At 49.7% G+C, this 282,216-nt stretch overlaps 8 protein-coding genes and 3 non-coding genes across 24 annotated transcripts; 6 read left to right on the top strand and 5 right to left on the bottom strand.

Moving 5' to 3' along the window:
- Window positions 1-2,784: 2,784 nt before the first annotated feature.
- ZNF541 (zinc finger protein 541) lies at window positions 2,785-56,395 on the bottom strand. Of its 4 annotated transcripts, XM_043435356.1 has the most exons (18): window positions 56,000-56,395; window positions 53,439-53,529; window positions 27,654-27,806; window positions 17,788-18,195; window positions 17,461-17,704; window positions 13,837-15,661; window positions 11,588-11,646; window positions 11,181-11,340; window positions 10,863-11,030; window positions 9,828-10,146; window positions 7,707-7,770; window positions 6,953-7,095; window positions 6,465-6,568; window positions 6,221-6,296; window positions 5,643-5,731; window positions 4,015-4,155; window positions 3,634-3,815; window positions 2,785-3,508 (listed from the first exon to the last, which is right to left on the bottom strand). In XM_043435356.1, exons 4-18 carry the CDS (start codon window positions 18,092-18,094, stop codon window positions 3,340-3,342), a joined length of 4,050 nt encoding a protein of 1,349 aa, XP_043291291.1. In that variant the 5' UTR covers window positions 18,095-18,195; window positions 27,654-27,806; window positions 53,439-53,529; window positions 56,000-56,395; the 3' UTR covers window positions 2,785-3,339. The 4 variants fall into 4 exon arrangements, with proteins under 4 accessions (XP_043291291.1, XP_043291293.1, XP_043291292.1 ...); XM_043435358.1 differs by lacking the exons at window positions 53,439-53,529; window positions 56,000-56,395 and adding an exon at window positions 28,956-28,999; XM_043435357.1 differs by lacking the exons at window positions 53,439-53,529; window positions 56,000-56,395 and adding an exon at window positions 28,825-28,930.
- Window positions 55,719-130,215, top strand: BICRA (BRD4 interacting chromatin remodeling complex associated protein). 7 transcript variants are annotated; one of them, XM_043435351.1, is made up of 17 exons: window positions 56,500-56,708; window positions 89,535-89,704; window positions 89,901-90,049; window positions 106,560-106,660; window positions 108,504-108,549; window positions 108,648-108,690; window positions 110,808-110,873; window positions 112,842-114,812; window positions 115,362-115,538; window positions 123,473-124,120; window positions 124,290-124,470; window positions 124,770-124,879; window positions 125,959-126,020; window positions 127,062-127,210; window positions 127,323-127,417; window positions 127,636-127,738; window positions 128,231-130,215. In XM_043435351.1, the coding sequence occupies exons 5-17, from the start codon at window positions 108,509-108,511 to the stop codon at window positions 129,349-129,351; spliced, it is 4,767 nt and encodes a 1,588-aa protein (XP_043291286.1). In that variant the 5' UTR covers window positions 56,500-56,708; window positions 89,535-89,704; window positions 89,901-90,049; window positions 106,560-106,660; window positions 108,504-108,508; the 3' UTR covers window positions 129,352-130,215. The 7 variants fall into 7 exon arrangements, with proteins under 7 accessions (XP_043291289.1, XP_043291287.1, XP_043291286.1 ...); XM_043435352.1 differs by lacking the exons at window positions 56,500-56,708; window positions 89,901-90,049 and adding an exon at window positions 55,758-55,849; XM_043435350.1 differs by lacking the exon at window positions 89,901-90,049.
- On the bottom strand, window positions 72,572-72,700 carry LOC122421852. Its single transcript, XR_006263660.1, has one exon. It is a non-coding gene; the product is annotated as a small nucleolar RNA SNORA11 (small nucleolar RNA).
- Window positions 130,216-135,026: 4,811 nt separating the features above from the next.
- EHD2 (EH domain containing 2) lies at window positions 135,027-153,653 on the top strand. The gene is made up of 6 exons (XM_043435568.1): window positions 135,027-135,179; window positions 137,375-137,835; window positions 138,373-138,470; window positions 143,014-143,426; window positions 148,888-149,052; window positions 151,836-153,653. The coding sequence occupies exons 2-6, from the start codon at window positions 137,432-137,434 to the stop codon at window positions 152,385-152,387; spliced, it is 1,632 nt and encodes a 543-aa protein (XP_043291503.1). The 5' UTR covers window positions 135,027-135,179; window positions 137,375-137,431; the 3' UTR covers window positions 152,388-153,653.
- A 1,820-nt stretch (window positions 153,654-155,473) lies between these two features.
- NOP53 (NOP53 ribosome biogenesis factor) lies at window positions 155,474-163,932 on the top strand. Of its 3 annotated transcripts, none has more exons than XM_043436733.1 (13): window positions 155,474-155,721; window positions 156,153-156,217; window positions 157,856-157,964; window positions 158,555-158,754; window positions 159,123-159,193; window positions 160,255-160,350; window positions 161,573-161,677; window positions 161,757-161,957; window positions 162,293-162,468; window positions 162,681-162,747; window positions 163,379-163,455; window positions 163,551-163,611; window positions 163,872-163,932. In XM_043436733.1, the coding sequence occupies exons 1-12, from the start codon at window positions 155,498-155,500 to the stop codon at window positions 163,609-163,611; spliced, it is 1,452 nt and encodes a 483-aa protein (XP_043292668.1). In that variant the 5' UTR covers window positions 155,474-155,497; the 3' UTR covers window positions 163,872-163,932. The 3 variants fall into 3 exon arrangements, with proteins under 3 accessions (XP_043292668.1, XP_043292666.1, XP_043292667.1); XM_043436731.1 differs by having other exon boundaries at window positions 163,551-163,607; XM_043436732.1 differs by having other exon boundaries at window positions 163,551-163,932.
- LOC122421844 lies at window positions 162,786-162,895 on the top strand. The gene has a single exon (XR_006263652.1). It is a non-coding gene; the product is annotated as a small nucleolar RNA SNORD23 (small nucleolar RNA).
- Window positions 163,933-168,935: 5,003 nt separating the features above from the next.
- On the bottom strand, window positions 168,936-169,007 carry TRNAM-CAU. The gene has a single exon. It is a non-coding gene; the product is annotated as a tRNA-Met (tRNA).
- An 8,477-nt stretch (window positions 169,008-177,484) lies between these two features.
- On the top strand, window positions 177,485-181,717 carry SELENOW (selenoprotein W). Its single transcript, XM_043436928.1, has 6 exons — window positions 177,485-177,792; window positions 179,508-179,532; window positions 179,658-179,711; window positions 179,906-179,980; window positions 180,083-180,181; window positions 181,323-181,717. Exons 1-5 carry the CDS (start codon window positions 177,764-177,766, stop codon window positions 180,161-180,163), a joined length of 264 nt encoding a protein of 87 aa, XP_043292863.1. The 5' UTR covers window positions 177,485-177,763; the 3' UTR covers window positions 180,164-180,181; window positions 181,323-181,717.
- Window positions 181,718-206,778: 25,061 nt separating this feature from the next.
- Window positions 206,779-218,408, top strand: CRX (cone-rod homeobox). Its single transcript, XM_043437738.1, has 4 exons — window positions 206,779-206,819; window positions 215,181-215,315; window positions 216,041-216,192; window positions 217,756-218,408. Exons 2-4 carry the CDS (start codon window positions 215,216-215,218, stop codon window positions 218,401-218,403), a joined length of 900 nt encoding a protein of 299 aa, XP_043293673.1. The 5' UTR covers window positions 206,779-206,819; window positions 215,181-215,215; the 3' UTR covers window positions 218,404-218,408.
- A 15,671-nt stretch (window positions 218,409-234,079) lies between these two features.
- LOC122421647 (sulfotransferase 2A1-like) lies at window positions 234,080-253,451 on the bottom strand. Of its 2 annotated transcripts, XM_043437824.1 has the most exons (7): window positions 253,213-253,350; window positions 249,405-249,662; window positions 244,159-244,367; window positions 242,975-243,101; window positions 238,431-238,525; window positions 236,078-236,255; window positions 234,080-234,502 (listed from the first exon to the last, which is right to left on the bottom strand). In XM_043437824.1, exons 2-7 carry the CDS (start codon window positions 249,538-249,540, stop codon window positions 234,390-234,392), a joined length of 858 nt encoding a protein of 285 aa, XP_043293759.1. In that variant the 5' UTR covers window positions 249,541-249,662; window positions 253,213-253,350; the 3' UTR covers window positions 234,080-234,389. The 2 variants fall into 2 exon arrangements, with proteins under 2 accessions (XP_043293759.1, XP_043293760.1); XM_043437825.1 differs by lacking the exon at window positions 249,405-249,662 and having other exon boundaries at window positions 253,213-253,451.
- Window positions 253,452-256,700: 3,249 nt separating this feature from the next.
- On the bottom strand, window positions 256,701-274,482 carry LOC122421698 (sulfotransferase 2A1-like). Of its 2 annotated transcripts, XM_043437924.1 has the most exons (7): window positions 274,301-274,482; window positions 271,082-271,290; window positions 270,451-270,577; window positions 268,363-268,431; window positions 267,777-267,871; window positions 258,314-258,491; window positions 256,701-257,113 (listed from the first exon to the last, which is right to left on the bottom strand). In XM_043437924.1, the coding sequence occupies exons 1-7, from the start codon at window positions 274,434-274,436 to the stop codon at window positions 257,001-257,003; spliced, it is 927 nt and encodes a 308-aa protein (XP_043293859.1). In that variant the 5' UTR covers window positions 274,437-274,482; the 3' UTR covers window positions 256,701-257,000. The 2 variants fall into 2 exon arrangements, with proteins under 2 accessions (XP_043293859.1, XP_043293860.1); XM_043437925.1 differs by lacking the exon at window positions 268,363-268,431.
- Window positions 274,483-282,216: the final 7,734 nt, after the last annotated feature.

The raw sequence follows: 282,216 nt of genomic DNA on the forward strand, positions 1-282,216 counted from the left end.
CTTATTTGCCAGCAAAACTGGATTCTTTCCTATCATTAATAAGGATTTATTGAATTGCTTTAATAGATTAGATTTAGAGAAAAATGTTTCAGTCGCTATGTGACTCCTGTGCCAGCCCCGTGGACTGTAGCCCACCAGGCTTCTCTCTCCATGGGATTTCCCAACAAGAATACTGGACTGGGTTGCCATTTCCTTCTCTAGGGAATCTTTCCGACACAGGGATCAAACCCATGTCTTTTGCATTGGCAGGCGGGTTCTTTACCACTGAGCCATCAGGGAAGCCCTAAAGAACGTACCTCTCAGTACAGAGTTTCTTATAAAGCTAGTTTACTGCTGTTTGTTTACATACTAAGACGAAAACCTGACCGAGGATTGGAGTGAACTAGATTCTGTATTTTGATTTAATCATGTATGTGGGTTTGTTTAATGAAAAAGAGATATTCTGCAAAGATTGTTACCAAACAAGATTTAGGCCTTCTGGGAGGTTAGGTAAATTGAGATAGCAACAGCATTTGTGTGTGGCATGTGTGTATGTGTGCTCATTCTTTTCCATCCTCTGTTTTTGTTCCTATTAATTGAATGCAAGCAGAAGGCAAAGGGACCCAGTGTTCCTCAAGGTGGGGAGATTTGAAGGGGACAAACAGTAAAGCACAAGTTGTGAATAAACATAAGATGACTCCAGACCTCATGGTACTAACAGGCTGAAAGGGAAACATATACACAATTGCAAATTGTGAATACTCTGATAATACTTTGTATTGTCTTGTCTGTTTTAAAAGTTGTGGAAGCTCATTTCAAATGCCAATAACAAAAAAATGTTTTAACTGTGCCTTTTTATTTGTTAACTTTTTTGGCTGAGCCACATGACACGCAGGGTCTTAGGTTCCCGACCAGGGAGTCAAAACGGTGCCCTCTGCAGTGGAAGTGTGGGGTCCTAACCACTGGACCGCCTGAGAAGTCCCTTAACTGTGTCTTATTTTGTGAATTTTAATGTTTCAAAGTTTGTAGTGTGAAACTAGTCTGGTAACAGAGTTTAAATGTAAGGCTAAACCTAGTGGGTACTGCATTGAATATGTCAACTTTAATAATAGTTATTTTATCAGCACAAGTGACTTTGAGAATAGCCAGAATTGCAATTTGGCAGTGCAAACTATGGCAGACCACAGGCAAATCCAGAGAACCAGGAAGCGGGCCTTGGTTATATTTTTATAGGGCATGGGAGAAGGAGGCAGGGAGGCCTTGGGAGGGGCAATAATAAGCAGAATCTTTTGCAGGAAGAGGCCTCTCATTGGTTGGGTAACTACAGTTTCTGATTGGCTGGGCTCCCCAGGGGACAACAGATGGTTTCATCTCCAGATGTTTGAAGTAATTGGGTTCAAGTGAAGCTGGCCAGTTGGACCTCAGAACGTTCCTCATTGTCCTACTTCCTTTGGTTTTTAAGGGCAGGCTTCACCAGGCATGTGGTATTACGAAAAGGATTGCCTTCTGTTTTTGTTTTGGGGTGGGTTTTTTTCCTTTTGGCTGCACTACTTGATTTGTGAGTTCTTAATTCCCCAACCAGGGATTAAACCCAAGTCGTCAACAGTGAAAGAAAAGCACAGAGTGCTAACCACTGGACAGCTGGGGAATTCCCAATTTGATATCTTTTAAAGCTTAAGATTTTGTGAAATTTGGGGGTTTAAAGAAATAAATGAGTTTAGGTAGAAAACTGTAAGTGAGCTAATAGAGAAATTATATTTCACAGCATGTTTTGTTTTACTACAACTAGATTGGTTAAGCAAGGATGGTTTAGTATTTTGAAATGTAATAATGTGTTTAGTAGTCAAAATTCACATGGTCTTCCATAATATCAGAATAACATTTAATAACCCAATTGTCATTCCTAAAAACCTAAAATGGACTTTGCTTATCATGTTGACGAAGAATTTTCTATCTTCAACCAACAACAGTCATTTCTAGAGACATGCCAATTAAAACAACAAAAGAATGAAAAAAAAAAAAAAAAGAAAGAAAGAACACGCGCTACAGTTCTGGCCAAGGAGATGCGAGGCGAGTTCTGCTGGGCACTGCTACAAGGGGTTTCTGTGTGTATATGTGTGTTTTCAGTCGTGTCTGACTCTTTGTGACCCCATGGACTGTAGCCTGTCAGGCTCCTCTGTCCATAGGATTTCCCAGGCAAGAATACTGGAGTGGGTCACTATTTCCTTCTCCAGGGATCTTCCCAACTCAAGGATCAAAGTCACCTCTCCTGCGTCTTCTGCATTGGCAGGTGGGTTCTTGACTAGCGCCACCTGAGAATGTCCTAACGTCCCTGGGAAGCCCCGCTCAAGCTTTTCTCCCTCTAAGGAAGGGAAACAAGGCGGGCAGGGACGTGCTGTCTGCCCTGCGCCCCCTGAAGGTTGGGGTGCTGGTGGAGGAGGAGGGGGTCCTTGCTCCTGCCAGCACTGGTCACCGCTGGCAGACCTGAATTTCACAAGAGCTGCTCGCACCACTGCCACATGTCCTGAGAGCCTGAACCTACGCCTCTGAATAACCCCTCTGTTATTATGGCCAAAACCACATCCATGATCGATACCTAAACTGGCCTCTTTGCTGACTTATCACCGCTACCTTCCGCTCCTAAAATGTGAGCTCTGTGAGGGGAGGGCCCTGTCGCTCCATGTCCCCATGTCCCCACTGTATGGCCTGGGCACTGTCTGGCCTAACAACAGCAGGTGCTTAATAAACGCTGGCAGGGACTCCGCTTACTCGTCTCTGTGGTTCCTGGAGGGGCAGGGGCTCAAGCCTTCACGGGATCAACAAGCGAGGAAGCCAGAAAAGAGCTGCTTAAGAACCCAATTTAATAAGATTTACAAGTCGACACGTACAAAAAAAGAAAAACCAAACCTAACAATGTACAAGTCATGTCAAGACTAGTGGCGGAATCTAGAATGCAGAGAGACCCTTGGTGAGGGGCCCTGGCGTGGTGGAGATCTGATGGCAATTCCCACTGATTCTCTACATCTTGGCCTACTGAATAAACGTAACCAAAGGCGGAACTGGAGGCTAAGACTGAAGAGCTACCCAGATCTAACCTGTTCCCTCCCCAAGCCTTGCTGCTCCAGGAAGAGAGGAACTGAAAGAAGGGGAGAGACTATGAACCTAAGAGAATGGAGCTCCCGATACAGTGGCAGGGCCTTCACGGTGGTCAGATGACCGTGTGTCCCCTGCCTGCTCATGACCCAGTGCCCGCTGTGTCTGCAAGCTGGGCTGGCCCCTGGTGACAGGGACAGGTGAGGAAGGCAGAGGGACACCTTGGGGAGACTTGCTGCTTTGCCCCCGCTGCCACCCCGCCCTGAATCACCACTGCAGGGGCCCGATGTCAGCCCCCAGCTCCTCCTCCTCCTCCTCTTCCTCCTTCAGCTGGAAGGGCTTCACCGGCCACTTGACCCTGACGATGGGCTCCACGTGGTCCTGCAGCCGGTGCCGCTTCATGTGGGCATTTCGACTCTTGATCTTATCAAACACCCTGCAGAGGCACCCGAGGACATGGGGATCAGAGCAGGGGGAGGCGGGCAGTGGGAGGGGGGGACCCTGAGAGGATGGAGTGGGGCTGAGGGCGGGCGGTACAGGCGCCTCCAAGGAGCCCAGTACCTCTCACACTCCCGGCAGGGAAAGGCGCCCTGGCCCTCCACGCTCCCCGGTGCCTCGGGGCTCCGCTTGGGGCCAGTGCTCGGGCTGGAGTTGAGGATGGACTCCCTCCTGTAACTCTTGGTCTTGATCTTTAGTTCGGGGGTTGGACGGTGGCTGGGTCTCTCCCGAGGACTGCAAGTGACCTGCAGGAGTGGGCAGAGGTGACAAAATGGTGCTGAGCCACCCCTTCACCCTGCTAAGGGACCAGCATTGATCCAGAGCCCATGGGAATATCGCCCATGGGCAGCCCTTCCTGCCGGGAGCACCCCCACCCCGCGCGGATGGGCACCAGGCCTCCAGATCGGGCTGAACTCCAAGACCCCCTGCCCCGAGACCCCTTACCTTGGGTTCCGCCCTGTCTACTTCATCTGGCTCCCTCCTGACCCTCTTTTCTGGCCCTGGGGCTCGGCCACAGTCAAACTTGATCATTTTTTTCCAGATGTAATAATACTCGACACACTGGGCTACGGTCTTTGTCTGGATCTGATGGGGGGAGACAGAAGCTGGCTACGGACAGCGCCTCAGGAGCAGTAGTGAGTGTGCCTTGATGCCCTAAAGCCCCTCCCCTTCAGGGGGCCAGCTGCCACTTTTTGAAAGCCCTCCTGAGCTCTCTCCTGCTATGGCTTGTCGGGCCCCTTTGCTAAAGGGGCAGAGAATCACAGACTCCTTCCGAGGGGTGAGGGGCTCAGAGAGGAAACCACCAAAGCCCACACCAGCTAAGCTCTGTGTGCTCTGAGCAACACAGCCAGCCCAGGAACCCTTCCCTCCGGGGAGATGCACACGGAGGTACACATTTACTGTGACACCACGTGGAGCCACGTGTCTACTGACCAGGACTAATTAAAGCAGAGCACCCTTATGCAGTGGGTGCTTCATGGCCTCTGCGACAGCTGGGCAGGGCCCTCCAGTAAGTACTGAGGGATGAGGCCCACAAGAGGACACACAGTGGGATGTCCTTAGTGATCCAGTGGTTAAGAATCTGCCTGCCAATGCAGGGGATACAGGTTCGATCCCTGGTCTGGGAAAATTCCACATGCTGGGGAGCAACTAAGCCCTTGCACCCTAGAGCCCAAGCTCTACAATGAGAGAAACCCCTGTAATGAGAAGCCCATGCACAATAAGGAAGGCCCAGTGCAGCCCAAGATGAACAGCTTTTTAAAAGAGAAGAGGACACACAATGGAATACTCCTCAGCAATAAACTGATGAATTACTGGCACACACGACAGCGTGGATGAAGCTCAAAACCGTTACGCTGGATGTAAGAAGTCAGACAAAGCAGATCACATGCTGTGTGATTACTCAATTTCTATAAAACTCTAGAAAATGCAAACTAATTTACAGTGGCAGGAAGCAGACAGGAGCTGAGGGCAGGAAGGAGAGGTTACAAAGGTGCAGGAGGAACTTGTGACCCCATGGACTGTAGCCCGCCAGGCTCCTCTGGCCATGGGATTTCTCAGGTAAGTATGCTAGAGTGGTTGCCATTCCCTTCTCCAGGGGATTTTCCCAACCCAGGAATCGAACCCACGTTTCCTGTGTCTCCTGCACTGGCAGGCAGGTTCTCTGCCTGCTGAGCCACCAGGGCTAGGTACGTCAAAACATCAAATCTTATACTTCAATTATGTGCAGTTTGTGGACAAGTTTTTTTAAAAAGAGCAAAATAATCAGTGGGATATCAAAGAAATGATCTCATCATTTTTTGAAAAAGTCTACATATGTGTGTAAACTGTATGGACAATAAATGCCTGTCAGGTTACAGTCAGAAGTAGGACAGTGGGGTGGGGCCTAGAGGGCTTTATTTTGAACATGGGCTTCTTTTCTGTACTGTTTGGGGCTGTTCTCAGTGATGGCTTTTTAAAGTTGTTAGTCGTTCACAGCAGGAGCAGAGGGTCGCTCCGACAGGCCCCGCGGCTCTAGCCCCTTGGCAGGGTGAGGGAACCTCGTCTATGCCAGCCTGCCACGTGCACCTTACCGTCTTGTGTATCAAGTTAAAGTCCTTCTTGTGGGCACAGAATGCCTTCTTAAAGAGCCTCTTCTCCATGGGGGTCCAGATGTCTGAACCTAGCAAGAAACAGCCGGGGGGCATTTCCTCCTCTGGGACCACAGTCATGGCCCCTCCTTCTTCAGGCTGCCATGACCCGGCACCGATTACATGCCAGGATCTCTGCTAAGCCCCTTTCTTGCATGGTCTCCTACAATCCTCACAAAACCTTAGCAGGTAGGGGCTATTACCATCCCCACTTGACAGATGCCACAACTGAGGCATCCACTGGTTAAGTGACTCCCAGGCTGGAGTGCCTGCCCCCAGCCCTCCCTGGCACCCCCTTCCCGCCAGGCAGAGCCTAGGAGCGAATGAGTGGACAGAAGGTAGGAACCGGCTAGAGAACAGCGCCCATGGAGTCCCCCGGAGAGAGGACAGGCCCTCCTGGGAAGGCAGGTGAGACCCCAAGAGAACACCGCGAGGCACGTGCAGAGACTGCCGTGGAAACTGACTGGCCCTCAGGAGCCTCAGCCAGGCCCACACCACGCCAGCAGTCGCGCTCCCCTCACCTGTGTAGCGGTAGTTGGCGAGAGGGTGAGTTCGCGGCTTCTGGGGTCCTCTGAGTAAGAGGGTCTCCAGGGCAACCTGGAACAGAGGTGTGGGGGGCGACTCAGCGAGGGCACGGGAGGTGGAGGCCCACTTGCATCCTTTCATTCATTTGAAAACCCCTTGCAGCCTGCCCTAAAGCCATGCTCCCCCCAGGGCCACGCCAAGCCCGTCCACCCGCTCACCCACCCCACGCCTGCGCCTTACCTGGACATCACCCTGGGCTTCGTGCAGGCAGTGCAGCGCCAGCTCCAGGTTGGTGCCCCCGCCGGGCATCACGCTGGAGCAGGCCACGTTGCAGAGCTCTGTTACTGTTTCCAGGAGGGGACGGAGCAGAGACACAGAGGGTCAGTGACAGCCAGGGAGGAGGCCTCCCTGAGGGCACGGTAGGGTGGGAGAGGCTCCTTGTCACCACCTCCCTCCAGTAGAGGCCGGCTGAGGGCAGGGAGGGACCCGGAGGAAGGGCTGCCACCCTGCTCCTGGCACCTGCTCTGTGCAGCCTGCCGGCTACTGGGTGAGAGGGGAGGTGGGCCAGGGACCGCAGGCGGGAGCAGTACTGTGCTGAAGGCTGCCTCTGTGCCCCCCTCACCCCCCACCCCCGCACACTGCTTCTTGGTCAGGGTGGGAACTGGGAGGAGAAACTCCCTGGAGATAGAGCAGGGCCCCTGGGACCCTGGCCCCAAGGTCTCGGCCACCTCTGTCCTGCGTTTCCGGGTTGCTCATCACATCTCCCCACGGCTTCCAGACCAGAGAAGCGACGTGCTCGTCAGTCCCAGCCAGAGATCTGTTCTGGAGCTCTGGAATTTCAGCCTGAAACCGGCTTCCTATGTTGATGTGTCTGAAAAGAGGCCACACCCACAGGCGTACAAGACACAGGTAAGTGCGTGACCAAGATGGGAAGTAAAGCAGAGACACTCCATGAGCCCTGCTCTTGGGCCACGGCCCTGCTCTGTGGACGCCCTCTGCCATCTTTCAGACACACAGAGTGTCCGTTACCCCAACAGACACATGCAGGCATTCCAGAAACCTCCTGAGGGACACTCAATTTCTTCCTCCGATTTTATAGCCAGGTTTTTGGCCTCAGCCGTGTGGGGTCTAGGACAGGGGAGGTGTGTGCTGATACCTGGCCTGCTTCTATATCCAAGGTCCCCTTCATCTAGCTATAGTCCATGGCTCTGCACGAGTATCTCACTGTGCCATTGGCAGTTCTACCCAGAACCCCAGTGTTCTTGGCCTTCGGTCCTCAGGGAGCCAACTATGGTACGTCTGGACAGATGGAATGCTGGGGGACAGCTGGAGAAGCCCGGCATTTCTCTCCTGGAGGGGCTCAGCACTGAGACCTGGGTTCCCCGGGATGAAAGTGCCGACAGAGCCACACGGGAATGCGCAGAGGGTAAAAGCGTCCCCATTTTGGAAGGACCCTCAGGTTCTAAGTCTGTCCCAACTCACGGTTCAATGCTGATCTTGGTGTCGTCCTTCACCACACAGATGCCAAAAGAGTCATCCAGGGGATCTGGAAAACACGTAAAGAAGAGCCTCAAAAAGGCTGGCTACAACTGACCTGTGAGGCCCTTTCTGACTGCCTTTCTGGGGCAGCTAAAAGCAGGTTCTTTTAAGATTTCATGGTATAGACTCAATACTGTATATAAAATAGATAATCAACAAGGACCTACTGGACTTCCCTGGTGATCCAGTGGTTAAGAATCCGCCTTGCAATGCAGGGGACACGGGTTCGAGCCCTGATCTGGGAAGATCCCACATGCCACGTGCACCGCAACTGCCGAGTCAGCTTCTGAAGTGTGTGCACCCAGGGCCCGTGCTCCGCAACCAGAGAAGCCCCCGCAGTGAGAAGCCTGCGAACAGCTAGAGAGCAGACCCCGCTCGCCACTCAAGAAAGCCCGCACGCAGCAAGGAAGACCCAGCACAGTCCAAAAAACAAAACAAGAAAAAAAACATGGACCTACTGTATAGCACAGAGAACCATACTCAATGATCTGTAACAACCTCTATGGGAAAAGAATCTGAAAAAAAATAGATAAGTGAATAACTAACCACTTTTGCTGAACACCTGAAACACAATATTGTAAATAATTATACTCCAATAAAAAACACTATACTCCAATATAAAATAAAAAATTAGAAAAAAAAACCTGCATGGTATGGAATTATCTCAAAAATTAAAAGCAGAACTATCATGTGGTCCAGCAATCCCACTTCTGGGTATTCATCCAAAAGAACTGCAGTCAAAAAACAAAACAAAACAAAACAAAACAAAACAAAACAAAAAAAAAGAACTGCAGTCAAGATCTCAAAAAGACATCTGAACTCCCATGTCCACTCCAGCACTAGTCATGGTAGCCAAGATGTGGAAATAACCTCAATGTCCCCTGACGGGTAACTCCATAAAGGAAATGTGGGATGTACCTGCAATGGAGTACTGCTGCTAAGTCACTTCTGTCGTGTCCGACTCTGCGACCCCATCCCTGGGATTCTCCAGGCAAGAACACTGGAGTGGGTTGCCATTTCCTTCTCCAACGCATAAAAGTGAAAAGTGAAAGTGAAGTCGCTCAGTCACGTCCACCTCTTCGAGACCCCATGGACTGCAGCCCTCCAGGCTCCTCCGGCAATGGCGTACTATGCAGCCTTAAAAAAGGAAGCTCTGCGGTACGCAGCAGCACGATGAACCTTCATACAGTGCTCGTGGGAATGTAAAATGACCGTTCTGGAAACAGTCTGGCAGTTCCTTGAACAGTTAAACAGTTACTGTATCGACCAGCAATTCCACTCTGAGGCATACACCCAAGAGAAATCAGAACTTAGGTACAAGAAAAACTGATGATGAAGGATTCTTAATCAGCGCTCTTTGCAGTAGCCAAGGGACAAAAACAGCCCAAATGCTCATTAACTGATGAGTGGATAAATAAAAGGTCAACTGTCCAGACAATGCAGTATCATTCATCCATAAAAAGAATGAAGCCCTGATGCATACTACAACAGGGGTAAACCCTGCAAACATTACTCCAAGTGAATAAATCAGACACAAACTGTCATGTATCATAGGACACCAATTCTGTGAAATGTCTAGAGAAGGCAGACCCCTAGAGAGTAAATTGGTAGGTGAGTGGTGCCCAGGGCTGAGGAGCTGGGGGGCTGTGGGGCCTGTGTGTAACTGCTCGTGGGCACAGCACGTCTCCTGGGGAGAGGAACTTAGGGTCAGACTGTGTGATGGGTTCACAACCCTGTGGACATTCGCACAAACACTGCACACTTTAAACAGGTAGTCCCTGTGATCTGTGAATCACATCTCAGTAAAGCTGTTTGAAAATTACTCAAAAGACCGGGCAGAAGGGTGGCTAGATTAAATGGCCTCTGTTTTCTTTCTGCCTACAAAATTATAAGCACCTAGAAGGCTGCTGGTCCCGGATGGTCCTGGGATAGTTCTGAACAGCATCGGGACTGCCAGACCAACCCAGCCATAGGCCAGGGAGAACGGCTGGACCGCATGCTACCGGAGGGGTGGGTCTGGCCTGTCTCTCCCCGCCAGAGGGGGTGGGGATCAGCCTCACTCACTGAGCATGGTGCTGATGAGCCTGTCGGGGCTGGCCTGAGCGGACGTGGAACAGAGGGTGTTGAAATAGAGTCCCGAGCCCTCCCGGATGGGGCTGAGCATGGGCGGCGGCGTGTAGGGCGAGCACTGGAACAGCCCCTTCAGGAGGCGGTCCACCAGGAACACGGGGGAGCGCAGGCGGCTCTGGTGACACACCCCTGGGCCCGGCTGCCCGAACTTGGGGGGCAGAGGAGGGGCGAACAGTGCCTTGGGCTGGGGGCGCTTCTTCCGCTTTCGGTGCTGGCCATTCTCCTTGCTGCTTCTCTCATCCACGTCCTTCTCCTGTCCTTGGACAAGAAGAAGCTTCAGAACCCCGAGGGGTCACCTGAGGCCACCTGCCTCAAGCTCAGTCCTCAAGACGGCAGGAAAGCAGGACAGGTAGCGACCACAGAGACGTGTGCCTGGCCTGGCTGTGCCCACAGCCCTCAGCAGAGGAGGCCGGGCAGGGCCACCATGCCTGCGCCAGACCCCAGACCCTGAGCTGAGCGGTGTGCAAAGCTGGAGCCTTTTTGTGCATCCACACCCCGAAGGAGAGGCCCTCCCTCAAACCATTTTGGAAACTTGTTGATCGCTCACTCGACTCACTACACTCTCTTTCACCTCCATGCAATCTGCAACCCCCACCCCCCATCTTACTCCTTCTCATCTTCCAGACCTAAGCTCCAACACCCCCTCCTCAGGCTGGTCTCTGGTGCCCCGCTGGGGCTCCCACAGCTCCCTCTGCTCCCCTCCCAGCCCAGGCCAGCCCACTCCAGGCATCACTGTCTGGGGATGGGGGCTCTCCACTCCACTGGGCCGGGAGCCCCAGGAGAGAGGCTGCTGTGCTTGCTGCAGTGTCCCCAGCGCAGGGTCAGACACAGAGGAAGTCCAGTGGAGGGTGAATGAATGAATGGATTTGAAACTAAAGCTCTTCCAGAGTCAGGAGTCTGGGGCTTTTCTCACGGCTCCCACCGGCAGATGGAAAGTGGCGGGACGGAGGTGGACTGATCAGCACCCACCTTGCTGCCTGGGGGGCGGCTTGCTGGGGCCACAGGCACCGACACTGGGACCCCCAAAGCAGCTGCGGCTGGGTTGTCCAGGCACTTTCTGGCTCCCAGGGGACTCTGCCCATCCCCCTCTGGCCTTAGCACCTGCCTTGAGGGCTTGCAAAACTCCATGCCAAACACCTGCACACAGAGAAGAGACAGCCCTTTAAGGGAAACAGCAAGTTGGGAGCAAGGGCCCCTCCAGAGTAGCATCGCCCTGGCTCCCAGCTCCAGTCAGGCCCCCACCTCCCCCAGCTCCGGCGAGCTGAACGCAGCCTCATGCCCCTTCACCTGTGGATCCTGCTTCCCTCGAGGGGACGGCCACTGGTCGCTGTGGAAACACATGTGGCTGTTCAGCCCCTTCTCTGTATAGAACATCTGGCTGCAGTTCTTGCAGACGTAAGTGCTCCGCGGCTCTGCCCAGTCTGCGGGGCCCCTGCTGTGCTGGTGACTGTGGGGAGATGTGTCAGGAGGCAGGGAAGGGAGGATGGGGCTCCACCCCCAAGCCCTGATACACTGACAGCTCCAGGCGAACTGAAGGAACGGAGATGATGCCCCGATCCCCCACGGCCTGGTGCGTGCCCCTTCAGAGGGCAGCACCCACAGCTCGCTCCCCTGGGCCGGCAGGTCAAAGCCACCAGAGGACTCCCGGGGTGCTGAGCTCCCCTGGCGGGGCAGGGAGGGGCGCCTGCACTTACCAGCCACCGGCCACGTTCTCCTCCTTCATCGGGTGGGGGAGCCGGTAGATATTTCCACCCTGGAGATGAAAACACACCTGAGCCAGCAGATCAGAAATGTGGTGCAGGAGTGAAAGCTGTGAGGCGCTTAGGAGAAAACACGGGTGTCATTCTTGTGACCCTGGAGTAGGCCACGGTTTCTTGGGTGACTCCAAAACCAAAGACAGAGCAAATCAGCAAAACTTAAACCTTCTGTGCCTCAAAGGATACCATCAAGAAGTGAAACGTCACAGGTTTCGAAAACAAACTTACGGTGACCAAAGGGGAAAGGTGGGGAGAGGGGGTTTGGGATTAAGAGAAACACAGGACTAAATACAGAACAGGTAATCAACAAGGGCCTACTGTAGGGCACAGAGAACGCTGCTCAGGTTTCGGTAACAACCTACAAGGGGAAAGAGTCTGAAAAACAATGGGTATGTGCACACACGTATATCTGAATCACTTTGCAGTACACCTGAAACCAAGACAACACTGTAAATCAACTATAATATAAACTAAAATTGTTTTAAAAAGTTAAAAGACAGAATGGGAGAAAAAGAGTTGCAAATCATGTATCTGGTAAGGGTCTTGTATCTGTAATACATAAGGAATTCTCACAACTCAAGAGTAATAACACAAACCAACTTAAAAATGGGCAAAGTCTCTGAGTAGACACTTAACCAAAGAGGATGTATCAATAGCTAACAAGCACATGAAAAGATGCTCAAGACTGTTAGCCATCAGGGAAATGCAAATCAAACCATCACGAGGTATCGCTTCCCACCCACTATGGTGGCTGCATTAGAAGGAAACAAATGGACAATAACAAGTGTTGGTGAGAAGCTGGAGCCCTCAGACTCTGAGTGGGAAGGTAAAATGGTTTTTAGAAAAGTCTGGCAGTTTCTGAAACAGAGAGGATTACCCCATAAGCCAGCAATTCTGGTGTTATCTCCCAAGAGAAATGAAAACATATGTCCAAACAATAACAATAGCAAAGTTAACGGCAGCACCATCACAACGGCCAAGAAGTGAAAACAACCTAGACGTCCATCAGCTGATAAATGGACAAACAACATACGGTGTATTCATACAATGGACGATTACTGAGCAATACAAAGGAAAGAAGTTCTGACCCACGCTACAATACAGATGAACTCTGAAAACAACGTACTAAGTGGAAGAAGCAAATGACACGAAAGGCCACATAGTGTACGATTCCAATCACAGGAAGTGTCCGAGACAGGCACATCCATGGAGACAGGAGGTGGACTCATGACTGCCAGGGGCTGGGAGGGATGGAGAGACTGCGGTAGACAGCTAAGGGTATGGGGTGTCTTTTGGGGGTGATGCAAGGATTTAGGCAAAGAGCAGTGAAATACAAAAGTGCACAACCTTGTAAACATGCTAAAAAACCACTGGATGGTCCATTTTTAAATGGTGAATTAGGGACTTGCTAGTGGCCCAGTGGTTAAGACTGCACGCTTCCAATGCAGGGGGCACGGATTCAACCCCTGGTCAGGGAGCTAACATCCCACATGCCTCTTGGCCAAAATAAAATAGCCAAATATAAAACTGAAAACTCAATCTCAAAAAAAAAACAAAAACAAAAAACGGTGAGTGAGATAGCATGTAAATATTAAAGCTGCCAGAAAAAAAAAAAAAAGAGAGGATGAGATAGCTGTGGGCTGACAGGAAGGATGCTGGACCTCAGAGCCTCAGCAGGAAGCGCGGCCAAGCCCTCTATTCCCGGGACCTCGTGGGAGCCATGTGCGAGGACCTGAGCGCTCCAAGAGGGCAGAGCGGCGCGGGGCCAGCAGCGGGGGCCAAGTCAGACATGTGACCCATGACTCATGACCAGAAAAGACACGGCATTTCACACAGCAATGTCAAGGGCCGAGCAGCTCTACCTTTACATCCTCTGAAGACGTGAAGGAGGCAAATCCAAAAGGAAGCAAGAGGGAGAAAGAAAGCAGACAGAAAACGTGTCGTGAAGCAACGTGACACCAAGTCTCTCTCCCAACTCGAAAGCCCTGCTTTGTGTATGTGCGGTGGGGTGGGGGGGACGATGGGAGGGACCACCTCCTCTCTCAACCCTCCCTCCCCATCTCTACACTTGCATCTGAGGATTCGCTGAGGTTAAATAAGGCGCCTGAACAAGTTAGAAACCCAGAAACAGGTAATGACGAGACTCTGCCTCCTGTATGGTGAAGTCCGTGAGATGGCCCCAGTACCTGGATCCTGTTGAATATCGTCAGTTTGGACTTGGAGTCCCGGGAGGGATCTGCTGGAGGTCCGGCCGACGAGAAGGAGGCCATGGCCACCTGGCTTGGGGAAGCCGCACAGCACATATCCATTTTCACCTTCTCCTTCCGGAAGCCTGAAAAGCGCTGTGCTCTGGAGTTGCCGGAGAAGAGCCTGTAGCCTCCACCCCGGGAGCAGGCTGGGCCCTTTTCGGCTTTTGTGGCCCCGGAGGCTGTGCCATTTTCGGCTTGGGTCTGCTTCCCTGGGAGGTGGGCTCCGGATGGCTCGTCCCCTCCTAACTGGGTCTGACACAGGCCCCCGGGAGAGAAGATATCCCCCAGGTCCAAGGTCCCTTTTGAGGATCTCAACTGCTTGGCCAGAGAAGATATGTCTGGGTTCCCGGGAGGGTCCAGGGACGGTGCTGTGAGGGCTGGTGGAGCGGCAGCCACTTTTGGTCCACCCTTTGCATCCAAGCCCATGCTGCCAGGTGAGGCCTCCCTGGGGAAAGTGGATGTGTATTTTCTTCGGCGGGCTGGCGAGCCCTCTGGCTCAGGGTTCATGGGGCCAGCATGGAGGGAGTCAACAGTGGGCGTCAGAGATGGGGGCTGCTGTGGCCATGGCCCCTGCAGTGGCTTCAGGGGGACCTGTTTGCCATCAGGAGTGGGGAGCTGGGAGGAAGCGGTGGCCACCTGGGCATGGGAGAAGATCCGCTGGGACTTGGTGATCATCTGGAACACCTGCATCTGCTCGTGGCTCACCAGGGACTCCTGCGACTTCAGGAAGAGCTGCCGGAAGAGTGGGGTGGCATCCGACGAGAGGCTGCTGGGCTTTGAGCCAGGGTCCTGCGAGCCAGGGTCCCCGGGTTTTGGCCACCGGAAGGAGTCGCAGTCAAACTTGCTCTTCTTGGGAGCCCAGCAGTCATCATCCCCACTGGCACTGGCAAATCTGGGGTCCCCTGAGGCCTCCCCGGGAGCGTTCAGGAGCATGGGAGGGAAGGGCGGCACGTCCTCTGGGCCGGGCCCCAGGCCAGCCGAGGGCTCCCCGACTGGGGAGGTGCTGCTGAGCCCAGGGCCAGGCTCAGAGCCCTCCCGGGATGGCGGCTTATGGACGACAAACATACTGTTGTTCCCTTTGCTCTTGGGGCAGCCTGACAGGTTCTGGAGCCACTGGAAACTGTGGCTTGATGGCTGGGAACCAGTGGTGGGGACTGTCTGGCCACGGAACAGAGGCAGGCAGGAGGGCAGAGGGGCGCCCTCGGGCCAGCCCTCCAGGGAGGATGAGAGCTGGAGTGGCTCGAGCTCAGCTGGGTCGGGGCCGCTGCTCTCCGCCGCCCGCGAGTGGATGGCCGTGAACACGTCAGCGGCGGGCTCCTTCAGTGGGGGCCTCGGCTCCTCGAGAACATCAGGGCCCAGGGTCCCCGGGGCGCTGGCTGGGCCGCAGCAGGAGGACCCCGAGGAGGACGGGCAGGGGCAGGCCATGCTCCTCCCCTCGCCGCCGTCTGCAGGCCCAGCCGGCCCCGGGGACGGGATCTTGTGGTGGACGATGCTGTTGACAAGGCAGCGCAGGAGGTCTCGGTTGGGCAGGAGGGGCCCGGGGGACCTCAGGCCGGACGGTGCGGGCTGGCCCGCCGCCTCGTGCGTGTGGGGCGAGTCCCCGCAGGCCTCCTCCTCTGGGGGCACCTCCTTGAGGATGCACAGGCCGTGCTGGACCTCGTAGTGCCGGCGAAGCGAGCGGTAGTCACAGTAGCTCTTGCTGCAGCCCTGCTCGATGCACACGAAGGGCTTGGTCTTCTGGTGGGTGAGCATGTGTCCGGTCCTGGAAGCACACAAGGACGGGGTCATGGGGGGGTCTTGGGGCGGGTCACCTGTCTCAGGAACCCAAGCACGTCCCCAGGGGCCAGCAGGGCAGAAAATGGGCTCAGACCCCACGAGGAAAGACCCCCCACTAAGGTCAAAGTCATCTGGAACAGGGGCTCTTTCCCTCACCCTTAAGCAAACCCCTAATGAGAGAAAAAATCATGGGAGCCAAGTCAAGAGTTCTCCAAAGCAACACCAGTCTCCAGAGTTGCTCCCTGGGGACTTGGGCTCAGCTGGCAAGTGAGTTTTGAAAAAACACTGTTTACTTCTTGGATGTTCATAGTAGCAAAGTGAAAAGCCACAGAGTAGATAAAGCGAACCTGTTTAACTTTCCGTGTCTCTCCCAAGTTATTTACCCACCGAATCACTTTTTTTTAAAAAGCCCCTCTTAGCATCCCTGAGAACCAGAGTTCGGAGAATGCACGCGAGGAAGTGTTAACTTGGGGGTGCTCCTTCTTTGAACAAAGGAGTCTCTGCCTTCCCACAGGATCCCTCTAGAGAACTACATGTGACCCCCATTGCAAAACAAAAAGAAAAAAATTACAGATGCCCAATCAGTAAAGACTCTGTAGAAAACAGCCAAATTTGCCTATAATTTCTGCAAATATGAATGAATACAAATGTCTTATATTTATATCACACTTGTATCTACATTATTATAAAAATAAGCAAATAAAAAGAAGCAAATGGGTACATCACCCTCTGGGTTCCCAGCAGCCCTACTCTGGATGGTTCTAATAGATGTGGCACAACAAATAAAAAAATTCTCCCCCCAAAGATGGACCCTTAGCTTCCATCTGAGGGAAGCAGCAGAGAAGGGATCAAGCGACCCACTTTCCAGCCCTAAGTATTGCTATCCTGACATGGGCAAATTACTTCCTACCCCTGGCGGGGGTGCCGGGAGGGGGCACAGAATGAAAGCGGGATTCGCTGATGCTCTGTGAAGGCTGTGCTCCTCAGTTGCTCAGTCGTATCTGACTCTTTGTGACCCTGTGGACTGTAGCCCACCAGGCTCTTCTGTCCAGAGGACTTTCCCAGCAAGAATACTGGAGTGGGTAGCCATTCCCTCCTCCAGAGGATCTTCCCGACCCAGGGACTGAGCCCACGTCTCTTGCATTGGCAGGTGGATTCTTTACCACTGTCTCTCCTGGCAAGCCTGGGCATGCTATCAAAAGGTGAAGGATCATCCTTCCCACTTACAAGTCTTTCCGTTTGAAAGTCTGTCTTTCCTTCCTCAGTAGCAAGAAAACCTAATCATTTCTAAGACATGAAGAACAAAGGGAATTCTGCTCTTACACTGGGTTTGCTTTTTAAAATCAAGAATTAAGAAAAAAAAAAAAAGGGAGAGTGAACATTCCAGGCATTTCATAGCCTCTCACAGCCTCTTATCCCAACACATACCCCTCACGGAGCACAGATCCGTTCTCTTCAGGCACCTGCTCCACATCTTTCTGCACAGAGTTAGCCCAATTCCCTCCAGGACAAAATTGCCCCTGGGGTGTGTCTTTAAACCACAGGGGTCCCGTCTGCCAATCACAGCGGCACTCTCCTCCCTGGAGTGGATTTGGGGGCTGGGGCCGTGTGGGCCTGGCCCCCGGAACCCTGGCAGCTCAAGGAGACTAGTCTGCGTTTGAGCACAGCTTGCACACACCTGGGGACCTTTAACAGGGCGGGAGTGTGGGTTGATGGGAGGGGGTGCTAAAGACCCAGGCACGTCCCCAGCCCCTGAGCGGACGTGCTGACCCGGCCCCTACGCACAGGTGGTCCTGCCGCTTGAAGGCCTTGCTGCAGATCTTGCACACGTGCTTCCTCTCCTGGCTGTGCGTCAGGTAGTGCTTGCTCAGGGAGCTGGCGCTGCTGAACACCTTCCCGCAGAGGCTGCAGTCCAGGAGCATGTTCTGCGGGGAGCTGTGCTGCCGCTTGCCTTTCCGCGCACTCCCCGAGGTGGCCCGGCCTCCTTCATCCGCCTCTTTGGGCACCTTGAGGGCACCCAGCCCCAGGTCTAGATGGAGGAAGAAGGCACAGGTTCTAGACCTCCGGGGACCTCCACAGCCCACCAGGCCCGGGCCCCGGGCACAGCCTCACCTTGTAAGGAAGTCTGAGACTCAGGATCTACGTACTCCTCCAGCAGCTTCATGGAGTCACTGTCCTTCCCTGAGTACAGGGACAGTGTGTCCAGGTTGTCCTCCAGCACCTCGCTGGGCGCGTCAGGCGCCGGAAAGCTGGGGTCCAGCTCCAGACCTCTCAGACCGCCGTAGAGCAGGTCCCGCGTGCCAGACCCCAGGTCCCGGTTGAGGGCATCACTGCAGGTGAGCACCTGGCTCTCAGGGAACGAAGGGAGGTGCATCTCGGAGGGAAGGGCGCCCTCGTCCCCCAGGTTGTACTGGTCCATGGCTCTCCACCGCCAGGGCTCGGCCAAGAGCTACTCTCCAGACAAGCAGGGCTGTATGCGGAGTCAGGGAGGAGAGAGCAGGTCTTGATGGTGTCTAATTCCTGAAAACGAATGAGGAAGAATCAGAGTTACGAGAAGGCAACACGCATGGTGGACAGAGTGGACTTGGAATTCACACAGACGTGTATTGGGGTCTGTTCTCTGCCACTCAGCAGCCATGTGACCTTGGGCAGTCACTCAAGCACCATGAGCCCTAGTTTCCTCACCTGTAAATTCAGCATAAGAGTATCTCCATCGTGAGACTGCTGTAAGGAATAAACTAAAAAGGTTTTGGGGACATGGCGGACTGAACTGACCTCTTTCTCCAACTATAAACTCATGAGACACAAGACAATTTTTAACACAGAGCCAGGCTCAAGAGACAAGTAAGACCCTGGGTGCCAGCAACAATGAAGAAACCCAAAGCAAGAGGTGTGAGTTGGCCCATGAGTGGCCCCAAGGTGAAGTCAGTCTCCAATATGGGGCCCAGAGCTATCCTCCAATGTGGCGTCCACCAGTGAGTGAGTGACGCGTGGTGATGAAGCACTTGAAATGTGGCCCCAAACTGAGACCTGCTGTGAGTGTAATTTATATACTGGATTTGGAAGAATCAGTACCCAAATTAACTCATTTTCATATTGATTACACGTTGAAATGAAAGCATTTTGGATCTACTGGCTTAAATATGATATTAAAACTAATTCCAGCTACCTATTTTTATTTTCTAACATGGCTGTGAGATTGCTTTAAATTACATTATCTCGCGCATATTGTATTTCTATTACAGAACACCATCCTGGAGGCTGTAGCAAACAGATGGAAGAGCAAACAAGGCCTTGAGTTCACAGGGAAGAGCTGGGGCCCTGGAAGAGTCAAGCATTCACAGAAAAAATAAATAAATTAAAAGAAAAACCCTACACACAAGCCTAGAGAGGCATTCCAAGAACTAGTTAACAATAGGATGAGACACAACAAAACCTAGTAGAGAAAAGACGACACAAGGAGCAGGGGTGCTTTTAAAAACAAAGAAATGAAACTTCTAGAAATGCAAGGTTCTAACTCAGAACTCGCTCAGAGCAGACTGGAAATGGAGAAGGTGTTTGTCAACAACATTCAAGGCAAGGAACCAGTTACTGCAGCCAGGGTCAAAGAATATTCAACTGAGACTTACCACGGACACCACTCAGACGGGGAGAAAAGCTGGAGAGTGAGATGCTTTGGGGAAAAAAGGCTTCGAAAGACTTCTGCACTGGTGTGTGTGCTAAGTTACTTTAGCCGTGACTGACTCTTTGTGACCCGTAGACTGTGGCCTGCCAGGCTCCTCTGTCTGTGGCAGTCTCCTGGCAAGAATACTGGAGTGGGTTGCCATGTCCTCCTCCAGGGGATCTTCCCCACCCAGGGATCGAACCCACGTCTCCTGCAACTCCTGCATTGCAGGTGGATTCTTTACCGCTGAGCCACCAGGGAAGCCCTTCTGCACTGGTAGTTTCTTACAAAGCTAAACATAAACATGGTCTCACCATACTATCCAGCCATCCCATTCCTAGGTATCCATCCCAACGAGCCCAAAACTTACAGCATCTTTATTTGTGACTGCCCCAAACAGGAAGTAACCAAGATGTCTCTCAACAGGGGAGTGGATAAACTGTGGTTAGTCATATAATGGGATATCATCCACCAATAAAAAGCCAGGAGCAAGTAAGCTACAAAGACATGGAAGAAAGAAGCTTAAATGCGTATCGCTAAGTGAAAGAAGCCAGTCTGAGAAGACAGTAAGTTATATGATTCCAACTACATGATATTCTGGAAAAGGCAAAACTATAAAGAGACGTTAAAATGATCTATGGAAAAAAAATTTAAAAAAAATAACAAAATGCTCTATGGTGGCCAGGGTTCGGGGGTAGAAAAGAGAGATGAATAGATGAAGCACAGGAGGGATTTTCAGAGGAGTAAAGCCATTCTGTACGGTATTGCAACGGGAGATACACGACATCACATGTAAGTCAAAACCTACAGAGCTACAGAACACAAGGAGTGGGCCCTAAGGCAAACCATGGACTTCTGCTGATTTAAAAAAACAAAACCAAACCTCTTACCTATTCCATATTCCAGGGAATCTAGAAGGCTGCATGCCCAGGGCAGGCCAGTGCTCAGAAAAGGCCTGAGAAGGCTCTAGCTGTCACCTCTGGCTAACCTGGGCTCCGCGCAAGCCGGAAGTGACGGTGAAAGCAGAGTTGTGAAATGCCTGCTGAACATCAAAGGCCCGTCTCAACTCTCACTCAGAGCCCAACTGCAAAGACTGCGAGTTGTCTGAGGTGGGGTTGGTTTGGTTGTATTCCCTTTGGACAACTGAAGGGAATCTCTGTCAAATCTCTCAACTAACAGGAGAGAGACTTCACTGGCCACACACGACCAAAAATACAGTCTTTATAAAAACAGCCCAGAAAAGTCACTAAGCAATTACAACACTCAGTGTGCATCAGCGAAGCCTGGAATGGGGGATCTGATTACCAGAGTCACCACATTATAACGTTCAAAATGTCCAGCTTTTCAACAAAAAAATTAGGACACATGCCAACAAAGTATGGAGAAGGCCATCCATTGCCTATGAATGGCATCAAATAATATGCAGTCTTTTCTTCCCGGCTTCTTTCACTAAGCAGAGCATTTCTGAGTTTGATCCCCCCCCCCCCGCCGGGGCATGAATCATCACTTTATTCCCGTTTATGCATGAACACTATTCCACTGTCTGGATTTTCTCCATCCATTCACGTGTGGGTGGGTATTTGGGTTGTTCTGAGCTATCAAGAGTAATTCTGTCCATAGTGAGACATTTAATAAACACTCAATGACTCACTGATAACAAATGGAGTGGATCCTAGAAAAACTGGAGTTTGGGTCTAGTTTCCTAGGCCATAGGTGTCTGTTGTTTTTAAACTTTTCATGATGCAATGTAACAGAACAGTTGCACCCTCAACGTCTGAGTGTCCCACTATGCGTCCACCTGTGTGTCTGTGTAAGTAGCATACAGAGGGCCCTTGAATGAAGGCTCAGTGCAGGTCAGAAATCCTGTACCAGAACTCAGGGACCCAAGTGAGTCTCAGAATTCAGAATCTGGGGTGGGGGAGGTTAGAAAGGTAAACCAATGCATATGCCACATGGTGAGCAAACCCCTGGGGGGTACCTTGACCACTCCAGCTTCCCCTGTAGCTCAGTTGGTAAAGAATCTGCCTGCTATACAGGAGACCCGGGTTCGATCCCTGGGTCGGGAAGACCCCCTGGAGAAGGAAATGGCAACCCACTCCAGTATTCGTGCCTGGAGAATCCCGTGGACAGAGGAGCCTGGTGGGCTACAGTCAATGGGGTCACAAGAGCCAGTTTGACTTAGCGACTAAGTTACCACCACCACACCCTGACCACTCAGAGTAAATGAAATAAAGACAGCAAAGAGCAATGTGTGAGTTCAGGTATGGCCACCAAATGAGGCTGCAGCCACCTCAGCATTCTCAGAGCTTTTGGGAATTCTAAATTGCAGACAAGAGAATGTGGATTACAGAGGTTTATATTCCAGGACAAAGGGGATTTCTCTGCCAGTTCCAAAGTTGCTTCTGCAGGGCTGCTATAAAGTGTTCGCAGCACTCCAAGGGGAAAAAAACCCATTGCTTTCACCTCTCATCAATAAAAAATAAGCGAATAATATAAAACATTTATGTTTATGCTTTAGCATTATTTCAAAGAAACAGAAAGCAATATCTTACAAAGTCAAATTGTAAACATTTTCTCCTTGTTAGACATCACACTAAGTGCTCTATGTTTATGAATTCACTCTCCACAACATCCCGGAGGTTGGTTCTACTATTACTTCCCTTTTTTTTTCTCACTTCCATTTAACAGAGAGGAAAAGGGACTCTGAGCAAGTAACTCATTTGTCAAAAGTCACACACCTAACTGGGAGTTGAACCAGATCTTAAACCCAGATAAGAGCCTGTGTTCTTACCTACTACACAATACTGATTCCCTGTAAGTTAAACTATAGATGGCACTGCACCAATTATACTAGAAAACACAAAAGGTGCAGGATGCAGGCGGGGCGGGAGACAGGCTACACCTCTGATTTCCCCAATGTCCAGTCACCTGCCTTCCAACATATTGGTACAGTCCATGTAACAAACTCGGCTGGTTGCAACCTTGAGCAGGCATGCCAGAAGTCCAAAGGCCATGCTTTGATATCTACATCCTTTTCCAGAGAGTAAAGCAAACCCCTACTCAACCAATATTGAACTTGCTCTTGTTCTGTCAACAGATAATTCAATTCAACAAGTTTTAGCACTTGCTAGGCAGAGAGCTCCCTCCTAGGCCCTGTAGGGTAGCGTGTCTTGTCCCTTGGAGACATTCCCAAACGTCCAACTACTCTTTCCAAGAGTTCTGTTATTTTGTGCTTTCGTTTTGAGAACAATCTAAAAGAACATCTGTGTATGTGGATTACTGGATTACTACTTTATCACCTAGGGCGTGTGCAAGTGTGTGCTCAGTCATGTCCGACTCTGCGACCCCATGGACTTAAGCCTGCCAGGCTCCTCTGTCCATGGGATTTCCCAGGCAAGAATACTGGAGTGGGTTGCCATTTCCTTCTCCAGGGGATCTTCCCGATCCAGGGATGGAACCTGCATCTCCTGCACTGACAGATGGATTCTTTATCACTGCACCACTTGGGAAGCCCCTGATCACCCATCCTACTAGCATTTGGTTTCAACGCCCCAGGGTAGGTTTATAATTGCACTAATACCAGTAATGCCCGATGGGACAACTTTAATTGCTGCAGGCTAATGAGAAGAGTACAGAGGTGGATCTGGCTCATGATAATTCTTTTGGTCTCAACTAAAGCCAACAGACGTAATGGTACAAGTGGAGGTTTTGCTGCTGTTGCATCTGAGAAAAGGGATAGGCGATCTGAGACAAACCCAAAAGGGCCTGGTGGTAGTCTGCAAAAGTCTTTGTCTCAAGGAAGCAGTTAAGTTTTGGCGAAATAGCATCTCTCTCGTTAAATTAACATTTGTAATATGAGTTACATTAGTTTGGTTGCTTTGTTTGTATTTAATTTGCAAGCTGACTCTGGCTCTACAGTGGCACAAGAGCTGCAAGCTTTAGAAACTTGTACACTTTATCATCACTTAAGCTTTGTTCATTAGTTTAAAAAAAAACAATTTAAAACACAGGGGATCCAAAGCAATTTTAATTTTTGCCTTTTAAAAAGGCCCACCATTCCATGACTGGTTGGGGTAAGAAGACAAAGGGAGTCTCCTGTGAAATGCTACAACCTCTGGGGAAGGTAACTCACTATAAGATTCTAGACTGCAGCCGTAAATCCACAACTAACTAGGTAAATAACATCCACAGCAGCTCTGTTTGGCGGGGAGGGAGGGAACAATCTGAATATCTACCTGTCTACAAAGATGTTTAATTTAGTCCACAGTCAATCTCATCATTTTTCAGTTAGTTATCAGGTTGAAAAATCTGTTGGAGTGAAATGAAATGAGAGTGAATGGAGAGTGAAAATGAAATATGAAATGTGCTGGTGCTCAGTACTGTCTGACTCCACGGCCCCACGGACTGTAGCCCACCAGGCTCCTCTGTCCATGGAATTTCCCCCAGGCAAGAATACTGGAGTGGGTTGCCATTTCCTTCTCCAGGGGATCTTCCTGATCCAGGGATTGAACCTGCATCACTTGCGTCTCCTGCACTGACAGGCGGTTTCTTCACTTCTGCTTCTTTGGGGCAGATAATCATGGTCTGAAAGAACTTTCTGTGCCGGTGGCAATGTTCTAAATCTGCACTGTCCTGTGACAAGCACTGGGCACATGTAGCTAACAAGCAGCTAGAAATGTAGCTGGTGCAACTGACAGATTAGTTCTTTGTTGTTTAATTTTAATTAAGTTAGCTACAAGCGGCTAGTGGCTGTCGCATGGGACACTGCATTAAGAAAATGTTTTCCAACTTCTACCTAAAAACCGGGGGGAGGGGGGGGAAATCTGATGCTCTGTCAACACTGAGTCTACAAAGCAACAACTGGCTGGAGCTGAGAAACCACAGCTGCCTTTCTTTATCTATTTATTTTCTATTTTTTGGCAATGCCGTGCAGCATATGAGATATTAGTTTCCCCGATCAGGGGTTGAACCCATGCCCCCTGCAGTGGGAGCGCGGTCTTAAGCACTGGACCACCAGGGAAGTCCTCACAGCTGCCTTTAGACACAGTGCACGCGCCAGTTTGCAGAGTCCCCGCCACTCCCTAGTTGCTCACAGCCTCCTACCCTACTCATTTACCTGCCTGCCCGGCTCCTCTAAAGAGGGCCTGGCAAGACATCTGTATTTTTTTTTTTATATTTATCTATTTGGCTGTGCTGAGTCTTAGTTGCAGCATGCAGGATCTTCTTTTCTTTTTTAGTTGTGGCATTCGAATTCCTAATTATGGCATGTGGGATCTAGTTCCCTGACCAGGGACCGAACCTGGGCCCCCTTCACTGGGAGCACAGAGTCTTAGCCACTGGACCACCAGGCACTAGACCATTCAGGTGTCACTAGACACCTGAATTTATAATGGTTGACTTGTGCAGTTTCCCTTGACCACTTTCTCTCCACTCGGCTTTACCAAATGAAACCCTTCAAAATCAGACCGAAATGGCCCCTCCACTCTGGAGAATACTTCCAACATAATTAAGTCAGAGATTACTTCCTCCCTCATCTGAACTCCGATAAGTGGTTGTCTGACAATCGAGTTAACACTTAACTCAAAAGACCGTGGAGTTTAATTCTCAATCAGGTTCCCCAGGACTATAAGCTCTAAAGTTGACTTCCAACTCTGCCTCATGTGTCTGTACTTCTCACAGCATCCTGCCGGGCACAGAACTCTGATCAAAGGAGCTCTCAGCAGCCCTTTCCTTGATGAGTGACAGGACTCCACTGTGCCACCTCTTGCCCTCTTTTAAAAACCTTAACCTGTCAGCGTGTCAGCCTTCACCCCCGCCCCCCGCCCCGCCCAAGCGCCACCTCCTCTTTCTCTCTCTGCATCAGGGTCACCAGGGAGAGAGTGAGCATGTCTAGGTAACATCAGGTTGTTGGGAGCTGGGAGATAGGAGAGACTTCCAGCTTTTACCTTACCTATAGCAATTCTTTCTTATTTTTTCACACCAAACACTGCTGTAAACTCTAGGCCTATTCTATTTGACCTACACAGTGTTTTTAAAAATTAGATCAGCAATATTTTTTTTATGTTTCATGGGAAAGATTTCAACTAGATATGTGAATTTCTGGCTTCTCTTGAAAATGGTTAGATTTGATATTCCCTGATAGTTAACAATAGGATAGAGTGAGGGACAAGAGGCTTCCCAGGTGACTCAGTGGTAAAGAATACACGTGCCAATGCAGGAGACGCAAGAGACACGGGTTAGATCCCTGGGTCAGGAAGATCCCCTGGACTAGGAAATGGCAACCTCCTCCAGTATTCTTGCCTGGAGAATCCCATGGACAGAGAAGCCTGGCGGGCTACAGTCCATGGGGTGGCAAGAGTTACACACAACTGAATGTGCATGCACACATGAGGGGCAATGGCCATCTCTGGACTGGGTGATGGCCTCCAGTTCCCGTGGTCCTCACTGATCTTCCTGCCTGGCCCCCATAACCAACAGCGTTTTAATAATAGCAAACATTTACTGAAGATTTATTATGTTCCAGGCTCTACTGCAATCAGGTATATATCATTTAATTCCCACAGCGTCCCTAGAGGCATAAACCATATTATTAACCCTATTTTATGTATGAGGTAAATAAAAGTCCAGAGAAGTTAAGTAACTTGTCCCCAATCAAAGTTAGCATTCAACCCCGGGATGTCTCCAAAGCCCTTCAAAACCCACTTCACCATTCCACTGTGCTGTGATTCCACACTCGATGCTGGGACTCCTTCCCTATATATTGCACTTAGATTCTTAAGTTGAACAATCAAGGAAAAATCTTCTTCTAGCCATGTACCCAATATAATTTTAACTATAAAGTTAACTCATTTCCACTGATCACTCGTTGGAAAATAGAAAGACATCGAGGAATCAGAAGGCTATGATTGCACTTGCCAGAGTGAATTCTTACACAGAATTAACTAAATGAAGAAAAGAGACGTCAAAGTTTCTCACTCCACAAGCTGATCCTGGCAGAAAATGCAGATAATCATTAAAATCTAGAACATTTTCACAGTGAGGACAATGAGAGGATCCCTGGGGTCCTCAAGCGTCTTTCACGGAGTCTGTGAGGTCAAAACTATTTTCATAATAGTATTTACATGTTATCTGCCTTTCTTATTCTCAGTGAAACTTTAAAGGATTTATTTCAAGAGGCTGCATGCAGAAGCAGATATAAGACACCAGATGATTCTAAAAATGTAAAACAATGCCACTTTTCTCACTAAATGTTGTTTTCTGAAATAAAAGTGCCAATTAAGTTAACATATAATGGGTTTACAATTGCTATTTTTAAATGAATTAATATTTTAAAAATTTATTAGCTTAAACTCCTAATACAGCAAATATCAGCAGATATAAATTCTTCAGCCACCTGCTGCAAAGAGCTGATTCATTGGAAAAGACCGTGATGCTGGGAAAATTGCAGGCAAAGAAGGGGGTGGCAGAGGATGAGATGGTTGGATGGCATCAATGACTCAATGGACATGCATTTGAGAAAACTCCGGGAGATAGTGTAGGACACAAAAGCCCGGCGTGCTGCAGTCCATAGGGTCACAAAACGCTGGACACAATTTAGCAACTAAACAATCACAGTTCACATGCACAAAAACACCCTGGGTGGGGTCTTCAATAATTTTTAAGTGTAAAGGGCTCTGAAGACAAAAAAGTTTGAGAACTACTGCTCTGAAGGGAGAAAGTCCAGCACATATGCCTGCCCCAAATAGACATATATCTGTGTATGTGTATCTAACGTAAACCCCCAATTCCAAACTGGTGGCCAGCAAACACATTTTGCAAGGGCCCCACACTGTATTTAAAAACTTGTTAAATTGGTTCTTAACATTTACCGATCAAAAGATTTCACATAAAGACAGCATTATGGTTTCTTCTCAAAAACAAAAACTTCTGGCAACACTACCCTGACATTTCTACTTGGCCATTTCCACTGGCTGGCATCACTAGATGGGGAACACAATCTTCGTTTCACCATAATCTGGACCTTTACCTGCCCATCCCCGGTAGGCATCTACATTGCTGAGCTGAAGAAGAAAAAGATTCCTTTGCAATAAATAATGAAACATACATCAATCTAATAAATGTCTGCATTCCTCCAGATCACTCAAAATGTACAATAAGTGATCCTTTTCCTTATCTGACCTCCTAAAGCAGCAACTTCTGTAATGTTTCACCAGTGATACAGAGATCCTTGGAATGATCAGAAACCCTTTGGAGAAAAAGGAATCCATCTGAAAACGAAGACATTCTCCAACAAGTGCAAAGGAAGGAAACTCACCAGGAGGAGGAGTGAGTGAATCAATCCCCAGGAACAGGGGGGCCCACTTTAGGCCCCACAGAGAAAGGGGATCCGGTGACAGTTAAATCATTGGCTGTTTCTTCCTGGAACACTGGATAGTAAATTCAGGACCCTCATTCAACTTCTTCTGCCCTGAAAGCAGGTGGTGGAAAGGAAGGGGCTGTCAGAACCTGGATCCCAAGGAAGCAAGGCCACAGGTGTGAAATGGGGCAACTGGTAATTTTTGGAAGAAAGAAGAAAGCAATACTAAACTGGGGAGATCTAGGTAGGAAAACGGATTTTGATGTTCAAGGAGTTATTTTTTCTTTCTTTCCTTATTTTCCTCCCCTTGGGAAGGAACCTGCAGAGCTTTGCTGGGAGAAGCCTAACTGAGGTGGAACAGGTGATGAAAAGGGGTTTGTGCTGGGATGGCTGGGGAAGAGAGTTGGAAAAAAAAATATTAGACAAGAGAGAAAACGGAAGGACTGAGTTGGTTTGTTATCAGTGGAAAGATATTCCAAACAGGGGGACTCATGGTGGGAAGAAAGAATTTTTGCTGGAAAGTGATCCTCAATGGAGGAAAAAAAATTTTTTTTTGCTAGAGGAAGTTCCTAAGAGGAGGGGGAGGGGCGTAATCAAGGCGTCTAGGCGGGCTTCTTGGTTTTGCTGGAAGATCCTAAATAGAAACAAATCTGGGTCATCTAAAGTGGGGATCTTTGGGAGGAAAGTGGATTTTTAGCACCAGGGCCTGGAAAAGCAGAGGGCAAATGCAAGGCCGAGATGCAGAAAGTGCGGAGGTCGGGTAGGGCCCGCGGCGCGAGCTGGGGAGCTACGAGGGGGCAGTTGGGGCCTGGGGGGCGGGGTAGGAAAGAAAAGGGGGTGCAGTGAGCCAGGGGCCTCTGAGGAGAGTCTTCTCCAAGGGGGAAGGGACTGCGGGGATGCAGCGGGGCCCAGGGCTGTTGGGGTGCAGAAGGTGCGTGCGTGACGCGGGGTGAGCGGCGCTCGCCGCGCCTGCTGCGCCTCTCGAAAGGGAGCTGGGGCCCCCTAAAAAAGAAACATATAAACGAATTAGATTTTAAAAGGGGGAGGGGTTGACGAATGAGGAAGGGGAGGGAAAGGGCGGGGTAGGAAGGAAGGGGAGGGGGCAGGGGCAGCAGCAACCGGGTTTTACCCGCCCCCGGGGGCTCGCGCGCCGGGCCTCGCGCCTCGCGGGCATCCCAGCGGCCTCCTGTCTGCCCCCGCGCCGCCCGCCGACCGGGCGCGCACGCGCAACCGGGCCCACCTCTGGAGAGCCCCGCTCACCCGCGGCGCGGGCGCGCGTACGTGGCCGCGGGCCGCCTCGCGCCGCCCAGAGCGGCCTCGCGCGCGCCTCGCGCCGCCCGGGCTCCCGGCGCGTGCCGCCCGGCCGCGCAGTCTCGGCGGCTATTCGGCCGTCGCCGAGGGGGCGTGGCCACGCAGGGCGTGGCCAGTCGCGGTCAGGTGACCTGCGGCAGGCGGGAAAGGAGGCGGTTGGTCGCCATTTTGGGAGGAGGGCGGTTGAAGGCTGGGGAGTGTGAAGGCGCACAGGGAAAGGGGCCGCGGGGGAAGGGGCCGCGGGGGGAGGGGCCGGCGCCCCACGACACACACACTGAGGCAGAGAGTCGGGCGTCTCAGTCCATTGTTCCTGGAGGGCGGCGTTAGAACGCAGCATGGGAAACTCCGGCTCCCCGCGGGCCGCTCTACGCTGCAGCCTCAGAGGGTGTTGGGGGGTGGGGTAGGTGTGAGAGCAAGGGCCCCTCGCAGCGTCGTGGGACCCTCAAGGCAGTCCCTGTGCTCCGTTGGGGCCACCGAGCTCTGCCTGCCAGGGGGTTGGGAAGACGTGGGGTTGGAGAAGCACGAAGCGGGACACGATCTCCTCTGCCTTTTTAAAGCCAAATCCTGAGCCGTCTGTAGATCGGGCTCCGAGCTGAGCTGTGTTTCGGGACCGGGAAAGAGGAGGAAACCGGGAGCAGCAGTGGCTTGGGAGTCGGGGGTGGTTGATGATCGGTTAAGAAATTTGAACCCTGGAACGACTTAGACGGAGATTTAGTTCCTTAGAAATTGTGCGCTGAAAACCTGTGGAGACATCAGATTCGTGGTTGCCTGGGGGTGGGGATGGAGACTAAGTTTCTAAACTCTAAGAGGATCTGCTTGGGATGATGGAAGTATTTGAAAGCGGGTTGTAGGGGGTGACTGCACAACGTGATGACTTTACTAAAATTCCTTGTGTTGTACCCTTTACACGGGTGACTTTCGTGTAAATTAAAGTTTTGATGTTTTAAAAAATGTGATCCCTGGGGTAGGTAGAATAGAGGGGAGAGGAAAAGGACTGGCATTCCACCTTTGGATTCCTTCATTCAGCAAATATTTATTGAGCTTCTGTTTGGATATACCACAGTGTATGAGTCAAACAGCCCTGCTCTGGCTTATGTTCTAGAGAGAAACTGTCTGATAGAAATATTAATAGAAGCACCTAGTGCCAGCCACATAATTTTCTGTTTTCTAGTGGCCATATTTTTTCAAAGCTAGAAAAAAGTGGGAAGTTAATAATACAATTTAACCCTAAATGTTATTTCAACATGTAATCAGTACGAAAAGTTTTAAAAGATAATTTACCTTGGGGGTGACTCTTTAAAATCTGGAGTGTGTTTTACATTGACAGGACATCTCAATTAAGACCAGCCACTTTTCAAGGATTCCATAGCCAAATGTATGGCTTAGCTACCGAACAGCAGGCATATCTTTAGTGGGGGCAGGCGAAGACATTTAGAATACAATGTGGTTATACTTTTTTGTTTGTTTGTTTTTTTTTAATGTAAGGAAAGACACTACAGTGTGTCTGAAGATGCTATTTTATACAGGTCAGTAAAAGCCTCTCTGGCTAAGTTACACTGAGCAGAGACTGGAAGGCCATAAGGAAGGGAGCTATAAAAATATGGACAGGAGGGGGCGGGGGGAGGCAGAGTACACATCTTCCTTAGTGGTCCAGTGGTTAAGATTCTGAGCTTCCCTGGCCAGGGGGCCAGGTTCAATCACTGGTCGTGAACCAAAATCCAGGATGCTGCATGGTGCAGACAAAGAAAGTAAAACTATCTGGGGGGAGGAGCAAGTGCAAAGGCCCTGAGGTAGGAAGATGTGGGATCCATCTTCAGAGACCACTGTGGTTTGAACCATGTAAGCAAAGAGTAAACTCGGGGCAGGTCATGTAAGACCTTATAGGTTATGCAGACGGGCATTAAGCATCTGCCTTTAATTTAGGAGGGTTTCTTTGTTTACTTAGCAAACATTAAAAAATACCGAGTTTCAGCAGTATGATCTCTCTTCCTGATGCAAGAAAATGAGTACCCCGGTCAATGAGTAGATGAGAGTTTTAAGAACAGGCCTTAAGGTCCTGAAGGAAAGTGACATTTTTGCTGTCCTTTGACAAATACCAATCAATTTATGGCCAGAGAAGGTCCTTGCAACATACAATACCAAAAAGAGCCTTCAGAAATTATTTTAAAAGACTGCAAATTAATGTGACAATCCAATAAATAAAGGTATGTGGAGACATTTCATACAAGAGGGAAAATAGGGAAAATGACCTAGAAATAGCAAGATTTTAACGCAAATTAAAGCCACAGATATTAGGTCACACCCACCAGTTCGGCAAAATTAAACATTTTTTTCTGTCAGGCATAGCAAGGGGAACTTGCGCAGTACTGGTCATGGGTAAAATTGGTAGTCACATTGCATAACAAATTGGAGCTACTGAATAAAATTAAAAACATAGGGCTTCCCTTGTGCTCCAGTGGTTAAGAATCTATCCTTACAATGCAGAGGACACAGGTTTGATTCTTGGTCCGGGAAACTCCCACATGCTGCAGGGCAACTGAGCATATGCAGTGCAACTACTGAAGCCCTTATACTTGAAGCTGGTGCTCTGCAACAAGAGAAGCCACTGCAATGGGAAGTCCATGCACCGCAACTAGAGAGTAGCCCCCATTCACCCCAACTATAGAAAGCCCACTTGCAGTAATGAAGACCCAACACAGCCAAAAAGACGTTAAAGATGTAATGTGTCCCATGCCCCAGCAATGCAGGGATTGACGGCAGAGAAACTCTTGTTCATATGCATTAAGAGACGGACATAAGAATAGTCATAAGCAGTAATATCTGTAATAACCACAAAACAAAAAACCAACTTGGGTTGGATGATTTCTGGAACAGAAAAAGGACATTAATAGAAAAGCTAGTGAAATCTCAAAAACAGAAATTCAGTTAATAGTAGTGGATTAGTGTTGATTTCATGTTTCCGACAAATGTACTCTGGTAACGTCAGAAGCTGACATTAGAGAAATCTGGGTGAGGGGTCTATGGAGGTGTATGTCTTTTCAACTTTTTTGTAAATCTAAAAATCTTTTCAATCTAAAATTACTCCAAAGTCAAAAGTTTGGGAAAAAGACAATATGTTCTTCTGAATAACCTGTGGTATACTATAGTTATTCAATGGAATATTTTATAGCAGTGACAATCAGTTTCAATTACTACAGTACAGATGTGCTTCCATTTACTTATAAAGTTTAAAAACATAGGCCAAAATACACAATATACAGTTTAGGGACCCAAAGTAAATTGGGCTTTTTAAAAACAAAGGAAAGAGAAACACAAAATTTAGCAAAGTAGTTACTCCTGAGGGGTGAGGGAAATGAATTGAGATGGAGCAGGGCCCATAAGGGAAGTGCAAAGGAAATGGATTTTTTTCCCTTATGGTAGGCCCACTCATTTTATTCTTTATAATATATTTGATTTTTTAACTATATTAAAATGTTTAAACATTTGTAGCTCAACATTTTTTTTTAGATATGGGGGTACAGCTGTGGAAGCAAGATTTTGGGCTCTGGAACAATTCAAGTAATTCCTTTTATTTCCTCTCAACTCTTGACAGTCTTTTAGGGTGCGGTGCTGTGAAAGAGGTACCAAAAAAAAAGAGAAGAGATGGGTTAAGAAAGAAATAAGTTAATTCCAAAGGGAGATGAGAGCTGTGAAAGAAATGAACACATGTGATGGAGAGGATCTGGATGCTTGGGAAGCTGGATTTTCAAAGCACGATCCCCAGACCAGCAGCATCACCAGTTTGTTAGAAATGCAGGCCAGGCCCTATCCCAGTCCTCCTAAGGCAGGAGGTCTTGCATTTTATAGCAAAATTCCCATGGGATTCATGTACAAATTGAATTTTGAGAAGAACTGCCTTAGACAGCATGATCCAGGAAGACTTCTAAGAGGAGGTGGCATTTGAATTGAGACCTGAAAGTTAAGAGTCAGATGGTCAAGCAGAGGTCTAGGGCAAAACTTCCAGGCAAAGGAGATGTCAGGTACAAAGGTCATGATACCAAGTAGAGATCTAAGGAGTTCAAAAAGGACTAGAGGACTTCCTTGGCAGTCCAGTGGTTAAGACTCAGCGCTTCCACTGCAGGGGGCACTGGTTCCATCCCGTTTGGGAACTAAGATCCCATATGCCACAAAACTCAGTCAAAAAAGAAACTGTCAGAGAGGACTAGTGTGGCCACAGCAAGCAACTCAGGGGTACTGATGAGGTTAAAGAAGCAGATGAGGTCCACCCAGAGCCTGGTGGGCTCTGGGAAGAAGTTTGGATATTATGTGAAATCGTTAGAATCTACTGCAGTGTTATATGCAGGGAGAGACATAATCTGATAGACATTTACAAAAATGTCACTCTGGGCCTACAGTGGCTTCATATTGTGACAAGTTAGCTAACCTGGAGCCACATTTCTCAGAATTCCCTTCCATATATGGTTCTGGGTTAGGCTTGGCTAGAAGGGAAATCCACAAAACATTGATTTGTTTAGCAATTTTAATCTAATATATAGTCCATATTCAGATCTCCCAATCATCCTTCAAATATCTCACCTTAACAATATTAATAAGAATAATATTCCAAGTAACAATCAGAGCTGTCCTAAGGTTGTCCTAAGGGCTTCCCCAATGGCTCAGATGATAAAGAATCTTCCTGCAATGCAGCAGACCCAGGTTTGATCCCTGGATCAGGAAGATTCCCTGGAGAAGGGAATGGCTACCCACTCCAGTATTCTTGCCTGGAAAATTCCATGGACAGAGGAGCCTGGTGGGCTGCAGTCCATGAATTGCAAAGAGTCGGACACAACTGAGTGACTAACAAGGTTGATCACACATAATTGCAAAGAATAAACCTATTAGGGGTGGCAAACAGCGTCTTCCAATAGTTTCTCCCCTTGGTGCGACCCAATTTTATACAACCAGTCCCAAACATAGTGGTAAGCGCACTATCTCATGCCTGGAGATTATGAATTAATTGACAAGCCTGTGATCCAGTCATTGTTCAGTTTTAAAACTTCCCTAGGTGATCACAGTATGCAGCGAAGTTTGGGAATCACTACTGTGACTAGGAAAACCTGTAGAACTTCCCTGATGTCCAGTGGCTAAGACTCCGTGTTCCCAATGCAGGAGGCCCAGGTTCGATCGCTGGTCAGGGAACTAGATCCCACATGCAGAATCTAAAAGTTCACATGCCACAACTACAGATTCTGCATGCTACAACTAAGACCCAGGGCAGCCAAATATATACAGTAAATAAATATGTTTTTTAAAAAAGAAGTCAAGTCCTCACCACGTTCTTCCTTGGTCATTGATAGATAAAGCTGCCTCTGTGGTCCTCTCCGCCTCCCACCACTGCCTGATTTGCATGAAGACTACCGACCTGATCCTTTCAACAGTTCTCAACAGTGCTTCTGATACTGGGATCAGAAATGTTAGCTGGTCACTGAACCTCTGGAAGGTGTGAAGATGTGTAGGAAGCCTGGGCAGAAAAGGAGAGTCAAGGTGGGGAAGGGGTGTCTAGATTTGCACTCAGAAAAGTACAGACGTTGGAGGAGAAGTTAATCAGTGAGGTTGTTGAAAAAAGAGAAACCAGAGAAGTGGAAGGATAAACCATGAAAAATCTAGCCCCAGTGAAGTGAAGGGAAAAGACGCTTTCAGAGGACTGCCCTGGTGGTCCAGTGGCTAAGATTCCTTGCTACCTATACAGGGGGAGTGGGTTTGATCCTTAGTCAGGGAACTAGATGCTGCAACTAAAGATCCCACTTGGAAAAAAAAAAAAAAAGATCCCACATGTTGCAAGGAAGATGGAAGATTCCACGTGCTGCAACTAAGACCTGGCGCAGCCAAATAAATAAATATTAAAAAACAAAAATCAAGATGCTCTCCAGAAGGTGTGCGAGGTCCACCCTGGCCACATGTCTCTCCTTCCTGCCTTCCTCACTTTCCTGTCCTCACGTTCATCCCTTGAATTCACTTCCTTTGAGCATTCTCGAAGCCCTTGCCCCTCTCATCCTCTGAAGTACACACCTGGCCAAACTCCAGCCATCTGCCTTCTCCAGACCAGCTGAACGTAGCCCAGCCAGCCCAGCAGGGTTAACCCGAACCAGAGAAATCACAGACCTCAAGGGGGCGCAGGATGTTCTCTCTGTGTCCCTGGTGAGCTGGCTTTCTGTCCCATTGCAATTCTACCTGTTTCCTTCCAGGCCTCCTACCCACCCAGCCCTCCCATCCAGCTGAGGGCCACGTCCCTCACTTCGCTGTGCAGACTGAAGCCATCAGTTGGGAACCCCTTCTTTGCCCAGTACCAGAGCACAAGCCCCCGCAACTTCCCATTCATTACCAGTCCCCCAGCCCTTGGGTTCCATCCTGTTTCTCAAGGATTGAGATTATTTCTGTTCTTTTTTCTTTTTTACCTTCTTTTCTTCCTTCACCATTTCCTCTTCTGTTACTTCTACTTCTCCTCCTCCTAATTCTCCTCCCCCTCCTTCTCCCCTCTTCCTGCACAATCTCATCCCACATTAGCTGCTGCAATCCTTTCTAAAAGGCAAATGGGACCCCTCCACTCGTTGTGGGAAGAAGGGTCATAATATTGCGGACAGATTTAGCTACTACTCTCTTGCCTAAAGGTGTTTGGCTGGTGACTGTTAGTTAGCTCCCTCTGTAGTAAAGGCAACTTCTTTGCAGCCAGCAGTCTGAGAGGTGATGCTTTTAGACCCTGTGAGCATCCTGCTTCCCACCAGCCTTCCCCCAGGGATGTTGGTGTCTGATTCTGCCCTTCTCCTGGAAAAATGTTTCCCAGCAGTTGACCATGTCACAGATGGCAGCAGCCTGGACTCAAGTGGTCGGTATGGAGATGGTGAAAAATGACGACTCTGACTTTAATTGTAATAAAATCCCTCACTGTGTAACTAATGACTAAGTATGTGTCTCCTCTGCTCATTCTGTGAGGATGGGGGCCATGCTCATTTTGGTCACTGAGTCTTCAGTACCTAACAGTACCTTCTAGTAATAATGTAAAGGCACCAGGGCTTCCCTGGTGGCTCAGTGGTAAAGAATCCACCTGCCAAGCAGGAGACACTAGTTCTATCCCTGAGTCGGGAAGAGTCCCTGGAGAAGGAAATGGCAACCCACTCTAGTATTCTGGCCTGGCAAATTCCATGGACAGAGGAGCCTGGCGGGCTACAGTCCGTGGGGTAGCAAACAGTTGGACACGACTTAATAACAGACTTTCATTTTCTTTTTTTTTTCAGCAGTGTACTAGGCCCTTCACAGTCACTCCCCAGTTGAGCGAGGGTTTGCTGCTATGCCCACTGTACCCACGAGGAAACTGAGGGACGGAGAGGAGACTAACTTGCTCAAGACGCAGAGCCAGTAGGTGGCAGAGCTGGGATACGAACCTGGAGGCCTCATTCCAGAGCCTGCTCTCTTCAATATCATGTTCTCTGACTTCAGAAAGAAGCTGCAGTGCCTCTATGGTAGAAACAGTATGGAGGTTCCTCAAAAAAAAGCTAGAATTGCCATATGACCTTGCAATCCCACTCCTGGGCATATATTTGGAGAAAGCCATAATTCAAAAAGTGCACCCTGATGTTCATAGCAGCACTATTTACAATAGCTAAGACATGTAGGCAATCTAAATGTCTTTTGACAAATGAATGGATAAAGAAGAGGGGGTAAATATACACAATGAGATATTACTCGGCCATAAAAAAAGAACAAAATAATGCCATTTGCAGCACCATGGGTGGATCTAGAGAGTATCATATAAAAAAGTGAAGTTAAGTAAAACAAAGACGAATACCATGTGATATCACTTACATGTGGAATCTAAAATATGACGTAATGAACCTGTGAACCTACCTATGAAACAGAAAAAGACTCATGGACATAGAGAAAGACTTGTGGTTGCCAAGGAGAGGGGAGTGGGAGAGGGAAGGACTGGGAGTTTGGGGTTAGCAGATGCAAACTATTATGTATAGAATGGATAAACAACAAGGTCCTACTGTGTAGCACGGGAACTAAATTCAATATCTTGAGATAACTCATAATGAAAAAACAATATAAAAAGAATGTAAAAAAAAAAAAAGAATGTATATATGATGGAACCATTTTGCTGTATATCAGAAACAAAAACTGTGAATCAACTTGCTCTTCAGTAAAAAGAAGAAATCCTTTAAGACTGTAATGCTATTCTCCTTAAAAAAAGAAGCTGCCATTAAAATCTACTGAACGAGTTAAGACTGCGGGGTGGGGGGGCGGGGGGGGGGCAGTGGTCAGGAAGGAGGGTGGGGGATTTAGGAATGTGTTCCAGGTCAGCTCAGCTTCCTCTACTTAAAATTCTTTAGGGATGGATTTTTGTCTTTTTTTTTTTTTCCAAACATGAGAAATATCCAGCCTTCACAAGATGGGTTTTCTGAGCACAAGTAGCGCCCGCCCAGCCTGTCAGATGGGTCCATGCTCTGCCTCGCCACATCCGTTTGAGACACAAGGCTCCAGGATCCCAAAGTGCAGCTTTTTCCATGAAGGAAACAAAATCCAAGTGTGTCCTATGTCTGAAGCCACCCAGGCATCCATTTTTCCTAACAGGAAAATCCAGGCTCACAAATACCATCCCTTCCTTTCCTAAGTCCTTGCAGTTTCTCCAAGTGGAGTCCAGAAAAGAAGAAAGGATGTAAAAAATAATAATAAAATTTGCCATCTTTGCACAGGTGACATGGGTGGCTTCTTCTCTCATTTCCACTAGAACTTTTCACCGTATTTCCTGAGATTCAACAAGATCATAGTCCATCTGAAATTCAGGCCATTGTTCTTAACTTCAGTGATAAAAGTAGTTCTCAGCAAATACCTGGCCCCAGTTCCAAAACTGTTATTCTTTGGCCATGTCATTCTTTCCTTCTTAAAATGTTAACATAGTATCCCTGGAAAAGGCATGTTTTGTTATTATTAGTAGCAAACTGTGAGCTGGATTTGGAATAAGTTTGAAGGGGAATTGTTGAAGGAAAGATAAGAGAGAATTTTGGATTTCCTCTGTCTTTTGATGAATACTAGACTATTCATCGAGAATGCCCCCATGTTTGTCCTAGTGTTCAGCCTCTCCTCTCTATCAGCTAGCTACAGCTGTGTAAGAAATCATCTTGAAATGTAGTGGCTTAAAACAACAACCTTTTTTTAATTTTCCTTACGTGTATCTGGGTCATCTGGACAGTTCTGCTAATCTGGGCCAGGCTCCACTGACCTTGGCCGGGCTCATTCATGAATCTGCCATCGTCTTCTGGCAAGTTAACCAGAGGCTGGCTGGTTTCAAATGACTTCAATTAGGATGACTCACTTCTTCTTTACCTTTCCCTCACATCCCTCCAGCAAGCTAGCCTAGGCATGTTCTCACAGCAAAGAGAGAGAAGAGAAATACTCAGAGCCTATTAAGGCTTAATCTGTAATCTGCTGAAGAGAACAAGTTGTATGTTTCAGTTCAGGGAATGGGGAAAAAGACTCTATCTCTTGATGGGAGGAACTGCAAAAGCACATGGCAAAGGGCCTGGATACAGGAGGGATGAAGAAGAGCAGCCTCAGAGCAGAGAAGAGTTTGTTGTTGTTCAGTCACTCAGTTGTCTGACTCTTTGTGGCCCCATGTACTGCAGCACACCAGGCTTTCCAATCCTTCACTATACTTTGCTCAAACTCATGTCCATTGAGTCAGTGATGCTGTCCAATCATCTCATCTTCTGTCACCTTCTTCTCCTGCCCTCAATCTTTCCCAGCATTGTGGTCTTTTCCAAGGAGTCAGCTCTATGCATCAGGTGGCCAAAGTATTGGAAATTCAGCATCAGTCCTTCCAATGAATATTCAGGGTTGATTTCCTTGAGGATTGATTGGTTTGATCTCCTTGCTGTCCAAGGGACTCTTAAGAGTCTTCTCCAGCACCACAGTTTGAAAGCATCAGTTCTTCGGTGCTCAGCCTTCTTTATGGTCCAACTCTCACATCTCTTTGTGACCCCATGGATGGCAGCACTCCAGCCTTCCCTGTCCTTCACTATCTCCTGGAGTTTGCTCAAATTCATGTTCACTGAGTTGGTGATGCCACCTCATCATCTCATCTCAGGATGCCATCTCATCCTCTGCCACCCCCCTTCTTTTGCCTTGTCTTTCCCAGCATTAAAGAAGAGCCATCCCTTCCTAGTTCTGCTTCTTTTCCCATGAGTCAGTGAAAGTCTGATTCCCGTTGTCCAGTTGCTTCATAGGTCCCTTGTTCCTGTTTTCTGATTTTAATCTTCACTTCTTTCTGTGGGTCTCTTTGATCTCTTTCAGGGCTGCTTTATCTCAAATCCCCAACCCCACCTCCACCCATTTTCACTGATGACACCCCTCTTACTTTAGGATCAGGCTGATTCCTGCTTCCCTGCCTTTTATTTCTTCCATCTCCTGTGAGGAAGTGTTTGCTCTTCTCCAGTAGTCCACCCCTCCCACTTTCTCAGCCCACCTCCCAGGCGGTCACCCTTCTACCTCCCTATGGGTCAGTCCTCCTGTCCCTAGAAGCCTCCACCCTGGTCCAGGCGCCACCATTATCTCTTGCCTTAGACTCACAACAACCATATATATGGGGGTGGTGAGTGGCTGGGCTTCCCCCTTGGCTCAATGGTAAAGAATCCAACTGCAATGCAAGAGTCACGGCAGATGCAGGTTCAATCCCTGGGTCGGAAAGATCCCCTGGAGGACGGCATGGCAAACCACTGTAGTCTTCTTGCCTGGAGAATCCCGTGGACAGAGGAGCTTGGTGGACTACAGTCCATGGGGTCACAAAGGGTCGGACATGACTAAAGAGACTTAGCAGGCAGCACGGTGAGCAGTAGTGTCTGGGCATTCATCCTGGTTCTGCTGTGAACTAGCTGGGTGACCTAAGGGGACTGACTTTACCTCTCTGTGCCTCAGTTTCCTTCTGCTGTAGACTGAATGTTTATGTTCCCCCTTTGTCCCACAGAGCTATATCTTGAAACCTAATCTCCAGTGTGATGTTATATGGAGGTAGCGCCTTTGGGAAGTGATTAATTCACCACAGTGGGGGTTCTCATGAATAAAATCAATTCCCTTGGGAAAGAGACCCCAGAGGGTGCCCTCACTCCTTCTGCCATGTGAGCACGTGGCAGGAAGATGGCTGTTTGTGAACCAGGGAGCAGGACTTCACCAGCCACTGAATCAGCCAGCACCTTGATCTTGGATTTCTCAGCCTCCAAAACTGTAAGGAAAAAAAAAAATGTCTGTTGTTTATAAGCTACCTGGCCTATGGTCTTCTGTTATATTATGCTAGATAGACTAAGACACCTCTTCTATGATACCTTGCTCACTTCTGTGACTTTCCTGGTGGTCCAGTGGTTAAAAAAACTCCTTGCTGCCACCGCAGGGGGCACAGGTTTGATCCCCGATCTGGGAAATAAGATCCTGAATGCAGCGTGACCGGAAAAAAAAAAAAAAAGAATGACTCACTTCTACAGATTAGTGATAAAAGTATCTGCTTATACAGGTGTTTGCTGCAAGGATCTGAAAAGCAACCTGGTCTGAAGAACTGAAGCACTCGGCACTGCTCTGGTCCTGGAAACTGACAGGGCTGAATGGCCATGACAGGATGGGGGTGGGGGACTGACTCCACCTGCTGAGCCTGTGCTCCATACATCACCGGTCCTCCCAGGGAGCCTAGGGCTTAGTTCCATTTTCCCCATGAGACGACTGAGGCTCAGACCGCCTCAGGGTCACAGTTGCCCAAGGTCACGGTTACGGAATGACTGACAAAGATTTGAACCGAGATCCATCTGATTCCCGAGTTTCTGTCTCTTGACTGTGAGCACCAGCTTCTCCCTGGTCTCCCTGATTCCCCGCTCACCCCTCCATCCCTGCTCCCCAGTCAGCCAACTGGAGGCAAGGAAAGGGTAAAGCTGATCAAATGCCTGCCTTCCCAAGAGTTTTCAGCGACATGACTCAATCCATTGCACAATCCAGGATGGGACCCTATACGGGGGGAAAATAGGACTATAAAGGAGGTTATTGAAGTGAGGCGAGAGATTTGAATTTGTGGATTAAACAATCATACTGTTGTATCAGTGTTACATTTCCTGATGTTGATGACTGTCCTGGGGCTTTTGAAGAGAATGTCTTTGTTCTGTAGCTCCATGCTGAAGTATTTATAGGGACCAAGGGACAGGATGTCTGCCACTGACTCTCAAATATTCAGAAAAAGAGATAAAACACATGTGGCAAAATATTATTGATAGGAAAGAGGACATCTCTTCACTCTTCTTGCTTGTCTTCTGTTGTTTGATCTTATATCGGGTGAAAAACAAATCAGCAAAACAAACCATTCATCCCGCTCCCAGTCGATACCCAAGAAAAAGGAAAATCTTTGTCCACACAAACCCTTATACACCAGGGTTCAAAGTAGAATTATTCATAGCAGCCGATAAGCAGAAACAACCTAAATATCTGTTCACTGATGAACGGATAAACCAAAGGTGAAGTGAAGGTTGCTCAATCGTGTTGAACTCTTTGTGACCCCACGGACTATACAGTCCATGGAATTCTCCAGGCCAGAATACTGGAGTGAATAGCCTTTCCCTTCTACAGGGGATCCTCCCAATCCGGGATCAAACCCAGGTCCTCCCACATTGCAGGCAGATTCTTTACCAGCTGAGCCACAGGGAAGCCCAAGAATACTGGAGTGGGTAGCCTATCCCTTATCCAGCAGATCATTCTGACCCAGAAATCAAACCAGGGTCTCCTGCATTGCAGGTGGATTCTTTACCAGCTGAGCTAACAGGGAAGCCCTAAACCAAAGGTGGTATATCCCAATAGTAGAATTTTTTAAATTGAAATACAGTTGATTTACGATGTTGTGTTAATTTCAGGTATATAGCAGTGATTTAGTTATATATGTGTATATATATGGGCTTCCCAAGTGGTGCTAGTGGTAAAGAACCTGCCTGCCAATGCAGGAGACATAAGAGACACAGATTCGACCCCTGGGTCAGGAAGATCCCCTGGAGGAGGGCATGGCAACCCACTCTAGTACTCTTGCAGGGAGAATCACATGGACAGAGGAGCCTGTCGAGCTACAGTCCATAGGGTTGCAAAGAGTCAGACATGACTGAAGCGACTTAGCACGCATGCACATATATGTATATATATGTATTCTTTACATTATAGTTTATTATATGATATTTAATATAGTTCCCTGGGCCACACAGTAGGCCTTTGTTGTTTATCTATTTTATATATAGTAATCTGTATCTGCTAATCCCAAACTCCTAATTTATCCCTCCCTGTCTTTTCCCTTTGGGGAACTCTGAGTTTGTTTTCTATATCTGTGAATCTGTTTTGTAAATAAGGTCCTTTGTATCATATGCTTTACACTCCACATGTAAGTGATGTGTCTCTGTCTGACTTACTCCACTTAGTATAATAATCTCTAGGTCTATCTGTGTTGCTGCAAATGTCATTATTTAATTCTCTTTATAGCTAAGTACTATTCCACTGTGGGGTTCCCAAGTGGCTCAGTAGTAAAGATTCTGCCTGCTGATGCAGGAGATGCAGGAGACATGGGTTCAATCCCTGGGTCAGGAAGATCCCCTGGAGGAGGAAATGGCAACCCACTCCAGTATTCTTGCCTGGGAAATTCCATGGACAAAGAAGCCTGGCTGGTTATAGTCCATGAGTTGCAAAAAGTCAGACACAACTGAGCACTGAGCATGCACACACTACTTCACTGTATATATGTACCATATCTTCTTTATCCATTCATCTCTGGATGGACACTTAGGTTGCTTCCATGTCTTGGTTATTGTCGATAGTGATACTATGAACATGGGGGTACATGTATCTTTTCAAATTAGAGTTTTATCCGGATATAGGCCCAGGAGTGGGATTGCTGGATCATAAGGTAACTCTAACTTTTGTTTTAGTTTTTTTTTTTTTAGTTTTTTGAAGAACCTCCATACTGTTCTCCATAGTGGCTGCACCAATTTATATTCCCACCCACAGTGTGTATGTGAGGGGGTACCTTTTTCTCCATACCCTCTCTAGCATTTATTATTCATAGACTTTTAATGATGGCCATTCTAACTGGTGTGAGGTGATACCTCAATGTAGGTTTGATTTCCATTTCTCTGATAATTTTTAGCGATGTTGAGCATCTTTTCATATGCTTGTTGGCCATCTGTATCTTCTTTGGAGAAATGCCATGTAGGTCTTCTGTCAATTTTTTGATAGGTTTGTTTTTTTATTTTCAAGTTGTATGAGCTGTTCATATATTTTGGAAATTAAGCCCTTGTCAGTTTCATCATTTAAGAATATATTCTTAATATATTCTTAATATAATATATAAGAATATATTCTTAATATAATATATATACACACTGAGGAAACCAGATCTGAAAGAGACACGTGCACCCCAATGTTCATCGCAGCACTGTTTATAATAGCCAGGACATGGAAGCAACCTAGATGCCCATCAGCAGATGAATGGATAAGGAAGCTGTGGTACATATACACCATGGAATATTACTCAGCCGTTAAAAAGAATTCATTTGAACCAGTCCTAATGAGATGGATGAAACTGGAGCCCATTATACAGAGTGAAGTAAGCCAGAAAGATAAAGAACATTACAGCATACTAACACATATATATGGAATTTAGAAAGATGGTAACGATAACCCTATATGCAAAACAGAAAAAGAGACACAGAAATACAGAACAGACTTTTGAACTTTGTGGGAGAATGTGAGGGTGGGATATTTCAAAAGAACAGCATGTAAAAAGAAAAAAGAAAAAAAAAAAGAATATATTCTCCCAATCCATGTTGTTGTTGTTTAGTTGCTAAGTCACGTCCAGTTCTTTTTCGACCCCATGGACTGTAATAGCTCACCAGGCGCCTCTGTCCATAGGATTTTCCAGGCAAGAATACTGAAGTAGGTTGCAATTTCCTTCTCCACCCAATCCACCGGTTGTCTTTTTATTTTGTTTATGGTTTCCTTTGTTGTGCAAAAGCTTGTAAGTTTGATTAGGTCCCATTCGTTTATTTTTGCTTTTATTTCTATTACCTTGGGAGACCCTACAGTGAAATATTATTCAGCCATAGAAAGGAATGAAATTCTGATTCAAGCTACAGCATAGGTGAACTTTGAAAACATTATGCTGGGAATTCCCTGGTGGTCCAGTGGTTAGAACTCTGCACTCTGACTGCCAGGGTTCTGGGTTCAATCCCTGGTCAGGGAACTAAGTTCCCATAAGCCATGAGGTGGGGCTAAAAAATAAAAAGAAAACATTATGCAAAGTGAAAGAAGCCAGACACAGAGGCCATATATGGCAGGATTTCATTTATACGAGAGGTGCAGAATGGACAAATTGGTAGAGACAGAAAACGGATTAGTGGTTGCCTAGGGTTGGTGGGGAGGGCGGGGGATAGGAAGGGACTGCTAATGATACAGGGTTTCTTGTTGGAATGATGGAAATGTTCTGGAACTATATAGTGACGATGGTAGCACAACCCTGTGAATGAATATACAATAAGCCATGGAGCGGATTCCCTGGTGGTCCAGTGGTTAAGAATCTGCCTTGCAAAGCAGGAGACATCGGTTCCATCCCTTGTCGGGGAAGACCCCACGTGCCTCGGGGCAGCAAAGCCCTTGTGCCACAAATATTGAGCCTGCACTCTGGAGCCCATGTACCTCGAATGCTGAAGCCCAGTGCCCTAAAGCCCGAGCTCCGAAAGTAAAGAAGCTACTGCAATGATAAGCCTGAGCACTGCAACTAGAGAATAACCCCTGCTTACTGCAAGAGAAAATAATTTTTTAAAGTTCTTATAAGAAAATAAATAAACCTTGGAATGAATCACTTTAAATAAGTGAGTTTTATGGTATGTGAATTGCATAGCAATTACAAGTAATAATGACAATGACAACAAACCTATCAATGACTGTGTATGACCTTTGAGATCAAACTCGAAACCCCTGATGTAAGGTCACCCAGTCCCTCAGCCTCACGCAGCTGAGGTCTCAAGACACCAGCAGCCTGACCAGCTTTCTTTCCCTGTCTCTGCCACCTCTGGGCTTTTGCACCTGTTGCTCCCCTCCACCCTTGTCTAACTCCATTTATCTTGCAAGTCTTAGCTTACAATGGGCTACCTTCAGGAAGGTGTCCTTTAATCCCCAGAGTGCAGGTCACCAGGTTCCCAAAGTAGCATTAGGAATGATTTCCAGGTGACTTATTTTGATGCATGTTGGGAAAAAAGTAACTGGACTTCGTGAATTTTGTAGCTTGGTGTGAGCCGAAGGTAGCCCCAGGGAAAACCATCAAAGGAAGGTAAAAAAACTTGGTTGAAAGGACAAATTTTTAGCAATTTATTTTACTGAAGTAGAGTTGGTTTAGCAATACTAATTTCTACTGTACAGCAAAGTGATTCAGTGATACATACATAGACATTCTTTTTGTAAGAGTTTTTAAAAACAATTTTATTTCTTTATTTTTGTCTGTGCTGGGTCGTGGTTGCTGCCAGGGCCCTACATGAGCTCTCCCTGCCACATTGAGATGATCCTTACTGAAAAAGAACAGATTGTTCCTAAACCAGAAGAGGAGGTTGCACAGAAGAAAAAGATATCCCAGAAGAAACTGAAGAAACAAAAACTTATGGCCCGGGAATAAATGCCGCAGAAAATAAATGCAAATAAAAGTAAAAAAAAAAAAAAAAAAAAGAAAGGACAAATTTTTAGCAATTTATTTTACTGAAGTAGAGTTGGTTTAGCAATACTAATTTCTACTGTACAGCAAAGTGATTCAGTGATACATACATAGACATTCTTTTTGTAAGAGTTTTTAAAAACAATTTTATTTCTTTATTTTTGTCTGTGCTGGGTCGTGGTTGCTGCCAGGGCTTTTCTCTGGTTTTGGAGAGCAGGGGCTACTCTCCAGTTGCAGTGCGCAGGTTCCAGGGCTCAAGGGCTTTAGTAGTTGTGGTTCCCTGCCTCTAGAACACAGGTTCAACAGTCGTGGCACACGGACCCTGCTGCCCCGAGTTATGCGGGATCCTCCCAGATCAGGGATGAAACCCGTGTCTTCTGCATTGGCAGGTGGACTTTTTGCACCCCCAGGGAAGCTCCTAGGCATTCTTTTTCATGTTCTTCTTCACTTTTCTTTCCATTGCTTTGTCATAGGATATTGCATACACTTCCCCGCACTACACAGGAGAACCTCGTTTATAAGAGAACAGATCTTTAAGATACAAACAACAGAGGCAGTACTCTGCAAAAACTGTGAAATAGCCCCTCAGGAATAATCAAAGTGGGGAACCCCCAGGGGGCTGGGTTCACTCCACCTGGCCTCCCATAGCAGGCATCAGACTAACACCTGGGAAGTGGTTTGTTTCACACCTGTCTCCCCCGCTGCAGTGTGAGTCCCGCGAAGGCAGGGTGGGGCCTGACTCCTTCCCACCGTATCCCAGCATTACTGGTGCAGGGCGGGGCTTGGAGTAGGTGCTCAGAGAGGGTGCGTCGAATGAACTCAGGCCAGGTAATTCCGGAGTGTGGACTTTCACTCAAGGGCACTGAGGAGCCCTGGGAGGGTTTCCATCAGGGGAGTGTCAAGGTTGATCTATGCTTTAGGAATTCCAGGCTCCTGGGACTTCCCTGGTGATCCAGTGGCTAAGACTCCCAGTTCCCAATGCCAGGACTTGGGTTTGATCCCTGGTTAGGGAACTAGATCCCAAGTGTCCCAGCTGAGACCTGGTGCAGCCAGATAAATAAATATTAAAAAAAAAAAAAAGAAATTCTAGGCTCCCTTTCTACTCTAGACCCACACTCCTCCCCATCCAACCTCTTCTATCAGACCCCTTTTTATCCTTCTCCTCCAGGAAGCCTTCCTGAACTGCAGGCTGTGTGGAATGCCTGCTCTGGGCTTCCGCCATCCCAGTCCTGTCTACCCTGGGGGTGGGTCTGTATCCTCCAGAGACCTGTGAGATCTCCACAGGGTCTACCCTAGGCTCTCAGAAACCTCCTCAGAGCAGGGACCTTGACTGGGCCGCACTCCACTACCATCTCCCCAGATCTCCCTCCAGTCTTTCTCTCCACCAGTCCCTCCCTAACTGTTTTTGGACATTGCCATGTGTATTTTTTAATGTAATTTTTACTTTATATTGGGGTGTAGCTGATTTACACTGTTGTGTTCATTTCAAGGTGTATAGCAAAGTGGTTCAGTTATACATATACATATATCCCTCCATTTTCAGATTCTTTAGGTTGGGTTTCCCAGATGGTGCAAGTGGTAAACAAGCTGCCTGCCCATCAGGAGACATAAGAGATGGGGGTCCAGATCCCTGGGTCGGGAAGATGCCCTGGAGAAGGAAATGGTAACCCACTCCAGTATTCTTGCCTGGGAAATCCAATGGACAGAGGAGCCTGGTGGGCTACAGTCCATGGGGTTGCAAAGAGTTGGACACGACTGAAGCCACTGAGCATGTATATAAGTTATTACAGAATATTTTTATGCTTTTAAAAGTTATTTATCTTTGGCTGTGCTCAGTCTTCATTGCTGCAAGAGTTCTTCTCTAGTTGAGGAGAGCAGAGGTTACTCTCTAGTTGTGCACGGGTTTCTCACTAGGGCAGCTTCTCTTGTTGCTGAGTGTGGGCTCTAGGCTCGAGAGCACAGGCTCTATAGTTGTGGCCCAGGGGCTTAGCTGCTCCGGGGCACGAAGGATCTTCCTGGATCAGGGATTGAACCCATGTCTCCTGCATTGGCAGGTAGATTTCTTACCACTGAGCCACCAGGGAACCCCTCACGTGTATTATTTTTTAAATCACGTGTGCTTAACACCTCTGCTTTCTTATCATCTAAAAAAAATTTTAAATTTGTATATTATGAAATTGATTGTTGTCACCATTTAAAATGTATAATTCAGTGGCAATAAGTACATTCACAATGTTCTACCATTACCATTATCTTTTTTTTGGCTCTGCTGGGTCTTAAGTTGAGACATGTGGGATCTAGTTCCTGGATCAAACCCAGATCCCCTGCATTGGAAGTGTGGAGTCTTAACCACTGGACTACCAGGGAAGTCCTCCCTCACCCCAAAAGGAAACCCTGTGCCCATGTAGCCATCACCCACCATTCCCCCGTCCCCACATCCCCTGACCACTGCTCATCTGTTTTCTGTCTCTATAGATTTGCCTCTTCTGGACAGTTCATAAAAATGGACTCATCCAATATGTGATCTTTCAGATCTAGCTTCTTCCACTTAGCATTGTTTTCAAGGTTCCATTTTGTAGCATGGACCTGTTCTCTTTTACGGGGCTGAGTAATTTCCCATTGGGTATACCACATTTTGTTGATTCCTTCATCCGTTGATGGACATTTGGGTTGTTTTCACCTCTGTGAAAACAGCAGTGACTACAGCTGCCGGGAACGTTCATGTACAAATTATGGTTTGAACACCTGTTTTCAACTATTCTGGGTATACACATAGGCGTGACCCTGTAGTAATTCCAGGTGCAGGTGATGGAGGAAAGACCAAACTGTTGTCCATACTAGCGGCCCCATTTTACTCACCAGCACTGTATGAGGATTCTCATTCCCCCACATCCTTCCTATCATTTGATATCATCCGTTTTTTGGATTATAGCCCTTCTAATGACGTTGAAGGGGCACCTCATTGTGGTTTTGACTTGCATTTCCCCAATGACTAATAGCTTCCCAGATGACGCAGTGGTAAAGAACCCGCCTGCCAATGCAGGAGATGCAGGAGATCCCTAAGTTGGGAAGATCCCCTGGAGTAGGAAATGGCAACCCACTCCAGTATTCTTGCCTAGAAAATTCCATGGACAGAGCAGGCAACAGCTGATGGGACCACAAAGAGTCGGATACGACTGAGCACACACACAATGACTAATAACTTTGAGTATCTTTTCATGTGCTTCTTGGTCATTATCTTTTGCAAACTGACCTTAGCTCCTACCACCTCTCTAAAGCCATTTCCCCTGTATTCACAAATCCACTGGCTTATCTCTCTCTCTCTCTCTCTCTGTTAAAGGGCCCCACCTTTCCCCCCACCCTTTATTTCTTTATTTTTCTGGCTGCACCACCCGTGGCATATGTGATCTTAGTTCCCCAACCAGGGAATCTGAACCTGTGCCTCCTGCATTGAGAGTGTAGAGTTTTAACCACTGGACTGCCAGGGAAGTCCCTTGGTTTTAACTTTTTTAAAAAATGTTTATGGTTTATTACATGATATTGAATATAACTAGGCTTCCCTTGTGGCTCAGCTGGTAAAGAATCCGCCTGCAATGAAGAAGACCTGGGTTCGATTCCTGGATTGGGAAGATCTCCTGGAGAAGGGAAAGACTACCCACTCCAGTATTCTGGCCTGGAGAATTCCAAGAATTGTATAGTCCATGGGGTCACAAAGAGTTGGACACGACTGAACAACTTTCACTTCACTTCACTGAATATAATTTCCTGTGCTATACAGTGGGAACTTGTTGCTTAGCCACAGGCTTAATTCCCATTTTTTCTGTCTCTTAGTAACTTTGCATACCTTCTCTCTCCTGCCATGATCTACCCATTCCTGGTCTTCCTCTTCTTTTTCTAGAGAGAGATGTGTGACCTCGGGCCAGTTATGTAACTTCTGTGCTTCGGTTTCTTCATCTGTGAAGTGAGACCGATAACCATTTTGACCTCAGGGTTGTTGTAACAATTCAGTGAGTTAGAAGTGGTGCCTGGCCCACTGTAATCATTAGGGAAGTATTCAATGGTGAGAGGAGTAGGAAGGCTGAGGGCAAAATGTTTCCTCGTGAAAGGTACTTGAAAAAAAAAGATTGAGGAAGGAAAAATTTAAATTAAAAATCTTGCCCTGATATATAATTTTAGGGGAAAAAACATCAGAAATTATTTTATTTAAAAAAAATTCACAAGAATATTACTCAACCATAAAAAAGAATGAAATAACGCTATTTACAGTGACATGGACCTAGAGAGGATCATACTAAGTGAAGCGAGCCAAAGACAATGTCATATGATATGGCTTTTATGTGGAATCAAAAAGAAAACAAACAAAACCCAAAACAAATGAACTTACTGACAAAATAGAAAGAGACAAAGAAAACAAACTTGTGATTACCAAAGGGAAAGGGGAGGTAGGGATAAACTAGGAGTTTGGGATTAACATATACACGCCACAATACATGAAGTAGATAACCAACAGGGACCTACTGTATTGTACAGGGAACTATACTCAGTATTTTATAACAACCTTTAAGGGATCAGAATCTGAAAACGAAGAAAAATATATATCAAGTCACTTTGCTGTACTCATGAAACTTACACGAGTTGTAAATCAGCTATACTTCAATAATAATAAAAAAAATCACAAAACTCCTTTACAACAGAAAGCGTAGAAATAGTTAACCGTCCTTAAGAATCTGCATTAAGCTTTTTATGGCTTTTAAAACAATGCATCAAAAGACAAAGCAGTTTTTAGGGGCAAGTGTAAAATAGTCGTTTAAAGTATGAACTTTGGAGCAGAGCTGCCAGGGTCCAAATAGCTGTGACGCCAAACGTGGGCAGTTGTATAACCTCTCTGTGACTCAGTTTCCACATTCGTAAAACTGGTTGCTGTTAGAAGCTGGGAGGATCTTTGGAGCATTCACTGAGTTTATCTGTGTACCTGGGCCGGCAACGCCAGCTCGGATAGGCGCGTTCCTTAGAACTACGCTTAAGTCCGGCAAGTTTTCACTACGGGCCTGGGTGACTTTCCCAGCCATGTAAACAATGTTTCACAAATCCTTTAGCGAACTTATACAGAGGAAGTCCTTACAAGTAAGATCCATAACAGGTCAAAACTCAGCTGCAGGAAATCGTTCTCATCCTCGCCTCCAGATCTCTGGGAACGGAGAGTAATAACAAACGTCAAAATCCGGACAACTCTCCCTTCAGCCGGTCAGTTCCGTCAGCCTCGCGTCGTTTACCGGAGGAGGCTGGCTTTCCTTCTTAAAGGGGCCTCTCCTAGTTTTGACTTCTCTTTCTCAAGAGGGCCTTCCCCACATCCTCCACTTAGCATCTCTCAGGAAGCGGCCCCACCCTCCCAGTCGGGATGTTAAATCCTGCAGTGATTACTAATAAATAAAGCCACCCTTCATTGGATCCGGGTATCTCTTGGTCATTGAGTAGGTGAAGCAGCTCTTTCCTAACGCGTTCCCACTCCCCAATACCATTGTGGGATGCAGGGAGCGCAGATTGGGGGTCCATGGCCTCTATAGTCAAGTCAAGAGTTTTCCTAGGGGCAGTTGCTTCGAGATATGAGATACGTGGGGAGAGTTCTCAGAATTTAATATTTTTGTTTACCCCGTATGTCTTTGAATAGGTGCTACAAGTTGCTAACTTTATAAAGGTCCGAAGTGATCTGCCTTACATGCACCTCGCTCTCTCTCTCCACAGACATCTGCAGTTAGTAGCTTGTTTCTGCTTTCGAAGATACTCTGTGTTTAACAAGCAGAAGCTTATATTTTCTCACCCACCTTAGATTATTATACACTCTGCTTCCTTTATTGTCTTTTCCCCTTAGCTGAATTCATAGCTCATTTCGTGTCAGTTCATGTATTACTTCCTCATTTTATGTTTACTTTATGTTCCACTATGGGCCACTCCGTGCGTGCTAAGTCGCTTCGGTAGTGTCCGACTCTTTGCAACCCCATGGACTGTAGCCCACCAGGCTCCTCTGTCCATGGGATTCTCCAGCCGAGAATACTTGAGTGGGTTGCCATTTCCTTCTCCAGGGGATCTTCCCCACCTAGGGATCGAACCCTAGACTCTTAGGTGTCTGGCATTGGGGGGCGGGTTCTTCACCACTAGCGCCACCTGGGAAGCCCACTATGGGCCAGATGACAGCTTATTTGAGTCCCCTATCCATGGGCAGCTAGATTGTTTCCGGGTTTGTTTTTCTTTATGCGTTTTTATGGAAACAAAAACAATGGTCCCTACGCCCTTGGTTAGCATTTATCAAGGAGCCAGCGGAAGGCTCAAACCTGCCGGCCCCCGCTGCCCGCACCCGCCCAGGGTACTCTCGTTTCCAGGGTCCCGATGCTTCAGCTGCGCGTCCGGCGCGGGTTCTGCCTTGCTGAAGCTGTCAGGCTCCCGCAAGGGCCCTCTGGAGCCCCGCCCCGCAGCCGGCAGTCGGGCCGATTCAAATCCAGCCAATAGCAGAGTGTAAACAAACCCCGACCCCGCCCCATGGTGAATAACTCCCCCGGCCGGCGCGAAACCTATTTAACTTGGAGGAGAATGGGGGCGGGACGAAGACGTGACCCCGCCTCCAACGCGGGCCAATGGGCGGCTGGGCCCCGCCCCTCGCACTTGCAGCTCTGAGGACCCGAGGTCGGGCTGGGCTTGTATCTGCCTGATTTGCGGCCGCTCGCTGTCTTGGCGCTGCCGGCGAGCCAGCGTCTCTGGGAGCTAGGGCAGCGCTTTCCTGCTGTACGCGGCACGTTTAAAGGGCGCGGTCAGAGGGCGAAGGTCGCTCCGGAGTCAGTGCCCTCCGAGCCCTAGTCTTCCCCACTTGGCGGCTAGAATTCGGATCCCTGACGTTGGATTGACCGAGACGTGAAGGGTCCGCAGGGGTGTTCGGGGCAAGGTTTTTTGTTTTGTTCCTTCTTGTTATGGAATCATTTATACGCCTCCAGAAAGTGCACAAATCCTAAGCGTGCTGTAAAGCTGAGAACGAAAAACACCCGTGGAAACATCCTCCCAAATCAAAAAGCAACTTGAGTTGACCAAGTTTTAAACTTCGCAGCTGCGGGTGCGAGGGAGGAGCCGCGATGGGCGTTGTTTTGATTTCCAGAGGCACAAACCGCTTGTTTAAAAAAAAGAGAAAAAGGAAAACCACGCCTCTCTGTAGAGAGATGGTAATCAGGCCAGACTCTGGTCAGGCTCCCGCTGAGTAGGAGCTGGGCTGTGGGACGGGTAGAAGGTGTAGGCAGTTAGAGATAAAGGGGATTAGGGTCTGGTTGAGAGTGGGGTGGAGGACTAGAAATGTGAGGGGGTGGGACAGAAAGTGCGGTGGGGGAGGGAAGCCTTCTGGGCTGGAGTGTTGGGAGAGCCTGGGGGACTTGGAACCGGTGGACTAAAAGTGTAACTAGGTATCCTGGCCACTTGGAGAGGGCAAATTAGTTCTCCAGTGTCCTGCACTTTTCCATGGCAAATGAGTGTGTGTGGGGGGGTGGGGGTGGGGGAGGCGGTTTCCAGCTATTCTCTTCTGCTGCACAATTATAATTAAAACAGCTCTTAAATGAGATGAGGGGCCCGGAAACCCAAGCTCACGTTGGCTACAGGGATGTAGCATATTTGCTTACTGAGAAAAGTTGGGTGCATCTTCTCCAGTCCTAATTTCTTACCTCTGAATGCTGTTTTGTCTCTGCCTCATAAGAGCTTCTACATGTCTTATATCCATTTCATCCTCCGGGTGGTCTTCATAAAGTCTGGACTCTGGGAACAGACAGAGCTGGGTTTGAATCCCCAGCTGTGTGACCTTGATCTGGTTTCTTACCCTCTCTGGTTTCTCATTCACATACAAAAAATGAGAATTGAGGTTTAATTATCTGGCTCAGGGGCTTGTTATTACAGTAGTGTTAACCATGTGTTTGGGAGAGATACACAGATGTATGTAATGCATCAAAAAAACGAGACGGATTTGATGAGCGGATAGAGGCACAGGTGTGTGACACAGCAAGAAGAGGAACGTGCTGATGGTCGAATGTGCTCGTGGTGGGGATTTTGGTGTTCGCTGTTCTATTTCTTCCACTTTTCCATGTTTGAAAATGTTCATAAGAAAATGTTGGGGGAGGTGAATTCTAGTGTTTGATTCTACAGTCCCACTGTACAGATGAGAACATGGAGGAGCTGCAGAACTGGCTTGCCCCAGGTTCATCTGGTGACCCAGAGACAAACAGAACACCCGGGTGCATTGAATAAGTCCTTCCCCTGGCTGGGGATCCCTGGGCCAAGTTGCTGAACCTTTCTGAGTCTCACTGCCAACTCCATTCTGAATCTTGAACTCCCAACTTGCAGCTCACCCGCAAAGTGAAGGTGTGTGTCACTCCCCTGCAAAAGATAGCAGGTCTGTTTCCATTTGGGCCCCTGTTGACCCGTCCTCTGGCCTTGGACATTTGACCTCCCAGGGCTTTGCCAGCCATGGCTAGACTGGGGGCTTCTTTCATACCCATGCCTATTCCTGGCCACCTGGTCCTACGAGAATGCCTGTGGAAGGGTGGGCATTATCTCATGGTTTCGTAGATCTTTCTGAAGCGCTTACTAAGTGACAGGTACTGTACTGGGGTGTGTGTGTTGGGGGGTGGGGGGTACCACAGTGCACCAAAGAAGCCTGGAACCTGCCACAGAGGGCAGGGGAAACTGAGGCTAAGCGACTTATTTGCTCATCATCAGACTGCGTACTGGGGCAGGAACCAGGGTGCTCTTGGTCACAACTATATTCCTGGCAGACTAGATACTCATAAACAATACTTCTGTATGAATGAATAGACTTAGATAGTCACCCCCGCAATGCCTCCTGTCTGCTAACTCTGAACCCCAGTCAATTCCCAAGTCCCCCAGGATTGGCATCTCTGGGACATCAGCGCCGCCCAGCTCAGATCAGGTCCCGCTTGCTGGCTGTGTGACCCTGGGCAAAACACTTCCCCTCTCTGAGCCAAGTTAGTTTTCTACACTCTAAGGGGGGAGGCCTGGTGTGCTGCACTTCATGGGGTCACTAAGAGTCAGACACAGCTTCCAGACTGAACAGCAAGGTGGGAATCACTAAAGACCTCCAGATGGGGGTCCCTGGAGGTCTCTTTTCTGGTGAAGACTGGAAAAATAGCACATACATGAATACTCAAGGTGTAGCCCCTGAGGCTCAATCTTGGCAGATGAAAGGCAAACTGCACAAAAATAATGTCCATGTATACTGCTGTTCCTGGAAGGATCACATACCTCCACGGACTGTGGATGACCACTGTATAACTTATAGATTGACTACTGTCTTATGTTTGGGGCAATACATGTGCTCACATCTGGAAAGGATGAAATTTCCTTTTTGCTATAATAATAACAGCACTTATCTGCACTTCCTGTCAGGTGCTGCTCTTCATGAGAACATTCTCTCCTAATGACCCTATGAAATGAGGCCGGTTATTGATTGTCCCCTTAGAAACGGAGATACGGAGAGGTGAAGTAGTTTGCCCAAGGTCACACAGCAAAGGAAGTGGGAGGATGTGAACCAAGGGCTCACTGGTTGGAGTCAGGACCCTGCACCTCCGTGGTCTCTTCAATAATATGCATAGTGCCACTAAGATCCTAGGATCAATTCTAAAGCTTAAAACACAAAGCTTAAAACAATCACTCGTTTATTCAGCGCACATTATTACTGAGTCGCTTCGGTATGCACGTGGCTTTTCCAGGGCACCGGGGAAGCGGAAGGTAACAAACCAGAGTGTAGGTGCTGTTGGCCTGTGCGTCCGGGGAGGGTAGCTCCGAGCTGTCTGGGTGCTCAATGGGGCCCGGGCACAGCGCCGGGCACACTGCAGGCGCTCTGCAAGCGTTCCCTGAATGAACGCTCGAATCGAAGTGTCACGCCCGCAAGGCGTACACGGCCCGGCGAGGCGGAAACAGACCCAACACCACCGAGGCGTCCCGGGGCTTCTGGGAATCCCATCTGCGCGGCCCGAGAGGCCTTGAGGAGGCGGTGAGACAGGTCGGACCCGCGTCCCCGGCGCCCTCCCCGGGGCCGTAGCAGCTCAAAAGGCCGACTGAGGTGAGTGAGCAAGCCGCGTTCGGGGTCCCGGCGAGGAGCCCCAGAACACCCTCCGACCCCGCGCCTTCCACCCTTTTAACTCCGACTCCCGGCTCCTTCGCGATTCCACCTACGGGGCCTCCCATCTCCTCCATCCTCGACTCCCGCTACCTTTTCGAACCATCGGCGTTGCCCCTGCTCACGTCCTCCCGCCCGGCGACCGTCCCCCGAGTCGGGGCGCGCCCAGGGCGCACGGCGCCCCCTCCCCAGCCGGCCCAGCCGAGCCCGAGGTCCGGGAGCGCCAATCCCGCTGTTAGCCTTTCTCTCTAACCCGGAGCATAGCTCGATGCTGTCGGTCGACTCCACCAGAGCCTGGGAAAGCGCGCCCCCGAACCCCCGGGACTCCGGCTGGGGAGGGGGCGGCGCCGGCTCGGAGGTCACCCTCCCGGGGCGTCCGCAGCCTCCCATTCGCTCGCGGGCCCGCCGCTCCGCGCCCAGAGCTCGAGCTGGTTCGCCGAGTCGCAGGGCGGGGCCTCCCCCAAGCCCGTCCCTCGGTGAGGGCGGAGGGAGGAGGAGGAAAGGGGGGGCGGAACACAAAACCTGCAAGGTTTTTTTTTTTCCTTTTGCATTTAATTAAAAAAAAATTTTTTTTTTTTTTTTTCAAACCCGAGGGGTCCCGCCCGGAGCGGGCGCGGGTCCGGGGCGCCCGGGCCGCGGCGCGGGGCGGCGGCAGGGGCCTGGCGGAGGCCGCCCGGCGGCCGCCATGCGATCAGGCAGTGCGCTGACCGGCCCGGCCGGTCGGCCCCTTCTGGGTCCTCCCTTTGCAGCCCGTGCGGGGCCGTCTCGGAGACCCCGCGCCGACGGCTGCTCAAACATCAGGGTGAGTTTCTCACAATGTAGCAATTTCTCTTTAAATCTCTTAACTCTCTCTACCTGCGAGTCGGGGCTGTGACAGGGCGCAAAAGCGAGGGGGGAGTGGGGGTTGGCGGCGAGGGTGTGTGTGGGGGGAGCCGGAGCCGGGGCCGAACCCACCCCCCCGACACTCACACACTCAGCCCCCCAACCGGGGCGCAGCGCCCGCTGCCTCTTTTTCTGCTCCGCGCCCACCACCCCCGACAGCTTCCCCCCACCCCCCGCGTCTCTCCCACCATCACCGCCGCCCTGATCCTGCGGGGACCCCCCCACCCAACCACCCCGGGCTCCCCTGCCCAAACCCGGCGCCCGGTGCCTCCCCGGCCCTCCCGCCGGCTGCCGGAGATACAATGGAGCGGCGGAAAAACGAGACCTAACGTTCCACGGGGGGAGGGGCGGGGAGACCCCCTCCCCCGACCCGGGGGCCCCCTCCCCTCGCTCCGCTCCCCGCCTTTCGGAGAAGAAGAGAGCCATGGGGGAGCGGATGGTGGTTTCCCGGCCGGAGCCGGCGAGCCTTCATCTCCCCCCTCTTCGCCCCGTGCCCTGCGCCCCCTCCTCAAATCACTCCCGGGGGTGCCGGGGAGAAACGGGGTTCTGGCAAGCTGGTGGGGGGGATGGATGCGGAAGGAGGCCACTGGGTCTCCCCCTCCCCACCGCCCCTAAACAATGAAAGGAGTTGACTTGGTCCCCCACCCCCCAGCAGTGAAAGGAGTTGACCCCCTCCCCCGCTAGCTGGCGGGTCCCGGAGGGGGCCGTTACGGGGAGGGCGGTGGGGGGGCGGAGGGAAGTGAGCCTTACCCCTGTCACCTCCCGAGATTTGGGGCGGCCCCCCATCTCCACCCCCTCGGCCGGGGAATGGGAGGCACCAGGCCCAGCCCGGGCACCGCGCTCGGGTGGTGACCTTTAGACAAAGGCAATCTTTTCCCCGGGGTGAGCCGGCCGAGCCGGGCCCGAGGCCGCCCCGGGCCCCTGCGGAGGGCGGCCAGGCCGCGGGCACCCGGAGGGAGGGATGGAGGAGGCGGGAGGAGGGCCGGAGCCATCTGGTTTTCCCATCCCTGGTTGCCCCTCGGCGGCTTCTCCGGCTCCTGTCACGGGCGGCCCGCGGGGAGACAAGGGACCGGGGAGCTGCCCAGGCCTTGGTCCGCGGCCAGCGGCGAGCGGGGCGAAGAGCCGCGGGCGGGCTGGGGAGGCAGCGGTGATTCGAGCCTCGGCGGCTCCTTCCTCTCCGCACCCCTTTGTTTTGCTTTGTGGTTCTGAGCAGCTGAACTTCCCGGGAGGTGGGGTCAGAGGCCGCTGTGTCAGCGCTCCCCGGGAGGCCGGGGTGACAGGTCCCAGCGCTCCGGTGTGCCCGGGCCGGGGATGCGGCTGCCGGTGCCCGGACTTCTGTCGGCCAGGCGGCCCCTTTTGTCACAGTCCGCCGATAGTGTAATCATCTGGGGGGATGTGTCTGCTTTCCCCTCACACCTCCTTTCGCCGGCTGCTCCTCAAGGAAACAGTTTTTCGAAACACCCCAGACTTCACGGCCTGAGGTTTCTGATAAGCGCTCCGTGCTTTCAGCCTCTCCCCCGACTTAGGATTTGCCCGGGGCGGGGGGTCTCCGTCATCTCTGACCTGCTGGAGTGATGGGAGAACCGGAGAGGTGGGCAGATCAGGGGCCACCCCCCCACCCACCTCGTGCCAGTGTCCAGCTGGCCTTAAGGGGTATTGCTTACTTACACCGCCCCCCGCCCCTCCCTCGGAGCTCCCCCACTCCTAGAAGCCAGAAATAACATCTCCCTACCCAGAGAGACTAGGGATTAGCTGCTGTTAGGTGAGCTACACACTGGCCACAACCCAAGGAGGAAGTTGGGGGATCAGTTATGTGATTCCCATTTTGCAGACAGGCTAATGGAGGCTCACAGCAGTTGAGTGACTCGCCCAGGGTCACACGGCCCCAATCTGTAACCGTCTCAAGTTTTCCCTAGCTCAGCTCAAAACTGTTAGGTCTGCCTGTACCTGTCTTTGGCATTTTCGTCCCTTTGACTTCAGTTGGGTCTCAAATGTAGATGAGACTGGGAAGGAGTCGCCAAATTTTTTTCCCCCCACCGAGTACCGGTAAGGGAAAGGGGTCAGCTGGGCTGAGGTCAGGGTGCTTTCACCTGTGGCCCAAGCAGAACATTTACCTGCAGGAGCTGAGGGTTGAAGATGTGGGGGTCGGGAGAAGGGGGGCCCCAGGCCTTGCTGTGTGGGCCTTGAGGGGGGTGGGCACTTGGCGGTTGGCTCCTCCGTCATCCTCTTCCTGCACCTGAGCTGGCTCTTGGCCCAGCTTGCTGCTCCTCAGCCTTGCTGGTAGGGATGCTGAACTACTCGGGACCTTCATTGTCACTCTGCCCTGTGACCCTGTGGTGCCATGACACAAGCTGGCAAAGAAGTCCCTGCTGGTTCTCCCCGTGGCCCCGGTGGCAGGCTCCTTGTCCCACCGTGTGACCTCAGGCACTAGATTCAACTCACTTGTCCTCAGTTTCCTCATCGGCAGATGGCAGGGGGAACCATTAGAGCCTCTTTAACTGAACTCACAGTGGCTGCAAGTTTTATCCACGCGTGTTATTTTTGTTTCCCCCTCACTCTGCGGAAATATGGCTGGCCTGTAGGGGTGGGGAGGAATGTTGAGGGACTGGGTATTTGAGGGTGACCGGCAAAAGGCATCCACCCAGGAGGAATTCCCTGTGGTGGATGAGCGCCACCACACTGTAAATAGTTTCACTTTGGTGACCTCCTTCCTCCAGCTTTCTGGGACCCTTCCCCTTCAGCACTTACTGCTGCCAAATAAACCCTTGGGTGGGTGGCTTGAGGGAGAAGGGCTGTGGAGGGCCCAACCTACCCGGGGAAGGAGGCTGTAGGGGTGATCTCGCCATTTTACAGATGAGGAAACTGCGGTCCGTGGCTGAGAGGGGATTCCAACCCAGACTGCAGGGATGGAGGGGCTGGGGGTGCCGTTGGAGAAGGGTGAACACTTTCAGGGACCCCTTGCAGATACCTTCCTGAGGTGACAGGCATAATATGTCATAATAATCCATGTGGGGTGGGGCCAGGAGGGGCGGGGCTGTGGGCCTCTCTGGAGTGAGTGCTTCCTGATTTTGGGGGGTTGGGAGGGAAGTGGGGGAAGCATGAGTAAGGCCCAAGAGTGACAGGCCTATGCCCCGCCCCCTTATTTGCCAACTTCCTTCCCAGAGGCCTCCTGGGCCTTCCCCAACTTTCCCTGGGGATGTGGGGGCGTCCTCCCCCTCTCCCCTCTGAAAGGGCCCAGGGGTCAGCGCCAAGCCCTGAGAGCCTGGCTGGAGGGGTCCTGGGGTGTGTGTGAGGGTCCTGGGGGGGTCACCTTTTCACCCCAGGCCCAGCCACCACCAGAGTTTGCCCTCCCCAGCTCTCCCTCCGTGGCTGTCTTGACTCCTGGTCTCAAGAATGCAGAGGGCTGCTGGTGGGGGGAAGTTAATTGGAAACAGGAAAACATGGCATTCCTTTCTAGACGGCCTGGGCTTGGAAAGCAGTGAAGGGTTGCCTTTCTGCCTCTCCCGCCCTGCAGGGGAGAGGGGTGGGGGGCACGGTTATCTTGCCTTGATCTCTTTGGGGTCTCTCCCTCACCAGGCTCCCTGACTTTTACTGGAAACAGCAAGATGCCTGTTTCACATCCAGGGTATGAAACACTCTTCTCCGCCAATCACAATCACTTGGGCGGCGCCACCCCCCCACTCCCCCCATTCACTGGTTCATATCCATGTTTGTCCCCCGCGCTCTGAGGGCGGAGGGCCTGAGTTGGCTCTCCAGTGTAGGATGTGTCACTCTTGAGACACGTGGGAAATGTTTGGTTAACTGGTCCCCGAGGATTCCCTCCTCTTTCCTTCCCTAGACTTCTCCCCTGCCTGGGGTACCACCATTAGAGTTCTGTCCCCATCCACTGAAGCCTTTGTGTCTCAGCGGCACGCAGGATCCCCCAGTGGGAAAGAGAGAGGGTTTTCTAAGACATCTCTGGCTTGGCAACAATGGGTGTTGTGTCCTGAGTTTATGGATATTCACTGATGCTGGGGATCTGTTGGCAGGAGAAGCTGGAGAGAAGGCCTTTGTGTCTCTAATTGTTCCTAATCAAACTTCCTGAGGGTCTTCTGTGTGCCTGGGCCCCAGGGCCCAGTTATGATATGGGGACCCAGTTCAGGAGGAGAGCAGAGAGAAGAGTTGTCTTCAAGGCTGCTGGAGGACTTGATCCATTCTGTCTGGGTGGTTTGCAAAGGCTCCAGGGAGGAAACACCTTTTTTCTCTCTGTGTTTTTTTTTTTTTTTTCCTCCTGGATACCCAGGACAAATTCAAGATGCCAAACATAGCAAGTCTCCCCTTTCCTCCTCTGGGATATCCCCAGTCTCCTAGCTCATCTCCCCTGAGGCGACTCCTCAATCCTGATGTTCTGTGCACAAACATTTGTGTACATGTGTATGTCTTAAAAAATATGTATTTTACACATGCTAGCACCCTCTGCTCATTGTCCTGCACGTTGCTTGTTTTGCTTCATCTCCCTGGGAGATGTACACAGTACCCAGAGGGTTTCTTCTGGGTTTTTCTCGACTGTGTTATATTCCTTGGTGTGGGCAAGTCCTCCATGACTCAACATGGATATGGAGGTGTTTCCTGATGTTTCTACCTGCTGAGCAGGAGGACAGGCATCCACCTGGCGTATCAGGAAATGGGTATGCCGGCAGGATATATTGGAGGCAGGATTGATGGGTCAAGAGACTGTGATTTGTCATTGGGTCATACGCAGGAGGCACCTGTGCAGGTGTATCTTGGAGGAAGTCATTCCCCTTCCTGTTCAAGTCATCCTGCCAGTCCGCCCCATTGTCTTTGCTTCTCATGACCTCCTTGCCTCCTCCTTCCTGCCCGTAACCTGCACCCACCCCAGGTGGGCATGCATGGTGTGGAGGTCAAGGATGTGGGTGCTGTTGTTTCAAATCCAGGTTCTGCCACTTGCTGGTTGAATGGCTGCAGGCTGGGGGCTTGCTGACTCTGGGCCTCAGTTTTCCCTTCTGTGAAATGGGCCGGTCTTAGTACCTGTCTTTGGAAACTTTGTTATGAGGATTAAATAATATCTACCAAGTCAGCTGTCATTCTGTGGCAGTCCTGTCACCTGGGGGCAGGAACCCCTTAATCCTGGGCTGTGAACCCCCTTACTGACAGGCAGGGGAGGTGACTTTTGCACTTATCTGCAATGAGACCTTGGGCAAGTGATCCTTCCTTGGGTCTTGGTTTCCTTGTCTGTGAAGTGGGCTCATGACATCTCCCCAGCAGGTGGGCTATGAGGGCAGAAGGAGGCAGTGCCCTCCCCAGCCGGGCGGGCAGTTGGCATTCGGGAATCAGCATCTGATGTTGCTGTTATTTTTGCTATGATTACTCTTCTCCCATGGGCCCCATGCTGACTTCCCTGCTCTGAAAGCTTTCCATTGTCTTCTAAAAAGGCACATAGGGAACATTGTTGGCATTCTATACAGCTTGGCTGCGGAGGGCACAGGGCAGGCTGCTCTGGCATGAGGCAAGGCTGCGTGGCGCTGGGGACAGACGGGGCTGCCCTGCTCTGGGCCTCGGTTTCCTTACCTGGAAGAGTGGCTGTGATGGGAGACCCACCTTTGTGTTCAGTGCCTCACACGGTGCCTGGCATATCGCAAGTGCTCAGAAAACGTTCGTGGTTGTGGTGGTGATGATGATGGTAATAGTGGTGATCATGGTGGTGATGTTGATAGTGGTGGAGGGAAGTACCAAAGTCTCCCATGGAATTAGATACCAAGTCCTTGCCTCCTTCCCCTGAAAACCTGGGCAGTCAGTGTTGGCCATTTTAATTGAAAAGAGGAATCCAAGGGAATCAAATACCCCTCTGGGCCTCAGTTTCCTCATCTCTGACAAAACTCATGGGGTCACTGTGAGGCTTAACTGAGTGAAGATGTAGGAGAGCTTTTAAGACAGACCCTGGCTTGCAGGAGCGCACAGGGAAGGTTTGCTTTGCTTGTTGTTATTTTAACTTTTTATCATGGAAAATTTAAAGCACCCACCAAGAGTTGAGAGAATAGAATAATCAACCCCCATGTATCCATCTCCACCTTTGCCAGTTTTCTCTTGATCTTCCCTCCCCATTTCTGCCCTTTCCTTTCCCTTTTCTGCTAAAGTATGTTTAAGCAAATTCCAAACACTGTATCAGTTCAACTGTAACATTAATGTTATTAATGGTTTTGTTATTTTTGGCATCCAGAATCTACTTCATCACCTCTGGGATCTGTCCTATCCTGTGAGGGAAGAGACAGTAAGCCCATTTCACAGGTGGGAGCAATCAAGGCCGCAGGCAGTAAGCTGTGGTCAGGTTGTCCCATTCTGTCTTGGTCACCCCAGGCTTTGCACTCTGGTAGCTGTTTCAAATCACACAGGCTCGGGGATTTATGCCTGGATGTGCATTGTGTGGGTTGGGGGTTCTGATATATTCTGTGCAGAAATCACAGAGAAGGTGGGCTGTTGACAGGGGGATGGATAGATGACAGTGAGGGGTTCGAGTCCTCTTTCTGCCCCTCCTGACTTTGTGACTTGGAGGCAAGTTACTATCCTCCTGAACCAGAAGTACAGGAATAATAACTGATGCTTCTTTTGAGAGCTTTTGCATTTGTTAAATAAGGTCCCGCGTGGAAAAGTGTTTTGCAAGTGCCTGGCTCCTCTTAAGCGCTTGGCAGGTCACCATTGTCACTGTCGTGATTACTTCCAGGTGTGCCCCAAGGGGACTGTAACCAAAGGCTCCTTCTAGGGTTCAGAGATCAGAGAAAGGGTCTACATCTCTGGAGTCCCCAGGCAGGCCCAGTTGCCTTTCTCCCCTCCTCTTGCTCACTCCATCTCTCTGTAATTTTCATTTAAAGTGTTTCTTGTCCTTGCGGGGGCGAAAGGGTTGCTGACTTCTAGATGACCCCCCACTCCACCCCCTGTGTCCCGTAGGTCCCAGCCTGGCAGCCTTGGGAGTGGAGTGAAGGAGTAATGTCTGGCTGTGGCTGTGGGACCCTTGTTAATGACCCCTGGGGCCCTGGAGGGAGCCCTGGTGGCCTTTGCAACCTGTTCCCCCAGGACACCTGCAGATCGAGGGTCCCTGGGTCCCCTTTGTCCAGAGGAGGCATGCTGTCCTGCCTCTCGTTCACCGTGTGGTGCTGGGCAGGCTGATGCCCACAGTACCGACCTCCCGGGCACTTGTGACAGTTGACTGGACTGTATAACCACCCTCCTGCCCTTCAAGGAGGCGCCTCACCCATCCTCAGACACCAAGCCCCCCAGGCGAGGTGGGGGAATCACTGGAAGAATTCTCAGCTCTTTACCCGGTCGGGCCGGGTTTCCCTCATCCTGGCAAGCTCTTGCCACGCTGGCTTCATTTCTCTCCCCGGAACCTGCCCAGTGACCTCCTGGTTCTGTGGATGTGCGTGTTCTTTCACAGAAAGGCGTATATTTCCCTCTATCCTTTATACTGGATGTAACTGACATACACAACGAAACGCACAGAGATGACCGATGCTTCTCCCCGAGTCTTGCCAAACGGTAGCCGCCTGTGTAATCCACACCCCGTCCAGACCCAGAGCGTTTGCATCACTGCCAGAAAGTTCCCTTGTGCCCCTTCCTCGTCAACACCGCCTCCCAGAGCATCAGAGCCACTGGCCTGCTGCTCCCTCATGTCGGGTCTTGCAGATCTGCCTTACCTCTTCTCGAATCCCACAGACTCTCGCAGACCCGCCTGGTCCTTTGGGTTGAGCATCTCAGCATCACTGTCTTGAAATTCGGCCATGTAGTTGTGGTCTCAGGACGGCCTGACTGGTTTTCACCAAGCAGGAGTCCTTGGGAAGGTTTTACCTCCTTTCTCTCCCTAGTGAGAGATCTTCCCGTTCCCCACCCCCGTGAAATCTCATCATTCAAGAGCCCCTCGCCTGGGTGCCTTCCCCAGCCTCAGCCCCCAGTCTGGGGATGCTGTCTCTGCTCACTACACCACCCTTGTAGCTCTGTTGGGATGTAGATGTCCTGTGAGCGTCCCTTCAGGCCTGGCTTTCTCACTTGACTCTAAACTATGGAAGGAAAGAAACAGCGTGCCCATGTTCCTAGCTCCTGGCATGCAGTAGGAATTTCAGAGATGTTTGTTGACTGACCAGCTGACTGACTGAAGGATGGACATGTCACAGGGGTGAAGAAAGCCGAGCAAAGAGCCTGTGTGTGGAGTCACCATTCTGTTTTGTAAAAAGTGTGACCCATTTGCTTCCAAAGCACCAGCAGTGTTTGTTAACAGTGCCAATCCCGGGCTCCCACTTGGAACGTATCTCCCAAGAGAGTCCTGGTGGGTGGGGCCCGGGCCAACTCGGCCACCTTCATCACTGCCCTGGACCCATCCCCTTAGCACTTTTATTATGCCCTACTCCTGAGTGCCCCTTCCTTGGCTCAGGATGCCCAGCCCTCAGAGCTGCAGGGCTCCGGACAGGCAGCCACTGGTCTCCCGGCTGCTTGTGACCCTTGCTTCATAGGTGCTGTTACATCCTACCCTGGCTGCCTTCCCGGTGCCCAGTAGGCGCTCCCTAACTATCTACAGGGAGGGAGTGAATCAGGGCCCATGGGGCAGGTCAGGACGAGAGCCTGGCCCTTGCTCAATGGAAAGACTGAGATGCGGGGTGGTGGCCGGGGGAGCTCAAGTGTTGTCCCCCCGAGTTGTCACAGACTGGAAACGAGCCATTCTGTGTTCTGTCAAATCTTCTTAGCTGTCGCTTGTAAGTTGCATCTCCTTTTATAGACGGATGCAGACTCAGGTCTTGAAGTTGGTAACAGTTTTGGGAGACTGGCTCCTCCGTTCTAGCCTTTGGGTTTCTGCAACCCTTTTGACCGCCCAGGTGGCTCAGAGGGTCTCCTGCCTGCAATGCAGGAGACCCCAGTTCCATCTCTGGGTCAGCAGGATCCCCCCTGGAGAAGGGAATGTCTACTCATTCCAGTATTCTTGCCTGGAGAATTCCACGGACAGAGGAGTATGGTGGGCTGCAGTCCATGGGATCGCGAAGAGTCAGACATGTCTGAGTGACTCACACTTTCGCTTTTCTGAATGCCTACGGTTTGCCCCCTACGTCTCAAAACTACTTCATGAAGCGTTGTTTCTCTTTGTCAGATTTCTGTCTCCTTAGTCGGATGAGCAGAATTCCCTGACGTCCGCCCAACTCTTTTCCCTCCCCGCCTCCCTTCCACAGTCCTGCTTTTTTTTTTTTGAGATCATTAAGGAGCAGGGCACTGGGTCTCCATTTGTCACAGGGACACTGAGCCCATTTCTGGGCCAAACTCTGTAGCAGGAGTGTTGTTGTTTATGAAGTCATGTCCGATTGTTTGCGACCCCATGGACTGTAGCCTGCCAGGCTCCTCTGTCCATGGGATTTCCCAGGCAAGAATAATGGAGCGGGTTACCATTTTCTTCTCCAAGGGATCTTCCCAACCCAGGGATCAAACCTGAGTCTCCTGCATTAGCAGGTGAGTTCTTTACCACTGAGCCACTGGGAAGGCCCTGTAGAAGAAGAGGGAGATTTGTTTAAGGGAGTTCTTAACATAAGCCTGCTTTAAGCAAACAGGCAGTAAAAAAAATATACACACACACACACACACACATTTCCATATGTTCTGTATCATTGTACTTTATATAATAGTTTAATAGTAAATGTAAATTTAGCACTATGATGAGCATATAATAAATGTATATATTATATTCAAATACCTGCAAATATAGATTTATAAGTCTGTATAAAATCCCCTTTTATTCCCATCCCCTTTCCTGGCCCTCTGCCCTGGCAGATTGTTCAGTGCCCTGGCAAACTGTTCGCTCTGTGTGGTGGATTTTTGCTTTCTCCAGAGGTCTTCTTCTGTGTCTTTTTCGCCCAGCACTCCCACTCTCAGGCCCCGCCCCGTGTTGCCACTAGTCCATCTCGCCTCCTGCTTCTTCCGGCTGTGGGACTCCACTGGGTGTGGTTATCAGAGGTGAAATGTCTCTTCCAGGGTCAACACTGCTAGCTGCTAGTGGAGCAAGGATTTGAATCCAGGTGCATCCTGCTAGTTAATTCAGACCTGCACAGCAGGCCTCTCCTGTCCCTGGTCTCAGAGCTCTACCCTCAGGGACTGGGAGGGGAGTAAGCCCCAAACACACCCATCCTCCCAGCTAGGTGAGATCTGTATCTTGGGAGTGTCACCTGGGCTGGCCAGGAGGAGGCAGGACTGCTGGGGTATGTTGATACATCAGGGCAGGCTTCCTGAAGGAGGGGGGCTTCAGGGATGGAGGGTTGGGAGGGGGCTTTGGGCTGTAGGCCCTTTCTAGCAGAGGACCCTGGGATGCTTTGCATAAAACTTCCAGGGAAAGAGGGCCCAGGACACTGGGACTGAGATCTGGGGTGCCCTGATTTTGTTGATGGGACATAAGAGAAGAGAAAGAGGGTTTCTGGGATGATCCAAGGTCACTGCCTTGAGTGACTGAGTGGATGCAGGTACCCTTTCCTGGGACACTGTAGCAGTATCTGGTTTGGGGAGCACAAACCCCAGAGAAGAGAACTCCAGCACCCTCTTGGCTGGTGGAAAGGTGCAGACAGGAGAAATGAATGAACTGGAAGCATCGCGAGTGAGAAACGACGACCTGGATTGATCACTCGAGCCCCAGGGATGGGGACAGTTCCTCAGGGAGAGGACAGGAGAGGTGGGAACTTCTTTGGCCAGAACTGAGAGGGAGGGAGGAGCCTGGGTTTGATGGGCAGATAGGGGCCCGAGGCAGACTGGAATATGGTGAGGAGTTGAGAAAGAAGGATGGCTTCAGGGATAGAGGGATGGATGAATGGAAGATGGCTGGATGGATAGGTGGATAAATAGATAAATGGATGGATGGAAGGAAGGCAGGCAGATGGGGCTCTTGGCAGCCTGAGATTGAAAATATCTATCTATCTACATCTATACCTATATCTATATATCTGCTATCCTCTATGGCTCCCTAGTGTTCTCAGGTGAAAGTCTAACCTTCCCCTCCCTTCCCCTCCCCTCCCGAAGCCCAGTAGTCTGGCCTGGGCTTATCTCCTTGACCTCATCTCTTACCCTCCCACCTTGCTTTCTTCAGGCACCCAGCTGGTTCCTGCCCCTCCCACCTTTGCTCTTGCTTCTCCTTGCCCTCATCTTCACCCACTCCTTCCTGTCTCTGGGCTCCTCGTCCTGTCCTGCAGGCCTCAATTTAAATACCCTCTCCTCCAGGAAGCCTTCCTTGATGACCCTGTCCAACTTCATTCATGTCCCTTGGTTTATTTCCTTGTCAGAATTTGTCCCTCGGACCTGACTGGGAATAAGTCCAGACTCAGTATTCACTGCATGAAAGAGGGGACAGGCTTAGAGACAAAGATTCCTTGGATTGGAGCAGGCTTAGAGAAAAAGAAAGGAGAGAAGGAAGATTCTAGAAGAGGCGGCAGGGGGGGGGGGCGTTGGTGCTGGTTGGGCTCAAGAGTGAGGTTTCCTTACAGGTCAGGAGATGAGGAGGAGAGGGGAGTGAAGGCATAAGAAGGGTGTTTGTGTAGTTGGGAAGGAGTTCAGGAGGCCAGTGTGGACCTGCTTGGAGATGGGAGGAGAAGGTTGAGGGGAAGCTGGTGGTATCGCCAGCTGCTAGGAGGGAGGGAGCTTTGGCAGTCCTGCTGCGCCTGGGAGAAGGCAGCCGCCTCTTATCTCTAGAGGTCTTAAGAACACGTACTGATGCTAAGTCACTTCAGTTGTGTCTGACTGCGATCCCATGGACTGTAGCTCACCAGGCTTCTCTGTCCGTGGGATTCTGCAGGCAAGAATATTGGAATGGGTTGCCATCTCTTCCAGGGGACCTTCCCAACCCAGAGATCGAAGCTGTGTCTATTAGGTCTCCTGCATGGGCAGGTGGTTCTTTACCAATAACACCACCCGGGAAGTCCCAAAGTGAAGCTGTTTCTGCCCGATTAAGAGCAGGTGGTGGTCCTTAGTTTGGGGGAAGGAGGATTCTTTGGGGAACCTGTTTGGAGGCCATCGACCTTCCCCCCAGAAAAATGCATGCTTGACTCTACATCCCAACCTTTGGTGGAGGATTTCAGTGGGGGTGAGGGAGGGGTGGGTCCAGTTACCATAGCAACACTAATACTAGCTCACTCGATGCTGGGCACTGGTCTAGGGCCTTCACAAGTCCTGACTCAGTTACGCACGTGGAGACTTAGGAGTGGGTGCAATGGGCAACCCCATTGTACAGAAAGCTTGAGGACCAGAGAAGATGGGGCAACTGGATGAGATGGTTGGATGGCATCACAGACTCAATGGACATGAGTTTGAGCAAGCTTCGGGAGATAGTGATGGACGGGGAAACCTGGCGTGCTGTAGTCCATGGAGTCACAAAGAGCAACTGAACAAGTTACATGTTGTACAGATGAGGAGACTGAGGCCCAGGAGATTAAATGACACTTGCCCGGAGTCACACAGGTGCTGAAGAGTAGAGGGGATTCCCGCCCACCCCTGCCCCCAACTCTGCCTCCCAGACTACTCAGTCTGGCCCCAGAGCCCAGGCCTTTAGCCATAAAGCCTCACTGCTTGCTTGTTACAGGGGCCAGGACCAAAGCCCACAATCCAGAAGCTGCCCTTCCCCCTTCCCACTATTGCCCTGGGATCTGGCTCGGGTGGGTCTCAGCTCAGCCAGTGGAGGCCTGGGCTCAGCAGGAGGCTTCCCTCCCTCCTCTTTCCCTCTCTCCCCTCCTTGGTGTCTTCATTAACATAACCTTGCGCTTCCTCCAGGCAACGGATGTGTTTGTGAGTTTGTGATGGAGCCGGGTGGGTGACTGAGTGTGAGTCAGCAAGGCCTGCCCAAAGGGGTCAGGACTCTGGAAGGCAGATCTGGCTGGGCACAGGGGCTCCTCCACCCCTCTCAGCCTGTTTCCCCATCAGCAAGAGGGGCCTGGAGCCTGCCTCGCAGAGGTTTCATAGATGACGTCACATGTCAGCAGAAGTGCTGTAAATTTATGGCAATAACCAGCTTCAGTGGTGTTTCAACATTCAGAATATTTCAGAGCCAAGGGCAGGCTAGATGAGGTAGAACAGCTCCCAGCCGGGCAGGGCAGCTCTCCTTCCTCAAAGAGGCTAAAGATTTTTGCAGCAAATACTATTTCTGCTGCTACTATTGGGTGGGCCAAAAAAGTTCTTTCGGGTTTTTCCAGAACAGCTTACTGAAAAGCCTGAAGCAACTTCACCCAGTATATCTGTGACTGTTTATACTAAGTGGGATATGGAAGGATAGTCATGGCAGGTCAACTTTTGCCTCCCCCATCCCCCGTCCCCCAGTGAGAGTAAAAGGGGGAAAAAGAGGGAGTTGGTTTTTAGAGAGTTTTGGAGGTCAGAATTGCAGAAATGGGGTTGTAGACAGAAACGATCTACCCATTGGGATGTCTGTGGAGTTTCATTGAGATAAGGTACCATCCAGGGCCTGACACTCAGTAAGCCCATTGTAAGTGTTGGTTGCTGTTATTAGCCTTTAGTCTGTACCTGCTGGTGTGGACAGGTTGGGCTGTGTTGCAGGTCAACAGTTTCTCCATCTTGAGCACAAATCCCCTGGGGAACCTGTTCAAGTACAGGGTCTGTGGCAGCCCTCAGACTCTGCATTTCCTGCCGGCTCCCAGGGGACACCAAGGCTGCCCTTGGTCTGGGGCCACACATTTGAGTAGCAAGGGGTAGAGTGGTTTCCGGATGATTTCTGTGTTGTTTCAAGGGTTCTGCACTGGATACTGAGGCTAAAGTGAAAGTGTGAATTAGTCGCTCAGTCGTGTCCAACTCTTTGTGACCCCACAGACTGTAGCCCACCAGGCTCCTATGTCCATGAGATTCTCCAGGCAGGAATACCGTAGTGGGTAGCCATTCCCTTCTCCAGGGGATCTTCCCCATCCAGGGACTGAACCCAGGTCCCCTGCACTGCAGGCAGATTCTTTACCATCTGAGCCACCAGGGAAGCTAATGTCAGATATCTTTCACTCTTGTTGTTGTTCAGTCTTTGCGACCCCATGGACACCAGGCTTCTCTGTTCCTCACCATCTCCCGGAGTTTGCTCAAACTCATGTCCATTGAATCAATGATGCCATCTAACCATCTCATCCTCTGTTGTCCCCTTCTCCTTCTGCCTTCAGTCTTTCCCAGCATCAGGATCTTTTCCAGTGAGTCGACTCTTCGCATCAGGTGGCCAAAGTATTGGAGCTTCAGCATCAGTCCTTCCAATGAATAGTCAGGGTTGATTTCCTTTAGGATTGACTGGTTTGAGTTCCTTTAGGATTTAACTCTTCGAAATTAAAAGTGAAAATGTTAGTCACCCAGTCATGTCTAACTCTGCGACCCTGTGGAGCCCTGCCAGGCTCCTCCGCCTATGGGATTTTTGCAGGCAAGAATGCTGGAGTGGGTTGCCATTTTCTTCTTCAGAGGATCTTCCAGACCCAGGGATTGAACCTGGGTCTCCTGCTTTGCACATGGATTCTTTACCATCTGAGCCACTACTCTTTGGGGCTTATCAATTTGAAGGCAGATCTATATGAATTATTATACAGGGGAAAAAAAGTCATATATAGCCCTGTGAAAGTCTTTTCACTGTCTCCTTATCCTGCCCCCTCCAGAGGGCCTTCTGTGAGGGGTTTGGGTGCATTCATTCTGCCCCTCTTTTCTATGACTACATTTTTCTCCCCTCTTAATCGAATGTTTCATATGAATCATTTTACACCTGGCTTTTTTTTTTTTTACACTTTAAAAGCACAAATTTTATAGTATTTTATATCACAATCCAACAAACACACACATATGTAATATGTATACATACATAAAAGCAAAAAAAGTTTTGCCAAAAATGTCTATCCTGAGTGTTAAATTTTGTTTTGGAGACCTTTTTTCTTTTTTTAAAGCAGTTTTAGGTTTACAGTATGGAGAAGGCAATGGCACCCCATTCCAGTACTCTTGCCTGGAAAATCCCATGGACAGAGGAGCCTGGTGGGCTGCAGACCGTGGGGTTGCTACGAGTCCCACACGGCTGAGTGACTTCACTTTCACTTTTCACTTTCATGCATTGCAGAAGGAAATGGCAACCCACTCCAGTGTTCTTGCCTGGAGAATCCCAGGGACGGGGGAGCCTGGTTGGCTGCCGTCTGTGGGGTTGCACAGAGTCGGACACGACTGAAGCGACTTAGCAGCAGCAACAGCGGGTTTACAGTAAAACTTGACAGGAATGTACAGAAATTCCCCATATTCCCCCTCCCCTCACGTGAAACAGCCATTATCAACAGAATGGCACCTCTTTTTTTGTTGTTTTTAGGCCAAGGATGACTGCATTGACACATAATCAAAACGTCCCCAAGTTCACCTTAGGGTTCACTTTATTTATTGGTTTTTTTTTTTTAGGGTTCACTTTAATGAGCAGAGCAGTGTTGCATAGTCTGTGGGTCTGGACAAAGTATGACCACATGTATCCATCATTGTAATGTCTCTCAGAGCACTTTCACTGCTCATGAGAACATCTATACTCTGTATATTCCTCTCTGCAAACTCCTGACAGCCACTCATCTTTTTATTGTCTCCAGAGTTCTGCCTTTTGCAGAATGGCACACAGTTGGAATCTTTTTCTTTCTCCTTGAAATGAGAGATTTGGACCATTTTTGAGACCACTCCTGGCCCACCCAGGAGTGGACTGGACAGGCTCCGGTGGCAAGCTCCCCCACTGCGTGCCGAGGCTTTCCTTCCAGTACTGGCCCTGCCCAGCCGCCACGTGGAGGAGCAGGGTGCACGTGTCGGGTTTCTGCCCATAGGAAGGCCACACGTTTTGTGCCGCTCGTCACAGTGAACCAGGTTCCTGTCGGGTGTGTTATAAACAGATGAGCCATTTCTTCAGGCCCCCTGCTCTGAGCACACCGCACACCTGGCTTTTCTAACTTGAACAAATGTCTTAGAATTGTTTCCATGACAGCAATCTAGGACTCCATTCTTTTTTTTTCTATTTATTTATTCATTTTAATATTTATTTACTTGGCTATGCCTGGTCTTAGTTGCACCATGTGGGATCTAGTTCCCTAACTAGGGATCAAACGAGAGCCCCCCGCATTGGGAACTCAGAGTCTTAGTCACTGGACAACCCTCTTTTTTTTTTTTTTTCAATTGTTCCCTGGTTGTTTTTTTTTTTTTTTTTTTATTTTTTTTTTATTTTTTTTTCCAGTGGGTTTTGTCATACATTGATATGAATCAGCCATGGATTTACATGTATTTTTTTACATGTTTTTTTTCCTTTTTAATTGAAGTGTAGTTGATTTATAATGTGTTAGTTTCTGGTGTATAATAAAGTGATTCAATTTATATATATATATATATATATATATATATATATACATACACACACACACACACACACACACACACATTCTTTTTCATATTCTTTTCCATTATGGTTTATACAGGCTATTTAGTACAGTTCCCCGAGCTGTACGCTAGGACCTTGGTGTTTATCCATTCTGTATGTAATAGTTTGCATCTGCTAATCCCCAACTCTGAATCCTTCCCTCTCCCCTGCCCCGCTAGAACTCTTTCTATAGCAAACTAGAAGAGGAGTATTCCATAATTGATTTAACCTCTACTCAATGGATTTTTGTTTTGTTTTGTTTCAGCCACCAGGTTTTACTGTGAGCCTGTATGTGTCTTTGGGCTTCCTGGGTGGTTCAGTGGTACAGAATCTGCCTGCCAATGCAGGAGATGCAGGAGACAAACGGGTTCCATCCCTGGGTCAGGAAGATCCCCTAGAGGAGGAAGTGGCAACCCATCCCAGTAGTCTTGCCTGGGGAATCCCATGGACAGAGGAGCCTGGAGGGCTACAGCCCGTGGGGTCGCAAAGAGTCGGACACGACAGAGTGACTCAACAAAAAGGGTGTTAGGTGGCACGGTCTCCTGATCTTGTTGAGCCTCCTCACCAGTATTTGAGCCGTGCTTCCTGCAGTGTTTTCAGATACATACCTGGGAATGGAATCACTGGGTCATCTGGTAATTCTCTTTTTAGCTTTCTGAGGAGCCACTGTTGACCACGGTAGCTGCACCCTTTCACATTCCCACCACAGTGCACAGGCGTTCCAGTTGCTTCACATCCTTGCCAACAGGTGTTGTGTGGTCTTCCCCCCAACCCCGCCCCACACTTAAGTGTTTGAAATCCAGTGTGTATTTTCCACTCAGGACATCTTGTTGGACCAGCTCTGTTTCCGGGGCTAGGAAGTCACGTGAGACTGCTCCGAGTGGACGGTGCAGGGTTGGACCATTCGTGTTTGCCCTCATTACTGATGTGGCCGCATTGAAGTCTCCCATCTTGCTGTTAGTTTTCAGTTTATCTCCAGGGTCCTTTGTTCCTTTTTCTCTCATTTCCTGACTCCTTTAATTTGAGCAGTTTGGCATTCCATCTTACCTCCACTAGGAGCTGAACCACGCTGTCTCTCTGCTACCCTAGCGTTTCCATTCTGCATCTTTGACCAGGACTTGGGCTCCCATTCAGAGGGAGATGGGAGCCACAGCAGGCTTTTGAGCTGGGGAGTGATCCGACCTGGACATTTTTGTATCTGCACCTGCAGTGGCTTGTGCAAGAGGGTTTCTATCGGCCAGATTCCTGGAGGACTTGCCAAGGCAAAGGGAAGCATGCACTGAGGTTTGGGGAGGCAGTGCCAAGTGGCATTCCAGAAAGGCCTCACCGTTCTCAGCCCTGGCAGACAGCAGCCAGAATTTACTGAGTGACTGCTCACTGCCAGGCATGTGCCAGACCCTGGAGTTGCTGTTGAGAATCAAGCCAGGTCCCGCTGCTTAGATAACTTTTGTCTTGGAGATGTGGGGCAGCCTCTGGAGCGGCCTCTGACTCAGAGGAAGGCAAAGCTTTCAGAGGAACCAAAAAAGGAGAGGCCAGAGGCCCTTCTAGGTGGTGGAAGGAGGCTTGGCCCAGCCTGGGTGGCGTGAGTGCTGGCTGGATCCGGAGACGGACTCTATTGGTCTGGAGAACGTGTGTGGGGGTTCCCCCTCCACGTGGGACATGTCGGGGTACAGTTGAGGAGTAAAATAATAGTACCTGCCCCTTGGGGCTTGTTTGGGAGGGTTCAGTGGGAGGCAGACAGCACATAGTGGTTGTTTGACTAATTTATCCCCACTGGGAGGGGATCAACATCAGGAACTGGGCGGCCTGACCTAGGGGCTGGTGCTCTGGATGTGTTTAGGGCCTGTTGCAGATACACTTGGACTTGGAGCCCCAAGCTGTCTCCTTCCTTGGGCCAACTGCACCGGGCCTCTGTTAAAAGAGGATTAAAAAAACAGATGCCGCTTCCCTGGAGGGTGATAAGGGTCCGGTCAATGAGGTGGTGGCCACGTGGCGCTCGGGGCCCCCTGTACCAGTCAGGCTCCATTGTTTAGGCACCGGTCATGTCCGACTCTTTGCGATCCCACGGACTATAGTCCGCCAGGCTCTTCTGACCATGGCGATCCTCCAGGCAAGAATACTGGAGTGGGTTGTCATTTCCTCCTCCAGGGGATCTTCTCGACCCTGGAATCAAACCTGCAACTCCTTCATTAGCAGGCGGATTCTTCACCACAGAGCCACCAGGGAAGCCCTTCTATAAAGGTTAGCTTCTGTTACTGGTATTGCTGCTGTCATCATTATTAATTTAAGGCTTGTAGGCAACAGCCAGCTCCTTCCAGACCCCTCAGGACTGAGACCCCAGAGAAATGAGGTCAGTGGCTTGGTGTCAGAAAAACTGTGGTGCAGGGATCTGAAGCCAGGTTTGTCTGACCTGGGCTCAGGGGCGCCCCGCTGCTGGACTTTGGGGAAGCCTCATGCTTAACATAAAGACCCTTCCCTTCTTACAGCAGCAAGAGCAAGACGAACTCTCAGGGTAACACCACCTCCATCAGTGGCCATAACAGGCGTTCACCTGCGGTGACTCGTCAGGCACCTGACCTGAAGCCAGGCTATTTATAGTCTGTCTCTGTGCTCTGTGTGAATATTCATATATTTGGCTGCAGAAATATTAGCGTTTGAGTCCCGGTGGCATCCCACAGCCAGTTGTGGGTGTTCCATCATAGACACGTGCTCATCGCAGCATCTGGCCAAGTCTGTAGAAGAATCTGCTGCTCAAAATGCATGTCCCCTCCAGGGTTTTGAACAAAGCCTCGGGGACCTCTAAGCACATGGATTCTGTCACCTGCTGGCCCACCCTGCAGGGTGCATGTTGCCCATATAGTGATACTGGGTGGTGTTTGCTATTCAGATTCTGCGCTTCTCCATAGACCGTGCAAAATGAGCAGCCGCGTTGAGCCTTGGTGGGTTCCGAGGGCAAGGACGCCGGGTGGGTGGGAGGAGTGGGTAAAGAGGCTTCTGGAAGCCTGTACCCTGAAAGCTTCTGGAAGCTGTACCCTGAAAGAGTCTGGAGTCTGTGTTGGGCCGTGACTGGTGGTGAGGGAGGAAGGGGGAGTGTGATGAAGGGCCAGCCCTTGTGATACGATGCTGCTTGTGCCTATAGACACGGTGTCCAGGGAGGCCACGCTGTGGCAGTGGTCATGAGAGGAGTTAAGGGCAAGCGGGCCAGGGAGCAGAGGTTATTCACTTTTGTCTCCAGCCCCTCCAGCTCTTGGGCTTCCTGGGTGGCGCTAGTGGTAAAGAACCTGCCTGCCGACGCAGGAGACGCAAGAAACCTGGGTTCGATCCCTGGGGAAGATCTCCTGGAGAGGGGACTGGCAACCCACTCCAGTACCCTTGCCTGGAGAAGCCTCATGGACAGAGGAGCCTGGCGGGCTACAGTTCATGGGGTCGCAAAGAGTCGGACACAGCTGAGCGATTTAGCATGCGCACATCCTGCTCTGCTGAACACTCCCCTGGATTGTTTCATAGGCACATCTGACACCTAGCTCCCCACTGCCTACCACGCCCCCTCCCCACCCCGACACACACACACACACACACACACACACACAAATAAACAGCGGCCAATAAAGCAAAGCCTGCGTCTCTCCAGTTTGTTGTACACACACACACACACACAAATAAACAGCGGCCAATAAAGCAAAGCCTGCGTCTCTCCAGTTTGTTGTACACACACACACACACACACACACACACACACACACACAGACACAGCGGCCAATAAAGCAAAGCCTGCGTCTCTCCAGTTTGTTGTACACACACACACACACACACACACACACACACAGACACAGCGGCCAATAAAGCAAAGCCTGCGTCTCTCCAGTTTGTTGTACACACACACACACACACACACACAGACACAGCGGCCAATAAAGCAAAGCCTGCGTCTCTCCAGTTTGTTGTACACACACACACACACACACACACACACACACACACACACACACACACACACACACACACACACACACACACAAATAAACAGCGGCCAATAAAGCAAAGCCTGCGTCTCTCCAGTTTGTCACCATCTTGGTCCATCCATCCTCCCACTGACCTGGGTCAGGTTCTTTGGCGTCATCTTTGACTCTTCTTTCTCTAATTTTTCTTTTTTTTTTGGCCATGCTGCGCAGCTTGTGGGGGTCTCAGTTCCCTGACCAGGAATTCGGACTTGGGCCCTGGCAGTGAAAGCACCGAGTCCTAGTCACTGGACCGCCAGGGAACTCCCAATTTGAATTTTTCTTGTTGGGGTATAAGCAACACATGACGCGAAATTGACCACCCCCACGCCTCTGTTATTCACATGTTGTGTCGATGCCTGTCTTCTGTCCCCCGTTGGTCCACCAGCGTAGCCTGTGAGCTCAGCCTGCAGAAGACCTCCACGATCTGTCCCCTCTCCCCACCTCCTCCGCAGCCCCCAGCCCCGTCCAGCCACCATCACTTCCCGCCTGAGATCAGCCTCCTCCTCCCGCCCGGGGCTCCCTCCATCCCCTGCCCCCTACCGGCCTTTTCCCTCACTCAGCCAAAGGGACCCTGTTATAACCTGAGTCAGCTCACATCCCTTCTGCTCAGAGCCCTCTCGTGGCTCCTGCCAATCAGTAAAAACGCAAGAACTCTGCTCGCCAGAGCACTGCCCACTGGATGAGCTGTGCGTTTTCAAGAAGAGAAACATGCTGGATTTCAAAGCCTTAGAAGGAAAGGCGGAAAGAGTCAATTCCCCATTAACACTATTTTTATATTGATGACACGTTGAAATGATCATATTTGTTTATATCACATGGTTGGTGTTTAGTCCCTGAGTCCTGCCTGACTCTTTTGCGACCCCATGGGCAGGTAGCCCGGCAGGCTCCTCTGTCTCTGGGATTTCGCCGGCAGGAATGCTGCAGTGGGTTGCCATTTCCTTCTCCAGGGATCAAACCCACGTCTCTGACATCTCCTGCTTTGGCAGGCAGATTCTCTATTGATAAATAATTCTATATATGACATCAATTCAAATATCTATTAATGTTTATTCAATAAATAGGAACTAAATATATATAAATTAAATATTTGTAAATAAGAAGTTGAATATGTTATACTGTTCTTTTTTTGTCTTGATCCTTACCCTCCTCCAGAACGTAAGCCCCAAGTGAACAGGGATCTTTGTCTTGTTCGCAGCCGTCCCTCCAGCTTCTAGACCAGAGCCTGGCACGCAGCACATGTCCCGAGCTTTAATTGCTGAATGGGTGAATATTTAGTGAATGAGGAACTTGGGAGGATGTGAATTAGCCATAAGCAAGTGTATTGAGCAGGGAGAGAAGAGGTTGGGAGGAGCAGAAGAAAGGCCCTGAGTGGGTGTCAGGGACGCTGGGGAACAGACTGGCCGAGGAGACAGGGTGAAGCCGGGGAGGGGGGGGTCTGCGCTTCATCTGAGCTGTGGTTCCCTCACGTACGGGGTAAGCTTGAGTCAGTGACTTGCCATCCCTGGTCCTTATGACCTCATCTGTCCAAAGGGAGAAGAGCAGCTGTTTGCTCATGTATTCAACAGAAATTTCCTGTTTTCCTGCCAGTGCCGGGCACTGTAGTAGATAAAGTAGGCGGTGTTTGTTGTTGCTGTTTGGTCCCTGAGCAGTGTCTGACTCTTTTGAGAACCCACGAACTGTAGCCCACCAGGCTCCTCTGTCCATGGGATTTCCCAGGCAGGAACACCAGAGTGGGTTGTCATTTCCTTCTCCAGGGAATCTTCCCGACCCAGGGATCGAACCCGCGTCTCTTGTGTCTCTGGCGTTGACAGGTGGGTTCTTTACCGCTGAGCCACCAGGAAAGCCTAGTAGGTGGCGTCTTCACCCTCCTTTGACCTAGCCTAGGCTCCCACTTCCGGGGTCATGTGGAATTAAATTGAGCACTGTAATGGCCTGTGGTAAACCTCAATTCCTGCTGTCAAGTTGGCTCTTGGCTTCAGCTTTCCTCATTGGTGAAATAAGGATGCAGGGTTGTCATGAAAGCCTGAATCACTGTGTTGTATACCTGAAACTAACATGACATTTTACATCAACTTCAGATCATTTCCGGTAATGGTGGTTTCTAAATGGGCGCGCTTAATTTTGATGTGGTCTTGGGCTGGAGGTGCAACTTGTGTCTTCATCATGGAGTTTGTGTTTCTTTTCAAATTAAGAACCTGTTGTGACTTAGAATGCATTTTGTGGATGTTACATCTCTGTCCTTGAACGTGACCCTGATGCTTCGCAATAGGCTCTTCTCAGCCAGGCACACCTGGTTTACTCTGGGACGTGCAGAGACTCAGTTTCCTTTCATTCCCTCTCTGGGACGTCAGCAAAAAGGTTCTTCATTTGGCAGGCTGCTGAGTTAACCAGCTTTCATTTGGCTGGGGGAGGGGGCGGGTGCGGTGGGTGGCGGGGGGGCGGGGGGCGGCGGCATTTATAAGTTAGCACAAGTAATGCTAGCCTCTGTTAACAAATAAGTCCTTTATTCTCCAGTGGCTTAAGTGTATTAAGCAGCTTAAAAGTATTTTTCTCCCACATGTTATAGACCAAGGAGGGTGTTTCTGTTGGGGCGGCCTCACTTGCATCCATCCAGAGAACCAGGCTCCTTCCCTCGTGTGGCTCTGCCCTCCCCTTAGTCTTTGGGGTCCTCTGTAGATGAAGAAGCGTGGAGGGATGTCTTTTGTGCCAGGCCTGGAAAACCCAAGTGTCGCTTCTACCTATATTCTGTTGGCCAGAATTCAGTCACGTGGCTACACCCAGCTACAAGGGGTGCTGGGAAATGTAGTCCAGGAAAAGAAAATGGTTGGTGGCAGGGGGAGTGGGGGGAGAGACCTACAACAGTCTTTACCATATTGGGTGTATATTTGTAGTTGCCCGGGTGGACAGTCGAATGAGTGCGAAGGCTTCAGATCTGTGGGAAGGGATATCTGGATTAGCTGTTCTTCTCACTTTTGAACCTGTAGTCTCTGATGAGACATATTTCACACTGTGATCCAGGAGAGATACACACATATACCCCTGAAACAAAGTTTTGTGGAACACTTAGCCTAACCACTTTTGAGTCCCTCAGCAATCCGTTTTTCCGATTTTATTCAATTGTTTTTCCTTCATTGTTTCAGTGATGGTTGAGACCCACTACACTGATTGCATCACGGCTCAAATTTTGCAACCCACAATTTGAAAAACAATGAAAAAAATGAAAGTAGAAATGTGAGAAAATTTGAACTGTTGGCAACTTCTAGACTCTTGAGAGAGTACTGCCTTGGTCCCCTTATATATCCCAGGCTCAGACGCAGAAGCATGTTGGAGGCTTTGAGGCGCTTCTGGAAGGTTAGAACACTTAGAACCAAAACCCCTCACTTCCCCACCTTACCTGTCCACCACCCTCCCCCATCCTTTCTAATACCTCCCACCCACTTCCCAACGATCTAATTGTTCTTGTTGCCAGTCAGGCACATTCCTCCCCCAGGGCCTTTGCACTCACTGTTCCCTCTGTCGGGGATGCTTTCCCCCTACCTATTTGCCGGGATCCCTCCTCACTTCAGGCTTCCCAGGTTGGCTCAGTGAGTGGTCAAGAATCCACCTGCAATGCAGGAGACTTGGGTTTGATCCCTGGGTCAGATCCCCTGGAGGAGGAAATGGCAACCTACTCCAGTGTTCTTGCCTGGGAAATCCCATGGACAGAGGAGCCTGGTGGGCTACAGTCCATGGGGTTGCAAAGAGTTGGACATGACTGAACAATGACTGCTGGCCAATATCACCTTGTAAGTGACTTTGTTTACCAATTTAGGATTTGTTTCTTCCATGAGGGGTCTACCAGGGCCTGGGGCATAGTTGGTGCTCACTGCATACTCCTCGAGTGAGTGAATGTGATGTTTTTGGTTTTGTTTTTTTCTCTGCCTGGTGGGAAAGCAGCTTCTCAGCATTTTGGAAAGGTAGATTGTCCTCGGGGCAAGAGGGGCAGGGTAGGGATTGGGTGGGCTTCAGAGAGGTGAGCTGAGAAAGGGATTCCCAGGAATGCTATGGAATCAATAGCTTGAAGCAAGTTGCCTGAAGCAAGAACTTAGTCTGTAGATTATTATTTCATCAAAGGATCATTGAAGGAACCATGCAGGTTTTCCTGTCCCCTCCTGCGGAAGTAACAGTCCTAAATCTCACCTCTTAACCAGCTTCACCTCGTGAGGCACCGCAAAGCCGGGGTGGGGGGTGGGAGCCAGGGGTGGGGTGGGGGTTCCCTCAGGTCCTTTCCCTCCAGCCCCTTGGGCCCGACTTGCTCTGTGTGGCTGTGTTTTCAGTTCTTGCTGAAGCAGGAAGTTTCCTCCGTGTGCTGGGTTTTGTGTTTTTGAAGTCTAAAGGCATTTATGCCTCTGCGATCAACACTTTACACACTTAAGAAATTCTACAAACCCAGCACATTTCACAGGCCTTTGTGGTTTCTGTGTTTTCTTGCCCATTTTTGGCTTTGGTGGGGTTGGGGCGGGGGCAGGGTGGGTGGAATGAGAGGTTAAAGCTTTGTATTCAGCTCTCGTGGGGGCCCTCCGGGGTCAGCCAGAGGGAGGCTTCCCAGGGACCTGCCTTGGCGATGGGGTTCCCCCCGGATCCTGTAGGGCACCCAGGAAGTACAGCCAGGACTGGAGGCTGGGGTCCAGGTGCTTCCGTGTGTTTGCCGGGGTGGGGGGTGTCGTGTTGAGGGGACATGCCCTGGGAGGATGTGTGGCCTGGGAAGTGCGGGTTGGGAGTCAGGGTCGGGGTGGGGGTGGTGGTGGGCTGCATGACCAGTTTCTTTTTTTTTTTTTTTTACTTGCTTAAAAAATTTTTTTTTCTTTTTGCCTTTCTTCTTTCCCTTGCTTATTTATTTCTTTATTTCTCCCGCACCTCGCAGCATGTGGGATCTTGGTTCCCCCGCCCCCTGCATTGGAAGGCAGAGTCTTAACCACTGGACCGCCAGGGAAGTTCCCCTCCTTGCTTCAAATTGTAAACAGTTGAATCGAGATATAGTTTACATACCACAAAATCCCCCCATTGAAGGAGTTCGATTCATTGGTGTTTTGTATGTTCACGGAGTTGTGCAGCCATCCCCAGTCTAGTTCCAGAACGTTTTCATCCTCCCTGATAGAAACCCCAATTCCCTTAGTTGCTCCCCATTCCCCCTGCCCTCCAGCCCCTGGGAACCCCTAATCTGCTCTCTGTCTCTTCCGGGCTTGCCTCCTCTGGACATTTTATACAAATAGAATCCACCACTATGCGGCCTTTGGGGTCTGACTTCCACGCAGTGTGTTTTCAAGGTTCACCCCTGTTGAAGCATGTCTCAGAGCTTCGTTCCTTTTTCTTTCTCAACACTGAGATACTTGCATCCCATTCATTTCTCCCCTTTAGAGCGTTTCATTCAGTGGGTTTTAGTACATTCACAGAATTGTGCAACCGTCACCACACTCTAGTTCTAGAACAATTTCATTACCCAAAAAGAAACCCTGTATCTATCCGGCCCCTGGCACAAAGCCCCACTTTCTGACTCTGGGGCTTTGCCTTTTCTAAACATTCGAACCAACAGAATCACGCAACATGTGGTCGTTTGTGTCTGGCTGCTCCCACTTTGTATACTGTTTTCAAGGTTCATCCACATCGTAGCATGGATCAGTGCTTCCTCCCTTTTCCTGGCTGAGTAGTATTCCATTGTACGCACATACTGCATCCGCGTCATCCATCCATCCATTGATGGACGTTCGGGTTGTTTCTGCTCTTTGTCTATTATGAATGAAGCTACTTGGTGGCTGTTTTCTTCAGCCAAGGTGGGATTCGGCGTTTCCAGCCGCCCCCTGCCCAGGCCTGCTCTTCCTGTGTGTTCTCGCAGGTACACAGACCTCCCCCGCCGCCTCCTCCCCTTCCTCCCCCAGTTCTTCCTGAGTTGTATCTCCCCCTCCCCCAGCCTCAGCCAAGGGCTCCCAAATCTGGAAATCATTTCCAGGGAGCCCTGGGCAGCCCCACAGGGTGACTTTGCTCTCCTTGCTAAGTCTCAGCCATGCCTGCCCCCCGCCCCAACCCGCCACTTGCCGCCCCATCCCCAGAGGGAACAGAGGGGACCACCTGATCCTTCTGTTCCAGTCTCAGAGCAGATGTGTGGGGTCAGGGCCACGCTTAGGAAACCGATTTTCTTTGGTGCTTAAAAACATTAAAAAAATAATAATAATAATAGGAAACAACGCACCCAAGTGTAAAACTCAAATAACGTCAAAGATTTTTAGTGGAAAGCCTTCCTTCCCTCCCTGCCCCACCCCCTCTCTGCCCCTCACCGTCTCCCAGCCACCTGTATCCACGTCCTCTTCCCAGAGGTAAATGGTTATGGTTTGGGGACCTCTTTCTAAACAGACATTCTGCCTGTGTTAGCATCTCTCTCTCTCCCCGCCCCCCACTTTTTCTTCACACCTCCCTATTTTTTAAGGTACTAATGGCAAGTTATTCTAACACTGTTCTGCCCTTTGCTTTTAACTTTTAATAATATACCCTGGAATTAATATATTATTAATTTTTAATAATATACCTATATATAGGATATATAATAATATACCCTAACTTGTCAAATTCTGTGTCTTTCTCAGTTGCATAGTATTTATTCCACTGGCGGACCCTAATTTACTGAAGCTAGTGCCCCTCTGCTGGACACTTTGATTAGTTCCAGGCTATGTATGACAAACAAGACTACAGTGAGGCACTGTGTGTACAACTGTTGATTTGCATCAATATGAGTGTGTGTGTGTGTGTGTGTGCACACTTAGTTGCTCAGTTGTGTTCAACTCTGTGACCCCATGGACTGCTGTGTCCATGGATTGTCCAGGCAAAAGACTGGAGTGGGTTGCCATGCCTCCTCCAGGGGATCTTCCCAACCCAGGGATCGAAGCCAGGTCTCCAGCATTGCAGGTGGATTCTTCACCAGCTGAGCCATCAATGTGAGTAGAGTGTAAGTTAAAATCCCATAGGTGGAATTGCTGGACAAAGGATGTGTACAGTAAAAAAAAAAAAAAAATGTTATTAATGAAAAGTTCCAAATGTACACAGAATTAGAAAGAACAGTATGTTACTTAACAGCCTGTTACTTATTCCCAGGTTCCATAGATCAAGATCTGTCCACACTTTTCATGCAGCATGTGAGATCTTAGTTCCCTGACCAGGGATCAAACCCATATTCCCTACATTAGAAGTGCAATCTTAACCACTGGACCACCAGTGAAGTCTGAACCTGCTCTCTAGACCAGCTGGAGTTCTTCCTCTGCTGGCTGGTTGTCTTGTTCTGCTTCCAGCGGCTGGCGTGTTCATTTTTTGACAATCCATTACGCTTCTAATATGAGCATCTGGGGAGATGTGTGATGTCAATAAAAAGTTAAAGGAAAACACAGTCTCTTAACATGCAGCAAGTAATGCAAGATCATTAGAAGAAATAAAAGAGGGAGGGCAGGGAGGGGGAAGAAATTGGAATATACAGAGTTCCAGAAACGCTGAGAACACGAAATGGACTTGTTGTTCTGTCTCCCAGGGCAGAAAAGCCTTATTAACATTTTGGCATCCTTCCTCCCCATCAATCTGCTTTTCCTCTTGCCCTTGGGACAGTCATTCTTGCACAGTTGACAAGAGTGACATGTTTTGAGAGCTGAGGGCAAGAGCAAATTTCCAGAGGTCAAACTCAGTGCAGGGGAGTTTGGGGAGCTGGCCAAGTGGGTGTCTTCTGGGTGGGGCGTGCACACTGGGAGTTAGTGCCCCCTGAGCTGTTCCCAGGGGAGAGGCTCAGAGGCTGTGTCCTTGAGGTGAGCAGGCAGCGCTGGATCCCTGCTGGAACGGCCCCTAGATTTCCAGGGCTCCTCACGAATGCTCTAAACCCAAAGCCGAACATGTATGAGGCTGGTAGCATCACACTTAACAGTTTTTAAATGTTTTCATTTTTTTAATCTTATGACTATGAGAACAACCAGGGAAGACATCATCATTCCCATTTTTTAAAAAATGCATTTTGTTTTTGGCTGTGCTGGGCCGTCCTTGCTGTGTGCGGGCTTTCTCTTGTTGTAGGGGATGGTGGGGGGCTAATCTCTAGTTGCGATATCATTGCAGTGGCTTCTCTTGTTGTGGAGCATGGGCTCTGGAGCATGCAGGCTTCAGTAGTTGTGGCTCACAGGCTTAGTTGCTCCGCAGCATGAGGAATCTTGGTTCCTGGATCAGGGATTGAACCTACGCCTTCTGCAGTGGAAGTACGGATTCTTAACCACTGGACTGCCAGGGAAGCCCCTGTGTTTTATTTTTTGAAACCTGAGCCTGGGGATTTGGGAATAGTAGTTACTCCTGATGATAATGCATATTCCTCTGGGACAGCCTCGGCACCCCAGTCTTGTATTCTACACATATTCATTCATTTAATCCTCGTACAACACCATGGAGGTGTTATGGTTCCCTTCAGAAGTGGAAACTGGGGTGCAGAAAGAAATGACTTGGCCAAGGTCACACTGGTGTTTAGAATCAGAGTGGGATCTGAACCGGGGCAGTCTGGGCGCATCTGAAGAGACAGTTCACCTGTTTCTTTAATTATGGCCACCACGAGCCTGTGTGTGTGCTCAGTCACTCAGCCGTGTCCGACTCTTTGCAACCCCATGGACTGTAGCCCACCAGCCTATGTGGAACTAAAAACAGACACCCTTTCTTATGACCCTTTTCTGCCATCTGTCAGAAAATTGTCCTTATATATATACCTGAATCTACAGTGTCCTAAAATAGGAATGCCCCACCCTCCCTGGCCAGGGTTGTGCAGTGTACGACCTGCACAGCTGTCCATGGTTAGCCAAGGTTTAGCCAGTATTTCCCAAGTGTTTACTTCAGAGACAGACAATAAACAAGTAAGTCAGTAAGAGATTTACTATGTCAGGTGTCAGTAAGTTTCCCAACAAAGATAAAGCAGGAGAACGAGGGATCAGGGTGCAGAAGGTTGGGGCTGCGCTTCCAAGGCAGGGGTCAGAGCAGGTGAGGTCACCGCAGAGGCGACATTTGAAGGGAGATACCTGAAGTTGAGGAGGCCTGTGTTGCCCGAGGTGAGTGGACACAGGAGAGGGGACAGGGGAAGGTCCTGAGGGGCCTGGTGGGTCACAGAGAGGACTTTACTTTGACGAATGAGACCAGAACTCTGCTTGGATTCGGAGGAGAGCGGGTATGGGAGGTGATTTGGGTTCAAACCAGGTCCCTGAACTGGGGGTGGGGGCAGGAAGACCGGTGAGGAGGCTACTGAAGAAATTCAGGCATAATGTGGGTTTGGGGAATATTTACTGATTTTGAGGTGAATGAAGGAATGATTTTGGCAAAGAAGCAGGCAGTCTTTGCTGGCACAAAGGCACAGCGGAGAGGGCTGGAAGGTCTGTCCCAGCCACACCCCCGCCACCAGCCCGGTCTCTCCTGTTTCTGCCTTCCAGAATGAAGCAGGGTCTCCAGAGGACCCAGCCCCCTAACAACCCAAAGCCTGGCTTCCGGGCAGACCCGCTCTGTGACCTGGGGCGCATTCAGGGGGGGTGTTGCCTCAGTGTTCATTATGTAAAATGGGGAAAATCAAGTGACTGGGTGTGGTCACCCGCAGGATCTTAGTTCCTGACCTGGGATTGAACCCATGACCCCTGCAGTAGACGTGCAGAGTCTTAACCGCTCGACTCCCAGGGAAGTCTCTACTTTTCTTTTTAAATTGCGAAATAGAGGGTTCATACAGAAAAGTGGAAAACGTGTTCTACCCAGCAATGGTAAGATAACACTCTCATGGTTACTGTTTTTTAAAAATAACTTTATAGAGCTTCAATTCACACACCATACAGTTTACCCATTTAAAATGTCCAACTCTTTGGTTTATAGTATATTCGCCGAGGTGTGTAACCCTCACTGTAACCCATTTAGAGCATTTTCATCACCCCCAAAATGAACCCTATGCCTCTGGGCCATCACCATTATAAATGCCCAGTTGGGTGAGTTTTTGCACATTGGACACACCCATGTAACCAGCTCCCAGATTAAAAAAACAAACAGAACGTGGTGGTGTGGTGGTGGTTTAGTCACTAAATCATGTTTGACTCTGCAGCCCCACAGACTGTAGCCTGCCAGGCTCCTCTGTCCATGGGATTTCCTAGAGAGGGTTGCCAGTTCTTTCTCCAGGGGATCTTCCTGACTCAGGGATCGAACCCGCTTCTCCTGCATTGGCAGGCAGATTCTTTACCGCTGAGTCACCTGGAAAACCTCCTAAAAGATGCCTCAACCCTTTCTAGTCCCTCCATCCACCCCCCGCCCGCAGGGAACCACCGTCCTGATTCTAACTCCACAGTTAGAATGGGTGTATACTTTGTATATGAAACCACAGAGGGGTGTTTTCTTTCAGCATGTTTGTGAGATGCTTCTATGTTATGTGTACCAGTAGTTTGTTCCTTTTTCATCGCTGTGTAGTATTCCATTGTGTGGACGAACCACAGCATATTCATGCATTCTTCCATTGATGGGCATCTGGGTTGTTTCCAGTTAGAGGGTGGTGTGAACATTCTAGAATGTTCTATATCTGCGCCATTATTCACAAGGGTGGAATTAAGAGGAGCCCCTGGCTTCATATGATGCTAGGTAGATATTGTCTGTAGGCTCCCCTCCCTTGACAGAGGTGTGCTCCACATCCCATGTTCTAGAATCCTCCTTCCTGGGTGAGAATTGAAATCCACCCTGCAGATCCCGCTGCTGTTGTGACTCTTCAGCCTTTGCTCTGCGGACTGGAGAAATGTCCTCTTCCACAGAGCCCGTGAGCAAGCTGTCCACGACGTCCATGGAGCTGCCTGAGGTTCTGGCCTCAGTGGACGGTGTCCTGACCAGCTTGATGGGGTTCATCCGGACAGGGTCTGCAAACATTCTGCACACTTGCCTGGAGTTTTTGTTGTCTTCTGTATTGGGGTGGCTCCTGGCATTTGGGGCAGAAGCCACTGGTGTAGACTGACCGGATTATTTTGCCTCCTGGGTTGCTGTGCTGGGCAGGGGTGGGTGGAGAGTCCTGTGGAGCATTTCCCCCCACCCCGCCTCCAACCCCCCCCCCGGCCCCCCGTCCTAGAGAGATGCGCCCACCTCCCCTCTCTCTCCCTCTTCTTTCTCTCTCTGTAGCGCTGGCCCCATCAGCCCCTCTGCTCAATTCCTCCTTCTCTGATCAGCTTTCTGTGCTAAGGTCCAAATCCCCCCCACCCACCCCCCGTGACCTTTCACCCCTCACATCTGCCACTGACAGGTTCCCTCTGGGTCCCTGCTCTCATCCACATGGCCAGTCCCCCATTCCCAGCCCAGCCCCACGGGTCCCTGGTCTGCCTGTGGCTGTATGCTCCCCCCGCCACCACGCCCTCCCCAAAACCTGGTCACACACCACCTCTGTTCAGCGTCAGCCGTGACCCCTGAGAACGTCCCCCTCTGTCGTTCAGTCCCTGTTACACACGGCGGGAACAAAACAACTGGCGCTCACCCCTCCCAGCCGATCAGGCGATGGATAAGATCAATCACAGTCACACTGAGATGGTGATCAGAGCTTTGAAGATAAGCAGAGCAGGGCTGAGGGAGGTGGAAGTGCTGGGTGAGGGGGTGGGGCCCGCAGCTGTCCACAGGCGGAGCATCTCTGATCTGGTGCAAAGGTCCGGAGGCAGGCGTGTGCCTGATGCCTTGGAGGGATGCGGAGCAGGCTGGTGTGGCTGGAGGGGACTGAAGGAGGGAGAGAGGGTGGGAGGCCAGGCCAGAAGCGAGATGGGGGCAGAAGAACTTAGACTTTAGTGAGGCAGGCATCACAGGAGGGCTCTGAGCAGAGGACAGCGTGAGCAGACAGGGTCCCTTTGGGCGCCGTGTGGCGGTGAGATTGTAGGAGAACCAGGGCAGAATCGGGGGGACAGAAGGCATAGGACCTGGTCGAAGTTTGTCATAGCCAAGCAGCATTCCTGTCAACCCAACTTCAGAACCGATTCCGATTTCCTCAGTTTTCCCCTGATGTCCTTCTTCCAGGACTCCACCCAGGACACCCCATTACATAGATGACATTATGTGTCCTTTTGTCTCCTTAGACCTCCCTCTCCTGGGCTGTGACGGTTCCTCAGACTTTCCTTCCTTTTGGTGACCTTGGCATCTGGGGGGAATGCTGGTCAGGAGTTTTGGAGAATGCGCCTCTCTAGGGATTTGTCTGATGTTTTTTTTCCTTGTGATTGAGCTTCCCTGGTGGCTCAGCTGGTGAAGAATCTGCCTGCAATGCAGGAAGACCCAGGTTCGATCCCTGGGTTGGGAAGGTCCCCTACAGAAGGGACCTGCTCTAGTATTCTTGCAGAAGCAACCTACTCCGGTATTCTTGCCTGGAGCCTGACTGCAGTCCACGGGATCACAAAGAGTCAGACACACGTGAGCAACATTCCCTCGATTACACAAGGGCCTAGGGGTTTGGGAAGAAGACTGCAGAGAGGAAGTGCCCTTGCCCTTCCACATCTTATCACATCAAAGGTATGTACAGTCAACTTGACTTATTAGGTTGATGCTGACCTTGATTGCCTGGCCAGGCTACAACAGCTTTTGAGTCTGCATTCTTGGCAGTAAAAATGGTAAGCATGTGCCTTATGCATATCTATTTACATGCGTCCATTCATGTTAGGGCTCACAACCCTCTGATGTGGGTGCTACTTTTAATCTTATTTTACAGGGAAAGAAACTGTAGGGAAAGAAAACAGGGAGGTTGAAGTAACTTGCCTGAGGTCACAGGTCAGTTAAGTGGCAGAGGTGGCATTTGAACCCAGAGGGTCTGGTTCCAAAGTCCAGGCTCTTAAGCGTCACCTGCTTATTATAAAACAGGTAAGGAAGATTTTTTAGAAATCAAACATTTTAAATAATGTTGTATTTATCCGTAGTTATCACTAATGATAAAAACTGAAGTCAGAAAACAAGAAAACCTAAAGTCTGTATTTTGAATAATGTTCTTGATAATTAAAGTTTCAGTCAACTTTTTGTCAGTTCTGCTAAAAACATTACTGATTTTATTATTAACATTGTTTAGAAAAAGCTTGCGGGGCTTCCCTCATGGCTCAGACGTTGAAGAATCTGCCTGCAATGCAGGAGACTTGGGTTCGATCCCTGGGTTGGGAAGATTTCTCTGGAGAAGGGAATGGCAACCTACTCCAGTATTCTTGCCCGGAGAATTCCATGGACAGAAGAGCCTGGCAGGCTACATACAGTTCATGTGGTCGCAAAGAGTCAGATACAGCTGAGCAACTACCATACACAGACAGAAAGAGCTTATAGTAGGAACAGAACCGTCATCTTTATATTTACTTACTACTTACATTAACTTTGTTTTCCTTTTTTGAGTTAATATTCACATGGCATGAAGTTAGCAGTTTGGGGATGAAGAGATAAATTAGGAGTTTGGGATTAACATAAACACACTACTATATATTAAAGATTAACAACAAGGACCTCCTCTACAGCACAGGGAACAATACTCAATATTTTGAAATAACCTATAAGGGGAAAAGCAATCTATATAATCTGAAAAGTAATCTATATAAATATAAAAAACTGAATCACTTTGCTGCCCACCTGAAACTAATAAGGTTGTAAATCAGCTATATGTCAATTAAAAAAAATAACCAATTAAAACTGTACAAGTCAGTGGCTTTTAGTTACACTAATAATGTTAAGCAGCCTTTGTCTAGTTCTGCCTTCCCATCTGTCTAGGATAATTTCCCTTTCCCAAAAGGAAGCCCTATGCCCATTAAGCAGTTTATCGTCATTTCTCATCCCTGCAGCCCCTCAGTTCTGTTCAGTCGCTAGGTCGTGTCCGACTCTTTGCGACCCCATGGACTGCAGCATACCAGGCCTCCCTGTCCATCACCAACTCCCGGAGTTTACTCAAACTCATGTCCATTGCGTCAGCGATACCATGCAACAATCTCATCCTCTGTCGTCCCCTTCTCCTCCCGCCTTCAATCTTTCCCAGCATCAGGGACTTTTTCAGTGAATGGTTTCTTTGCATCAGGTGGCCAAAGTATTGGAGTTTCAGCTTCAGCATCAGTCCTTCCAGTGAATATTCAGGACTGATTTCCTTTAGGATGGACTGGTTGGAATTTATCTCTATGGATTCACCTGGACATTTCATATCAATGGAATCATATGATATGTGACCTTTTGTGTCCATAGATTATTATTTTTAATCTCCTGGTTTCTTTGTGAGTACTTTTTTATGCCTTCTGTCTCTTTCTGTGAGGATAGTTTTGTTAAAGGTTGGCAGTGTGATATTCGCCAGCTTACTGAAGGCTGTGTCGTCCAGCAAAGGGACATCAGAGTCTCTGCTTTGGGGACCTTGTGCTCTCCCGAGGCGTCTTGCTGTCTGGACTGTGCCTCACATCCTACGCCGTGTCAGTCCGTGGATTGATTGCCTGTCCAACTGATTACGTTTTATCTCTGAGATTAGGGAATAAATTGAAATTGACATTCTACCGATGGACTAGAACAGAGCCCAGGATGAGAGCCAGACCACGTATGGACCTCTGGTGTGAGGCCAGAGTAGCCACTGGTCTCATTGATGGGAAAGGAGAGACTTAGTAAGCCAAGCTGGGGACCAGAAGCTACTCACTCATTTGCAAAAAGACGAAATGGGGTGGGTCCATTTGAAGAAAGAAATGGCATCACACTCCAATACTCTTGCCTGGAGAATCCCATAGACAGAGGAGCCTGGCGGGCTACTTACTGTCCACGGGGTCGCAAAGAGTTGGACATGACTGAGTGACTGAGCACCCTAACGCACACCATATACCCCCAGGTGGTTTAAGGATTCAGAGTAGGATCTAAACTGTGAATCTCAGTTTAGACTTTGGGGAAAGGCCAGACTCTGAAACAAGATACACAGAGAGCTGCTGGGTGTGGAAAATTTGGAGGTCTTGCTTGTCTCATCTATTCCTCTCTGTCTAGACACTGAGCAGCTCCGCCTGCTTTTGCCCCAGGTGGGAGGTCAGTCCCTCTCCTAATAAGATAATTAGTAGCTTTGGGACCATCAGAATACCTTAACGAGAAATGGCCTTAACTGGAAGGTGCTAGGTCAACCAAGAGAGCTGATACAAGAGGGCGTGTGAGCCTGGCGGGCTATAGTCCATGGGGTTGCAGAGAGTCAGAGACGTCTGGGCGACTGACACTTTGACCTGTCACCATTCTCTCCTCTCTGGGCTCCCTACCCCCATCCTCCCCTCTTGCAATCCACTCTCCACTCAGCAGCCAGAAGGACCCTGTGAAAGCCCAAGTCTGGTCACCTCCCTGGACTCACGCAGAATAAAACCCCAAGTCCTCCGTGGCTTGTCCTCGTCGCCTGTCTGACCCCACCTCCTTGACCCCGCTTCAGCGCCTTGCGGTTGCTTAAGCGTCCCCAGCACATTCCTGCCACAGGACCTTTGCATCTGCTCTGCCTTCTGCCCAGAACGCCCTTCCCCATTCGCCTAACTCGCTGCTTATCTTCTGCGCATCAGCTCAGATTCCATTCCTCGTGTGGACACCCTGACCACTAAAGATGCACTCCCAGCCACACACCCTCCCCCCGCCGCATCACCTTTCTCCTGCATCCTTGCTTTTCTCCGTTCAGCGCGATGTCTCTGTTTCGTGATCTGACTCCCGCCCTAGGCTGTGCCGGAGAGCAGGGATGTCTGTTGTCCTTGCTGCTGTCTCCCCGGCACCGCTTTGTTAGTGGGGTTCGGGGGCAGCAGAGCGTCCTGAGAAGGGGAAACCATGTGACCTCTCAGGGCACTCATCTTGTTGGCCCTGGAGTGGGGAGCTGAGTTGAGAAGGGACTTGAGCGGAAGCAGGAGGCTGAGGCCGGTTCACAACTCCCCTTCAGCCTTCCAGCTGGTGAGCACAGACAGACCTAGAGGAACCATGCTGCCTATGAGTGAGCTTCCCAGGTGGCGCTAGTGGTAAGGAACCCGCCTGCCAATGCAGGAGACATAAGAGATGCGGGTTTGATCCCTGGGTCAGGAAGATCCCCTGGAAAGAGGGTGTGGCAACCCACTCCAGTATTCTTGCCTAGGAAATCCCATGGACAGAGTAGCCTGCTGGGCTACAGTCCACAGGGTTGGAAAAGAGTCGGACACAACTTAGCAACTAAACAACACAGGAAGGTGCAGACATTTGTTAAGAAACAGGATGAAGTGTGGCATCTTGAAGCCAGGATTGTAAACTCGTGGCTGGCTCAGGATCTGCCCACCCAGCTCCCCGCCCCTTCCTGGCATGGGCCTCTGGCTTGCACTTCTCAGGATTCTCCTGTATTTCTGCCTCAGTCATCATGTGGGAGAAATCAGGCCATGATTAGGAAGGCTCCCTCCAAGTTCAGGGAGAAAAGAGTTTCTGCTGGGGAAAGGAAGGGAGGTCATGCCAGCAGATGGCCGGATTCCCAGCATTTTCACAGGCACTGGAAATGGGGCAGGGCCGTGTCCTGGAATGCAGTCCAAGGCTTCCACAGAATCTGGGTTCAAATCTCAGCGCTTGCTGTTACCACTGGATAGCTTTTAGTTTGTGTGTGTTTGGCTGCAAGTAACAGTGGATCTGATGAGCCGTGGTGGGAACATTCCTCTTGTTGTTTTTTAACCCATTTTTAATTTATTTCTATAACATTCTTTCTATTTATTTATTTAACTGCCACTGGGTCTTAGTTGAGGCACATGGGATCTTGGTCGCGTCATACAGGACCTTTCATCCAGACTCTCTAGCAGTGGCTCTCGAGTTTCTGTAGTTGTGTGCGGGCTTAGTTGCTCTGCAGCATTTGGGATCTTAGTTCCCCGACCAGGGATGGAACCCACGTCCCAGTGCAAGGCAGATTTTTAACCATTGGACCAGCAGGGAAGTCCCTAACCCAGTTTTTAATATTTGCATTTTTGGAATGATTAGGACATTGGCTGAAAAACCAAATATTATTTCTGAAATATTCGCAGCAGAATGTCTCCCTCCCATTTGTCCCCATCTGTTGGTCCCCCATCCAAGTTCATCAGGTTTTACTAGAGGATCAGGCCCATGAGGGACATCTCCGGGTAAAGAGTAAATGTGTTATAATCCTGATAATTATTTCCCTATATGGTTGATTCTTGTTCCCTCTTGCCGTTTTTGCGAATTCATCTACCTGCTGAAATTTCTTTGTAAGCCCCAAGTCAGCACTCATGATGCTTTCCTGATCGTTTGCAGACATGCGCAGAGCAGATGAAAGTCTTGAGTTGTCCCCGTGTGCCTGTTCCTAGCTGAGATCGACCGCGGCGACACTCTGACTTCTTGTTTCAGCTCTTCCATCGCAGACAAGTGGCTTTCTCTTGGTCTATTTAGTGCCACGTTTTTCCCACTCGGGGGCTTTTCGCTGGTGATTCATTTCACTGAAACGCCCCAAGCCTCATGCGCAAGTGTCGGCTTGTGGTCCTAAGCTCCAGAAATCTGTGATGTGTCTCAGATGAGCTTCGTTCAGGTGTGGTACAGTGCCGCTGGTTATGAGTTCACTGCGAATGAATCAGCAGTATATATCAAATCAGGTGTCTTTAAACAGGAACACTCGTAAAAACAAGGTTATGTATTGATCGGTTGATGAAAATGTTGGGACCAGAGGCTCATAAGAACCTGTATTTCTCTCTGGAGCAATAGTTCCTTGTTCTCTAATTCAGTGTTTGTGGCAACTGTGTAGAATGTAACTACCACAAGTAACAAGATTTGATTGTGTAGGCTTTATTATTTTAACACACTAGTTGTGCTTTACTGGGATACAAATTAGATATAATAAAATGTACAAATCTTACATGCACTGCTTGATGAATTTTGGCAAATATTACCTAGGAAACCATCACTCAGATCTAGCTATAGACCATTTGCGTCATCCCAGAAGATTTCCTTGTGGATCTTCCTGGTCAGTACTTAGCCCTCTACCCTTCATCCTACCCACTTGAGGCGACTACACCCCGATCTTTTTCCTGTCAGTTTCACTAGAACTAGACTTAAGGAGGGTCACACAGTGGGCCATCTTTTGTGCTTGGCTTCTTTTGCTTAGCATGGTGGATTTGAGATTCATCTATGACTTTGCCTGTATCAGTGGTTTATTCTCCTTCGTTATTAAGCTACATTCCGTTGCGTGGTTATAACACAGTTTGTTTATCCAGCAACCAGTCAACAGGCATCTGTGCTGTTTCCAATTTGGGGCTTTTGTTAATAAGGCTGCTAGGAAAATTTTTGTACAGATGTTTTTGTAGACATACTTTTTACATCCACTTAGTCAATGCCTCGGACTGGAGTTGCTGGGTTATAGACTAAGTGTTTGTTTAACCTTAGTTAATCAAGGCTTTTAATTCTTTTCTGGAGCAAGACATCTAGTGGAAGGCCTTTCCAGGGATATTTCGCAGCTCAGTACTGCCTGGTCACTGGGTCTGTCTCTGATTTGCTTGACCTTTCCCCCTCAGGAGTGCAAAATGGCTGCGCTAGCACTGGCCATTATCACCATGTTTCACATCATCCTTTCAAGCAGGAAGGAGTAGGGGCAAGTAATCTTCCCAATATAAGGCTTTTTTAAAAAATCCAAATGTAAAACTCTTTCCCATGTCCATACTTAGCTGCAAACGAGGCTGTGAAAGGAAGTTTCTGGCAAAGGGACAAAAGACCTGCGATCATGGTGAGTCATTCTCTTGGGAAGGTTCATTGCTGAATGGAACGAAGTTCAAGTTCTGTTTAACAAGATGTCAGACAGACTGGCTGTTGGATCCTCCTGAGCCTCGGAGAGGACCCTGTGAGGTCACTTTGTCGGGGGCTTGGACACTGGCCCGAAACCGGTGGCTTGTGTTCTATAGGAGAGCAAGAGCCCCAGAAGGACTAAAGACACCCAAGCTTCTAGAGCAGTGGTTCTCCTGGGACCAGCAGAATCAACATCACGTGGGAGCTTGTTAGAAGTGCAAATTTTCAGTTCCCCGCCCCTAACCTTCAGGTTCTGAAGTCTATTTTTTAAAAAATAATTTTATTTATTTATTTATTTGGCCACGCTGGGTCTTCACCGCTGCGTGGGTTTTCCTCTGGTTGCGGAGAGCAGGGGCTGCTCTCTGGTTGTGATGCACAGGCTTCTCACTGTGGTGGCTTTTCTTGTTGCAGAGCTCAGGCTTAATTGCTCCGAGGCACGTGGGGCCTTCCCTGCTGAGGGATCGAACCTGTGTCTCCTGCATTGTCAGGTGGATTCTTTACCACTGAGCCACCAGGGAAGCCCCTCTGAAATGCATTCTTTATTTTAAAAACCTTCCAGGTGGTTCTGGTTCCTGCCCATATTTAGGAACAAGTGGTCTAAGGCATATGTGGATGCTGTAGGGGCTTTTGTTTCCCCTTCACTTCTTTTAGCTCTATTTTGTGCTGAACTTGAAGCCTTCTGTTGTTGCCTGATGCCCTGGGTGACCCTGTCTCTGGTCAAGGTAATCACTGCTTCTGTTTCCTTCACAACCCCCCTGCCCCATTGCCTGTTCCATTCCTTCTCAGAGTTTCCTCTTGTTTTTTATACACTAGTATTAAGAGGAAAAAAAAGCAAAAACCTTTTCAGATGCTTGATTTTCTTGGCAGGCCTGCAGCTATATGGCTGCATTTAGAACAGCGGTGAATAGCAAAAGGAAAAAGAAAGAATGTACAAAACATTTCTAGTGTGTAACTACCTGTGCAAACGAGGCTTTTAGGAGCTAGACACCAGTCGCTTTATGAGCAATCCAAGTTTTATAGGGCACGCTTTTATGTTGTTAAACTCATTCAGTGATTTGAGAACTCTAAAGGTCACTGAAAATAAAGCTGGTGTCGACTTTAATTGCTCTCCAAATAGCTTTCTTTCTCTCCCCCCAAAAGGGTGGGAGTAGGTGAGGAATCAACATTTCCCCTCCCTGTTTTTCTTTTCTGGCTTTGAAATTGACACAGCATGCCAGTGGCTACATATCTGGGGTCCAGTTTACTCTTACTGGGTCTTTGCTCGGAGTTGCAAAAGGTCTCCTCTGGGAGGGCACAGTCCCTAAGAGTCTCCCTTGAGTGAATTAGGAAAAGTGAGTCCTTTCTCCAAGTGTGGATGTAGCTCTTTTCTGAGTCTCACCGCTGGGAGCGGAGCCTCAGCTGGATTTCAGGCCCCACTCGTACCCATGTTGGATTCCTTTGTGCAGTGAACAACCTGTGCCAACTGTACACGGTGGTTGGTGTGTATATATATATCCTATACCTAGTACAGACGACAAGCATCTATCTTATAACAAGTTCAGTTCAGTCGCTCAGTCGTGTCCGACTCTTTGCGACCCCATGAATCGCAGCACACCAGGCCTCCCTGTCCATCACCAACTCCCGAAGTTTACTCAGACTCATGCCCATCGAGTTGGTGATGCCATCCAGCCATCTCATCTTCTGTCGTCCCCTTCTCCTCCTGCCCCCAATCCCTCCCAGCCTCAGGGTCTTTTCCAATGAGTCAACTCTTTGCATGAGGTGGCCAAAGTATTGGAGTTTCAGCTTCAACATCAGTCCTTCCAGTGAACACCCAGGACTGATCTCCTTTAGGATGGACTGGTTGAATCTCCTTGCAGTCCAAGGGACTCTCAAGAGTCTTCTCCAACACCATAGTTCAAAAGCATCAATTTTTCGGCGCTCAGCTCTCCTCACAGTCCAACAAGTTAGAATAACAGAAATTTATTCTCACAGTTCTGGAGGGCAGATGTTCAAAATCAAGGTATTGGCAGGGCTATCAGGGCAGAGTCGTGCTCTCTCTTAAGGCCCTGGGGAAGAATCCTTCTTTGTCTTTTCCTGTTTCTGGTGGCTCCGGGTGGTCTGGGGCTTGAGGCTGCATCACTAATCTCTACACCCACCTTCATGTGACATTCTCTTTTTGTATCTTCTGTCTGCTAAAAGGTCACTGGTCAGGAATTCCCTGAAGGGTCAGTGATTAGGACTCTATGCTTCTACGGCAGGGGATACAGGTTCGGTCCCAGGTTAGGGAATAAGATCCTGAATGCTGTGTGACGTAGCCAAAAAAAAAAAAAAAGTCTTTGGTTGTTGGATTCAGGGCTCATAGATAATTTAGGATGATCTCATCTTGAGATCCTTCACTTAGTTACAGAAGCAAAGAGCCTTTTCTTCCCAAATCAAGAAGGCCACCTTCAGAGATTTGAGGTCGTGGACATATCTTTTTAGGGGGACCACCATTCAGTACACTACAGATGCCTTAGAAATGCATCCTGAGGGAATTCTCTGGTGGTTCAGTGGTTAGGACTCTTGCAGTCTTGCTGCTGAGGGCCTGGGTTCCATCCCAGGTCGGGGAACTAAACCATCTTACAAGCTGTGTGGCATGGTCAAAAAAAAAAAAAACAATGTATCCTAAGAGCATGACTTCTCGGCATTATGGTATGTTGAGTCCACCGTGGAAAGCCCGTCGGGGAATCACCCCATCTGTGTGTGTGACTCAGGTTTGGGGAAAGTGCTATGACTTCTGTGTGGCATTTCAGGAAAGTATCGGGGAAGAGCACCTGAGTGAGTGCCTGGAGGAGGGTGAGGGGCCTATGAAGACATTGCAGGAAGTACACCCATGGCAGGCTGGATAGGGGATAGCCAGCCAGGCAGCCACCTCTGTGTAGTTCCCATGATCTCGGGAGCCCGTCAGCCAGGATTCAAATCTCAGCTCTGCTCTCCTGCTACCTGGGCGAACCTTGGGCAAGTTACCTAATCCTTTTCGCAGCCTCAGTTTCCTCAGCTGTGAAATGGGTACGAGAATACGGGCACCTGCCATGTAGGATTGTTGTTGAGACTGAAATGAGGTAGGATGGAGCACTGAGGACAGCACCTGGCCCTTGGTGAGCCCTGGGCAAACCTTTGGTCATGGTGACAAAGAGCCGACAAAGCAGGAAGTGGTGGTGACCAAGGGCGGAGGGCACAGCCCTGCACCACCTCAAACGCGCGGACTTCCATACTCCAGCTAGCTGAGCACGTTTCCTTAGCCGGGGGTTGGTTTTGTGGCTGGGCAGGTTGGGCTGGTGGCCGATGAGATGGGGGCTGGCGTGCGTGAGCAGAGGCCAGTGAGACCCTAGCTAGTAGTAGGAGGTGGGCATTATATGGTCATCTCTGTGAAGTTTCATTGGCATCTTTACCTGTGGCCTTACCTCTGTGAAGGTATATCTCTGTTTGCCCACAGCTGTATCTCAGCACCCAGCCCGGACCAGGAATACAGGAGGGACTGAGTGACCCTTGCCCATCAGTGGGTGAATGGCTGGATGCAGCAGTGGTGATATTTAAAATTCATGACAAGCAGCATGGATACCAGTTAGGCAGTGTCCAGCACGGTCCAAGGGAGGGACCTGCAGGCTCCCGGCTGTGCTGGGTCATGGGGGTATCGAGGGCAGGCGAGGTTCTGGGGGTTGGGGCAGCATTTAGTTACCAACCAGTAAGGAAGTGCTTGAATATTTTAAAAACAGAGTAGCCAGTTGTTACCCTGCATGTTAAAGCAGGCTGGTTGGATGGACAGATGAAAAGAGAGACAATGACACTTAGATCTGGGCAGGAATAGTGGTCTTGGAAAGGAGGATAAAGAGTGGAGAGATTTGGGAGGCGGAATGGATAAGACTTGGGTGAGTCAGGTGTGAGGTCATCGCTGGTCCTTTGTCTCTAGAGAGGGCTGTATCAGTTAGCTGCTGCCATATAACAAACAACCCCCGGCATTTAGAGGTTGTTAGTGCTGTTTAACAAATGATCCCAAAGCTTAAGGGAAAAATTGTATTGTGCACATGAGTTTTGTGGGCCAGGAATTTGACATAGTGAGTCTCTGCTCCAAGACGTCTGAGTTCTTAGCTGAGAAAACTTAAAGGCTAGGGGCTGAAGGCTCATTCACACACATGCTTAGCATCTGGGCTGGGATGACTGGGAAATACGACTATCAACCAGAGCACCTACCTGTGGTCTGTCCGTGCACCTAGCTTAGGCCTCCCCATAGCATGGTGGCCTCAAAGTGGCCAGAATTCTATGAAGGTGGCTTAGGGCTTCTAGGGTAAATGTCCTGGTGGACACGGCAGAAACTGAATTGGCTTTAAGAAGTCACATAGTGGTGCTTCTGTTTCACTGTCCCGGTTGAAGTAGTCACAAACTTTGCTTAATTCAAGGGGACTAGCAAGGTTGCACTGTGGAAGATCATGGGGGATTGGAGACATTACTGCAGGCATCTTTGAAAAACACAATATGCCACAGTAGGTCAAAACAAAATCGTGATCCTAGTGGTTGGAAGTTGGCCTGGGCACCTCTAGTTACTTCTCTCTGACTTCAGTGTGGTCAGCTAGGTGGTTCTGCTTCGAGGGCTTGGCTGCCTGTGAACTGGAATGATGGCGGTAATGGCATTTGTCTCTTGTCCTCCAGAAGGCTAACCTGGACTTCTGTACATGTCAGCTGGGCAAAGAATAGGCTCAGAAACACACACCGTCACTTCCCCTACATCCTGTTGGCCAAGGCAAGTCAAAAGGCCAACCCAAGTTCAAGGGTTGGTTAATAGAGTTCATCTCTTGATAGGAGGCCCTGACAAGATCAGGAGGAGAAAAGTTTCTGGCTGCTTTTGCAGTCAACCGCAGTAGTCTATTCCATCAGCCCTCTCTCATTTTGCTGGGCCTGTCTTCTCAGTGGATTCAGAGTACAGTCCTTGACTCATGGAAGGCTGCAAGAGTCCTTGTGATGGGTTGCAAAGATATCTAGAAGTTCTAACTCATTTGTGTTAGGTTCTGTTTAACTGCAAACAATGGAAACTTAATAGTGGATTAAACTGTAAGGATTAAGAAGTCTAGAGGCAGGCAAGCCATGAGGAGTTTTTAAAAACCTAGTCTTTTTCTCTCCTCTCATCAGTTTTTCTCTACAGGTAGGCTTATCAGCCTCAGGTTTATTGCCTCTGTCAGCAAAATGGCTGCCACAGCTCCAGTCTTCTCAGCTATATTCAGAATGAGAAATGACTTTCTCCCTAGAGAAGCTCTATCTTTATATTCTGGAAGAAAAACTTTCTCAAATTCTCTCTGTCTTCCCTGAAATACTCATTGAGCAGAACCCAATTCTATACGCTTTGCTTTTTACTTATTTGCAAAACTGTGGCTACTCTGGCTGCAAGGAAGCCTTGGAAAGTGAATGTCTGATAAAAGGATAGTAGCTGTTTTGGCCACAACCTAGACTAGGAAATATGTACACATACATACACACATAATTGAAACCAGTGTCCATTGAAACCCTGTGTGATGCCTTTTAATATTTTCTATTCGATCCCTTGCCATTTGATCCTATACTCTGACTTAAAAGAAATCCCTGGTCACAACCTGCTAATTTGATTTCACAACCCTCAAAGGCGTGGCCCATAGTTTGAAAAAGACTGACTCAGAACAGCCTTTGTTTACATCTTGGAGTTGGCAAGTGTTACCCCAAGACTGGGCTTCTATGAGCAAGACAAGGAGGGCTGGGGAAATGGTGTTTGGAAAAGCAACAGCTAGACTTTGCCATATCCTCATCTCTGCCTGTCACTTCCCATCAGCAAATGATAGGGTTCCATTGACTCTTTTTTATGACTTGCAAATAACCTGAGGGTTAGTAGCATTCCTATCAGGAAATTAAAATAAGCCTGTTTATGGAGCTTCACGGGGACTTTGAATTCTGTGTCCTGCTCAGCTCCTGGCTTCAGCACAACTCCTGATGACAACGCAAAACTCCGAAGGCATTCCAAATGCTGGAGGAATTCACACAATTTTCTGGAAGGACACTTTGTCATTGTTGCGTCATGGCTGTTCTCTTGAGCTGGTTGTGGTTTTGCAGGCCTGGCTTCTCATGCTTTTTATAGCCTGGTGCTGGAGAATGAGGTTCTTCGGAATCACAGGGCCTGGCTTCAGAGTCTGGTCCCACGGTGTGATTTGGGGCAAGTGTCCTGATCCCTGTGAGCCTCAGTTTCCTGCACTATGAAATGGGAAACATTCCTCCCATCTCCCTGGAGACTGGGAGGAGTCAATATGGAGTTAACACAAGGCTTGATACTGAGGAAGCACTGGGGTAGGGGGGTGCTCTTCCAAGATGTATCAGTCAGCTTCGACTGAGTGATGTGGAGTAACAAGTGAGCCCCAGATCTCAGTGGCTGACAGCTGCAAAATGCTCCTCTCTCGCTCATGTGTCCAAGCTTCGAGGGTTGGCTGTGACCCTATCCGTGTGTCCGCATCATACTGGAACTTGAGCAGAACCATGCAGTGGCTTTCTAAACTAATCTGCAGGGGCGGAAGACGTCCTCTCATGTGGATATTTTGGGGTCGCAGCTTTGCATGCTAATTGTGTGTCCCCTGCCCCAGTCTCCCAGTCTTTTTTTTTTTTTAAAGCTTTTGAGTATGTGTGTGACATTGGGCATCTAGTGTCATCCCTGGTTAAGAACCACTGAGCATCATCTTCCCCAAGTCAAGGGCTGGAGGATCTCATTGCTCATTTCCGGATCCTCACACAGAATGGACAATGAGTAAATGCCCTTTTCACCAGGCTGCTCTTTAAACGAATGAATGAATTTGTTTTAACCCTCCCTGAAAATTCATTCATTCATCCCACAAATATTTAGTGAGCTCCTTCCATGTGCCGTGTGCTGTGTGGACTCTGAGCGTCCCACAAGGAACAAAACAGACAAAAATCCCTGTAGGTGGAGGGTTGACATTTTCGTAGGGGAGACAGACAGTAAACAGTCAGGAACTTGTATGATTTTTGATGCTCAAGTATTTTCAAAGTAAAAAATTTTCATTGCGGACAATTGCAAATGTGCACAAAGCAGAGAGAATAGTAAAACTTGAACTGCATCAACCAGTGCTTCACCGGTCTTCAGTTTTCCACCACTCTGACAGGCCAGCCCTGTCCAAGGGGGCTTCCTGCCACCACGGGAATGTTCTAGATCTGTGCTGTTCCTCGTGGAAGCCACCAGCCATGTGTGGCAGTCAAGCCCACGAAGTGTGGCGGGGGTGACTGTGAACTTGGTACTTGAATTTCCTTTACACTTTTAATGTGACTCTGTTTAATTGAAAACTTGCATATTCCTGATGGTCCCCTCTTTCTTCCATCTGTGTATTGTGGGTAAAACACACGTAACAAAACTGGCCATCGCAGCCATGTCTAAGTGTACGAATCAGCGACATTAAGTGCATGTGCGTAGCGGTGCAGCCGTCACCCCCGTCCTTCTCTCAGACCTGCTGCGTCTTGCAGAACTGAAACTGCACACCCACTAAACAGTAATTCCTCGTTTCTCTCCACCCCACCCCCCAGTCCCTGGCAAACTGCATTCTACTTCCTGTCTCTCCATCATGCGTGGAATAAGATGGTATCCTTGTCTTTTTGTCAGTGGCTGACTTCACTTGGCACAAAGTCATCCATGCCGTGCCTTCAGCCTTTCCCCCCGAATGATAGTTCTGTTGTAAACAGATACCAGGATTGGCTTATCCATTCATCTGTTGGCGGACACCTAGGTGGTTGTACCTCTTGGCCCTTGTGAATCATGCTGCTGTGAACAGGGCTGTATAAATATGCCTTTCCAGACCCCACTTTCAATTCTTTTGTGTTATATATATTCAGAAGTGGACATGCTGGGTCATACGCTAATTCTATTTTTAATTTTTTGAGGAACCACCAAAGTGTTTTCCACAGCAGCTGCATCATTTTATGTTCCCACCAACAGGGCACAAGGGTTCCAGTTTCTCCAGGTCCTCAGCGACACTTGTTAATTTTTGAATTTTTGCTGCTGCTGCTAAGTCGCTTCAGTCATATCCGACTCTGTGAGACCCCATAGACGGCAGCCCACCAGGCTCCCCTGTCCCTGGGATTCTCCAGGCAAGAACACTGGAGTGGGTTGCCATTACCTTCTCCAAAGCATGAAAGTGAAAAGTGAAAGTAAAGACGCTTAGTTGTGCCCGACTCTCAGCGACCCCATGGACTGCAGCCTACCAGGCTCCTCTGTCCATGGGATTTTCCAGGCAAGAGTACTGGAGTGGGTTGCCGTTGCCTTCTCCATGAATTTTTGCTAGTCACCTTTTAATAGGAGTGAGGCAGCATCTGTGGTTTCAATAGCATTACCCTAATGATTGGTGGTGGTGATCATCTTTTCGTGTGTTTATGGCTATTTGTATGTTGTCTTGGGACAAATACCTACTCCATTCCTTTGCCATGATTTCGTTTCATCAGCTTGAACTTAAATGTACGTAGTCACGCATGCCTAGTCATGCATGGCTAAGTGGATACTGTTTTGAACCGCACAGGACAATATGCCTCTGAACTCACACAACTGGGTTATTCTGCAGTTAATCACAGTCGTTTTATCATGTTACCTCTACATATTTTATGATGTATTTCTGAAAGGTAAGGACTCTAAAGAAAAAAAAAAAAAGAATACAATGCCATTGTTACACACCTAGAATCGTTTCTTTCTTTTCTTTCCTTCCTTCGCTGGGTCTTCGTTGCTGCCGGGGGCTATTCTCTCGTTGGGATGTGTGGGCCTCTCATTGCAGTAGCTTCTCTCGTTGCGGAGCACGGGCTCTTGAGAAAGCTTCAGTAGTTGCAGCTCGAGGTCTCTAGAGCCCAGGCTCAGTAGTCACAGGGGTATGCTGGGTTTTCGTGGATAGGGGATTGAACCTGCGTCTCCTGCATTGGCCGGCGGGTTCTTTACCACTGAGCCGCCAGGGAAGCCCTGAGCTGTGAATTTTTAAACCCCCATATAACTGACTCCGCATCGCAGTGCAGGATCTGTCCTCTCCCTGGAAAGCCCCCCTCACCCATTGCGCGGCTGTCACCATCAGAATGAAAACGCAGGGATGACAGATTCTCGCAGCCTGGTGCCTCCTACTGGACATTCACCCGCAGATCCCACTTGGAGAGCTCCGTTCAGGAAACACCCGCCTCCTGGCTCTCCTTCTGGTTCGAGGTTTACAGAACTTGGGCCACACCCGAAACTCGGGGCAGGGAGGAGGGGTGGGGGGGACCCACGTGGAGCTGGCAGCTCTCATGAAGCCGCTGCGGGCGCTTGGGATTTCTTCTGGGCCAGGGCAGTGCCCCTGGAGCCTAGATGGGCCAGGAGTCCATGTGTCTGTGGCAGAGGCCTTGTAGACCTTTCCGGGGGTCTGGGGCTCTCAAAAGGAGCAGCAGCTCCCGTCCCTCCTCTCTCTTCCATCCACTCGCCCTTATCACATCTTTGGATCTGAGCTATCCCAGGCATTCACAAAATGCTAACAAAGGCTTGTCACTCAGCTCTGTCTTATCTTGACACTGTGGCCACGTTTGCTTCACATTTTGAAGAGAAACAGCAGGATGAGAGGGCCGTCTGTGGGATTGTGGTTAAGGGCGGGGACTCTGCAGTCAGCCTGCTTTGGCTCAGATCCCAGCCTGGCCACTGACCACTGGAGGCATCTGAGGGGGGGCGGGGGTTGGCTTATGGCTCACCATTTGGAGCCTCGCCATCCTCATCTGCAGAATGGGGCTATGCAGAGCACCCGCCTCGTAGGGATTCAAGGATGGTGACACAGGCGAAACACGCAGAGTACTTAAAACCAGCAGCTATCATCACCATCATCACGTCAGGTCAACGCTCGGTGTTCGTGGATTCCGTATTTGCGAGTCCGCCCACCCGCTGACATCAATAACCCTCAGATCGGTGTGGGGCTTTCCTGGTCACGTGCAGAGTCGTGAAGTGTTCGAGTCTCCCAGTGCACACCCCCCAGCGGAGGTGGAACACAGTGACCCTCTGCCTTCTCAGTTCAGCTGTCAACAAGCATCCCCCGTAGGGCCCTGTGGTTTGCGCTTCTGCACTTTTTGTGAGTGGTTTTGCTGTGAAACACAGCCCCTCCCGCACAGAGGTGGAAGGCCACCCAGTGCTCGTAAGCCCAGGAAGGCTGCAGTGAGCTCTATGGAGGAAGCACGTGTGGGAGATGAACCTGAGTTACCGCGCTGTTGGCCACAAGCTCAGTGTGAGCGAATCGCTGATTTATATTCAACAAGGTGTCTTTAAACAGAAACACACATAAACCAAGGTAGTGTGTTGCTGGGTTGATGAGAATGGGGCCAGAGGCTGGCAGGAAGCCAACCCTGTGTTTCCTCAGGGCCCATGGCTCAGGAGTGCCGGCTGATTATGCCGTATGGCGTTGTATGCTATTGCGTGATGTGTGTATATGTACATACACAATGCAGGTAGATGCGGTGTTGTCTGCACTTACCATGTATGTGATCGTGTACGGCATTGTTTCCTGTGGTTGTGCACTTGGGTTTGACCTCTCCTCTCTCTGGCTACATCTTTCTCTTTTTCCCTGATGGTCCCACTCACAGCCTCTCTCTCCCTCTCTCTCCACAGCTGGCCCCCGAAAGGACACTCCCCAAGTCCCCAGCTGGGGGCCCCGCGTAGACCTGGAGTGGACACCCCCTCCTTCCCTTCATGATTCGTTTGTAGCGCAGGTAACCAGCCAAGCGTCAGCTCATTCCCGGAGGGGCTGTGGTCCCCCACCTCCTCCATCCACCTGCCTGGACGGGACGGTCCCTCCTTGACTTACCCACAACCCTCAGCCCCACCCCTTCCAGCCTGGGGCCCCAGGGTCATTCAGGCCATCCCCCCGCCTCCTCGCCATCTGCAGGCGAGGCGGGATCTCCCTCCCACATCCCCCTCTTCTCCACATGCTCTGCAGATCTCGCCAGGTTGCTCCCTGGCCAGGCCTTGCCCACTGTGGGCTGGTGGGGAAGGGCAGGGGCTCATCGGCCTCGGAGCTGGTGACACGGGAAGAAGGAAGCGTGGGTGGGGGCGGGGATATGAAGCCCGGTGCAGCCGGAGTCTTGGAAGGGAAGGGCCTTTCTGGGGTCGGTGCCCAGGGCCAGCTCTAGAGGGGAGGGTGATTGGCGTGTGAGGCCCTGAAGATGGGTGTTTCTGTTCTAGACTGGTCTTGTAACCCTGGGCCCGTGAAGTGTGTACGTGTGTGCATACGTGTGTGCATGTCCCATGCAGAAGTACGTGTAACATTTCTGGCCCACATGTGTTTCTGGCCAGAGGGTCTTTTTGCTTTCATCAGACCCTCCAAGGCACAGTTCAGAGAAGACCCTGAACTAGCGATGCGGGGTTCCTCCCAAGGCTGTGTCACAAAGCCGTTGAGGTTACTAGGGGTTGGGGTGGTGATTGGGAAGTTCAGAGGATGCTGTCGGGGTGAGGGATCGTGACCCAGCTGAGGGCACAAGTGAGATTTTATGTGTTTTGAGGTGGAGGGAGGGGTAGATCCGTGACAGTCACCACCTCCTAAGTGAATTCATGACCACCCCTGCTGTCCCTCCCCCCGCGAAAAAAAGAGGGTAAGAAGTCCATGGCTGTGCGCTGGGGTTGTGTGTGATTTCTCGTGTCCTGTCTGCATCGCTGGGAGGGTGTGTGGGCAGATGGAAGGATGGATCAGTTGGTGTGTTTGGAAGACAGGAGAGATGGACCTTGAGGCGGAAGTTTGGCGAGATGGGTGCTTGGAAGCCTGGTGGGATGTTTAGAGCAATGGGAGGTTAGGTGAGGTGGGGGTGGGTGGGTGGGCAAACACAGAGAACTTCAGTTTTCTCGCTATAAAATGGGACACACAGCACCCTTCCCCATGGGGATTGAACAAGCCAACATTATTAGTGAAACGCTTGGGACAGTACCTGGCGGGCGTGTGATCAGCATGGGCCAAATGTTAGCCGTCCTCATCTTCATCACTCTGACGGGCTCAGCCCGGCTCCAGCGGCTGCTCTGACGCCGAGCGCCCACCCTCCGGGTCCTCCTCCCTCTCTTTCCCTCCTTGAGAACCGCGCTGCGTGTGTCTTCCATGGGGACCCAGAACCTGGGCCCCTCCACGCCTGCTCTGGGCCAGCCCTGCCCTCAGGAGGCAGAGCACAGGCCCGGGGGCCAGACCTCTGGCCCTGTTAGCCGGGAGACGGAGAACCACAGCCTCTGCTCTTGCATTAACTCCTCTGCGAAGCTGGGGGCGGCAGGACCCACCTCCCTGGGGATTAATCGCGTTAGCATGTGTGAAGCACTTAGCACGGGGCCCGCACGTGATCAGGGCTCACTTAGTCAAGACTGACGTCATCGTCGTCACCGGATGCTGGGGTAACAGAGGGAGGAGGAAAAGGCAGCCGTGTCTCTCTGGTCAGAGCTGCTGGCGGGGAGGGCTGCTGTCCCGCCCCCTGCCCCCACCCATGCCCATAGACTCCAAGGGTCTGGGCCCCCAGGGGAGGGTCCTGGCCCACCGCTGCCATCTAACCTGTCGCCCTCTTCCCACCCCGCCCCGTCCAGTGGCGATGGATGATGAGGATGGGAGATGCTTACTAGACGTGATTTGGTGAGTAGTGGGCTTCCTGTCCCCCCATCCCCGCCTCGCTCTCCCTCCCCTCCCCTGTCCCTCATCTCCTCAAGTGTCTCTCCCCTTCTCTCTTGCAGTGACCCTCAGGCCCTCAATGACTTCTTACATGGATCCGAGAAGGTGAGTGCTGGGCAGGGTGAGGCATCCCCCAGGGCAGCAGGGAGCTGTGAGTCAAGCCACGCCCCCCCCGCCCCACATTGAGTAGACATCTGCCTTCCAGGAACCAGGCCCCAAGGTCATGGCGAAGGGGGAAAGAGACAGCAAATCCCTGCCCTCACACCATATACATTTCCTTGGTAAACAAGCAACCAGTAATTAATAAGGGCAGTGGTGGAAAGCACCACGCTGGGCAGCATGAGAAATAGTAACATCACTTTTGCACCGCAAAAGAGGATCTGAAGAAAATGAATGGGAAGTGGGGGGGGTGGGGTGGCGAGGGCAGGGGCTCCTTTAGCTGCAACGGGCAGAGAGGTGACATTGAGGGTGAACTTGAAGGATCAAAGGGAGGTACCCACTGTGCTCTGACCAGGGGAAGAACAGGTGGGAAGGTAGGAAAGTCTGACACGTTCCAGGAACAGAAAGAAGGCCAGTGGGGCCAGGATGAAAGGGAAACTAGTAGGTGGTGAGACTGGAGTGGACAAAACCCACCAGGTCATGCAAAGCCCTAGAGGAGCTTGGCTGAGGAGTTTGGACTTTATTCTGAATGGGACAGGCAGCTCTGACAGGTTATTAAGCAGCCACATGGCATGTTCTGTTTGCACTCCAGAGAATGGAACAAAGCGGGGAAGAGGGGACATCGGTTGAGCCATGAGGGGTTGTATCAGTTATCCAGGGCTGCATAACAAGTTACCCCAGCACGCTGTGGCTTCTCATGACGTCTAATAACATTTGTTAGCGCTCTCAGTTTCTGGGGGTTGGGAATGGGGGAGCGGTCTAGCGGGGTGTCTGGCTTGGGGTCTCCCCTGAGTAGCATTCAGGATGTTGGTTGGAGCCATTGTCGTCTGAGGGCTTGCCTGGGGCTGTGGGGCCTGCTTCCACAGCGACTCACCCCTGTGACCGTTGTCTGGAGGCCTCAGCTCCTCCACGTGGGCCTCTCCAGAGGATTACTTGGGCGTCCTCATGACGTGGCAGCTGGTTTGCCCAAGCGAGGGACCCAGGGGAGAGAGCCAGGAGGAAGCTGAGTGCCTCTTATGACCTAGTCTCCGGAGTCACACTGCCTTCGCTGGAAGCGAGTCACCATGCCCACCCACACTCTCAGGGGGGGAAAAGAGCTCCACTCCTCAAGGGGATGTATGGGATAATTTGCGGAGCAGAGGCAAGTGCAGTGGGAGGACGGCGGCCCAGGCCCCAAGGCAGGCGGTGGAGGAGGTGCCAGGAGCTGACTTTGGGGTGGGTCTGGAAGGCAGCGTCACTGAACTTGAGGGTTGATGAGATGGTGAGGAAGAAGTGTCCAGAGTGCCTCCTGGACTTGACCTGAGCAACTGAATGGGTTTTACCGTTCCCCTGAGACTAGGAGTTTGGGACAGGTCCCAGAAGTCCAAGGGCGGCTGTTGGATATATTGAATTGGCCAAAAAAAGTTGGTTTGGGGTTTTCTGTAAGATGTTATGAGAAAACCCAGATGAACTTTTTGGCCAACCCAGTACCAGTGTAGGGTTCTGGAAGGGGATCAGCTAGAAACTGGGGGGCTCGGCTGTGGACAGACAGTGGGCGCTTGAGGCCTGTTCTCGGCATTGATGATAACTTCTGGAATGAGACCGGTCCCTGCCCTCCCAGACATGGGAACAGCTCACACGTCCGGCACCCGGGGAGCCGGGCTGTGCAGAGGAAGGACTGCTTTCATGGGAAGGGACAGACGGACACGTGTTGGGAGGAGGTGGCACATGTGACAGGATGTGTTACCAAAGAGGCAGAGGGTGAAGGGCCAGGGGCACTGCTTGGGTTAAGAAGCGGAGGCAGGGTTCTAGAGAGTTCCAGGAAGGCGTGTTGGGGAGCCTCGGACATAGTGCTGGGGGCTCCTTAGGATTTAAACTTGCAGCCAAGCCCCTTTCTTTGGCGCCTCTTTTCTGGAGGTGGAGTTTCCCGTACCCCTCGAACCTCCCCCACCCCCTGCATCCCCCCCCCACCTTGTCTTTGTCTTTGTGTCCATGTAACCCAAAATTGGTTTTTGTTCTAGCGTGTGGGCCGGCCCACTGCCCAGCTGACCTTTGACCTTGGGTGGGGGTGGGTCTTGTTGCAGCTCGACAGTGATGACCTCCTGGATAATCCCGGGGAGGCCCAAAGTGCCTTCTATGAAGGTCCTGGGGTAAGTGGCCACAGGGGCTCGGGGAGGACGGTGGGCTCTGGTCATCACCCAGGTCGCCCGTGGTAGCAGCCAGTGGGGGAGGCTTGGAGGGGGTCACACTCATTCCCTGAGGCACTTTGCCTCAGAGGTGGGGGGGGGGGTGGGGCGCGGTCACTGAGAGCATAGTGGGGTGCAGGTGAGGCCAAGGCTGCTGGATACCCCCCTACCCCCAGGCTGTGCCTCAGAGAAGGAGGTGCAGTTCCTGGGTCCCTGGCCTTGGGGATCATCTGCTACAGCGCTGGCATGGAGGCTGAGGCTGGCTCCCAAGTTTATGGGGGGGGTGCGCTCCTGAGGAATGGGGGCTGAGGGGGGGCTTGGGGTCCTGTCTTGGCTCAGCCGTGGCTGGAAGATGACCTGGGGAACAGGATCCACTGGTACAGGCCTCCGTCTCCGCCTAGAAAATGAGAGCAGGGATGATGAGCAAAGCCCAAAGAGGAGCACGCAGTGGGCATCTACGTTATTGAGCACCTCCTGCGTCCCAGGCCCTTCCCTCCTGTTACCCTTCTGTGGCCTCTCCCCTCCCCTCTTCTCTCCCCACCCCACCCCCTCCTTGTTCCTTCTCCCTCCCTCTTCTTTGTCACCATAACTGTCATTTACAGAACACTTATCATATGCTAGACCCTTTACGATAGTTTTCATTTAATCCTCACAACCACCGTAATAACACATTCCAAACAATTGATTCGGCATAATATACATGCCTAAATCCAGAACCCAGCAAATAATAGTACGTTCATGTTATTACACTTATAGATTGGTTAGAGTATGCGTTGTTCTTATCCACGCCGCCCTGTCTTAATTTAACCTGTAAGGTCCCTGGTCTGGTTCTTAGCACCTCATGTGCATGATGTCAGTAAATGTCACCACCATCCTAGGAGGCAGGTTTGGTTATAGCCATTTAGCAATTAGGAGCTCAGAACCCCCTGGTCTTTGGTTGGGGGCTGAGCTGGAGCCTGTCTGGCCAGGCACCGCCCCCTGCTTGGCAGCGGGGTGGCCCTCTCCCAGTCTAGGGGGTGGGGAGGGAGCAGTGCCCACCTCCCTGGGCTGTTACTAACAGCAACAACCTAGACAGTAATAGTAAGGCCAGCAGCAGTGACGGATGATGTTTCTCGGGTGCCAGATAGGAGCCAGGTACTGCTCTGAGCCGTCCATGTGGGATGAACTCAGAATCTTTTTAACAACAGTTTTGACCCATTATCAGTGGGTATTCCATGCTGCTAGCGTACTCGTTACTTATGGAATATTTGCTCAAAAATGCATACATGTATTGATTGTGCGTTCGTGACCTGGATCACCATCCGGAAAGCACTTAAGAAACCTCATACTCACAGTGCACTTGGGACCGACTAAGGTGGCTGCTGCTCTTGGCGTTTAACGGAACCATGATCTTGATCCAAAACCTTTGGGGCCAGGCTTGTTGTGGGATTCAGGGTTTTTCAGATGCTGGAAAGGCGATGCTGACTACGTGTGTGCTGCGTGTACCGTAACACACTCACTTTTCTGTGGTCACACTGAAGGCAAGTCCTGTTAAATGGCCAAATAACGCCTTTCCCTCTTGAGCATCAGTTGCATTCTGGTCAGGGCTTTCCAGCTTAAAGTTCTCAAAACATTTGCGGTTTTCAGAGCCTTTGGGGTTTTGGAATTGCAGATAAGCATCATGGGGCTGTGTGGCTGTTTAGAAAATGGTTTTTGTTACATTCTGCTGATGTGCACAGATGGGGAAGAAAACAGGCCAGATTAAGCCAGCCCCAGGGTGCCCAGCTCAGCCTTGGCGAAGCCGGGATTTGAACCCAGGTCCAGCCACTTCTTGTAGAAGGTTCTTTCTCTCCCTGCCGCCCTGACACCAGGTACCCTTGGTTTCAGCTGTGTCCTGGGCCCAGCCCCTTGCTAACCTAGGCTCTCTCCTCCCCCACCTTCCCCGGCCTCCAGCTCCACGTGCAAGAAGCCTCTGGCAACCACTTGAACCCGGAGCCCAGCCAGCCGGCCCCCAGTGTGGACCTCGACTTCCTGGAAGATGACATCCTGGACTCGCCCGCGGCCGGGGGCGGCGGCGGGGGCGCGGGGGGTGCCGACCAGCCCTGCGACATCCTCCAGCAGAGCCTCCAGGAGGCCAATATCACCGAGCAGACACTCGAGGCTGAGGCCGAGCTGGACCTGGGCCCCTTCCAGCTGCCCACCCTGCAGCCTGCAGACGGCGGGGCTGGCCCGGCGGGGGCCGGAGGGGCTGCTGCCGTGGCCACGGGACCCCAGGCGCTCTTCTCCGGGGGCGCTGACCTGCTGGGGCTGCAGGCCCCGCCCACCGTGCTGACCCACCAGGCCCTGGTGCCGCCCCAGGACGTGGTCAGCAAAGCCTTGAGCGTCCAGCCCTTCCTGCAGCCTGTGGGCCTGGGCAACGTGACGCTGCAGCCCATCCCGGGCCTCCAGGGCCTGCCCAACGGCAGCCCCGGGGGTGCTGCAGCGGCCACACTCGGCCTGGCCCCCATCCAGGTGGTGGGCCAGCCCGTCATGGCACTCAACCCACCCACCTCCCAGCTCCTGGCCAAGCAGGTGCCCGTCAGCGGCTACCTGGCCTCAGCGGCGGGCCCTTCGGAGCCAGTGACCCTGGCATCGGCAGGCGTCTCACCCCAGGGGGCCGGCCTGGTCCTCCAGAAGAACCTCCCCGCCGCAGTGGCCTCCACACTCAACGGGAACTCAGTGTTCGGAGGGGCAGGAGCCGCCCCGGCGGCGGCCAGCGGGACGCCCTCAGGACAGCCGCTGGCGGTGGCCCCCGGCCTGGGCACATCGCCGCTGGTTCAAGCACCCAACGTCATTCTGCACCGCACGCCCACGCCCATCCAGCCCAAGCCTGCTGGCGTGCTACCCCCCAAGCTCTACCAGCTGACCCCCAAGCCGTTCGCCCCCGCGGGAGCCACGCTCACCATCCAGGGCGAGGCCGGGGGCCTCCCGCAGCAGCCCAAGGCCCCCCAGAACCTGACTTTCATGGCGGCGGGCAAAGCCGGCCAGAACGTGGTGCTGTCGGGCTTCCCGGCACCCGCCCTGCAGGCCAACGTCTTCAAGCCGCCTCCAGCCACCACCACGGGGGCGGCCCCCCCGCAGCCCCCCGGGACCCTGAGCAAGCCCATGAGCGTGCACCTCCTGAACCAAGGCAGCAGCATCGTCATCCCCGCCCAGCACATGCTGCCGGGCCAGAACCAGTTCCTGCTGCCCGGCACGTCGGCGGTCCAGCTCCCCCAGCCGCTCTCGGCCCTGCCGGCCAACGTGGGCGGGCAGATCCTGGCGGCCGCGGCCCCCCATGCGGGCGGACAGCTCATCGCCAACCCCATCCTCACCAACCAGAACCTGGCGGGCCCGCTGAGCCTGGGCCCCGTGCTGGCCCCCCACTCGGGGGCCCACAGCGCCGCCCACATCCTCTCGGCCGCCCCCATCCAGGTGGGCCAGCCGGCGCTCTTCCAGATGCCCGTGTCACTGGCCGCCGGCAGCCTGCCCACCCAGAGCCAGCCGGCCGCCGCCGGGCCGGCCGCCACCACAGTCCTCCAGGGGGTCACCCTGCCCCCCAGTGCCGTGGCCATGCTCAACACCCCCGACGGTCTGGTGCAGCCCGCCACCCCTGCTGCTGGTGGGGAGGCCGCGCCTGTCCTCACGGTGCAGACGGCGCCCCAGGCGCCCCCCGCGGTCAGCACCCCACTGCCTCTGGGCCTCCAGCAGCCGCTGCCTCAGCAGCCACAACCGCCACCGCCACAGGCCCCCACCCCGCAGGCCGCCGCCCCAGCTCAGGCCCCCACCCCGCAGCCCAGCCCAGGCCTGGCATCCAGCCCGGAGAAGATTGTCCTGGGGCAGCCGCCCTCTGCCGCCCCCACAGCCGTCCTCACTCAGGACTCCCTGCAGATGTTTCTGCCCCAGGTAACCAGGGCCGCCGGGGCAGGGGAAGGGGGGCTGCGTGGAGGAGGGGGCCAGGACCTGGAACCGGATGCAGTTGAAGCAGCAAGTGGGGAGGAGCCCGGGGGTCAGGAAGGGCCCCCAGAGCTGCCACCCCTGCCCCAGGTCGCCGAGGAGGAGGCCCCGGGGTGACAGGGCCCAGCTGACTGGCACCAAGACAGACAGATGAGGGGAGGGACAGAGAGATGGGCTGCCCTCTTGCTGGAGAGTTAGAGAAGGGTCCGAGAGAGTGGGCAAGACGCAGATGGACAGACAGATGGGGCAGGAGAGGTGGACGCTGGGGGGTGGAGCCGGAAGACAACTTGCGGGACCGAGGGGGCAGAGCTACCCCAGGTCACGACCCCGGACCCTGGGGCTCCCAACCCCCTGACCTTGGCGTCTAGCTTCTGGGTGCCCTCCAACTGGTTCCCACCACCTCCTTCTTCAGAGCATCGGCGGGGGCAGGGTGTTGGGGTGTGGAGGCCTTGGGTCCGTGGGGGTGGCCTCTGACCCTCTGTGGGCTGACCGTTGCAGGAGAGGAGCCAGCAGCCCCTCTCCACAGAGGGCCCCCACCTCTCCGTGCCCGCCTCGGTCATAGTCAGCGCCCCGCCTCCCGCCCAAGACCCAGCCCCGACCACCCCCGTCGCCAAAGGAGCTGGCCTTGGCCCTCAGGCCCCCGACAGCCAGGCCTCCCCGGCGCCGGCCCCCCAGGTAGATGAACCCCAGCAGCCTCCGTCCCAGCGCAGACCAGCCCTGCCCCTCGCCCCCCCTCCCCACCCCCTCCACGCGCTCTCTGGCTGCCCTGCCTGCCTCTCTGTCTCGCTGGCTTGGGAAGCGGTGCTCCCCTTGGCTCTCCAGATGTTTCCTGAGGGTCTCCTGACAGCCGTGGATGCTTGAGACCACACTCTAGTCAGGGACACATAGTTAGGTCCTAGAATGATCATTTTTCTGTCTGGATAAGTAGCTCACATTTTGAGGAAGACACCAAGAAGTCTAGATCCAAGCCTGGCTTTCCCTCCCCAAGGGGATTTCTTCCACTCCTTTCCCACGAAGAGACAAACGAAAAGACAGCGGGGTTCTTTTCCTTCCATTTTTACGAAAATGAAAGCAATACTCTACATGCATTCTGCACCTTTTATCATTTAGAAGTTCATCCTGGAGACTGTACTCCATTCTTTTACACGATTGCATAGTATTCCATCATGTGTGGGTGCTATTTATGTAACCAGATATTGTTGGGAATTTAGGTCACTTTTGGTCTTTAGCTGTCGGATGAGCAAGGCTGCAAAGTACGACTCTGTACATATGTCTCTTTGTAGGATAAATTCTAAAAGGGCATTGCTAGGTCTAAGAGCATATGCATTTATAATTGTGACAGATATTGCCAAATTGCTCCCTGCAGAGTATAAATTGGCTTAATGGATTATCTGTGGTTGATCAGTATGTGATCTGTGGTTGTTTGCCCCTACTCTTAAGTGATTTTGAACTTGGCCACTTGGATAGGTGAAAAACAGTATCTTATTCTGTTTTAATTTGTATTTCTTTTACTGTAAATGAGGCTGGGCAGGTTTTTATAGATTTAGAGTTTTAGAGTTATTTGTGTTTTCTGTGGAATTATGTGTTCATACCCTTGGCCATTTTCAAATTTGGGTTGCTAGTCATTTTCTTGTTGGTTTGTAGAAACACTTTACATATTAGAGAAATAGACATTGTCTCATATGAGTCATTAGCACATCAGCATATGAGAGGTTAGGATGGGCCCCTTTTATTCTGGAGGGATAGATGTTGCACTCATTCAAAAGGGATCCATGGGTAGGTAGATAAGGATAGGCAGAAAGAGGAGGAAATAAGATGAGCGAGGTCCAGGCAGGCAGAAATCAGCTGGACTTTGGCCTTCAATAGCCATGATTTCACGCTCAGGCTCTGCTACTCACCATGTGACTGGAAGCAACCAGCTTCTTCATTCCATCAACTGTTGTTTAGGGAAAAGAGAGCACAAAGTACGTGCCAGGCCTTGTGCTAACCCTGGCCAAGTCCCTGTAACTGCTGAACCTCAGTTTCCTCATCTGGGAAATGGGGATAGTAGTTTCTTTATACGTCTACTAGGACGAATAACTGAGTTGATACGCGCTTTGCACAGAGTAAGCAGTCCAAAAATATTTGCTATTGTTAGTATTACTTGGGGACTTCCTAGGCGGCTCAGTGGTAAAGAACCTGCCTGCCAGTGCAGGAGAAGCAAGTTCGATCCCTAGGTCAGGAAGAGCCTCTGAAGAAGGAAATGGCAACCAACTCCAGTATTCTTGTTTGGGAAATCCCATGGACAGAGAGGAACCTGGCAGGCTTCGGTCTATGGGGATCACAGAAGAGTTGGACGTGGCTTAGCGACTCAACAGCAACAAATGATTGTTTTAGCTGTTATATTTGTGGCGTCGAGTGCGGGTCAGTCCAGAGGGACATGGGGCCAAGATTTCCTCAGGTCATCTCTACACAAGGAGGAAAGGCAGGGGCCAGGGGCCACCTGGGCTGTGAGAGACTCAGGTTGAAAGTACTGTTTCTAGGGTGGTCAGATGTGGGCCTGGGTCCCTGGGGCAAGGGCAGTCCCCTCTCCGAGCCTTCCATCCTCAGCTGGAACTTGGGGCTGGTAGGAGCCCTTCTTCCGAGTGCTGGGGTTGAGAGCGGGGTCCCGGCATGTATGTGATCTACCCCTTCAGTGTCGGACACCCTGCAGGTGCTTATCTGGACTCGCTGCTCGGGTGACCAGCAGTACCAAGATGGTACCTCCCCCAGGCCCCTTGACCTCCCTGGGCCTCAACTTCCTGACCTGTCAAATGGGTATGCGGACAATGGCTGTTGTGAGGAATAAATGAATTGGTGTATATAAAGTGCTTCATCAGGGCCAGGCATGTCAAAAGTCCTGGAACGTGAGAGGGAAGCCCCGCGAATTTTCTACCAAGGGCCAGTAGTAAACGTTTTAGGCTTTGCAGGACTGTCACTATAGCCTAGAAATGGCTCTAGATAAATGAATGAGCCTTGGTGGGCTCCCATAAAGCCTTACTTATGCACACTGAAATTTCAATCTCCTATCAGTGTCCCGAGTCAAAGAATATTCTTCTTCTGACTTCTTTTCAACCATTTAAAAGCGTAAAAACTATCCTGAGCTTGCGGGCCATCCAAAATAGTCAGCCAAGTGGGGCGGCAGGCCACATTTGGCTTCTGGGCCTTGGTCTGCCAAACCTTTTGAGATCTTTATTTTATTACGTAGATGTGCAAGGCTTCACTTATTCAGTCCCCTACTCGTGAACACTTAAGGTATCCAGTCCCACGGAATTGCTAACGAACACTCCCTCACATATTCTCACAGCGGGCTTTGCATGTGCGTGAGAATTCCCATAGGTTGAATGTCTAGAAATAGAATTGCTGGATCGGAGGGTATCCAGTTGGCCCTCCGAATCTGCAGATTCCGCTCCCTTGGATTCAACCAACAGTGGATGGAAAATATTCAGGGAAAAATATTCCAGAAAGTTCCCAAAAGCACCATTTGAATATGCTGTGTACAGACAACTACTTCCATAGCATTGACGTTGTGCATGTGTGCTAAGCCACGTCAGTCGTGTCTGACTCTGTGACTCCATGGACTGTAGCCCACCAGGCTCCTCTGTCCATGGGATTCTCTAGGCAAGAATACTGGAGTTGGTTGCCATGCCCTCCTCCAGGGGATCTTCCCAACCCAGGGACTGAATGCGCATCTCTTATGTTTCCGGCATGGGCAGGTGGGTTCTTTACCACTAGCACCATTTATTAGGTATCATAGATAATCTAGAGGTGATTTAAAATATGCGAAAGGTTGTGTGTAGGTTATATGCAAATACTGCACCATTGGTATGAAGGACTTGAGCATCCTTGGATTTTGTATCTGATGGGGTGAGCCCCTGTGGATATGGAGGGTTGTCAGTACGCACTGCCCAAGTATGTTATGGACCAATCCAGCTGCTCCTTCATTAGGTTCGTGCCGGTAAAGGCCTCCGTCAGCTTCCTCAACCCCAGATCAGCGACCCACTCACTGCCCGCCATGTGGGAAAATGCATGCCCCCCCAACTCCTGTGCTTCTCTTAAATTCTGCTTGATTTGAACGTCTTCCCATCTCCCCATGGGCAGTTGGAATCTCTCAGTAAACAGTCCACTCATGTGGGAGCTTTAAAAAAAAAAAATGTAATTATAAAAATAATTTCATGCTTCTCTAGAGGATTTAAAAAATACAGAAAAGAACCAAGAAGAAAAACAAATCACCCGAAATACCAGCGTGCAGAAGTTGCTGGCAACATTTTTGGTATGAAGTCTCCTTTTAGCCTTGCTTTTCTTCTTCCCATCCATTTCAAACATTGGTCCCTTTTGACATTAGGTAGTATACGCACATGGTTCAATCATGAAAAAGCTTTTTTTTAAAAATCTTTTTTCTTTTTGTCTATGGTGTGTGGGGTCTTAGTTCCCTGACCGGGGATTGAACCTGCACCCCTGCAGTGGAAGCCCAGAGTCTTAAGCACTGGACAACCAGGGAAGTTCCACAAAGGATTTTTAACGTATGGGGGGAAGTATCCCACCCCATGCCTGCCTTCCCAACCCCTCCCCATAGCCACAGCACTTACTTTTTGTATTTTCTTCCAGCTCCGTGCATATACAGCCTTGTGCAAGTGTGCGTTAACATTTCTCTCTACCCAGCAGGTAGCACATGATTCATGTGCTTGGGCAGCCCGTGGGGTGTTTCCTTGGTCCCTTGTTACAGTGGAGAAGTATTCCTCTGTGTAGATGGGGCTGGACGAGCTTTCATCCTTGGACATGCTGTCCTGATGCCCTTAGACCATGTCTAGGCTTTGGTCCTTCACACAGAGCTTGCAGTAAACATCTGTCATCTCATGTACGTTATCTCTCCAGTCACTTCCCAGAAGCCTGTCTGCTGGATTAAAGCATAGGTGTACTTAGAATTTGCACAGCGCCTGCTGAATTGCATTCCTCTGAGGCTGTAGCAAATGGTGCCAGTTTAGACTCCCACGAGCAACATGCGAGTGTCTTTATGAGACATATGACTTATTTGTAATGTGTGCCTGAACTTGGCTCCACAGGGCACCTTTGATCTGCATCTCTTATTACAAGGGAGGTTGAGCATCTCTTGACATATTTAAGCCTTTTGTGTTTCTTTTTCTACACTGTGATCATATCCTTTGCCCCCTTTTTTCTTACTGCTTGTTACTCTTAGTGATTTCCAGAGGCTCTTTTTATATGAGAGATGAGCTTTGTCTCGGCTATGTTGTTGTTCAGTCACTAACTTGTGTCTGACTCTTTGCGACCCAATGGACTGCAGCACACCAGACTTCCTTGTCCTTCACCATCTCCCAGAGCTTGCTCAAACACATGTCCATCCATTCGGTGATGCCATCCACCATCTCATCCTCTGTCGTCCCCTTCTCCTGCCTTCAATCTTTCCCAGCGTCAGGGTCTTTTCTGATGAATGGGGTTCTTTGCATCAGGTGACCTAATAAGTATTGGAGCTTCAGCTTCAAGATCAGTCCTTCCAATGAATATTCAGGGCTGATTTCCTTTAGGATTGATCAGTTTGATCTTGCTGTCCAGGGGACTCTCACTATTTCCCCCAGTATGTCATTTGCTTCTTGACTTGGTTTGGGGGGAATGTGTGAGTATTTGTCCCTGTATGTTTAATGAGGATGTGAGTTTTTAAAAATATTTTTCAATTTTTTTGTTATTTTTAAGCTTTTCATTTTTAATTCATTTCAAACATATAGCAAAGTTGTAAGACTAGAATGTGGGAATAATACCTATGTGAATTCTTTACTCTAACCAGATGTTTTAGTTATCTGTTGCTGTGTAACAGATTATCTTTCTTCCAAAGCTGAGCAGCTTGAAACAACAAACATTAACTTACCTCACATGATTTCTAAGGATCAGGAATCTGGAAGCAGATTAACTGGGAGGTTCTGGTTTGTGATCTTTTGGGAGATCATAGTCAAGTTATCAGCCAGGGCTGAGTCATCTGAAGGCTTGGCCAGGCTGGACAGCCTGCTTCCAAGATGCTGCACTCGTGGGACTTCCCTGGTGGCCCAGTGGTTAAGGCTCTGTGATTCTGCTGCAGGGCGTGAGGGTTCGATCCCTGGTCAGGGAACTAAGATTCTGCATGCCGCACTGCGCAGCCAGAATAACAAAGATGGTGCACTGGTAGGGCTGCTGGCGGGAGAGCAGACCTCCATGGAGAGAAACTGAGGCCTCCCCGAAGGGCAGCTCACAGCATGATCCACAGTCGGCTTCCCTTGAGCACGTAATCGACTAGAAAGAGAGCAAGGGAGCTGCCCAGGAGAGAAGCCAGTCTTTTTTTAGAGCCTAATCTTGGAAGTGACACGTGATCACTTCTGCTGAGTTCCTATGGCTTTGGAGAGCAACCCTGGTACAGTGTGGGAGGAGCCTGAAAGCAGGGAGGCGGGGATTACTGGGGGCTACCCCTGATTGGAGCCTGAAAACAGGGAGGCGGGGATCGCTGGGGGCCACCCCTGATTGGAGCCTGAAAACAGGGAGGCGGGGATCGCTGGGGGCCACCCCTGGTTTAACCACTGTAAATATTTGGCCACATCCGCTTTAGTCATGGCCCTCTCAACATGTCTCCCTTATTCTTTGACTGAATCATTTGAGAGTCAGTTGCAGACACCATGCTTCTGCACCCCCTTCATATTTTGATCTGATTATTTCTTTCTTTGACAATAACATCCTGTCACCCAACCACTGCAGAGTCATCAAATCCAGTGCATCTAGCATTGCGACAATACTGTTATCAAATCCACCGTCCGTAATGCGATGCAGCCAGCCGTCTAGCAATCGTGTCGTGGATCGCTGTCCTTCTCTCACTCAGCATCTGATCTGTGTTGCCTCGGAAGCCTGTGCTTAGGAGTGCCAAGCGGGACAGCTCCCTTGGTTCTTACTGTCAGCTCCTCTCCTGCAGCTCCCCCCAGCTTTCTTCTCTGGTTTTCTCTGTTGTAAATAGTCCCACGGTGGCCAGCCCTGTGAGCAAGAACCTGAATGTTCCTGATCACGAATTCCTGCAGGAGAGATTACCAGGTCCACTTGAGGCTCTTCTGTTTTGTTTGTTTCATTTAATATCTATTTATTTATTTCCAAACTTTAAACTTCTTATTTTGTACTGGAGTATAGCCGATTCACAATTTAGTGATAGTTTCAGGTGAGCAGCTATACATGTACATGCATCCATTCTCCCCCAAACTCCCTTCCCACCCAGACTGCCACATAGCATTGAGCAGACTTCCCTGTCTCTACAGTAGGCCCTTGTTGATTATCTATTTTGAATACAGCAGTGTGTACATGACCTTCCCAAACTCCCTAACTATCCCCTTCCCCCTGCCCCGCACCCCCCAGGAAACAGTAGGTTAGGTTTTAAGTTTATGGGTCTCTCTCTGTTGTAAGTTCACTTGTATCATTTGGACTGGTCATTTTGGTTCCCTGGCCTCAATGTCTCATCTATGAAGTGGGTCAGATATGATCACAGCTCTCAGGACCATGGAGAGAGCCCACTAGTGGGTACACGTTCCCAGCCAAATGCACTGGGTCAGTGGGCGCTGTTGGGGGTGGGTGGTGAGGATTCTGTGACTGAGAGCAGAGAGATGCCAGTTCAGTGTTGGGTGCCCAGCTGTTGCCCGTGTTTCAATAGCAGCTGCTGAGGTTTGAGGTTCTTGCAGAGGCAACCTTTAGCGGGAGAAGGGTGCACAGGACCAAGGCGCCCTGACTGAGGTGTTTTGGGTGAGGTCACTGTGTACGTATTACAGACTAGTGCTTAGATTGCATATGCAAGCCGGATACACACACAACACGCACGCACACACTCACGCCCGTACCTGCAGGCTCCCACGACCCCCAGGTAGGCTTGCAGCCACAACCCCGCAGGCACAGGTGGTGGACACTTAGAAGGGGACTCGAAACTCATGTGCTGGCATCCAGGGGGACCCGACCCTGACCTTGACCCTTGGTTTCCATCCTCATCCCCAGCTCCCCCGTCCCCAGCGTGCCCTCCTCAACCATCAGCCCCCACCCCCACCCCCAGTTGGCAGCGGCTGCGGTCTCCCTGCTGGTGTCTGTTTTCCTGGGTCAGCTGGATGGTGGGGCCCCTCCGGCGCCCGCCCCCCGCCCCTGCTGCTCTGCTCTGCTCCCCGGCCCCCCCCTGCCTACCCGCCTCCGGGCAGCTGGTGTGGTGCTCCCGCCGCCACTGCTTCCTCCGCTGCTGCCCCCAAAGCCTGCAGAGCTCGCCTTCCTCTGGGGGGAAGTGGGGGGCTTGGGGGGGGAGGGGTGAGATCAGAAGGCAGAGGTACTGGGTAGGGGGGCAGTTGGTGGGTCGAGAAGGGATAGGTTGAGGGAATGAGGTAGGTGGACAGGTAGGGGGTGGGGGGCAGGTGCAAGGTGGGGGACGGAGGTGGAGCGGCGAGAAGGATGGCGGGGGCATCAAGACAAGGGGTGGCCAAGAAGGGGGGTGGGGCTTCCAGGCGGGAGCGGCCGGGGTCCCCAGCATCTTGGGGCCAGGGGAGCCAAGGTTGGTTCTGACCCCCGCCCCCTCCCCTCTCCCTCCCTCCCGTGCCCAGATCCCCGCGGCGGCTCAGCTGAAGGGCCCCGGCCCCTCCTCCTCCCCGTCACTACCTCACCAGGCCCCCCTGGGGGACAGCCCCCACCTGCCGTCCCCTCACCCAGCCCGGCCCCCATCCCGACCCCCGTCCCGCCCGCACTCCCGCCCCCCCTCCCAGCCGCAGAGCTTGTCCCGCCCCCCCTCAGAGCCCGCCCTGCACCCTTGCCCTCCGCCCCAGGTCCCCCCCACCCTGCCTGGCATCTTTGTCATCCAGAACCAGCTGGGCGGCGCCCCCCCTGCAAGCACCCCGGCCCCCACCGCCCCAGGCCCGCCCCAGCCTCCCCTGCGACCCCCGTCCCAGCCCCTGGAGGGGCCACTGGCCCCCGCCCCCCACCTCCCTCCGGCCTCCACCTCCACTGTCGGGGCCACCTCCTCCGCCTCCTCCTCCGAGTCGTCCTCCCGGCTGCCAGCCCCCACGCCGCCCGACTTCCAGCTGCAGTACCCGCCCAGCCAGGGGCCCCACAAGTCCCCCACGCCCCCTCCGACCCTCCACCTGGTCCCTGAGCCCGCAGCGCCCCCCCCACCGCCTCCTCGGACCTTCCAGATGGTGACCACCCCCTTCCCGGCGCTGTCCCAATCGAAGGCTCTTCTCGAGAGATTTCACCAGGTAATTGGAGGCAGGGGCCGGCCCACCGCCCACGCCGCACCCCCTGCCCTCCCCGCCGATCCCATTCCCTCCCGCTTTCTGGCTTTCTCTTCACCCCCGTATCCTGGTTCCTGGCTGCCCCTGCTCCTAGCGTGTGTGCCCCCCCCAAACCACCTGTCCCCCTCCTCAGGTGCCGTCCGGGATCATTCTCCAGAGCAAGGCCGTGGGGGCCCCCGCCGCCCCACAGTCCTCCACCAGCCTGGGACCCCTCGCCAGCCCCACTGCCTCCGTGCTGGTCAGTGGGCAGGCTCCGTCCGGGACCCCCACCGCCCCCAGCCATCCCCCCGCCCCAGCACCCATGGCCACCGCAGGTGAGGGAGAGGGAGCCCGCAACAGAGCCATGGGGGGCCCGAAGTGGGTGGGTGGGAGTGACAGGGAGGACGGGTGGGCCAGAACTGTGGGCACCGGAGCCCAAGGGTCGCCCAGATCTGCAGGAACAGGGACAGTGGAGGGGGGCGGGCTGTACTTCGCAGACCCCCTCCAGGGGTGCTCACTCTGGGGCCGACACGGCCATCGAGGCTCGAGAACCAGAGCAGTGTGGGGTGTAGGGTCTCGGGGGGCCTTTGTGCCCGTGACCCCTGAGCCCTGTCTGCCCGCACCCCCACCCCAGGCCTGCCTCCTCTGCTTCCTGCCGAGAACAAAGCCTTTGCCAGCAACCTCCCGACCCTGACCGTGGCCAAAGCCGCCTCTTCCGGGCCAGGGAAGTCCTCTGGGCTGCAGGTAAGGGGCACCCAGAATGGCAGTCTAGGGCCCAGGCCAGATCGCTGGGGAACTGGGATGGGGCCGGAGGGGTAGGGGAGGCCGGCTGGCAGGCAGGGAGGTAGAGATGGGCAGAGACAGAGCCAGGTGGGGGGTGAGACACCAGGACAGTCCAGGCCGGGGCACGTGGGAAACCAAGGCAGTTGGCTGGAGATCCATCCCCAAACACCATAACAACAGAATGAGGATGGCAGAGATGGCCTGAGAGAGACCCCAGGCAGTCACTGGGGGCGCGAGCAGGTGAGAGATGGAGGCTGTAGAAGGAGAGGAGACTGTGTCGGCTCAGGACAGGCGGGGGGAGACCCTAAAAGGAAGGACAGGGCAGGGTGGCCAGTGAGACACTAAGTCAGAGATGGCAGAGGGACTGCCTTGGCGGTTAAGACAATGCACTTCCAGTGCAGAGGGCACGGGTTCAATCCCTGGTCGGGGAACTAAGATCCCACATGCCTTGTGGTGCAGCCAGAGAAAAAAGAAGGTGGGGGGGGGGGTGGGGGCTGTGGTCAGGAGGAGAGCTAGGATGGTGGTACCCTGGCCAGAGGGGCATAGGCAGGGAGGGTAGAAGAGACTGAGGCGGAGACAAGATTTGAGAGAGCCTGAAGGGAAAGACCAGGCAGGACAAGGGAAGTCAAGGTAGAGATTTAGGCAGGGATGGGAGGAAAGAGGCCATGCCCATTAGGTGCTGGACAACGAGGGGGGATTTGCAGGCCTTTTGATGGGCAGGGAGAGAGGTACCAGCTGGAAGCTGAGAGACTCAGGCCCAAGAAGAGGGGCTGGAGAAGGTGACCCAGGCGAAGGATGCCCGGAGCTTGAGGCTGCCTGTCACCCTCTCCTCGCTGTGTCCCCCCCTTGGATCCAGCCCCAGTCTTCCCCACAGGTTGAGTGTGCTAGGTGGGGAATCCTGCACTAGGACCAGGACCCCATCTTGGCTGAAATCAGCCCCTCCCATCTTTGTCCCAGGCTGGGGGGTAGAGAGGCTCAGGTGCCAAGGGAAGGCTCCTCCGTCACAAAACCCCCCTCACTGGCTTCTCTCTCCCGTGCAGTATGAGAGCAAGTTGGGTGGATTGAAGAAGCCACCCGCGCTTCAGCCCAGCAAAGAAGCCTGGTGAGTTCCTCCCCTCCTGGCTTCAGGAGGTGCCATTGACCCCTCTGCCCTCCCCTCTAGGGAGAGGGGTGGGCTAGTAGTGATTTTAGGGTGAATGGATGAGGATTCCGCGTGGCTGTGTTAGGAGGATTCGTAGGGCAGCTAGGCTGCTGGCTTCAAGCGGGGATGGATGTTTGGTGTGGCTTGGTCATCGCTGTGCCCTGAGCGCCTCGGACCAGGCTGGCAGGCAGTGCCTCCTGTCCGGGCGTGGTGGGGGGCTTGTTCAGGTGGATGGAGGGATGCATGGGGGCCAGGGTGAAAGGATGGGTGGACGCTGCTCAGGCAGATGCGTGGCTGGACGGATAGCTGTTTGGGCGAATGGGCAGTAAGTGTTGGATGCTCGCATTCTGTCCCTCTCTCCTGCCCTCGGTCCACTGAGAGGGTTGGTCAGACCCTCATCGGGTGCCCAGTCCTAGGCTGGACTCTGGAAACACTGGACAGACCAGGTTCCGCATCCACAGTGTGTGAGGGCTGCTTGCCTTCAGCACTGGGTACAGACAAGCAGGCATGTCTGGTGGGAGAGACAGCCGTACATAGTAGGCGATAGTCTACTGCCCAGTGAGAAAGCAGATCTTATCAACCCACCACCCAAGGGCCCAACCTCCCTGCCGGCCTCCCCAAGCCTGCTGCTGGGTTCCAGGTAGAGCAGGGCCATGCTGACCCCAAGTGGCAGGAGGTGGTATTGCATGGAAGCTGAGTCCCAAGCTCTGGCATCTAACTCCCAGCACTGCCTCTAGCTGCTTTGGATCAGTGACTTCATCTTTGCAGGTCTGTTTCCTCATCTGTAAAATGGGCATAATGATAGCACTTCCTGCCATGGGTTGTCCCCAGAGATGCAGTGAGGCCGACCAGGCACACGTTCGCACATACTTCTGCAGTGTTCCTTCCCTCATCGTCTGCCTTGTGGCCTGGGGGCTCAGGGTCCGGTTCTGCTGTCTCCTGGCCTCACCATGAGTTCTGTCTGTGTGTGTGGTCCTCCCCGCCCCCGCCCCAACCCCTCAGCTTCCTGGAGCATTTGCACAAACATCAGGGCTCTGTCCTGCACCCTGACTACAAGACGGCCTTCCCTTCCTTCGAGGATGCCCTGTACCGCCTCCTGCCCTACCACGTCTACCAGGGTGCCCTCCCCTCCCCCAACGACTACCACAAAGGTGAGGCCTCCCCTGGGTGTGGACGCGGGTGGTGAGGACCAAACGGGGTGCAGGCGCCCTTGACTACCGGGCCCTCCCCAACATCTGGGTCTCTGGACCTCTTCCTCCGCAGTGGACGAGGAGTTTGAGACGGTCTCCACGCAGCTGCTGAAACGTACCCAGGCCATGCTCAATAAATACCGCCTCCTGCTGCTGGAGGAGTCCCGGGTAGGGTGGCCCGTCACCTTTCTCCTCAGGGGACCCTCACCCCCCACGCCCCCCCCACCCCCACCCTCACCTCCCCGCCGCAAGGAGGAGGGAGGGAGGGTGGATCAGATCACAAGAAGGACAGTTTGGAATCTCTTCCCATCCATCCCCAGCGATCGCGTCCCCCTCCCCCTTCTTCACTGGCTCATCTAATCGCCTCTCCCCCTCCCTGCCCCCAGAGGGTGAGCCCCTCCGCAGAGATGGTAATGATCGATCGAATGTTCATTCAAGAGGAAAAGACCACGCTGGCCTTGGACAAGCAGCTGGCCAAGGAGAAGCCAGGTAATGAGGGCGCAGGGAGCCGGGTCCCCGCCGCCTCCTCGGGTGCGGCGCGTTCCCTCACTCCGCCACTGGGCGGCGCCCGAGCCCCGCCTTCCTGCCTAGTCGAAAGCCCTGAGCGTGGATCTCCGCTTCCTGCTCCGCGTGCCCATTTCGCCCCCTCAATCCTGGCCCTGCAGGGAGGGAACATCCTGCCACCCCCGGGGGCACAGAAAAGCGGGAAAGCAGAGCCAGGACTGGGGTGAAGCCGGCATAAGTTGGTGGGTTGCAGAAGTTAAGGTGGTATACTCCGTCCGGTGCCGAGGGCTGCTGACACATTAGGGGGACTTGGGACTTGGGGAAAGGGTCTTGCCTAGCAGTGTCCTCGTGAGTGAAGGGTTTACCCCCGGGCCCGGCAGATGGTCAACACTCAGTGGACACCAGCTCCTCTCAGCTCTGCAGGGGCCTCCTGCCTTGGCTAAGCCCCAGGGTTTTCTTGGCCCCCTCCTCCTACAGATGAGTACGTGTCTTCCTCCCGCTCTCTTGGCCTCCCCGTCGCCGCTTCTTCCGAGGGACACCGGCTGCCCGGCCACGGCCCGTCCCCGTCCTCGGCGTCCGGGGCCCCAGCCCAGCCCCCTCTGCACCTACCCACCAAGCTGGTGATCCGGCACGGCGGCGCGGGCGGCTCCCCCTCCGTGACCTGGGCCCGGGCCTCCTCGTCCTCCCTGTCTTCCTCCTCCTCGTCCTCCGCCGCCTCCTCCCTGGACGCCGACGAGGACGGCCCCATGCCCTCCCGCAACCGGCCGCCCATCAAGACCTACGAGGCCCGGAGCCGCATCGGGCTCAAGCTCAAGATCAAACAGGAAGCCGGGCTCAGCAAGGTCGTCCACAACACGGCCTTGGACCCGGTGCACCAAACGCCTCCGCCGCCCCCCGCCTCCCTCAAGGCGGCCGAGCCCCCGCCCCGGCCCCCGCCACCGCCCCCGGCCCCTGGCCAGATGAACGGTACGGTGGACCACCCGCCACCGCCGCCGGCCGCCACTGACCGCAAGCCACCACCACCGGCCCCGCACTGCCCCCGCCTGCCCCTCCGCAAGACCTACCGCGAGAACGTGGAGGCCCCGGGTGTCGGGGCGACCGAGGGGGCGGCGGCAGCGGCAGTGGGCAGAACCCGGGGCGGCAGCCCAGCCCCGCTGCCCACCAAAGTGGACGAGGCCACCAGCGGGCTCATCCGCGAGCTGGCGGCGGTGGAGGACGAGCTGTACCAGCGGATGCTGAAGGCCGGGCCGGCCGAGCCTGCGGCGGGCACCGGGCAGGGTAGTGGCAGCCGGGAGCCCGGCTGGGAGGCGCCCCCGCTGCCCCCCGCCAAGCGGCGCAAGTCCGAGTCGCCCGACGTGGACCAGGCCAGCTTCTCCAGCGACAGCCCGCAGGACGACACGCTCACGGAACACCTGCAGAGCGCCATCGACAGCATCTTGAACCTCCAACAGGCCCCCGGCCGGACGCCCGCACCCCCATACCCCCACGCCGCCCCGGCGGCCGTCACGCCCACCTCCCCGACGCCCCTGCACAGGCCGGAGGCCTATCCGCCCTCCAGTCACAACGGTGGCCTCGGCACCAGGACGTTGAACAGATAACACCGGGCTGGACTTCCCTTCCCCGTCCCCTCGCTCCGCAGGGACGCAGCGGGGAGGGGGGAGGGGGGCAGCCGGGCGTCTGACCTCAGCCTCCTGGGGGACACGAGCCGGGGACCCCTTGAGTTTTTCTTGCCTAAGTTATTTGAGTCACAAAGTCCTCGTCCCCCCCCACCTCCTGCTTCAGCCGGGTGGTTGGGTGGGGGTCGTGGATTTCGGGGAGGGGGGCTGTAATGTACAAGGTCCCCCCTGCCAAAGGGGGGGGGGGGTAATCCTGTTGTGTCATCTCCTATTTCTTCCCATTTCCTGCCACGCTCCGCCCCTCGGCCGGGGGGGACACGTGTGCATTGGCCAGGGAGGAGGGCTCCCTGGCGGTCCCCACCGCTCACGCGCATCCAGGTGCCCAGTTTGCCCACGTGGCTTCAATGTGTCCCTGCGGCCGTCGCTGGCAGGGTCTGCGTCTCTCCAACGCCCCCCACAGGCCGAGACAGGAAACGCAGGGAAAGAGCGGCATGAGCCTGCCTCCCGGGGCACCCGTGTCGCATCCGTGTGTGTGTCCCGCTCCGTGTCCCTCTGTATGTGCTCGAGTGAGAAAGATTTCAAAGCCTCCAGTCCCTCGACTGAAATCTGAGCACCTCCCAAACAAAACCGGGATCTTCCACCCCTTTCCCCAGCCAGTCTTCCCCACTCTGTTCTTCCTGCCGCCAGCCACCCACGCCAGATTTTGAAATCTTGGAGACAAAACTAGTACTGTAAGATAAATTTTTTTGTACTGTATTTATTGTGTATAACGATTTTTTTAAAAGGAGAATTCTGTACATTTAGAACTCTTGTAAATTAAAAAGCGATCCTTTTTTTAAAACTGTACTGACGGCCGCCCGCCCGCATTGCTTTGGGATTTTCGGGACCTTGTTTGGAGTCTGCGGGTTGGGGCTACAGGTGGGTGGAGAGGGGGATTGTGGGGACTTACTACCCATTCATTTGTGAGCCCCTGCTGGGGGCCAGGTCCTATTCTAGGCACAAGGGTGCAGCTGAATATGATGGAAATGCCTGTTCTGGGAGGCCTGACTTCTTAGTGGAGGGGGCAGACAGTGGAAAACTCAATCAGCCAGGCGTTTTCATATCATTCCTAGTGGGGTTCTGTGGTCTCCGGAGCACGGAATTTGTCAATATGCAACCATCTCTCCTGGGAAAAAGACAGGGCTAGCTTCTGGCCAGCCTCTGATCACATTTTTGTCAAACCCTCAACACATCACTTTGTTTTATGTGTTTTCTATTTAAAGACCCTTCACTTAATATATAGTGTTGATTCATTAACACTGATCACATAGCCAGCAGCATTAACTCGTGCCTGAATGAAGCTTCCGTCACACAGGCTTTCTCTGTAAGGCACATCCAAGCCTTCTTGGGCTTAAGAACTCAAGAACCCCGGGGCCATTTAAAAGTGAAATCTACAAAAGCACCAAAATGCGAATACATCCACAGAAGGATGATGCTTCGTGTCAAGTAGGAGAGCATCCTCACCTATTCAGCGCTCGGTTGGAAACGTGTCTGCTGGGTGATTCAACGTTTTCGCCACTCTGTGCATGTCCGTGGATGTAGCACGGGGCTTTGGCAGCAGACAAAAGTTTCAACAAGTAGATGAATTCACAAGCAAGGTACCTACTAATAAGTGAGGATTGACTAAATGTGTACAGTATCAGAGATATGCGGGGAATCAAGCAGGATATGTTAGCTTCCCCTAGATACGAAAAAAAGTACCTCCAGGGACTTCCTCATGGTCCAGTGGTTAAAACTCCACGCTGCCAAGGCAGGGGGCATGGGTTCCATCCCTGATGGCGGAACTAAGGTCCCACAGGCCACATGGTGCAGCCAGTAAATAAATAAAATCACTTTATATGAAAAAAAGAAAAAGAAAAAACACCCATTTGGGTCGGTGGCTTAAACGAAATTTATTCTCTCCGTTCCAGAGGCTAGAAGTTCCAAATCAAAAGTGTGGTCAGGGCCACAGTTCCCCTAGAGACAAGGGGAGGGTCCTTCCTTACATTTCCAATCTCTGGTCATCCCGGGTCTTCTTTGGGTTGTAGCTACATCCCTCCATTCTCTCCTCCTGGGCCATTTCCCCTCTGCATTGGTGTGGCTTCTCTTATGAGGAAACCAGTCATATTGGATTCGAGCCTATGCTACTCCAGTATATACTGGTCTTAACTTGATTACATCTGCAAAGACCCTATTTCCAAAGAAGATTACAAATTCACAGGTAATTCACTCGGGGTTAGGACACTGGCATATCTCTTGGGGAGACGCAACTCAATTGGACACAGCAGCTACTCGTCCCTACAACCCTTTTGTGTGAACTAGAAAACAGCACCCCCTTTCTCTGAGAATCTGGAGAGCAGCACATGCCCCGGATTCCAGCCCCCTTCAATCAAGCCTTGTGCAGTGAACAACCTGCCCAACCGCACATGAAGGCCCTCAGGATCAAGTGGGAAGCGAAGACTTCTTTGAGGAGGTGACATCTGAACAGAGAACTCCATGAAAGAAGAGAGGGGACCACGGGAAGAGAGCACCCAAAGCAGCAAGAACAGCCAGTGCAAAGGCCCTGAGGCAGGAGCATGGATGGAATGTAAAACTACCAAATGGGTCTGTGACTGGAACCTGGGGGAGAACGGAGTGCAGACAGTAGATGAGGTCAGTGGGAACAAAGCGGGGCGCTCCTGTAGGATCCTATAGCTCCACGCTGAAAACTTCACTTTGTAAGAATGAGGCAGGAGCCACCGGCAGGTTCTGAGCAGAGGGCTGTGAGCGGACTTCGTTTTCCCAGACGCCCTCTGGCGGCCATGTGCGCAATCTACAGGGCGAGGAGGCAACGGCCACAGTCAGCGGGACCAGGGTGACCCACCCCGTTCCTCGGCAGGCTTCTGGGGTGTTTGGGAGGGGAAGAGCATATATCTGGGATCTCCAGGAGAGAGACCATCCCCGCTTCCTAGCTCTAGACCTACTTCCCCCGCGTATGTAATAAAGCACTAAAGGAGAAGAGCGGTTCACAACATCCTTGAATCCCCGCTCCTGGAAGACCTCACGTGGCTGTGGATAGAAGTCTGCCCGTCATTTCCACCGGCTAACATTGGAAGGCTAGCTGAATGCAGCTCGGGCAGAGGAACATGATGGCTGATGTTTCCAGAACACTTACCTTGGGCATGACTCCCAGCTCTTCACCTGGGATATCTTATTTGATGCTCACAGCAGCTCCTGTGTGGGAATTAATAACCCCAACTTGCAGATGAGGAAACTGAGGCCCCGAGGGATGTAGTAAGTAGCAGACTGGGCTGCAAGCCAGGCGGTCTGGCTGGGAGCTTGCAATCTTCCCCTGTGCACACCCAGCCTGGGGGGAGGAGTGTACACAGCAACAAGGCCTTGGCCAGTCTGCTGTGCAGAAGCCAGAGACAGCCCCCTCCCCACGCCCTGGGGTATGAGACTAAAGCTGACCTCAGCTTCTACAGTTAGTCTTTGGCATACTTGCTCTTAGATGCTAGATGCAGCAGAGTGGGCATCTGGAGACGGTGTCTGTGTTCAGTTGTTCAGTCATGTCCAACCCTTTGCGACCCCATGGACTGTGACCTGCCAGGCTCCTTTGTCCTCGGGATTTCCCAGGCAAGAATACTGGAGTGGGTTGCCTTTTCCTCCTCCAGGGGATCTTCTTGACCCAGGGATCGAAACCGAGTCCCTTGCATCTCCTGTATTGGCAGGTGGATTCTTTACCACTGTGCCACCTGGGAAGCCACTTTCTATAGCTGAGCCATCTGGAAAAAGAGGCCAGAAATGACTATCTCGGGGCCCAAATCACCTGGACATGGAGCACAACTGGAACCCAAGACTGACCAGTGTCCAAAGTGAATCACCGAACTACCAAACTCACTGGCTGCTTTCTCCATTTTTTTTTAAATTGTGAAAAAATACCCATAACGTAAAATTTACCCTTGTAATCACATCAGCATTAAGACATTTACACTGTGCAACCATCAATCCTCAGAATTCATTTCATCGATTTTTTAAAAAAATTTGGCTGTGCTGGGTCTTAGTTGCAACATGAAAGATTTTGTTTGTTTAGTTGCAACATGTGGGTTCATAGTTTTCTGACCAGGGATTGAACTTGGACTGCCTGCAATGGGATCTCAGAGTCTTAGCCATTGGACCACCAGGCTGGTAAGTCAGCCTGGAAGTCAGGCACTCATTTCATCTTGCAGAATCGAAACTCTGTGCCCATGAAACCATGACTCCTGTCCCCACTCCACCTCCACCCAGCTCCCAGATGACCACCATTCCACTATCTGTCTCTGTAAATCAGACTACCCTAAGCATCTTGTATGAGTGGAATCACAATATTTGTTCTTTTGTGAGTGGCTTATTTCACTCAACCTAATGTCTTCATTCATGTTGTAGAATATGTCAGTTTCTCCTTTCAGTTTTGACAGATTGGGGGGGGAGGCGGAAAAAAGAACACCTGAGCTTGAGCTTTGCAGTGGGGACTCCAGAGACTGCAAGGGCATCAAGGAAATTGGATAACACTGGGGACATATGTCAGAGACTCCCTGATTCGGAGGTCAGCAGGCAGCAAGATGCAGCCGCCACCCCAGTTATTAAGGGCTCAAAGGGTATTTAATGGAGCAGAATACATCAATGTGGAGCTTTTTCACTCCACTGACCCCTTCCTAGAATATTATGTTTAATGCACAAAATGAAACCCTCAGGATCACAAGGGAACCAATTATACTGAAATACAGTTATCAGCATTTTTTAATATCGACAAGGCTGTGACATGGTAATAGGGTCTGGTGTACCAGCACACAATTAGAAAGCTAGCTCGCTGTGGGTCTAATCAGTGATGAGTAAGCAATCACTGGAAATTCCAAACGCAGTGTGAGAACATTGAAGATTCCTCTTGATGACAGTCTGAAATCCTTGCTCTCACAGGATTCATGTTCTCGTGAGGGAGACCCTCCCTGAAGCAGAGAAATGTAAACTATGGTGATAAAGGCTGCGGAGAAGAATAAAGCAGCCAGAATGGATGGATGGTGGGAATTGCATTAAACAGGGAGATCAGGGAGGGCTTCTCAGAGGAGGTGACATTTGGGTGGAGACCGGAAGGAGGGGAGGGAGGGAGTGAGGATGGGAGAGGCCGGGTGGGACTTTCCAGGTGGAGGAACAGCAAATGCAAAGGGCCCTGAAGTTAGAGGGTTGTCTGAGGAACAGTGGAGAGGCCAGTGTGGCCGGAGCTGAGTGATCGAGGGGGAGAGAGAGGGAGGAGAGGACACAGGGAGCCTGCAGATCTTTCAGGGTCTTCTGGGCCACACTGAGGGCTTTGGCTTCTGCTTTGAGTGAAAGAAGAACCATGGAGGGTTGTGAACAGAGGAGTTTTCATGCAGTCGTTTCCGTTGAAAAAATTATTATGATTACTTAAAATTATTATTGGTGGTGGTGTTACTGTTTTATTATTGCTGTTCCCATGTCAGGAAGGGAGACGGGGGTGGAGTTTGAATGCAGGACGGGAAACCCGCGCGCGCACCCATTTCGCAAAGGCACCCTGCCTGTCCCCACCAGGGGGCGCCAGAGGCCGGGCGCCCGGTTTGGGGATGGGGGGGCGCCTCTTCCCGCCCGCCCCCCCCCCGCTTCTCTGCCCCTCCCGTCCCTCCTCCCCGTTCTGGGCCCCACCCGGCTCAGACGGCTCCGGACGGGACCGCGAGCACAGGCCGCTCCGCGGGCGCCTCCGATCCCCGCGGGACCCCCGCCCAGCTCTCCCTTCCCGGTCCTGCAGTCTGCGCGCCCCCTCGGTGAGTGACCCCCAGCCGAGGCTGTCGCCCCCCAGCCTCCGCCCGCGGAGCCCTCGGGCCTGCGCTGCCTCTGGATCACTCCCCTGCTCGCCAAAGACCCTCGGTCTCCACCCCAGGCAGTGTGCAGGGGCCTCAGTTCTCCCCAGCTGCTCCGGAAACCTCTCTGTCTCCCTTACTGCCCCCCCACCCCACACCAGCCCCGTCAATCTGTAACTGTGTTCCCCATTCTTCTCCTCCCTTCGCGCGTCCGTCCTTGCGGGCCCCCTCCACCGCATTCATACCCCTCTCTTCTATTCCTCCTCCCACCCCAAAAGTTCCTCTCCTACCTTACCAACCCCACTGCCTGTCCAGCCACCCCAAAGCGTCCTCACTAAGATGTCCCCCAGGTCCCTCCCCGTGTAGGACACCGCCCAGGGCCCCCTCCCTCTGCCAAAGTCCCAGGTCTTGGCTCCAGCCTCTCCTTCACCTTTCTGGCACACCCTCCCTGAATTCTCCCCCTCCCACACGCGCACACTTTATTTTTTTAAAGCATGGTTATGATTTTATGGACTTTAACATATTGGATGTGCAGTTCTTTTTGGTGCTCAAATTGTCCCATCTTTGGCCAGTGGGAGTCCTGTCGAGACTGTGACATGCCCCATCCTGGTTTGAGCATTTCCCCACTATCTGACCCAGACTCACTTGTTCTTTCCCTGCCTCAGCCCCCGAATTAGCCATTTCTCCCAGAAGCCTCAGTTTCTCTTTTAGTGGAAAATGGTACCTAGAGACTCCAATCTGACCAAAAGTCGGTTCTGTACAAAGATCAGTAAAATTATAAGCATCCACTTAGACTGATCAAGGGGGAAAAAAAAAAGAAAGCAAAGACATAAATGAATGATAATCAAGAAAGAAAGGGGGAGGGGGGACATCACTACGGATCCTACAGTGAATGAAAGGCTAGTAAGGGGATGTAGAGAATACAGTCTAGGTGCTGGGGGTGCTGGTTGCTGCTGGGTTGGTAATTCGTTCTCTCCCTAACTCCTTAGATCTGTGATAGGAGTGTTGGCTCTGAGGTCAGGTTACCTGGAGTCCCAGCTTGAAGCACTTGCTAACAGTGATCTCAGGGAAGTTATACTATCTTCCTGAACCCCTATTTCCTTATCAGAAAAGTGGGGGTAATAATAGCCTTACCTTACAAGGCTATTGTGAAGATTAAATGCGTTAAAGCAGTGTCTGGCATGCAGTGATCACAAATGTTATTATTCTTGTGAATGATAACATCATGATCTGGGGGGGATCCAGGCAGTATTGAGACTCATTTCTCATCCTTGTGCCCACATGTTCAGCCACTCTGTCCATCCATTTTACAGTTCCAGGTCCTGAAACCCACCATCCTCTCTGCCTAAATGCCCTTGTCAGTCTTCAAGGAGCAGCTCAAAAGTCAGTCCGGGGGGCTTCCCCTGTGGCTCAGCTGGTAAAGAATCTGCCTGCAATGCAGGGGACCTGGGTTCAATCCCTGGGATGGGAAGATCTCCTGGAGAAGGGAACAGCTACCCACTCCAGTATTCTGGCCTGGAGAGTATGTATGGGAAAAGATTCCACAGGACACAACTAAGACGTGGTACAGCCAAATGAATAATAAATGTGGAAAGAAAAAAAGTCAGCCCAGCCAGAGCTTTCCTAATCCTGTGACTGGTTCACCCTGTCCCCCTCTGGTGCCTACAAGTCCACCACCCAGCTTTTCCCAGGCCTCGTTGACTGCTCGGTGCCCCGGTTCTCTCCAAATGGAGGCTCTGAGTGTGTGGGGACTGGTCTCTGGTCTATTTTTGGATCCATACCTCTTGACACATGGTGCGATTTCAGTGAAAACTGCAAAATAATGGAAGGGGTGGGGATGGAGAAAGAAAAAGACGAAGGAATCCTTTTCTTCAGATCAGCTTCTGCATCCTTCCGCTTGTTTATCTCTTGGGCTTCCACCACCAATCTCGCTTCTTCCAGCATGCCATTGTTACTCTTTCTCTTCCTCCAGCTGGAATAATCACCTTCTTCCTCCTTCAGCCGTCAACACCTGCCATCCACCCTCAGTGCTCTCAGAAGCTCTCCGCACCCCCTCACCTCATCCCACCACCCTTCTCCATTGATTCTACCTTCTGGCTCCCTTTCTTCTTCACCTCCTCCTCCAGGCAGTCCCCCATCAACATCCTCTCCTCCCACAGGTAGCCCTCGCGCTGTGCATCTCCGTCAGCGAGCTCAGCGGGCAGTGTGCAGCCACCATGTTCAGCTGGCTGAAGCGGGGCGGGGCTCGGGGCCAGCAGCCGGAGGCCATCCGCACGGTGACCTCGGCCCTCAAGGAGCTGTACCGCGAAAAGCTGCTGCCTTTGGAGGAGCACTACCGCTTCGGGACCTTCCATTCTCCGGCCCTGGAGGATGCTGACTTCGACGGCAAGCCCATGGTGCTGGTGGCCGGCCAGTACAGCACGGGCAAGACCAGCTTCATCCAGTACCTGCTGGAGCAGGAGGTGCCCGGCTCCCGGGTGGGGCCCGAGCCCACCACCGACTGCTTCGTGGCTGTCATGCACGGTGATACGGAGGGCACCGTGCCTGGCAACGCCCTGGTCGTTGACCCGGACAAGCCCTTCCGTAAACTCAACCCCTTTGGGAACACCTTCCTCAACAGGTGTGCGGCCAGCAGCCCGGAGGGTGTCTTCCTCTCCCTGGGCCCCATCTTTGTCCCATCCCTGCCTGTCTCTCTGCTTTTCAGTCCTAATCCCCTTCTCTCTACTAGAGCCTTCCTCTTCTTGCCTTCTCTTGGGGAGCAGTTAAGCCAGTGATGCCTGAGTTCGACTCCTGTCTGGCTGTCTAGCTGGATGACTTTGGGCAAGCAGCTTAACCTCTCTATTTATTATCCTCATCTGGAAAATGGGGATAACCATAGTCCTCCCTCCATAGGCCTGTTGTGGGGACTAGATGAATGAAAACATACAAAGTGCTTAGAACAGCACCCCGCACAAAGTACGTGCTCAATTAACATCAGCTCTGATTTTTTTTTTTTCTTTTTAGAGTCCTTATTCTCTGTCCTGATCTTCCTTTTCTCTTTTAAGATTCTTCCCCTCTCCGAACCTGATTCTCCTCCGTGCAAGTCCTGGGTTCCCTTCTCATGTGTCCCTCCTCCTACCGGTCCCTGCATTGACCCCTGACCTTCCCTCTGCCCCAGGTTCATGTGCGCCCAGCTCCCCAATCAGGTCCTGGAGAGCATTAGCATCATCGACACCCCGGGGATCCTGTCCGGAGCCAAGCAGAGAGTGAGCCGTGGTGAGTGAGGCTGGACCCCTGGGTCTGAGGGAGGAGGGCCCAGGGTCGCTGCTAGGACTGTGTGGGCCGGCCCTGAGCTGGCTGTGTAGCCGAAGGGAGCTGGTGGAAGGCTGTGACTCCTCCGAGCTGGCGCGCGCTGAAGGGTGGGGGAGGCGTGTGGATGAACACGTGTGAACCCGCTGCGGCTGCATGTCTGCGCGGGTCCAAAGGATGGGGGGGCAGAGATCGAGAGAGAGAGAGGGAGACTCAAAGGTGGACAGAGATTCAGAGGGCGAGGCCGGGATCCAGAGGATCCGGAGAGATGGGAGACCCAGCGAGAAGGCAGAGCCGGGCGGGGAGGCCCTGGGCCGCTGTCAGCGCCTGGCTCCACCTCTGGGCCACGGATGGGGCTGAGGAGGGCCCGGGACGGGGAGTCTGGGCAGGGGCCAAGGGCGGCCAGGAATTTATAAACAGCTGTGCGGGGAGAGCGGCAGGGGGAGGGGTGAATTCCAGCGGGGCCTCCGGGTGAGCCCGGCCCCCACCCCTGCCCCGCCTGGCTCGGTCTCCGCGCCGCACCCCCCTCATTTCTAGCCCCTTCCACCCCTGCCCCGCGAGGCCTCGGAGGCCAGAAACTGGGGCAAAGGAGGCTGCAGTGTGGGGCAGAGGGGACCGGGAGGCCTCGGCGAGGAGGCAGGGAGGCTGGGCCTCGCTCCGGCGAGGGCGCGGAGGGTTACCGGTGTCCCTGGCGGCTGCCCAGCAGGAGCCTGTCCCCCGGGAGAGAGGCAGGAGACAGCTGCATAGGACATGGGGGAGGGGGAGGGGAGCTGCCAGCCGGATCGGGAAGGTGAGGGGGGGCGGGGGGGTCCCTCGGGAGAGTCGGAGGGGGGCCACTTCGAGTCATGGCGGGGATGCCAGATGGAGGCCCAAAGGAAGTGGGGGAGAGAACGGGGGTCTCATTCTGTGGCTGCGGGAATAGAGGAAGAGGAGAGTGTGTCTGTCTGTCTGTCTGTCTGTCTGTCTTGAGGGTGAGTGTGTGTATGAGAGTCTGTGCCCGTGTGGGTGGCTAGGTGTGACTTTGGGCAGCTCCAAGGGCCTGGGGGGCGGGGCGGCGCTTGTGGAATTGTGTGTGACTGTGACTGACCGCGTCTCTGTAGGTAGTTGTATTGTGAAACGCGTTGTGCAGGGGAACTTTTATGTGACTTTGTGGATCATTTAGTGTGTGTCTGGGAAGGTGTCTGGGATTCCCAGGCGGCTCAGTGGTAAAGAACCCGCCTGCCAATGCAGGACATGCAGGCTCGATCCCTGGATGGGGAAGATCCCCTGGAGGAGGAAACCGCAACCTACTCCAGTATTCTTGCCTGGAGGATCCCATGGACAGAGGGGCCTGGCGGACTGCATCCGTGTGACTGTGGGTGTGACTCTGAGGTGTCAGCGCTCTGCTCTTGCCTGTGTGTGGCCCTGTAGGACTGAGATGATTTTGTTAGATTGGGTATAACCGCATCTCTGTATACAGTTGTGCCCTCGTGTGTACAGTGAGAGTGTGTGTGTGTGCATGAGTGTATCTTTTGTGTAACTGTATATCATTGTGTCCTTTGGTGGGTGTGCAGGGTGTGCACAGGCACGTTGCATGCCTGCTCCTATCTGTTACGTTGTGTGGGTCTCACAACATCTTTGCCATTGTGTGACCTTGGATATCTATGTAGGTTCCGGATTGCTCGCGAGGGTGTGTGTGAGGGTCTGCACCTTGTAGCGTGTGACTCGGATGGTGTCCAGGTGTATGCTTGGTCCTGAGTGCACGTGTGTATGTGCATGTGTGTGTGCACTGCTGGAACAGTCGCCTCTGTAGAATATCTGTGAATGCACAGGTGTGTGACTGAAGCAGAGGGGAGCCTTCTGGCAGGTTCAAATCTGGCCTCTGCTCCTTCTAAGCTGTGAGACCTCGGCCGAACCACTTAACCTCCCCGTGCCTTAGTTTTCTCACCTATAAGATGGGAACATGATAGTCTCATGACATACCTCGTTGACTTCCCCAGTGGTCCAGTGGTTAGGACTCCATGCTTCCATTTCAGGAGTGTGGGTTCAACCCCAACAGGGGGCTAAGATCCTGTAGCCTGCATGCCACGTGGCGAGGCCAAAAAAAAAAAAGAGTCAAACTGTGTGAGGCACTTAGAGCAGTATGTGGCCCACGGGAGGTGCTACGGAAGGTCCTGTGATGACTGCTTTTCGTCTGTGAGGCTGTCATTGTGCACCTGGGGTGTCTGCCTGCCACGTCTCCCATTCCCATGCTGACTCAACCTCCGGCCCTCCCTCCCTCCCTGCATGAGACACACTTTCCAAATCTGGACGTGTGTGTGTGAGTGACATTGCGGACAGAGGAGGGGCCCTAGCTTTGGTCCCTCTGTTGACCTGGCCCGCCCTCCCCGCAAAACAGCGTCCCCCACCCCCTCCCGTCCCATCCAGTCCCCTGTGACTACAGGAACCTGCTTGCGCCCAGGCAGGATGGGCCTGGCACCAGCTCCCCAGCAGAGCATGGAGGCCCCCGGGGCTGCGGCTCTGTGCTTCTGTGTCTGGAGCAAATTAACCAGTGGACTCCTTAACCATTCTGTTCCTCAGTTTCCCCTTTTGGAAAATAGGGGTCATAAGAGTGCTTGTCCCCTGGAGTCGTTTTGAAGATTCAATGAGTTGAATCGGGGAGGGCATGCGATGACTTCTGGTGAATCGGCCATGGCTGTCTGTCCCACCAGTTAACTCCTCGCCCCCCAGATCACCCCTCAATGTTTCCTCCTCCGGGAAGCCCTCCCTGACCACCCAGCCTGGGTGGTCAGGCACCCGTCTCTAGGCTCCTGCGGCTCCCTGGATTTTCCCATCCCAGACTGGCCACTCTGGACGGTAAGCCCACCCTGTGTGCCCAGCACAGAGCAGGCTGTTCTGAGAGCGGCTCCTGGAGAGCTCCGCCGCAGTGTCTTGCAGGCATCGTGAGGATCTTTTGTGGGTTGCTCGCCGTGTGCCTAGCTCCGTGGGGTTTTCTGGTTAGTTTTTTTTTTTTTTTATTAGTTGGAGGCTAATTACTTCACAACATTTCAGTGGGTTTTGTCATACATTGATATGAATCAGCCATAGATTTACACGTATTCCCCATCCCGATCCCCCCTCCCTTCTGGTTAGTTTTTAATGTTTATTCATTTGGTTGCATCGGGTCTTAGTTGCAGCATGTGGGCTCCAGAGCGTGCAGGCTCAGTAGCTGCACTGAGTGGCCTTAGCTCTTCCACAGCATGTGGGACCTTAGTTCCCCCACCAGGGATTGAACCTGTGTCTCCTGCTCTGCAAGGTAGATTCTCAGCCACTGGACCACCAGGGAAGTCCTTGTTGTTTTTTTGTTTTGTTTTTTTAAAGTTTTATTGTATAATTTACATGCCTAAAGCTCACTCTTTTTAAGTGTATAGTTCGGAGCCAGGCACTCTTTAAGCTCTTCATATAGCTTAGCTCATGTGTATTCTTTCCATCTTCACACAGTCCTAGGAGGTAGGTTTTATGATGATTTTCATTTTACCAAAGAGGAAACAGAGGTTCAGAGATGTTACTTGCTTCCTTAAGTAGCTGATAGAAGCAGAGTCAGGATTCAAACCCAGGCCTTCCCCGACTGCCAAGTCAGGGGGTCTCAACGGCTCCTATCTGCTTTCCCAAGGCCTCGCTTGCTGCTGAATGGATGAGTGAACCAAGAAGTGAATGGTGAAAGGAATGAATGAATGGGCCTAGGAGCCAGCTGTTGGTGGGATAGGTGCCCTACAAAGGCAAGGACTTTGTGTGTTCTCTGTGGGATCCCCAGTGTCCAGGATAGGGCCCAGCACACAGGAGACTCTTGGTAATTTATTGTTAATAAATTTATAATATTTAACATCTGCTATGGCAAGACTCTAATAAGGGCCCATGTAAAATCTTCAGTTGCTGGATGGTAGGGCGATCTGACACATCCTGGGGAGGAGTTGGAGTTGATGGTGGCATTTGGGGGACTCAAAGGTCCATAGAAGCATAGGGAGTTTATTAGGAAACATTTCAGTGTTTTAATAAGGGGACCGATGCAAGCTGCTAATATTTGCCCAAAGAATGAATGGAAAGGTGAGGGGGTGATTGTCCTCCGTAGTTGGATGGCTAGAGGGCCGGAGTGATGGCGAAATTCTGGAGGCTGAGGGCCTGGAGCTATTTCCCACAGACAAAATTTTCAGTGGTTAACAACCTGAACATCTGTACAGTCCAGTTTGAGCCAAAAACAATGAATGTGTCCCAATGGCTGAAGGCTGGGGGCTGACCTCTGCTTTGGGGGACTGGAGCCCCTGTGACTGAGTGGTAAAGAATCCGCCTGCAGTGCAGGAGACACAAGAGAAGGTTGGACCCCTGGGTGGGGAAGATCCCCTGGATGAGGGTCTGGCAATCCACTCCAGTATTCGTGCCTGGAGAATCCCATTGGACAGAGGAGCCTAGGGGGCTACAGTCCATGGGGTCGCAGAGTTGGACTTGACTGAAGCGAGCACGCAGGCACACGCCCCGTACCACCCCTCCCCTGCAGGCTACGACTTCCCGGCTGTGCTGCGCTGGTTCGCGGAGCGCGTGGACCTCATCATTCTGCTCTTCGATGCTCACAAGCTGGAGATCTCGGACGAGTTCTCGGAGGCCATCGGCGCCCTGCGAGGCCACGAGGACAAGATCCGCGTGGTGCTCAACAAGGCCGACATGGTGGAGACGCAGCAGCTGATGCGTGTCTACGGGGCGCTCATGTGGGCGCTGGGCAAGGTGGTGGGCACGCCCGAGGTGCTGCGCGTCTACATCGGCTCCTTCTGGTCCCAGCCCCTGCTGGTACCGGACAACCGGCGCCTCTTCGAGCTGGAGGAACAAGACCTTTTCCGGGACATCCAGGGCCTGCCGCGCCACGCGGCGCTGCGCAAGCTCAATGACCTGGTGAAGAGAGCCCGGCTGGTGCGGGTGAGCAGTGATGGGGGGTGGGGAGGCAGCGGCCGCTCTTGCCTTTTCCCTGATCCTCCTCTGCTTGGCTGCTGGTCCCTGATCTGGCATCAGCTCTCTGGTGAGTTAGTTCTTTAATCTGAGAAAGTTCTCCTGTTGTGCCTGGCCCTCTGCCAGGTGGTGCTGGGAAGGGAGCTCTGACCACGGCAGTCCAGGGGAGAAGACCATTTCATCCCCAGAGTGACCATCCGGCATGGTCAGGGCTGAGAACTGGGGAGCCCAGGGGAAAGCCCTGGAGAACTTCTTGGAGGAGAGAGCATCTGAGTTGCAAACTGGAGGATTATGAGGATGAGGAGGGAAAAGGATTCTAGAAAATGGGGCCAGCAAGTGCATGGACTGGGGATGAGAACATGGCCAGTTCGAGGAAGAGGGGAAATGCCAGTGTGGAAGCCACTGTAGATGGTGGGAGTAACGGCATCTGGGGGGTGGGGTGGGGTGGGTGAGAGTCAGATCACCCGGGACTGTGGTCTGGAACCTGTGCTTTGTCCCAAGGGCACTGGGGAGCCACGGAAGGACTCAGGGTAGGGGAGGGACAGGGTCAGACCCTCGCTGCCTTCTGGAGGGGGGATCCAAGGGCAGTAAGACTGGGTTCCCAGACTAGTGAGGAGGCTGGGGGACCTAGGAACCAGGAGGAGCCTGGATCAGGACATAGCCTCGGGGAAGGGGAGGGGAGCACTGATTTAAGAGCGTTTTTGGAGGCCGAATGGAACATTCGCAGGGGAGGCTGCCAGCCAGGCTGGAGGTGGGGCAGGAAGCCGAGCAGGCTAGGAGGCCTGGAAGGTTATGGGGGTGGAGGAGCCTGAGGTGTTGGTTTAAGGAGCAGCAGAGGGGGTGAGTCAGAGCCCCCACCCCCCACCCCAGGAATCCTCCTTAGGAGGGAGCGGCCCAGTGTGGTCAGCTCCTGAAGCCTCCAAAAAACACCTTTCTCTCCTCTGCCCAGGCCCTGGACTGTCTCTGTCTGTCTCTCTGTCTAGATCTCTTCATTTCTACCTCTTTCTGTTTTTTTTCTCTTATTCTTTTTTCCCTCATCATTCTCTTTTCTCTTTCTCTCCTCTCTCTTCATCTTTTCCCTCCCTCGGTCTCCCCCTGGTTCACCCGCTTCCCCCACGGACCCCGGTCCCGCAGGCCCCTCGGGGAAGCCGACAGCAGCGGGAGCTAGAACTCCAAGGTCCGTGGGAGCGAGGGGCGGGGTGGGGCCGGACACCTGGTGCCCCCACCATGCAGGAGGCGGCTCCGGAAACCCAGACAAACCCGGGAGTCCCGGACCCGCGCCCGGCTCAGCCCGCCCACCCACCTTATCTCTTCCTGGCACCTTCCCCCGCTTCCTCTCTGGAAAAGCCATTAGCGCCCTCCCTCCTCCCGTCTTCTGGGTTGCAGAAGAGCGGCCCTTAGGCTCCGCCCCCTCTCCCCATTGGCCCGCTCTCGCAGGCCCCACCCACCGGGCTGGCCACACCCCTGTCCTGATTGGCCCCCTCAGACCTGCAGGCCACGCCTCCCCCTTGATCCTGCAGCTCCTCTGTGGCTCCCCCGTGCTACAGAAAATACGGGGTCTACTGTGACCAAGCCTCGGTGCCCTTTCCTGCCCTGTGTCACCCGCTCATCCCCCACGTGTGATTCTGCCACACCTGGTCCAGCCATCAAACAACAGCCCACACCATTCACCTCCCCACCTGCTCTCCCCCAACAGTACAAGGCCTCTCCTCACTCTTGGTAACTACCCCTCTATGCCTGTTTCCCTGTCTGTAACGATCTAGGATTTGGGTGAGCCCTCTGGCTCTGCCCTTTGTTTGAAGCGACAGCTGCTGTTAGAAGGGGCGATTTCCATGGGCTGTGTGATGCTTGAGCACAGGTCAAGACCCTTGATGAGCAGGGTCTTGGGAGGTTTTGATTCTTAAGAGGCCAGGATGCCCTGAGCCTTCCTACGGAGCTCTCTGAGGCAGCTCAGTAGCTTTCATTCCACAAATTGTGACCGAGGGCCGACAGTGGGCTCCTGTACTGTTCTAAAAGCTGGAGATGCCGCAGGAAACAAAAGCAGATAGTTTCTTTTCTTGTAGAATTGCTTTTTAATGGGGAAGTGAGTATTAAATTCAGCTCTAATATACTGAATGTGATAAGGATTATGAAGAAACATGAAGCAGAGGAGAGACTGGTGGGCTATTTAAGGGACTAGGGTCATCAGGGAGGGTCTCCTGGAGGAGGTGATTCTCGAGCAGAGAACTAAAGAAGGGGGAAAGGTGAACAGAATGGACATCTGGGGGAGACTATACCCAGGCAGAGGAAACAGCAAGTGCAAAGGCCCTGAAACCGGGACATGCTTGAATATGGAGCCCTGGAGGAGACAGGATGGTGGAGATGAAAGGATATGAGAATTCAAAGCCAGCCAAGGTGCCACCAGAATGTTTAGCGTTCTAAATCTATGACTCACTAAAAGGAATTTTTCGAGAGTGTTTTTAATTGAACATTTAAGACCATCTCATGGGAAAGCACTCGTACTGTCAAAGGTGCCCCCTCCCACCCCTGACCCCAACAGCCCCCAGGTTCTCTTTCTTGCAGACAACCCCCAAGAATAGTTTTTTCTTTTTCCAGATACATTCTATTTTTACTTAAGCATATCCATTCAATTATTGAGCTTCCTATTTAAAAATAGGGCTTCCCTGGTGGCTCAGATGGCAAAGAATCTGCCTGCAATGCGTGAGACCTGGGTTCCATCCCTGGGTTGGGAAGATCCCCTGGAGGAGGGCATGGCAACCCACTCCAGTATTCTTGCCTGGTGAATCCGCATGGACAGAGGAGCCTGGTGGGCTGTAGTCCATGGGGTCTCAGAGTCAGACACGACTGAGCGACTAAGCACAGCACATTTAAAAACAGGACATGTGAATGCTGGTTTTCTCTCCTGGTTTGCTTTTTGATAACATACGAGATTGTGGCTCAAAGGCTCTCAGGTTCACTGGTTTACTTCACAAATATTTCTTGAGTCTTTTCTCTGCACACTGTGCCAACGCGGGGGACAGAGGAAACAGAGAAGGTCCCAGCCCTCCTGGGGCGCACGTTCTGATGGAAGGAGACAGAATAAGTAAATGATGATGGATTGGGATAAGTGCTGTGAATGAAACAATGAAAGTAAAGATTGAAAGAAATTGGATGGTGGTGCTTGGGGCACCTGCTTCCCACAGGATGGTCTCTGGGAGGAGGTGACATCAGAAGGAAGCTGAAGGGTGGGATTTCCCCCGTGGCCCGGCTGTTAAGCCTCTGCCTTCCAGCGCAGGGGGCACAAGCTCAATCCCTGGTTGGGGAACTAAGAACTAAGATCCACATGTAGCCTGGTGCGGCCAAAAAAAGAAAAAGGAAGCTGAAGGACTCAGTTGTTGGAAGACCAGGGCAGAATTCCAGGCAGAGGGTAGCATGTGCAAAGGCCTTGATGTAGAAAAGAGTTTTGCAGGCTGATATAAAAATGAAAAAAAAAAAAAAAAGGCAGTTGAGGAAGCTGGAGCAGATAGGGGCAGGGGGCAAGGCATGCAGAGCAGTGCTTCTCAAACCTTTCCGTCTCAGGACCTCATTACACTCTTAAATATTACTGAAGACCCCAAAGAGTTTGTATATACACAGATTAGATCTTTCTATATTAACCATATTAGGAAACTGAGGGAATTCGCTGGTGGTCCAGAGGTTAACACTTGGCGCTTTCACCGCCATGGCCTGAGTTCACTCCCTGGTCAGGGAACTAAGATCCCACAAGCCTCATGGTGCAGCCCAAAAAAGAAAAAGTTAAAACTGAGAAAACATTTCACTTTCTCTCATAATATTAATTAGCCAACAATACTTACATTAGCCTCACCATGAGGCTTGTAGGATCTTACTTCCCCGACCAGGGATTGAACCTGAGCCCTTGGCAGTGAAAGTGTGGAGTCCTAACCACTGGACCACTGGGGAATTCCTAAAAAATACTTATATACTTAATAGTAGATAACAATTTATTATAAATGTTATCAATACATTATTGATCATGCCAATGTATGTTAACAGATATTGATAGTCTTATCAAATCATTTAAATAGCAAGAAAAACCTAGTGCCTGTTAACCTAAGTAACAGATGTTTTGGGCTTCCCTGGTGGCTCAGATGATAAAGAATCTGCCTGCAATGCAGGAGACCTGGGTTTGATCTCTGGGTCGGGAAAATCCCCTGTAGAAGGAAATGGCAACCCACTCCAGTATTTTTTTTTTTTAATCCACTCCAGTATTCTTGCCTGGAGAATTCCATAGACAGAGGAGCCTGGTGGGCTATACAGCCCATGGGGTCACAGAGTCGGACATGACTGAGCGACTAAGCCCACTAACACACAACAGATGTTTTATGAAAATTAACTGTTTTCCAAAACCCCCCAAAAAACAACTTAGAGAGGACAGTGGCCCTGTTTTACATGTTTGCAAATCTCTTTAATGTCTGGCTTCAAAGGCGACATCTGGATTCGAACATCTGTTTCTACATTGTTAGTTGCAGGATCTTTTAGCCTTTAACAATTGCACGATTCACTCAGGAGGAAATGAAGGTAAAAAAGACACATAGCACCTCAACATTCTTGTGAAAGTAGTTTTGAGTGTGCAAACCCCTAAAAGAGTCTTGGGGACCCCCGGGGATTCCCCTGACCACACTTGGAGAATTGCTGCCATAAGGCCTTGGCGACTGTGGGAGGAATTTTGCACTTGGATAAGAAGCAAATTGAGACTTGGGAGCAGTGTCTCATGGTCTGGCACTTGTTCCTAAAAAAAACAAAAAACTCCAGCTGCTGCTTCATGGGGAAAGGATTGAAGGGGCCAGAGGGTGAGCCAGGAGTCCAGTGGGGTGACAAGTCTGTCCCCCACCAGGCAAGAGATGGTGAGGTGGAGAGAAATGGGAAAGTGTAAGAGAGGTTTAGGAGTTTAAAGGAACGACTGATGAAATGGATGTGACCAATGAGGAAGGAGGATCAAATCAGGAGTAATTTCCAGATCTCTGGGCTCCATTGGGCAGGCAGAGGTGGAGGGGGGGTGCCATTTGCCTCCAGAGATGGGCACAGCTGAGGGTGACGCGGTGGGGGCGGGGCCTGAATTCCACCGCGGGCGTAAGAGATGGAGCTGTCCAGGAATGTTGACAAGGCAGTCGGCTCTGAGTTGAGCTCCAGGGAGAGGCCGAGGCTGGTATGTAGACTTGGCAGTGGACGTGGAGGGATATTGAAGCCACGGGAGGGGCTGAGATGACCTAGAAGAGAGGGGCGAGCCCCTGTACTCACGGCAGCAGCAGCTCACCTGTAACTGTTAGAAATTAACACTCTCAGGCCCCACGCTGGACCTGGTGAATCGGAAACTCCAGCCAACCCATGTTTTAAGGAGCTCCCCACCCCGGGTGACAGAGGCAGGCTCAGGCGAGAACTCTCCTCCCTCCAGGTTCATGCCTACATTATCAGCTACCTGAAGAAGGAGATGCCGTCCGTGTTTGGGAAGGAGAACAAGAAGAAGCAGCTGATCCTCAAGCTGCCTGTCATCTTCGCCAAGATTCAGTTGGAGCATCACATATCTCCCGGTGACTTCCCGGACTGCCAGAAGATGCAGGTGGGTGGGCGCCCAGGAGGGAGGGACAAGGGGTGATGGGAAGGTCAGCTTCTGTAGGCTCAGGATGGGGCCTTGAAAACTAGAGGGATGGATGGCAGATTCCTGAAAGTACCTCCCACGAATGGTTCCGTGAGAATATGGTTGTGTGAGTTAGGATAAGGGAGTGAAGAGAAAACCCAAAGTAATAGTGGCTTAATTAGGATAGAAGTTTATTTCTCTCCTTCATAAATATCTTGGAAGATGGTCCAGGGCTGGTTTGGTGCTTTACAGAATCAGGGACCCAGTTCTCTTCTGTCCATGCCTGGCCCATTCTCCTCCATGCCTGGCCTCCAGGCCCAAGAACCCCTCATGGTACAAAATGGCTGTGGAAACTCCAGCCATTGTGTCTGCATTCCAACCGGCAAGACGTGGGGGAGGGGGGAGCTAATGGTACAATCTAAGAACAACTTGTAGAACAGTGCCGTCCAATACTATTTTCTATGATGATGGAAATGTTATATGCTTTGCTGTCCAATGTAGTGGGCACTAGCCACGTTAAACCTGAACTTTTAGGTTTTAATTTTAACTAATTTAAATAACCACATGTGGCTACTATATTGAACAGGGTAATTCTGGAGTTGCAAGCACAACTTGTGTTGACTTCTGGTTGGCCAGAGCATAGTCATATGGCCACAGTGCTGTAAGGGAAGCTGGGAAGTGTAGTTTTTCCTCTAGGTGCCCAGGTAACATTCGGGGATTCTATAGTGAGGAGGAAGGGAAGATGGATACTGGGGGATCACTGAAGGCTCCTCCCCTGTTCAGGCCTAGGATTAGCCGGTGACGCGGATAGCCCTGGGTCTGGGTGTGGCAGCCTGGGGTGAATGAAGAGCCGCTGGAGGTGAGCAGGGGCAGGAGCAACCAGTGGACGTGGGGACAGAGGTCCAAGCTCAGGCATGGAGGCGAGGACTAGCCCCTTGGCCCAGGCTTTGCTTTGAGACTGTGTTGGGGTGATACTCAAAGCCTGTGACCTTTGGGTCTGCGATGTTTCCACTCCAAGACTGAGGAATTAGAGTACAGTGAAATTCGTCTTGGCCACTGACTAGCTCCGTGAACCTGTGCAAGTCACGCACCCATCCTGAGCCTCAGTTTCTTCAACTGGAAAATGGGCATCATCCTGATTGTATCTACCCTGGATGCTGAATTGGCTGGTGTTAGTGACTTCCTCAGGACAGTATCTGGCACTGAGTTAGGGCTGGATCAAGGTTTCTCAACCTCTGAGCTACTGACATTTAGGACTAGATAATTCTTCATTGTAGGGGGCTGTCTTGTGCATTGCAGCCCCCTGGGTTTAGCAGCATCCCTGGGCTCTACTCGCTAGATGTCAGTAGTACTCCCAAATTACAACAGTCAGAAACATCCCCAGACATTGCCCACTGTCTCCTGGGGGATACTACCATCCCTGGCTGAGAGCTGCTGGACTCGATAAAGAGCAGCTGTGAAGATTACACTGATGTTTACTGAGCACTTGATCCAGAGGAATTCATTTAGCCTTTGCCACCTCCCAATGAGGGCAGTGCTAGTTCTCAACCTGTTTTACAAATCTGAAAACTGACAGGGAAACCAGAGGGGTCAAGTCACTTTCCTGAGGATGCACAGCTCCCAAGTTACAGCTGGGCTGGAACCTGGGCAGTCTGGCCTTGGAGTCCTCCTCACTCACAACCATCACACCCCTGTCACTTTTTTGTCGTTATGATTTTTTTGGGGGGGGCTAGGCTGGGTCTTCGTTGCTGCTCAGGCTTTTCTCTAGTGGTGGTGAGTGGGGATTACTCTGGTTGTGGCGCGTGGGCTTCTCGCTGTGGTGGCTTGTTTCGGAGCACAGGCTCCACGGCATGTTGGCTTCAGTCGTTGCTGCGCCTGGGTTCAGTAGTTGCGGCTCTCGGGCTCTGGAGCACAGGCTCAACAGCGTGGCACTCGGGCTTAGGTGCTCCGAGGCATGCGGGATCATCTCAGATCAGGGATCACACCCGTGACTCCGGCATTGGCAGACAGATTCTTTACCACTGAGCCCCACCAGGGAAGCCCCCACACCCCTGTCTCTTTATGGTCTCTTATGATCTTTGTGCCTTGGCTCTGGAAATTTAACCTGGCGCCAGAATGTGGATCAGTCTTTGCAGTGACTCTCCTGTTGCAACTGACTTGGCAACAGTGCATGTGAGAAGCAGGGTGACCACAGACTCCGCCCAGCAGCGGCTCAGCTCTTGCACCAGATGACTTCTTGCCTGGGGCCAGGATTCCGGGGTGGGGGGGTGGGGGGGCGGTCCCAGGATCTCCTGATGACTTGTCCATCCCAAACCTAACCACCAAATAGGGAGCAAGCTGCTTAACCCTTTCTGTGTGGTGGGGTAACAGAGCCAGCAGGGTGGCAGGAATTGCATTTTCTTAACTTGCATGATGGTTGGGGGTGCTGGCTGGGCAGCCGGGGTGCCACAGTGGGTGGGCAGGGCTGAGGGCTGTGCTCTGGTAAAGCTCATGTCCTCCTCCACTGGCTGGCGGACAGCTGCTGCTCTGAGTCAGAGGTCCCTGTTCTCCCTCTCGCCCAGTAAGTCACGGGGCGGTGGAACCTTACTGCCAAGTCTCTTCTGAGTGGTGGGTACCCAGGTGAATTGGGGTGTTCCCCCATAATCAGATACTTCTGTCTGTCCCCATCAAGAGCTGCCCAAGTGTCCTGGAGCCAGCACGGGGCTGGGGGGCCTGGGGATGGTGCCTCCTGACTTGTCTGTGTCCCCCCCTCTCCCTGCAACCAGGAGCTGCTGATGGCTCATGACTTCACCAAGTTCCACTCGTTGAAGCCGAAGCTGCTGGAGGCCCTGGATGAGATGCTGACCCACGACATCGCCAAGCTCATGCCCCTGCTCCGGCAGGAGGAGCTGGAGAGCACGGATGTGGGTGTGCAGGGGGGCGCTTTCGAGGGCACCCACATGGGTCCCTTCGTGGAGCGGGGGCCCGACGAGGCCCTGGAGGACGGCGAGGAGGGCTCGGATGACGACGCCGAGTGGGTGGTGACCAAGGACAAGTCCAAGTATGATGAGATCTTCTACAACCTGGCGCCGGCCGACGGCAAGCTGAGCGGCACCAAGGCCAAGACCTGGATGGTGGGTACCAAGCTCCCCAACTCCGTGCTGGGCCGCATCTGGAAGCTGAGCGATGTCGACCGCGACGGCATGCTGGACGACGAGGAGTTCGCCCTGGCCAGCCACCTCATCGAGGCCAAGCTCGAGGGCCACGGGCTGCCGACCAACCTGCCCCGCCGCCTGGTGCCACCTTCCAAGCGGCGCCACAAGGGCTCGGCCGAGTGAGCCAGCCCCCGCCCCACCCTTGCCTGCCTGTTCCTCCCTCTTGCCCTGCTGTGGCTCCCCAGCTCCGGATGGCTGCACACACATCTCCACCCCCGGCCCACAAGCGCGCTGCCTGCCCACTCTCCCAGGTGTAAGGATGGGGGTCCCACTGCCCCCACCCCCCACTGTCAGACAGTGGGGACCAGGGGAGGGGCAAGGCTTCTATGCCCACCCTTCACACCTCTACCCTCACGTTACACTCAGCACATCATTCCGATACTTAACACACAGAAGCACCCATCCGTGCCTCATTCATTCACGTATTTATTGAGCACCTTCTATGTTCAGGGCTCCTTCTAGACACTGGGGAGTAAAGCAGACACATTTATCTGCTGCTCTCATGGAGCTGACATTCTCAGGAGAGGGCACACCCCAGGGTCACTCACACTCAGACACACACCCAGCCGCAACCAGTCTGATCCCTGGTTCTGAGCGAGACCCCTGGCCGATCCCCGTAAGTGAGCCGCCTCTTGGTTGAAATGACTAACACAGGGGCCCCACCGCCCCACTTCCTCTTGCCCATAGGGGCAAGGCCCCTCCACCCCATCTGGTCCTCAGGTCTAGGGACCACGGGGCTCAGAGCGGGGAGATGCAACCTCCTACTTCCTCCGCGGGACCCCTCTCAGCCCCTCCCCCCAGCTCCGGCCACACCCCTTTCTTGACTAAGGATCCTCCGTGGACAAAAAGCCCCCTCCACGCCTGCTCCTCCCAGACCCGCGCACACTCTTGAGGCCTTATGTCCTCCGCGGCTCACCTGCTCTGGATTGAAAGCCTGGCCTGCTACCCGCCCCCACCCCAGGCTCCCCACAACTGATGGTCTGCATTTCAGACGGCGGGGGGCACGGCCTCTCCGCCCACCGTCCATATTTAAGTGGAGCCCCTGCCAGATAGGAAAGCCCCAGGTTGTCATTTTAGTCCCTTTTTCAGGGACGTCGTGGGGGGAGGGGTTCTTGGTGCTACAGCCCTCCCTCCCCTCCCCTAAAAGGAACTCTCACCCCCCACTACACACACCTTTCCCTGCCTTCACCACATATTAATTAGTGCCTGACCCTGGTGGGGGACCCCACAGAAAAAAATGGGGCGAAGAGCGAAATAGATGGGGATGACGCCCCCTCCAGGGAGCTCGCTGGGGTTTCCACGCCCATCACCCCTCACCCCATGCCCCGGAGGGGACTGTGAACGGAATAGCGTTCCCACAGTGCAAATAAAGCCAAGGCTTCTTTCCCAGTGCGAGTCTGGCTGTCTAGAGATGGGATGAGGGCAGGGATCGCTCTCCGTCCAAACCCCCTGGGGAAGGAGGGCCCTGGGCATGACTTCACGGCGCAGGGGCTGGGGGGAGGGGGTCCCCTCCAAGCTCTCAGGGGCGGAGGTGGAGGCCATGACTCAATGCATCGGGAGCCTGATGACTCAGGCCTGGGCTGGGGGCCAGACCGACATATTTTCCGTAGAAAAGTTACTCTGGGACCCTCCCTCTGGGACATCCCTCCCTCCTACCTCCTGCCATGGGAGCCTGGGGCGTAGGGGTGTGTGTGTGTGTGTGTGTGTGTGTGTGTGTGTGTGTGGGTGTGTGTGTGTGTGTGTGTGTGTGTGTGTGTGTGGGGGTGTGTGTGTGTGTGTGTGTGTGTGTGTGTGTGTGTGTGTGTGTGTGTGTGTGTGTGTGTGTGTGTGTGTGTGTGTGTGTGTGTGTGTGCGCGCACTCCTGCCCTCCTCCCTCTCCTCCAACGTCCACCCACACAACCTGGGTACACAGTTCTTGACACGTAACACCAGCGGGCTCCCGGAGGAGAGGCGGTGATGCTGCCCATCAGGACCACCAAGTGTGCGCACGCGCGGGCTCACACCCGGGGGGCTCGGCCTCCGCAACGCAGCGGACCCAGCTCCTGGTTCCGCGAACTCACACCCAGGCCACACCCACGGCGCCCGGGGACACGCTGTCCTCGCGCCTTCCCCGCCCACGCGCGCCTAGTGGCTCGGCTCCTGGCACCCCCTGGTGGACGCTCGAGAGCTAGGCTGGCGAGTCGGTGACCACACGCCCCCCTTCTCACACTGCCGCCCCCCCCGCCACCCCGCCCAGTCCCAGGTGATGGGTAAACGGTCTCCAGGGTCACAACCCGGGGGCCCGTCACCTTTCCCATGCCGGGTTCTGCGGTGTGAAACCCCGAGTGGCGTTTTCCCTCTCTGTGCGTTTATGAGGCTCTGGATCCCTATGGATGCTTGCCAGGGCCCCAGGGCCTCTGAGCTTCCTTCCTTATTTGTAAACAGACTAGATTTGTTAATTATAAGATGAAGTCTCAAGGGGCAAGGCAGTAACAATAGCAAACGTTTAGCTCCATCTTAAGGGCTTTGTATATACTACCTTGCTTAATCTCCAGAATAACCCTTGAGGCAGAGGAACCAGTATTCTGAGCCTGCTATTCTAGGGTTCTAATATTTTATGTTGCTAACATTTGGCGTACTGCACGCGTAACGTTCTGTGCTCCCAACCTCGACTTCTGAAAGCTCTTCAATTTCCAAGATTCTAGGATTGGAACATTGACAGGTCAAACGTTCTGAGATTGGAATGTGCCTTGTCCTGAATCTGTCCTGACAGTTTTTTTTTTTTTTTTTTTGGCTGCACAGCAGGGCATGTGGGGTATCTTAAGTTCCCCGCTACGTCCCGCAGTGGAAGCGCAGAGTCTTAACCACAAGACAGCCAGGGAAGTCCCATCTAACTTTACTTTTTAAAGAAAACTACTTTTTTTTAATCTTTTTTTTTTAAACTAGACTTTTAAAAAATATTCAGCAAATTAAAACATTCAGATTAAAAAAGTACTTCTAGGTTGTCGGGAAAGGTATTTCGCCTAGGGCTAGAACCCGGAACCTACCACCCGGGCCCGGCCCGAATCTGCAGAAGAGGGAGGAGCCATTTATCCTTTACCAAGATGGCAGCCTTCACGCCTCTTTGTGGCTCCAGCCACCCTACCAAGATGGCGATCAACGGAAGTACGTCACGAGAAGGGGCAGGATTTCGGCGCGCGCATGCCCCAAACCAGAGTTCCGGGTGCCGGCGGCCTGGTTCTTTCTTTAACAAGATGGCGGCAGGAAGTAATGGTGGTGGTAGTGAGCAGTGCTCGAAAAGCGAGGCCGATACCGGCTTCTTGGGGCTGCGGCCCACGTCAGTGGATCCAGCGCTGAGGAGGCGGCGGCGAGGCCCAAGAAATAAGAAGCGAGGCTGGCGGCGGCTCGCTCAAGAGCCTCTGGGACTGGAGGTCGATCAGTTCTTGGAGGACGTGCGGCTGCAGGAGCGCACGAGCGGGTGCGTAGGGCCGGACTTCCGGCAGCAGGACCAGGTTGTGTGTGGAGGGTTGGGAGGCCGTGCTGCCGGGGGGTAGTTCCGGCGGGCTGGGAGCGCCTGTTGGGGCACAGCCGAAGAAACCCAAGCAGGTGGGCCGGGGACTCTGGGCGAGAGGCTGGGAGACTTGATCAGGTTACCAGATACGAGACTCCCAGGTAAACCCCGAATAGTTTTCCTGATGTCAGTGCGTCCAATGACCCACCGTCGTTTAGTGCGTTTTACGTATTAAATTCTGCAAATTGGACGGAGGGACCCTGGCCTGGAGGGGACTCCAGGCGGTTAGTGCGTGGTTGAATGACCATCATAAGAAAACCTGGGCCTGAGAGGTTAAACCTGCTCCTTCCGCAGCCCCCTCCCATCTATGGCTGACATTCTGCATTTCCATCTCCCAGTGGCTTGATATCAGAGGCCCCCGATGAGAAACTTTTCTTCGTGGACACTGGCTTCAAGGATAAAGGTGAGGAAGGGTTTCAGTGGCGGTGTATGGCGATTAGTCGTTACCTAGGCCACCTTGGCCTCCAAAAAACGGCGTGGCTTGGATGGCAAACACCATCAGAAAAGGGTCTCTGCTATAAACAGGAGGACCTGAAATGAGCAGAAAGCAAGCTAAGGACTAATCTAAGTAACTCATTTTCTTTCTGAAGTTTCAGAGAGATCTCAGTGCCTAGAGAAGAAGCTAGTAGGGATCTGCCTTGGTGAGTAGATAGGACATAACTTAGGAGGTCTCTGTTAATTTGCAGAAAAGCAAACTAAGGACTTGTAAGGAATCAGCCCTGTTTTAGTCAGTAAGATGTGCATTAATGACAACAAAAGGATCAACTCGATTGAGTTGGTAAGAAACTTGTCTTGGCCTGCTTGCTTTAACTTGTCAAAATACAGGGTTGGGACCTGCTAAAACAAACGGAGGAGAAGCAAGTTAGGGTTTGCGTCAATGAGTAACAGGGTTTACTCTCAATACCTAGAAAGATAACAGGTAAGCGGCCTTCTTTAAGGAGAGGATAGAAAAACTAAGAGATGCATTTTAATTGGAAAGCCAATAGTTTTATAAGCAAAACACCAGGCGGCTGTTACAGGAGGGTACCTTTTACAAGCAAGTATGAGATCAGGGGATCTGGTCTAAGGAAGATGAAGGGCCCTCTTTGGTGGGTGGGTGGAGTCTTTGAGCAGCTAAGAAAGGGTTATTAAAGAGGCTGGCTTTTACTGAAGGGAAGAGATTTGTTCTGTGAATTGAAAGGTCAGGCAGGGAGCTGCCTTGGTGAACAGGCAAGGAAGTAGTTATAGATTCTTAGTTTTTTTTTTTTTAAACAATGACAGTGATTACATGCTTTCACGGGTGATCACTGCTGTGGGATCTTGAAATGCAACAGACCCTTGAACAGTACAGGGGTTTGGGGCACAGACTTTCCCACATGGTCGAAGATTCACATATAATTTGTGATCAATTATCTATTTTTGGTGTTCTATCTGTGGATTCTTGTAGTATTTAGTATTGAAGCAGATCTGGGTATGAGTTCAAATCCGTGTTGTTCAGTGGTCAGCTGTAATCATATCTTCACCTGACCTCTAGGGTAGGCATTAAACAATCTTGTTTTGGCCGCATAGGAGCAAAGTCACTTTCATGAGGTTTCGTAGCAAACGGAAGGATACAGATTCTGTCCCAGTATGTTTTGCTGTGGAGTTCTCATTATGCTTTAGAAGTAAAGGTGGGAAATTACCCTGTGCTGAGAATCAATGGTCTTGGGTCGGTCCTGAGTCCAGCTCCCTGGGCCTCATGTGACCTCGTCACTTGCTTTATTTTTAGTATTGAAGTTTCTGTGGCCACTTTGCTGCTGTCTCAGGAAGCCCCTTGTCTGCAGGGCTGTGGGTCTGGGTCCCCAGCACAGGGCTGCCTCCAGCTGGCCCAGGAAATGGGTGTGGTGGGTGGTCACAGCTCGGGGCCCTTGGGTTCTGCCCTTGGGGGCCTCTTTCCTCAGGTGGAAGCCTGGGGCCTGCAGGTCTGATGGCTCCAGTGGGTGGGGAGGAGGTGGGGTGGGAAGGGCAGGAAGTCCCTCTTGGGTAGTGAGGAGGCCTGAAGTGTTGACTCTGCCACCCCTAGAGCTGAACAGGAAGAGGACCAAAGGCCAGAAGAGGTCACTGCTTCTCAAGAAGCCCCTCCGGAGCGACCTCATCCTAGAGAACACCTCCAAGGTCCCTGCTCCCAAAGAGTGAGTGTCCCCTGACCCCCCTGACCCTCCTCCCCTCCCCCACCACCCCCAGGTCTGGTCTCGTGCCTTCTTGGCCCTGAAGGAATTCTAGGGAAAGAGGGTGACAGGTGAAGGGTGCTAGTGGGGAAGATGGGGTTGGATTAGGGGCTTTGGAGGACAGACTGGAGGCAGCGAGGCTGGGGCTGGGCTGGGGCAGGCAAAGAAGAGCCTAGACCTGCCCAAGGGCTTTGGGGCTGGAGGGCAGGGCTGGACGGGCGCCCCAGTCAGGAGCAAGCAGGGTCCGACAGGGCTTAGTGACTGACCCTGAAGGAGTGGGAGGGGGCTGGGTGAGTGATGGGGTGGGGGATGGAGGGAGGCTGAGGTTGGTTTTGAAGCGCTGTGTGAGGTCCCTGGGGACATGCGGGGCGAGGGCCCCCGGGTCTGGGGCTCAGCAGGGAGACAGGTGTGGGAGGCCGGCTCTGAAGCTGCTGGACCAAGTGAGGAGTAGGAGGGGCCTGAGGAGGCCCCTCAAGGAAGGAGGAGACACTGGGGGTGCCCGAGGGGCAGGGACTGATTCACCCACCGCTCCGTGCCGCTTCCCCCCCACCCAGCGTCCTCGCCCACCAGATTCCCAACGCCAGGAAGCTCAAGCGGAAGGAGCAGCTATGGGAGAGGCTGGCGAAGCAGGGCAAGCTGCCCGGGGAGGTACGCAGGGCGCAGGCCCGGCTCCTCAACCCGCCAGCGGCCAGAGCCAAGCCTGGGCCCCAGGACACCGTCCAGCGGCCCTTCTACGACCTCTGGGCCAAAGGCAGTGAGTGTCCCTGTGCCAGGCCCAGCACTTTGGGTTGGGCAGTGATCTCGGGGGGCACCCTGCGGGTGTCACTGAGGGTCTTCGGCACAGTCTGGTGTGTTGAAGTGGCTCCCTGTCCTCGTTCCTGCTCTGCTTTCCGGAACGGGCAGACGCCTGTCCCTCGGCCTTGAGTCTTTTCTCCTTTCTGGACCCCGTCCACGTGCTCTCTTCCCTGGCGTATGAAGCCCTTTGGGGTCTGAGAATCAGTCCTTCCTTGGCTATCTTTGCATAAGTACTTTGGTGCCGTCTGTCTGAAGGGAGGAGGGCTAGGAGGGAGCCCCTGGGGGCCACGTTGTTGCCCCAGCAGCCGCCCCTCGCTGCCTCCGCAGACCCTCTGGACCAGCCCTTGGAGGGCCAGGATGAGTTTTTCCTGGAGCAGACCAAGAAGAAAGGCGTGAAGGTGAGAGTTCATCAGCAGGGCGTCCTTGGAGCTAGGGGTCAGAGGATGGGGCCATAGAGATGCCATGTCAGAGCCCGAGCATCTCGGGACCATGAACGCACAGGCTGGAGCCAGGCCGCAAGTCCGCTGCCTCCGAGGGAGGTAGCAGAGTGGTGGGACGCTTTTTAGGGAGATGAGGGAAGACCGTCACAGGGAAATAAGATGCTGCGTGCAAATGGGTTGGAGTCTTGGGGTAGCTAGGGAGCCTTTGGAGATGGAAGGGCAGAGCCTCCTGGTGAGGGCAGGCCCGTGGGGCTACCTGGCGGGGAGGAGAAGCCCAGTTCAGTCTGTGAGCTTTATCTCCAGTGCTTCTGCACAGGAGAGCGGCGCTGTCATGGGATGCTCTGCGGAGGTGGGGTTGTGGTGGGGCAGGCACCCTGGCGTGGAGAGGAATGGGGGGTGACCCAGGAGAAGTCCTCAGGCAGAAGCACCCAGCCTGGCGGGCAGTGGGGGCTGGGGAGGGACAGCCTGGTACTCCCATGCTTTTGCTGGGGTGGGAGCCAGCTGAGCAGGGAAACTGGGGTCTGGCTGGGGAGGTTCTGCTCAGAGCTGAGCCGGTGCTCGGGCCCCCCGGGGCCTGTTAGAATGTTAGAGTGCCATTCCCACGGGTAGGCTTCAGCTGAGCCGGGAACCATATGCCTTTATCACAGGCTCCCGGGGGCCTGCTCTGAGGGTCTGTCGGCTCTTCGTCGGCTGTGCCCTCTGCCCAACACGGCTGCCAATTTCAGTAGCGGCCTGATGACTGCCGCACGACTTTGCGAGTGTCCCCTACCACTTGGACGACAGGGACTCTTCTCAGGAAAGGCGAGCAGAGCCCCTGCTTGTCCTGGGGATGCTGTACCCGGGGTGCCAGCCCCTCTCTGCATCGTTCAGATGCCACAGGCCCCTCCCAGCTTGAAGGCCGGGGGCTGTGCTGAGGCCTCTGCCGCCTCCCGGACCCGCGGTCCCCGCACCGGTGCCTGCGGGAGCTTGAGTCGTGGGGCTCCCGGGCCTCACCCGGCCTTGGTCTTGTCTTCCTCCAGCGGCCGCAGCATCTGCACGCCAAGCCCTCCCAGGCACCTGCCGTGGAGGTGACGCCCGCTGGGGCCTCGTACAACCCAGCCTTTGAGGACCACCAGGTACGCAGGCCGCCCCGCCAGGCCTCTCCTTGGTCGGCGCTTGGCCAGTGGGTCAGCATGTGCTCCCAGGGCTCACAGTTCTGTCGGGCAGACAGACCTGTTCCTGGACCATGATGTCCCACAGTGGCCAGGGCTGGGGTGGGGGGCACGGAGGGAGCATCGGATCCAGCCGTGGGAATCAGGGAGGGCTTCCTGAAGGAGGGGGCATCAGCACTGAGGCTGGGGGCAGCTTGCTGTGGTAAGAGAGGATGGGGTGTTCCAGAGAGAGGGAGCAGCGTGTGTGAGAGCCCAGAGGTGTGGTAGACCGCGGTACCTTTCAGACATAAACACAAGAAGCCTTCAACTGTTAGCAACAAACCACATGACCTTATGAGCCTTGTGGATTGGCAAAGGTAGTTTAGCGACAGGAGAAGCTGGTTGTGAGAGTCACTGTTTGCTTCTTGGGTGTCTGTCAGGCACGGGTGTCACAGGCAGAGAGGACAATCCCCTGCCCTCGGGGAGCACAGATTTCCCAAGAGAAACCCAGGTCACCAGTGGACATTGGTGCTCCGTGAATGCCGTCCAGAGTCATTTATTGGGAGATGGGTTCCTAGCCAGTGGGGCAGGAGCTGCGGCCCTCACCTGGGGAGTGGGGTTTCTGGGAGCAAACCCGTGCTGAACTCGCAGAGGATGAGGCTGCTCGCTAAGGCTGTTACTCACAGAGAGATCAGATAGTCTTTGTCTTTTAAAAAAAAATAATTGAGGTCTGGTTCCCAGGCCGTTGCGATTTGCCTGCTCAGAGGGCACAGTTCAGTGGTGTGAGGTGTATCCAGAGTTGTGCGGCCGTTGCACACAGTTTTAGACCATTTTCGTCACCCCGGAAAGAAGTCTCATGCCGGTCAGCCGTCACCCCCTCAGTGCCCCGTCTTCCTTTGCCTTGGACAGCCCCCACTCCGCCCTGTCTTAGGAATTTCCGTGTACTGGGGGCTTCATGGGTGTGCAACCTAGCAGTTTATAAAGAGCACACCGTCCTTGAAGAGAACGGGCAGAGCAGGTGTGAGGTTAAGGATTCGAAGCCCCTTGGATGCTGCAGGGAGGCCAGGGCTGGGAGGAGGGTCGGAGCCAGTGCAGGGGGTTGGGTACCAGGGTAGGGGTGCAGGTGGGAGATGGGGGGGCCAGGTCTGTGACTTGGGGAGAGGCCCCCCGGGTCTGGGTCTTCACCCGCGTCCCCGCCCCCTCCCAGAACCTGCTCTGGGCGGCCCACGAGGTGGAGCTGCAGCGGGAGAAGGCAGCTGAGAAGCTGGAGCGGCAGCTGGCCCTGCCGGCCTTGGAGCAGGCTGCCACCCAGGTGAGCTAGACCCACCAGCAGCCCGCCCGCCCCGCCCGCCGGCCCCCTGCTCAGCGCCTGACCCGCCCCCTCTTCCCAGGAGTCTGCCTTCCGGGAGATGTGCCAGGGGCTGCTAGAGGAGTCGGACGGGGAGGGCGAGCTGGGCGAGGGCCAGGACGAGGGGCCCGAGGCTGGAGACCTGGCTGCAAGAGCGGAGGCCTCGCCCGCGCCCAGCCGCCCGGCTGCCCTAGAGAAGAAGACAGAGCAGCAGCGGCGGCGGGAGAAGGCCGCCCGGATGCTGGTGAGCACCGCGGGCCCCGGCCTGCCTCTCCCAGGCCCACAGCCTGTCTCTCGGGGCTGTTTGGGGTCCCTGAAGCCACTTGGTCAGCAGAGGACTACTTCCCAACCTCCTCTCGGAGGACAGAGTGGGGGACATTCTAGGTCAAGCCCCTGCCCCCGTGGGGCTGATGTTTGGGGTGAAGCTGGGGAAGGGTGTGTGAGCCGTAGAGACAAATGGGTCAGGGTCACGAAGGTGGGCTCAGGGAACAGTCACCGTGGAGACAGGCCTGTGACATGGCAGTGGGTGGCCAGGGCGGGCGGCGTCTGGCCGGGCCCCTGACCCCGCTGTCCCCGCAGAGGACACAGCAGGCCGCGGTGCGGGCCGCCCGCCTCCGGCACCAGGAGCTCTTCAGGCTGCGCGGGATCAAGGCGCAGGTGGCGCGGCGCCTGGCGGAGCTGGCCCGGCGGCGGGAGCGGCGGCAGGCAAAGCGGCTGGCGGAGGCGGACAAGCCCCGGCGGCTGGGGCGGCTCAAGTGAGGCCCGGCCCGGGGGCTCCCCGGGAGGCCGGGAGGGGTCCCCACCCCTTGGCGGGTGCCTTCCTACTTTTGCTCAGCCTGGGCTCCTCCCGGGAGACCCTCTTTCCCCAAAGCCCCAGGTTCTGTAACCCTCACTGCTGGGCCTGCTGTTCCCGGGAGCGGCCTCAGGCCCTGCTGACCGCCTGGACACCCCGCCCCGTGTTCTCCAGGTATCAGGACCCTGACATCGACGTGCAGCTCAGCTCGGAGCTCTCTGACTCGCTCAGGACCCTGAAGGTACTTGTCCGGCTAGAGTGCTGGAGGGGAGATGCCTGTGCCCAGTGATGATACCCATCCTTGCTCCCCGTGTCCGCCAGGGACTGTGGGCGACATCACGGCTGCCCCAGGCGGGGCCGGTTGGGCTATTGCCTGGGGGCTGAGGGCACGGGGTCCCCCAGGGTGACGGGCTGGGTGATGCGATGGTTGGAGCCTGGGATCCTCAGAAGGTCTTTCCTCCTGGGCTGTCCCTGGTCCCCCAGCCCCACCCTCTGTGTCTTCGGCCCCAGAGGGGTCTCTCTAAAGCTCAGAGCAGAGCCTGTTCTTCCCTCGCTCACAAGCTGCTGTGGCTCCCTGGTGCCCCTCCCCTTCCTCGGGAAGCCCAGCTCCCCGCAAGGCCACAGGCCCTGTGTGGTCCTGCCGGACCCGCCCGTTCCCACTTCTCCAGCCGCCTCTTCAGGGCTGGTCCGCGGGTCAGTACCTGTCACCCCATGAGCTCAGGAGCAGGCCGAGGCCCTGGTGTACACGAGGCCAGACTGGGTGCCTTGGCTCACGGGGGGACTGCAAGGCTGACCCCCACTGACCCCCGTGGAGAGGTCAGGGCCCGAGGGTTTCTGCCAAGCGCCCGCTGAGGCCTCTCCGTGTCCCGCAGCCCGAGGGCAACATCCTCCGTGACCGGTTCAAGAGCTTCCAGAGGAGGAACATGATCGAGCCTCGGGAGCGAGCCAAGTAAGGGCCGGTGCCACGGTGGGGGCGGGCCTCCGGGACCTTCTGGCGAGGGATGGGCTGGTGGTCGGCTGACTGTTGTCTCCTCCCTCCTCCAGGTTCAAGCGCAAGTACAAAGTGAAACTGGTGGAGAAGCGGGCGTTCCGAGAGATCCAGTGAGTGAGTCTCCCTCTCCCCAAGGGTCTCCAGCCAGTCCCAGGGCCCGTCCCAGACCCAGTCGCTGTGGCCGGGGGTGGAGCAATGCCACCTCGGCCAAGCCCAGGAGAGGCTCGACCCGCCAGAGCCACCGGACCCCAGGGTCGGGCCAGGGAGGGCGCCCCAGGGGACGTGGGAGGGCCACACTGGAAGAAGGGTGTCACGTGGACAAGGGTGTCGGGCCCCCTCCCCTGGCCCTCCCTCAGCCTCCCCTCTGTCCCCAGGTTGTAGCTGCCGAGAGACGCCGGAGCCCCCACCCCCCAATAAAGCACCTTTTGACCAGCACCTTGGGCCTCCTTGCGTGTGACTCATGACTCATCTCCCTCCTGGGGGCAGCTGTCCCCCTGCCCGCCCCGTTTAGTGCACAGGGATGTGGGTGCCGGGACCGTCGTCTCCTGGAGCCCCGTGGGAAGCTAGGGCGGGGCCCGGCCGGCAGAGGCAAGGGCAGAGGAGGCAGGCCTGCGGTGTGGGCTGCTGCGCTTGGGTTTCTGACACGGGGCGTGGCCATCCAGTGGTGGGGAGCCAGACCTTGACAGCATCCCCATCACAGGCCGGAGCAGCAGCTCATGTTTGCCACCTGCCTGTCCTGCCTTGTCCAGCCACCAGTCAGGAGGGCAGGAATGATCTGTCCCCCTTTTAAAAGGGGGGAAACTGATGGGCATCAGTAGGGGTTAATCCTCTCGCCTTCCCCGTGGCGGCGCCGCCCCCCCCTCCCCCCGTAAAGGACTTTTTCAAATCTATTCTACAAGTAGTAAAGCATTGTGGTCTCACTGTAAGTCGTCACTGTGGTTCATAAATGTACCAGAGAAAGGGTGAATTTTCGCCGTTGACCTTTGCTCTCCATTCTAAACCCCTTCTTTGCACAGCTGTCTCTGCAGTTTGCTGTGAATGGCTCCATCATGTACCCTGTGTGAGTCTATTAACTTATGTACAGGGGCATCAGAAAATAGAAGTCCTTTGATTTTTCTGCATTTTGGATAGGATCATATTATGTGGTTCTATAATTTGCCCTATATGCATGTTGGGGAATTTTTTCCTGCATCTGTGTAGGCTGCATCTTGTCTTTCACAGCTGCATAGAATTCCACTCACCCAGCCCCATATCACTCCTGGTGAAGCTGGAAGGGGATACCTGTGTACCTGTGCCATTTCAGATGAGCTTGTAGGACAAGTACCTGCAAGTGGATCTCTGGGCTGCAGGGATAGTACCTACAGGGTCGTTTGGATTCAGCCAAATTGCTGTGCGTGGGCTGTGCTGAAGTCTGCCCTCCAACAGCCGAGGAGACCCCTTGCTTGCTCATAGCTCCACTACTGTATGGTCTCATGAATTTTCAGTTTATTGTGATTACCAGTGAGCTTGAGCATCTTTTCAAATGATCACTGGCAAATTCTTCCATGTCTGTCCAAACCTTTGGACTGTTCTCCTCTTATAGACTGTTGTCTATTTGTAGTTAGCTGCTTGTTTATTACGGATCTGAAGACTATCATACATGTTACAGACATTTCTCCCAGGTTCTTCATTTTGACATGCATGGTATCTTGCCAGAAATGTTTATTGCTTTTTAGTTTTCCTTTAGTCTTCCTCTCTTGTTTTTTTTTCTGTTTTGAAACCACAGTCTTAAGGCAGGTTGCTCCAGGACAAGATGCTTATAAAAATAGAGCAGGCAATTTATAAAACAAATGGCTGAAGGGAGAGACTAACGTCAGAGCCTTCTCCTTCCCCTCCATATCACGATTTAAGGGGCTGTTTCTGCTGTTCCTCCCTTTCTGCCATCTTAAAAATAGAAAAGACTGTTGTACAGACAAGAAAACAACTCTTGTGCATATATGCAGTAGGAGTCAGAAGAGGGTAAGTTGAAGTGAAAGCGAAAGCCACGTCCAGTAAAGCCTTAAGCCCCAGCCTTTTGACCCAGTAAGTCTATCCTGGGGAGGGAGTCTGAAGGAAGCTAAACTGCTGGAAGAAGGGAGGAGATTGTTAATGTCCATAGATGGCCAGCAGAGCATCTGCCAGATACTGGGACACCTTCGGGGTGCGGTGGTCCCAGCTACCCCAGAGCAAATGCTGAGTCCTCAGGAAGTGCTGTTTAATGGCCCCGGGGAATGTGTGTGTTCCTGTGCAAAAAAAAAACAACCAGGGTCAGCCAAGAAGACATTTGTGGGTTTTCCTGCACGTGAATTACATTTTCACTTCTGGTTTTTACATTAAAAGAAAAGAAAATGCTGAACTCTAGTTAAATGATTTGCAAGCTGCAGTGACATCCCCGTGATCTGCAACTCCTTTTGAAAAGAATAAAGGGGGGTGGGGGACAGATCAGGGAGGGATAGATACCTAGATGCGACATCAAACAAGCTCAGGGAAATGTGATGGTAGAATCTAGGTGGCAGTCCCGGGAAAACTCGCTTGCCTTTACTGTCTGAAAATCTTCCTAATAATTACTGGGAAAAAATACATTAGGATTTAGCATGGTGCTGGTGAAGCTTAGGTTCGAGGCCAGTTACTTGCACTAGTCCCTTTCAAGGTCCTACACCTCCTTTTGAACTTGTAATTTGCTATTTTTCCTACAGTGAGTCCCCCCAGTTGTAAAAAGCTTCAGGCACCACAGAACCTGTATCTGCCTGATTGTGGTATAAAAATGGAATTAACCCACCAGCTGGGTGCTGACTGAATAAACGATAGGACACTGATACTGCAGAGGGACCGTGAGTTGGCCTTCTAAAGCTTTAGCTGCTAGGGACTTCTCTCCATCCTTTGCCACTACTGTACTGGTGGTTCGGTAGGTTAGATTCCATGTTGCCACCGCAGGGGGCGTGGTTTCGATCCCGGGTCAGGGAACTAGATCCCACATGCTACAGTTTGCATGCTGCAACTAAGACCCAGTGTGGCAAAACAAAACAAAATAAAAACCCCACCTGTAGGCAGCAGCCTTAAATTGTGGTTAGGAGGGTGGACTTGGGAGCCAGCTTCTGATTTCAAATCCCAGCTCCATTACCTACTAGCTGTGTGACCTCATGAAGGTTACTTCACCTCTTTGTGTCGAGTCCCTGTCTGCAAGTGTGGGTTATTCCAAGGATGGAATCTGTACATAAGAGTGCTTAGAAAAAGGGCCTGGGACAGAGTAAGCCCTAGAGGAGTCTTGGTTATTATAATAATGTTAGGGAAAATGAAAATGGTTGGGGAAAAAAAAGTATGGAAACTTGTAATCTGTGCCAAAGACTCCTCATGCATGTTCTTACCTTTTGACCCACTGATTGCACTCTTGGGAACATGCCCGAAGGAAACAACCGGAAATTTGGGGGAAAAAACATAATGTAGAGACAGGTTGGTCAGAGGGCTGTGCAGAATGGAAGGAAGCGTGGTGATGGCTGTGGGGCGGGCGGGCCCCTCAGGGGAGGGAGGCCGTCACCCAGGGTCGGAAGCGTGTGTGATAACCGGAATGTGCTTGTGTTCTGCTCTTTGTGGAATAAAGCAAACAGGATCTGCCCGCATCCACGCTGCGGTTCACTGAACTAACCCCAGAGTCTCTTGGGGGACTCTCTTGGGGGAATTCCAGGAGATTCTTTTTCCTTCTTAAGACTTTTTCCAGCTTTTCCACATTTTTTTTTTCCAAAAGGAATTCAGATTGTGGACAAAGATGCCTTGATGGATGCAAAGATGTCAGCCATTGTGCTGTTTGGAAGACTGGGAACAGAAACAATTGAAATTAGAAACTGACTCCAAATGTAGACAATAGAAACGGGTCTTTACAAGTCGGAGTCTACACAATAGGATATTTCATCACCATTTAAGAGAACACCATCTTTGGGGAGAATTTTTTGGGAAGGGGAAGAATTTTTAATGATCAGGGGACTACACTTAAGGTCTAAGAGAACTGTTAAAATAGGGAAAGGAAACAGTATGATTCTGACCAGTTTATTTATTTTTACAGTATTTGTATTTAGCTGCACAGGGTCTTCGTTGCGGCATGTGGGATCTAGTTCCCTAACCAGGGTCGGAACCGGGGACCCCTGCATTGGAGAGCAGAGTCTTAGACCACCAGGGAAGTCTTCCTAGTTCTTCTAAGGATAAAGGTTAGATTAGGTAGGGTGTGTTTTACCACAATTAAAACACATAACTCCCATCGCCATTCTTTCCTGTAAGAAATTATTAATTTCCTGTAAGAAAAGATCATTGCTTAAAAAAGAGTATCTGTGAATGTACCAAATGCCACTGAATCCTACAGCCTAAGATGCTTAATTTTATGTGATGTGAATTTAACCTCGATTTTTTAAAAAAGGAAAAAAACGCACAACCGCCCCCCCACCAAAAGAAAAAAAAAAAAAAAAACACCTCTGAAGAGGCAGTGTGTCGGTCGTGTTCCGGGAAAGCAAGGAGCGCAGTGTAGTTGGAGCGTCGTGAGGAGGGTGTAAGATCAGAAGGTAAGCGGGAGTCGGAACATCAGTCTCTCTGCTCCACGACGCTGACTGTGGGTGATGAAGCCAGGCGTGAGCGGCCGCTGGTTGCGGACCGGCGCCCCCTGGAGGCCGTGTGGGGAACAGACAAGGAAAGCAAGGCCTCCCTGAATCCCGCCCGGAAGGGTGGTAGCCGCTCCATCAGCGCCAGCAGGTCGGGGTGCAGAGGGGTGGGTGCATCCAGGATACATTTTGAGAGTGAAGCCACCATCAATGGCTGACCTACAAAGAAAAAAGCCAATGGGCTCCAAGTTATTTTGCCTGGTCTGGAGTTGTCATTTCAAGATGGGGGCAGACGGGACAAAGAGGTGCCCAGAGGTGGGGTGGGCGAATCAGGAGTTCAAATTGCTGGTGCCCGTTCGACGCCCAATTGGCTGTGTCGAGTAGGCAGTTGGATGTAAAAACCTAGCATTCAGGGGCTAGCAATACGCATTTGGAATCTGCATTAATTATATCCCATACCCATGAAAAATGCCCAATCTCTCCCCACTTGGTGCTGTGCTTCGTCGCTCAGTCGTGTCCGACTCTTTGAGACCCCCCAAGGACTGCAACGCGCCAGGTCCTCTGTCCATGGGGATTCTCCAGGCAAGAACACTGGAGTGGGTTATCCTGCCCTCCTTCAGGGGATCTTCCCAACCCAGGGATCGAACCCAGGTCTCCCACATTGCAGGTGGATTCTTTTACCGACTGAGCCACCAGGGAAGCCCAAGAATACTGGAGTGGATAGCCGATCCCTTGTCCAGAGGATCTTCCCGACCCAGGAATTGAACCGGGGTTTCCTGCACTGTAGGCGGATTCTTCATCAGCTGAGCTACCGGAGAAGCCCAAAAACATTGCAGCTAGCAGAGAATGGTTTCGATCCATCGACCTCTGGGTTATGGGCCCAGCACGCTTCCGCTGCGCCACTCTGCTAACAGTGCAATAGAATTTAAATTTCATAAAGCAATTCCTGGCAGCCCACACACAATGGAACAGCGAACAGCATGGTGTAGTTTGCATTTTAGACTTTTTCTTTCAGGCACCGCCCCCTCTCCATCTGGGTCTGACCCAGGGTTTTCAGGTGAGTCAGGGTCTCCAAACCACTCCCGTGTTCAGCGACTTGCTAGGAGGTCCTACAGGAGTCAGTATAGAGTTGATACAGTATAGTCAATACTATAGATGTAGTGGGACACGCAGCGGATCAAAGGGGAGAATCCCGGGGAATCCACAGGCGAGCTTCCTGCCTCTGGCTCCTCCCAGCGGGGCTGCCCCAGCACGTTTCCCTAGCAACGAAAATGCGGCCACGTGCATTCGACGTTTCCGCGCAGAAAAGCGCGTTAGAGACTCAGGACCCACCCAAGAATTTGGGGGAGGCTGTTCACGTAGGCACAGTCTACCTAGCATGTACCTAAATTCCAGACTTCCAGAAGGGAAGCAGACACCAGGAGCATAAGCTATACTGCTTTGTACAGTCTAGGCAGAGTGAGCGGTTCGTAACTTCAGGAAAGTTTAGGGTTAGGGGAGGAAAATGCTTATCAGTCAGTTTCCCCGATATACGGGGAGGGCGGATCTTGCCTGCAGTCCTTTCTAACGCTAGTAATTGTTTCTGGCGCTCCAGCCGCCCCCAACCTCCCACCCCTTGACGCCTGCTGTCAGGCTGAATCTGTATCTCTCCACTAGCAGTGATGGATTTGAACAAGACAAGAAGCCAGATAAGAAAAAGAAAGCCTAAGTCCCCAAAGCAGAGCTAAAACCATTAATCTTCTTTAAGAAAATATAGGCTCATGGGTTAAGAATCGGCCAGCCAAAGCAGGAGACACACAAGAGGAGGGTTTGATCCCTGGGTGGGGGGAAAACCCCTGGAGGAGGACAATGGCAACCCACTCCAGTATTCTTGCCTGAAAAATCCCATGGACAGAGGAGACAGGCGGGCTACAGTCCACAGGGTCGCAAAAAGAGTCAGACACGACTGAGCGTGTACATAGGTTTGATATGAACACCTTATATAACCACAAATCATGAAGTATAATTAGAGAAAAAAGTACCTTGGACTTCATCAAAATGAAAATCTTTTGCTCTTCAAAGACACTGTTGCAAAAGTGAATAGGCAAGCCACAGACTGGGAAAATATTTCCAAGACAGATATCTGACAAAAAACTTGTATCTGGAATCTATAAAGAATTCTTACAATCTAATAAGAAGACAAATAGCTAGATAAAAAATGGGCCAAAGATTTGAGGCAGTGGACACTTCATCAGAAAAGACTGGCAACTAAGGGCATGGAAAGTCTTCATTAACCTTTAGGGAAATGCAATTTTAATTTTTAAAGCATTCCTTTTTAAAAAAAAATTTATTTATTTGACTGCACCGAGTCTTAGTTGCACCTGCAGAGTCTTTGATCTTCATTGCGGCAGGCGGGATCTTTAGTTGTGGCAGGTGAGTTGTTACATGTGGCATGTGGAATTCCTGACCAGGGATGGAAGACAGGTCCTCTATATTGGGAGCTCAAAATCATAGGCACCGAACCACCAGAGAAGTCCCGACAAATGCAAAATTAACACAATGAGATAGTTCCCCAGGCCCATTGGAATGTTGAAATGAAAAAAAAAAAACCAACAAAAAAAACCTGAGTCTTCCAAATGCTGGTGAGTGTTAGGATGGGGATGAAGCAACTCGAACTCTGGCACCTGGCTTGTGGGAATATGAAATGTTACAACCTCTATGGACAACAGTTGGCAGTTTCTTTAAAAAATGAACCATATACCCCTCTATGATCCGGGAATTTCACACCTACGTATTTATGTCAGACAGAGGAAAGCCTATGGCCATGCAAAGACGTGTGTAATCAAAGTACAGAGGAGCTTTGTTTGTGAAAAGCTAGGGGAGCTTGCTGGGCTTCCCAGGTGGTTCAAGTGGTCAAGAATCTGCCTGCCAATGCAAGAGATGCATGACACAGATTCAGTCCCTAGGTCTGGAAGATCCCCTGGAGAAGGAAATAGCAACCACTCTAGTATTCTTGCCTGGAGAATCCCATGAACTGGGATTTTAGAGGAGCCTGGCAGGCTACAGTCCATCAGGGTGGCAGAGAGTCGGACACGACTGAGCGACTAATATTCCAGGCCGTGGGGCAGGCTCCAGGCTGGGGCAGCCAGCACCACCTGGGGGGGGAGTGAACGCCCCAAGGCCACCCAGCCAGGTGTGGCTCTTGGGACCTGCGGGTCCCCAGTCAGCATCCCCGGGGAAGGCGGAGTGTGGGGAGGAGTGAGGGGTAACCCCCAATGGCAAGGGGCACCCCGAGATCACTGGGCCCCCGCACACCCCTGATAGAGGCTTCTCCCACCCCCGCCTGGGCTCCCGGTCCCTCGGCTCCCGTCGCCGCCCCTGGCCGCCTGCTCCTGTGTGTGCAGCACGTCGGGGCTGCTGGCGAAGACGCAAGTGGGGTGCAGCACGACGCCCCGCTTGGCCCGGGTGTGGAAGATCCTGCTCTTCCCGCTGCCAAGTTCCCTCCTCTGTGTCTCAGAAGTCTCCTCCTCCAGGAAGCCCTCCCTGACACAGAGCCTCGGGTAGCATCTTCCCTGGGACAGGGATGAGGCAGAGGCTGGAGCTCCTGGCTTTTCAGACGTCCAGGCCTCCTTCACCCCCTTGGAGCTTTCAGCATCAGTCGCTCAGCTGTGTCTGACTCTTTGTGACCTCATGGACTGTAACCCGCCAGGCTCCTCTGGCCTTGGGATTCTCTAGGCAAGAATACTGGCGTGGGTAGCCATTCCCTTTTCCAGGGGACTTTTGGACTCAGGCATTGAAACCGCATCTGCAGCATCGCAGGCATATTCTTTACTGCGTGAGCCACCAGGGAAGCTTTTGAGGTCCCTGACAAGTCCCCACCCCCTCACCTCCCCACCCCCACCTTCCCACCCCCACCTCCCCACCCACTTTTATCCATCGTGCTGACCGGAAGCTGGTTCAGAGCACAGGCTCCACAGTCAGACAAGGCCTGGTGTGACCTCAGCCAAGTGCCTCAGTTTGCCCATCTGTAAAATGGGAAGATCACAGTTCCTGCCTTTTAGGGCCTGAAGGAGGCATTTATGTCATTGTATATTCAAGGGCTGGCTGCCCTTATTAATAACAGAGCTGCCTTCCCTGATCTGTTTATGAAACTCCCCACCATCCTTCCTGGCTTTATTTTTCTTCCCAGCACTCGCGACAGCCTCTCGAAATCCCTGTTTACTTCTGTTTTCCTGTGTCTGTCTCCTTGACCATAACGTTGAGTCCCAGAAGGCAGGGACCATGTCTGCTTACTGTGTGACCCCGGGCCTGCGGAGCTTGGGTGTGGGTCACCGTGAGACTGTGGGTGGGTGCCTCTGTGCGTCGTGTAATTGGGCTAGAGTGTCTCTGCCTGACTGTGTCCCTGGGGTGGTGTGTGGTTGTGCAATGGTGTTCAAGTCCAGATGCATCCCAGGGAGAGTCCGGCTGGCTTATTGGATTAGTTAATGTTGTGTGTGTGTGTGTGGTTGTACAGTTGTGTGCTGGGGTCTGCCTCCCAGGGTAGCACTGTGGTTGTATGGTCTCATTGTCTGTCTTGCCCCTGCCATGGTGACGTGTGCTGTTGTATCACTGTGTAATTGTGTGCCTTTGTCTCTTGGGAGCAGGTGGAGCTGTCTGTTGCTGTGTGCGTACGTCAGGGGGCGTTACTGATCCTGTGTGTGTGTGCAGCTGTGCGGTTGTGTATCAGCGTCCGTGACCAAATCCAGCGGTGTTGCTCTGCATATAATCATGTGTCCCAGTGAGCAGGATCTCAGGGTGGGCTGTGGTGGCTCTGGCTGGATATGGGTGTGTTGTGTTATTGTGCGTCCAGGGTACAGTTGTGTGTTCCGCCGCATGGCCGAGGAGAGGTGGCAGTCATTGTGAGTTGCGCATTTGGAGGTGTTCATGTTGTGATCCCGCTGGGTATGGGCTGGGCTGTTGTGTATTGAGAGTTAGTGTGTTTTTGTGTCATTGTGTAGCAGAAGAGAGGTATGTGCTGTGTTGTGTTGTGTCTCTGGTTGGGCTGTGGTTTGTCTGGATGTGCAGTGGTTTAGCCAGATGAGGGTGAGAGCTGTGTGTTACCATTTGTGTGTGTGTGTGTACACGTGTGTGTGTGAGGGAGAGTTAGCAAGCAAGGAATGGTTTCCCAGCCCCAGAACCATGACTAATGCCTCCAGCCTCCCCCACTTCTTGGCGACAGAGACCTCTTTGTTCTCAGTGGCAGAGAGGGGGTGTTTCACTCTTCAGGCCCCTGGCAAATTCTCAGCCTTAAGTCCGGTCAACAAAACAGCCTCTGGGCATTTGCCCTGTGCCCAGCCACTTGCTGTGTGTTTGAGAATGTCGGACTGGGGACAACCAGAGTGGTTGGGGTAGTGATAGGGACCCTGGCCAGCCTGAGGGGTGTGGGTGGGCTTCCTTGAGGACAGCATTGTTAGAAGATAATTCTGGGGAGAAAAGACTTGGGGAAGAGACTTTGGGGAAACCAAGACTCATACAGATCTAAAAGTGAACACGTGTTAAAGATTTCATTTAACACTGTGAAGTGTTACAACTGGTTCAGAGGAGACTCAAGGAACAGACACACTGACTTCCCTAGAAGTCCAGTGGTTAAGACTCCGCACCTCTGGTGCAGGGTTGCAGGTTCAATTCCTGGATGGGTGTGGCCCAAAAATAAAAAGTTTAAAAAAAAAAGGACGCATTTATAGATCAGAGATAGTGAATCAAAAATGCAAGTAGAGGCAAAACATCTGCAGGGGAGGGTCTTATGGTCTCAAAATTTGTGTTTCCCCCAAATTCATATGTTGAAATTCTGTTCCCAAAAGGTGATGGTAAGAGGAGGTGGGGTCTTTGGGAAGTGCTGAAGTCAGGAAGGTGGAGCCCTCGTGAGTGGGATTAGTGCCCTTAGAAAACAGGCTCCAGGGAGATCCCCAGTCCCTTCCACCTGGTGAGGTCACAGTGAGAAGGTGCCAGCTATGAACCACGAGAAGTTCCTCCTTCAACCATGCTGGCAGCTTGATCTTGGACTTCCCAGCCTCCATAACTGGGAGCAATACATATCTGTTGTTTATAAGCATATAAGCTGTAGTATTTTGTCATAGCAACCCAAATGGACTAAGGGAGGTAGGGTTTTCCTCCCAGACAGAATTTATGTGCATACCTCTACAGAAGATTTATTGTGGGATTTCCCTGGCGATCCAATGGTTGAGACCCTGAGCTTCCAGTGCAGGGGGTGCAAGTTCCATCCTGGTTGGAAGACTAAGATCCCACATGCTGCATGGCAGTGCAGGGGGTGCAAGTTCCATCCTGGTTGGAAGACTAAGATCCCACATGCTGCATGGCATGGCAACACCCCCCCCCCCCGCAAAAAAAAAACCACGAACAAGCAAACAAAAACAGAAGATATATCTTGTGTTGACATCACTTACCTATAGTTTATGGAGTTGTAAAACAGACCCCATAGAATCAGGTAACTCTGAATGATTGGTTACAGTTCGAATTATCTCCCACCCAGAATTCATCTGTGAAGTCCTAACCCCCAGCAGCTCAGAATGTGACCTTCTTTGGAAATAGGGTTGTTGCAGATGTAATGAGTGAAGAGGAGGTCATTTGGCATAGGGCGGGCCCTAACCTAAAATGACTGGGTCCTTACAAACTGGGGAAACTTAGACCCAGACATGCGCACTGGGAGAGTGTCATATGAACGTGCAGGCAGAAACTGGGTGATGCACTAATAAGCCAAGGAATACCAAAGACTGCCAATCAAACACCAGAAGCTAGGAGAGAAGCAGGAACAGATTCTTTCTCACAGCATTCAGGAGAAAACAACCCTGCTGACACCTTGATTGCTGACTTCCGGCCTCTAGAACCATGAGATAAATGCCTGTGGTTTAAGCCACTTGGTTTCTGGTGCTTAGGGATGACAGTGATGATTAGCAAACAGTCCAGTAGTCATGTACACATGTGAGAGCTGGACCATAAAGAAGGCTGAGTGCCAAAAGACTGATGCTTTTGAACTGTGGTGCTGGAGAAGACTCTTGAGAGTCTCTTGGACAGCAACGAAATCAAACCAGTCAGTCCTAAAGGAAATCAACTCTGAATATTCATTGGAAGGACTGATGCTGAAGCTGAAGCTCCAATACTTGGGCCACCTGATATGATGAGCCGACTCAATGGAAAAGACCCTGATGCTGGGAAAGATTGAAGGCAGGAGGAGAAGGGGGCGACAGAGGACCAGATGGTTGGATGGCATCGCCTACTCGATGGGCATGAGTTTGAGCAAATTCCAGGAGATAGTGAAGGACAGGAAAGCCTTGTGTGCTGCAGCCCATGGGATCGCAAAGAGTGACCACATAACTTAGCGATTGAACAACAGCAACAGATGTATTAATAATATGGAGAAGGCAGTTTACCGAGACACAAAAATTCTCCTACAATATGTTGGAACTGATTCCTGGAGGATGAGCAGCATCAGGCAGCAGGGAAGGGTAGAAATAGCTGTGCAAAGGCCCAGAGGTGGGTGAGTGGGTGAGGTCAAAGATTCCTTGCGGCCAGGGCACTGAGAGGGACCAGAGGGAATAATGGGACCAATCTGGGGTGGAGCATGCTAAGTCTTGGGTTATTTTGTTGCAGGTTTTTTTTTTTTTTTTTTTGGCCAAGTTTCCCCTTCAGTTCAGTTCACTCACTCAGTCATGTCTGACTCTTTGCGACCCCATGGACTGCAGCACACCAGGCCTTCCTGTCTGTCACCAACTCCCGGAACTTACTCAAACTCATGTCCATCGAGTCAATGATGCCATCCAACCATCTCGTCCTCTGTTGTCCCCTTCTCCTCCTGCCTTCAGTCTTTCCCAGCATCAGGATCTTTTCCAATGAGTCAGGTCTTCACATCAGGTGGCCAAAGTACTGGAGTTTCAGCTTCAGCATCAGTCCTTCCAAAGAATATAAAGGACTGATTTCCTTTAGGATGAACTGGTTGGATATCCTTGCTGTCCAAGGGACTCTCAAGAGTCTTCTCCAACACCACAGTTCAAAAGCATCAATTCTTTGGCACTCAGCTTGCTTTATAGTCCAACTCTCACATTCATACATGACCACTGGAAAAACCATAGGTTTGACTAGTCGGACCTTTGTTGGCAAAGTAATGTCTCTGCTCTTTAATATGCTGTCTAGGTTGATCATAACTTTTCTTCCTAGGAGCAAGCGTCTTTTAATTCCATGGCTGCAGTCACCATCTGCAGTGATTTTGGAGCCTGCAAAAAATAAAGTCTATCACTATTTCCACTGTTTCCCCATCTATTTGCCATGAAGTGATGGGATCAGATGCCATGATCTTAGCTTTCCCTTAGAGATCTCAGTTTCCCCACTAGGGGCTGAACCCTGGCCACCATAGTAAAAGCCTAGAATTCTAATCGCTGGACTACCAGGGACTTCCGAAGGCTTGGGTTTTTTTTTCTGAGCACCCTGGGAGCCTGAAAGACACCTGATTATGGGACACTGATTACTCCCGGCTGCGTGTTAACTGCTCAGCATCACAGGCTGGTTATATTGATACCTGCCCAAGACCACTAAGATCACACAGCCGGCAGCAATGGCGGGTGGGAATTGAACCTAGTCTGCCACGAGCCCTGAGATATCAGGATCACGGCAGGTGAGGATCAGGGGGTCAAAGACGGAAGCTGGGGCGGGAAGAGCTCGGGCAGGGCTGAGGGCAGGGACTTTGGCTATTTTTTCGTTGCTGTATCTTCCGATGGCATCACCGACTGAATGGACATGAGTTTGAGCAAGCTCGGGGAGATGGTGATGGACAGGGAAGCCTGGCCTGCTTCAGTCCATGGGGTCGCAAAGTGCTGGACATGACTGAGCGACTGAACTGAGCTGTTTGACTGCAGCAAGGTACTCAATAGGTATTTGTTAAATGGGTAAACATTCTCTGAAGGCATTCATGGCCGGAAGAGGAAACTGAAGCTCAGAGAGACGCATCGGCTTTCTAAGCCCTTATAACTCAGCTGCCAACTTCTAGCACTTTCCATGAACCCCTTGCTCAAAGAGGTCTGAAAGGCGCAAAAGGGTGCGTGGGTTGGCGAGGCGGGGACTTCAGGGCTGATCAGGCGGCGCCCGGGTCTGGATGCCAGCCTTTATTTAATAAGGCAGCGGGTTCCCCGGACCCCTCATTTAAAAAAAAAAAAACCTCAGCTTCAGGGGCCGCCCACGTGTACCCCGAATCCTTTCGAAGTCGGCCCCCTCTCGCTCTCAGGCCGCCCTCAAGGTCCTCGCAGCGAAACGAGCAAGGTCAGTTGCAATTCCGTTTGCAACCAGTAGCGGTTAGCCCTGAACCCCCGCCCCACGAGACCGTACCATTCTGGCTCGGAGGAGGGGGGCCCGGGAGCGGGGTGCGCAGAGGGCTCTCCTGAGGACCCCCTCTGCCGGGGTTTTCCCTGGCCTCACAGCAGACGAGGGGGAGATTTGCGTGGGGGGCTCAGGGGGGTGGGCGGCAGGGTGCCCGTCGCCCCCGCTCTGGGGGCCTCCCCTCATCCCCCCTCCCCCGGCGTTGGTCCGCGCTGCGGAACCAGGCTGTGTGCGCACGCCCCGCCCAGGGCCCAGACCTCGCCCTGCCTCGCCCGAGTTCGGATCGCGAGTCCGCCCCGCAGCGGGCACCGCGGTCCGGAGCGATGGCGGTAGTCGTCCGAGTGGTTTATTGGTGAGCACGCGGGCCAGAGGTGCCCTCTTCGAATCCCGCCCGGGCCCCGCCCTGTCCCGGCGGAGCTGGGTTCTGGGGGAGTCGGGGGTGCGCGGCGGGTGGGGGGGGCGGGCAGGACCCTTGGAGAGCCTTGTACTGGGGAGAGGGCTCCGTGTGGGTGCGGTGGGCGTGGGAGGAGGCGGAAAACAGGGGACGTTGATTTCTCCCCCCCACCATCCCCAATTTGTGACATTCTAGACGTCTCAGGTCCTAAAAGGTAGAACTGAGACACGTGTGTGTCGTTTTAACCCCCCCCCCCCCGATTCCCGGGTTCAGGGTGGGGGTCGGTTTGTAATGCAAGAGGAATCTCCCTGGGCGCTTCGGTCTCCCGGGTGGGGCCGGCCAGAGTCAGAAGGTTCCAGATCGTCCCGGCCTGGGTTGGGCAAGGATTCAAACCCAGACGGTGGATGCTTTTTTGCTATTAACCCTCCTCGTTTTCTGACCCCACTTTTCCCATCCGTAGAGGGAACGATTTTTTAAAAATTTATTTTAAATTGTAACATCATTGCTTTACCATATTGTATTGGTTTCTGCCATATGTCACCATGAATTGGCCGTAGGTGTGCATATGTCCGCTCCCTCCTGAACCTCCCTCCCACCCCTCTAGCCTGTCGTCTTAATGGTTATGGCGGAGAGAGTGCGGTGTGTTGGGTGTTACACACTTGATCTAATTGCCCGCTTTAAGGGTGAGAACGTGTCTGCTCTGCAGGAAGTGTTCCGTCCCTTGGACGGTGTCATAGTGCTGGCGCCTTGGATAGTACTGACGTGCACAGGCATGCTGGTCTTGTGGGCGCTTAATAAGTACATGTTCCCTGAATTTCCTTTCTCAGAAACTCCTTGGGCAGGGATTTTAGCTCCATTTTACAAGTGCGGAAACCGAGGCTGGGAGTGGGGCACGGGCGGATCACAGGGGTAACCCGCACCTGGGTCTGTTGGCTGTCCTGTTAGAAATGCCCACTTGGGGCGGGGGAGGAGGGTCCCTGCCTGGGGGTTTGAAAGGTTCAGATCTGCCCCTGCGTTAGTGAGCAGTGTTCCTGCCCGCTGAGTCGAGCAGAGGGTAGAGTGACATTTTGAGGCACCTCCCCTTCCCCGCCCCTCGCCTGTGCACCAGACTCCGCTCCGGAAATAGTCTGCAGGGTGGGGAGGTGGGGAGGCGGTTATCGCTCACTCTCAGGCCTGGGAGGGCCTTGGGAATCCTGCAGTAACGGTTTCCCTGTTGTGGGTGGGGTTGCTGCAGTTGGGCAGCTCTCATCCTGACCTGGCTCTCCATTTTGCCTCCCTCTCCCCTCTCCTTGCGCCTGTGGTCTCTCCTTGTCGCCCCTGATTCTGTGCACCCCCCCCCCCCATGCTTTCTCTTCTCTCCCTTGCTCTATGCATTTTCCTCGTGTGGCTGGCTCTCTTCCTGTGCTTCCCCATCTCTGGGCTGCACCCCGCCTCGCCCTGTGTGCCCCCCTTGTCTTTACTCTTTTGAGACTGTCTCCTCCTCCTTGTATCATCCATGTCCCTCTTCATCTCTTCCTGCTTCCTCCCCCCATTTGCCTCCGTCTCCTTGCCTAACTTGCCTCTCCCCTCCCATCCCTGGATCCCCGCTGTCCCCTTCTCTCTCCCCTCCCCGGATCTCCACTGTCCCCTTCCTTCTTTCCTGGGACCCACTCTCTTGGACACACTCCCACCAGTGGCGCTTGAGGCTACAAGCCCAAGGTAAGCGATGTGGTCCCAAGAGGCTTCCCTGGAAAGTGGTGGAGGGGGCTAGCCCCAGGGTGGGGGGAGGTGGGGCGCCCACGTGGCTCCTGTGGGCCCTGGTGTGACCACCCACCCCTTTCCAGTATCTTCAGCTCAAGAAGAAGTTAGAAGATGAGTTCCCTAACCGTCTGGACATCGTGAGTCTCGGGGAAGGGGAAGGAGTCAGACGTGGGTCCTGTCTGTCTGTCTGTCCCTCAGCCCTGGTGGCAGCCCGGGTGGTTTGGTCAGCCCCCACGTCCCCCCCCCCCCCCGCGTTCTCCCTTCCCTGGGAAGGGGCAGATGTCCGCAAGGTGGCGTCTCCGCCCCTCCAGCATCTCTTCCTTCTCCCCAGTGCGGTGAGGGGACTCCCCAGGTCACCGGCTTCTTTGAAGTGTTCGTAGCAGGAAAGCTGGTTCACTCCAAGAAGGTATGTCTGTCCATCCTGCCTCATTGGGGGCCATTGGGGGGTTGGGACTGGGATTGGCCTGTTGGTCCCAGCCCATCCCTCTCCTGGTCCTCCCTTCTCCAGGGAGGCGATGGCTACGTGGACACAGAGAGCAAGTTTCTGAAGCTGGTGGCCGCCATCAAAGCTGCTTTGGCTCAGGCCTGATGTGCCCTGAAAGCAAAGGTGAGGGGGGCCCTGCCCGAGGCCACAGAGCTGACCCCTGGTTCCCAGAGGACTCCAAACCCAAGGACTAGTTTCCAGCCCAGTACATTCCAGAACAGGTAGCAATCTCCACTTTGTTCTCTGGACCATAGCACTGCTTTTCAGCATCTTCTGAGCTTGGTTTTCAGTGTTCGAGCTTCTGTGTTCCAGATGGGCCCCAAACCGAGCCTACTCTAGAACTGGGCCCTGGTCACTAACCTAGTCCCTAACCAAGCTCTGACTCCTGGCTTTTGAGATCCTGGAAGCAGTTTCCACCCCCATCTAAGCGTGAGTGCCAGTTCCCGCCCCACGTGTGCTAGAACTGAGCGTCTGTCCCAGGAGCCTGTGGACCCAGCCCCCTACCCCCAGCACACTTTGCACCAGAAACCTGGTTCTCAAGTGCTTTGACCTCGAGTTCTGTTTGTCGTCATCCTCACCGGAGGAGAATGAGGCCACTTTCAGTGGGAAATTTGACCTGCAGATTTGAATTAATGCAGTACAAAAATACAAATGTCTTGCCTCCTATGCAGGTCTGAAAAGGAGGGAGTCTCTCCAAATTACACAAAAAAAATCAAGAATTGCATAATTCCAAAAAAATGAAAAAAGATGCACAAAGAAACAGGGGAAGAAAAAGAATTCCATAATTCCAGGGCTGCATGAGCTGGCTACGTGTGGGCTGTTGCTGTCAGGAGGGAGGGGGTGCCCCTTTGAGGGGGACTTGAATTCTTAAATGGAGCACATCCCTTGCAGAAACACACCATTTGCCACCTCCAGACTGTCAGTCACTCAAAGGTGTTTGCTTAAACCAGCACGAGGTTTGCTTGGATTCTGGAGAAGTCCTCCAATGATGATTTTATCCAAGATAAGCCAAGATATGGGATTCATATAAAAGAGAGGGGAAGGAGTGACTCTTGTTCACAGGTTGAGTGCAATTTCAGGAGCCCCGAAACCCCCCCTCAGGCTCAGCGATTCTTGCAGGACTCAGAACACAGCAGAGCTGGTCCACTCCTGGTTAGAGTTTATTACAGGGAAAGCTTAAGAGATGAAGGGCAGAGAAGCGACTGGCTTTCATCCAGCCTCTCCCGGTAGTCTGAACCCCCCTCCCCGCCTCTTCTCCGCACAGACCAGTAACTGTGGCCCAGCCCCTCCCGGCAGACGCTTCATGACAGGAAGGACTGAAATGTCTCTTGGACGCCTGGTCCTTCCCTGATGTTCTTCCGGCCGCCGGTTGGAGCAGAGATGGACACGCCTGGTCTTTGCCTGTGTGTGTGTGTGGGAGTGTGTGTGTGTCCCCGCACGCTGGTCCTGCTGCTTTCCCCGTCCCTCATCTCCCTGCATCTCCCCCCACCCCGCACCCGGCCCTTGTCTTCCCTTCTACCCCGTGGTGTTTGGGGTGGTCCTTCTCCAGGCTTCCTTTTCAAGGGGAAGCCGAGAGGAGGATCAGGATGAGTGAGTCTCAGATTTCAGCAGTGATGGCAACAGTTCACAACTCAATAAATGGTGATGAGGTTAACAAAACAGGCCTGTGTCTGCGTGTGTCCATTTTGCTCCTGGAACCTCCTCCCCCTGGTCTCCACTCCAGGACATTAGTGACTTGGGAGTACGGAGCTAGGACCAACTCAGGGTTGGACTTCTCAGTGGTCCCTCAAGCCAAGGTGGAGGTGGTCTCTAGACCCCCTGGAGCTCCCTGGAGCCGTCACGGGCGTGCATCCTCCAGGGTGAAGTGGGTTCCTGGTTCCTGTGTTCAGGAGGTAAATGCAGTGATTGGGAGAAAAGTGCTGGGTGGTGTGTTCGACCGTGTCCCTCACGTTTCACCCCTCCTCACGTCTGCCTTGCCCCCTTCACTGTCCTCACACGAGATGAGCTGTCCTCACCTCCTAGCTTTGAGTTTGATCCCATGACTTGCTCTGACCAGTGGAGTGAGGCAGACGTAACCACGTCAGGTCTGAGCCTGGACCTTCGGAGGCCTGGTGCTCCCGCCAGTGTGAGGACCCTGGGAAGGGCCTGGGAGTCTCACAGGCCCGCTTCTTAAATCTCTCATGTGGGAGTCTGGCCACTGATGTCCTTGTGTACAAACCTCAATTTATTTTGAGGGAAGACCCACCATAGTCAACTTTGGAACATTTTCACCACCTCAAGGAGAAACCCTCATACTCTAGAGCCCCCATCCAGTACTGAGCACCCCTCTGGTCCTCAGCACCGACTCGGCCCCCCGCCCCGGAGCAACCACTAATCTGCTTTCTGTAGATTTCCCTATCGGGAGATTTCATAAAAATGGAGCCATACAACATGTGTGGTCTGTGTCTGGCTCATTTTGCTTGGCATAATATTCTCAAGGTTCATCCATGTCGTGATGATTGGCACACAGAACGTCATTCATTTTTATGGCCGAATGATTTTCCACTCTGGACCACCATTTCACCGCCTAAATTGGTGAACATTTAGGTTGTTTATATTCCTTGGCTACTGTGAGTAGTGCTTCTGTGAACTTCTGTGTACAAGTTTTTGTTTAAACACCAGTTCTTAGTTCCTTTGGCAGATGGGAGTGGAACAGCTGGGTCAACAGCAAATGGTTTTTTAAAAAAGAACTTTCCTGGCAGAAGGTCATGCGAAGACCATTAGATTCACTCAGAATTGAGGAACTGGTTTTTCCTTTTGTTTGAGGAACTCTTTTTTTGTTTGTTTATTTGGCTGCACTGGGTCTTAGTTGTAGCATGTGGGATCTAGTTCCCTGACCAGGGATCGAACTAAGGCCCCCCTGCCTTGGGAGCACAAAGTTGTAGCCACTGGACCACCAGAAGATTCCCTCAAGAAAGTCTTAATGCTTCTGGTGGCCACAAAGTCTGCACTTATTTCAAATATAATTCTAACCCAATGAACTAAAAAAATGTCACTCATTCTAGGAGGCAGAAATGAAGTCATTTCTCCCCCTGAGCGAAATGCACCTGTGCTCCATGGATCCATACCCAGTATCATCTGGAAAAACTCCCATGACAACCATCAATAGTACCAACAACAAGCAAAGCCCTCACTCATCTTCATTGGTAACAATTCTGACAATTCAATAAATTCTGGCGGTTTAGATCTAAACCAGGTAGGTGGTCTAGGACTCAAGGAAGCTTGATTTTAACCCCACTGGAGCCTGCGTGGTGTTACCTTCAGCTCTGCCTTTGGTTTAGCCATGACACAGCTTGCCACCAGTGGGTAATTTAAATAACACAAGACTCTCAAGTCCTTTGTTTAAGCAAGAAATCTAGGGGGTCAGGCTAGGCTGGGTTATGCTTCTGTGGCAACACACAAAACCAAACCCAAATCTCAGTGGGTTGACCCAGCACATGCAAAACCATCTTCAGGGCAGGTGTCTCCCTGCACCCATTCCGGGACCAAGAGCAGCGTTTGCCCGGTAGGTCTTTGTGATGATGGAATTTCTCTGTATCTGCTCTGTCCAACACCGTGGCCACTGGGCACATGCCACATGGTGCTATGGAGAGCTTGAAAGGTGGTGGATGTGACTGAGGAACTGAATTTTTAATTAATTCATTTATTTTTGGCCGTGCTGCGTCTTCATGGCTGTGCTCCAGCTTTCTCTAGTTGTGATGAGTGGGGGCTATTCCCTAGCTGTGGGGCACAGGCTTCCCATTTCGCTTACTTCTCTTTTGCGGCGCACGGGCTTTAGGCATGCAGGCATCAGTAGTCGTGGCCCACAGATTTAGTTGCCTCGAGACATCTGAACTCTTCCCAAACCAGGGATCGAACCTGGTCCCCTGCATTGGCAGGCAGATTCTTAGCCAGTGGACCAGCAGGCAAGTCGGAACTGAGTTTTTATTTTACTTTATTTTAACTGACATTCAAATTCATGGCAAGGGTGGCTCGTGGCTATCTTATTGGACAGTGCAGATCTAGACAGGTAGAGATTCTCTTCTCCTGTTGTTGCACCTGGACCCACAGCATCCTCAATCCGCATGGCTGGGGAAAGAAAGACGCACTAGCTCTTAAAGACCTTGGCCAGGAAGTGACACGCATTTCACTTCTAGTCACAGCCCATTGGCCAGAACCGTCACAAGCTCCACCCACCTGTAGAACACACCTGGGGGCGGTGGTCAGGAAAGGGAGGGGAGCCCGAAAAAATAGTAAGCGCTGGAAATATCTACCAGGCTCCTTTTGATTTTGTCTATGCGTGGAGGAGAAAATACCATGACCCTACTGTGGCTTAACCAAGACAATTCACGTCTTCAAGAAAAAAAATTCAGCAGGGTTGTCTCTGAAAGCCCAAACTGGGAGAAACACTGAATTCTTTTCCAACAGCGACACCCTGTGGCCATTTAGAGAATTGCAGCTTCCCACATCCCCTCGGATCACTCGTATGCACTGTAGAATCACTTCGTGGAATCACTTCCACGAGATTTGCTGTAAAGTGAATCACCATGTTAGGCTTGGTGACATGACACTTTTTTTTTCTTTTGCCATACGGCATGCAGGATCTTAGTTCCCCGACCAGGGATCGAGCCCACACCCCCTGAATTGGAAACTTGTAGTCTTTTATTATTATTATTATTATTTTAAAAGATACATTTATTTATTGGTTGTGCTGGGTCTTCCTTGCTTTTGGTGGACTTTCTCTAGCTGCAGCAAACGGGGGCTACTCTAGAGTTGCAGTGCGTGGGCTTTTCATTGCGGAGGCTTCTCTTGCTGCTGATCCTTGGCCTCTAGGCGCACAGGCTTCCATAGTTGCAGCACACAGGCTTTGTTGCTGGGTAGCATATGGGATCTTTCCGGAGTAGGGGTCAAACCGGTGTCCCTTGCATTGCAAAGCGGAGTCATATCCACTGGACCACGAGGGAAGTCTCCCAGAACTTTTCTGTATTTCCATGTTTTCCTTTCTTTAGCTTTTGGGTTTTCATGTGCTTGGTTTATGCCTCATGGTGGCAAGATGGCAATGTTTAAATCAGAGCTTCAACCAATTTCTCTTTTTCCCCTCTCTATTTTTGAGGACCATTATGAACCTATGGGTTTTTACATATCTGACATCTTTCAACCTGCTGTGGACGTTCTTCTTTTGACACTTGAATGGTCCCACTTTTGGTTTCTTCAGGCTGGTCCCCGAGCATTTGGACAGAAACCCCATCACCTCTGAGAGCTTTACGCTTTCTCTGTGACGAGATGGTCTCAGTTCACCTTCATTTTTTCCTGCCTCAGACCTGGATCCAGTCTTTACGCCAAAACTCGGGTTACTCCCAGAGGGAAGTGATATTTAGAGATGATAATCTGTGCTCCTAGCAATCTAGATGAGAGATATCAAAATCTCCAGGCCCTCAGGGGTCAAGACGCCCCACTCTATGAGTGGGGGAAAAGCCCCACGTCTATGAGCGGGGGAAACTCATTCCAATCAACAGTGCCTCTGCCTCTGGGTCTCCGTCCTCTGCCCCTGTTTCTTCAGTGTGCTTCTGCATCCATCCCTAACAGGGTCTGTTGGATAAGCGGGAGGAGCTTCTGTTACATCTTGGCAGCCCCCAGAGCCGTCCATCCTGTTATGCCTGTCCACCCCCACCCCCAGCCTCCGTCACCGGTCACGTGACTCCCTTCCCTCTCTCTCCAATCTGATCTAATTTTTCTCTCTGCTCTCCTGAGGCCGGCCCGGCATAAGAGGATTGGAGCATTTGCTAAATGGGACCAGAACAGGGCTGTGGGGGAGACTCAGTGGCCAGGACGGCAGCAGGAGGGCGGTAGGGGGTGGTAGAGGAAGAGGGAGCTGGAAAGAGAGGTGAGTGATGCTCCCACCCGAGAAGGGACGAAACAGAGGGAGAGGGAAGCTTTTAAGAGAGGACATGCTCCCTGGCTGTGATGGTTAGCAGTATTTGCATGGCCGTGCGTGCATGCATGCTAAGTCATGCATGCATGCGTGCAGAGTCGTGCCCGACTCTTTGTGACCCCACGGACAGTAGCCCGCCAGGCTCCCCTGTCCATGGGATTCTGCAGACAGGAATACTGGAATGGGTTGCCACACCCTCCTCCAGGGGATCTTTCTGACCCAGGGATTGAACCCCAGTCTCCTGCACTGGCAGGCAGGTTCTTTAGCACTTGCGCCACCTGGGAAGCCCTTTGCAGGGTCACTGGCTGCATATTTAAAGAATAAATAAGATAAGCTATAAATGAAGAGGGTGTGAACAAGAGGGGGATGGAGGAACTGAGAGAGAAAAGAAACATTGTCTGGAGTTTCAAGCAGTGTGCGCTAGTCACTGTGCAAAGGACTAGAATTACATCAACTCCTCATAAGCCTCTTTTATGGACCTACAAAAACTATATATATTTAATGTATCCAGCTGAATGAGTTTGGAGATAAGTGTACCGAAATTTTGAATAAAAATGCAAATGCAACCAAGTATGTCTGTGAAGATCTACACCGTGCTCCGTCCACTGCCTGAGTCACTGAGGATCAGTCAGAGCTAGAGGAGATTGGGCAGCTTCATCTTTCCTTCCTGAGAGGATCTCCCTGGGACTTATGTTGGGGAGGGGATCCCGGAGACCCCAACAGCACCAACTGCAGAAACAGAAATCTCGTCACCAAGGAAACACAGGAAGATGTGAGTGGGGGTTTGAGAAACTTTTGAGCTTCATCTGCCAGTGAGTCCCATGTCCCCTTCAGCCCACCTCTGATCATGCCTGTGCCCATACTCCGCAGATGCTGGCCTGACTGGCCTAAGAGGTTGGGGCATGTGGTGAGTCAGACTAGGTCAAAGCCAAAGAAACCTGCTGGGGAGAAGTTCAGGGACCTGTAGGGGCCGGAGAGAGGCCAGAGAGAGGGAGAAGGAAGGGAAGCCCACAGGGCAGAGAGATGGGAGATGGGTGAGTCAGAGGAGGGAAAGCATGGGGATGGGGGTCAGGGGGTTTGTCTCAGTGGTAGAATAGTGCCCGCATGCGTGGTAACTCGCTTCAGCTGTGTCCGACTCCTTTCGACCCTACGGACTGTAGCCCACCAGGCTCCTCTGTCCATGGGATTCTCCAGGCAAGAATACTGGAGTGGGTTACCATGTCTTCCTCCAGGGGAATCTTCCCCGATCCAAGGATGGAACCCGAATCTCTTAAGTCTCCTGCATCGGCAGGCAGGTTCTTTACCTCTAGCACCGCCTGGGAAGCCCGGCAGGAGAAGACCACCCGTTTACTCAGCACTTCCTGTAAATCAGTGTCCAGCGTGTCAGTTACACACTCCGTGTAATTCACACCCACCCCCAGGTGATGACTGTTACCCAAAGTCTCACAGAGGTCCAGCGGTCCACATGGCTTTCTCTGAGTGGTCCAAGAAGCAGATAAACTTGCTAAAACTCGAGAGAGCGGAGGGGTTAAGGACTGAGGTCTTCAGCTGGGCAGCCTGGTTCATGCTCAGCTCAGACGCCCACCGTCTTCTCAGAGAGGCAGCTGAAGGCTCTGATGTTTCGTGTGACCTCCTGTAGGTAAGGGCTTAGGTTGCTGGCCTTAAAGGACCTTTCGTAAGGATATTAGAGCATGGAGGACAGCAGCTGTCACATGGAAAGTGACACATGCGGGAGGGACCTTGTCTGTTTTCGTTTAGGGAGCAGGGCTGGGGCGCCTCAGTTCCCTTTCCTTTCTGCCCCACCCCCTAACTCCCCCTCTCTGTATGTTTCCTCTGCCTTCAGTCACTCTCCTTCTCTGCCCCTCAGTCTCCTTGTGGGGTCTGTGTGGTTTTTTGTTTTTTTTTTTTGGCTCCATTCCTACCAGGGCCTCTCTGATAAGCACGGTCTCATTCTATCCTCACAACTGTCTCTCCACCCCCCCAAACCACAGTCTGTCACGTGGACCTTTAAATCCCTGCTAATTCTCACTCTATTTTGCTGAGGCTGGCCTGGCCTAAGAGGATTGGAGCATTTGCTAAAGGGGACCAGGATGGGGCCAGAAAATTGGCTGTGGGGAGACCTAGGGGTCAGGATGAGCAGCAGAGAAACTGGAGGCAGAAGGAACAGGTAATTGATGCAAAGTTATAAAGATCGAGGACCCCAAGTGAAGACTTTGTGGACATAGATCCATCTGTGATTGGACCCTTGATTGATGACAAATTAACCAACCTGTCCACTGGAAATCCATGTGCATGCTCAGTTGCTCAGTCATGTCCAGCTCTTTGCGACTCCACGGATGGTAGCCCACCAGGCTCCTCTGTCCATGGGATTTCCCAGGGAAGAATACTAGAGTGGCTTGCCATTTCCTTCTCCTGGGGATCTTTCTGACCCAGGGATTGAACCTGCGTCTCCTGCATTGGCAGACAGGTTCTTTACCACTGAGCCCCCTGGGATGGAAATCCATGAGGAAAAAAAACAAAAAGAATTCCCTACCTCACACCACACATCGACAATCAGTTCCAGTTGTTTTAAGACCTAAATGTGTGAGTTAAAACTGTTACGATTTTAGGGAAGAAGACATTATCTTTATGTGATAATGAAAGAGATCTTAAACAAGAGGAAAGAGAAAAGCAGTAGGGACTTCCCTGGTGGTCCAGTGGTTAAGAATCCTCCTTGAAATGCAGGGGATTTGGGTGCCATTCCTGGTTGGGGAACTAAGATCCGACATGTTGCAAAACAATGAAGTCTGCATGCCACAAATACTGAGCCCGCATGCTGCAATGGCTGCAAGGAAACAGTGACGATCCCACATGCCCCAACTAAGACCAGATGCAGCCAAATGAATACTTTTTAAAAAGCAGTAATGCTAGAGGAGAAAAGAGCAACTCCTCCGTCCACACCCCCGCCCCAGAAACCCCCTTGTTAGTCGCTCAGTCCTGTCCCGCTCTTTGCAGCCCCATGGACTGTCGCCTGCCAGACTCCTCTGTCCATGGGATTCTCCAAGGCAAGAATACTGGAGTGGGTCACCATTTGAAACCCCTGAGCTATACTGGAAACAGCAGACTGGGAATCTCAGACTAATGCTATCTGTAAACTGTTTTTAGCTTGTGACAAAGCAAGTAGACCTTGAATGTCAAGTTTTTAAAAAAAAATATTTTTGGCTGTGCTGGGTCTTCATTGCTGTATAAGCTTTCTCTAGTTTATTGAGGTGACTTCTCCTGTTACAGAGACCACACTCTAGGATGTGCAGGTCTTAGTAGCTGTGACGTGTGGGATCTTCCTGGACCAGGTATTGAACTCGTATCCCTGGTATTGCAAGGAGGATTCTTAACCACTGGACCACCAGGGAAACCCCAAACACTCAGCTTTTATAAACTTTTATGTCAACTTGAAAATGGGGGCCTATCTTGTAAAAAATCATTTTAAATTTATTTTAAAAAATTTTATTCTATTTCTTTTTCAGCGTATCAGCGTGCCACAAAAGAAAAACACTAATTCATCACAAAAGATAAGGATAGGCACTGAAATACACAACATTAAAGTCAAGAAAATTCTACTTATAGAAAATACAAATGGGAAAAATATTTGCAGCACTTTAACCACCAAAAGAGACAGACATATAAATTTGAACAAATTGAGAAAAATGGAGGGGGCGGGGAGAGGACAATTTACAAGTATTTCTAATGTCCAGTTAACACCTGAGAAGAGCTTAACTTCTGCACCATTGGAGGCATCAGTATTAAAACTACAAAGAAGTCGCAAGAGGGCAGATCAGCAAGTATGAAAATGTCTCAAATCCTCAACATTTGGGGGGCTGGGCAAATGATGTTGGTTTCACTTGCACAGAAAGTTCTCATCCAGCGTCCAAGAAGCTGGAACACACACGAACAGCCAGTAAGATTCCGTGGACAGCAGTTCCCACCTGCGCCCCAAATAACCGGGCAGGGATCTTCAGGGCTTCGCCACCTGTGGTGGCCTCACAGTGACACAGAAATGCCCCCTCCCCAGGCTGGATCAAGGGAGGTGCACACAGTAACCAGCTGTGAAGATCAAGCCATCACACCTTCCCAGCTCCGCATGGGCGCCGTGTGCAGACTCACAGCGCCCTGGTCCTCTCTGGCCCCTCGGGGTCTGCAGGACTTTGTGGGGGCAGATGACCACGACCCTATACATTCTTGAACCGCTGGGAGCCTAAATCGTCCTCGTCCACAGGGGACACAGAATTCTAGGGAGAGGAGGGGTTGGAAAAGAGATCCTGGGATAACATCAGGGCACAGTCAGGAAGCAGAACCGGAAGAGGATCTGGGCAGTAGTTTGGGGCGTCGGGGTCCTGAGGCCAGCCCTGGGCGGGGGCCGGGGTTGGAGCAGCGGGGCCGTACACGTGGACGCCCTGTGCCGGGACCCACGTGGCCTGGTCGCAGCTGGAGACACCGGGCTCGGGTGCTGGGAGCACCCCCGCGGGGCTGGGGGGAGGAGGGCGGCTGTAGAATGCCGGGTCGCCTGGGAAACTGGGGCTCGCAGCTGCGGCAGCAGATTCCGGGGCGGGGGCGGGAGTCCGGGGGGCTCCGGGGTCCGTGGGCGCATCGCCGGCCCTCCGGTATCCGCCCTCCGCCTGTCGTCGCTCCAGACGGGAGCGCTGGGCCCGGCGGTTCTTGAACCACACCTGGGGAGGCAGAGGGGACCGGGAGGAGGGAGTGTGAGAGGTGAGGGGCCCGCGCTATTGCCTCTGATGGTGGGGGGCTGGGTGAGGCTGTCCTGCTGAGAATCCCGCCTCCCCCTCCCTTCGCCCCCCAGACCCAATTAGAGGCTCCTGGGGTTCAGGAGGCAGCGGGAAGGGGCGCAGAGGGCAGGGGGCAGGGCTGGGGCCCCCGCGGGGCAGGAAGGGGTCTGCCCGAGAGGGTCCGCGGGGTCAGGGGCCCTGAGGGCTGGGCACTGGGACACCCCGGGGCAATGGGGGGCTCAGGCAGGCCGGATGCGGTTGGCTGGATGATACAGCCCAGGGTTGAGGGGGGCCGGGGTCCAGCCCTGGGTCCACAGTGGGGAGACCCCTTGCTTGATGCGGGACCTGGGCAGCCCTAGCCCCTCTGGTCTTGCGGTCCCCACCGGCGGCCCCGGGCGGGCGGAGGGGCGGCCCAGGGGGGCAGGGGCTCGGACCTGCACTCTGTGCTCGTCCAGGTGCAGCCTGGCCGCCAGGTGCAGGCGGTCCCGGTAGCTCGGGTACTCGGTCCTCAGGAAGGCTTCTTTGAGCGCCTCCGACTGCTCTTTGCTGTACACGGTGCGCTCCCGCCGCTTTCTCTTTGGGGGCGCTGATCTCCCCGTGGGGCCTGAGCACGGGGCCAACAGGGTCCCATGAGCCCAGGAACAGCCCCCAGCCCGCCTGGCAGCCTCCCCTTCCCTGGACCAGACCCAGGTGAGCGGGTGGGACTCAGGCCCGAGGGCGGGAGGAGAAGCCTGGGGCATCCGGAGTGAGGGTGTTGCTCAGACCCTGGCTGTCCGCCCTCCAGCCCTAACCCCTGCACCTCTCTGGGCCTCAGTGAGCACAGCTTGGAAATGGGCTTGACCTCAGCCTGGGGAGTATTCCAGGGCCCTGGCCTGGGGAGGCAGGCAGGACAGGCTCCCTGGTCACCCTTGGTGCTCTCCCCAACCCCCCACTATCTCCCATCCAAGGGGGAGCCACCCTGACAGGGGACCCCCAAGGGCCAGGCTCTCTGCTCCTCTCCCCCAGTAATGTGATAACACCCCCAAACTCCACCAAGTCCCAGGAGGCCCGACTCACTCATGATGGACTCGGGTTCTTGCATCCTCCTGCTGTTGTGAGGTGGGAGTGTGAGGCTCTGCTCACAGGCCTGGGCCAGACATCCCGGTTTTATGCTGTGCCCACCTTAGGCACACCCTAAGGGTCCTGAAACCCACCCTCTCTTGCCCCACCCTCAGCCTCCCTGCCTGGGAAGAGAGTGATCGATAACTGGTTAATCCTTTTATTTGTTGTTGTGTTCAGTCTCTCAATGTGTCCAACTCTGAGATCCCATGGACAGCAGTTTGCCAGGCTTCCCTGTCCTTCACTATCTCCAGAGTTTGCTCAAACTCATGTCCATTGAAGCTATGCCATCCAACCATCTCATCTTCTGTCACCTGGTTCTCCTCCTGCCCTCAGTCGCTCCCAGTATCTGGGTCTTTTCTAGTGAGTCAGCTTTTTGCATCAGGTGGCCAAAGTATTGGAGCTTCCGCTTCAGTATCAGTCCTTCCAATGAATATTCAGGACTGATTTCCTTTAGGATGGACTGGTTTGATCTCCTTGCAGTCCAAGGGACTCTCAGTGGTCTTCTCCAACACCACACAAGTGTGAAATCGGGCTCCTGGGACTCAAGCTCCTGAATGCAACAGGCAAACCAGACCCAGTTCATTCATCCACAAAGGGTAGGACCCAAGCTGTCTTAATATAGAGGGTTCCTGGTGCCTCCCAAGACAGGACTCACTTGCAGCTGCTCAGTAATAAAAGGATTATTGAGAAGACACAATAATAAAAGACTATTGAAAGTCCCTAGGACAGCAAGATCAAACCAGTCAATCCTAAAGGAAATCAACCCTGACTATTCACTAGAAGGACTGATGCTGAAGCGGAAGCTCCAATACTTTGTCCACCCGATGCGAAGAGCTGACTCTTCGGAAAAGACCCTGATGCTGGAAGAGACTGAGGACAGGAGGAGAACAGGGTGACAGAAGATGACATGATTGGATGGCATCACTAACTCAATGGACATGAGTTTGAGGAAACTCTGGGAGTTGGTGATGGACAGGGAGGCCTGGCCTGCTGCAGTCCACGGGGTTGCAATGAGTTGGACATGACTGAGCGACTGAACTGAACTGAGGCTGCGTAGACCTGGATCTAAGCATTGTACTGAGTTCCTGGCTTGTGCCTGGATCTCCGGGGGACCATGGGCAGGGGGGAACACAGCTCATGATGCTCATCCCCTGGGACTTTTATTATCGGGAGATGACAAATAAGTGATCAAGTACGACATGAAACAAAGCAAAGAGATCTTGTTTTTTGATTTATATCACTCTTTGATGCTCATGGGGGTATTTTGCCATGAGTGGACATTTACTCTGCTCCCTTTCTGCCAACCTGCTGCCATAATTGGACATCTTTTCTGCCTCTTGGGCAGCAGGGAACACACTAATCACCAAGACAGTCGATGGTGCTGCGTCAACAAGGGTGAACCTGGTAACGTCCTCGGTCTATAGGGCGTAACTGGAGGCCACCTCTTCTCTACTTTTTCAAGGTGATAAATGGAACATCGTGACGTTTAGATGAGCAGTGATTGAAAAGAGACACCATGCTGGGGACTGGTAGCTGAGGGGATGGAGAATCTGGCTTTCTCATGCTTTGGGAGTGTAGGTTGGTATCTGAGACAGACTTGGTGATCACTGCCAATACCCTCAGCCAAAGACCATCGGGTGGACAGTGATGGTACATCTGTTCTGTCCAGAGACCTGTGTGGGTGATTCCATCCTCTTTTGGTGGTACCCTCATGAGTTCAGGGGTCAAGGGTCAAGGGAGAGCATGACTGACAAGGCTCACAGTCCAGGACGCTAGAAATACATGGGAGATTAAATTCAAAATTAAATATAACAAGGGCTTCCCTGGCAGTCTAGGGGAGAAGACTCTGCCCTTCCACTGCATGGGGGCAAAAGTTCGATCCCTGGTTGGGGAACTAAGAGCCTGCAAGCTATAGTGCCAAAAATAAATAAATAAATAAATAAAACAGAAACGTTATTATAGGTCAAGTTCATTGTTTTGAACTGCTACTTAGTGTTAGATATAGAAAAGTTCCATCATCTGTCAACTCTTCCCTATCAAGCCTAACAAATGTGGTGGGAAAGCAGGAGTGATGAGAAGAGCAATTTCCCCGCCCTCAAAGATTTTCTAGTGTGGCAGTTTATTTGGCCAATAAGAGTATAACTAGATGGCCTAACTTACCGATACTATTTTAGGAAAACGTATACACTAAATGTGAAAATGTTCATGGTAAGCACTATTCACAAAAACCAAAAGGTGGAAATGAAACAAAAATGTCCATCTATTGATGGAGGTATAAACAAAATGTCATTTATTCATACCGTGGAATATTGTTTTAACCACAAAAAGGAGTAAGGTACTGATCATACTACAGCATGGATGAACCTTGAAAACATTAGGCTCATAGAAAGAAGCCGACACAAAAGTCACATGTTGTGTGGTTCCATTTGTAGGAAATGTCCGGAAGAGACAAGCCATAGGGATAGAAGGTGGATTAGCACGTTCCAGAAACTTGGGAGAAGGGAAAATGGGGACTAACTGGTCTATTTCGGGTGGTGAAAAAGTTCTAAAATGGATTATGGTGATGAATGGGCAACTCTGTGAATAAATTAAGAAACCCCGAATTGTATGCTTTAAATGGGTAAATTTTATGTTGTGTGATTACCTATCAGTAAAAATACAGTCATGAATGCAATGTTAATTTTACTGCCTACTAGATTGATCAAGTTGGGTGGGACACAGGATGGAGAATGTGGCCTTCTCTCATTGCTGCTGGAATGAAGGTTGGTAAAAGATTTTTGGAGATTTTGGAGACCGAATTGGTGAAACTGAATAGGAGCAAATGAGTATAATACTCTCTCTCTCCTTTTTTTTTAATCAAAAGGGATTTACTCCTGGGAGAATTTTTTTTTCTTTCTTTTTTTCTTTTTTATAAATTTGCAAGCAGGGAAACAAGGCTAGTTTCTGGCTCTGGGTGCTGCCCCAGGCCACGTGGACACCTTGCCTTCTGTTTCTCTGACCTCATTTATCCCTGGGCTGGATGGAAGCCCAGAGGACAGAGCCCATCCAGGGACAGCTGGGGGAAGCAAGCGTTCCTGAAGTTTCCTCCTTGGACAGAAGAGACAGAGATGGAAAAGGAGTCAGAAAACATTGGTGCTAAGAGGGAAAAGTTATTACTTTCATTTTTTATTCAATCAGAACAGAAACGATGGCTCTCTCCCCATATCAGTTTCTTGATTTCTGCAGCTCCCTTTCCGGGCAAGCCCTGCTTCTGGCCCTCGCTGTATAGTTGCTCTGTCTCTGCCTCCTGCCCGAGAGATGCCCATCGAGAGACCTCTCCCGGTCTCTGAAATGAGTGCATGCTAAGTCACTTCAGTCGTGTCCGATTCTTTGTGACCCTATGAACTGTAGCCCGCCAGGCTCCTCTGTCCATGGGATTCTCCAGGCAAGAATACTGAAGTGGGTTGCCATGCCCTCCTCCAGGGCATCTTCTCAACCCAGGGATCGAACCCAAGTCTCTTATGTCTCCTGCATTGGCAGGCGGGTTCTTTACCCCTAGCGCCACCTAAGGCAACACTAAAAGAGCAATCTGGGCTTTGAAGACAAGGCTGGGGAGATGGAGAGAAAATGGGGGCTGGAGTTTTGATCTCTGCCTTCTAGAATTTCCTGGTCTGTCTTTCCATCACTGGGGCACTTCTCTGGGTCTCTAGACATTGCTCTCTGCCTCTTCTTTCATTTTTGAAATACAGTCGATCCTCACTATTTGCAGATTCCCTATTGGCCAATTTGCCTACTGGGTAAAATTGCTTTGCAACAGCTGAAGGAAGACTCCAGCGTGTTTCTAGTTGTTTGAAGACATGCGCAGAGCTGTGAAAAATTCAAGGAGCCAAACTCACGTGCTTGCAGCTGACCAGGTACACAGGGACACTCTGCCTTCTTGTCTCAGCTGTTGTGCTATAAACAAGTGCCCTTTTTGAGGTCTGTTTGGGTCGCATGTGGGGGATATTTTTGTGCTTTAAAAAATCTTGGTAGATTTTATAATATTGTTTTAACCATTCATAAGCATGTAGTTTGGGCTTCCCTGGTAACTCAGCGGGTAAAGAATCTGCCTGCAGTGCAGGAACCCTAGTTTGATTCCTGGGTCAGGAAGATCCTCTGGAGGAGGGATAGGCTACCCACTCCATTGGGCTTTTCTGGTGGCTCAGATGGTGAAGAATCTGCCTGCAATTCGGGAGACCTGGGTTCAATCCCTGGGTTGGGAAGATCCCCTGGAGGAGGGCATGGCAACCTACCCCAGTATTCTTGCCTGGAGAATCCGCATGGACAGAGGAGCCTGGCGGGCTGCAGTCCATGGGGTTGCAAGGAGTCGGACAAGACTGAGTGACCTAGCACAGCACAGTACAAGTATAGAGTTCAGTAAATACATTCACGATGTGTAACCATCACCACTCTCTATACCTAAATCATCGTGAAGGAGACTCTGGACCCATTAAACACAAACTCTCCCCATTTCCCCCAGCCTCTGGTAACCTTTGCACTACTTTGCCTCTCTCTGAACTTGAAAGCTCCAGTTACCTCCTCTGAGTGGAATGGTACAATATTTTTTCCTTCTGTGTCTGGCTCATTTCACTAAGCAGACTGTCTTCAGGGTTCTGCTGTGCAGTAGTGTGTATCAGAATTTTATTCTTTCTTACGGCTGGATAATAGTCCATTATATATATGCATATGCTGCATTTTGTTTCTTCCTTCATCTATTGATGGACCCTTGGGTTGTTTCTAGCTCTTGGCTTTTGTGAAGAGTGCTTGAACTAATGACATGATGTTCAAGTCTTTGCTTTCAGTTCTTTTGGATACATACCTAGGAGCAGAATTCCTGAATTATATGGTGCTTTGATATTTGTGATTTCACTATTTATTTTTTCATTTATTTACTTTTTCGCCGTGACACAAAGCATGTGGGATCTTAGTTACCTGACTAGGGATCGAACCCGAACCCCTTGCATTGGAAGCGAGGAGTCTTAACCACTGGACCATCAGGGAAGTCCCAATCTTACTGTTTAAAAGATTCCCAAGCATAGTGCTGAATTGTCTTCTGTGCCTTTCCAGAAGGCAGTGACGTGTCCTGCTAAGAAAATACATGTTTGAGATAAGCTTCCTTCCCGTGTAAATGCTGGCCATGTGCTCAGTGTGCAAGAATCAACTATACACAGTAAAGAGTGTCCTTAAAGAGAAACACACATGAAACATACGTGAAACATACATGAAACAAAGGGACATACTGACTAATGGAAAGGCAAGCAGAGGCTCCGAGAAACCTAAAAGCAGAACTGAATACCAGCACTCCGTGTTTGAAGTGGCTTTACAAGACAGAACTACTCAAAGAATCACAGCAAAAAATGTCACCTGTGAGCTCAGAGCTTGGAAGGGAGGGAGGCCGCAGGCACAACAAGCCTGGGGTTTAATCTGGTGGGGGAAGTGTTGTGAAAATTCCCAGCCAAGTGTCAAGTGTCTGGGAAGAGTGGAACCTGACATTGGCTCCCTGACCAGACAGGTTTCTGCCTCCACAAGTTCCCCCCATGTGGTCTCATCCTTGCCCCATTCAGAAGATTCTGGAAAGAATAAGGGATGTGGAACCTGTGAGTGTCTGGGGCTGCCTGCAGCTTGGTAGCATCTGGGAGGAAACCCAGAGTGTTCATCAGATGCTAAAGGAGAAGGGCTTGCCCTCAGGGGCTGCCTGCTGCTCTGTTCCTGGAAAACCTTCCTGAGTCTAACCGTTGTCCCTCCGGCTGGAACGCGAAGGCAGGGAGGAGGGGTGGAGGTAGGGGTGGGAGGCTGGGGAGGTGGTGGTGGGGAGCTTCTGAGGGCAGCCCAAAGGCTGTCCCTATCTGTCTCATAAAAACACACGTGCCAAGAAGTAAGGATTCTAGAAGAGACACTAAAATCCTTAAAGAGAGGCGAGATGGTGTGAAGACGCACACAGAAGCGTCAGGCTCTTCCGGGCGTGGGGAGTAAGATACCTCGGCTCCCAGGTGCCCCCGCCCTGTCCCTCTGTTCCCCCAACCCCCACCCGCTCCCCTACACCCGAGTCTCCTCTTGGGGGTCTCCGTGTGTGAGACGCCGCAGACCTCCTCGTGGAGGCTGCAACAAGCAGGAGAGTTCTTTCTCTCCCGATGGTCTGTCCACTCCTCTCCCCCCAGCCCATCACATGACGGTCCACTCCCCCCCGCCCCGCCAAATTTGATCTAATTCTCTCTCGGCTCTGCTGAGGCCGGCCTGGCCTTAAGAGGATTGGAGCATTTGCTAAATGGGACCAGGCCAGGGTCAGAGGACCAGCTGTGGGGAGACCCAGGGGCCAGGGCGGCCGCAGGAGGGCGTCAGAGGCGACGAGGAGCCCACCGCAGAGAAGGGGTGAGGGGGGCGGGGGCGCATGCGCACTCCCTGGCTGTTCGGGCAACAACATCAAAAGGGTTTAGGAGGGTGCCAACTTGGTTGATGGAAAAAATTTATCTTGCAACCTGTATCCTGATTTCCTGCCCTCTTTCTCCTCTCTGTCCCCCTGGGAGTCACAGGGAGTTCTAGAGATAGAGAAAGGGGGTACAAGTGAGGGACTCTGGGTGTGTCTGACCAGGGCTCTCAGAGATGACCTGGGCCTCCTGGTCAGACAATGTTCTGGAAGGGTCTGACTTGCCAGCAATTTTCTGCAGAGCCCTGAGTTTCGCCTCAAGACACGAGGTACCTTGTAGTGTTGGGGTTTTTCAAGGAAAGCATTCAATTAAAAAAAAAATAGAGAATTTAAAATACTTTTTTAATATATTAAAAAAAATTAGAAACCTCTTAAAAATACCTCCATTTTAACTTTAAATACAATAAATAGCAACTGATATAACCAAGCTTCCTGAGTCCTCAGTAACTTTGAAAAGCTGGTGAGGTCGTGGGTCCTGTCTGTTTCCCCGTGAACATCCCATTAAGAATGAGTCAAGGGTAGCAGTGGACTCAAGGGCATTGGTTTCAATGGGCAAAGAAACCTTGGCCCAAATATTGTTTCGCTTCGCCATTAGCTGTGTGTCTCCGGACAAGTCTCTCCTTTATCTGCATCTCAGTTTTCCTCTTCTGAAGACCTAAGTTGATAATTCTCATCTCTGAAGCTGACAGTCTGTCCAGTATACACGCTAGTGCGGAGTCCAGCTCTTCTATCCAAAGAGGCTCCCGAGTTTGGTCAGTAAAGGGAGCAGTCCTCCCCATTTGTCTGGGCTCAGGGGTTCCCAGTATGTGGGGCTTCCCCTGTTAAACTGCATGTGTGCTTAGTCACGTCCACCTCTGCGACCCCAAGGACTGTAGCCCACCAGGCTCCTCTGTCCATGGGATTCTCTAGGCAAGGATACTGGAGCAGGTTGCCATTTCCTTCTCCAAGGGGTCTTCCCAACTCAGGGATGGAACCGTGGTCTTCTGCATTGGCAGGTGGGTTCTCTACCACTGAGCCTTCTAAACTGGGACAGTCCTGAGAAAAATGGGTTGACTGAGGCCCTTATCCCTATGTTCCTCCGGGGTGCCATTATTTGGGAACCTTGGGTGTCCTTATGGTTTACTTATAACAGAGTCAATGTCCTTAGGACCTAGTCCAGCAGCACAGGCTCTGCCATCACTATTGGGTCCAAAGAATATTTTATATATACAATATATATATACACACACACACATATATGTGCATACACACACATGCAAATGTGTAAGTGTAGTATTTTTACTATGTCATGTGACCTATAATACAGAATTATGATATATGTAATATCACACACATATATGTCTTTATCTAACACACATTGTTGTCAGCCTTCCCTTTTAGCCATCCTGAGGGGCCATAGAGGCATCACTGTGAGGTGTTAATTTCCATTTCCCTGATGACTGATGAAAAGTCATTCTGTGTCGTGAGTTCATGAGCCATTTGCTAGCTTCATTTTTGAAATGCCTGTCTAAGTCTTCTGCAACCTGGGTGAAATTCAAGGCAGTGATGTTTCATAATTCCAAACGGTGGAGCCAGGGAGATCACCGTCCTTGCCCTGGGGACCAACCAGTTGAGCCTGAGGCTGTTGCTTGGGGCTCCTGCGGTTCAGCAGCTCTGGGTCCAGGCTGAGCACCTGAGCAGGTGCTTGGATAGGTGAGGTCTGGAGGCTCACACCCATCTTGTGGGTTGTCCTGGAGATAATCTACAACTGGAGAAGCCAAGCCTGGGGGCCAGGGGGTGGGTGGGGAAGCGCCTGCCCCTGGACAGGCAGGAAGTACTACATTCAAAGGCAGTGGTAAGAGTTTTGCAGAAAATAAAATGGTGTGAATGTGTTAGGCAGCTAAAGGGGTGCACGTGTGAGGAGCCCGCAGGCTTGTGGTCGGGCGGAGACTGAAACTCATCAGTGACTTGAAGCAAAGGTCCTGCAGCATCTCACACGACCTGGGGCCACCCCCACAGTCTAACCCCGTTCCTTCCCACTGCAGTCACGGGCCCTTGAGCTTCCTTGACAAGCACCAAGATTCTTTCTCTTTCGAGCCTTTCTGTCTTGGTCATTCCATCGTTGTAATGAATGGATATTTATACCCTCTTTGTGGCCCTCCTCTGTCTCACTACATCTCTCTGTCCTTTACTCTCCCTCAGTATCTCTGTCTCTCTTGCTCTTCACCCACAGCTGCTCTGAGACCCTGTCTGTCACGGGTCCCCCTCTCTCCTTCTGGGCTCCTTCCTCGTGCTTGGCTAGCTGTGAGGACAGAAGGAAGCCAGGGGGATGGAGGGGGAGTGCGTGGCTAGGAGCCTGTCCACACAGAGATGGGCACAGGGTGGACTGTCTTCTAACTGTGATCCTGGGCATGGGCAGAGAACTGATGGAGGGTGGGGCTATAGTGGTGCAAAAAGAAGCTTCTGCAGTCCTCCTTGTCTAGGCTACAAGCAGTCCACGTAGTGAGAAAAAGTTAGATTGGAGATAATATTTCCCTCCAATACTCTTTTTTTTTTTTTTTTAAGTCAAGGCACAGTTTTAAAAATTATTGGGCTTCCCTGGTGGCTCAGATGGTAAAAGAATTGCCTGCAATGCAAAAGGCCTGGGTTCGATCCCTGGGTTGGGAAGATCCCCTGGAGGAGGGTATGACAACCCACTCCAGTAGTCTTGCCTGGAGAATCCCAAGGACAGAGGAGCCTGGCGGGCTACAGTCCATGGGGTGGGAAAGAGTGGGACACAAGATTGTGCAACCATCACCATAATCTAATTTCAGAATATTTTAATCATCCCCCAAAGAAATCCTGTCTGTGTCCATGAAACAGTCACTCTCCATTCTCTATCCATACATGTGCCAGCACTGGCAGTGATTTTCTGATTTAAAAAAAAAATTTTTTTTGTTTTTTCTCTCTTTTGGGGGAAAGTTTATTGGTCGTTTATTGTGATTTTAGAGTTAACTTCCTTAATGACTAAATGATAATGATAATGAGTTTTTTGTTTCAGTTTTTGTTCCTCATAAGTCTTATGGCAATTCAATTTTATTCTTCTTTTTAAAAATCAGATATTTTGTTCTTGAACTTTTAAATTATACAGCTCAGTGTGTGTCTTCCAACATTACAAAGTAATGAACTCAGTTCTGACACTACCTACCTAGAGACAGGGTCGGATTCCAGAGGTTAAGTCGCAGTCTTACAGGGCTGCCCTCGTTCTCCCCTTCAGACATTAATCTCAAGTCCAGATTGTCACCTGTGCCCCGACCAACCAGTCATAAATTAGATATTCCCGTGATCCCCTCCTTGGATTTCATTAACTTGCTAGAGTGGGCTCACAGAACTCTGGAAAACACTCGCTAAATTATCACTTTATTAGAAAAGGATTTTAACAGCCAGATGCAGTAGAGGAAGAGATAGTTAGGTAGCATCATCGACTCAGTGGATGTGAATTTGAGCAAACTGCAGGAGATAGTGGAGGAGAGAGACGCCTGCAGCCCATGGGGTCGCAAAGAGTTGGACATGACCGTGACGGGACAACAGCAGATGATGAGACCCAAAGGCTGCCAAACACAGGAGCTTCTGGGGTTTGGAATCTGCTACCCTGGTGACTCAGAAGGTAAAGAATATGCCTGCAATGCAGGAGACCTAGGTTTGATCCCTGGGCTGGGAAGATCCCCTGGAGAAGGGAACGGCAGCCCACTCCAGTGTTCTTGCCTGGAGAATTCCATGGACAGAGGAACCTGGCAGGCCACAGTCCATGGGGTCGCAGAGAGGCGGACACGACTGGTGTTTGTCCAACACTTGCACTCTTTCACCCTTGCAGCACAGAGTTGTGTCCTAGTTCACCAACTGTGAAGCTCTTGGGGTTGTATGGATGTTTCGTTACATAGGCATGATTGATGAAATCCTTGGTCATTGGCATTTGACCTCAATCTCTAGCTCTTTTTACATCCCAGGAGGGGGTAGTTGGGTGGAGAGTGGGAGTGAGGTGGAAGGGACTGAAAATTTAATCCTTTAATCCCAAGACTGGTTCCCCAGGCAATCAGTCCATCCTTGAGTCACCTAGGGCTTTCTGAAGGGTGTCTCATTAACATAACAAAAGACATCTTTATCTCCTCACAAGAAATCCTAAAGGTTTTAGGAGCTCCAGGAATAGGTTTCCCTAGTGACTCAAATGGTAAAAAAATCTGCCTACAATGCAGAGGACCCGGGTTTCATCCCTGGGTTGGGAAGATCCCTTGGAGAGGGGAAATGGCAACCCAATCCAGTATCCTTGGCTGGAGAATCCCATGGGCAGACAAGCCTGGTGGGCTACACTCCATGGGGTCCCAAAGAGTTGGGCTTGACTAAGTGACTAACACACATGCCAGGAATGACAAAGGTTAAAGATATATTTTTGGGACTTCCTTGGTAGTCCAGTGGCTAAGACTCTATACTACCAATCCAGGGGACAGAGGTTTGATCCCTGGTTAGGGAACTAGATCCTGCAACTAAGAGTTTGTATGCCACAACTAGAGATCCTTTGTGCCATAATAAGATAAGGTGCAGCCAAATAAATAAATAAATATATTGTGTTTGGCTTCTTTCGCTCAACATAAGATTTTGTGAATCATCCATGATGTTGTACATGTAGTAGATTGTTCCTTTTTCATTGCTGAGTAATATTCCATCTAATGGCTGTGTCACACTGTTCTTTTACAGCTCAGTAAGACATTTGGTTGTTTTCCATTTGGGACTTGGGACATGAAAAAAGCTTCCATGAACATTTCTGTACAAGTCTTACAGTAGACATACGTTTTCATTTCATTTAGATAAATACCTAGAAGTGGATCTACTTATGAGGTTAAAATAACTCATCTTTATAGAAAATAGCCAAGTCGTACTCCAATGTGGGGCCATGCCATTCCCACCAGAAAGTACAAGAGTTCCCAGTTGTTCCACAACCTTATCAACATTTGCAGTGTTGATCTTTTTCTTTGTAACCATTTTGGTGGTTATGTGTAGAATCTCCTTGTGTGTGTGTGTGTGTGTGTGTGTGTGTGTCTCCAATGACAAAGAATATCTTTGTGCACTTATTGGCCATTTGTATATATTTTGTGAAGGATCTCTTTCAGCTATTTTATTACTGAGTTGGAGTCTTCCTTATGTATTCTGGATACACGTTCTTTGCCAGCTATAAGGTTTTGCAAATATCTTCTAACAGACTGTAGCTAGGATTTTCTTTAACTTGAACTTTTTTGAAGGGTAGAAGTTCCCCATTCTAATTAAGTCTAATTTTTAAGAAAAAATTTTTATTGGAAGACAACTGCTTTACAATATTGTGCTGGTTTCTGCCATACATCAATCAACCACAGGTGTACACATTTCCTCCCTCTCGAACTTCCCTCCCTTCTCCCTCCCTGTGGTTACTGCTGTCTGTGTCCCATTCAAGAAATCTTTGCCTGCTTCTTGAGGTCAAGAAAATATTTATCTTTTTTTTCTAGGAGGGCAGGCTATATGTCACCATATGTCGACTATATGGCTGACTATAGCCACTGGGCCACCAGAGAAGTAAGTCCCAGGAAATATCTCTTTGATCTTTGTCATTCCTGGCATGTGTGTTAGTCACTTAGTCATGTCCAGCTCTTTGGGACCCTATGGAGTGTAGCCCTCCAGGCTTCTCTGTCCGTGGGATTCTCCAGGCAAGAATACTGGAGTGGGTTGCCATTTCCCCTCTCCAAGGGATCTTCCCAACCCAGGGATTGAACCCGGGTCCTCTGCATTGCTGGCAGATTCTTTACCATTTGAGTCACTAGGGAAGCCCATATGTCACTACTGATTTGAGTCTTGTTTCTTTCCTCCCAGCAGTGTTTTGGGATTTTAGCTGGTCAGTTAGATGAAAGAAGAGATGACAGGATTTACGGGTGGATCTGATGTGTGTATGAGGAGGAGGGGTATGCTGAGGAAAAAAGGGAGAAGGCAAGGCTGATTGCCAAAGTTTTCTTCTGGGTGTAGATGAGAAAAGAAAGCTATTTGCCTCAGGGGAGGAGTAGCCTGGATTTAGACTCAGCTTAATTGACATCCCAGAACCACTTGCATGACCTGAAACCCACCTGTCCACACCTACCCAGCCTGGTGAGACTCTGGGTGGGAAAATTTGGGGGAAGTGATAAAAAGGAGCTGACACCTTCTCCTGGGGGCTTTTGAAGACTTGTTCCTTTTTTTTATTTTATCATATGGGATCTTTTTAAAAAATTAATAATTAATTTAGCTGTGCTGGGACTCCATTGCTGGGAGGGCTTGTCTCTAGTTGTGGTGCTTGGATTTCCTTTGCGGTGGCTTCTCTTGTTGTTGCGCATGAACTCTAGAGCGCAGGCTCAGTAGTTGTGGTGTATGGGCTTAGTTGCTCCAGGATTTTCCTGGACCAGGGATTGAACCTGTGTCTCCTGCACTGACAGGTGGATTCTCCATCACTGAATCACCAGGGAAGCCCCTGGTGTGGGATCTTAGTTCCCGGAACAGGGATTGAACATGTGCCCCCCATAGTGGAAGCACAGATTCTTGAACCCTGGACCTCCAGGGCAGTCCCCAGGGACCTGTTCTTTCTTCTCTCTGATGACCAGCTTTCTTTCCCCTCTCCGGTGGGCCAGGAGGGTCTGGTACAAGACTGGGTCGTCCCATCAGTAGCCTTTTGGCAGGTCAGTGAGGCTCAGGTGGCCCCTCCCTCTCTCCCTGTCACCCCTGGCTCAAGCTAATGAGACGGGTCTTGATTCCCCAGCCAGGCTGCTGGCCTTAATCTCTCCTGGCAGGGGGTTGGGGGGGGAGTGAAGGAAGAAAGGGCCCCTTATGGTGAGACACAATGACCCAGCCACAAGGCGGGATTACTGAGATCTCACGCATGCACATAGGTAGGTGTTGGGATACATTGGGATGGAAAACAGACCCGAGTGGGGTCAGGAGCTCAGGGAGATATTTATATCCAGAGACACACACACACCCCCCCAGAAAAAGACAGAGAGGAGAAAATTCAGAGGGAGACAGAAACAAGGAGAGTCAGAAGTACAGATCAAGAAAGGTATCAAGACAGGGAGAAAGAAATGGAGGGGGAACTAGAGGGAAAGAAAGCAAGAATCAGAGGGAGACAGGGAAGAGGGAGAACCAAGAACAGAAACTGAAGTTTAAGAGGTTGGGTGAAGCACAGCGGTACTGGTGGGGTGGGGGAGAGATTGGAGTCACAGAGAGGCAAGCGTGTGTGTGTCTGACTCTTTGCGACCCCATGGACTGTAGCCCACCAGGCTCCTCTGTCCATGGAATTCTCCAGGCAAGAATACTGGAGTGGATTGCCATCCCTTTCTCCAGGGGATCTTCCCAACGCAGGGATTGAACCTGGGTCTCCTGCCTTGCAGGTAGAATCTTTACCATCTGAGCCACTAGGGAAGCCCATATGCTTGTAGACACAGAGAGACAAGGACAGAGACCAAAATCAAAACCGGAACAGGGACTCAGAGAGAGGGAATGAGAGAGACAGCAAGAGGGACTAAGACAGACAGATAAATCAACAGACAGGACCAGAGGGATCCAGAGCTGAAGAATGAGAGAGGGGGTACTCAAGGCAGACTGGCGGGAGCCCTGAGGGTCAGAGCAAAAAGAAATGGAGGCACAGAAATCCCAAGCAAAGACTCAGGGCATGGAGGAAGGGAGGGACAGACGGAGATGGAGATGATATAGGTAGAGAGAGCGGGGGTCAGGGGCGGGGAGGAAATGGGAGACGTTGATATCAAAGAGCAATAGAGATGGTTGGATGGCATCACTGACTCAATGGACATGAGTTTGAGCAAACTCCAGGAGATGGTGAAGGACTGGGAAGCCTGGCGTGCTGCAGTCCACAGGGTGGCAAAGACTCAGACACGACTTAGCGACTGAACGGCAACAAGTGACAGAAGCCGAGGCAAAGAAAGAAGCAAAAGGGAAACTGAGGCAGGAAACAACGGGGCCGTGCAGAGATGACTTAGTGGGCAGATAGACTGCTGGGGAGAGAAGGGATGACCCAGGAGAGGGAGCCAGAAAGCCCCGTGCCCCTCATTTCTCGAATGATCTCTCAGAACACCCAGCCTTGCTCTTTGATGGACAACAGCCAAAGCCCAAAGCACTCCAGTTAGACCGAAGGAAGAACTTCCCTGAGCAGTACGGGCTCCTGGTCCCAGAGTGCTGGTGCCTCCCATCCCCATCAGCTCTAATTGCCAAGATGTCATGGTTTCGGGGGCAGCGGGGGAGGAGAGGAGGGGATTAGGCAGACGGGTGCCCCTCCCCCTCCCCGCCAATGTCACCTCCTGGCGCCCAGTCCAGTCCCCCACCCGGGGGCCAGGATTACCCTCCGAGATCCAGGCCACGGCAGATGACATCACTCCCAGCCAGGGCTTAAAATCTCCCCATGTGAGGGGACCCGTTTCCTTCAGTCCCTGCTGTCTGATGACTCCATCCCTGGGCCCCCCAGGAGAACCCTGTCCCCACTCTCTGAAGGTGAGTGTCCGCAGGAGAAGCCAAGGAAAGGGGATGGAGGAAGTGGGGGCGAGAGAGGGGAGAGGAGGGCCCAGGACGTGGGTTCATTTTATTCATGGCTGTGTTTTCAGGGTCTGGCACAGGGTTGAGGAGCGGGAATGTATGATGTTGGCTGGATGATCATACAGGGATCAGAGTGTCTGTCCTGATGTTTGGGGAAATATGGCAGCCGGGGGCAGTGAGGATGGACAGAAGAAGCTGGCCCATGGCATGCAGGCTCCTTCGGGGCGGCTTGTTGGGGAGGTGACATGACCAAGTCCGCCAGCTCTCAGGGTTGAGCGCTTTTCACAGCCTGAAGGCAACTCCTTGGCACATCTCCTTGTACTTTCTTTACAACTTAGCACAGCCTGAAACTCCCTCTTCATGTGTGCATTCGTCTGCTCATTGCCTGTCTTCCCCAGTGAACCTTGATTTCCCCCCTGCCATGTGGTTGGGATGCCTAAGTATTTGTTGAATAGATGGATGGATGGATGGATGAGCGAAATAGAATCGTAGAGACACGTACACAGAGCGGCCAGGTTTTGTGGCTGCAGCAGGAAGGATGGAGGGGGGGACTAGGAGACTACCCCAGGGGGCTGGGGATGCGATAGTTTGGGGATGAAATGGGGGCGAATTGATTATTTGGCAATCTCGCTGCCCCTTGAGGCTCTGGCTTTCCCCATGTCCAATCCTGGGTGGTGAGCACAACCCCCAGATTCTTCTCTCTTTTTTAATGTTTAAACTTTTTATTTTGTATTGGAGTATAGCCGATCAACAGTGTTGTGATAGTTTCAGGTGGACTGCAAAGAGACTCAGCCCTCCATACACATGTATCCATTCTCTGCCAAACTCCCCTCCCATCCAGGCTGCCACATAACATGGCCAGCTCCTTGTCTCTTGGGTGACCAAGCCAGTGCGGGCTGCAGAGATCCGACAAAGCTGGGGAGTGGGTCTTGCTCAGATTGAGGTGGAGCCATGTGGGTTTGTGTGAGGTTGTTCAGAGCCTCAGTTTCCTCATCTGCAAAATGGGGACAATGACAAGTTGCTGTCATGATCCAGTCAGATGAGCCATGGGAAGCTCATGTCCCAGACCTGGGCTTGTTGTGAGTGCAGGGGAGAGGGCTGACTTCATCCTACTTTGGGGGATCCTGAGCATATTTGGGGGACAAGGCAAGGCTCTGAGGTCCAAGATATCCGAGTTCTATTCCTGGCTGTGCCACTTACCCCAGTGTGTCCTCAGAAACTGACAGAACCCCCTTCAACCTCAGTTTCCTCATCTGAGAAATGGACATGTGAGCTCCACAGGGTGCTGTGGGGAGCATCCCGAGGTCGTGTAGCCTGGTGGTTGGGAGGGTGCAGGCTGGGGGGAGGGTGCTGGCTCTGCTGCTGACATGTGTGATGGGACCCGGGACTCTGCTTCTCGGAGCCTCGGTGTCCTCCTCTGTGGAGTGGAGGTGACAATAGGACCTACCCCGTGGGACGATTTCACTGGATTATTGTTCCCAGAGATCTTGTTCCCGAGCAGCTGGGGATTCCAACTGGAGGTCCTAATGGATGGAGGACTTTCTGCCTGTCTAGGGGCAGGTGCCTTCCTCCCCCAAGGCTTGGTTTCTTCAGCCATAGATTATCTCCAGGACAACCCACAAGGTGGGTGTGAGCCTTCAGACCTCACCTGTCCGAGCACCTGCTCAGGTGGGAGTCTGGCCCCAGAGCTGCTGAACCCCAGGAACCCTGAGCAACAGCCTCAGACCCCACTGGTTGGTCCCCAGGGCAAGGACAGTGATCTTCCCAGCTCCACCGTTTGGGACTATGAAACATCACTGCCTTGAAATTCGCCTGACAGGATGATAAAGGGTGGCTGTCAGGCTCACTGCAAATTCTCAATGAAAGATGACACTGTGGTTGTTGGCTGTGCTCTTGGAGGTTGGACACACAAAACCTGTTTGGAGGAGAGAAGTCCCGGAAGGTCTGATATCATCGACTACCTCATCTAGTTGCCAAACCCAGAGAAGGGCCTTGTTGGGTGTCTGACATCACTTTTGTTGTTATTGTTCTTTGCTGATGTCTTGTCCACCACATGCTTGCTTATTGGATGATCTGCAGAGTGGGTAAACCCTCGACCTTGGAGGTCATTATCATTATCAGCTGCTTGATTTTGGTCAAGCACCCTCATCTCCCCGAGGCTCAAGTTTCCTGCCTGTAGAATGGGATCCTCCCAGGGAGAGAGATCTAGGTTTTCCTGGAAGACCAACCCCTTAGCTGGGCAGCTTGACGCAGATTCCCTGGTGAAGACAGTAGAAATGGATTTTTTTAAAAAATTATTTATTTATTTTTGGTTGCTCTTGGTCTTCTTTGCTGTGCAGGCTCTCACTAGTTTCTGTGAGCAGGGGCTACTCTTTGTTGAGATGCATGGGCTTCTCACTGCAGTGATTTCTCTCGTTTCGAAGCACAAGCTCTAGGGCATGCAGTCTCAGTAGTTGTGACTCACGCGCTTAATTGCTCTGAGGCATGTAGAATCTTCCTGGATCAGGGATCGAACCTGTGTCTCCTGCATGGGCAGGCAGATTCCTATCCACTGTACCACCAGGGAAGCCCTAGAAAAGGATGCTTTTGTTCCAAGCTCTGCAAATTGTCCCTAGAGCGCAAGTTCATCAGGCTCCCTGTTTCCCTTTTCTCGTGAGGTTTTGATGAAATATCATCAGTCCTTGGAGGAAAGGAAGGTGACAGAGGGGACCCAGGCTGGGAACTGGGAGAACAGGGCCTCCAGGAGGGTGGTCCCCACTCACAGCCTGAGTGACCCAGGCAAGTCCCAGCACCTGAGTCTGAAGATGTTCTCAGTGATAAAATATGAACATAATAGTAATACTGTCTCTATGACCCAGACTTGGGCTGAGGACTCAATGCTCTGTTGCATTGGGAAGTCTTGTGTATAAGTTATCTGTGGCTGTGTAACAAGTTAACCCCAAACCTAGCAACTTAAATACATATTTATGATGCTGTACAGTTTCCTAAAGGAAATAAACCCTGAATATTCATTGGAAGGACTGACGTTGAAGCTGAAGCTCCAATCCTTTGGCCACCTGATGTGAAGAGCTGACTCACTGGAAAAGATCCTGATGCTGGGAAAGATTGAAGGGAGGAGGAGAAAGGGGATGACAGAGGACGAGATGATTGGATGGCATCGCTGACTCGATGGACATGAGTTTGAGCAAACTTTGGGAGATGGTGAAGGATAGGGAAGCCTGGCGTGCTGCAGTCCATGGGGTCACAAAGAGTCAAACATGACTGAGCAACTGAACAACGGACAGAAGTTTCTGAGGTCACAGGAATCCAGGGACAGCATCACTGGATGATTCCGGCTCAGGGTCTCTTGTGTTGTTGTAGTCGGACGTCAATCAAGGCTGCCATCACTTGAAGGCTTGACTGAGGCTGGACCGTCAGATTCCTGGGGATTCATTCCCATGGCTGTCGGCAGGAGGCCTCAGTTCTTGCCGCACAGACCTCGCCACAGGACTGTGCAAGCATGTTCGGCCCCACAGCTGCTTTGCTAGAGAGCGAGAGGGCCGGCCTCAGAGGTCACACTGTCATTTCCACAATATCTTATCGGCTGCACGTGCAGCCCTGCTCCGTGGGAGGGGACAACTCTAGGGTGTAAATACCAGTCATTACCTAGGACACCTCTTGATTCTCAGGCTTTATGTGTTGTTTCTACTTTAATTAGTATTGACACTGAGCGTCCCCGAGACCTTTCTATCAGGTCCCACACACTTAGTCCACTTTCCATCCTGATCACTCTGCTCCAGCAGCGCTGGACACCTTGGTTCTCCTCCCACGAGAGGAAACGATTCCAGCCTCCAGACCTTTGCACCTGCTGCTCCCTCTGCCTGGAGACCTCTACCCCGAGATCCTCTCACAGCGGATGCAGAGTCCTTCGTTTTGCAGCCCCAAAGTCGCCTCCTCAGAGAGAGGTCTTCCCTGATCATGCTTCCACAGAGCATGCCTCAGCAGTCCTGTGGCGAGGTCTGTGTGGCAAGAACTGAGGCCTCCTGCTGACAACCATGCGAATGAATCCCAAGGAATCTGACTGTCCATCCTCAGTCAAGGCTTCAAGTGACGGCAGCCCTGGTTGACATCTGACTTCCCTGATCATTCATCTAAATCAGACGACTCACCCTCACCTCAAACCCCATCACTCTCTTGTTTTGTTGTTCATTGTTCAGAGTCAGTGTCTGACTCTTTGTGACCCCGTGGACTGCAGCACGCCAGGCTTCCCTGTCCTTCACCACCTCACGGAGTTTGCTCAAACTCATGACCATTGAGTCGGTGATGCCATCCAACCATCTCATCCTCTGTCTTCCCTTTCTCCTCCTGCCTTCAATCTTTCCCAACATCAGGGTTTTTTCCAATGAGTTGGTTCTTCTCACCAGGTGGCCAAAGTATGGGAGCTTCAGCTTCAGCATGAGCTCTTTCAATGAATATTCAGGGTTGATTCCCTTTAGGATTGACTCATTTGATCTTCATGCTGTCCAAGGGACTCTCAAAAGAGTCTTCTCTAGCAACACAGTTCGAAAGCATCTCAGCCTTCTTTATGGCCCAACTCTCACATATGTACATGACTGCCAGAAAAACCATAGCTTTGACTACACGGACCTTTGTTGGCAAAGTGATGTCTCTGCTTTTGAATACGCTGTCTGGGTTTGTCATATCTTTCCTTCTAAGGAGCAAGCATCTTTTAATTTCTTACTACCCCATTTATTTCATTGGAGTTCTTGAAACTCTCTGGAAGCATTTTGAGTTTCTTAATAAAAGTCTGTTTCCTTGTTCGATGTTTGTTTCCCTGATCAGAACCTCAAATTTCAATCCCATGAGAGCAGAGATGCTGTGTGTCTTATTTCTTATTGTCTCCCTAGACCTTAGAGCATGGTTGATTCTCAGAAAATATTTACTGAGTGGACAGCAGAACTTCAATTTATGATAAATAAAACTCTCGCAAATGAGGGTTGAGAAGGACACGGCAGCAAGAGAAGGAAGGTGGGAGCTCACATAAATGCCATCCATTTTAGGCATTGATTTGTTTTTCAAATATGTATTGGGCATGCTGGGGACACCTCAGGGACTAAAGTGTTCCTAGTCTCCATTGTCAGGTAGCTGGATTAGGGGAGGGAAAGGCAAACATACTTATAAATATGTCATACTTAGTACACGTGATTCCTGAAGAACAGGAGAAAGTGTGTGTGTGTGTGTGTGTGTGTGTGTGTGTGTGTGTGTGTGTGTGTGTGTGTGCGTGACATCCTGTTTAGGGTGTGGGCTGGCTCTCCTGGGAAGTTATGTTTAAGCTGTGTCCTGGAGGAGCAGAAGGGGTTAGTCAGCTGGTGAGAGGGGCTTAGGGCTGGGGGAGAGGCATTCCTGGCCCGGAACAGTTATTGGAAGTTTCTGGAGAGCTGAGAGGTCTCCCGAGGTCATCTTAACTAGGGCGGTAGGGAGCCCTGGAGAGCGTCTCTCTCTCTCTCTCTTGAATAGGTGGTATTGTTGGTTTTATTGTTGAAAAGGTAATTTACACACATGTGGTTAAAAAGTAATCCAAACTGGAAAACAAGGAATGGATACAACACAAGAGGCAGCCACTTTACTGTATACTGTGTCCTTCTTCCTGGGAATATTCTATGCAATAGAAATACTGTGCTAAGTCACTTCAGTCGTGTCCAGCTCTTTGTGACCCCATGGACTGTAGTCCATTAGGCTTCTCTGTCCCTGGGATTCTCCAGGCCAGAATACAGGAGTGGGTTGCCATTTCCTCCTCCAGGGGATCTTCCTGACCCAGGGATTGAACCCGTGTCTCTTAAGTCTTCTGCACTGGCAGGCAGAAATATATATGTATGTATTTTTAAAAACCACAAATGGTAGCATGCTATACACAGTGTTTTTCCTTTGAAATACGTATATATATATATTGTGTATATAGTTTGGTAACAAATTATATCTAATATACACAGCACCACACTTTTTTCCCTTTGAATATATGTTGTATGTATAATTTGGTTTTTGTTGTTTAGTCACTTAGTTGTGTCCAACTCTTTTGTGACCCCATGGACTATAGCCTGCCAGGCTCCTCTATCCACGGGATTTCCCAGGCAAGAATACTGGAGCAGGTTGTCATTTCCTTCTCCAGGGAATCTTTCCCGCCCAGGGGTTGAACCTGTGTCTCCTGCATTCTTTTACCACTGAGTCAGCAGGGAAGCCCATAATTTGGTAAAATATGATATCTAATACACAGACACATACCAACCCCATTGCCAAAATGTAATAAAAAAATAAAAAACCTGACTCTTAGGCACATGTAATAAGCCCCAAACAAAGATTTAAGTCATGAACTGGCTGTTTCCAAGGAGAATTCAAGGAAGAGAGGTTAATACTGTTATTCACAAAAGGTGTGCTGAAAAAAGCTGGTCAGCTTAGGTACAAAACTAGTTTAAGTTCTACAGGCAGCCAAACTGTAACCCTGAGGTTATCTTTTGTACCAGAGAGAAATCACTGGTGACCAAACATCTGAAAGTTGCCATTGAACTTGTCAGTGTCTGGATCCTAATCAATAGTGAAGAATCAATTGAACAAGGGTACAGTCCCCTAGAAAAGGAACTATTGCTTGGGTTGGTCGGCTAGATCACCAGGAAGTGACTTGCTGTCAACCATTTGTCTCATTGTCAAGTTTAAGGTAATCTTTTTTTTTTTTTTTAGTTTATTTATTTGACTGGGCTGGGTTTTAGTTGCAGCTCACTGGCTTCAGAGTACGTGGGCTCAGCAGTTGCAGTGCTAAGGCTTAACTGCCCCACGGCATGCGGGATCTTAGTTCCTTGACCAGGGATCGAACCCGAATCCCCTGCACTGGAAGGTGGGTTCTTAACCACTGGACCACCAGGCAAGTCCCAGAATAATCTTTCCTTAACCATATACTAGAGGTTGTTTCAAGTCCATTCACAGAGAGTTATAGTTTTCAATGACTTTATAGTACTCTCTTGCCTGGATGTGCCATAATCGTAACATAACTTACTTAAATTACATAAAAACTTACTTACTATGTCCCCTTTGGTGGACGTATAGGGTGCTTCCACATTGTGGCGATTATAAATATGCTGCATTAAAAATCCTAGCTTGGGTAGGGAGGGATAAATTAGGAGTTTGGGATTAACAGAAATGCACTATGGTATATAAAGGAGAGAAATAACAAAGACCTACTGTATAGCACAGGGAACTCTATTCACTATCTTGTAATAACCTATAATGGAAAATAATATGAAAAAAAATACAGAACTGAATCACTTTGTTGTATACCAGAAACTAACACAGCATTGTAAATGAACTATACTACAATGAGAAGTATCCTAGCGCAAACTCTATGCAAATGTCTGCTTGCAAATAATAATAACCGCCACAGTTTTGTAGTATTTGCTGCATGTCAAGTGCTATTTTAAGTATCAGATGCACAATAATTCATTTGACCCTCACATCAACCTAAAAATGTAAGTGCTATTTTTCAGTCCCATCTTCTGATGAGGTGACTGAGGCACCTTGAAGGTGAGTTGCTGGGACCAAGGAAAGATGGCATTTTTCCTTGATAAATGTTTGCAGTTTGTTCCATTCACACTGTTACCAATCTGACATGAGAAGCCCGTTCTGAGGCCAGCCCTGGAGTTACCAACCCTCTTTGATCTTTGCCAACTTGATGGGTCAAAAGGGAGATCATTACTTGCTGTCATTTGACTGTGACTCCCTTGGGGTCACTAACCATCCCGATTTGTCTGGGACTTTTCAGATTTGTCACTGAAATCCCACAACCTTAGAAAGCTCTCCATCTTTAGAAAGCAGACCGAGACCACTGGTCACCCTACTTGCCATGATTCTGGGTGAGGCTGAACATCTTTTTTGAGGTCCTAGGGGTTGGGAAGATCCCCTGGAGAAGGACATGGAAACCCGCTCTAGTATTCTTGCCTGGACAATCCCGTGGACAGAGGAGCCTGGAGGGCTACAGTCCATGTGTTGCAAAGAGTCGGACATGACTCACACTAACGCACGGTGGGGAAAAGGGTCTCAGACAAGGGAGTTAGAAGATTTTTTAAAGGCTAGAGTAGGAATAAGAGCTTCCATTTAGAATGTTCATTACAGCTTTCAATCTTGGCTTTACAGAGTCCCAGTGACGCTTTGACGACCTTAAGCAGAGGGCTGTTTTATAGGTGAGGAAACCCAGGCACAGAGTGGGGGAATAAGTTGCCCAAGGTCACGTCTCTAGGAAGAGACTGAGGCGGTGATGAACTGGGGAGTTTGTGAGCACCCACTCTTTCCTTGCAGGCCCCCTGACCTGGGCCCCAGCATCCCCGAAGATCATGATGGCGTATATGAACCCGGGGCCCCACTATTCCGTCAACGCCTTGGCCCTGAGTGGCCCCAGTGTGGATCTGATGCACCCAGCTGTGTCCTACCCAAGTGAGTACAGTTGTCCTCCCCACCCGCCCCCCTTCCTGGCCCCCATCTTCTGGGGTCCCTTGCCCTCAGGAAGAGGATGGACACTTATAAGGGTGACATCAGGGCCATACACCAGCCAAACGGGTTCATCTGTAAATGCAAAGCACCACCCCACATCTCTTAGGGATGCAGGAAAGCATGTGGACCTTCAGAGAAATTTAGGACAGTGGTTCCCTCTCGGGTGAGGGAGGGAAGCCATCTGGAAGGGGGACCCAGAGGAATTCCCATCTGTCAGCAATGCTTTATTTCTTAGCGAAGGAAGCATTCTATTTTTGATGGTATTATTCTTTTATTAAGTTGACTGTTACGGTCCTGCCTCTTTTATAGGCTGGATATCCCCAAATGGCTGGATATCCCAAATGTCGTGTTTCAAGTGAATGTCTTGGTGCAGAAGAAATTTTAGAAAGGGGATAAAAACCAAACTTATATACCTCCTTACACAGCTAAAGCCAGTTCTCGGGGTGAGGCAAGAGTCCCCCTAAGGACAGGCAAAGGGAGAACCCATTTCTCAGGGGGACAGAGTGAGGTCTAGAAGTTGAGGGAATCAGCACCCCCTTAGTTTGGGCAGATGAACACCCAGAAGAGGCTTGTCAGCATCCCATGCCTTCTCAGAACCTTGCATCAACGGATGCAGAGAATGGGGTCTCAGGTCACCTGAAGGTCCTGTTTTCCTGTCCTCACCCCAGGCGCCCCGAGAAAGCAACGGCGGGAACGGACCACCTTCACGCGAAGCCAGCTGGAAGAGCTGGAAGCCCTGTTTGCCAAGACTCAGTACCCGGATGTGTATGCCCGTGAAGAGGTGGCTCTGAAGATCAACCTGCCTGAGTCCAGGGTTCAGGTGGGGTGTCCTGGTCCCTGGGATCCAGAGCGGAGGGAAGAGGGAGAGGTCACAGAGGAAGAGTCGAAGTCATACAGGGTCCTGTTAATCCCTCGCCCCCATTATTCCACTGGCTTCCTCTTACATGCCTATCCCTTCTCATTCTATGAGCACCGCCCCTGGTCCTTCCTTTAGCGTTCCCACCAAGAACACTCTCTGGTCCCGCTACCTGGAAGATGCATTCCCTTCACCCTGTTCAAGCCTTTGTTTATCAACCAGTCTAGTCACCTTGCCAGTCAATGAGACCTACACCACCCTTGGCATTAGAAGCTGCAACTTTCTCCTGCCATCCCAACTCTGCTACTCCCCCTTACTCTGCTCAATTGGTTCGCCCATAGTATTTATCACTTTCTAAAATTCTATGTGATTTCCCTCCTTACCATTTATTTATATGCTGTCTCTCTCAACTAGAATGTCAGCTTCACTGGTGTGTCCCCAAAGGAGTAGAAGAATACATGTTTATTAAATACTTGAATGGATGGATGGATGCATGGATGTATGGGTGAATGGATGCATATATGTATATGTGTGTTTGTATGTATGTATGATGTATATATGAATGTATATATGGATATATATATGCTTGTTTGTATGATAATATGTGTACATATGTACATAGGATTGGAAAGGTGAAAGTATGTGTCATTGTATGTGAAGTGAAAGTGTCAGCCTCTCAGTCATGTTGGACTCTGCGACCCCATTGACTGTAGCCCACCAGGCTCCTCTGTCCATGGAACTCTCCAGGCAAGAACACTGGGGTGGGTAGCCATTCCCTTGATCAAAGCCAGGTCTCCTGCATTGCAGGCAGATTCCTTATCATCTGAGCCACCAGCCCATCATTGTGTGTATATACACACAGCTGTACTTACGCATGATTGTTATGTGTGTGCCTATGATTAGATGGTGAATGTACATGTGGATGACTGTATGTCTGCATGTATGTGTGAATGATTAGGTGGACAGACGAATGTATAGGTATATATTTGTATGTTACATGAGATAGGTACGTACATATGATTGGCTGGAAGGATGTGTATATGTAACTATGTACACACAAATGTATGCATGTACGATTGTGTGTGTTGTGTATGATGGTGTGTGTGTGGCTGTACAGTCGTATATGTAAGTAATTGGGTGGACGGTGGTTGAATAGAGTGCCCCATGTTGTTTTGTTGTTCAGTCGCTCAGCTGTGTCTGACTCTTTGTGACCCCATGGACTGTAGCCCACCAGGCTCCTCTGTCCAAGGGATTTCCCAGGCAATAATGCTGGAGTGGGCTGCCATTTCCTTCTCCAGGGAATCTTCCTGACCCAGGGATCAAACTCGCGTCTCCGGCATTGGCAGGCGGATTCTTCACCTCTGTGCCCCCTGGGAAGCCCCCAGAGTGCCCCATAGCCGATTGCAAGGTGGAGAGTGAGGACTCTGGCATGCTTCACCGATAAGCATCATCACTCCTGGGCATCACGAAGGCTCCCCTGGGCCTCCTGCCCACTCGCCCTCCCTCATCTCCGCTCTCACCCCCCAGGTTTGGTTCAAGAACCGCCGGGCTAAGTGTCGGCAGCAGCGGCAGCAGCAGAAACAGCAGCAGCAGCCCCCAGGGGCGCAAGCCAAGGCTCGTCCTGCCAAGAGGAAGGCAGGCACATCCCCAAGGTCCTCCACGGATGTCTGTCCAGACCCCCTGGGCATCTCAGATTCCTACAGCCCCCCTCTCCCCGGGCCCTCGGGCTCCCCCACCACGGCAGTGGCCACGGTGTCCATTTGGAGTCCGGCCTCAGAGTCCCCTTTGCCCGAGGCGCAGCGGGCCGGGCTCGTGGCCTCGGGCCCCTCTCTGACCTCGGCGCCCTACGCCATGACCTACACCCCCGCCTCTGCTTTCTGCTCTTCTCCTTCAGCCTACGGGTCGCCGAGCTCCTATTTCAGTGGCCTGGACCCCTACCTGTCTCCCATGGTGCCCCCACTGGGGGGCCCGGCCCTCAGCCCCCTCTCTGGCCCCTCCGTGGGGCCCTCCCTGACCCAGTCCCCCACCTCCCTGTCAGGCCAGAGCTATGGCACCTACAGCCCTGTGGACAGCTTAGAATTCAAGGACCCCACAGGCACCTGGAAATTCACCTACAACCCCATGGACCCCCTGGACTACAAGGATCAGAGTGCCTGGAAGTTTCAGATCTTGTAGAAGACCCTCCTCTCTCCACCTCTTGTCCCCCCTGCACATTGTCCCAACCCGCCCTGGGACAGCATCCTGGGGGAGGCGGCAGGAGTCCTTCCAAAGGTCATGGCCTCTTTGGCTCCAGTGACCAACACAGTCCACCCCCTTCCTCCCGGGGAGCTTGATAGGTCTTAGTCATCCTCTCAACCCCAAGGTGGTCTCATACGGAGTCCAGCCGGCATTTCAAACCGTGAGCCCCAGACTCCAGAAACTGGTGCTGAGAACTCACCCTGAGACGAAATTAAACCAAACTTGGCAGTTGACTTGGGGTCGTGTTTAGGTCAGAAAATCACAGTGCTGTTGAACAAACAGGTAGGGAGGCTTGATTCCTTAACTTTCCATTCAGGACACTTCTTTAGCTCATGGGTAGAGATCCTTCTAGAAATTCCAAAGACAGACTTTACAAAGCCCCAGGATGGAACCTTTAGGCCAACTGTACTGTTAAGTTCAGAAATTCATTTGGCAATTTTCCAGATTTCACAGATGTCAGGTTTACATGATAGGTTTAGGGGGCTGTTTAATATATATGTGTATATATATATACACACACACACACACATATATATATACACACACACATACATATGTATTTTCTTCTTGTTACTTTCTTCTTAAAGACATTTCACCATTCATTCATTCATGACACTGGAAATGGGCATATCTGGTGGAAGAATGGAAGGCAAGTTGCCTGTTTCACGTCTACTTTGTTTTCTTTTGTTTTAGCATTTTTTTAAAGGTGAACTTCACCCAAACACTGGAAGAATCACGGTTGCTGCATGGGGTACACCAGCTATGATTGTGGCTATTTCCAAGAGAAGAAGAGGTGGACAGGCTTCCCACCTGTAAATATATAAGAGACGGGGGTGGGGCAAGAGAAATGGATTTGGGGGCAGCCCCACACCCCACACTCACACTCCCTCTTTTAGAGGTTTTGTTTTCAGTTTCGATTGTGGGATTGGACTATAAATAGAGCTTGGCCTGGGAAATTTTCCTGGGACAGTACTGTATGTCTTCTAATACAGTCTGACCCATGGCCGCAGAGACAAGCAGTGTAAGAATCTGAAGAAGGATGCAGGCATCCCAACACTCTTGGAAGTTTGGTACTTTGGCACCTACTTTCTCAGTCTGAGTTCTTTTATTTTTGGGTGGGGGAGGCAGGAGCCAGGAGCCATTCACTGGTGGGTTTCAGAAGGCCAGGAGTGAAAGAAAGTAGTCTGGGAAGGAAGTGGTATGCCGGGAGGTACTTAACAACAGGCTCTGGAAGGAAGAGGAAATCCTGGTTTGTTGCCCATTTCTCTGGTGTAAATACTCCCACTGTGGCTGATGTCAAGGCATCAGGCTGAGGTCCCTGAACTTAGGAAGAGACACTTACAGTCTGTGCTCGCTAGCCAGGACAAGCTGGCTCCAGGCCCCCTGGGTGGGAAGCAAGGTCAGGAGGAGGGGCATGATGCAAAGACAGACTAGGTGGCATCAGGTGATGCAAAATCAGAAGAAACCATGAGTGGCACCCTGAGATCACTAGAGCCCCCAAAGATGGCTTATGCATCATCTCTCCTGGGTCTGAGTCATGCTGGGACATTAGACCCAGAATTAATTGTGGGAAGCAATATCTAAACAGAGAAAGACAACATATATTGACATATGGGATGGATGCCAATCCCCCGATCCAGGCAAAAATTTGCCAGGGAGGGGCAGGTAGGAGATGGCATTGTGCTCTGGATCTGTGTAAACGCTGGGACCCGGATGCAGTGTCCATTAGGCATTTTGCAGAGGCATTTTCCCACACTCTTTGCTGGAGGCTGGGGTCTCAGGTGTGAGTAGAGTCTCTCCCTGCCTCACCAAGTTCTCCATTCACAGAGGAGGGTGTGTCTTATGCAAATGATTCAGAGGCAGTAATAGAATCTGGGGGGGGGGGGGCGCACAGACATAGGCCAACGGGAATAAGACTTTAAGAGACATCCCCCCGCACAACTTCTTGGGGTCTTCTAAGAGTTCTCTAGGAGTTGGACAGAGGAAGGAGTCAAATCTTTCAGGAGATTCCAGGTTCCTTCTCCTGGGCCAGTCTCCTGAAGGCTGGTTCTTCAGCTGTCCCTTGGGGATTCCTAAAGCCAGGAAGAGTGTCAAAGGAAGTGGGGACAGAACAAGAGGTCCCCCTCATTCTATGTCAGGTCCTCTGTCCTCCCCTTGCCCACTCACTGGAGTTCCAGGTCTCCCTTCGATGGCCACCTGTGGAGTGAAAATGATTAAAATGTTGGATCCTGCTTAAAGTCTGGGTGATTTTTTGTTGTTGTTTCCGTGGAGGGGCATGGAGGTAAAAACAGGGGTTGCTCTGTCCCCTTCCTTTCTCCCCCACCTTCTGTCTCTGGGGGCATGGGTGTGTCCATGTGGTTTCTTTGTCTGCTCACTGTCTTTTCTGTGACATCTCTATAAAGCCAATTAAGCAGGAATATGGGCTCCAGATGGCCCGCTTCCACCTGTTATGACCCCTTGCTGCAAGGGGGTGGTGACCATGCTTCCTGCCTCAGTGGGCCACATGAGGATTCAAGTAGCTTGGGAAGGGAGTGGTGTGCTGGGAGGTGCTTAGCAATTGGCGCTCGAAGGAAGAGGAATTCTTGGAGCCTTCACCATCAGGCTCCAATGCTCTGCGGCTTCATTGCACACCTCCCCCTTCCCCTTTCCATCCTTGCCGCCTTCCCTTCCATCTCTTCTCCCATTCTGGTCCCTTTCAGTTTCCCATCATTTCTCTTCTGTCTCTTGTGTTTTCTCTCTCTCTTTTCCCCACCCCGCTTTTTCCTTCTTTTTTTTTTATTTTTTTCGCTTTTTCCTTCTTGACTGTCAAATCTCAGACTCCAAGGTCCACATTTCTTTTTGCTGGTTTTTAACTTTTTCTTTCTTTCCTCTTCTTCTCTCATCCTTTGTCTTTCTGTTTCTCCAATGCCAGGTCATCAATCTCTGCTAATGTCCCTCTTGTTCGCTGGATCCTGGGTTAAAATGTGTGTGTGTGTTTAACACAGAGCTGATGAGGTCAGACAGACTTGCTGTTTGAGCCTGGCTCAGCCACGTCTGGTCCTGTGACCTTGGGCAGTCCATTTCTCCCAATTTCAGTTTCCCCCTCAGTAACATGAGACATTGAGAAGACCCACCTAGAGAATTAAATGACATCAGTATGTTAAGTATTTGGCCCTGAAGTCTGGTCCATGGTAAGAGCCCAATAAGTGTTTATTTGTATAGTAAAATGTACATCACATAAAAGTGACCATTATTATCATTTTAAAGTGTGCAACTCAACGGTATTAAACACATTCACAGAAGGAACAAGACATAAAAGGCTCCATATCAAATGAATCCTTTTATGTGAAATGTCCAGAAGAGGCAAATCCATGGAGATGGAAAACAGATTCGTGTTTGCTGGGGGGAGGGGAAGTTGGGGAGGAACTGCTTAATGGGTGAGAGAGTTTCTCTTTGGGGTGATGAAAAAGTTCTGGAATTAGATATGATCCAGCAATTCCACTCCTTAGTCTATTGTGAAAGTTGTTCAGTCATATCTGACTCTTTGTGACCCCATGGACTGTAGCCCGCCAGGCTCCTCTGTCCATGGGATTCTCCAGGCAAGAATACTGGAATGGGTAGCAGTTCCCTTCTCCAGGGGATCTTTCTGACCCAGGGATCGAACCCAGGTCTCCTGCATGGCAGACGGATTCTTTACGAGCTGAGCCACCAAGAATTGAAAACAGGTGTTCAAAAAGGTGTACTCTTGTGTTCACAATGGCTCTATTCACAATAACCAAAAAGATGGGAACAGTCTGAGATCGACCTTGAAGACATTATGCTAAATGTGTATCTTAACCTAGCATTTCCCCTGAAGTTGTACTTGTGCCCTTCGTAGCAGCTTTATCCATAATGGCCTCGAACTGGAAACAGTCCAAATGTCCGTCAATAGGTGAATGGCTAAAAGAAGCTGGTGAATCTAGAGAGTGTCTTTAGCAATAGAACAGAATGAACTCCTGATGTACAGAACAACTGGATGAATAACACAATAATGTGTGGAAGAAGCCAGGTTCTAAGCAGTGTACATAGTATGAGTCCACTTCAATGAAATTCTAGAGAAGATAAAACCAGTGGCAGAAGGTGATTACTGATTAGCAGGAGCTGGGGAATCAATAGATCAGATTCGCCGCAAAGGGACAAAAGGAAAAAAATTTAAAGAAAAAAATTTTTTTTGGCCACACCATTCAGCATGTGGGATCTTAGTTACCCGACCAGGGATTGAACTGGTATCACCTTTCTCAGAAACATGAAGTCTTAACCAATGGCTCACCAGGGAAGTCCCCCAAAGGGGCTCTTTTTTGAGGTGCTAGAAATATCTTCTATCTTGACTATGGTTGTATTTCCATGACTGTATATGATTGCCCAAACTCATCAAACTGCATGGTTAAAATGGGTGGAATTTATAGTATATGAATTATACCCCAATAAATTGGAAGGGAAAGGAAAGAAAAACTTACTCAGCAGGTACTGTTTGCCAGTACTGGAGAAAGTTAGTCCTAACTTTTCAAATTCTCAAAGCAATCTACCAGAGAGATGCTATAATTATCAGATGGATGCAATGATCATCTTCACTTCACAAATGAGCTAGTCAAGCTAGTCAACCATAGTCAAGATAGAAGATATTTTTAGCACCTCTAGCACTTCACAAATGAGCAAACCGAGGCAGAGGCAGGTCAGGTGACCTGCCCAAGGTCCCACAACCAGGAAGAGATAAGAACTGAGATGTACAGTCCTCGTGCTGGAAGGCAGACCCTCCAGCCTCTCCTGGCATTTCCCCCCTCCTCCCCATTTTTGACCCTGCCTCTCCTCCTTGCTTCTCTCCCGCCTGTCTCTTTCTTCTTTGGTCTCAAGTTCAAGTGTTATTCCTCTCTTTGTCTCTCTCCTGACCCCCATGTGTCTCCAACTGACCTCCTGCTTCTCCTGATCTCTGAGCCCCTCCCTGGCTGTTTCCTCTGTCCCTGACCAGGACTAATTTAGCAAATGCTCCAATCCTCTTATGATGGCCCAGCCTCAGCAGAATGGCAGGGGAATTAGCGTGGATTAGGTTCAGACCCATGACCCACTGTGGGGAGGGGACTTCGTGGAGACAAGTGAGTTTTAACTAAGGCATGGCCTCATCCACCCTTGTCCCTTCCATGTGAAACCATGCCTGGGACACACAATAGTAATTAATAAAATCACAGCTCAATTCTTTTTTGGTTGTGCCGGGTCTTCATTGCCGCCAGAGGGGGCTACCCTCTCATTGCGATTCGCGGGCTTCTCATTGCAGCGACTGCTCTTGTTGCAGAGCATGGGCTGTAGGTGCACCGTCTCAGTATTTGTGGCCCACGGGCTTAGTTGCCCCATGGTACGTGGAATCTTCCTGGACCAGGGATTGAACCCGTGTCCCCTGCACTGGCAGGCGGATTCTTATCCACTGTACCACCAAGAAAGTCCACAGCTAAATTTGTTATGAAGGGCTTACAGTGTGGCAGGCACTTCTGTATTTCTCCCTTATTAAATCTTCATTACAACCTCATGAGGTTGGGGCCACCCCCATCTCCCCTATTTGATGGATCAGGAGGGGTTAAGTAACTTTCCCAAAGTGATCGGGGTCCTGTCCCAGCCATCCTGGTGGTTTCAAGTTATAGGTGAAAAAACAGAGTCTGGGAGATAAGAATAGGATGGCCCTGGGGCTGCAGAGTGTGCAAATGAACCCTCTGTTTGGTGACTTCAAAGGTGACCCTTTCAGCACCCTCCCCACCCCCAGTTTGGAGGAGGTGAAGGAGAGGGAAAGAGGTCAAGAGAGGGTGGAAACCAAGCAGAAAATGCAGAACAGAAAGCAGAGCAGAGGAGATTAGATAGGGAAAGAAAAGACAGATGTCAGGAGGGGAGTATGTACAAGGTCTTATTTCTTCTTTAAGTATGTGACAGAATTCAACAGTGAAGCATATGGGCCTGGAGGAGGCTTTTTTTTTTTTTTTTTTTTTTAAGGAAGGTTAATTTTGTATTTCATTTAGTTAACACATATGTAATTGTATCCTATGGACCCACCTGGGAGGAGAGAAGGTACAAGATAGAGTTTGTCATGGCAGAGGAAGGGATAAGCAGAGCTGAGACCCCGGTTAATAGTTACAAGCCATTGAGACTTCCCTGGCGGTCCAGTGGTCACGACTCCTCTCTCCCAACGCAGATCCCTCATGCCACACAGCGCAGCCAAATATAAAACATTTAGAATAGTGCATAAGTGCCACAAATAAGAAAAACGTGGTTGGATGTCTCTGTTTCTCTCTCTTCCTCCCTTTCTTTCATTTTTTAAAGCAAAATTATTTATATTATTTTTTGGCTGGGCTGGATCTTCATTGCTGCAAGCAGGCTTTCTCTACCTGGGGTGAGCGAGCGGGAGCTGCTCTCTAGTCGCGGTGCGCTGGCCTCTCATTGTGGGGGCTTCTCTTGTTGCAGGGCCTGGGCTCTAGGGCTTGCAGGCTCAGCAGCTGCGATGCACGGGCTTTGGTTGCATGTGGAATCTTCCCAGACCAGGGATCAAACCCGTGTCCCCTGCAGGTGGATTCTTAACCATCAGAGACATCCCTCCCTTTCTCTTATAGATATTAATGTTTTTGTGTTTGTCTCTGCTTCTCCTATCAGTTTGTCTTCCTATCTCTATAACTCTCACTTTCCCTTTCTCTGTTTCCTGGGAACAATTTTAGGGCTTCTCCAAGGCTGGCACAATCTGGTGCTGGCTTACGCTTCCACCCTCCTCTTTCTGCCTTGCTGGCCCCTTCTTGCCACTAAAACAAACCAAGCTCTGGGACTGAGGCCAGGGCTAGGGACCAGGGTTGGCCAGATGGGCTGTCTCTTACAGTGTGTGAATGCTAAGTTGCTTTAGTTGTGTCTGACTCTGTGGGACACTGTGGACTGTAGCCTGCCAGGTTCCTCTGTCCGTGGGATTCTCCAGGCAAGAATACAGGAGTGGGTTGCCATTCCCTTCTCCAGGGGATCCAGGAGACCCGGGTCTCCCACATGGAGGCAGATTCTTTACCATCCGCACCACCAGGGAAGTGCCTGATGGCCCTTTCAAACAGCCTCTTACTGAGATGCCCCTAATGTTCCCATGATGTGTTCTCCCTCATTGCAATGAGACAGTTGTTTGGTTGTTGGCTGTTTACTCACTAAGTCCTGTCTGACTTTTTTGTGACCCCGTGGACTGTAGTCCACTAGGCTTTTTTGTCTGTGGGATTCTCCAGGCAAGAATACTGGAGTGGGTTGCCATTTCCTCCTCCAGGGAATCTTCCCGACCCAGGGATTGAATCTGCATCTCCTGCTTGGCAGGTGGATTCTTTACCATTGAGCCACCCGAAAAACCCAATGAGACAATCAATTTGTACAAACAGTGGGGCTTTCTGATGGTCTTTGGCTGAGGGTATTGACAGCAATCACCAAGTCTGTCTCAATAACCAACCTACTCTCCCCAAACATGGGAAAGCCAGATTCCCCATCCCCTCAGCTACCTGTCCCCAGCATGAAGTCTCTTCTCAGTCTTTGCTCATCTAAACATCACAGTGTTCCATTTAATTTCCTTTCAAAGGTAGGGAGCCCATGAAGGGGGGAGGGTAGGTGAGGGAAGAATTGGGAGTTTGAGATTAGCAGATGCAAACTATTATAGATAGAATGCAAAAACAGCAAAGTCTTACTATATAGCACAGGGAACTATATTCAGAATCCTGTGATAAGCCAGAATGGAAAATGATATGAAAAATAATGTCTATATATGTATAACTGTTTTGAGTAAACTCCGGGAGTTGGTGATGGACAGGGAGGCCTGGCGTGCTGCAGTCCATGGGGTCGCAAAGAGTCGGACACGACTGAGCGACTGAACTAAACTGAACTGATGTATAACTGAGTCACTGTGCTATATAGCAGAAATTAACATGGCATTTTGAATCAAATACACTTCAATAAAACTTTTTAAAAACTAGAGAGAAGGCAGCCTAGAGTCATATCTTATAGACCAAGGACGTTACTAGGTTCTCTCTTGTTGACAGCAGCGTCATCAACTGTCTTGGTGACCAAGCGTTCCCAGATGATCCAGAAGCAAAGAGATCTCCGGTTATGGCAGAAGGTTGCCAAACAGGGAGCAGAATAAATGTCCACTGATGGCAGGTTGCCCCATGAGCATCAGAGAGTGATGGAAATCAAATAACAAGATCTCTTTGCTTTCTTTCATGTCATACTTGATCACTTAATTAGTTGTCATCTTGCACTGATGATAATAAAAGTCCCAGGGGATGAGCACTGTGAGCTGTGTTCTCCCCTGCCCTCAGTCCCAGGAGGCCCCTGCCCCAAGTTCAGTATGATGCTTAGACCCCAGATCTATGCAGCCTGGAGAAACACAAAGCTAGGCTCCTAAGACCCAAGCTCCAACAGACAAACCAGATCCAGTTCATTCATCCACAGAGGGCAGGCGCCAAGCTGTCTTTTCAAAAAAATATATTTATTTATTTGGCTGCCCCAGGTCTTAGTTGTAGCACAGGGGATCTTCTATCTTCGCTGTGGCATGTGGGACTAGTTCCCTGACCAGGGATCGAACCTGGGTCCCCTGCACTGGATGCACAGAGTCTTAGCAGCAGGCCACCAGGGAAGTTCCCCCAAGGTGTCTTAATATGGAGGGCTCTTGGTGGCTTTCAGCACAGGACCCACTAATTGTTCGGTCCCTAAGTTGTGTCTGACTCTTTGCGACTCCATGGGCTGCAGCAACCAGGCTTCCCTATCCTTCACTGTCTCCTGGAGTTTGCTCAGACTCATATCCATTGATTCGATGATGCCATCCAACCATCTCATCCTCTGTTGCCCTCTTCTCCTCCTGCCTTCAATCTTTCCCAGCATCAGGGTCTTTTCCAATGAGTCAGCTGTTCACATCCACCAAAGTAGTGGAGCTTCAGCTTCAGCATCAGTCCTTCCAATGAACATTCAGGGCTGATTTCCTTTAGGATTGACTGGTTTTATCTCTTTGCTGTCTAAGGGACTCTCAAGAGTCTTCTCCAGCACAATTCGAAAGCATCAGTTCTTCAGTGCTCAGCCTTCTTTATGGTCTAACTCTCACATCCGTACATGACTATTGGAAAAACCATAGCTTTGACTAGATGGGCCTTTGTTGGCAAAGTGATGTCTCTGCTTTCTAATATGCTGTCTAGGTTTGTCATAGCTTTCTTTCCAAGGAGCAAGGGTCTTTTAATTTCATGGCTGCAGTCACCTTCTAGAGTGATTTTGGAGCCCAAGAAAATAAAGTCTGTCACTGTTTCCACTGTTTCCCCATTTGTTTGTCATGAAGTGATGAGACCGGATGCCACAATCTTAGTTTTTTGAATGTTGAATTTTAAGCTAGCTTTTATTATTGCACCCACTAGTAGTTGCTCAATAATAAAAGGATTAACCAATTATTAATCATTCTCTTGCCAGGCTGAGGGTGGGGCAAGAGAGGGTGGGTGTCAGGACCCTTAGGGTGTGCCTAAGGTGGGCACAGCATAAAACCGGGATGTCTGGCCCAGGCCTGTGAGCAGAGCCTCACGCTCCCACTGCAGAACAGCAGGAGGATGCAAGAACCCGAGTCCATCATGAGTGAGTCGGGCCTCCTGGGACTTAGTGGAGTTTGGGGGTGTTATCACATTACTGGGGGAGAGGAGCAGAGAGCCTGGCCCTTGGGGGTCCCCTGTCAGGGTGGCTCCCCCTTGGATGGGAGATAGTGGGGGGTTGGGGAGAGCACCAAGGGTGACCAGGGAGCCTGTCCTGCCTGCCTCCCCAGGCCAGGGCCCTGGAATACTCCCCGGGCTGAGGTCAAGCCCATTTCCAAGCTGTGCTCACTGAGGCCCAGAGAGGTGCAGGGGTTAGGGCTGGAGGGCGGACAGCCAGGGTCTGAGCAACACCCTCACTCCGGATGCCCCAGGCTTCTCCTCCCGCCCTCGGGCCTGAGTCCCACCCGCTCACCTGGGTCTGGTCCAGGGAGGGGGAGGCTGCCAGGCGGGCTGGGGGCTGTTCCTGGGCTCATGGGACCCTGTTGGCCCCGTGCTCAGGCCCCACGGGGAGATCAGCGCCCCCAAAGAGAAAGCGGCGGGAGCGCACCGTGTACAGCAAAGAGCAGTCGGAGGCGCTCAAAGAAGCCTTCGTGAGGACCGAGTACCCGAGCTACCGGGACCGCCTGCGCCTGGCGGCCAGGCTGCACCTGGACGAGCACAGAGTGCAGGTCCGAGCCCCCCGCCCCGGGCCGCCCTCCGCCCGCCGGGGCCGCCGGTGGGGACTGCGAAGCCAGAGGGGCCAGGACTGCCCAGGTCCCGCAGCAAGCAAGGGGTCTCCCCGCTGTGGACCCAGGGCTGGACCCCGGCCCCCCTCAACCCTGGGCTGTATCATCCAGCCAACCGCATCCGGCCTGCCTGAGCCCCCCATTGCCCCGGGGTGTCCCAGTGCCCAGCCCTCAGGACCCCTGACCCCGCGGACCCTCTCGGGCAGACCCCTTCCTGCCCCGCGGGGGCCCCAGCCCTCCCCCTGCCCTCTGCGCCCCTTCCCGCTGCCTCTTGAACCCCAGGGACCTCTAATTGGGTCTCGGGGGGCGAAGGGAGGGGGAGGCGGGATTCTCAGCAGGACAGCCTCACCCCCCGCCCCCCACCATCAGAGGCAATAGCGCGGGCCCCTCGCCTCTCACACCCCCTCCTCCCGGTCCCCTCTGCCCCGCCAGGTGTGGTTCAAGAACCGCCGGGCCCAGCGCTCCCGTCTGGAGCGACGACAGGCGGAGGGCGGATACCGGAGGGCCGGCGATGCGCCCACGGACCCTGGAGTCCCCTGGACCCCAGCCGCCGCCCCGGAATCTGCTGCCGCAGCTGCGAGCCCCAGTTTCCCAGGGGGCCCGGGATTCGACAGGCGCCCTCCTCCCCCCAGCCCCGCGGGGGTGCTCCCAGCGCCCGAGCCCGGCGTCTCCAGCTGCGGCCAGGCCACGTGGGTCCCGGCACAGGGCGTCCACGTGTACGGCCCCGCTGCTCCAACCCCGGCCCCAGCCCAGGGCTGGCCTCAGGACCCCTACGCGCCCAACTACCGCCCAGATCCTCTTCCGGTTCTGCTTCCTGACTGTGCCCTGATGTTCTCATCTCAGGAGATCACCTCCCCGACATCTGGGTACCAAACCGGAGATAGCTTTGGGGATGGCCACGACACAGGCCCCCGGCAGTTCATGAATTTATAGGGTCGTGGTCATCTGTCCCCAAAAGTCCTGCAGACCCCGAGGGGCTGGAGGGGATGAGGGCCTTGTGAGTCTGCACGTGGTGCCCATGCGGAAGGTGTGATGGCTTGGTCTTCACAGCTGGTTTCCTGTCCGCAGAGGGACCGCGCCTCCCTTGATCCAGCCTGGGGAGGGGGCGTTTTTTTGTGTCACTATGAGGTCCTCTCAGGTCTCGAAGCTCTGACTGTCCCCGCCCTCGTTAGTATTTGAGGCGCACGTGGATATTTCTGTGAATTTCTAAGCAGAGGTGGAGTTATTGTTCACAGCATCTGTTTCACTGTTGTGGGAACTTGCTATAGGATTTTCACCAGCCTCATAGGGAATTTAATTAAAATTGCCTTAAATCTTTACATTCCCTTGATGTCTAGAGATTTTTGTTTTTGCTTGTCTCTATCCTTACTAATGGAGAAGGTAATGGCAACCCACTCCAGTGCTCTTGCCTGGAAGATCCCATGGACGGAGGAGACTGGTGGGCTCTTGCCTGGAAGATCCCATGGATGGAGGAGACTGGTAGTCCAGGGGGTTGCAAAAAGTCGGACATGACTGAGCGACCTCACTTCACTATTCTTACCTGTAGTTTCAAATGTTTGCAAATAAAAAAGGGGGGCATTAAGTCCATAAATAGTTTTGGAGCTAATTGGCATCTTTACAATACTGAGCCCTCCAATCTAGGTCAATTACTTACTAATGATTCATTTGGTTGTTTACAAAAATTCTTTGCTAAGTGTTATTATTTCTGTAGGTTTATTTCTAGTGCTTTGTCTTGTGATTACCTGATATTTTAGATAAATTTAAACTTTTATTTTAAAATCTGTGTTCTGCCTAGATGTCCATCAGCAGACGAATGGTTAAGAAAGCTGTGGTACATAGACACAATGGAATATTACTCAGCTGTTAAAAAGAATGCATTTGAATCAGTTCTAATGAGATGGATGGAACTGGAGCCTATTATACAGAGTGAAGTAAGTCAGAAAGAAAAACACCAATACAGTATATTAATGCATATATATGGAATTTAGAAAGATGGTAACAATGACCCTATATGTGAGACAGCAAAAGAGACACAGATGTAAAGAACAGACTGTTAGACTCTGTGGCAGAAGGTGAGGGTGGGATGATCTGAGAGAATAGCATTGAACATGTATATTACCATATGTGAAATAGATTGCCAGTCCAGGTTCGAAACATGAGGCAGGGTGCTCAGGGCTGGTGCACTGGGATGACCCTGAGGGGTGGGATGGGGAGGGAGGAAAAATTTAAAAAAAAATCTGTGTTCAGTATATAAGATTCTGTGGATAGATTTATTTTGTATTTAGGGACCTGGCTCAATTAAAAAAAAATTGTAACAACTTATCTGGATGTTGTTTTGGGCTTGATAACTTGAAAATTCGTAACATTCATGGTCATCTTGTAAGCACTGTTTCCTACAGAGCTAGGGAGTGTTTGTTATCCCCTTTCTGATTTTATTAAATGGCTGTAGGAATCTCTTCTCTCTACTCCTCTTGTCTCTCCATCAACCTCTTCCTTTGACCGCCTCCCTGCGGCAGCCCTGCCTCCTGAGTCCCCCCCACAGTCGGTCCTCTGACCCTGGCCTGGTCCCATTTAGCAAATGCTCCAATCCTCTTAAGGCCAGGCCGGCTTCAGCAGAGCAGAGAGAGAATTAGATCAGATTTGGGAGGGGGACGCTCATGTGACAGGCTCTGGGGGGAAGCGTCGGGGGGACAGGGGAGGGGGAGACAGAATGCCAGGGTATAATGAGAACTCTCTTGATTATACAACAGACCCTGGTGGGGATGTACACACACCACTCCCTGGAACCCCACCCCACTCAAACCCTGACATTGTAGGGGAGGGCAGGGAGGAGTCTAGTCTTCTGTTTATTCCAGGAGAAGGAGCCCAGGTGGGGGAAGTCCCTGTGAGTGTTCGGGGACAGAAGAGGGGGTAAGATTCAGGTAAGATTCAGACTCACTCTGGGCATGGGGGAGGGAGGGTGGTGCTCCTAGGGATTCCCCCACCCCTTTCTGAATCCAGGAATCTTTGCCACCCCCTTGCAAGCTCTCCTGGGCTCGATTCCTCCTCCCTCCACAATCTCAGGCTGTGTCCTCACCATCCACGATGATGGAAGCATCTGGAATTCCCATTCAGCTCAGGAAGAAGGGAGGTGGTAACTTCCAGTTGGCAGGTCTTGAATATTTCCCACAGGATTGAGCAACTGAACAGCAACAAGAACCCCTAGCACCGCTCCACCCACCAGGGGGCCAGACAGGAGCAAGAAGGCTGCAGGCCTGAGTCTGCAGAACAGGCCCACCCACCAGCAGGCCACATCTTTCCACGGGGACTGGCTGGGCCCAGGTCCTATCTACCAGCAGGTCAACACAACATCGAGACACCCTGGGCCCTGCAGCTAACTGTGACAAAACTGACCCCACCCACCAGTGGCCTTACACCTGCTCTGCGACCCCTGGGCCCTGCCACCAGACCCCAGGACCCAGCTCTGCCTGCCAGCAGGCTAACCCTAGTCCTGGGACCTGGCTTCATCCACAGTGAAATAGTGGAAGTCTCAGCCACTCAGTCGTGTCTTTCCCACCCCATGGACTGTAGCCCACCAGGCTCCTCTGTCTATGGAATTCTCTAGGCAAGCATACTGAAGCAGGTTGCCATTTCTTTCTCCAGGGGATCTCCCCTACCCAGGGATTGAACCCAGGTCTCCTACATTGCAGGCAGACTGTTTACCATCTGAGCCACCAGGGAAGCCCCACAGTGAAATGAAAGTAATCTAAATGGAAAGGAAGAAGTAAAACTGTCAGTGTTTGCAGAGGACGTGATTCTGTACAAAGAAAATCTTAAAAGTGCCAGTAAAAACCTACTGGAACTCATGAATGAGTTTGGTGAAGTTGAAGGATGCAAAATTAATATACAGAAATCTGTTGTATTTCTATACACTAACAACAAACTACCAGAAAGAGAAATTAAGCCAACAATTCCATTTATAGTTGTAGCAAAAGAATAAAATACTTGGGAATAAACGTACTCAAGGACGTAAAAAGATCTGTACCGGACAACTTCCCTGGCTGTCTAGTGGTTGGGACTTGATGCTTTCACTGTAGGTTTGATCCCGGTGGGGGGATATAAGATCCTGCATGCTGCACAGTAAGGCCAAAAATTTAATAAAATAAAAAACTACTGGTTCTCAAACATTAGAAGAAAAGGGTATATATTGAATTTTATTAAATGATTTTTCTGCATCAGTTGATACACTTATGTGATTTTCTTACTTTAGTTTGTGGGTATGGTGAAGTATACTGATTGATTAAAAAAATTTTTTTTTAACTAATTTAATCTTTTTTCTTTTTTGGCTATGCTGGGTCTTCGTTGCTGCGTGGTCTTTTCTCTAGTTGCTGTGGGTGGCTTCTCACTGCGGTGGCTCTCGGGCCTGAGGGCTTCAGTAGTTGTGGCTCCTGGGCTCTGGAGCACAGGCTCAGGAGTTGTGGAGCACCGGCTTAGTTGCCCTGAGGCATGTGGGTCCAGTTCCCAGACCAGGAATTGAACCTGTGTCCCCTGCATCGGCCAGCGAATTTTTAACCACTGGACCACCAGGGAAGTCCTCTAACAAACTGTTAAATGCACAACCCAGTATTGTTAACTATAGGCACAACATTGTAGAGTAAGTCTCTAGAACATATTCTTGTATCTTGTATGACTAAGACAGCACCTGATGAGTGACAGCTCCCCATGTCCCCTTCCCCCAGCCCTTGGCAACCACCATTCTGCTTTCTTTTTCTATGAGTCTGTCTCTTTTATGTTCCTTATGTATGTGGAGTCACACACTATTTGTTCTTCTGCCTGACTTATTTCACTAATACGAATGCCCTTCGAGTTCATCCATATTTCACAGAACGTCTTTCTTCTTTAAGACTCAGTAATAATATCCCATTGTTTGTATATATCACATTTTAAAAATCCATTTATCTAACATTCTCCAAGGTTAGGCCATATGTTAGGCTAAAGCCATATTTTAAATCGGGAGAAATTGGCAGGGAAGATATCCAAATTAATCTGAGGGAGGATAGGTGACTAAATTATAAATCTCAATACCTAATAATGAATGAGTTATACAATCAACATGCAGAGACACCCAAACAGAAAATACTGAGTTGAAAAGCAAGTTGATGAGTGCATTATGCAGGACACCATTTTTCTAGGTTTAAAAACCCTCCCTAAATTCTATATATTGTTTATGGTCAAACACGGCATAATAAGAGAATAATGCTAGGTTGGAAATGATATATTTCAAGGTCACCATAATAGTAAATTGTAGAGATACAGGCAATGGAAAGAGAAGACGCCTTATCTGCTTTGTAATTTTATTTCTCAGTTTTATTTAAAAATAGACATAATTGGGGAGTAATATTATTTCTTTACCACTCTATAGGAATGAGATGAAACATGATAAACATTTTTAAAAAGTCAGGATGCCACAAAGTGAATTAGGGGGTACCCTGATAAAATTTAACAGTCAAGTTGTCAAATGCAGAGATTTGATCATTCAAAACACCACGATGAAATAACAGGTTTTATGCAATTACCCCCAGTCACTCACATGTATAAGGGCAGGAGAACAAATATCAATATCCATATAAGATCTGGAAGATTTAGAACATTATTCCCATGGGAACAGTTCTTGTGGAAGGTCTGCCATCTTCTCCTGGAATAGTTTATCAAAAATTTCAGCTTGGGCCACCGTGAAGTGATTTTTCCAGTCCCCAGTCACGCCTGACAAACATAAAATAGAGACTCAGATCAGATCTAGGGGTCGGTCTCAAGACTCCACTACATGTCTTCCTGAATCTGTTGCTTTTCTTTTTAAAAGTGTATTGCTATTAAGTAGTGCACAATACATTCATACACCTTTTATTTTATTTATTTTAAAAAATTATTTATCTATTTATTTATGGCTGCACTGGGTCACTGTTGCTGACACCGGCTTTCTCTAGTTGCAGCAGTTGGGGGCTCCTCTCCAGCCTTGCTCGGACTTCTCATGGCAGTGGCTTCTCTTGTGGAACAAGAGTTACAATGCATGGGCTTAGCTGTCCCAAGGCATGTGGGATTGTACCCATGTCCGCTGCGCTAGAGGCTGATTCTTCACGCCTGGACCACCAAGGAAGCCCTGGATCTATTTCTTCTGTCTGCTTGACATGGAAATCAGAGCTAATAAAGCAGAATGACCAATGGTTTGTTGCTTTTTACTGCTTGGCAGTCATACCCATTTAGACTTCTGCCTGCTTGAAACAATTTCCCTTGTTCTCTTCTCTCCCAGTGTATAATCTGTCGGCAATAATGCAGCTCTATTTTCTGATAGAACCAGCATTTAGCCACTTTTCGCAACCTCTGCTTCTACCACCTATATCCAAATTAGCATCATTTCTCACCTGGATTATTGTATTAGAAATCTAACTGGTCTTTCTGGTTTTTAAAAAATTGTTTATTTTTATTTATTTATGTGGCTGTGCCATGTCTTAGCTGTGGCACTCGAGATCTTTGATCTTTGTTGTAGCATGTGGCATTTGACGTCTTAGTTGCAGCATGTGGGATCTAGCTGCCTGACCAGGGAAGGAGCCCCGACACCCTGCATTGGGAGACGGAGTATTGGCCACTGGACCACCAGGGACATCCATTTCATTTCTTCCTTGCATGAATCACATCCTCAATCTATTTGAACTATAGGATTCTGGGAAAATAGGCTCCTCCCCCTCTATGCTGTATATTCTGTTCATTCATCTTGAGTTCAAGGATATGGACATGATTAATTTCTCATCACAGGGAGCTTTATAATGTCTGATAACAAGACAGGCTCTCAGCTAAGTGAAAAGTCTTTCCTCTTTCCTTTTTCCAATTGAGCTGTTCTTCATACATTTGTGTTGTTGTTGTTGAGGATATGTTCAATCACCAGGAGTAACACAAACATGAACTTTCCTAATCTTGTCCTAATTTTCTGGGTCAATCACAGCTAGCGAGTTAGCAAGAATAGTGAATTAACCTGGTTACTGTTTGCAGAAGAAATACCTTCCATGTTAAATTCTGAGAGAGAGAGTTTGAATGGCCTTGGATAAGACTGATCACCATACTATACCTGAAAAACTTTCTCCAAGAGCCTGCAGCCCACCTCAGTACTATAAAAAGAGACACCCTGATAAGGGCTCACAAGAGACAATGTCAAGTGATGAGCAATTTACGTTGATAAATTCCAACAGTCCCTACTCCCAGTGGTTACTGCACTAACCAGTTATGGTTGTAAGCATAACTTCTACATTTTCTGATCCATTTTGAAGGCAGCACGTTTTCTTTTACCTTTCCTCAAAAGATGTGCATTTTCCTCTAAATGCAAACCCTTCACAAGGGAATAATTGGACATATTGTTTTCTTTCATGGCCTGGAAAGAACTGTTTTTGAGGACTGAGTTCAGTTCTTCTGGTTCTAGTTCCTTGCCCAGGAATTGGCAGATCTTCTCCACAGTGCTCCTCGTGTCCTAGAAGAAGAGAAAATCTGAGAGATTATGTGAAAGAGCAAGAACGTAGAAAAGGAGATGAGGGGGAGGGGACAACAGAGAGAGGAGGAGGAGAGGGGAGAGGAAAAGAAAATAATGTAGAGACGTGAGTAGGGATAGAGTTGGAGGAGTCCAGAGTGGGTGAACTGGGAGATTGACATTGACACATAGCCACTGTCAATACTAAGTAAAGAATAGGCAACTAACGAGAACCTACTGTGTGGCACAGAGAACTCTAGTCAACGCTCTGTGTTGACCTGAATGGGAAGGAAATCTAAAAAGGGGGATATATGTAAACACTTCGCTGATTCACTTTGCTGTACAGTGAACATTGTAAAGCAACTATGCCTGTGTGTGCTCAGGTGTGTCTGACTCTCCGAGACCCCACGGACTATAGCCTGCCAGACTCCTCTGTCCACAGGATTTTCCAGGCAAGAGCCTTGGAGTGGGTTACCATTTCCTCCTCCAGGGCATCTTCCCAACCCAGGGATCGAACTCGTGTCTCCTGGGGCTTCTGCATTGGCAGGCAAATTCTTTACCACTGAGCTAAAAATTTTAAGAAATAAAGTAAACAAACAAACAAAAATGACTTAGAGAACAGTTGGAAAAAAAAGATGGAAGGACCATGATGGATTCCCCAGTATAGTTGAATTCAGGACACCTTAACACTAAAATACTGAGTTTTCCAAAGAGACTTTAGAAGGGATTCTAGACAATTATGAGCGGGATTAGGCAGGAGAGTTTCAGGGAGAATTTGACAAAAATTTAAGGAATTGATTTCAAGCCTTGGCTATGTGCCCAAATAATGCTGTTTTTCACAACTAACATTTGAATAACACAATTTACCATGTCTTCTTATTTATTATCTCAATAATTAGTTCTTGGCCCATGATCCTGGGAGATTATAAGAAAATGGGTTTTATAACCAGAAAGGCTTTGCTTTGAATCAGAGACTTTCCTCTTAGAGCTAAAATGCTTTAATTTTTTTTCTTTATTCCATGAGCCTTCAGTATGGGCTAACAAGAAAACACACAGCGATAAAACATAAAACATCAAAAAAAGAAAAAAGAAGGAAAAAGGAAAAAAGCAACACCGAACAAACAAAAATCACCACCACCATCCCCCCAAGGGGGGGAAAAAAAGAGAGAGAGAGAGAGAAAACAAATAACTGGGGTAAATTGTTATTTACAAAAGACTCCTTGGTAAAAAGGAAATTCATGTGGACGCCATTGAGGATTGAATAGAAGTAGCTGGAAGAAGATGATGGAAAGTAATGTTTCTCGGATAGAAGCAAAAGCCAGTGTTTGTGTTATTTTCCTTTTCTCCAAGATACCATGAAAGGTTAAAGTTCTTCTCTCTATGGTTTCATCAGCTTTACTGGTTTTGAGTATCACCTGCCAGCTTTTCCTGCCAATTACTGCTCAGTTCAGTACTTGGCCTCAGAGTAATCATACTGATTGATTTTATGACTTAATTTTTCTCCCACCTGGGAGGTCAGGTGGGAGATCCCAGTCCATCTGGGATGTCAGACAGCTGAACACATCTCTGGAACCCAGCTTGCTTCTACCCATTCCCATCTTCTTTCTCAGACCCCTCTCACTACTAGGTTATCAGCAGCACCATAGGATATGCCTCTAGAAATTACAGAACCAGTGACCAGTGTGAGCACAAGCCATTGTACTCTGCCTCAGTGTATGGAAAAAGCCCTTTGGATGTTGTCCAGTTCAGTTCAGTTCAGTCGCTCCGTCAAGTCTGACTCTTTTCGACCCCATGGACAGCAGCACGCCAGGCTTCCCTGTCCATCACCAACTCCTGGAGTTTATTCAAACTCAAAGCCATCAAGTCAGTGATGCCATGCAACCATCTCATCCTCTCTCGTCCCCTTTTCCTCATGCCCTCAATCTGTCCCAGCATCAGGGTCGTTTCCAATGAGTCAGTTCTTGGATGTTGTAAAATGAGATAAAGAACACATGACGAAAGAGAGCATGGCGTTTGACCATAAAAAGGGCAATGAAGACCTGGTGGCTAAGTTCTCACTTCTCTTGACCATGCACAGGCTAAACTTCGAGAAGGTGGAAGGGAGACACAGGGGAAGGGAGGGAAGTTAGAGGGAGTGAAGATGAGAAAGAGTTTGCTGATTATAAGAGCAATAGTTACCCATTTCATCTCTTCATAACTCAGTATCAGGAAGTTCTCTTTGTCTCTCATGGACATCCAGCCCCGAGTGTGGTCGAACCATGATCCAAATGGCACTACATACAGAGAAGGTAGAAAGGGTGAGTAGATGACACACAGAATAAAAACAGGGATCCATATATATGTTCACTGTGTGGACATAAATGCTAGCACAACTCAGGGCACTTTTATGCTTGCTGTAACTAGTATCCAGCATCACGCATTAGCCCTTTAAAAAGCCTAGGACTTCCCTGATGGCGCAGCGGATTAGAATCTGCCTGCCAGTGCAGGGGACGAGGGTTTGATCCCTGGACCAGGAAGAGTCCACATGACCTGGAGCAACTGAGGCTGTGGGCCACGACCACCAAAGCCCACACACCTAGAGCCCGTGCTCCACAGCAAAGAGAAGCCACTGCAGTGAGAAGTCTCACACTGCAACTAGAGAGCAGTCCCTCTCACCACCACTGAAGCCCGAGCAAAGCAGTGAAGGCCCAGCTTAGCCAAAAATAAAAAATTTAGAAACCCAATAAAATAAAACAAGGCTAGTTCACTTGGAGCAGGTTTTGTATACAGCTTTATATGCTGTAAGGAGATCTTGTCCAGAGAGCCATGTGACCTGAGAAGTAGTGTTCTGGTTGCCCCTAATATGTTCTGCCTTTCGAATGTTTAGTTGTTGGCTGTATTCTCACTGTTTCCACACCTCTTGCTTCCTCCCTGCCCTCCACCCCTCCCTCCCCACCATCTTGCCTTCAATGTTGCTGTTGGAATCATTATTCTTTGGGAAACTGTCTTTCCTCTGGTTTAAGGTTTTCTTTTCTTTTTCCTACTACAGCTTTCTTAGAGGCTAGGTGATTTATTTGTAATAATTCTTTGCAAGGCTTTGTGGTTCTTCAAACAGATTTCATCAATGAGGAAATTCTCAGGCATGTCTTCTTGAAGATTTCCTTTCTCTGTATTTTCTCTTTCTTAGTATATGTATATATATATATATTTTATTGAAGTTTAGTTGACTTACAATGTTTCAGGTGAACAACAAGATGATTCAGTTATACATATTGGACAGCAAGGAGATCAAACCAGTCAATATTAAGGAAATCAACCCTGAATATTCATTGAAAGGACCGATGCTAAAGCTGAAGCTCCAATACTTTGGCCACTTGATGCAAAGAGCTGACTCACTGGAAAAGACCCTGATGCTGGGAAAGATTGAAGGCAAAAGGAGAAGGGGACGGCAGAGGGTGAGATAGTCAGATAGCGTCATCGACTCAATGGACATGAATCTGAGCAAACTCTGTGAGATAGTGGAGGGCAGAAGAGCCTGGCATGCTGCAGTCCATGGGATCGAAAAGAATCAGAGACGACTTAGTGACTGAACAACAACAATATGCATATATTATTTATTATTTTTCAGATTATTTTCCATTATAGGTTGTTACAAGATATTGACTACAGTTCCCTGTGTTATACGGTAAAGCTTTGTTGCTTTTTGCATGTCTAGTCTTTTGTTAATTAGAAATCTAGCATTCTATTCATACTAAGTCAAACAAGTGGGATCAAAATGTTATAAGCTTTATAGGTAGGCAAAAATTCATAAGTTTCTAAAACATATATTATACATATTTTATACACACATATATGTATATGAAAGCTTTTCTATTATGCTTGATAAAGGCTTGAGAAAGAACATCAAAAAAGAGGGGGAGATGGAGAAATTGGAAAACATAAACTAAATGAAATGGGATCACCAAATATGAAATAGAAAAAGTGAAACAAGCTAGATAAAAGATCAGCATATAGTCCAGTTGTTTTTAAACATGGTTGCTCATTAGAAACACATCTGGAGCTTTGGGAAAAAAAGGCAAAACTTGGGCATTTGTATTTTTCAAAAAATTTCAAGATAATTCTAACATGAATCTGGATTTTAAAAAGTGATGACATGTTTATAATAGCCAGGACATGGAAGCAACCTAGATGCCCATCAGCAGACGAATGGATAAGGAAGCTGTGGTACATATACACCATGGAATATTACTCAGCCATTAAAAAGAATTCGTTTGAATCAGTTCTAATGAGATGGATGAAACTGGAGCCCATTATACAGAGTGAAGTAATCCAGAAAGATAAAGAATATTACAGCATACTGACACATATATATGGAATTTAGAGAGATTGTAATGATAACCCTATATGCAACACAGAAAAAGAGACACAGGTGTACAGAACAGAGTTTTGGACCCTGTGGGAGAAGGTGAGGGTGGGATGTTTCGAGAGAACAGCATGTATATTATCTATAGTGAAACAGATCACCAGCCCAGGTGGGATGCATGAGACAAGTGCTCAGGCCTGGTGCACTGGGAAGACCCAGAGGAATCGCGTGGAGAGTGAGGTGGGAGGGGGGATCAGGATGGGGAACACATGTAACTCCATGGCTGATTCATGTCAATGTATGACAAAACCCACTACAATATTGTAAAGTAATTAGCCTCCAACTAATAAAAAAAAAAGTGATGACAGGTTTTTCTATTAAATGGTAGTTTTGATGATATAGAATTCTATTATTTCCTGCTAATCAATCATGATGCAATGGTGTTAAGTGAGTGATAGTTACATAATCACAATAGTAAAAGATATTTATTAGTTTTTCACAATCAATAGCCAGACAAAGAGTAAAAGACAATTAAAATTGCAATCCAAAATGGAAATGTGATTAACTCAACAATATAAAATAATTATGTACAAGTTGGGTGGTTAAGTAGAGTCATGTGGTAAGTGGAAGCGTATGTGTGCATGTTTTCATCTGATCAGACAGTCTATGTCTTTTGGTTGGTGGATTTAATCCATTTACATGTAAGTTAATTATTGATATGTATGATCCTATTACCATTTTCTTGATTGTTTTGGGTGTATTTTGTTTAGGTCATTCCCTACTCTTGTGTTTCCTGCCTAGAAAAATTCCTTCAGCATTTGTGGTAAAGTTGGTTTGGTGGTGCTGAATTCTCTTAACTTTTGCTTGTCTGAAAAGCTTTTGATTTCTCCATCAAATCTGAATGAGAGTCTTCTTGGGTAGAGTGATCTTGGTGGTCAGTTCTTCCCTTTCATCACTGTATGTTTTCTCTTTTTTTGTTGTTGTTGCTTTTGTTTTTTTTTCTTTTTATTTTATTTTTTTCTTTTCATCACTAAAAATATTGTGTCATTCCCTTCTGGCTTGTAGAGTTTCTGTTGAGAGATCAGCTGATAAACCTTATGAGTTCCCTTGTATGTCATTTGTCATTTTCCCTTGTTGCTTTTAATATTTGATCCTTGTCCTTAATTTTTGTCAGTTTGATTACTATGTGTCTCGGTGAGTTCCTCTTTGGGTTTATCCTGCTGGAATTCTGTGAGCTTCCTGGACTTGGTTGACTATTTATGAAGTTTTCAGTTACTATCTCTTCAAATATTTTCTTGGGTCCTTTATCTCTCTCTTTTTCTTCTGGGACCCCTATAATGCAAATGTTGGTGCATTTAACATTGTCCCAGAGGCTTCCTAGGCTGTCTTCATTTTCTTTTTTTATTCTTTTTCTATATTCTGTTCTGTGGCAGTGATTTCCACCGTTCTGTCCTCCAGGTCACTTATTCATTCTTCTGCCTCAGTTATTCTGCTACTGATTCCTTCCAGAGTATTGTTCATCTCTGTTTGTGTCTTGCTCTGGTGGACAGAGCCTCTCTCAGTAAAGCTTTAATCCAGTCATCAGCTAATGGGTGGAGTTGTGCTCCTGTTAGTCCCGTTAGTTTGGCAACCCACTCCAGTTTTCTTGCCTGGAGAATTCTATGGCCAGAGGAGCCTGGCAGGCTACAGTCCATGGGGTTGCAGAGTTGGACACTACTGAGCAACTAACACTACCATGTCTGAGCCTTTCTTTTTTTTAAAAAAATATTTATTTATTTGTCTGGGCTGGGTCTGAGATCTTTGATCTTCATCCCAGGAGTTGCAATTACTCAACCCACGTGCCACAACTACTGAAGTTCAAGCAGCCTAGAGCCCCAGCTCCACAACAAGAGAAGCCACTGCAATGAGAAGCCTGTGCACTGCAATGAAGAGTAGCCCTTAACTCTCAGCAACTAGAGAAAAGCCCGTGCAGCAGTGAAGACCCAATGTGGCTAAAAATAAATAAATAAAGGAATAAGGAAGATGCATCTGAAAAATGATGAAAAGTCAGGATTGTATTGTCCAGAAAGCCAATGAAAGCTGACTTTCAGAAAGTCATAGATTAGGAGAGTAGAGGAAAGAATATGAGTGCTTGGTGCTAGTATTAGACAGATCCTGGAGACTCAGAAAATAGCTAGAATAGTTTCTGATGGGGCAAACAAAGAGGCTGGTTGAGGTTCTGCTGCTCTATAAGACAGTATGTGGATTTAGAAAATCTGGGTTCCAGTGGTGATGGTGATACTCATGGGTTGGTAAGATGTAGAGACATCAGGTTGGGTTTAAAAGTGAAAAAAAGAAGTCTGATGAAGGACCCTAGCTTTCATATTTTACATTCACTCACTATTTCCTTGGATGAACCATTCAAAATATTCTTCCAGTGATTCTGGTTTCTCAACAAATTTTGCACTCCTCCAGAAAAAATAACCAGACACAAAAACATCTCTCGGATTTCTGATGAGGTAGATCATCTTAAAGAGAAAAATAGGATGATGAAAAATCAAGTCATTTTCTAACCTTACTTTTTTTCCCCCAACCTTTATGACTTTCATAAAAATGGAGAAAAAGCTGAAGACCTGGTGGTTCAGTGGTTAAGAGTCTGTGCTTACACTGCAGGGGGTGTGGGTTTGATCCCTGGTCAGGAAATAGGATCCCACCTGGTGTGTGGTACAGCCACACAAACAAACCACCCAAGCTATCAGCTGGATGTAGAAACACATAGTGGTTAGAAAAACCAGTCACGAAGGCTGAGTAATCACCCCGAATTTAGGCATTGATTTAAGTGTGCCGCTTCTCATATGAGCAACTCTCTGGTGCATCTACATAAGTGGCAGGAAGTATTTATTTAATTAAGACTGGCTAATTATTATTATTATTTTTTATAGCAACAAAGGAGGATTATTCAGGGTATAATACAGTTATAAATTCTAGTTTGGATTTAAATGTGGTTTTCTAAGATTTTGGCATGATCGTTTCCCTTGGTCTCTGGCTTACACCTGGCTAGAATAACCTGCAGAATGGTCTACATATTTGTATTCCAGTATAGCTGTGTCACCATCAAATAAAGACTCCCAGGTCCCACCCCATATCTACTGAATACAATTGCATTTCAATCAGATTTCCAAGTGATTCCTAGGCAAATTAAAGTTTAACAAGCGTTGCTCAAGTCTATCTTTATTTTATATTTTTGTTTTTTGGCTGCATCCCATGGCATGCAAAACTTCCCCGACCAGGAATTGAACTTGTGTCCCCTGCATTGGGGCTTCCCTGGTGTCTCATTGTTAATAATCCATCTGCAATGCAGGAGACACAAGAGATGCAGCTTCAATCCCTGGGTTGGGAAGATGCCTTATAGGGCATGGCCACCCACTCCAGTATTCTTGCCTGGAAAATCTCAGAAACAGAGGACCCTGGTGGGCTACAGTCCATCGGGCTGCAAAGAGTTGGACATGACTTAAATGACAGAGCACCACCACTGGGCCACCAGAGAAGTCCTGATGAAGACTGTCTTCACTACGGTACACTGACCTTGGCCTTGGATTTGACGAAAGACTTGGGGAAGAGTTGGATGGGGAGGTGAGAACTGATGAGACGTGGGCCTTCCTTCTCCTTTAGTAATTCATACCCATACTTATTCTCTACCCAGGGGGAGCGGTCCCAAATGGGCTCAGATTGGATCCACTTGGGATCCCCCTTGGAGTAAATCAGGCAGACAGTTTCAATCAACCAGTTTGTTCCTAGATAAAGAAAGGAAAAATATGATCAATCATTTTAATCTGACTTTAAAAAATCCTTATAATGTATACAGGTCATAAAGGTACCATCTTAACCCTCTTTAAATGTACGGTTCAATTGTTGTTTAGTTGCTCAGTCCTGTCCAACTCTTTTTGCAACCCTATGGAATGTAGTCCTCCAGGCTCCTCTGTCCATGGGATTTCCCAAGTAAGAATACCAGAGTGGCAGCTATTAAAATGAATGCATTTCCTCCAGGAGTTTTATAGTTTCTGGTCTTACATTTAGATCTTTAATCCATTTTGAGTTTATTTTTGTGTATGGTGTTAGAAAGTGTTCTAGTTTCATTCTTTTACAAAACTCTTAGAGGAGAACATAGGCAAAACACTCTCCGGCATAAATCACAGCAGGATCCTCTATGACCCACCTCCAAGAATATTGGAAATAAAAGCAAAAATAAACAAATGGGACCTAATGAAACTTAAAATCTTTTGCACAACAAAGGAAACTATAAGCAAGGTGAAAAGACAGCCCTCAGATTGGGAGAAAATAATAGCAAACGAAGCAACAGACAAAGGATTAATCTCAAAAATATACAAGCAACTCCTGCAGCTCAATTCCAGAAAAATAAATGACCCAATCAAAAAATGGGCCAAAGAACTAAACAGACATTTCTCCAAAGAAGCATACAGATGGCTAACAAACACATGAAAAGATGCTCAACATCACTCATTATCAGAGAAATGCAAATCAAACCACAATGAGGTACCATTACACGCCAGTCAGGATGGCTGCTATCCAAAAGTCTACAAGCAATAAACGCTGGAGAGGGTGTGGAGAAAAGGGAATCCTCTTACACTGCTGGTGGGAATGCAAACTAGTACAGCCACTATGAGAACAGTGTGGAGATTCCTTAAAAAACTGGAAATAGAACTGCCATATGACCCACATCCCACTTCTGGGCAATACACACGAGGAAACCAGATCTGAAAGAAACACGTGCACCCCAATGTTCATTGCAGCACTGTTTATAATAGCCAGGACATGGAAGCAACCTAGATGCCCATCAGCAGACGAATGGATAAGGAAGCTGTGGTACATATACACCATGGAATATTACTCAGCCATTAAAAAGAATTCATTTGAATCAGTTCTAATGAGATGGATGAAACTGGAGCCCATTATACAGAGTGAAGTAAGCCAGAAAGATAAAGACCAATACAGTATACTAACACATATATATGGAATTTAGAAAGATGGTAACCATAACCCTATATGCAAAACAGAGAAAGAGACACAGAGGTACAGAACAGACTTTTGGACTCTGTGGGAGAAGGCAAGGGTGGGATGTTTCGAGAGAACAGCATCGAAACATGTATGTTATCTATGGTGAAACAGATCACCAGCCCAGGTTGGATGCATGAGACAAGTGCTCAGGCCTGGTGCACTGGGAAGACCCAGAGGAATCGGGTGGAGAGGGAGGTGGGAGGGGGATCAGGCTGGGGAATACATGTAAATCCATGGCTGATTCATGGCAGTGTATGGCAAAAACCACTACAATATTGTAAAGTAATTAGCCTCCAACTAATAAAAATAAATTGAAAAAAATACTGTAAAGCAATTATCCTTCAATTAAAAATAAATACATTTTAATAATAAAAAAATAAAATGAATGCATTTGAATCAGTTCTAATGAGGTGGATGAAGCTGGAGCCTATTATACAGAGTAAAATAAGTCGGAAAGAAAAAAACCAATACAGTATACTAACGCATATATGTAGAATTTAGAAAAATGGTAACGATGACCCTATATAACCAGACAGCAAAAGAGACACAGATGTAAAGAACAGACTTTTGGACTCTGTGGGAGAAGTCGAGGGTGGGATGATTTGAGAGAATACCACTGAAACATGTATATTATCATATGTGAAATAGATCGCCAGTCCAGGTTCAATACCTGAGACAGGGTGCTCAGGGCTGGTGCACTGGGATGACCCTGAGGGATGGGATGGGGAGGGAGGTGAGAGGGGGAATCAGGATGGGGAACACATGTACACCCATGGCTGATTCATGTCAATGTATGGCAAAAACCACTACAATATTGTAAAATAATTAGCTCCCAATTAAAATAAATAAATTAATTTTTAAAAAAAGAAGAAGAAAAAAAGAATATCAGAATGGGTTGCCATTTCCTTCTTTAGGGGACCTTATCGACCCAGGAATTGTACCCACATCTCCTGCACTGGCAGGCGGACTCTTTCTCACCGAGCCACCAGGCAGCCCTGTATAGCTCTGTAGGGTTAAGAATATTCTCATGGTTGTGCAAATGATCTCCAGAACTTTTCCATCTTGCACAGCTGAATCTCATGCCCATTAAGTAACAACTTCTCATTTTCTTCTCCTTCCAGTCCCTGGCAACCATTCTACTTTCTCTTTCTGATACTTCATACCATGCAGAGCTTGGTGACTCAGATGATAAAAGAATCTGCTTGCAATGCAGGAGACCCGGATTCGATCCCTGAGTCAGGAAGATCCCCTGGAGACGGGGATGGCTACACACTACAGTATCCTTGCCTGGAGAATCCCATGGACAGAGGAGCCTGAAGGGCTAGGGTCTACTGGATCACGAGTGTCAGCCTCAACTGAATGACCAACACTTTCACTTCACTCCATACATACTATGTCTTCGTAGTTTATCCGTGTTGTCGCAAGTGTCAGAACTCCAATCCTTTTCAAGGCTGAATAGTATTCTAAATATGTGGATAGTAAATTTTGTTTATCCATTCATCTGTCAATGGACCTTTGGGTTGCTTCTATGCTTCAGCTACTTGCTTAAATCCTTTGAACATGTTCCCATTGCTCTTGGCCTTTGAGCAGATTCCCATTGTCCTTGGTTTACCATTACCACAGCACTTCTGATGACTTCAGCCTTGCTTCTTGCCCAATCATAGTCCCTCTATGACCCCACCCCTCATAGATATATGATCCACATCTTTTTAGTTCAGTGGATTTATCAAGTTCTTTTCTAATTCCTGACCACTATCTATGCTGATACCTTTACTGGAAAATCCCTCCTTTTAAAAAAGTTATAGTTATTTATGCATTTGTTTTTGGCTGTCTTGCTGCACTTGGGCTTTCTCTAGTTGTGGTGAGTGGGGGGCTACTCGCTAGTTGTGATGCTCGGGCTTCTCATTGCAGTGACTTCTCTTGTTGCAGAGCACGGGCTCTAGAGCCTGCAGGCTACAGTAGTTGTGGCACACGGGCATAATTGCTCCAGAGCATGGAGGATCTTCCTGGACCAGGGATTGAACCCATGTCCCCTGCATTGGCAGGCAAATTGTTAACCACTGGACCATCAGGGAAGTCCTGAAAAATATCTCTTTTCACAAAATAATTTCACATTCACTCTTTTTTTAGAAAAAGAAAAACATTTTCTGCTGCTAATTTTTTCCTTTTTCTAAAATAAAAAAGATTTGTTTATTTTATTATTTACGGCTGTGCTTGTGTCTTCATTGTTGCACTGGGGATTTCTCTAGTTGCAGTGAGCAGGGGCTGCTGAGAAGCCGTCTAATTGTGGTGGCTTCATTTGTTGCAGAGCACAGGCTCTAGGCACACGGGCTTCAGCAGTTGCGGCTTGTGGGTGCTAGAGCACCGGCTCAATGATTGCGGTGTACAGGCTTAGTTGCTCCACAGGATGTGGAATCTTCACTGACTAGGGATCAAACCAGTGTCCCTTCCATTGGCAGGAGGATTCATAACCTCTAGACCACCAGGGAAGCCCCACGTTCACTCTTTTTGATCTCAATTTAGATGTCATTTCTTCTACCTTGCTTTTTGGCTGTGGTAGTTATGTTTTATTCCCCACCCCAGCCCTCCCACCTCGTTTTATTGGCTTATTACTATCAAATTAAGGACCTATATATTTAACACCCTCAGTTCAAAAACAGTAGGGGCAACATGGCAAGACTAAACTCTTCCTTGCTCCATTATTTTATACAAGTAACTGGATAAGACTTGTTTCTGATAGCGGGGAGCTTATTGTCTCTTTCATACAAAGCAGATACCCCAAGGGCATCCCCTGGGGCTCAGTGGTAAAGAATCCGCCTGCCAGTGCAGGAGACATGGGTTTGATCCCTGACCCGGGAAGATCCCACAGGCAGTGGGGCAACTAAGGCCGTGTGCAGCAACTACTGCGCCATGAGGCGTAACTACTGAAGCCCTGACCCCGGCTCCACAACAAGAGAAGCTACCTCTAGAAAAGCTCTCCCACTGCAACTAGAGAAAGCAATGAAGCAATGAAGACGTAAGAGCAGCAATGAAGATCTAGCATAGTCCAAAATAAATCAAGAATAACAATAAAAGCAAGAGGCAAAATTCTACTTAAAAAGACGAATGTGTATATTTAAGGTGCACATGTTCATTTGTTACATGTCACATGGTGAAGACTACCACTGTCAAGCTAATTAAAATATACATCATCTCACAGAATTATGTGCCCCCCCCCCCCACTTCTTCTAGGGCTTCCCTGGTGGCTCAGTGGTAAAGAATCCACCTGCCAATGCAGGAGAAAGAAGAGATTAGGATTCAATCCCTGGGTCAGGAAGATCCCCTGGAGGAGGGGATGGCAACCCTCTCCAGTATTCTTACCTGGAAAATCCCACGGACAGAGGAGCCTGGTGGGCTACAGTTCAGGGGATTCACAAGGAGTTGGACAGGACTGATCGACTAAATAATAGCAGCCCATTTCTGCAGTGGTTTCTGCAGAAATAACTCTCCATCTTCTTCCACTCCTCTCTACAAACAGCTGAATCTGCCTTAGGCTTCATTCCCATGGTTTCCTCTGATGCCTTTGATTACCCCCTCTGAGCACTCAGCTGACTGTGTAACTGCCTGGCTCGATCCTTTTCTCTGAACATCAGTGGGATCAGTGCACATTTCTATTCCCCTAATGCATTGTCAGCATACAGAAAGCATTCCATCTGTCTACTGAATGAATGAGGGCCACAGCCACAGTCTGTCAGTACCTGATCCTGCTTCCTTACCTGATTTGGGGAAAGTCAGCAGTAAGACATCTTCATCTTTAATAATAAATCTCTCCTGCACCTCTCTCAGGAGTTCGGTTGAGTAATTCAGCCTTGGGAAGAGTATCCCTTCAAACCATATAAACTTTCCTGTCATGACGATGAGCTCTTTGTACCTCTCGTGAGCCCTTTAGCTGTAGTCACTGTTGGACTGGGAGATGTGTTTTATAGTCAGCCTTGAATAGTCATTAATCTCTCCCAGGTCTTTGATGAGTGTGCCTGCCCGTAAAAAGAGAGAGTCACAGATTGATAATATTGGGCAACCGTGAAGTCATTCAGAGAACATTCTGGGGTGACCTGAGTTTGACTTCACGGGAGGGAACCAGTTTAGTAACAAGATGGAGGGTGTAGACATGTGGTGGGTTAAAAATGTATATCTTTAAGTTTATTTATTTATTGGCTGCGCCAGGTCTTCATTGCTGTGTGTGGGCTTTTTCTAGCTGCAGCAAGCAGGGGTTACTCTCTTTTGCCAAGCTGGGGCTCTAGGCAGCTGGGCTGAATATGTGGCAGAGGGGCTTGGTTGCCCCATGGCATGTGGAAACTTCCCGGACCAGGTATCGAACCTGTGTCCCTTGCAATGGCAGGCAGAATCCTAACCAGTGGACCACCAGGGAAATCCTAAAAATATATATTAAATAAGCTTTGTTATTTTTTCAACACTTTTAGATGTATAGGAAAATTGTAAATAGAGTGTAAAAAATTCTTATAGTCCATACTTCTTTCAGACTTCCTTAGTTTTTAACCTAATATAGTTTCTCTGGTCCAAGATGCTACCCCAGACACTACATTGCATTGGGTCTTTATGTCTCCTTAGGTCTGTCTTAGCTGTGACAGTTTCTCAAACTTTCCTTGTCTTTGATAACTTTGACAGTTTTGAGGATTATTGATCAGGTATCTTGGAGAAGGTCCCTCTCTTGGGGTGTGCCCGATGTTTTTCTCATAATTAGACTGGGTTTCTGGGTTTTAGAGAGGAAGATCATGGACGTAAAATACTAGTACAGTCACAACATTTCAAAGGTATTTATTATCAGTCTGACATCTCAGTTCTAGCTGACTCTTTGCGACCCCAAGAAATTCTCTAGGCCAGAATACTGGAGTGGGTAGACTTTCCCATCTCCAGGGGATTTTCCCAACCTAGGGATCGAACCCAGGTCTCCCACATTGCAGGCATATTTTTTACCAGCTGAGCCACAAGGGGCTTTCCCTCATATATCAGTTGGTGCAATGTAGGAGGCCCCGGTTTGATTCCTGAGTTGGGAATATCGCTGGAGAAAGGAATGGCTACAGACTCCAGTATTCTTGCCTGAAGAATCCCATGCACAGGAGAGCCTGGCAGGCTACAGTTTCTGGGATCATGAAGAGTCAGACATAACTGGAACGACTAACACTTTCACTTCCCTTCATACATACTATGTCTTCATAGTTTATCTGTGTTATAGCGTGTGTCAGAACTCCATTCCTTTCTAATTCTGAATAATATTCTACAATATGTGGACAGTAAATTTTGTTTATCCATTCATCTGTCAGTGGACCTCTGGGTTGCTTCTAAGCTTCGGCTATTTGCTTAAATCCTTTGAACACGTTCCCATTGCTCTTGGCCTTTGAACAAATTCCCATTGCCCTTGGCTTATCATTACCACAGCACTTCCGATAACTTCAGCCTTGCTTCTTGCCCAATCACAGTCCCTCTATGACCCCATCCCTCATAGATATATGATCCACATCCTTTCAGTTCAGTGGATTTGTCAAGTTCTTTTCCAATTCCTGACCACTATCTATGCTGATACCTTTACTGGAAAATCCCTCCTTTTAAAAAAGTTATAGTTATTTATGCATTTGTTTTTGGCTGTCTTGCTGCACTTGGGCTTTCTCTAGTTGTGGTGAGTGGGGGGCTACTCGCTAGTTGTGATGCTCGGGCTTCTCATTGCAGTGACTTCTCTTGTTGCAGAGCACGGGCTCTAGAGCCTGCAGGCTACAGTAGTTGTGGCACACGGGCATAATTGCTCCAGAGGATGGAGGATCTTCCTGGACCAGGGATTGAACCCATGTCCCCTGCATTGGCAGGCAGATTGTTAACCACTGGACCGTCAGGGAAGTCCTGGAAAACATCTCTTTTCACAAAATAATTTCACAGTCATTCTTATTTTTTTTTTTAAAAAAAGCGTATTATTTTCTTGCTGCTAATTCTTTCCTTTTTCTAAAATAAAAGATTTGTTTATTTTATTATTTACGGCTGTGCTGTGTCTTCATTGTTGCACTGGGGATTTCTCTAGTTGCAGTGAGCAGGGGCTGCTGAGAAGCCGTCTAATTGTGGTGGCTTCTTTTCTTGTGGAGCACAGGCTCTAGGCACACGGGCTTCAGCAGCTGTGGCTCATGGGCTCAGAAGTTGCAGCTTGTGGGTGCTAGAGCACTGTTTCAATAGTTGTGGTGTACAGACTTCGTTGATCCACAGGATGTGGACACAGGGACTGAACCCATGTCCCTTCCATTGGCAGGCGGATTCTTAACCTCTAGACCACCAGGGAAGCCCCATGTTCACTCTTTTTTTAATCTCAATTTAGATGTAATTTCCTCTACCTTGTTTTTTGGCTGTGGTAGTTATGTTTTACTCCCCACACCAGCCCTCCCACCTCGTTTTATTGACTTATTACTAACATGTTAAGGACGTATACGTTTAACTCCCTCAGTTCAAAAACAGTGGGGGCAACATGACAAGACCAAACTCTCCATTGCTCCATTATGTTATACAAGTAACTGGATAAGACTTGTTTCTGCTAGCAGGGAGCTTATTGTCTCTTTCTTTTTTTTTTTTTTTCTTTTTTTTGTCTCTTTCATATAAAGCAGAAATAGGGCATCCCTGGGGGCTCAGTGGTAACGAATCCGTCTGCCAAAGTAGGAGACATGGGTTTGATCCCTGACCTGGGAAGATCCTACAGACAGTGGTGCAACTCAGCCCGTGTGCCGCAACTACTGAAGCCCTGACCCCGGCTCCACAACAAGAGAAGTTACCTCTAGAGAAGCCCTCACACTGCAACTAGAGAAGGCCCACGCAGCAATGAAGACCTAACACAGACCAAAATAAATCAAGAATAATAATAAAAGCAAGAAGCAAAATTCTATTTAAAAAGACGAATGTGTATATTTAAGGTGCACATGTTCATTTGTTACATGTCACATTGTGAAGACTACCACCGTCAAGCTAATTAACATATACATCATCTCACAGAATTACATCCTTCCCCTACTTCTTCTAGGGCTTCCCTGGTGGCTCAATGGTAAAGAATCCACCTGCCAATGCAGGAGACAGAAGAGATTAGGATTCAATCCCTGGCTCGGAAAGATCCCCTGGAGAAGGTGATGGCAACCCTCTCCAGTATTCCTACCTGGAAAATCCCATGGACAGAGGAGCCTGGTGGGCTACAGTTCAGGGCTTTCACAAGGAGTCGGACAGGACTGAGGGACTAAACAATAGCAGCCCATTTCCTCTACTGACTTCACTCTCCATCCTCTTCCACTCCTCTCTACAAACAGCTGAATCTGCCTTATGCTTCACTCCCATGGTTTCCTCTGATGCCTTTGATTACCCCCTCTGAGCACTCAGCTGACTGTGTAACTGCCTGGCTCGATCCTTTTCTCTGAACATCAGTGGGATCAGTGCACATTTCTATTCCCCTAATGCGTTGTCGGCATACAAAAAGCATTCCATCTGTCTGCTAATTATATGAAGGCCATAGCCCCATCCTGTCAGTACCTGATCCTGCTTCCTTACCTGATTTGGGGAAAGTCAGCAGTAAGACATCTTCATCTTTAATAATAAAACTCTCCTGCACCTCTCTCAGGACTTCAGGTGAGTAATCCAGGCTTGGGAAGGGTATCCCTTCAAACCATATAAACTTTCCTGTCATAATGATGAGCTCTTTGTACCTCTCGTGAGCCTTTTAGCAGTAGTCACTGTTGAACTGGGAGATGTGTTTTATAGTCAACTTCGAACAATCATTAATCTCTCCCAGGTCTTTGATGAGTGTGCCTACCCATAAAAAGAGAGGGTCACAAGATTGATAATATTGGGCAACCGTGAAGTCATTCAGAGAACATTCTGGGGTGACCTGAGTTTGACTTCACGGGAGGGAACCAGGAGTTTAGTAACAAGATGGAGGGTGTAGACATGTGGTGGGTTAAAAATGTATATCTTTAAGTTTATTTATTTATTGGCTGCGCCAGGTCTTCATTGCTGTGTGTGGGCTTTTTCTAGCTGCAGCAAGCAGGGGTTACTCTCTTTTGCCAAGCTGGGGCTCTAGGCAGCTGGGCTGAGTATGTGGCACAGGGGCTTGGTTGCCCCATGGCATGTGGAAACTTCCCAGATTAGGTATCAAATCCATGTCCCTTGCAATGGCAGGCAGAATCCTAACCAGAGGACCACCAGGAAAATCCTAAAATATATTTTAAATAAGCTTTGTTGTACTTTCAACACTTTTAGACGTATAGGAAAATTGTATAGATAGTGTAAATAATTCTCATAGTCCATACTTCTTTCAGACTTCCTTAGTTTTTAACTAGTATCATTTCTTTTGTCCAAGATGCTACCCCAGACACTACATTACATTGGGTCTTCATGTCTCCTTAGGTCTGTCTTAGCTGTGACAATTTCTCAGACTCTCCTTGTCTTTGATGACTTTGACAGTTTTGAGGATTACTGGTCAGGTATTTAGGAGAAGTCCCTCTCTTGGGGTGTGCCCGATGTTTTTCTCATAATTAGACTGGGTTTCTGGGTTTTGGAGAGGAAGATCATGGACGTAAAATACTAGTACAGTCACAGCATTTCAAGGGTATTTACTATCAACCTGACATCTCATTGCTGTTGTTGACTTTGATTGCCTGGAAGAAGTAATGCTTGTTAGATTTTCCCATGGTGAATTTACTCTCCCCATCTGTTTTTTTTTTTTCTAAATTTTTTGTCCATGCCTCACGGCATGTGAGATCTTGGTTCTCTGATCAGAGATTGAACCCATACCCCTTACTTTGGAAGCTCAGAGTCTTAACCACTGGACTGCCAGGGAAGTCCTTACCTTCTTTCCTTTTTATATGGGCATATTTAAAACATGAAGTCTAGATGTGAAGGTATTAATGAGAACATGTTGTGTAAACTCTTATTGAGGATCTTTTCTAAAACTATTGTCTGGCCCCATTTAAATTATCAAAATATTATTAAAAAAAAAAAAGAAATGCTGAGGATATGTTCCAGATAGAGGAGAATGTAAACTAAAACCTGGATTGACTTCCAGACCACAGAAAATGTTATTTTTTTATTATTGGGACAGTTGAGCACATTTGAATGCACACTGTGGATTAGATAATAACATTGCATCAACACAAACTTCCCTGATTCCTATCATTTTTGTGGGATTATAAGGGAAATGTTTTTGATCTTAGAAAATATGAAGTTTTTTTAAAAATTGTACTTATTTATTTTTAACTCTGCTGGGTCTAAGTTGCTGCCCAGGCTTTTTCTCGAGTTGTGGCGAACGGGGCTACTCTCTAGTTGAGGTGAGGAGGTATCTGATTGCTGTGGTTTCTCTTGTGGAGCACGGGCTCTAGGGCACATGGGCTTCAGTAGCTGTGGCTCCCGGGCTCTGGAGCACAGGCTCAATAGTTGTGGTGCATGGGCTTAGTTGCTCTGTGACGCCTGGGATCCTCACAGACCAGGGAGGAACCCGTGTCTTCTGCATGGATGGGTGGATTCTTAACCACTGAGCCACCAGAGAAGTCTCATCCCTTGAAGTTTTGAGGGATAAAAGGAAAGGATTTCTGTAACTTACTCTCACATGGCTGAAAAAGTTTATATTGTATATGAGAGTGAAAAATAAGAGCATAATCTAGTAAATGTTGCAAAAGTTTACAGTTGGTAAATCTGTGTGAACTATGTACAAGGATTTTGTGTGTATTTCTTGCAAGATTTCCCTAAGCTTGAAGATAATTAAAAATAAAAAAAGTCGCTCAGTTGTGTCCAGGTCTTTGCAACGCCATGGGCTACACAGTCCATGGATTTCTCTAGGCCAGAATACTGGAGTGGGTTGCCTATCCCTTCTCAAGGGGATCTTCCTGACCTAGGAAGTGAACGAGGGTCTCCTGCATTGCATGTGGGTTCTTTACCAACTGAGCTATCAGGGAAGTCCTTTAAAAAATAAAAATCAAACTAAATAAATAGATGTAGTGACAATAAGCTAGAGGGAAATTGGGATACCATGGACTTAAATCTCTCACACTTTTTTTTCTATAGCAACCTAATTTTTAAAGAAATCTATTTGTTCTTTTTATTTTTTTGGCCACGCTGTGTAGCCTGTGGGATCTTAGTTCCCCGTGCAGGGATCAAACCCACACCCCCTGCATTGAAAGCACAGTTTTAGCTACTGGACCACTAGGGAAGTCCCTGAAATCTCTCTTTTTAAGCATAAGAGTCAGGAACTTGCTTTAGACTCACAGGTATGGGGGTGAATTTTAATACCTAACTACATGGCAGGATCCAGTTCTTATTTGCCATTTCATCATTAACATACTGAGAATTTATGAAACGCTTCCAGGTTTTAGTGGTTGGGCTGAGAGAATTCTCTTTTTGGCCACATTGAAAATCTATAATAGCAATTGTTATTTTATGGGTCCCACCTTCTATTACCCAGTGGAGGACTCTAGGATTCAAGGCTCCCCACATTCACACAACAAGCAAAAGGAAGAATGCCCGCTTCTGAAATATTGACTCCAGAAGTAATTAAAGAAACATCTAGGTTCTATCATTTCTTGGTGGGCTTCAGTCAGATAAAATTAAGACCATCCAGGGCTTCCCTACCATATCCATATAGGACTACTAGAAACACCATAGTTTTGACTCTACAGATATGAGAGTTGGACCATAAAGAAGACTGAGCCCCAAAGAATTGATGTTTTCGAATTGTGGTGCTTCTGTGCTGCAGAAGACTTTTGAGAGTCCCTTGGACAGCAAGGAGATCAATCCAGTCAATCCTAAGGAAATCAACCCTGAATACTCATTGGAAGGACTGATCCTGAAGTTGAAGCTCCAATACTTTGACCACCTGATGTGAAGAGCCGATCATTGGAAAAGACTCTGCTGCTGGGAAAGATTGAGGGCAAAAGGAGAAAGCGGTGTCAGAGGATGAGATGGTTAGATTGCATAACAGACTCAATGGACATGCATTTGAGCAAGGTCAGAGATAGTTGGTGACAGAGGACCCTGGCATGCTGCAGTTCATGTGGTCACATGATTTAATGACTGAACAACAACAATGATACTTATATTATTTCTTGACCACTCTGTATGAATGAAATCAAACAGTATAACAGTTTTTTGAAAGCTGGGATACCAAGAAGTGAAATAGGGGTACCCTGATAATTTTAATAGTCAGGTCCCCAAAGATACAGAGATTGGATCAATTGAAGCACCAGGATGAAATAACAGGTTTTATGCAATTACTTCCAGTCCTTCACATATACGAGGACAGGAGAGCAATTATCATTGTCCATATAAGTTCCAGAAGTTTTAGATCATTATTTCCATGGGAACAGATCTTGAGGAAGGTCTGCCATCTTCTCCTGGAATAGTTTATCAAAAATTTCAGCTTGGGCCACTGTGAAGTAATTTTTCCAGTCCCCAGTCACACCTAACAAATATAAAATAGAGACTCATGTCAGATCTAGGGCTCATTCTCAAGACTCCAATATATGTCTTCTATTTATTTTAATATATTGCTATTAAGTAATACACAACACATTCTTACATGTTTTATTTTATATATTTAAAAAATTTATTTGTTAGTGGCTGTGCTGAGTCTTTGCTGCTGTGCATCGGCTTTCCCCAGTTGCAGTGAGGGCGGGGTACTCTAGTTTCAGTGCACGGGCTTCTCTTATTGCCAAGCATGTGCTCTAGAGCTTGGCCTCAGCAGTTGTGGTGCATTGGCTTAGTTGCCCACAGCTGATGGGCAACTAATCAAACCTGTGTCCCCTGCATTGGCAGGCAGATTCTTAACCGCCAGACCATCAGGGAAGCCCTCGATCTATTTCCTTCTGTCTGTTTGACATGGAGATCCCAGTCATTATAGCAGAATGACCAACGGTTTGTTGTTTTCATATACCTAATGGTCATACTCATTTACACATTGGCCTGCTTGGAACAATTTCCTGCCTTCCCTTCTCTCATCTTGAAAGAAATTCCTCACCAATAACACTGCTCTATTTTCTATAACAGATCTTCCCTGCTGGCTCAAACAGTAAAGAATCTACCTGCAATGCAGGAGACCCAGGTTCATTATCTGGGTTGAGAAGACCCCTGGAGGAGGGCATAACAACCCACTCCAGTATTCTTGCCTGGAGAATCTCATGGACAGATGTTCATGGGGTCTGTAATAACCAGTGTCTAGTCACATTTCACAACTTCTTTTTCTACCACCTCCATCCAAGCCAACATCATTTCTCACCTGCATTATTGTATTAGATGTCTAACTATTCCTCTCTGTTTTTTTAAAATTGTTTATTATTTATTTGGTCATGCCATTATTTATTTTGCAGCCAAATAAGAAAGACATAAAACAGAAACAATATTGTAACAAGTTCAATAAACACTTCAAAATGGTCTGCACCAAAACAAATTAATCTTAAATAACTTTCTCAAGCACCTGCAGCCCACATCAGTACTCTAAAAAGAGATGCCCTGATAAGGGCTCACAAGAGATAATATCAAGTGATGAGCAATTTAAGTTGATAAATTCAAGCAGTCCCTACTCCCAGTGGTTAGTGCCCTACTACAAGCCAAGAATAATATCTACATATTCTGATCCATTTTGAAGGCAGAATGTTTTCTTTACCTTTTCTCAAAAGCTGTCCATTCTCCTCAAAATACCGACCCTTCAGGAGGGGCAAATTGGACATATTGTTTTCTTTCATGGCCTGGAAAGAACTGTTTCTGAGGACTGAGTCCAGTTCTTCTGGTTCTAGTTTCTTGCTCAGGAATTGGCATATCTTCTCCACAGTGCTCCTTGTGTCCTAGAAGAAGAGAAAATCTGAGAGATTATGTGAAAGAGCAAGAACACAGAAAAGAAGACGAGGGGGAGGAGACAGTAGAAAGAGGAGGGGGAGGGGAGGAAAAGAGGAAAGAAATGTAGAGACATGAGTAGGGATAGAGTTGGAGGAGTCCAGAGTGGATGAACTGGGTGATTGACATTGACACATAGACACCATAAATACTAAGTAAAGAATAGGTAACTAATGAGAACCTACTGTGTGGCACAGAGAACTCTAGTCAATGCTCTGTGGTGACTTAAGTGCGAAGGAAATACAAAAAAAAAAAAAAAAAAAAAAAAAAGAGGGGATATATGCATAGGTATAGCTGATTCACTTTACCCTAGAAGCTATACACACTGTAAAGCAACTATACGTCAATAAAACTTTTGAAAAATTTAAAAATGACTTAGAGAAAGGTTGAAAAAAATAGATCAAAAGACCATGATGGATTTCTCAGTATAGTTGAATTCAGGACACATTGAAACACTAAAATGCTGGGTTTTCTAAAGAGACTTAAGAAAGGCTTCTAGACAGTTATGATCAGGATTAGGGAAGAGAGTTTCAGGGAGAAATTGACAAAAATTTAAGGAATTGGCTATGTGTCTTGGCTATGTGCCCGAATAATGCTGTTTTTCACAACTGACATTTGAATAAAATAAGAGAGCTTTACCATATCATCTTATTTATTATATCAATACTTGGCCATGATCTTGGGAGATGATGATAAGAAGAAGGATTTTATAACAAGAAAAGCTTTGCTTTAAGTCAGACTTTCCTCTTAGAGGTATAATGCTTTAAAGGTTTTCTTTATTCCATGAGCCTTCAGTATGGTCTAACAAGCACACCTGGGGCAGTCCTAAGATGTGGGGGAATAGGATGGGGAGACCACTTTCTCCCTGACAAATTCATCAAAAAATCATTTGAATGCTGAACAACTTCTGCAGAACAACTTCTGAACGCTGGCGGAGGACTCCAGGCACCCAGAAAGGCAGCCCATTCTCTTTGAAAGGAGGTAGGACAAAATATAAAAGACAAAAAGAGAGACAAAAGAGTTAGGAATGGAGACCCATCCCAGGGAGGGAGTCTTGAAGGAGGAGATGTTTCCAAACACCAGGAAACCCTCTCACCAGCGGGTCTGTGGCGAGTTTTGGAATCTCAGACGGCAACATAACCAGGAGGGAAAAAAACAAAGCCCACAGAATATGTGCCTTGAGCACAATTCCCAGCAGAGAAATAGCCCAGACGCTCGCGTCTGCCACCAGCAAGTGGGGGGAGGCGTGGGTTGCATGCTTAGGGTAAGGGCCAGGCCTGAATGCCCAGAGGACAATCTGAAGGAGCTAATGTGAGATAGCAACCCAAGCTGTGGGACAGCCAGAGAGAGGAGGGGGGGGGGGGAAGAGAGAGAGAGAGAGAACAAAAAGCTCTAACCTAAGGCACAGCCTGGCTGGCTCCCAGAACAAAGGATTGAGTGAATACAATAGGAGAGCTAGCTGGCTGCAGACTGGCCCATCTCCATGTGAGAGGCAGAGAGGCAGGTGGGTGACAGCCAGAACTGGAAGGCAGGGGGCAATCTTGGCCCCAGAGACAGCATCCTATACCAAACTGTGAGCAGGCTCCCAGTTGCTAACCAACTCTTCCTGGGATCCTGGATGGTTGATATCTGCCAGGAGGGTTGCAGCCTGAGATCAGCCCCCCAGAGGAGACACGGCACAGCTGAGATGGCGCTTTTGCGACGCACCCAGGAAACCGAGCGGCTGGGGCCAGGGAGGTGATAAGACGCACCACACGCCTGGGATAGTGTGCTCGAAAAGCACCTGGTCGCCTGAGCTCCTCGGACCTGGGAAGGGCACAACACGCAGGCCCAACTGAGTCTCTGCCTTTGTGGAGTATCCGAGAACCTGAACCTGAGCAGCTTAGACCTGGGAAGTGCATGCAACCCAGGGCCCGCTTTGGACAGTTCCCCTTCAGAGCAAACTGGAGCCTGAGCAGTGTAGACCAGGAAAGCACAGGGGCCATGAAAGTGGAAGTGAAAGTCACTCAGTCATGTCTGACTCTTTGTGACCCAATGGATTATACAGTCTATGGAGTTCTCCAGGTCAGAATACTGGATTGGGTAGCCTTTCCCTTCTCCAGGGGATCTTCCCAACCCAGGGATTGAACCCAGGTCTCCCACACTGCAGGTGGATTCTTTACCAGCTGAGCCACAAGGGACACAAGAGCCACAAGGAACTGAGCTGGGGCAAACCCAGTGTGGTCCATACACTGCAAGCACCTCCCACACATGCCAGTGATAACTGTTTGCAGTATCCCTCTCACCCTACAGCACACTGAACAAGTGAGCCTAAATAAGTGACCACCTTTGGCCCCTTGTGTCAGGGGGGAAATTAGACACTGAAGAGACTTGCAAACAGAGGAAGACAAAATAAGCAAAGAGGAACCTGCTCTGGAAATGACAGGTGCAACAGGTTGAAACCCTGTAGTTAGCATTGACTAAGCATTGGAAGGGGCCTATAGACCTTGAGAAGAAGTATAAACTGGAACAAGGAACTATCCGAAACTGAACTGACCCCACACTGTCCTCAACAGCTCCAGAGAAATTTCTAGATATATTTTTACTATTATCATTTTTTAGTTTTTTATTTTTAATTTCTTTATTAGTCCTTTAATTTTCATTTTTATAATCTACTATTACTTTCAAAAAAAGACCCTATTTTTTAAAGCAATTTCACATATATATTTTTTATAATTTTTGTGATTGATATTGTTTTGTATTTTTGAGATTTTAACCTTTACTCTAGATTTTTCATCTTTGCTTTGTGTTATTTGTTATCAATTTTGTACCTTTAAGAATCTAATCTTCAGTACCCATTTTTACTTAGGGGTGTGATTACTGGCTCGATTGCTCTCTCCCCTTTAGACTCTCTCTTTTCTCCCCCAGGTCACCTATATCTCCTCCCTCCCCCTTATCTTTTCTACTTAACTCTGTGAATCTCTGTTGGTGTTCCAGGCTGTAGAGAACACTTAGGGAACTGATTACTGGCTAGATTGGTCTCCCCCCTTCTGACTCCCCTTCTTCTCCTCCTGGTCACCTCTATCTCCCTCCTTCCTCTTCTCTTTTTATGTAATTCTGTGACCTTCACTGGGTGTCCCTCACTGTAGAGAATCTTTTCACCATTATCCTATATGTTTTATCATCAGTGCTGTATGGATGGAGAAATCTTGAGGCTACTTGAAGAATGAGACTGAAAGCCAGAGGCAGGAGGCTTAAATCCAAAACGTGAGAACACCAGAGAACTCCTGACTCCAGGGTACATTAATCAACAAGAGCTCATCCAAAAGCCTCCATACCTACACTGAAACCAAGCTCCACCCAAGAACCAACAAGTTCCAGAGCAAGACATACCACACTAATTCTCCAGCAATGCAGGAACATAGCCCTGAGCATTAAAGTACAGGCTGCCTAAAGTCACACCAAACCTATCATAGACACCTCAAAACTCACTACTGGATGCTTCATTGTGCTCCAGAGAGAAGAGATCCAGCTCTACCCACCAGAACCCAGATGCAAGCTTCCCTAGCCAGGAAACCTTGACAAGCCACTAGCCTAACCCCACCCACAGGGAGCAACCTCTACAATAAAGAGGAACCACAAACTTCCAGCATACAGAAAGGCCACCCCAAAGAGAGCAATCTAAACAAAATGAAAAGGCAGAGAAATATGCAGCAGGTAAAGAACATAATAAATGCCCACAAAACTGAACAAAAGAGTAGAAGATAGGGAGTCTATCTAAAAAAGAATTCAGAATAATGATAGTAAAGATGGTCCAAAATCTTGAAAACAAAATGCAGTTACAGATAAATGGACTATAGACAAGGATTGAGAAGATGCAAGAAATGTTTAACAAGGACCTGGAAGAAATAAAAAAGAGTCAGTAAATAATGAATAATGCAATAACTGAGATCAAAAGCACTCTGGAGGGAACCAACAGTAGAGTAACTGAGGCAGAAGATAGGATAAGTGAGGTGGAAGATAGAATGGTGGAAATAAATGAAGCAGAGAAGAAAAAAGAAAAAAGAATGAAAAGAAATGAGGACAACCTCAGAGACCTCTGCGACAATGTTAAACACCCCACATTCGAATCATAGGAGTCCCAGAAGAAGAAGACCAAAGGAAAGGCCATGAGAAAATACTTGAGGAGATAATAGTTGAAAACTTCCCTAAAATGGAGAAGGAAATAGCCACTCAAGTCCAAGAAACCCAGAGGGTCCCAAACAGGATAAACCCAAGGCAAAACACCCCAAGACACATATTAATCAAATTAACGAAGATCAAACACAAAGAGAAAATATTAAAAGCAGCAAGGGAAAAGCAACAAGTAACACACAAGGGGATTCCCATAAGGATAACATCTGATCTCTCAATAGAAACTCTTCAGCCCAGAAGGGACTGGCAGGACATACTTAAAGTGATGAAAGAGAAAAATCTATAACCCAGATTACTATACCCAGCAAGGGTATCATTCAAATATGAAGGAGAAATCAAAAGCTTTACAGACAAGCAAAAGCTGAGAGAATTCAGCACCACCAAACCAGCTCTTAAACAAATGCTAAAGGATCTTCTCTAGACAGGAAACACAGAAAAGGTTTATAAACACAAACTTTAAATGATACAATAGACCAGTTAAACCTAATTGAAATCTAGAACGTTTCACCCCAAAATAATGAATTTCACCTTTACCTCAAGTGCACATGGAACATTCTCAAGGATATATCACATCATGGCCATAAATCTCGCCTTGGTAAAGTCAAAAAAATTGAATTCATTTCAAGCATCTTTTCTGATCATGATGTGGTAAGATTAGATGTCAACTACGGGAAAGGAACTACTAAAAATACAAACATATGGAGGCTAAACAACACACTTCTGAATAACCAACAAATCACAGAAGAAATTAAAAAAATATGCACAAAAATGAATGAAAATGAAGACACAACAACCCAAAACCTATGGGATTCAGTAAAAGCAGTGCTAAGGGGACGGTTCATAGCAATACAAGCTTACCTCAAGAAACAAGAAAAAAATCAAATAAATAACCTAACTTTACACCTAAAGCAACTAGAAAAAGAAGAAATGAAGAACCCCAGGGTTAGTAGAAGGATAGAAACATAAAAATTAGAGCAGAAATAAATGAAAAAGAAACAAAGGAGACTATAGCAAAAATTAACAAAACTAAAAACTGGTTCCTTGAGAAGATAAATATAATAGACAAACCATTAGCTAGACTCATCAAGAAAAAAAGGGAGAAGAATCAAATTAACAAAATTAGAAATGAAAATGGAGAAATCACAACAGACAACACAGAAATACAAAGGATCATAAGAGAGTACTATCAGCAACTATATGCTAATAAAATGGACAACTTGGAAGAAATGGATGAAATATTAGAAAAGTGTAACCTTCTGAAACTGAACCAGGAAGAAATAGAAAACCTTAACAGATCCATCACAAGCATGGAAATTGAAACTGTAATAAAAAATCTTCCAACAAACGAAGCCCAGGACCAGATGGCTTCACAGGTGAATTCTACCAAAAATTTAGAGAAGAGCTAACACCTATCGTACTCAGTCTCTTCCAGAAAATTGCAGAGGAAGGTAAACTGCCAATCTCATTCTATGAGGGCACCATCACCCTAATACCAAAACCAGACAAAGATGACACAAAAAAAGAAAACTACAGGCCAATATCACTGATGAACATAGATGCAAAAATCCTTAACAAAATTCTAGCAAACAGAATCCAACAACATATTAAAAATATCATACATCATGACCAAGTGGGGTTTATCCCAGGGAGGCAAGGATTCCTCAATATTTGCAAATTAATCACTGTGATATACCACATTAACAAATTGAAAGATAAAAACCATATGTTATCTCAATAGATGCAGAGAAAACCTTCGACAAAATCCAACACCCATTTATGATAAAAACCCTCCAGGAAGCAGGCATAGAAGGAACATGCCTCAACATAATAAAAGCCATATATGATAAACCCACAGCAAACATTATTGTCAACGGTGAAAAATTGAAAACATTTCCCCTAAGTCAGGAACAAGACAAGGGTGCCCACTCTCACCACTACTACTCAACATAGTTTTGGAAATTTTAGGCACAGCAATCAGAAAAGAAAAAGAAATAAAAGGAATCCAGATTGGAAAAGAAGAAGTAAAACTCTCACTGTTTGCAGATGACATGATCCTCTACATAGAAAACCTCAAAGATACCACCAGAAAATTATTAGAGTCAATCACCGGATATAGTAGAGTTGCAGGATATAAAATTCACACACAGAATCCCTTGCATTTCTATACACTAACAATGAGAAAACAGAAAGAGAAATTAAGAAAAGAATTCTATTCACCATTGTGATGAAAAGAATAAAATACTTAGGAATAAAGCTACCTAAAGAAACAAAAGACCTAAATATAGAAAACTATAAAACACTGATGAAAGAAATCAAAGAGGATGGAGAAGGAAATGGCAGCCCACTCCAGTACTATTGCCTGGAAAATCCCATGGACAGAGGAGCCTGGTAGGCTATAGTCCATGGGGTCACAAAGAGTCGGACACGACTGAGCGACTCCACTATTGAGTGTCTATAGTATAAACGCTTGAATATATGAAGAAATGTCCTTTAAATAAAATTTTCTGTTGAATCCTCTGGGAAGCAAAAAGAGAAAGCTCCTCTTATAAACACAACTCTGTACTGTACACAGACTTCTTTTTATTACTACAGCATTCATTGTACATATATCTACAGAATCATAGTGCCTTGTCTCCTGGGTCTCTGGACATTATTAAAATGTTTCGTTGGTTACAGTTCTGATTTAAAAAAAAAAAAAAAAGAAATCAAAGAGGACACAAACAGATGGAGAAATATACCATGTTCATGGATTGGAAGAATCAATATAGTGAAAATGAGTATACTACCCAAAGCAATCTATAGATTCAATGCAATCCCTATCAAGCTACCAATGGTATTTTTCACAGAACTAGAACAAATAATTTCACAATTTGTATGGAAATACAAAAAAACCTTGAATAGCCAAAGCAATCTGGAGAAAGAAGAATGGAACTGGAGGAATCAACCTGCCTGACTTCAGGCTCTACTACAAAGTCACAGTCATCAAGACAGTATGGTACTGGCACAAAGACAGGAGTATAGATCAATGGAACAAAATAGAAAGCCCAGAGATAAATCCATGCACCTATGGACACCTTATCTTTGACAAAGGAGGCAAGAATACACAACGGAGAAAAGACAATCTCTTTAACAACTGATGCTGGGACAACTGGTCGACCACTTGTAAAAGAATGAAACTAGAACTCTTTCTAACACCATACACAAAAATAAACTCAAAATGGATCAAAGATCTAAATGGAAGACCAGAAACTATAAAACTCCTAGAGGAAAACATAGGCAAAACACTCTCTGACATAAATCACAGCAGGATCCTCTATGACGCATCTCCCAGAGTAATGGAAATAAAAGCAAAAATTAACAAATGGAACCTAATTAAACTTAAAAGCTTTTGCGCAACGAAGGAAACTATAAGCAAGGTGAAAAGACAGCCTTCAGAATGAGATAAAATAATACTAAATGAAGCAACTGCCAAAGAATTAATCTCAAAAACATACAAGCAGCCTATGCAGCTCAATTCCAGAAAAACAAATGACCCAATCAAAAAATGGGCCAAAGAACTAAACAGACATTTCTCCAAAGAAGAAATACAGACGGCTAACAAACACCTAAAAAGATGCTCAACATCACTCATTATCAGAGAAATGCAAATTAAAACCACATTGAGGTACCATCTCACGCTGGTCAGAATGGCTGCTATCAAAGAGTCTACAAACAATAAATGCTGGAGAGGGTGCAGAGAAAAGGGAACACTCTTACACTGTTGGTGGGAATGTAAACTAGTACAGCCATTATGGAGATTCCTTTAAAAACTGGAAATAGAGCTTGCATATGACCCAGCAATCCCACTGCTGGGCATACACACCGAGGAAACCAGAATTGAAAGAGACACGTTTACCCCAATGTTCATCACAGCACTGTTTACCATAGCTAGGACATGGAAGCAACCTGGATGTCCAACGGCAGATGAATGGATATGAAAGCTGTGGTACATATACACAATGGATTATTACTCAGCTATTGAAAAGAATGCATTTGAATCAGTTCTAATGAGGTGGATGAGACTGGAGCCTATTATACAGTGAAGTAAGTCAGAAAGAAAAACACCAATACAGTATATTAACATACATATATGGAATTTAAAAAGATGATAACAATGAACCTATATGCGAGACAGCAAAAGAGACACAGATGTGAAGAACAGACTTCTGGACTCTGTGGGAGAAGGCCAGGGTGGGATGATTTGAGAGAACAGCATTGAAACATGTATATTACCATTTGCGGAACAGATCACCAGTCCAGGTTCGATGCATGAAGCAGGGGGCTCAGGGCTGGTGCACTGGGATGACTCTGAGGAATGGGGTGGGGAGGGAGGTGTGGGGGGGAGGGGTTCAGGATGGGAGACACATGTACACCCATGGCTGATTCATGTCAATGTATGGCAAAAACCACTACAATATTGTAAGATAATTAGCTTCTAATTAAAATAAATGAATTAATTAAATAAAAGAAATCACACACCTGTAAAAATAACAACAACAACAAGAACTATCTGGACAAAACAGAACAAAAATCCTAATGAAAAGAAAACAAAGGGGCTCCCCTGGTGGCTCAGTGTTAAAGATTCGGCCTGTCAGTTCAGGAAACTGGGTTCGATCCCTGGTCTGGGAAGATCCCACCTGCCTTGAAGCAACTCAGCCCGTGAGGCATAACTGTTGAGCCTGTGCTCTAGAATCTGGGCACCACAACAAGAGTACACCCCGCTCATCACAACTAGAGAAAGCTGAAGACAGGCATGAAGACCCAGCACACCCAATACATAAATAAAATTCTTTTTAAAAAAACCCCTTCATGTTATGGTGAAACAAAGAAAAACGTGAAGAAAGAGAGCATCGAGCTTTGAAGTGTCAATCAGAAATAAGGCAATGAAGACCAGGTTGCTATTCTCACTCCTACTGACTGCAGGCTAAATTTTGAGAAGGTGGGAGACACAGGGGAATGGAGGGAAGGTGGGGGGAGTGCAGATGGTGGTGAGAGAGTGTGCTGACTCTAACAGCAATAGTTACCCATTTCATCTCTTCATAGCTCAGTATCAGGAAGTTCTCCTTGTCTCTCATGGACATCCAGTCCCGAGTGTGGTTGAACCATGATCCAAATACCACTGCACGGAGGGGAGGCAGAAAGAGTAGATAACACATGGCATGAAAGAAGGAATCCATACACTACGATCACTCTGTGGGAACAGTTACTAGCACAATGCCAGGCACATTTATGCTTGTTATAACTGGTATCCAACACAATGCATTTGCCCTTTAGCAAGCCTAATCCCTTTGGAGCAGGTTTTGTATAAAGTTTTCCAGGGTCTGTAAGGAGATCTTGTCCAGAGAGCCATGTGGTTTGAGAAGTGGCTTTCTTTTTGCCTCTTATTGTTCAGCATTTAGATATTTTTGCTTGTTAGGTACATTCTCACAACACTTGTTTTTTTTCCCCCCTCCCTGTCATCTTTCTTTCATTGTTGCTGTTGGAATTATTATTCCTTGGGAAACCAAATCAGGGAGGGAAAACTGGCTTCAGTGGTTGCAGTACACCCACCCAGTTGCACTATGGCATGTGAGATTTTCCCAGACCAGGGATCAAACCCATGTTGCCCACCTTGGCAGGCAGATTCAGAACCACTGGACCACCAGGGAAGTCTTGTTGCTCTTTTTCTGAAAGAGTAGCCTGAAGCAAATCAGGAGATATGGCTGAAGAATTCACTCAGGATCAGCTCAATAAAAACTATGACTTCCAGTGTTTGAAGATTGGACTCTAGTGTTGAGGGCAAAAGAAAAAAAAAGAAGTGAGGGAGTCTGAACTATTCAGTATAGAAGTGATGATTGCGTCATAGCCTGGAAGGGCCACAGGGCATGCAGATGAGGACAATAAAGAGCCTGTAGCTTTACTCCTATAGACCAAGGACATCACTAGATTCTCCCCTGTCGGCAGGAGCACCATCAACTGTCTTGGTGACCAGTGTGTCCCCAGCTGCCCAAGAAGCAGAAAAGATGTTGAGTTATGGCAGAATGCTGGCAGACAGGGAGCAGAGTGAATGTCCACTGATGGCAGGATGCCCTCTGTGAGCATCAAAGAGTGACACTAATAGATCTCTTAATGACATTACTAAGATCTCTTTACTTTATTTCATGTTGTATTTGTTGATTTATTTGTCATCTCTCACTGATGATAATGGGGCTTCCCAGGTGGCAGCAGGGGTAAAGAATCTGCCTGCCAATGCAAGAGGGCTGGAGATGTGGGTTCAATCCCTGGGTCAGGAAAACCCCCTGGAGGAGGGAATAGTAACCCACTCCAATATTCTTGGACAATTCCATGGACAGAGGAGCCAGGCAGGCTACCGTCCAGGGCGTTGCAAAGAGTCAGAGATGACTGATAAACTGTGCATGCACACACATGTGGCAAGCACCACTCTAGGGCCTGGAGTCAACAATGAAGAACTCAGAGACCTTACATGTTAGTGGAGAGACATGTAGCAGAAACAAATAAATAGAATACATACTCACTGGTGATGAGTACTAAGGAAGGGGGGGAAGGTGAAACTATAGAGATGGGGAGACATGCTATTTTGTATAGTTTATGAAAAGGATCAGACACAACTGAAGGACTAAACAACAATGACCCTCTCCAGTGAAGATGTCCATGGGCTGTTAAAGAAAGAGGTCTGAAACCGGGAAGACATATCACAGGTGAGATACTAGATTCATCACATAGTTTTGAGAAAAACTGCAACATTTCAAGCATCTGAGAATGTTTAGAAGTTCTGCATAATTAAAAGCATAGAGGGCTTTCCCTGGTGGTCCAGTGGCTAAGACTCTGTGCTCCAATTCAGGGGGCCAGGGTTCTACCCCTGGTCAGGGAACCAGATCCCACATGCTGCAATGAAAGAACCCACAAGCCACAACTAAGTTGGAAGAATCTGCCTGCCACAACTAAGATGGAAGGATTCACATTCCACATCTAAAACCTGATACAGCCAAATAAATAAATAATTAATTTAAAAAAATAGAGGTCCTGAGTGAATGCGTGCTAAGTCACTACAGTTGTGTCCGACTTTCTGCGACCCCAGGGACCGGAGCCTGCCAGGCTCCTCTGTCTATGGAATTTTCCTGGCCAGAATACTGGAGTGGGTTGTCATGCCCTCCTCCAGGAGATCTTCCTGACCCAGGGACAGAACCTGTATCTCCTTCATCTCCTGTATTACAGCCAGATTCTTTCCCTACTGAGCCACCTGGGAAGCCCATAAAGGCCCTGGGGTAATGCATACAGTTTTTAGACACAGAGGACAAGAAATTAAGGGACTTTTCAAGGGATGCACACATAAATGGTGGAAACTCAGGACTGTGTTGTCCAGGAGGCCAACGAAAACTGCCTTTCAGAGAGTCTCGTGGCTTTCACAAATTTAGGAGAGTACAGGAGAAGAATATGAGTGCTTTGTGTTAGTATTAGGTCATGGAGACTCAGAAAATAGCTAGGATAGTTTCTGATGGGGCAAACAAAAGGGCTGGTTGAAGTTCTTCTGCTTTCCAAGGTAGTATGTGGATTTAGAAAATTTAGATTCCAGTGGTGATGGAACCCTATACCAATGTATTGGTTAGATGTAGAGACATCAAATTTGGTTAAAAAATGAAAAGAGGTCTGATGAAGGACTCTGACAACTCCCAGCTTTCATATTTTACATTCACTCACCTTTTCCTTGGATGAACCAGTCAAAGTATTGTTCCAGTGACTGTGGTCTCTTAACCAATTTTGCACTCCTCCAGAAAAAATAACCAGACACTAAAACATCTCTGGGATTTCTGATGAGGTAGATCATCTTAAAGAGGAAAATTGGATCATGAAAAATCAATAGTTATTTTCCAACCTTCTTAATTGTCATAAAAATGGGAGAAAAAAAACCAGTTCCTAGAAAGTGCCCTTTAAATATCATGGATTATTTTAATAAACTAGTTATTACATTCATTAATCAAATATGTATTTTAAAGTTCCTGTGAACTAGTCACTGGACCAATAGTAAGGCAATTAAGGAAGAGGAAAGCATTGTTCTTTCGCTCTGGGATATTATAGACTAAAGAATCTTTCTGTCAATGCAAGAGATGCCAGAGACATGGGTTTAATCCCTGCGTTGGGAAGATTCCCTGGAGTAGGGCATGGCAACCCATTCCAGTATCCTTGCCTGGAAAATCTCAGAGACAGAGGACCCTGGTGGGCTACAGTCCATGGGGCCGCAAAGAGTTGGACACGACTTAAATGACAGAGCACCACCACTGGGCCACCAGGGAAGCCCTGATGTAGATTTTCTTGACTACTGTACACTGACCTTGGCCTTGGATTTGAAGAAAGACTTGGGGAAGAGTTGGATGGGGAGGTGAGAACTGATGAGACGTGGGCCTTCCTTCTCCTTTAGTAATTCACACCCATACTTAGTCTCTACCCAGGGGGAGCGGTCCCAAATGGGCTCAGATTGGATCCACTTGGTATCCCCCTTGGAGTAAATCAGGCAGACAGTTTCAACCAACCAGCTTGTTCCTAGATAAAGAATGGAAAAATATGATCATTCATTTTAATCTGACTTAAAAAAATCCTTATAATGTATACAGGTCATAAAGGTACCATCTTAATCCTCTTTAAATGTACGGTTCAGTTGTTGTTTAGTCGCTCAGTCCTATCCAACTCTTTTTGCAACCACATGGACTGTAGTCCTCCAGGCTTCTCCATCCTTGGGATTTCCCAGGCAAGAATACTGGATTGGGTTACCATTTCCTTCTGCAGGGGATCTCCCTGACCCAGGGATTGTATCCACGTCTTCTGCATTGGTAGGCGAACTCTTTACCACTGAGCCCCCAGGCAGCCCTGTACAGCTGTGTAGGGTTAAGAATATTCTCATGGTTGTGGAAACGATCTCCAGAATTTTTCCATCTTGCACAGCTGAACCTCTTGCCCATTAAGTAACAACTTCTCATTTTCTTCTCCTTCCAGTCCCTGGCAACCATTCTACTTTCTGTTTCTAACACCTCATTTAAGTGGAGTCATATATACCATGCAGAGTTTGGTGGCTCAGATGATAAAGAATTTGTCTGCAATGCAGGAGACCCAGGTTTGATCCCTGGGTCAGAAGACCCCCTGGAGAAGGGAATGGCTACAGACTCCAGAGTTCTTGCTTGTAGAAACTCATGGACAGGGAAGACTGGAGGGCTACAGTCTCTGGGATCATGAAGAGTCAGACACAACTGAACAACTAACACTTTCCCTTCACTCCATACATACTATGTCTTCATAGGTTATCCGTGTTGTAGCATGTGTCAGAACTCCATTCCTTTCTAAGGCTGAATAATATTCTACAATACGTGGATAATAAATTTTGTTTATCCATTCATCTGTCAGTGGACCTCTGGATTGCTTCTATGCTTCAGCTACTTGCTTAAATCCTTTGAACATGTTCCCATTGCTCTTGGCCTTTGAACAGATTCCCATTGCCCTTGGCTCATCATTACCACAGCACTTCCGATAACTTCAGCCTTGCTTCTTACCCAATCACAGTCCCTCTATGACCCTGCCACTCTTAGATATATGATCCACATCCTTTCAGTTCAGTGGATTTGTCAAGTTCTTTTCCAATTCCTGATCACTCGCCATGCTGATACCTTTACTGGAAAATCTCTCCTTTTTAAAAAATTATCCTTATTTATGCATTTATTTTTGGCTGGGTCTTGCTGCACTTGGGCTTTCTCCAGTTGTGGTGAGCAGCGGGCTACTCTCTAGTTGTGATGCTCAGGTTTCCCATTGCAGTTACTCCTCTTGTTGCAGAGCATCTGCTCTAGAGCCTGCAGGCTACAGTAGTTGCGGCACATGGCATATGCTCCATAGCATGGAGGATCTTTCTGCATCAAGGATTGAACCCATGTCCCCTGCAAGGCAGGCAGATTGTTAACCACTGGACCATCAGGGAAGTCCTGGAAAATATATCTTTTCACAAAATAATTTCACATTCACTCTTTTTTTTTAAATTTTCTTTTCCTGCTACTAATTCTCTCTTTTTTTCTAAAAAAAAGTTTTATTTATTTTATCATTTATGCCTGTGCTGTGTTTTTATTGTGGCACTCAGACTTTCTCTAGTTGCAGTGAGCAGGGGCCACTGAGAAGCCTTCTCATTGCAGTGGCTTCTTTTCTTGTGGAGCACAGGCTCTACACACACGGCTCCAGCAGTTGTGGCTTGTGAGCCCTAGAGCACTGGCTCAGTATTTGCGGTGTACAGGCTTACTTGCTCCACAGGATGTAAAAACTTTGATGACCAGGGATTGAACAGGGAAGCCCCGAGTTCACTCTTTTTGATCTCAATTTAGTTGTCATTTCTTCTATCTTGCTTTTTGGCTGTGGTAGTTATGTTTTTTTCCCCACACCAGCCCTCCCACCTCATTTTATTGACTTATTACTAACATGTTAAGGACGTATACGTTTAACACCCTCAGTTCAAAAACAGTGGGGTGAACATGGCAAGACTATGCTCTCCATTGCTCCATTATATTATACAAGTAACTGGATAAGACTTGTTTCTGCTAGCAGGGAGCTTATTGTCTCTTTCATATAAAGCAGAAATAGGGCATCCCTGGGGCCTCAGTGGTAAAGAATCCGCCTGCCAATGCAGGAGACATGGGTTTGATCCCTGACCCGGGAAGATCCCACAGGCAGTGGGGCAACTAAGCCCGTGTGCCGCAACTCCTGCGCCATGAGGCGCAACTACTGAAGCCCTGACCCCGGCTCCACAACAAGGGAAGCTACCTCTTGAGAAGCCCTCACACTGCAACTAGAGAAGGCCCACGCAGCAATGAAGACCTAACACAGACCAAAATAAATCAAGAATAATAATAAAAGCAAGAAGCAAAATTCTATTTAAAAAGACAAATGTGTATATTTAAGGTGCACATGTTCATTTGTTACATGTCACATGGTGAAGACTACCACCATCAAGCGAATTAACATATACGTCATCTCACAGAATTACGTCCCTCCCCTACTTCTTCTAGGGCTTCCCTGGTGGCTCAGTGGTAAAGAATCCACCTGCCAAGGCAGGAGAAAGAAGAGATTAGGATTCAATCCCTGGCTCGGAAAGATCCCCTGGAGAAGGAGATGGCAACCCTCTCCAGTGTTCTTACCTGGAGAATCCCATGGACAGAGGAGCCTGGTGGGCCACAGTTCAGGGCTTTCACAAGGAGTCGGACAGGACTGAGTGACTAAACAATAGCAGCCCATTTCCTCTACTGACTTCACTCTCCATCCTCTTCCACTCCTCTCTACAAACAGCTGAATCTGCTTTATGCTCCATTCCCATGGTTTCCTCTGATGCCTTTGATTACCCTCTCTGAGCACTCAGCTGACTGTGTAACTGCCTGGCTCGATCCTTTTCTCTGAACATCAGTGGGATCAGTGCACATTTCTATTCCCCTAATGCATTGTCGGCATACAGAAAGCGTTCCATCTGCCTGCTGAATATATGTAGGCCATAGCCACATCCTGTCAGTATCTAATCTTGTTTCCTTACCTGATTTGGGGAAAGTCAGCAGTAAGACATCTTCATCTTTAATAATAAAACTCTCCTGCACCTCTCTCAGGATTTCAGGTGAGTAATGCAGGCTTGGGAAGAGTATCCCTTCAAACGACACAACCGTTCCTGTCATGATGATGAACTCTTTGTACCTCTTGTGAGCCTTTTAGCAGTAGTCACTGTTGGACTGGGAGATCTGTTTTATAGTCAACACGAAACAATCATTAATCTCTCCCAGGTCGTTGATGAGTGTGCCTGCCCCCAAAAAAGAGAGGGTCACAAGACTGATATATTGGGAAACTGTGAGCTCATTCAGAGAATATTCTGGGGTAACCTGAGTTTGACTTCATGGGAGGGAACCAGGAGTTTAGTAACAAGATGGAGGGTGTAGGCATGTGGTGGATTAAAAATGTATGTCTTTAAGTTTATTTATTTATTGGCTGCGCCAGGTCTTCATTGCTGTGTGTGGGCTTTTTCTAGCTGCAGCAAGCAGGGGTTACTCTCTTGCTGCCAAGGTGTGCCGGGAGCCATTATGGGAGATCCCACCCATGATGAGGTCGTGAAGAAAATACCTGACAGGCAAGGCCGTCCAGGATCCCATCCATGACGAGTTCATGAGGAAAAAACCTGACATGCAAGGCCGTTCAGGCTATAAGGGACCCTCCAGGTTGGCCTCGGCCTCTACCCCACCCTGTATCCTCCCCCCTTTTCTGCTGTTGTTCTTGTTTGCCCTGCTGCACATTCTTGTGTTGTCTGCCGAGAGCTCTCCTGCTTCTCTTTCACTGAATAAAGACCAACTTAAAACCCTAATTAATAAATGTCCTAGATGCTGGTACCCTATGAAGGGGCCAAGGATGAAGGAAATGCTTCGATTCAAACCCTTTTGCTGGCATTCTGGCTTGTTTGATAAATGTGTGCTCTCATTGCAAAAAATGCTCATGATTGTCCTAAACATCCTAAGCACACTGCGCTAACAAAAGAAACTATTAAGCATAGGTCCCTCTGCGGGGTGAGAAAAGCTCCACAAATAAAATGGCCACAAATGTGCCTAATAGAAAATAGTTTAGTTAGAGATTAGCTGGTGACTTCTTGCAGGTAATTAACTTTTAGACTAAGAGCCTGTTTTGTGCCATATCTGCTGTTTTTGCAGTCCTTCGCATTTCTGTTCTGTAAAAATGTAATCCTATCTAGTTCCCATGGAGATGACACCTAATAGAAAATAGATTAACCACAAAAAAGACAGGGTCAGCTATTGAAGTTGCTTAAAGTTACGCCAGGTGCAAGCCATAAATTGTTAACAGGCCTGAAAGCCAAAAGATATTACACATAGAGATTAACCATAAAAAAGGCCCTAATAGGCACAGAGCCCTTTGGGGGGTGAGGAAGCCCTATTAGAGAACACAAAAAATATTATTTAAAAGTGGTTATTGGATCAACATTTGATTGCTGTTAATGTGCTGAGGTTGTGCAGTAGAAACTATTGTTAATATAGTTGGAGATCTAGAAAAATATGAGTTTAGCCTTAGTGTAAAAACAATAAGATAATTATTAATTTTAACCAGGAGTGCTAAACAGGGGCTGCCTCACCAGAGCCGCAGAGTCTTTGTGTGTTAAACTTTTTAGATAAATTTAGCTGAGAACTTCTGCAAAAAGACTAACCTTTGTGTTAACAGGATTGTATTTCTACTATGTTACAACCTGTTGTACCATGAGACTACCACTTTTCTGTTTTCTGCTAAGCTCAAGGCCAGAAGATAATGTACAAAAAAATCTATGGAAAAAGACTCTCATAAACAAAAATATACAGAGAACACCTGGTTTTGTGAAGGACAAGCTGATGTAATGTTAAACTAAGTCTGTATGCTTATCTTCCCCTTAGACATGTACCAGCTTAGGGTATAAAGGCTACGGTGAAAAATAAAGCAACTGCCAGACTCTGCTGCACACTCCGGTCTGGTCTCTTTCTTTCTCTCTCTCTTTCTTTCTCCCTCTCTCTCATTCGCCGACGCCATTCATCCTGAGGGTTCCCCTGGATCCTGCTGGGGCTGGACCCCAACAAAGGTGGGTCTCTAGGCAGCTGGGTTGAATATGTGGCACAGGGGCTTGGTTGTGCCAGGGCATGTGGAAACTTCCTGGACCAGGTATTGAACCCATGTCCCTTGCATTGGCAGGCAGAATCCTAACTACTGGACCATAGGAAAATCCTAAAAAAAATTTTTTTAATAAAATTTGTTATTTTTGTTTCAACACTTTTAGATGTATAGGAAAATTGTAAAGATAGGGTAAAGACTTCTCATAGTCCATACTTTATTCAGACTACCTTAGTTTTTACTCAATATCCTTTCTCTGGTACAAGATCCTATCCCAGACATTACATTACATTGCGTCTTCATGTCTCCTTAGGTCTCTCTTGGCTGTGAAAGTTTCTCACACTTTCCTTGTCTTTGATGACTTTGATAGTTTTGAGGATTACTGGTCAGGTATTTTGGAGAAGGTCCCTTTCTTGGGGTGTGCCTGATGTTTTTCTCATAATTAGACTGGGTTTCTGGGTTTTGGAAAGAAGATCATGGAGATAAAATACTAGTACAGTCACATTTGAAGGGTATTTACTATGAACCTGACGTCTCAGTTATGTCTGACTCTTTGTGACCCCATGGAAATCTCTAGACCAGAAGGGGGGTAGCCTTCCCCTTCTCCAGGGAATCTTCCCAACCCAGGTATCAAACCCAGGTCTCCCACATTGCAGGCATATTCTTTACCAGCTGAGCCACAAGGGGCTTTCCCTCATAGATCAGTTGGTAAAGAATACACCTGCAATGCAGGAGACCCCAGTCGATCCCTGGGTCGGTAAGACCCCCTGAAGAAGTGAATGGCTACCCACTCCAGTATTCTGGCCTGGAGAATTCCATGGACTATATAGTCTATGGGGTTGAAAAGAGTCAGCCAGAAAAAAAAAAAAAAAAAGAAAAGAGTCAGCCAGGACTGATTGACTTTCACTTTCACTGACATCTCATTGTTGATGTTGACTTTGATCACCTGGCAGAAGTAATGCTTGTTAGCTTTCCCCATGGTAAATTTACTCTCACCATCTTTCTTCTTCTTCTTCTTTTTTTAAATTTTTTTGGCCAAGCCTAATGGCATGTGGGATCTTAGTTCTCTGATCAGAGATTGAACCCCTTTCTTTGGAAGCTCAGAGTCTTAACCACTGGACTGCCAGGGAAGTCCTTACCTTCCTTCCTTTTGTGTGGGCATATTTAAAAGATGAAGTCTAGACCTGAAGGTATTAATGGAGAACATCTCCTATAAACTCTGATTGAGAAATCTTTAAAAAATAATTGTCTGGTACCATTCAAATTGTCAAACTGTTATATTAAAACAACTGTAAGGAAAGAAAAACTGCAATATGGTCCAGAGAAATTAGAAGGGAGAATGTAAACTAAATCCTGGATTGACTCCTAAACCACAGAAAATGCTAGTATTTTATTACTGGGACAGTTGACCACATTTGAATGCACACTGTGGATTAGATAATAACATTGCATCAATACTAACTTCCCTGATTTCTGTCATTTTTGTGTTTATAAAGGAAATATTCTTGATCTTAGAAAATATAAAGTTTTTAAAAAATAGTTGTATTTATTTATTTTTAACTCTGCTGGGTCTTTGTTGCTGCCCAGGCTTTTCTCTAGTTGCAGTGTGCAGATTTCTCATTGCTGTGGCTTCTCTTGTTGTGGAGCATGGGCTCTAGGGCAAAAGGGCTTCAGCAGTTGTGGCTGCCGGGCCCTGAAGCACAGGCTCAATAGTCGTGGTGCATGGGCTTAGTTGCTCTGTGACATGTGGGATCTTCTCAGAGCAGGGATGGAACCCTCATCTCCTGCATTGACAGGTGGACTCTTAACCACTGAGCGACCAGAGAAGTCTCATACACTGAAGTTTTGAGGGACAAGGAAAGGATTTCTGTAACTTACACTCGAATGGCTGAAAAAGTTTATATTGTATATGAGAGTGAAAGAAATAAGAGCATAATCTAGCAAATGTTGCAAAAGATTCAGTTCAGTTCAGTCGCTCAGTCGTGTCTGACTCTTTGCGACCCCATGAACCGCAGCACGCCAGGCCTTCCTGTCCATGACCAACTCCCGGAGTCAACCCAAACACATGTCCATTGTGTTGGTGATGCCATCCAACCATCTCATCCTCTGTTGTCCCCTTCTCCTCCTGCCCTCCAATGTTCAAAAGCATTACTGTTGGTAAATCTGTGTGAATTTTGTACAAGAATTTTGTCTGTATTTCGTGTAAGATTTCCCTAAGTTTGAAGATAAATAAAAATGAAAATGCAAACTAAATAAACAGATGTAGTGATAATAAGCTGGAGAGAAATTGAGACACCATGGACTGAAATCTCTCACACTTTTTTTTTTATACCAACCTAATTTTTAAAGAAATCTTTTTTGTTTTTTTTCTTGGCCACTTTGTGTGGCCTGTGGGATCTTAGTTCCCTGCTCAAGGATCTAACCCACAAGTCCTGCATTGGAAGCACAGAGATTTAAACACTGGACCACCAGGAGAGTCCCTGAAATCTCTCTTTCTAAGCATAAGGGTCAAGAACTTGCTTTAGACTCACAGGTATGGGGTTGAATTTAAATACCTAACTGCATGGCAGGATCCAGTTCTTATTTGCCATTTCATCATTAACATACTAAGAATTTATGAAATGCTTCCAGGTTTTAAGGACTGGGCTGAGAGAATTCTCATATTGGACACTTTGAAAATCTATAATAGCAATTGTTATTTTATGGGTTCAGTTCAGTCGTTCAGTCGCTCACTCGTGTCTGACTCTTTGTGATCCCATGGACCACAGCATGCCAGGCCTCCCTGTCCATCAACAACTCCCGGAGTTCACCCAAACTCATGTCCATTGAGTTGGTGATGCCATCCAACCATCTCATCCTCTGTCGTCCCCTTCTCCTCATGCCCTCAATCTTTCCCAGCATCAGGGTCTTTTCCAATGAATCAACTCTTCGCATCAGGTGGCCAAAGTATTGGAGTTTCAGCTTCAACATCAATCTTTCCAATGAGCACTCAGGACTGATTTCCTTTAGGATGGACTGGTTGGATCTCTTTGCAGTCCAAGGGACTCTCAAGAGTCTTCTCAAACACCACATTTCAAAAGCATCAATTCTTTGGCACTCAGCTTTCTTTATAGTCCAACTCTCACACATCTATACATGACTACTGGAAAAACCATAGCCTTGACTAGGCAGGACTTTGTTGGCAAAGTAATGTCTCTGCTTTTTAACATGCTGTCTAGGTTGCTCATAACTTTCCTTCCAAGGAATAAGTGTCTTTTAATTTCATGGCTGAAGTCACCATCTGCAGTGATTTTGGAGCCCCCAAAAATAAAGTCAGCCACTGTTTCCACATCTATTTGCCATGATGTGATGGGACCAGATGCCATGATCTTCGTTTTCTGAATGTGGAGTTTTAAGCCAAATTTTTCACTCTCCTCTTTCACTTTCATCAAGAAGCTCTTTAGTTCTTCTTCACTTTCTGCCATAAGGGTGGTGGCATCTGCATATCTGAGGTTATTGATCTTTCTCCCAGCAATCTTGATTTCACCTTGAGCCTCATTCATTTGGCATTTCTCGAGATGTACTCTGTATATAAGTTAAATAAGCAGGTTGACAACATACAGGCTTGACATACTCCTTTCCCAATTTGGAACCAGTCTGTGGTTCCATGTCCAATTCTAACTGTTGCTTCTTGACCTGCATACAGATTTCTCAGGAGGCAGGTCAGGTGGTCTGGTATCCCCATCTCTTGAAGAATTTTTCAGTTTGTTGTGATCCACACAGTCAAAGGCTTTAGTGTAGTCCATGAAGCAGAAGTAGATGTGTTTCTGGAATTCTCTTGCTTTTTCTATGATCCAACTGATGATGGCAGTTTGATCTCTGGTTTCTCTGCCTTTTCTCAATCCAGCTTGAACATTGAGAAGTTCTTGGTTCATGTACTGTTGACCCCTGGCTTGGAGAACTTTGAGCATTACTTTACTAGCATGCGAAATGAGTGCAAGTGTGCAGTAGGTTGAACCTTCTTTGGCAAAAGAGTGTTACGTAGGGTATAATACAGATATGAATTCTAGTTAGGCTTTAAATGTGGTTTTCTAAGGTTTGGGCATTATGGTTTCTCTTTGTCTCTGGTTTACATCTGGCTTATAGAACCTCTGGAATGCTCTATACCTTTGTACTTAGTATGGCTGTGGTGTGTACAAGCAGAATCTCAGGTCCCACCACATACCTACTGAATACAATTACATTTCAATCAGATCTTCAACTGGTTGCCAGGTAAGTTAAAGTTTAATGAGTAGTGATCAAGCCTATCTTGACTATGTGCACTGACCTTGGCCTTGGACTTGAAGAAAGACCTGGGGAAGAGCTGGACAGGGAGGTGAGAAGTGATGAAATGTGGGCCTTCCTTATCTTTTAGTAGATTATACTCCCCGAAAGCCTCTACCCAAGGGGAGCACTCCCCAATGGGCACAGATTGGATCCACTTGGGATCCCCCTTAGAATGAATCAGGCAGACAGTTTCCATCAACCAGTTCGTTCCTAGATAAAGAAAGGAAAAACATAGTCAGTTACTTTGTGCTTAGTTGTTCAGTTGTGTCCAATGCTTTATGACCCCATGGACTGTAGCCCCCCCAGACACTCCTGTCCATGGAGATTCTCCAGGCAAGAATAGTGGAGTGGGTTGTCATTTCTTTCTCTGGTCAGCCATTTCAATCTGACTTTAAAAAATTCTCATAAAGTATAGAGATCATCCAAGGCACCATCTTAACCATTTTCAGGAGTACATTTCAGCTGGGTTAAGTATATTTACACTGTTGTGTAACTGACCTCCAGAACTTTCTAATCGTGCAAAACCAAAACTTTGGACCCATTATGTAACTACTTTCCATGTCACCCTCTTTCCAGTCCCTGCCAGTCTCTAACATCTATTCTACTTTTGGTTTCTGATAACCTCATTTATGTGGAATCATATAGTGTATCACTTATTTTGCTCAATGCTGTAAAGAGCAATATTGCATAGGGACCTGGAATGTTAGGTCCATGAATCAAGGCAAATTGGAAGTGGTCAAACAGGAGATGGCAAGAGTGAATGTCAACATTCTAGGAATCAGCAAACTGAAATGGACTGGAATGGGTGAATTTAACTCAGATGACCATTATACCTACTACTGTGGGCAGGAATCCCTTAGAAGAAATGGAGTAGCCATCATGGTCAACAAGAGAGTCCGAAATGCAGTACTTGGATGCAATCTCAAAAACGGCAGAATGATCTCTGTTCATTTCAAAGGCAAACCATTCAATATCATGGTAATCCAAGCCTATGCCTCAACCAGTAACACTGAAGAAGCTGAAGTTGAAGGGTTCTATGAAGACCTACAGGACCTTTTAGAACTAACACCCAAAAAAGATGTCCTTTTCATTATAAGGGACTGGAATGCAAAAGTAGAAGTCAAGAAACACCTGGAGTAACAGGCAAATTTGACCTTGGAGTACAGAATGAAGCAGGGAAAAGGCTAATAGAATTTTGCCAAGAGAACGCACTGGTCATAGCAAACACCCTCTTCCAACAACACAAGAGAAGTCTCTACACATGGACATCACCAGATGGTCAACACCGAAATCAGATTGATTATATTCTTTGCAGCCAAAGATGGAGAAGCTCTATATAGTCAGCAAAAACAAGACCAGGAGCTGACTGTGGCTCAGATCATGAACTCCTTATTGCCAAACTCAGACTTAAATTGAAGAAAGTAGGGAAAACCACTAGACCATTCAGGTATGACCTAAATCATATCCCTTATGACTATACAGTGGAAGTGAGAAATAGATTTAAGGGACTAGATCTGA

This window comes from Cervus canadensis, chromosome 18 (genome assembly GCF_019320065.1).
Source record: "Cervus canadensis isolate Bull #8, Minnesota chromosome 18, ASM1932006v1, whole genome shotgun sequence".
Lineage (NCBI taxonomy): Eukaryota > Metazoa > Chordata > Mammalia > Artiodactyla > Cervidae > Cervus > Cervus canadensis.

What these genes read in the sequence shown, in the direction of transcription:
- LOC122421647 (XM_043437825.1), bottom strand. Translation starts at nt 253,348, where the DNA reads ATGACAGGAAAGTTTATATGGTTTGAAGGGATACCCTTCCCAAGCCTG. An exon ending in TCGTCAAATCCAAGGCCAAG is followed by an intron (nt 243,102 to 244,158) that starts GTCAGTGTACCG and finishes TTTCTCTTTAAG; the next exon opens with ATGATCTACCTCATCAGAAA. An exon ending in GTTATGAAGAGATGAAATGG is followed by an intron (nt 236,256 to 238,430) that starts GTAACTATTGCT and finishes CTCTTCTTCTAG; the next exon opens with GACACGAGGAGCACTGTGGA.
- EHD2 (XM_043435568.1), top strand. Translation starts at nt 137,432, where the DNA reads ATGTTCAGCTGGCTGAAGCGGGGCGGGGCTCGGGGCCAGCAGCCGGAG. An exon ending in CAAGCAGAGAGTGAGCCGTG is followed by an intron (nt 138,471 to 143,013) that starts GTGAGTGAGGCT and finishes CCTCCCCTGCAG; the next exon opens with GCTACGACTTCCCGGCTGTG. An exon ending in CGGACTGCCAGAAGATGCAG is followed by an intron (nt 149,053 to 151,835) that starts GTGGGTGGGCGC and finishes CCCTGCAACCAG; the next exon opens with GAGCTGCTGATGGCTCATGA.
- BICRA (XM_043435354.1), top strand. Translation starts at nt 108,509, where the DNA reads ATGGATGATGAGGATGGGAGATGCTTACTAGACGTGATTTG. An exon ending in TCTTACATGGATCCGAGAAG is followed by an intron (nt 108,691 to 110,807) that starts GTGAGTGCTGGG and finishes GTCTTGTTGCAG; the next exon opens with CTCGACAGTGATGACCTCCT. An exon ending in CCCCGGCGCCGGCCCCCCAG is followed by an intron (nt 115,539 to 123,472) that starts GTAGATGAACCC and finishes TCCCGTGCCCAG; the next exon opens with ATCCCCGCGGCGGCTCAGCT.
- LOC122421698 (XM_043437924.1), bottom strand. Translation starts at nt 274,436, where the DNA reads ATGACAGGAACGGTTGTGTCGTTTGAAGGGATACTCTTCCCAAGCCTG. An exon ending in TCTTCAAATCCAAGGCCAAG is followed by an intron (nt 270,578 to 271,081) that starts GTCAGTGTACAG and finishes TTCCTCTTTAAG; the next exon opens with ATGATCTACCTCATCAGAAA. An exon ending in CTGGTTCATCCAAGGAAAAG is followed by an intron (nt 268,432 to 270,450) that starts GTGAGTGAATGT and finishes GATTTGCTTCAG; the next exon opens with GCTACTCTTTCAGAAAAAGA.
- NOP53 (XM_043436731.1), top strand. Translation starts at nt 155,498, where the DNA reads ATGGCGGCAGGAAGTAATGGTGGTGGTAGTGAGCAGTGCTCGAAAAGC. An exon ending in CACTGGCTTCAAGGATAAAG is followed by an intron (nt 156,218 to 157,855) that starts GTGAGGAAGGGT and finishes TGCCACCCCTAG; the next exon opens with AGCTGAACAGGAAGAGGACC. An exon ending in CGACCTCTGGGCCAAAGGCA is followed by an intron (nt 158,755 to 159,122) that starts GTGAGTGTCCCT and finishes CTGCCTCCGCAG; the next exon opens with ACCCTCTGGACCAGCCCTTG.
- ZNF541 (XM_043435356.1), bottom strand. Translation starts at nt 18,094, where the DNA reads ATGGACCAGTACAACCTGGGGGACGAGGGCGCCCTTCCCTCCGAGATG. An exon ending in GAGAACGTGGCCGGTGGCTG is followed by an intron (nt 11,341 to 11,587) that starts GTAAGTGCAGGC and finishes ATCTCCCCACAG; the next exon opens with TCACCAGCACAGCAGGGGCC. An exon ending in TAGACAGGGCGGAACCCAAG is followed by an intron (nt 3,816 to 4,014) that starts GTAAGGGGTCTC and finishes CCACTCCTGCAG; the next exon opens with GTCACTTGCAGTCCTCGGGA.
- CRX (XM_043437738.1), top strand. Translation starts at nt 215,216, where the DNA reads ATGATGGCGTATATGAACCCGGGGCCCCACTATTCCGTCAACGCCTTG. An exon ending in CCCAGCTGTGTCCTACCCAA is followed by an intron (nt 215,316 to 216,040) that starts GTGAGTACAGTT and finishes TCCTCACCCCAG; the next exon opens with GCGCCCCGAGAAAGCAACGG. An exon ending in TGCCTGAGTCCAGGGTTCAG is followed by an intron (nt 216,193 to 217,755) that starts GTGGGGTGTCCT and finishes CTCACCCCCCAG; the next exon opens with GTTTGGTTCAAGAACCGCCG.